General features: G+C 53.3%; 7 protein-coding genes and 1 non-coding gene across 11 annotated transcripts; 5 read left to right on the plus strand and 3 right to left on the minus strand.

Annotated features, from left to right (window-relative positions):
* The first annotated feature begins 6,515 nt into the window (after nucleotides 1-6,515).
* On the plus strand, nucleotides 6,516-70,441 carry C1QL1 (complement C1q like 1). Its single transcript, XM_037886998.2, has 2 exons — nucleotides 6,516-7,397; nucleotides 69,227-70,441. Exons 1-2 carry the CDS (start codon nucleotides 6,567-6,569, stop codon nucleotides 69,404-69,406), a joined length of 1,011 nt encoding a protein of 336 aa, XP_037742926.2. The 5' UTR covers nucleotides 6,516-6,566; the 3' UTR covers nucleotides 69,407-70,441.
* A 19,817-nt stretch (nucleotides 70,442-90,258) lies between these two features.
* KIF18B (kinesin family member 18B) lies at nucleotides 90,259-126,635 on the plus strand. 4 transcript variants are annotated; one of them, XM_043536945.1, is made up of 17 exons: nucleotides 90,267-90,321; nucleotides 90,957-91,001; nucleotides 94,874-95,220; nucleotides 96,707-96,864; nucleotides 97,804-97,908; nucleotides 103,622-103,732; nucleotides 109,903-110,100; nucleotides 110,460-110,636; nucleotides 111,175-111,249; nucleotides 116,527-116,639; nucleotides 117,150-117,285; nucleotides 118,036-118,136; nucleotides 119,467-119,672; nucleotides 122,231-122,816; nucleotides 123,867-123,977; nucleotides 124,356-124,453; nucleotides 125,193-126,635. In XM_043536945.1, exons 3-17 carry the CDS (start codon nucleotides 94,899-94,901, stop codon nucleotides 125,297-125,299), a joined length of 2,604 nt encoding a protein of 867 aa, XP_043392880.1. In that variant the 5' UTR covers nucleotides 90,267-90,321; nucleotides 90,957-91,001; nucleotides 94,874-94,898; the 3' UTR covers nucleotides 125,300-126,635. The 4 variants fall into 4 exon arrangements, with proteins under 4 accessions (XP_043392881.1, XP_043392880.1, XP_043392884.1 ...); XM_043536949.1 differs by having other exon boundaries at nucleotides 90,281-90,321; nucleotides 126,290-126,635; XM_043536948.1 differs by having other exon boundaries at nucleotides 90,303-90,321; nucleotides 90,957-91,012.
* Nucleotides 126,636-150,624: 23,989 nt separating this feature from the next.
* Nucleotides 150,625-150,697, plus strand: TRNAK-UUU. Its single transcript has one exon. It is a non-coding gene; the product is annotated as a tRNA-Lys (tRNA).
* An 18,306-nt stretch (nucleotides 150,698-169,003) lies between these two features.
* On the plus strand, nucleotides 169,004-198,326 carry LOC102940278 (glial fibrillary acidic protein). Its single transcript, XM_037887120.2, has 9 exons — nucleotides 169,004-169,570; nucleotides 177,296-177,356; nucleotides 181,348-181,443; nucleotides 183,113-183,274; nucleotides 183,948-184,073; nucleotides 185,571-185,791; nucleotides 186,516-186,559; nucleotides 188,501-188,586; nucleotides 194,562-198,326. Exons 1-9 carry the CDS (start codon nucleotides 169,056-169,058, stop codon nucleotides 194,595-194,597), a joined length of 1,347 nt encoding a protein of 448 aa, XP_037743048.1. The 5' UTR covers nucleotides 169,004-169,055; the 3' UTR covers nucleotides 194,598-198,326.
* A 4,829-nt stretch (nucleotides 198,327-203,155) lies between these two features.
* FAM187A (family with sequence similarity 187 member A) lies at nucleotides 203,156-211,184 on the minus strand. Its single transcript, XM_007053845.3, has 3 exons — nucleotides 211,172-211,184; nucleotides 209,622-209,724; nucleotides 203,156-204,643 (listed from the first exon to the last, which is right to left on the minus strand). Exons 2-3 carry the CDS (start codon nucleotides 209,669-209,671, stop codon nucleotides 203,293-203,295), a joined length of 1,401 nt encoding a protein of 466 aa, XP_007053907.3. The 5' UTR covers nucleotides 209,672-209,724; nucleotides 211,172-211,184; the 3' UTR covers nucleotides 203,156-203,292.
* Nucleotides 208,705-229,475, minus strand: CCDC103 (coiled-coil domain containing 103). Its single transcript, XM_037886717.2, has 4 exons — nucleotides 229,143-229,475; nucleotides 226,115-226,266; nucleotides 211,172-211,304; nucleotides 208,705-209,724 (listed from the first exon to the last, which is right to left on the minus strand). The coding sequence occupies exons 1-4, from the start codon at nucleotides 229,470-229,472 to the stop codon at nucleotides 209,224-209,226; spliced, it is 1,116 nt and encodes a 371-aa protein (XP_037742645.2). The 5' UTR covers nucleotides 229,473-229,475; the 3' UTR covers nucleotides 208,705-209,223.
* Nucleotides 229,298-265,154, plus strand: EFTUD2 (elongation factor Tu GTP binding domain containing 2). Its single transcript, XM_037886715.2, has 28 exons — nucleotides 229,298-229,437; nucleotides 230,505-230,613; nucleotides 232,109-232,274; nucleotides 232,694-232,772; nucleotides 237,176-237,251; nucleotides 241,559-241,624; nucleotides 241,907-241,942; nucleotides 243,422-243,512; nucleotides 245,027-245,109; nucleotides 245,619-245,785; nucleotides 246,836-246,960; nucleotides 248,523-248,586; nucleotides 249,243-249,333; nucleotides 250,312-250,447; nucleotides 251,190-251,317; nucleotides 252,718-252,911; nucleotides 253,914-254,025; nucleotides 254,388-254,528; nucleotides 255,104-255,205; nucleotides 256,867-256,949; nucleotides 257,714-257,800; nucleotides 258,980-259,106; nucleotides 259,645-259,732; nucleotides 261,226-261,344; nucleotides 261,975-262,069; nucleotides 262,472-262,625; nucleotides 263,991-264,098; nucleotides 264,375-265,154. The coding sequence occupies exons 2-28, from the start codon at nucleotides 230,509-230,511 to the stop codon at nucleotides 264,468-264,470; spliced, it is 2,919 nt and encodes a 972-aa protein (XP_037742643.1). The 5' UTR covers nucleotides 229,298-229,437; nucleotides 230,505-230,508; the 3' UTR covers nucleotides 264,471-265,154.
* Nucleotides 265,155-267,546: 2,392 nt separating this feature from the next.
* Nucleotides 267,547-271,207, minus strand: HIGD1B (HIG1 hypoxia inducible domain family member 1B). The gene is made up of 4 exons (XM_037887114.2): nucleotides 271,073-271,207; nucleotides 269,630-269,733; nucleotides 268,930-269,064; nucleotides 267,547-267,760 (listed from the first exon to the last, which is right to left on the minus strand). The coding sequence occupies exons 2-4, from the start codon at nucleotides 269,724-269,726 to the stop codon at nucleotides 267,696-267,698; spliced, it is 297 nt and encodes a 98-aa protein (XP_037743042.1). The 5' UTR covers nucleotides 269,727-269,733; nucleotides 271,073-271,207; the 3' UTR covers nucleotides 267,547-267,695.
* Between the last annotated feature and the right edge of the window lie 10,898 nt (nucleotides 271,208-282,105).

Genomic DNA, 282,105 nt, shown 5'->3' on the forward strand with positions numbered 1-282,105 from the left:
CTCTGCAGGCTAATGGGAGGAAGAGGTATTGGAGCCCTTTGCTGTGACTCCACATGCCTAGCACTGAGCCCGCTTTGCACCCCGGGGAGGTCTCACATGGCCAGGGAATCAGGCCAGAAATTTGCTCCTCCACTGGCAGGGAGAGGCCGGGTAGGACTCACTTCCCCTTTGGTCCAGTGGCTCTGGAGCAAGGGTGGGGACTGGAAATCGAGTCGCAAGTCCGCATGGGTCTGAGCAGCCTCCCGTAAGGCTGGTCCTGGCCCGGCGTGTGGGTCTCCTCTGGTAAATGGGGACGATGCCGGGCTATACGTCCAGTCCCACTGGCACAAAAGGACGCAATTCAGCCTCCCTCCTGCTCTGTGAATACTGGGCTCTCCCCACGGGAGCCAGCCCCAGCCTAGCAGGTGTTCCCCAGTTACTGCCACGAGCTGCAATGCTGGGGAATGATCACGGGCAGTCCAGGTATTCCCCCTTTCCTGGTGCCCACTGGGCTCTGAGCACTTCCCTCAGAACCCGGGGAAAGTCAGGCCGGGAACCAACCTGAGCTCATTACAATCACTAACGAAGAGCCTGGCATGGCCACACTGCAATCAATGGGGTTACATCAGGGATGAATTTGGCCCTTGCATTGGGATCCCGAGAGGTGCTGAGCACCGGAAACCCCTTTGGCTTCAGAGGGAATTGCTGGCACTCAGGTCTGTGGCTCGGGCCAGCAGCTGGGGAATCGGGCAGGTCCTTGGTCATTGCACGAAGCTCTGTTTACTGGAGTGGGGAAGGGCAGACGCCCAAGGGCGCTTTGCTTCTTTAGTCTCATCTCTGTGGGTCCCAGCCCCAGGGCTATGCAATTAGGGATAGTGAGTCATGCTCCTGGGACTGGGGCAGGATCCCAGGGCCTGGTTCCCCTCTCACACTGGGGTGGGCCAGGATGGACTCTGCTGAGTTAATGGAGCGACACTGATGTGAAAGTGGCATAAGCAAAAGAAGAACCAGGTGCCGAGCCTGCCCCCTGTCCAAAGCTTCCCCACTGTGGGGCTGAACTCACTGAGCCAAGGCGGTTCTGCAAAGTCCTGATAAGAGGGTCCAGGTATCACAGGAAAGGCCTCTCCAGCTGGGGCAGGAAGCTGAAAAGCTGGCACCCTCAGGGAAACCCTGTTCTCTCCAGATCGTCAGGGAAACTGGGTGGCCCAAGCAGCTTAGGGGAGCACCCACACATCTAGATGGCTGTGCGAGCCACATGCCAAGCACTTGGCCATTCCTCCTGGCTCGTGACCTCGGGCGAAGAGCTGAGGCCGGGCTCACGAATTCAGGGCTCTAGTGATAGGCTGGATGCAGGATTTACTTGGTGAACTTCTCTGGCCTGTGCTAAGCAGGAGGTCAGACGAGCAGTCCCTTCTGGCCTTAAAAAGAAAAGGAGGACTTGTGGCACCTTAGAGACTAACCAATTTATTTGAGCATGAGCTTTCGTGAGCTACAGCTCACTTCATCGGATGCATACTGTGGAAATTGCAGAAGACATTATTATATACACAGACACCATGAAACAATACCTCCTCCCACCCCACTCTCCTGCTGGTAATAGCTTATCTATTCTGGCCTTAAAAATCTGTGAATCGAAGGCATGGCTGGAAGTGGGTTGGTCCAGGAGCTCTTGCAGAATCTGGGGCATTTCAGGCACAGACTGGGGGCAGACACCACCACCAGGTGCTGCCAGGTCTTCAGAGGTGGCTGTTGATTCGGGGTGCCTCGGGTTTTGAATGCCAGCCTGAGCAGCCTCACAGACTCCACTCGCTCCAGCAGCAGCCAGCATGCTGAGCCCCGCCGAGAGCCAGCTGCAAGCTGGGGTCAGAATTGGAGACAGCCAGACTCAGAGGCCACTTTTGAATATGCTGATGCTACAGTGGCTCAGAGGGCCCAGGCGTCAGGGCACCCCCCGAGGAAACACAGAGACCCCTGCTGCAGCCGGTGGCCGTCTGCTCAGCTCCCTTGGGGTGATTCCTGCTGAGAGGCAGCGCAATTGTGCCTTTTCCTCGTAATTACCGGCGAGGGAGAGGACCCCCCACCCACCCCCGCTTTTCCCTTCCTGTTAAACTCCCTGGGAGCAGCAGCAGCTCATGGGCCAAGATGGCTGTTAATTAACACGCTGGCGCCTCCTGCTCAGCAAAGTTTGAAGCTGTTATTTTCCACTCCAGCGAAGCAGGGAGAATCCATCCGGGGCTGACAGCCACGGCACTTGGGTGGTGAAAGGAGCACCTGTGGGGGGAGGGCTGAGCACAGATCTCCGGGTGGTGAAGGGAGCACCCGTGGGGGGGAGGGTTGAGGACAGATCTCGGGGCGGTGAAGGGAGCACCCATGGGGGTGAGGGTTGAGGACAGATCTCTGGGGGGTGAAGGGAGCACCCATGGGGGGGGAGGGCTGAGGACAGATCTCCGGGCGGTGAAGGGAGCACCCGTGGGGGGGAGGGTTGAGGACAGATCTCGGGGTGGTGAAGGGAGCACCCGTGGGGGGAGGGTTGAGGACAGATCTCCGGGCGGTGAAGGGAGCACCCGTGGGGGGGAGGGTTGAGGACAGATCTCGGGTCGGTGAAGGGAGCACCCGTGGGGGGGAGGGTTGAGGACAGATCTCCGGGTGGTGAAGGGAGCACCCGTGGGGGGGAGGGTTGAGGACAGATCTCCGGGCGGTGAAGGGAGCACCCGTGGGGGGAGGGTTGAGGACAGATCTCCGGGTGGTGAAGGGAGCACCCGTGGGGGGAGGGTTGAGGACAGATCTCGGGGCGGTGAAGGGAGCACCCATGGGGGGGGGGTTGAGGACAGATCTCCGGGTGGTGAAGGGAGCACCCGTGGGGGGAGGGTTGAGGACAGATCTCCGGGCGGTGAAGGGAGCACCCGTGGGGGGAGGGTTGAGGACAGATCTCCGGGCGGTGAAGGGAGCACCCGTGGGGGGAGGGTTGAGGACAGATCTCCGGGCGGTGAAGGGAGCACCCGTGGGGGGAGGGTTGAGGACAGATCTCCGGGCGGTGAAGGGAGCACCCGTGGGGGGAGGGTTGAGGACAGATCTCAGGGTGGTGAAGGGAGCACCCGTGGGGGGAGGGTTGAGGACAGATCTCCGGGCGGTGAAGGGAGCACCCATGGGGGGAGGGTTGAGGACAGATCTCAGGGTGGTGAAGGGAGCACCCGTGGGGGGGAGGGTTGAGGACAGATCTCAGGGTGGTGAAGGGAGCACCCGTGGGGGGGGGGGGTTGAGGACAGATCTCTGGGGGGTGAAGGGAGCACCCGTGGGGGGAGGGTTAAGGACAGATCTCCGGGCGGTGAAGGGAGCACCCGTGGGGGGAGAGTTGAGGACAGATCTCCGGGCGGTGAAGGGAGCACCCGTGGGGGGGAGGGTTGAGGACAGATCTCTGGGGGGTGAAGGGAGCACCCGTGGGGGGGAGGGTTGAGGACAGATCTCGGGGTGGTGAAGGGAGCACCCGTGGGGGGAGGGTTGAGGACAGATCTCCGGGCGGTGAAGGGAGCACCCGTGGGGGGGAGGGTTGAGGACAGATCTCTGGGGGGTGAAGGGAGCACCCGTGGGGGGGAGGGTTGAGGACAGATCTCCGGGCGGTGAAGGGAGCACCTGTAGGGAGGGGGGGTTGAGGACAGATCTCCGGGCAGTGAAGGGAGCACCCATGGGGGGGGGAGGTTTGAGGACAGATCTCGGGGTGGTGAAGGGAGCACCCGTGGGGGGAGGGTTAAGGACAGATCTCGGGGCGGTGAAGGGAGCACCCGTGGGGGGAGGGTTGAGGACAGATCTCCGGGCGGTGAAGGGAGCACCCATGGGGGGAGGGTTGAGGACAGATCTCTGGGGGGTGAAGGGAGCACCCGTGGGGGGAGGGTTGAGGACAGATCTCGGGGCGGTGAAGGGAGCACCCGTGGGGGGAGGGTTGAGGACAGATCTCCGGGCGGTGAAGGGAGCACCCGTGGGGGGGAGGGTTGAGGACAGATCTCCGGGCGGTGAAGGGAGCACCCGTGGGGGGAGGGTTGAGGACAGATCTCGGGGGGGTGAAGGGAGCACCCGTGGGGGGGGGGTTGAGGACAGATCTCTGGGGGGTGAAGGGAGCACCCGTGGGGGGAGGGTTGAGGACAGATCTCGGGGTGGTGAAGGGAGCACCCGTGGGGAGGGGGGGTTGAGGACAGATCTCCGGGCAGTGAAGGAGCACCCATGGGGGGGAGGGCTGAGGACAGATCTCCGGGCAGTGAAGGAGCACCCATGGGGGGGAGGGCTGAGGACAGATCTCCGGGCGGTGAAGGAGCACCCATGGGGGGGGGGTTGAGGACAGATCTCCGGGCGGTGAAGGAGCACCCATGGGGGGGAGGGCTGAGGACAGATCTCCGGGCTGTGAAGGAGCACCCATGGGGGGGAGGGCTGAGGACAGATCTCGGGGTGGTGAAGGGAGCACCCGTGGGGGGGAGGGTTGAGGACAGATCTCGGGGTGGTGAAGGGAGCACCCGTGGGGGGGGGGGTTGAGGACAGATCTCCGGGCAGTGAAGGAGCACCCATGGGGGGGAGGGCTGAGGACAGATCTCCGGGCGGTGAAGGAGCACCCATGGGGGGGGGGTTGAGGACAGATCTCCAGGCGGTGAAGGAGCACCCATGGGGGGAGGGCTGAGGACAGATCTCCCCGCTAATAGGGGGACCCCGGCACAGGTGGCTCTGGGCTGCAGGGAGAGGTGAGTGAAGGGTCCTGGTGGGGAAGTTTGGGACTCCCACCGGGACCCTGCCTGGGTGCCCGATGCCTGAAGGGTGGGTGTTGCCAGAGGCCCAAAGCCAGGGGATCTCACCCGAACAGGTGGGTGGGAGAAAGGTCCAAGGACAGCAGCAGCCCCCTAACCTGATGAACCCCATTTCAGCTCAAGTAGCCGCAGGGCCATGGAGCTGGGCTGGGGGAAGAGGCCAAGGCCCAGGGAAACTCGGCAGCTTCTCCTCCTCTCCATGCCCCAGAGCGAAACTTCAGCTCGATTCTTTACCAGGGGAGTCGGACCTTACCTCCCCAGCAGCCTGGCCCCGTCCCCGGCCGGCCCGAGTCGGGGGCGCTGGAGATAAACTCGCTACGGGGCGGGACACGCCGCTTTCCCCCCGGCTGCACGGCTCGGCTGGGGCAGGGCTGGGCTGGGCGCCGGGGGAGACCGAAGCTGACAAATGTCCCGATGGCAGGAGACGCAACTCGCTTTGCGCAGCAGGGCCACGAGCCGCGGCGAAGGGAAACAGCGGCGGGCAGGGCCGGGCCGGGCCGGGCCGGGCGGAGCAGCGACCCCGGCGGCCTGCCCCCGCCGCCCCCCGGGGCCCGACAGGCTCCAGCCCGAGCGACAAACACTCTAGAAACGGGCGGGGGCTGCAGTTGACAGCCAGGTTTGGGGAGAAAGAAACTGAGGCACTAGTGAGGCCGGGCCTGCAGGATCCTGTCCTGCACTAGGAATAATGAGCGGTGGGTCCCCCCCGAAAGTCTCTCACTCCCCCCCCCAGAAGTGAGGCACCCCAGCCCGAGGAGCCTGTGGGCTGAGCGGAGAGGGGAGGGCCATGGTCAGGGACCCCGCTAAGTGTGACCCGCTCGGCCGCCTGCCTCCTGCCAGCGGGGCTGCCTGGCGACTTCCCCGGGGGTCGGCGGCCCTGTCCGGTCGAGCTCAGCTGAGCTCTGGGACCCGAACGCCGGGAGCTGAACCCGCGACTCATTCCTCCGCTGGGCTCCCAGGAGAGCGAAAAGCCAGAGAAACCCACGGGAACGGTCCCGTGCCTGCTGGGTGCTTCGCTGTTATCTGTAACCAGCGGCAGCCCCCCCCCCCGGGAGACAGGGCCCCCAGGAGCCCGGACCCCCCGCCAGGGAGACAGCGGCCCCCAGGAGACCCGGACCCCCCCCCCCCCCCCCAGGGAGACAGCAGCCCCCAGGAGACCCGGACCCCCCCCCCAGGGAGACAGCAGCCCCCAGGAGAACCGGACCCCCCCCCCAGGGAGACAGCAGCCCCCAGGAGACCCGGACCCCCCCCCCCAGGGAGACAGCAGCCCCCAGGAGACCCGGACCCCCCCCCAGGGAGACAACAGCCCCCAGGAGACCCGGACCCCCCCCCCCAGGGAGACAGCAGCCCCCAGGAGACCCGGACCCCCCCCCCCCAGGGAGACAGCAGCCCCCAGGAGACCCGGACCCCCCCCCCAGGGAGACAGCAGCCCCCAGGAGACCCGGGTCCCCCCGCCAGGCAGGGGCCCCCAGGAGACCCAGACCCCCGAGTCCTAGGGACACCCGGAGCTCCCTGGACAGACCCAGAGCAGCTCACAAAGCGGCGAAGGCGACTTCTCCCCGGCCAACTTTCCAGCCGGGGGGCGGGGGGCGGGGGGCGGGGCAGGGCCGGCCATCCCGCTCTGCCCCCCCCCCGCAGGTATCGGCAGGAACCGCTGGTGGCGAAAACCGAGGCGCTCCACCCAGGGGCGCCACCAATCCGCCGCCCCTCGGCCAGCCGTTCCCTGCCCCGCGCCCCCGCCCGCCCCGCCGCTCCTTGCCGGAGCCGGGCGCCAGCCCCGCCGCGCTCCGGCGGGGGGGATCGATGGGCAGGGACCAGCCTCCCGCAGCTCCAGCCGGCAGACAGGCGGCGGGAGGAGACGAGCAGCCGGCCGCTCCGCCTTCGCTCCTTTCCCGTCCCGGGCTGGGGGCACCGCGCCGCGGTCACCAGCCCCGGGGACCCCCCGGCCCGCCGGCCCGCCCGGCGGCCCCGCCACCGGGCACCATTCCCCCGCCGGGGCGGCCGCGGCTGAGCGTGGGGAGGAAAACTTTGCTGGCCGCCGCGCTCGGCGTGGTGATGCTGCTGGCGCTGGTGATCCTCATCCCGGCGCTGGTGAGCTCGGCGGGCGCGGGCGGGCGCTACGAGATGCTGGGCACCTGCCGCATGGTCTGCGACCCCTACCCGGGCCGGGCGGCCGCCACCGCCAGCGCCCGCCCGGAGCCCGAGCCCGAGCCCGCCGGCGGGCCCCCGCCGCCCTCCACGCTGGTGCAGGGGCCGCAGGGCAAGCCGGGCCGGCCGGGCAAGGCGGGGGAGCCGGGCCCGCCGGGGGCCGTGGGCCCGCCCGGGGAGAGGGGCGAGCGCGGCCAGCCGGGGCCGCCGGGGCCGCCCGGGCCGGCGGGGGGCAGCGGCGCCTTCAGCACGGCCACGTACAGCACCGCGCCCCGGGTGGCCTTCTACGCCGGGCTCAAGAACCCGCACGAGGGCTACGAGATCCTCAAGTTCGACGACGTGGTGACCAACCTGGGCCACAGCTACGAGGCGGCCACGGGCAAGTTCACGTGCAGCGTCCCGGGCACCTACTTCTTCACCTACCACGTGCTGATGCGCGGCGGGGACGGCACCAGCATGTGGGCGGATCTGTGCAAGAACGGGCAGGTGGGTGCGGGGCGCCGCGGCCCCCGGGGCGGGGCGGGGCAGGGGCCCCCCAACCTCCCTCCCTGGGCGCGGGCGGAGCAAGCCGCCACGGGGCAGGGGCAGCCCAGCGCCCCGAGCGGTGGGCCCGGCTCCTGCCTGGGGGGGCCGCGTGGCTTGCGGGGCTCCAGGCTCCCGTGGCTGAGCTGGGGCCGAGCCCAGCCCAGGGAGCTGGAAGTTGCGCTGGAGAATTTATTTTTAGACCGAGTCTTCCCTCCCCACCCCCCAACAAAGTTTCTGTTGGAAGAGCCGGGCGAGAAGGGTCCCGGGGGGGTTGGTATGGGGGGAGGGAGGGAAGGGGTCTCCAGGCGGGGGTCCTGGGGTTGCAGTGGGGTCTCGGGGCAGGGGTCCTGGGGCTGGTGTGGGGGGGGAAGGGGTCCCAAGGCTGCAGTGGGGTCTCAGGGCGGGGGTCCCGGGGCTGGTGTGGGGGGGAAGGGGTCCCAGGGCTGCAGTGGGGTCTCAGGGCAGGGGGTCCCTCACGTCTCCTGGCTGGGGAGGAGACAGGCTGGGCTTGGCCATGCTCTCACGGTCAGTGGGTTTCAGAGAGCGGCGAGTCCCTTCGGCCAGCTTGTCTCTCCCTGGGTTCGCCCCCCAGCCCAGCCCCTTCGCCCCTGGGGGTGCGGGTGCATGCGGGATGCTGGGGCGTTGTATGGAGGGCAAGAGTCCGCGAAGGGAGCCCTGGCCCCGCTCCCAGCCCCCGGAGCGGGTGACTGCGGGCACCGCCCGAGGGCTCCTGCCCGACGGCCGCTGGACAAAGCGGCCAGCCGATCTGGTGCTTGCGGGACCCGTCTTGCGCCTGCCTCGGGGCCGCGCGGTGTCTGATTGTCCGTCTGGTCCCGCTGTCTGTCCCCCTGGGCCGGCGGATCCCGAGCTCCCTGCCTGGCTCGACGGGCCGGTTTCGGAGGAAGGGCTGCGGCCATCGTCCCGGCTGAGGCCTCGGGTGCGAGGAGAGAAACTTGTGCTCCGCTTCCCTCCCGCAAGCCTCTCCCGGGCTGGCTGCCCCGAGCCTGGCTCCGCGCCCCGGGGCGCAGCGGGCGCTTGGATGTTCACCAGCTCGGACACACCCTGTGCTGGGGCCCTCCCGCCTCCCACCCCAGGGAAATTGCCAGGGATAGAGGGGCTGCGGGATCTGGGGCCTTTTTACAGCGAACGGTTGCACCCCACTGCTTATTCAATTGGCCATTGCGCATGAGCAGCTGCCTTTCACAAGGCTCACCTGTGGGGTGCGATGAGTTTGGTGGGTCTCCGGTAGCTCCCGGCAGAGGGATGTTCACTTCACCCAAACCACAGCTGCCCGCTGATGTACAGAGCCAGCGCTGCTCAGGCCAGAGGGGAAGGCCGGGATCCTCTGGTCTGGCCTCCTTTGTTAGAATATTTATTCATTCACCTGACGGTAGCACCCCCGGGTCCCAGCTGAGATCGCGCCCCATGGTAGAGGCGCTGCGGACAGAGTGAGAGACAGACCCTGCCCCACACTAAAGAGACAAAGGATAGGATGAGAAACAGGCACGGCCATTTGCCCAAGGTCACACTGCCAGAGCTGGGACTAGAACCAACCTCACCTGCCGGCTATCAGTGCACTAGCCACTGGAGCCCACTGCCTTCTGTAAAGCAGCAGAGGCACTGGGCAATTACAGCCTCTACCTCCCCATCTGTACAATGGGGGTAATAGAACCCTGCTTTGTCAAGAGCTTGGCAGCCAAGGAGGAAAAGTGGCACGAAAGGTTATTTCTTCTTCTTGCTGCTACATTATAGATTGTTGTATTGACTCCTGGATTTGCTGTCCCAGGAGGCCAAAGGATCGGCGGGACCATGGAAAGTGGAACTTAAATCCAGACAGGGGTTGTGGGCTGGGTGCAGGAAGGCCTGGGTGAGGGTCTCCGGCCTGTGTTACTCAGACATCAGCCTGGATGATCAGAATGGTCCCTCCTTATCTCATGGGCAGCATCCCATCAGCAGGGGCAGTGTGTGCCAGCCCATGCGGCACCAGCTCTGTGCATACACAGATTTTATCAGTCTCCAGGGCTGCCAATCCAGCACCTTTTACCAGGGTTAAATTCCCTTCACAATGCTAAGGCTTATTCATTCCCTCCTGCCACCCTAACACTGAAATATTCTTCACAGGGGTTTACTCCAGCACCTGGCAAAATGTCCTCTGCCCTCAGCCACTATCAGTGTTCTGCCAAGCTGCCACGCTCCACCCCAGAGGTGGCTGCACACTGGTGGTGTCCCCAATTTGTAAGGCTCCTTGAGATCCCACTTAGAATGCCCTGCAGACCTCATAGAAATGTCAAAGGCTATTTTATGCACTGAAATCTACCTTCCTCTCCACCGTCACTAGAATCCCTCCCTTCCAAAGAAAACTGTCTGTGATTTAATGCACAGATCATCAGCTTTAATAATGACTTTCCTGTCACACCTTAAATGTCACCTGAGCTTAATTTTCGTCGGTGTCACCCGCTATTGTAGTGGAGCAGTCGTGCCACCATCATTAAGGATGAGTCTCAGTGATTCATTTGTAGGCGAGGGAAATCTGAGAGTCACACCCTCCCCTTCGCGATGTGCTCTGGGGCTTTACATATCGACCAACTTCCATCCAGGGAGCAGGCTTTCTCCTCTAGTCTTTTCCCTGTAGTTCCCATTATCATTTGCTAAATGTGGGCCTGATTCTGTGTGCCCTGCACCACCCACTCCAAGGAACTCACAGTCTGAATGGACAAGGCAGACACAGGACAAGAAGGGAAACAGAGGCAGAGAGAGGGCAGTCACTTGACAAGGTCATTGAACACTCAGAGCCAGGATGAGACCTCAGCACTTGCTGCCCTGTTCACTGGGCCGTGGTCCCTCCCTGTGCTCCCTTCAGACAGCCCCTCTTGTCAGATACTTTTCCTCTGTTAGCAGAACACAGCGATGCTCGGCCCAAACTTGGGTTCCCGTGTCTGGGCTCAGATGTGCAAGGTGCCGAGCATGCTGGCCCCAGCCCACCAAGGCACTTAGCAGGTGCCTAACTGGAAGCATGTGAGTTGTCCTGTTGAAGCCAATGCCTTGAGTCATGTAATTAACGTTAATCATCTGCTTGGGTGGTTTGGAGCCACTGTGCTTAGCACGCTCACGTGCCGTCTGACAGGTAGGATGTATTCCTACCCCCATCAGCTCGGGCGAGGTTGGCCGCTGACTGCAGTGGGGACAGGATCTGGCCAATGTTACCTGTGTTTTCACCCACGTTCTTACCGGAAAATTCCCCCTGTTAAAAGCACAGCTAGCCAGCACCGACTTCAGCACTGCAATTGGGCAGCCGGGGTCCTGGGGCAGGGTGGGAAATCGTTAAATGAGAGACGTCTACTTGTGGGGTTGCTGCATTATGTGAATAATAATAATAAGTTGGGAGTAATAGAAATGGCTTTTTTCCTATTCAAAGTTTTATTGTTCTTACACATCCCTGATGTGCCCCTCTCGGCTGCATCTGCCTGTTAGCCGATGCGTCAGGATGCAGTCGGGACTGCAGGATCATCCATAAAGCTACAGGGTGGGGGTTTCAGAAAGGCCGACCAGAGACAGGCATCAACATCCCAGGGGCTTCAGCCACTGAACTCCCTTCAGCTTTGCTGGAAGAACCCAACCCTTGTCGGTAGTTAGACATTTCCTCCCTCAGGATTAACTTCTGCTCCCTATGGGCCCTCGGCGGCTCCCACTGAAATCAATGGGAAAACTCCCCTGAACTCCGGGGGCACGGGATGAAGGCCAGAGTCAGCCCTGCACCTGGCCCCAGACCTCTTTCTCCCGCTCTGTTAGAGCCTGATCCACAGGCCGCTGAACACGCAGGAGGCTCTTGCCTGACTGCAGGGAGCTTTGGATCCAGCTCCTGAACTCTTGTTGTTTCCTGCACTCACGTAACCAGCTGCAGAGGTCTCGAAATGGTGGAGGGCTGGATTCTGCTGATGCTGGTTTACTTGAGGGAAGCCCCTTCTAGCTGCTAGAACTTCCCGGCCCCGCAGGGTGAGGCTGGCTGCTGGGTGCGGGACGACCCCGAGCGCTCTGGCTGGAGGCAGGACAGCAGCAAGGTACGTGCGTACGGCCCAGGGGAGTCATGGGGTTCAGCACGTGCTTAAAGTGAAATGTGCGGGTCCATCTCTGCTCCTGAAGTGGGGCCGAGCTTGGTGGTTGTACTTGCAAGGCCAGGCACTCACAGATGAACAGAGAAAATAAAACCCATTCGTGTGTCTCTGCAATCCAGCGCAATCGCCTTGTAGCTGTTGATAACGGGAGTTGGGACATGCCAGTCTCCAGGCCCTGCTTACTAATTGCGAACCCAATCTAGCTGTTACCGTACTTATCCAAGGCAACTCACAGGGGCGCAAGTGCTCGGGGGGTGAACAGTGCTGGCTAAACGATCACTGGGACGAGCACTTGAATGGAAAATGTGACTAAGACACTTTCAAAGGAAAATTCGCAGTAATTAGTTTTCCTATCTAAAAAGAGGCAAAATCTCCTAAATGGGAACAGAAGTTGGGGGTCAGTGTTGGAGGCCCCTAGCCCCATATATCCAGAATGGGATCCCCCCTCCCACTCCAGCCCCAATTATAATGGTGTGTGAGAGAATGAGTGAGAAGGGGAGAGGGAGTCAGGACTCCTGGGTTTTATTCCCATACCTAGGTGGGCTCATGATTTGTCTACGTGGCTGCATTCCTTTTGAACTGTAATACCCAGGTCTCAGAGCAGCGGGCAGGGCAGTCCAGTGGTCAGGGGCGTGGCCTGGGTGTCAGGACTCCTGGGTTCCAGTGATCACCACCAGTGGTTGCAGTGGGGAATAAGGACTCTTGGATCCTATTCCCACTTGTTTTCTGACCTTGGGCAAGTTTTTTAACCTGTCAGCACCACCCCCACCCCCGTGAAATCAGGTTTTCCCACTGATCTGCCTCCCCCTGTGCTGTGCGGCCAGACTTGGGCCTGTCTGTGATGTGCTCAGCTGCGGGGGCCGAGGGAGAGCGGGAATTCTTACCCAGGGTGGATGGGCGAGGACTTCTCTCTCCAAGGGAGAGCTCTCTGTTGCAATGGGAACCACGCTGTGACACTCCTAATTACCCAGATCATTCCCCTGGATTCCCTGCGATAGCATCTGTTGGACACCAGCCCACATTAGAAAGAAAGAAAGTTCCTTTGGAGCAAAGTGCTGCTAATTACTGATGACATGTTTGGAATCCATTGTAAATCGCCTGATCCTGGGGAAGGAGGGGGCCGGGGGGCCGTGGAGCCATTGATTTCCTGTGGCTCTAGCAGGCCGGATTCTGCCCACCTTGCACTTTGCAGCGGGGGAAGGCAGCTGGAGATATTCCTGGCACGTTTCTGAGCCAGGCTGTCTGTGGCCCTGAGACACCGCTGAGCAGCCTGCTTCTCACCAGTGATTGGCCCAGCCCTGTGTTTGGGTGCTTGGCTCAGCACTTGAGCACCCAGAGTCCCTGAGCTCCCCCAGCCACCCAATGGGCTGGGCTGGGCTCAGCGGCTAAACCCAGAGGCTGATCCACGTTGTTTTTGGCTTGGTCCCTTCTCTGCAAAAGCCCCATGTTGAGCCCTCAGGGCTGATGTTGCTCCATGCAGGTGGAACCCTCCCCCCATTGACTAGGAGAGTGCAGGATCAAGCCCATAAGCTGGGGCTCCCGGTTATGCATTATAGTCCCGACTCAGCAAAGCACACAGGCAACACCCCATTATAAACACGCGCTAAAATTCATGGGGACTTCAGCCCCCCAAAACCCCCTGACCCCCTGCCCTCCATTCCCCTGACGTCACATTGTCCCTTTCTGCTATGCCACATCCCCTACCCCCTCAGCCTGCCTCCTGCCCCCCGCATTCCCCTGCCCCCCTCAGCCTGCCTCCTGCCCCCCGCATTCCCCTGCCCCCCTCAGCCTGCCTCCTGCCCCCCGCATTCCCCTGCCCCCCTCAGCCTGCCTCCTGCCCCCCGCATTCCCCTGCCCCCTCAGCCTGCATCCTGCCCCCCACATTCCTCGGCCCCCTCAGTCTTCCTCCTGCCCCCCACACTTCTCTGCCTCCTCAGAGTTTCCTGCTCCCTATCACTGTGCCCTCCATGCTGCCCCCGCAGCCCCATTGCAGGCACCTCCACATTCCCCTGCCCCCTTCCTAGCTCTTCCCTTTGGGCAGCTTGTGGCTTCAGCCCTTGTGACAGTCATGGGAGATGGCGGCCATGTTGGATAAGGGTGACAATCGGTGAAACCCCTTTAAAAAGCCCTGGGCAGGTGGTGAAGGCGCAGACCCTCAGGACAGTGTCAAGCTGCAGGCAGAGGTGCTGGAGCGAGGGGTGCTGGGGGCTTGAAGTGGTTCCCATCACATGCAGGGTTTACAGTTTGGTTCAATGGCTCGCAGGCCCCCACTCTACACATTGTCCCAGCACCCCGGCTGCGGGGGCAGCTAGGGAGACCCAGCGTAATGATCCCCGGTGGCATTTGGCCTGGACGCAAAGGGCGCTGGGATCTCTGGTGGCGAGAGGGATGAAGGGGCAGATACGAATGCAGAGAGACCCCAGCAGACCCCAGCCCTGCTCACGCAGCCTGAGCAGCTCCTCCCCGTCCGGCTGAAAACACTGAGTGGGGGGCCCGGGGCTACCGGGACTGGGCTGGAACGTTTCTAATTGAACCAGGCACGTGGGGCTGAGGAGACGGTCAGGCAGGGCCTGGGGACACCTCGCCACTCACCCCTCCTGCCTTGTTACAGACGTGTAGCAAGGAGAAGGCTGAGGGGCTGAGACCCCGAGCCAGGAGGAGCCTCCTCCCTCCGCTAATTGGGAGGAAACGGAGCGTGGGCATCCCAGGTCTAGCGCTCAGCCCGCTGGGGAGAGCCGCAGCTGCCCCCAGAGTCGTCACACAGAGACCTGATCATGCCGAGTGCTCAGCACACTCCACTTGGGGTCCAGCAGATACCAGCACCTTGCAGGATCTGACCTCGCAGGCCTCTTCCCGCAGCCTGTGCCCACAGCCCTGCCCCACACTGCCCCATGGAAGTCTGTGACATCATGCACAGGCAAGGGATGTGGCTGGGAGTAAGAGCTGGAAAGGCAAGGCCCTTGGACCCCAGAATGGGGTCTGGGAGCGAGGGGGTGGCCTGTCACAGGACAAGCCCCTCCAATCCTCTGGCTCTCTGGGCATGTCTCCGTGACACCTTGTCCCCCAAAGCTCCTGCCCAGAGGAGGCTGCAGGTGAATTGTTCTAGCTTGTAACACGCAAAAAACCAAACCAGAACCAAACCAAACCTGCTCTTTGATATTTAAGTTTAATTTCCTCTGACAAACCCCAGCTCAGGGGTTGCTGATCTGTCTCTTATTTAAACTGCATTCCCACTGCAGGGCTTCCTCCCTGCCCGTCATGTGGGAATTTGCCTCTTGAGAGGAAAGCACCATCCTCTTGAGATAGCTGGTTGGTGCGTATTCCCGGGCGCTCTCATGCTGCGTTGCGGAGGGCTATGGAAATACCTGGGCAGAGAGATTCAGCTTCCGCTTATTAGTTATCATTATGATTTTTATGGTGTTGCAGTGGATTTTAGTGCACTGCCCTGGGACTGCGCTATCCCGAGTGTCTGCAGCGGTAAGCTACCAGCGCAGCAGGAAATGCAGTCCAGCCCACTGTCCAGGGATTCGGGACCCCAGCGCTCTAGGGGTGCTAGAGATCCCAGACTGCTGTGCAGAGAGAGCTCTGGATTCCAAACACCCCAGATCCAGGGACTCCAGAGTTTTACTTTCAGACTCATCTTTATTGCCAGGCGCTGGGAGATGCTGTGCGTGTGAATGGCACTACACGGATAGAGCACACATTGCTGTGTGGTTATTGAGCTCAGTTTGGGAGACTGTTGTTTAACCACGAGGAGCACAGTGGGGATTCCGGGCATTAGGGGCTCAGAGGGTTGGGAGCAGGTTGGATCTTCTAAAGCCGATAGTTTTGCAGCACTCATTATGTAATGAATCACAGCCTAGCCATGTATGGTGTCTACACTGCAATAAAACACACGCACACACAGCTGACTCCAGCTCACAGGGCTAATTGCAGTGTAGATGTTTAGGCTCGGACTGGAGCCCGGGCTCTGGGACCCTCCTCCCTCGTGGGATCTCAGAGCCTGGGCCCAGCCCGAGCCAGAACGTTTAAGCTGCGGTTTTATAGACCTTCCGCCTGAGCCGGAGTCAGCTGACCTGGGCCAGCCATGGGTGTTTTATTGCAGAGTAGACCTACCCTTAGGCAAGGATCAAACCTGGCGCTGTTAGCTCCAAAAACACTGGACTAAAGCAGCAACCCTTTTGGCTGTGAGTGACAGCTGCTCATCCCACTGAGACTGGCCCCGAGAAGAAGCAGGATCAATGTGCTAATCCAATGTCTTACCCTGTGGCCAGTCCCTTAACTCAGGACCTCACAGGTGCCTCTGATCACACAGTGACATGGCCATCTGCGCATGCACCACTTTCTCCGTGCAAAGCAAACCCAGGTGCAAATGGCGCTGGTGCATGTGATCACCATTTTACACAGGCAGCCGTGACACACACGCATCTTGCAGGAGGCTCCTTGGGAAAGCTAGTGACAGTTTCACGGCAGGAATCTGAAGGCACAGGAAGTGTGCAGCTGGCTGGGTGTGTATTGTCTTGTGCACAGATCAGGGTGCACATGGAGATTTATGAGTGAATTTCGCAGGGCAGACACTGAGCACTATAATCTGTGGTCAGCACAACCCCAGATAGTCTGTGCTCCGCTTTTTATTACATGGGAAGCAACACTCTGCGGCCGAGTCACCTCGCTCCGGGGGCAGCAGCTAGCAGAGGGCGTTCTGCTCACCAGACAGTGGGGCTGAAGGAGTCTCATCTCTCAGTGCTGGCGGCTGAAGCCGAGCCTTAGAGCCCAGTGATAGATTCTGGATATTTGAGCATCTGTAATCATCCCAGAATGAATCAGCTACTCATGTGTTCAGCTCTGAATCCCCAAGTCTTCAGGGTTTAATCGGTGGTTCTTGTCTTTCATAGATAATTATGGGTCTTAGGTGTGGAGCCCTTTCTTAACGGGGCTCGGTCAATTTCATTTCACTCCAAAGTACCTGACCCACCTCTGCCTTACTCCAGCGTTATGAAATCAGTGGAGTTACGCTGGCATAAAACTGGAGGAATGCAGCAGGGAATGAGACTCGAGATGTAGGTTTTCTTAAGTGGGGAGGGTTGAGGGGGTACAGAGTGTAGTGTGACTAGCAGTGTTTTGGCGAATTCCTTTTAATTTCAAAATATACAAAATATTTTTGGATTTGACTCTTCTGTAGCATCCTGGAGACAAACGTAACCAGAGCCTAACTGGACTAGTGCATCAGAACCAACAAGTGAAACTTACTAGAAAAAATAATTGAAGCCCCCCAGGGTTGCACACCCCAAGTGTTCAGACATCATGAGGCAGAACCCCCAAAACCATGAAACTGACTTCAAATCACGAAATTAAAAAAACAACACCCCAAGCTGTGGGGTTTGTTGTCAGCTGGTGTCTGAGCCATTAGGGGACACCTGGGTTACATTTTCGAGTTTTTCCCTGCAACCAGGAAATGCTAGAAACTTTGAAACAAACACCAAATATCACAAGACTTGTGACGAAAATGGTGGGAATTGGCAAGGCCAAGTTTTCCCTTTTCAGGCATCATCCAATTGAAATGAACAATGATCATGAGCACAGAGAAGTCAATCAGCTTTTAACTTGCTTTCAGATTTTGCCCTCTAAGGCCCAGCCCTGCGAATACTGACTTGTGTGAGTAATGTTACTTGTGACTGCAATCTAACTGAAGTCACTGAGACTGCCCCAGGGTGTGAAACCCTCCCCAGGCCTAAGGGTCTGTCTGGTCAAGACCGAAGGGGTTACCAGTCAGACCAGTCAGGAGATTTTCTTTTAAAGAGGGGAGTTTTGATTTTGGTGGTGTCTCTTTCAGGCTCTTCTTTGTCCTAAAGGTCAATAAACCCAGAGCAAGGCTTTGTGCAGGACAGAGCTTGCGGCCATTGCGATTTTCCTCCATTGACCTCAGGGGGCTGAGCAGAGAGTGGGCCAGGGCAGATTGGGCCTCTGAGGCACAGTTTCCAGCGAGCTTGGGGCCAGGTTCTCACATGCGCGGCACCCCCAGCTGGTTCCCAGCCTTCCCACGAGCTCAGCACCCCCTGGTCATGCAGTGTGCTGAGCTCCTCTGACAATCTGCCTCCAGATGTGGGTGCTGAGCTGCTTTGACAGGGCCAGCGCTCTGCCCTCAGCCGCGCTAGCCCCTGAGCTCACTGGGGTGAGCGGACATCGTCCCTCGTGCCTTGTGTCTAAGCCATACCGATGCCCCTGTAGGCCAAGGCTCCCTGGCATCCCTCCCCGGCAAACGGAAGGGTTATCTGCAAACAGCTGGGCAGGAGCCAGTCCAGTGGCATTTGGGTGGCAGCATTTGCAGACGACACAGAATTCTTTGGGGGGATGAAGACAGAGCAGACGGAGGAAGCTCAGGGGGCCGAACCCAGTTAGCCGGATGGCAGATGAAATTCGAAGTTGACAGATGGAAGTGAATGCACTTTGGGCAGGATCATTTGAACTGTTCGCACAGTCTGCATAGACCACTTGGCTCAGGGCCCCGGGCACCAGTGTGGGCAGCTCTGTGAAGGCCTCGGCTCGCCGCCCAGCTGCAAAGGGCAGCAAGCACGATGTATAAAGAATGGGCCAGAAGAATGATACTGGGAACAACTGTAATGTAAGTGTATAGCTCAGCGCGGGGCCTGCACCTGGCATCCTGTGCCTGGTTCTGGGCACCCCATCTCGAAAGGGCTGAACGGAAATGGAAGGGTTCAGAGACAGGCAACGGGGCGGACGATCTCCGTCTAACAAGAGAGTGATGTTCCCGGCACTGATGTACCCTCCAGCGCTGGCCAGGACCAGACAGGATACCACAGAGTAAACGTCCCCCTGGTCTGACCCACTCTGGCAGTTCCTACACCCCTAGTTACTGCAGTAAAGGGGGTGTGGTAGCCCTGCGCTCTAAAGGGAATTTTGGGTCTGAAATGAGGGGTGTCCCTTGTAAAGGGAAGAGGCTCAGAGACACAGGCAAGGCTGTGAGGACCTGCTGCTGTTGGGTGGAGAGGATGGGAAAAGATCGGGGTTTCTATTTACAGAAATGAGGGTGGGGATCAGATTCTGGAAGCACAGCAGAGGCCACCTGGAAGTTTCCTTTTGCCTCAGTTTCCCCACATGAAGAGAGGGGATCATGCTGCTGTCCTGCTTTGAGCTCAGTGGATGAAGAGGGCTAGATAAGGGCCAGCTGTTTGCATTGTTCCCTTTGCTTCCTTGGTATCAGACAATCCCCGCTCCCCACGGCAGGCTGCACCGTCCCCATACAGAGCACCCTCAGCCAGTCACATCTGCTGCAGGCATGGGCCGCATCTTGGACTTCCCTGGAGCTGGGTCCTCTTGCACCAGGGCTGAGCTTGGCCTGCCCTGTTCGCATGGTGGTTCTTTCCTGCAGGAGAAAGGCTCGGTCACCAAGCAGGTTTGCGGGCGGGGAAGTGCTGCGTTTTGCAGGACTGGGACTGAGGAGCTAAGGGGAATATTAGAGATGGCTCGGCCTCCAAATAAAAGCCCATCAGGCGCTATCCTGGAATGAAATATTCATGAACAACTTCAGTGGCAGCCTCTTTGGAAGAAAGATGCTCCTTGTTCTATTGCGTGGCAGGGCGGGATCCGTGCGAAGTGCCGGCGAACGAACACGCAGCCCTCGGCAGGGCAGGGTTGTGTAATACTCACAGAAGCTGAAGGCGAAGGGTGAGCGTAGCCAGCCTGGGCGGGGGGAAAGGGGGACTAGAAATAAGGGACGGCACTCTGCGCGGTGCTGAGCAGCTCGGTGAGGTGCTGGGAGCCTTTGGATCCCGCTGGAGTCGTGGGAGCTGGGGGCAGTCACGGGGACGGGGTCGCAGGAGATTTCATTGCCTTTAGCTGCTGGGGGACTTGGCAAGGCACTGCCCCTCCCCCCAGCGCTTTGGCGCAGGGCCTGGCTCTCTCCTGTCTGTGCTGCACCCGCCCCCGGGGCCTGATCTCAGCTGGGGCCTCCAGGGGGTGCCGGTCAATAGCAATAGTGGCCTTAGCTCCAGCCGCTCATTAGCACGGGCTGGCCCTGATGCCGACCGCCTGGCAGGGCAGGGCAGGACAGAGGTGTCTTTCTTGCAGGGTCTCCGTGCTATTCCATGGGTGGGGTCCAAGGCACCGGGGCTGTGTCCGGGAGAGCCAGGCAGGTTCCTGGGGATGGCAGGTCATTCAGAGACACCCTCTCATACAGGCCACGGCCCTGCCCAGGCTGCACAGAGACGGTAGATCCCATGGGACTCTGATGGCCAACGATTGCCGTCTCCCCACAGCCACTCAGATTGTGATTGATTGTGGGCCAGGGCCCCAGGCACTGCACAGACACAGAGTGGAGAGACGGGCCCTGCCCCAGAGGGTTGGCAGCCTGAGTAGACGAGAGATACCAAGTGGATGCAGCTGGGGGAGCCCAGGGACACACTGAGCCAGTGCCGGCCAGCAGGACAGGGCAGCAAACACAGCTGGGTGCCAGGGGTGAGATAAATGGCTGATGAAATGGCCTTTAGATCTAACGGCAAATGCTACTTGTCCAGGAGAGCAGGCGATTAAATGCTGGGGCCGGGGGAGGGTGGGAGTGTGTGCTCAGGGGTTGTAAAGAAACTTTGACCTGAAGTTTGGAGCCAATTGACTTCTATGACCAGGAGGCAAAGGGCCAATGAAAACTCAAGGGCTTCTGAATCCAGAGGGCTCGGAGGGGAGTAGATTGCAACCCGGCCTTATCTCCAGGCTGGGCAGAATCCGACGGGTCTAGTTTATCATTTTGAGGGGTATTATCAATGTTTATTTTTAAGCACTTTTTATTTTTATCAGTTCAAATTTTCACAGCTGTAGGACACAGGGAGGGTCGGAGGCTAATTATTCAATGACAGAAGTCTCTGAGAAGCCCAAAGTTAAAGCTTTATAACCCTTGAAACACCAAGTGCCCAAACAGACAAAGTAAATATCCATAATCGAACCGCTGGAAGTTGTCAGGCAGCGTTTCTCTCCCTTCGCCTCTCTGGGGTCAATTTCTGTTGTTATCAATGGAAATAGATTTTCATGGGGGGGGGGGTGTGCGGTGAAATCCAGTTCCCCACATTTAGCGATACAAATCAAGTCCTTTCAAGCCTATTTATCCTTATCCTTAATAGAGGGGTGCAGCTCACTGAGACTAAAAGTCCCAGCGTGCAATGATCTTGCTATTTTGATCCATTTAATGGAATGTACGGACCCAAGCCTGCAAGGCAGCCTGCTGGTGTGGATGAAGCTGAAGCACTGCATGCTGGGAACTGTAGTCTCCGTGGATCACACCCTGACTCAAACAGGGAGGTTGCCTGCTGTGACTTGTAGCCTGTAGGTCCAGGGGAACGGGAACCTTCAGATGAAGATGTGGGCCGTCACAGTCCCACCTGTAGGACTCCCATGGGCCCGGGATCACGTCTGGAACCACAGGCATGTCCCCTATCTGACTAGAGAAGGTTCCTGACCAGCCATTGCCGGTGGCACTAGTGAGAGATGATTGTACCGGCTCCAGCTAATCCCCCTCGGTGCGACCAAGGCTTTGCTTCTCCTCGCTCCTCTGAGTGAGGAAAGTGTGCGTGCGAGAGAGTGAATCAGAGAGAAGGAGATTCTCCCGCTGTTTACGCTTTAGGGGTCTGTTGCATTTGCCCCGTGCCTAGGAGAGGTGACTTGATGAGGTCTGTTACAGGAGTGGGCAGGCAGGGCAGGCGACATGCAGGGGGGCACAGTAGGTGATCACGACGGTCCCTTCTAGCCTTTGAGTCTATGACGTGCATAAGGCCCTTCATGGGGAGAAGATACCAGGTGCTAGAGGTTCGTTAGTCTAGCAGACCAAGGCTGGAAGCTGAAGCCAGACCAATTCAATGAGGCACATTGTTTAACAGATGGGTGATTGGAACTTACTCCCCAGGGAAGTGGGGGATTTTCCATCTCTGGGTGTCTTCAGAGCCAGACTGGAAGATGCTTTAGCCAACACAAGGTCCTGGGCTCAGTGCATGGTAACTGGGGGAAGTGTACTGGCCTCTGCTGCAGAGATGATCAAGCCCAGAAGGGGCCATTAGAACTTCATGAAATCTGTGAATTGCCGTAGATTTTAGGGCCCTGTGGCCTGCTTCTGTCCACGGTGTTCTGCAGTCTCAGTCGTGCGTAGGATTCATCTTCCATGCCGGCCTCAAACTGTTGTGCAGCATAGCTGTGCGCAACAAGCAGCTGCCAGGTCTCACCCCAGAGGTGGCTGCACTGCAGTGATGGCGAAAACATCAGTCTTCCCCTATGTAGCTTGTACAGTCATTGAAATGCCTCCTGAAGTCAAACTGGCAGAAAGATGCTTCACAGGTGCAAGTTCATTATAGTCATTCATCACGGTAGCAGCTCAGGAGCTCTGACATCCCGTGTAATTGCCAGACAGGGGAGATCAAAGCTATTCCAGTCGCTGGGGAGAAACAAATGCACCTTTCCCTGGCTGATCTTTGGGGCTACTCCGGAGTGACCCACTAACAATCTCCCAGCAGAAGGGCTGTATCTCTGGGCACTGGAAGCAACCAGGTTTGCAGGCTACCAGGCAATACGAGCATATAACTGGGAGCTGGTTCCAATTGGTTCTTGAACACATTCCACCCACTGTTGAGAGTCCAAATTCAGCCCCTGCCTGGAGTTTGACCTTAACATAGAAATTAGTAATAGCACAATGTAAATATCAGCTCAAATCATCTTTCCAAGCAGGGATGTTCCTCCCTCTGGGCTGCTCAGCCCACACCCTAGATCCTCTGTCCCCAGAGAACCACTCCCACCTCCCTTGCATCTGCATGGGAAAATGAGCCACCTGCCTCAGCAATCAGTGGAACCCACTTAACCCTTTCCCAGCAAGATTAACACATGCTGCCAGGGTGAGGTAGGGTGGAGAGGGTGGGATTCAGGCATAGCCCACCACCTTGTTACAATACATTTTGTGGTCGATTTGCTGTTTCGGCTCCCAGACACTTACCCTCCCTGGGACTCAGTTTCCTGTACGTGTAAAACGGGAATGACGGTATATATATTACAGTTCTGCCAGAGCCGCCAACATGCCGAGCACTGTCCAGACACAGAGTAAGACGGTCGCTGCCCCAGAGGACTCACAGTCTGACTAGGCAAGGCCTAGGAGCGGAAGTGACATGGCCAAGGTCCCCAGCAGGTCTGTGGCAGAGATGGTAACAGAGCCCAGATGTTGAGAGTCCCTGCCCAGTGCTCCAGCCACTGGGCCACAGTGTCCTTTTCCGAGTCCCTCTGCTTGACAAAGGTTAGTGACACTGCAATAGGTCCACGTTACCCCTGTTTCACGGACGGGGTAGCTGAGGTACGGGGAGAGGAAGGGACGTGCCGATGGTCACACAGCCAGTTAGGGGCAGAGCCACAATCAGAACTTAGGAGACCCAATCCTGTGCTCCAACCATTAGCTCATGCTGCCTCTTCAGTCAGTTAGCGCCAGAAATAAATGACCGTTAGCTGCTAGCAATATGGGGTCTGTGACACACAGGAGATTAGTTCTGACTGAAGGCAGCAGGGCACTTAGGCAAACAGCACCTAGGTCTGGGGCTTTATCCCTGTCTCTGTGTCTTACCATCTTTATTAAACACCCTTCAAAGGTGGCTGCTTCCCCTCCCACCCCTGTGAGCTCTCTGGGGCAGGGCCACTCTTGCCCCGTGTGTCACCAGCTCAGTCGGGGGTGATAATACACAGAATAATAAGAGGCAGGAGGAGGAGAGAAATGTCTGCTGTTGGGCCTTGAGCCATGGGGCAGCTTTTCCTGGCCTGGGATGGCCTGTTAGATGAAAGGCGCTGGCTATGTGCATACCCACTTGATTCAGTACTGATGTTGAGCCCTTGCATGGTGCTTCGCATATTCCAGGCATTGACCAAAGGGTTAATTAAGCTTCCCAACACCCCAGTGAAATGGGGATGGGGAAACTGAGGCACGGAGGGGGAAGGGGCTCAGCTGGGGCAGCAGAACAGGGCAAGAGTTGGAATAGGGCTTGGGAGTTCCTGGCTTCAGGGCACCGGCTCAGTCCATTCCAGTTCCTGGCTGTGTTCTGTTAGCGGGGGGGGGGTGTGATGCCCCACCTCACCCTGGGTAGGGGGAGCAGTGCCCCCCACATAGCACCCTCCCTCCTCCTCTGCTGTGGGAGAGCCCCTCCCCCCACTTGCTTCAATTTACTTTAATCCCAGATCCCGGTCTGTCATTGGCACTAGATTTGCTGCATGGCTGTAAGACCTGAATTAACTCACTGCCATTCTACCAAGAATTTCAGCGGGCAAACTCCTCCACTGTAGGGCCAGCCCTGCAATGGTAAATCATTTGGCTTCTCTCTGTAACTGAGTGAGGCCCTTGGATTATTAGTATCCAGTGCGTGTACATCAGGAGGGACAGAGGCTGACAAAACAAGCGTTCAGGCCCTCTGGTGCCTGTCTGTCAATATCATTTTGTGTTTGTTTCATCCACCTGGAGGTAATTTGGGATCTCTAGTAACAAATCTGTGGCCACCTAGGAACTTTACAGTTGTCACTGCAGCATGCCACGACTGCTTGGAAGTTACATCAGGGACAGAACCTCCTGACCCTACAGCCCAGGTCCAACACCAGTTGGAGATTCTCCATTAGCTGCTAGCAATATGGGATTTATGACACACAGCGGATTAGTTCTGAGTCCAGCCAGCAGAGGGCTGGTGCCTGTTCGTTACGTTCCTCTAAGGAGGTGAGAGGCAAACCGAAGCTTTGCTCTAAACACAAATCAGAGCAGAGCTGACATGGGCAAGGCTGGTTAGTGCCCCCAGGTCCCCATTTTCACAGCAGAGTTTGCTCTTCCTCACCAAGCTCAAGGGAGGAAGGTTATTACGGGGGGAGGAGGTTGTGTACAAATAAACAATCAGTGGGCTCAGGCTAGAGCCTTAACTTAATCAAACTAGCTTCTCCACGCTCTTGCTGTCTGTGTCTTAGCCTAAGCGCCCTCTTGCGTTCACTAGCGTGTGTCGCGTGTAACTCCCACTGTTCCTGTATGACTCGTGGACAGCCGCGCTGTGTGGATACGGTGGCACCTAGTGGCCCCAGCAGAGATCAAGGGCCTATTGTGCAAGGCACTGTACATATGCCCAGCGAGGGACAGCCCCTTTACAAGCTAAGTAAAGCAGAAAAAGGGCGGGAGAGGAAACAGAGGTGCAGAGGTGCACCCAGCATGTCGACTGCAGAGCCAGGCGTCCTGCTCGCTGTTCTAGCCAGTGGAGCACACTGCCTCTCTTGCCTTGCCACAGAGCCGCTCTCTGGAGATTTTGAGCCCTCTCATGCAGGCCCAAGGGACTTGGATTAGCATCAGCCTGTCTGAGGAGATGCAGTGTGACAGAGTGGGTGGGGAAACTGGACTGGGACGCCAGAACTCCTGGGTTCTGCATCTGGTTCTGCTGCTATTCCCTTGCTGCCTGACCGTAAGCAAGACGAGCTGTGTCACTTCCTCATTCTCTGCTTCGGTTGCAGAATGGGGCTAATGGGACCGACTCCCGGGGACATCGCTCCGGGGGGGGACGGGGGGGGCTCAGTGTCACTACCTATTACCCAGACTTTGTCCAAGCCCCCAGGCCCAAGCAGCCTCCCCCTGGATCCAAGGTTTGTGGCCCGAGCTCATCTCTGCCCCCTCAGCAACACGCAGTGCAAGAGACAGCGGCCTTCTCGAGCCCGGCGTTGGATCTGCCATTTATCTTCACTGGTTAGGGGATAATGTCAGAGCCGGCGACTGTGCTGTGACAAGGCATCTCCTTAACGAGGGAAGATGAATGGCCGTGGCGCAGGCACGCAGCTGATCTCGCCCCGTTAGTGTTTATCGAGCTGGCGGACGGGGGAGGAGGGGAAAGGGCTGCCAGTCCCAGCGCTGAGGATGCTCAAAGCAGCGGAATAAATGGCTCTTTCAGTGCTCTGTACCCAGCAGCCCCTTGGCTCAGCCCCCCGGGAGGGAGCCGTGTGAGAGCCACAGCAGGAGTGGAGGCAGTTCACACCCACCCCAAGCAAAGAGGCTTTGCCCTTGTCTAGCCCCCCAGGATCTCAAAGCATTGTCCGGGGTGATGAGCAGGGCAGTGGGACTGCTTGGGGATCTGGGCTCAGTTCCCAGCTCTGTCACTTGTGTGACTGGGCCAGCCAGGGGAGGATCAGTGTTTTCACCTGCCCCCAGCGTCCTGAGCAGCTCTGGCCATCCGGCCCTTATTTCAGCTGAGCTCTCTGGAGACCTGGCCCCGACTGTGACTGCTGGGCCCTCTGGTACCTGGCCTGAACTTACCTGGGCCTCAGTTTCCCCGTGGGTCTGTCCTGTCTGCCCAGCCTGTGAGCTCTTTGGGCAGGACCTGTCTTGCGCTGTGTGTCTGGGCAGGGCCGGATTCTGATCTTGGGGCCACCAGGTGAGAAGGTCACACTGCAAATTGGCAGTAGAGTTGGGAACAGAAGTCGAGAGTGCAGCTTTTCAGCCCCATACGTGCTGTGCCCAGAAGACTACGGTGCCTGGTGAAGGTGCCAGGGTTGGTGCCGTGGCTGCTAGTGCAGGGAGAGATCTTCATGCTTCATATTCCCCCCAGTTCCCCCCACCCCATTTCTGTAATCTCTGTAACGTGGAGGAGCTTTAAGCACCCAGCCTGTGACAAGTATCCTACCCTCTGGAAATATAAATATCTTCCTCCTGATTACCTGTGCCGTGCCACTGATTGCAGCCAAGAAGAAAGCCTCATTAAGAGAGTCCTGAGATCTAAACTGACTCTCTCCAAGTAGCAGGCTCTGCCCTCCCGCGTCGCTGTCTGCCACCCTGCGGGGAGCCAGCTCTTGGGAGTGGCAATGTGGAAAGGAGGCTGTCTCAGGGCAGCTTTCCCTCCCCCGGGATTGTTCTCTGTCCTCACACACACCAGTGGCAAGTCCAACCCTTTCCCTACGGTGCGCTACACCAGGCCTGGTCCCCTCCAACAAAGGGCTTGAGGTTCTGCGCTTCTCTGGCCCTTCCCTTTCCTGCCTCTCTTTTAACTGTCCTCAGCTCATGAGCTGAATCACCCTGTGACCTGGTTAACCATCTGGTCTTTAGCCCCTCATCTGCTCAGTGTGGCCTACGTAGGGACACTCGCCAAGTGCTCAGAGTGGGGAGCGAGCCGGCGACTCACCCCATTGCAGAGGGGTTATTAGGGTTTGACTGTGCTGCAGCAGTGCCCAGGGGCTTGTCGAGGGGCAGGCCCCTCTGGCGCCAGGTGCTGTACAAATACAGAACTCAGATAGTTCCTGCTCCAAAGAGCTCCCAGTCGAAGTGTGGGGGGGGGGGAGGGGGTTTGGTGTAGCTAGGGCCGTTCTGGCCTGGAGTTAGAATAGGGATGGGTAAGGACACGGTGGGCCATGCTAGAACAAGATGGGGGCTTTGTTCGCACCGCCCCTGCTCGGGATCGCTCATTTCCAAGAGCAGGTGACTGCTGTGCAAGCAAACATGGCAGCAGTTCCTCTGCTGAGTCCTCCCCATGCAGCGCAAACAGCCGCCGTCCACCCGGGCCCCCTTTGCTCTGGCCAGACGGTAGGTACAGACATGAGCGCGCAGTGTCTGGCTGCTCTGGGACACCCTGCACAGAGCTCCCCACAAAAATCTCTGAGCAGATCACACAGGGGATGCAGGAGAAGGGCTATGACAGGGACCAGCAGCAGTGCCGCGAGAAAGCCAGGGATTTGGGGCAGGTATACCAGAAGGCCAGGAGGCCAACAGTCAATCCAGTGCCAGGCTGCAGATCTGCCACTTTCACAACATGCTGCCTGCCATCCTCAGCGGAGACATCCTCACCTCCCTCCCCTCCTCCAAGCAGCCCCAGACAGAGACCCCTGCTATGAACAGGGAGGCGGAGGAGGAAGAAAAGGAGCTGGGGAGATGGACTCCATGCCACAAGCTAGGGCCTGCTTGAGACTCTGCCCCAGGCCAGCCAGTCCTGCCAGCTGAGCATGGGTCTGGCTGATGAAGGAGACGGGAACCCGGGTACGGGTGTACGTGCATTTCTCCTCACAGTGTTTAAGTATAAAGATGCCACCTGGCCCATCCCCAAGTGAGCAAGATCCTGGCATTGCCTTTGTGTTGTTTTACTTGGAGAAGAGCAGCTAGAAGTACATCAAAAGAGTTGGCATCTGGGTAGAGTTGGCATCTGCTTTGCATTCCCCTGGAGAGTTAGGCGGCAGGGCATGCGGAGCATTTTGTGGCTGTGCCTAGGGATGCCCCTTTTATCCTCCTGAGAGATCTCAGCTAAACTATCCTGGAGCTCCTCTGCAGTCCTCTCCCGGAGGTTTCTAGGGAGGCAGCCGTCTCCTCCTCCATGGCAGGACACGTTCCTGCACCACTCTGCCCCGGGTTCAGCTGGCACCACTGCAGCACACAGGCTAGCGGGCCTGGGGGCTTTGGGACACCAGCAGCAGCTGTGCTCTGTGCCTTCGTCACCCTCGGGAGCGAGGTATCAGTTCAAACACCACTGCCCGGAAAATGGAGCCCGGCCTCGGTGCCATTGTCCTGGGCTTGTACCTATGGATAGGGACCAACCTTTCACAGCTTCTAGCAACAGAGAATCCTTCACCCCGGCAGGCCATGCTCACGTGGCTGAGGCTGGAGAGCGGAGCTGGGCCAAGGCGCTCTACTGCAGCAGTGCCAATAAGCATTTCTTACTCAAAGTGTTTATGTGAATAAGGGAAGTGAGTTTGGAATCTTATCTTCCCCTTTCCGCTGGGACTAAAATCCCACAGAAGAGGAGGAGATCCACTGACAGTGTGGAGAAAGAGCCGACAGGAGACAGGCCCAGGAGTCCCAGCAGGACAAGGAGAGGGAGATGCACCCGGACACAATGGGGCTGCTCAGGCAGCAAACCCAAATGCTGCAGATCCCGGTTGGCCTACAGGTCCAAAAATCCAGGACTCTCCACCCTTTGCAGTCCTTGGAGAAATCACTGGTCACTGCTCCCTACACCCCTAAACATACCATGGGACATCATGGGGCACATCAGTACCCCTACCACTCCATGCCAAGGGACAGCAAGGAAAACCACAGCTTCACAGAGACTGACCTGTGAGAACCACAGCTGGGGTATATGTAGCCACAATGGACTACATTTGGGCACTGAAATGGGCATAGCTGTTTGCTTTCTTTCTAATTTGAAATTATCACCCCATGAATTATGTTAAAGATTTTCATGACATTGCCGTGGGGGGTTTTCCGCATTGATTTTCTGTACTGGTTTTTCCCATGCAATAAAGTTCTGTTTTTTGGGGAATCAAATTATCTTTATTAGTTCACAACAAATATTGCAGAATGGATAGCAGCAGTCAAAGCAAATTGTACTTGCAAATGAATCCCAAGCACCACAGAATTCATAGCTTCAGGAAAACACCCAGCCATATTTATAAATGTACAACAAGTACCACAGAATTCAGAGTTTAAGGAAAACACACATCATAGTTATAAATGCACAGCGTACACTACGCTGTTCTTAGCAGCACCCAAAGCTGCAGGCCAGAGAATGCTCCAGCACAAAACACTGCTGGGGCTGACTGTTAAAAATGCTCTTTCAAAGCCTCCCTCAACCACACAGCTACACGCTGAACTCTTGTACTGGCCCTGGTATCTGGCTGTACAAAGGCAGCGGACAGCCACTCCCCGTCCGCCCTCCACTCTGGCAGCAGCTTTTCCCCCTTGCCTCACAGATATTATGTGGGACTCAAGAGGCAGCTATAACTCTGGAATATCTTCCTTACTGAAATCCAATCTAGTGAGTAAACACCGCCAGCGTCCCTTCAGTCTACCAAAGGCACATTCAACTGTCATTCTGCACCTGCTGAGCTGGCAATTGAGTCTTTCCTTGCTGCTGTCAAGGTGGCCGGTGTACGGCTTAATGAGCCAGGGGAGCAATGGGTGGGCTGGGTTACCTAGGATCACTCTTGGCATTTCAATTTCGCCAGTGGTAATCCGCCAGTCGGCAAAGAAAGTCCCTGCTTGTAGCTTCCTAAATAGTCCTCCGTCCTTAAAGATGCAAGCATCATGCACCTTCCCTGACCAGCCAAAACTGATGTCAGTGGAGCGTCCTGGGTGACCCACCAGTGCTTGCAACACCATAGAAAAGGCACCCTTTCTGTTTGATGTACTCTGTGGCAAGGTGGACTAGTGCCAAAATAGGCTGTGCATGTCATCTATTGCTCCCCCGCACACACAGTTCAGGAGCCCCATTGCTGCAAATCCATCCCCTATGTCCTACACGTTGCGCAGGGTCACAGTGCTGTGTAGCAGGAGACAGTTAATGGCCCTGCACCCTTGCATGACAACAGCCCCACAGTGGATTTTCTAGCTCCAAAATGATTTCCCACTGACTGGTAGCAATCCAGCATTGCAAGCTTCCAGAATGCGATCACCTCTCACTTCCCCACTGTCAATGCCATGCTCCTCTTGACCTGCTGCTCACAAACAGGGAAGAATTGGTAGGGGAAGTAGAAGTGGGTGGCAACCTGGGCAGCAGTGACCATGAGATGGTCGAGTTCAGGATCCTGACAAAAGGAAGAAAGCAGAGCAGCAGAATATGGACCCTGGACTTCAGAAAAGCAGACTTTGGCTCCCTCAGGGAACTGATGGGCAGGATCCCCTAGGAGGCTAATATGAGGGGGAAAGTTGTCCAGGAGAGCTGGCTGTATTTTAAAGAAGCCTTATTGAGGGTGCAGGAACTAACCATCCTGATGTGCATAGAGAATAGCAAATAGCAAATAAGCAAATAGCAAATAAGCAGGCGACCAGCTTGGCTTAACAGTGAAATCTTCGGTGAGCTTAAACACAAAAAGGAAGCTTACAAGAAGTGGAAACTTGGACAGATGACTACGGAGGAGTATAAAAATATTGCTCAAGCATGCAGGGGTGTAATCAGGCACAATTGGAATTGCAGCTAGCAAGAGATGTGAAGGGTAACAAGAAGGGTTTCTACGGGTATGTTAGCAACAAGAAGGTCAGGGAAAGTGTGGGACCCTTACTGAATGGGGGTGGGGGGGACCTAGTGACAGATGATGTGGAAAAAGCTGACGTACTCGATGCTTTTTTTGCCTCAGTCTTTACAGACAAGGTCAGCTCCCAGATGGCTGCACTGGGCAGCACAGTATGGGGAGGAGGTGAGCAGCCCTCAGTGATGAAAGAACAGGTTACGGACTATTTAGAAAAGCTGGACATGCACAAGTCCATAGGTCCAGATCTAATGCATCTGAGGGTGTTGAGGGAATTGGCTGATGTGATTGCAGAGTCATTGGCCATTATCTTTGAAAACTCGTGGCGATCGGGGGAGGTCCTGGACGATTGGAAAAAAGCAAATATAGTGCCCATATTTAAAAAAGGGAAGAAGGAGAATCCGGGGAACTACAGGCCCGTCAGCCTCATCTCAGTCCCTGGAAAAATCCTGGAGCAGGTCCTCAAGGAAACCATTTTGAAGCACTTGAAGGAGAGGAAGGTGATCAGGAACAGTCAACATGGATTCATGAAGGGCAAGTCACACCTCACCGACCTGATTGCCTTCTATGATGAGATAACTGGCTCTGTGAATATGGGGAAAGCAGCGGACGTGATATATCTTGACTTTAGCAAAGCTTTTGATATGGTCTCCCACAGTATTCTTGCCAGCAAGTTAAAGAAGTATGGATTGGATGAATGCACTATAAGGTGGGTAGAAAGCTGGCTAGATCGTCGGGTTCAACGGGTAGCGATCAATGGCTCGATGTCTAGTTGACAGCTGGTATCAAGCGGAGTGCCCCACGGGTTGGTCCTGGGGCCAGTTTTGTTCATCATCTTTGTGAATGATCTGGATGATGGGATGGATTGCACCTTCAACAAGTTTGTGGATGACACTAAGCTGGGGGGGAGAGGTAGATAAGCTGGAGGGTAGGGATAGGGTCCAGAATGACTTCGACAAATTGGAAGATTGGGCCCAAAGAAATCTGATGAGGTTCAATGAAGACAAGTGCAGAATCATGCACTTAGGACAAAAGAATCCCATGCATGGCTACAGGCTGGGGACCGACTGGCTAAGCAGCAGTTCTGCAGAAAAGGACCTGGGGATTACAGTGGACAAGAAGCTGGATATGAGTCAGCACTGAGCCCTTATTGCCAAGAAGGCTAACAGTATATTGGGCTGCATTAGTAGGAGCATTGTCAGCAGATCGAAGGAAGTGATTATTCCCCTCTATTTGGCACTGGTGAGGCCACATCTGGAGCATTGCATCCAGTTTTGGGCCCCCCACTACAGAAAGGATGTGGACAAATTGGAGAGTGTCCAGCGGAGGGCAACAAAAATGATTAGGGGATTGGGGCACATGACTTATGAGGAGGGGCTGAGGGAACTGGGCTTATTTAGTCTGCAGAAGAGAAGAGTGAGGGGGGGATTTGATATCAGCCTTCAACTCCCTGAAGGGGGGTTCCAGAGAGGATGGAGCTCGGCTGTTCTCAGTGGTGGCAGATGACAGAACAAGAAGTAATGGTCTCAAGTTGCAATGGGGGAGGTTTAGGTTGGATATTAGGAAACACTATTTCACTAGGAGGGTGGTGAAGCACTGGAAAGGGTTACCTAGGGAGGTGGTGGAAGCTCCTTCCTTAGAGGTTTTTAAGGCCCAGCTTGACAAAGCCCTGGCTGGGATGATTTAGTTGGGGATTGGTCCTGCTTTGAGCAGGGGGTTGGACTAGATGACCTCCTGAGGTCCCTTCCAACCCTGAGATTCTGTGATTCTATGATTCAACGCAGTGCTTGTTCTGGTGTCCCTGCACGGCAGGCCTGGGGCGAGCTCGGCACACGGAGCCAGGAATGTGGCCTTTCACATCAGAAAGGTCTGCAGCCACTGCTCCGCGTCCCACACCTGCAGGACGCTGCAATCCCACCAGCCAGTGCCCAGAACCAGCGCTCCACCGTCTGCAGCTGCTCCGTTTTGCACTATGTCCCTCCGCAAACGTCCTCCATGAAATCCTCCTGTTCCCCTTTGCTGCCGAACTTCCTGCGGGCCTGCAAATCAAGGAGAATTGTGCTTGTACTTGCACCATTCGCGAGGACCGTGCAGAGCACTGCAGCTCCATGCTGCCCTCGGAGATGACAGAGTCCGAAAAGTGCCGTGGGGGTTTGTGGGATTTTTAAGAAAAGGCACAAAAATTATGGGCTATGGGTATCATTATGGGATGGAGAAAGTTGCATGCTGGAAGCTTGACCCCTAGCGTCCAGTGATCCTGGGTGAGTCATTTCTATCCCACAACACACTGTGAAAATTTCCCAAAAGGCCTTGTGTTGGATGGTGGCACGGGGCACACTAAGGTACCCTCCCACGATGCACTGCACTTTGCATCTACACAAGCGCTCCTAGTGGGTGTGCACAGAGCCAGCCCAAGCAGCCACGTATGCACGTGCACAAGCGAGATACAAACTTTGGTGGCTATACACCAACGTAACTTGCATTGCCCATGGTTTGTAGCGTAGACAAGGCCTAAGATGCCCCAGCTCAGAGGAAATGCATCTCCCCGTCTTTCTCCAGGGGACATCTCATCTTGCATTAGGTTACCCCAGGGGTCTCCAGCTTATTCATTGTGTGGGACACACCTTAGCAGAGAGATTCTCTGGACACCTCCTTTCCCTGTGCCAGGGGCCAGAATTTTAAAAGAACTCTGAATCCCTGGTACCTGCTCGTGAATGGCAGCTGGGCCCTTGGGAAGATCTGGCACAGCTGTAGGTGCTGAGCCCAGGACAATGTGGCCCTGAGTGACCAGCAGCTCTGTACCATGGACCATGTGCAATCGGCCCCTCGTTACTGTGAGCGGGGCCAAGAAAACCCTCAGCAATTATTCCAGCTGCTTGGGAAAGTCACCAAGTTCAACCTGGAGATGCAGTCACCCTCCCCCACAAGAGCCTTGTACAGTGGAGTCACATCTTACGCGGGGGTTAGGTTCTGAAGTCCGCGCATACGGCGAAAATCGCATATAGTCAAAATTACCTTTGAAAATCCCTTAAATCGCCCATAAAGTACAGTATATTCTCCAGCACGCTACGATTGGGATCAGCATCCATAGCGCTGCGTATCCATGAGAACGTAAGCCTCGTGTACGTGGCCTCGAAACAGCGAATCACACCTTGGTCGAGAGGTTGGAGGTTGGAGGTGGTATTGGGGGGAGAAAGACGACTTCAGCATCGTTATGCGCAAACCGGAGTGCCGCAGGGTGGCCAGGAGCATTGTCTACGATCAGCAGCACTTTAAAGTCCGGTCCTTTCTCTTTGAGGTACCCCTTGACCTCCGGAATGAAACACGTGTGGAACCAATCCAGAAATAATGCTGCCCTCACCCAAGCCTTTTTATTTGATTGCCAGAACACAGGCAGGAGATTTTTGTTCTTGCCTTTTAAGGCATGGGGATCTGCAGGCCCGTAGAGCAAGCCCGGCTTTATTGAATGCCCAGCCGCATTGCCACCAAACAACACAGCCACACGGTCGTTAGCTGCTTTGAAGCCAGGGGCTTGTCCTTCTGATTTCGAAAAGTAAGTGCGGTTGGGCATTTTTTTCCAGAAGAGCCCAGTCTCGTCAGCATTCAAAACGTGTTCCGGAAGGTAACCCTTTGCTTCTGGGATTTTCTTTAATTGTTTGGGGTAGGCTTTTGCTGCCTCTTCATTGGCAGATGCAGCTTCACCAGGAGTCTGCACGTTTTTGAGGTTGAAGCAGTTCCTAAACCTGTTAAGCCAACCGTGGCTGGCTTTGAATTCCTTCTCCTCAGAAGGCTGTCCCTCTTCGGCGGGAGGTTTGAACAGCGCGTAGAGGCTAAGAGCCTTTTCTCACAACGTGTTGCCATCGATAGGCACATGTTCACGGTTCATGTCTTCCAGCCATAAGTTTAATGCCTTTTCAGTCTTCACTAAAGTCTTGTCACGCACCTGGCTCGTCACCTCAGCAGTTATTGGAGCACTTGATGCCACGGCTTGATGAATTTCCCTGTCTCAAATCTTGATGGCACGGATGCTAGATTCGCTGCGGCCGCATTGGAGACCAATATACTGTCTCTCAGTAAGTCCAACGCAGCCAATTTCTCCTCCAGCATTGGAAGAGATCGCTGTTTCTTCGGTTGAGCACCAGATGAAGTAGTTGGCTGGCGTTTAGGGACCATGTTGTACAAAAAATATGTATCTTTAAACACACTCAGTGCGGCGAGATGCTCACACTGTGAGAGGCGGGCGGGAACTGAGACCGACTGAGGGAACAGCAGATTCACATCTCCCATCTCACGTTCACTCCGGGGCATACGCTCATTGAGTGGAATGGTGGGCGGAATCGTCCGCACTATTTACAGGTGTCTTGTTATTTTTCTTTTTTTTTGCCGAGCGCGTATAGCTGAATTCGCGTAAGTTAAATACGCGTTTGATGCGACTCGCCTGTAATCCGGGAGCTGCGAGGGGCCCGATCCGGAGCCAAATTTAACCAAGCCAAAGCTGAGCCAAGGCTATTTCGAGGGCAGCGAGAGGTTCCAAGCTGGGACGTGCAGGCGTCAGCCTGACGGGCCTTTGGGGCAAAGAGCGAAAGGCGAGCAGTGGGCAGGGAGGCTGAGCCCTCTCTAAATGCCCTGATCTTTGCTGCCGTCGCCTTCGCGTTTCCACGGCTGCAGCTGATCTTGGATGGGCCTGGAGGGATCAGGATCATGGGGTCACTGGAGGAGGCCCCAAAGAATCCAGCCCAAGCTTCCCCACACTCGGCTCAGGTGTCTTGGCATGGGACTCAGTGTTGGGCTTTCCCCCAGCCACCTCCACCTCTCGCTGGCCTGGCTGCGCCATTGGTTTGTGCAGCACAGTGGTTCTCAACCGCCTCCGTACCGTGACCCTCGCTCCTGCGTGGCAAGCCTGCCCCCCTCCCAGCTAGCCTGGACCTACTTGGGGCACCTTCCATTTAGCAATAGAGGAGGGTCAGAAGGGTCAAGACTCTGGGGAGAGGGGGGTCAGAGCTCCAAGGCTGAGGACCCATGGTGTAGGGAGACATTTATTCTCCCTCCCATCCAAGGGACCCATGTGATGGCAAGTGACAGTAGGAAAGTGGCCGCACATCCCAGTGCTATCAGGACAGGCACCAGGCTTCATCCCCTGCCCCGAGTGCTTTTGTGGCCACAACTGAAATGTGCTGGGCTTCCAGCATCTTCTGTTCTGTGGGCAACTGCACCACGACTGCTCCCCCATCCATCCAACCTCATGCATCCAGACCCCCTCATACCCAGACCCTCTCACCGAGCCTCACCACCCTGCACTCAGAACCCCCCCCCCAATGAGCCCCATGCCTCCTGCACCTGGACCATCCTGACGAGCCACCCGTACCCAGATCCCCACCCCACTGAGCCCCAACCAGCTACACCTGGATCCCCACCCATGGAGCCTCACTCCTCCAGCAGCCGGACCCTCCACTGATCCCACACACACCCAGGCCCCGTGCTGAGCTCTATCCCCCCCACATCTAGACCTCCCCAATGAGTCCCACTCCCCCTGCACCTGGACTACCCCAACAAGCCACTTGTACCACCCCAACAAGCCACCTGCACCCAGATCCCCACCCTATTGAGCCCCAGCAACTGGAACCCCACAATGAGCCCACTACACTCAGGCCCCCCTGCTGAACTCTATCCCCCCCCACACCCAGACCCCTCCTGCTGGGCCCCAGCCACATTCACCTGGACCCCCTGCACATTGCACCCAGAACCCTCCAACAAGCCCCTGTGCATCCAGATCCCCCCCAGCCCCGCCCACACCCAGATCCCCTACTGCGCCACCCTCACCCAGCTTGTCCCACACAGAACCCTCTCAACCCACACCTGGAACCCCCACACTGAGCCCCTCCACATATGGATCCTGCCTTGCTGAGCCTCCCGGCCCACACCTGGTGGACCTGGCACGGAGGAGCAGGACCCTGGGGTGTTTCTGGGGCATGCCCGGTCCTTGCACTGTGTCAGGGTTGGGTGCAGCCTCACTGCTGAGTCTCTGTCCTGCGGGGAGCTGTACAGTGATCTCCCACCTCTGTGCAGCCAGTGGCCTGTGCTCCCCGAACGCCATGCTGGAGCCTCCGCATTTATTTGACAAATAAAATTTGCAGAATTTTAAAATATTGTGTGCAGAATTTTTAATGTTTTGGAGCAGAATGCCCTCAGGAGTCCTGCCCTGGTGACTCTGCACCTCGAAGGGTGGATGCTCCGAGGCACAGGGTGCTGCACCTGGCCTGCTGGCTCCCTGCCTGCCAGAGGCTGCCCTGCCAGGTTCTGCTGCAGAGGTTGGAGGGTCAGAACAACAGCGAGGACAGCTGCTTGAAAGGGGGTTCCAAAGAGGATGGAGCTCAGCTGTTCTCAGTGGTGGCAGATGACAGAACAAGGAGTAATGGTCTCAAATTGCAGTGGGGGAGGTCTAGGTTGGATATTAGGAAAAACTTTTTCACTAGGAGGGTGGTGAAGCACTGGAATGGGTTACCTAGGGAGGTGGTGGAATCTCCTTCCTTGGAGGTTTTCAAGATCAGGCTTAACAGAGCCCTGGCTGGGAGGATTTAGTTGGGGTGGATCCTGCTTTGAGCAGGGGGTTGGACTAGATGACCTCCTGAGGTCCCTGCCAACCCTGATAGTCTATGATTCGAGGATCCTAAGGACAGTGCAGCTTGTCTCCTAGGCTCGGGCGCTGCACCTGGCCCACTGACTCCCCATGTGATCCCCCAAGACAGGAACTGGGCCAGAAACAGCAGGGTCCCAATCCTGTAATCAGCGCCACAGACTTTGGGGCAGGGGCTTGACAGGCACCATATGGCTGCCTGTGGGAAGCTCAGGGCCAGGTGGGGGCCTTGGACTCCTGTATGGAGACAGGGAGGCAGGGGTAGCAGCCAAAGGGTGGATTTCAAACTGGTGGCTACTCCTGGAGCTCTGATGCATGCAGCCCCCTTTCCCTCTCACTGCCCCGCAAGGGCCAGGCCTGTCCGTGTGCTCCCATGCAGCCAGGCAGGCTGAAACCCAGCAGCCTGGTTCCACGGTTCTGCTGTGCGGCAGACAAGAAATACCGTAGCAGCTTCATTCCCGTGACAAACAGCTGGGTCCCCTGTGATCACTGGGAGATGAGGAACCAGGAAAGACAGCAGCCTCCGTGCTGTTTGCTCAGCCGCTCCGTTCGGTGGATTTTACACCAGCCCCCGGTTTCATTCCCCGCTTGGATTGACACCGTGTAACTGCCTTGTGAGACAGCCTGGGCGGGGGAGGGAATGTCTTTTGTTGGACCAACTCCGCTGGAGAAATAGACAAGCTTTGGAGCGCCACAGAGGAAGAGGAAGATGAAAGAAGGAGAGCTCTGAGGCTCGAAGGCTTGTCTCTCTCACCAACAGCAGCTGATCCAGTAACAGACCTTACCTCACCCACCTTGTCTCCCTGACATCCTGGGGCTGACCCAGCTGCAACTACCCTGCAACCAACTGCCCCCTGGCCATTCTCGGGGGAAGCTGGGGGCTTTGGCAGAGGGGTAGGTGGCAGGTGGCTCCAGGGGATGTGTGGGAAGCTGCTAGGGATTGTGGGTAAGCACATTACCTGGGTCTTTCTGTCCCAATGCTCAGCAGCAGTGAGAGAGTTAAACCATCTCTAGGTTTCAGAGCTAAGTCCCGTGGGGATAAATGGGGTTGTTCTCCCCCCGCCCCCCGAGCTGTTTCAGGCTGTCTGCAGACCCCGTCAGTGTCGCTGCCTCCCACACTCAGCTCACTCCCTCTTTTGCAACCACAAGGCTGGGGCCGTATCTCTGCAAGAAAACCTCAGCTCATGGACACGGTTCTGCGGCAAGTGCCGGACCAGCTGCTCGGAGCGCTGTTAGGAACCACCTGGCTCCATCCGAACCCTTTTTACCGAAGAAACAAAAACAGATGAGGACTTTCCACGCCAGACTGGGTCTGCCAGTCACATGGCAGCAGCAGATCTGGTGTGGAAGGCCCCGGCCGGGCAGAGACCTCCCCGCACAGAGTCAGCACAATTCAGCCTTAACTCTGAATTTCCTGGACGCGCTGCTTCACCGTCCACCTCACTGCTACCGTGTTCCATTTTCATTGTTCTTTATAAAGCACAGGGTGAGGTTCTGAAATGCCTCCCAAGGCACCGCACAGCTCCGGTGCAATGAGACCCATTTACACCAGCTGTGGATCCGGCTCAGGTGTGGGACCCGAGTCCTCACTGCGTTACTCCAGTTACTGCCTGTGGCACGGGAGTAACAGAGTGGTGACCCAGGACCTTTATCTAGAGGAGACCAGGGGGCCGGAGCCTCAAATGGCACAAATTGGCGTATTGACTTCAATGGAGTGATGCCAATTACCCAGCGGAGACTCATTCTCTTCTCAAACACAGTCGTCCAGATTCACTGGTGTGCTCCGGTAATGCAAAGCAGTCACAAGCCAGTTTCAGTGTTCGCTGGCTTTGATGGAGTTACACCAGCCGAAGAGCAGGCCTGCGCTGCACTTGGTAACCCAGCTCTGAGCTTCCTCGTTAAGGCAAACGAAGCCCAAGGTGCTAAGTGCAAAGGGTGTGCACCTGCGAACTCAGTGACATACACGGGCCAGACCTAGAGCCCAGCACGGGGGCAGGCTTTCACAGGGGTGCGTGCTGGACTCTGAGCTCTTGGCAATCTGGCCTGTCGAGTCTGATTCTTCTCTTCTGTCCTGATGTTAGCAGGTGTGATGTGCATACTACCAGGCTCAGTGCTTTCAAAATCCATACGACGTCTGCGGCCGGCTATGTAACACCTGTCTGTACAGCATTAAATTAGCAAACAGCTTTCACCCTCAGGGCTTTGCACAATACAGGAGATTCCAAAATAGATCATTTCACCCAGCTCTTAGGTGGCACCCAACGCAGCAACACAACAAAAGAGCTGATGCCCAGAGGAGATGGTAGGGGGATGGGCAGATTATAATTACCCCAATTGAAATTTGGCCCTGGCAATGGCGTTACCCCCTAACTCCTGCACACGGTTTACACGTCCCGTTAAAGGCAACAAGCCCCAAGGACCTGAGTGTCACGTATGCACGGCAGGGTCCCTGTTGTTACCAGTATTACAGTATGTCACAGTCACTGGGACCTATGCTCCCAGCTCATTGGGGCACTGCTGGGAATCCATCCGAAACCAGACAAAACCCAAAGAGCAGGAGAAGAAACAGAGGAGCAGGTACCTGCCCAATGTCACTAGCAGAACCAGGAATAGAACCCAGGAGTCCTGGCTCCTGGTCCACGCAGTCAAACTGCCCCACTTGAACTGTACAATACCTCCCCTCCCAGCCCAGCGAGGCACCGGGGCAGAGGAACGGGCAGCTCCTAGCAGTGTTTCCTTGGGTGTCTTTCATCCAAGGCCTGCTCCGCGGGGCTCCTGTTTCCATTAGGTGCTCAGCCCACGGCAGCGCACGGGGTGCTAGGTGCGGCTGCCGCTGCTCTGTGCAGTAGGTTGCAGAAAGGGGTATTTATCCACAGCCTAACAGCGCCCCGTGATACCCCCGGCTGGGCTGTCAGCGCTGGATAGCAGCAGATTGCTGCACCTGAAAGCCAGGCTCCCTGCTCTGGTCGGTGGGGCTATTGCAGGCTCAGGCTCACCCCCTGTATCTGTGACCCAGGCCCGCTGGAGGGGCTCAGAGTGCCACGCAGCGTGGCATGGCGTCGGGGAGTTACCGCCTCCCCCTGAGCCTCAGGGCTCAAATACCGGGCCAGGCTGCTGCTTGTGACTCAATGCCCTGGGGGAGGTCACTGGCAGCCGGGATCAAACCCAGACCCCCCAACTCTAGCTCCTGGAGCTGGTGCAGATGGCGGCAACTCCTGCTGCTAGAGCTAAAGGCCTTGGCTTTGCTCACTGTGCTGCCAGCCCGCCCAGAGACCAGAGGCAGAGCGAGCCGTCACTTCAGCCCTGGCTAGTTTGGTTTTTAGCCTCCCAGTCTTGCCTGGCGTCAATCTGCCCTTCTGCAAAACAGGAGCAAACCCTGGGGCCAAGCAGCCTCCTGCCCTAACGAATGTGCAAAACTGGGGCGATTGTTTTGCCTCCAGCACTTCTGGGCTGGGGGAGCAGAGCCTGTAACCGCCTGGTGCTCAGGTGAGGAGTTCAGGGCAGGCAGCCCAGTCCTGGACTTTGCTAATTAAAAGCCGGGTTCTCCCGCTGTGCAGCGCTTAGCGTGTGAACTTTAATCCTGGTAAAATACAGACCCAATGCCCCCGGAGTTATTTACCCAGTGGAGCAGCCTCCACGGGCGAGACGGAGCACCCCACCCAGGAACGCCGGCGGCAGGGCGGGGAGACCCAGCTCCAGGTTGTTCTTCCACATCAGGCAGAGCGGGGACCTGAGCCCCACACCCCCACGTCTGGGGGAGCGTCCCAGCACTGGGCTATAGGTTATACCGGGGGCAGCGGGGGGGGGGAGCGTCTCCCTGGGTTTTTGAACAAAAGAACGTAGGCTGCCACCTGCGATGAGGGGTCACGGCTGAGAATCACAAGCAGAGGTGCCTAGAGCCCTTTGAGGGCAGGGCTTAGGGCATCCCCCTCTCCTTGGCATTGCCTAGTGTAGGTGGCTTCCCACTCAGCATCTGGATCCCATCCCCAGGTGTCTAACTCTCCTAGGCCCGCACAGGGAACTGGATTCCGCTAGGCAGCAGGGCACTGAGTCTAAGGCAGGAGCAGCGGACGCTCCCTATAAGTGGGGGAGCCACTGGCATCCGAACTGTGGCCTTGTCCCCTCTCACTGCCCCTTCTGCCCCAAGCCCCCGGCCCCCCGCTCGCTCCTCTCCATCCCTCGCCCTTTCGGCCAGTAGAAGGAGGGAGGGCGTAGCACTCTCACTTTTAAACGTGACGGGGCCAAGGCCCGCCCTGTTCCGGCCCCCCTGCTCTAAGGCCCCTTTGTGGAGCTCGCTCCTAGTCCCTGCCCTCGCTGGTAGATCAGACCTGCTTTTAGTGCGCCTGCAAGGCTGACGTGTTAGGGCTAATGAGAACCCAACAAAGATTGTGGGAAGGGGGGTGTGTGGGGTGGGGCATGCGTGTGTGTGCGGGACAGAGAGAGCCTGCATTGCCAGATACGCTTCCGTGCCCCAGCCTCTGTAGGCACTTGCACCTGCCAGGCGCAATGGCCTGTGTGTGCACTGCCGGTTGTCTAGCACTGGGGATGCACAAGGTCAAGCACTGTCCCTGCTGTGCCCTCCGGCAAGGCCGGGTTCAGTCTGGCTGGAGGGGGAGGCTGGCAGAGTTTTGGACACACTCTTTGTCTATTCAGTTCCTGCCCTTTACTGTTTTGCCACCACCCTTGCCGGACGCCACCATTCTATTGTTAAGCTACCGTGGTTATTTCAGTTCCAGTTTTTAAATGTGATGGACCAGCTGTAATGGTGAATAAAAACCGTTTTAATTTTGGCACATAACTGGTAGTAATACACATGGTGATGGTATGGATTTAATGACCTAATAGGTACCCCTGGGGGAATTCTGCACCACTGCGCATATGCAGAATGCATGTCCCCTGCAAATTTCTTTGCTTCCCCTCAGAAAAAATGACTTTCTAACAGGGAAGCTGCAAGAGCAGTCACGCCTCACTCCCTAGCTGCGCAGGTACATCATTTCAGGCACCTGGAGTAGCTGGTGGAGAGGGAAATCACTGCAAGGCTAATCCCAGCTGGGCTGGAGGCAGGAGAGGACGGGACTTCCTCTTCCCCTGCAAGCAGTGTCTGGGGCAGTGTCAGACTCACCCTCAGAAATCTCCCCCAGCTGCAGGAAGCTCAGCATCCTCTCCTTCTTCTTCCCCCATCGTTCCTCAGCTGCTGGGGGAGGGATCACTGTATGGGGAGCTGCTCCCCCATCCACCCAACTCCCATGTAACTGGACCTACCATACCCAGACACCCCCACCAAGCCTCACCCTGTATACCCAGAACCCCCCTAGCGCTCCATACCTGAACCCCACCCCATTGAACCTCAACCCCTGCATCTAGAGCCCCCCACACCCAGACCCCCTGCCTCCAGACCCCCACCCCTGCAGCCAGAACACCCCGCACTGAGCTCCCTGCACTCAAAGCCCCACTCTGACGATCCCCACACCCCTGCACCACTCTGAGCCCCCACATCCAGACCCCCATGCCATTGACTCCCAGTTAGCTGCATCCAGACCCCCACCCCACCAAGCCCCACTCCCCCCAGCACCCAGACCCCCCTGCTGAGACCCCCACACCCAGACCCCTCTGCTGAGCTGCAACCACTTTCACCTGGAAGCCCCTGCAGAATCCCATTGCTTCTGCACCTGAACCCCCCGCCCCCAATGAGCCTCTGTGCATCCAGACCCCCCACCTAGATCCACCCCCTCTGAGCTGCCTGCACGCAGATTGTCCCACACAGAATCCTCTCACCTGACACCTGGATCCCCCCACACTGAGCTCCTCCACACTTGGATCCTGCCTGGTTGAGCCTGCCTGCCCCACACCTGGTGTGCCGGGTCCAGAGGGGCAGGGCCCCAGGGTGTTTCTGGGGCAGGCCTAGGTCGTGCGCTGTGTCAGGGTTGGTTTAATCCTCACCACTGAGTCCGTGTCCCCAGGATGGGGAGGCTGCAGGGTGATCTCCCACCTTCATGCACTGCCATGCTGGAGCCTCTGCATTTATTTATTGACAAATAAAACTTGCAGAATTTTAAAATATTGTGCGCATAATTTTAAATTTGGGTGGGGGGGCAGAATTTGTAATTTTTTGGCACAGAATGCCCGCAGGAGTAACCTAATTACCCGTAGTTGTGGTATGCAGTGTTGTGTAGCCTGGATATTAGACAGACAAGATGGAGAAAGGAATATCTTTTATTGGACCAACTTCTGTGGGCCACACTGAGCTCTTCTTCAGGTCTGGGAAAGGTACTCGGGGTGTCACAGAAAAATGCAACGTGGAACAGATTGTTTCGCATACGTAATTAGCACATATGTAAGGGACCATTCTCGGGGAAATGACCCTCTGTAGTCATATGGCAAAAAGGGGGGTTAGTGGGTTTCAGATTGTGGTAATAAGCCATAAACCGGTGCCTCTGTTCAGTCCGTGACGTTCAGTGTTTAGCGAAGTTATGAATTTAAGCTCCCAGGCTCGTCTTTTGAAAGTGTTGTGCAGGTTTCCTGTCAGGGTGAGGACTGAGAGGCTAAACGACGCTAAGCAATCTATTCCACGACACTCCGAGTACCTTTCCCAGACCTGAAGAAGAGCTCTGTGTGGCTCGAAAGCATGTCTCTCTCCCCAACAGAAGTTGGTCCAATAAAAGATATTCCCTTCCCCACATTATCTCTCTTGTTTGGTGAAGGCAGTTTTGAGTGTGTTAAGGTGTATATCCCGGACTTTCTCCTCAGAGCATATTCTGTGGTATCTAACTGCCTGGCTCTAGATAACAGATTTCTTGGTGTGCTTGGGGTGGTTACTGGATCTATGAAGGTACGTGTGGTGATCCCTGGGTTTCTAGTCTGTAGGGTTCTATCGTTCAAGCTGATCGTGGTGTCCAGGAAGTTGATTCTAGTGTGGAAGTGTTCCAGAGAGAGTTTAATTGATGTGTTGAAGTTGTGGCGGAAATCTATGAGGGAATTTAGGTTATTTCTCCAGAGGATAAAAATATCATCTATGTATCCCTGGTAGATCACTGGTTTCGTGCTGCATTTCTCTAGAAATTCTTCTTCAAGGTGGCCCATGAAGAGGTTGGCGTACTGGGGAGCCATCCTAGTAGCCATGGCTGCTCCCAGCGTTTGGACAAAGTGTTTGTTGTTGAACGTAAAATTGTTATGGGTGAGGATGAAGTGGATGAGCTTGGCAATGTGTTTGGGGTGATATAGTGAGGTGGAGTGGCCTCCCTACAAACTGGAGAGTGAGGGACCACTACATTCTCCCTGGTAGGTGGGAGAGGAAGTATAAAAGAAGAGCCCTGGAACTCAGTTGGGATCAGATGTCTCTTCCAGAGTGCTCAGCCCTCTGCAGAATCACAGAGCAGCCCCCAAGTGGAGCTGCACCTTGCTGTCAGAGAAGACAGAAGACCCCAAGAAGGAGCTGATGTGGCTGCTGCCTGATTGCGAGGTGACGAGACAGAGCCCCAGCTCAACGGAGCACCAATGACTAAGGGCGGTAGCAAGTAGCCCGGGGAGCTAGGCCTTGATGCACTTGTGCTGCTGGGAAGTGAGGCAGTGTGTTTCAGTGGTTTCCCTGCTGACCCCGTGGTAGGACCGCTCGCCACTTATAGGGCCCTTGCCTGGGAGGTGGTGGAAGGGCTCGGCCCGGGTCCCTCTACCCTCTGCTGCCATCCCACACCTGGGGGTGGCTGCAGATTCACTCTAGGCCAAGAGGCCTGCACCAGAGATGGTGGGACTACTGTCTGTTCCAGCCAGAAGGCTGAGATCTAAAGACTTTGTGCATTGCCCTGCCCAGAGCTTCCCCTATTGATTACTGTCTGCCTGTAGTGAGGCGGAGTGGCCTCTCTCCCCACTTGAGAGTGAGGGACCACTGCAGGTGGAGATCTGAGTGTTGTCCATTGTCTTGTAGATATTTGAGGCAGGCAGCGATGCCGCCATTGTCAGGGATGTGGATGTATAGGGAGGAGACACCCAAGGTGGTGAGGAGGGTGTTCTGAGGGAGGTTGTTAATGTTGCGGAGTTTGTGGAGGAAGTCAGTTGTGTCCTGGAGGAAGCTGGGCCTTTGCTTGGTGAGTGGTTTGAGGATGGTTTCTATGAGTCCTGATATTCCTGCAGGCAGAGTGCCGTGGCCAGATAGGATGGGTCTGCCTGGGCTCCCTTGTTTGTGTATCTTGGGGAGCATGTAGAAGATCCTTGGGGTAGGTTCATGGGGGATGAGTTTGTAGAGTTTCTCTAGGGGTTGTTTGGTGAAGGGTTTGATGACACCCTTAAATTCCTGGGTAAAGTGTGGTGTGAGGTGTTTTTTGAGTTCCTTGTTGTTGCTGGTGTAAGAGAGTTGTTGATTGGGCTCATTAACGTAGTCATCACGGTTGAGGCCTACGATGACGCCCCCTTTGCCTGCTGGTTTGATAACTATCTGGTGCTTGGTTTCAGGGACGGCATAGCTGTCCTCTCAGGGGTGGAGAGATTGTGGTGGATGTGATGTTTGTTAAGGATTTCACAGTCAATCGTTTTCCTGACGCAATCAATGTAATGATCAACAGTGTGGTTATGTCCACACTGCAGTGTCCAGTCAGACGATTCCTTTTTCTTAGGATGGTCGGTGGGGATGTGGTAATTGTGAGTGATGTCATTGTTGTGAAAGAATTCTTTGGCAGAAGAATTCTTCTCGTCCTCCACATGCTTGTCAGGCATCAGGTTCTGCTGGCGCAGAAGTTCAGTCCCACCTGGGGGTAGTCTGGATAAACTGATGATGTTTGGGTGTCATGCTGTGTCCATGTGGGGGGTCCTGCTGCCATGGTTTCTCCAGGAGATGGTGTTCTGGGGGTTGTGGGGTCATTATAGTTGGTTCCACTTTTTGGTTTTGGGTTGGATGGCTGTCATCAGGTTTTTCTCATAGTTTTTCTTGGATTTCTCGCATGATTTCCAGGTGACTTTCTGATTTCTTTCTTGCAGTGTGTGAGAGCAGGTGATGATTTCTTGTTTGAGGGGGTCCCTTCTGGATGATGTGAGGTGTAGTAAGTGACTCCTGTTTTTCCGAAGTCCGTCTGCAGAGCTGTTCAGTGTGACTGGAGACGTAGGTGTGGGCAGAGGGTTATAGACGGTGACACCTCTGAGGATGTTGTTTTGTTTCTTGCATTTGCTTGGGAAGTTGCTGTCACTATTAAGTTTAGCTGTGGTATTCCGTTACATTTCCTAGTGGCCCAGGTAAGGGAGTGTCAAATCTCGGCGTGCTAAATGGTGCTCTCTAGGGCCAAAGGGCTCTTTGGGTGTTTGTTCTCTCATGAGCCTGCACCCGGCCAGGGTCACTGCTTTTCCAGAGTCATGTGCTGGACTGTGTCTAGTAATCTCCGAATAAAGGGTTAAGAGTGTGGAGACAATATTCCAGTGAAATCTTGCAAACCAGTCATCATACAAATACCTGTAATGCTGTTCAAACAGCGTGCTACTAATATTCATTCTCTTAAAACTATGAGATTCACATGAGAAGTTAAACTCACAAGAAATGAATGGACATCAATTTCCCTTCCTTATGGCCTGGAATTTTGACACTCACGGCAACAGTCCCCCCGAAAGGTACCAGGCAGCACTCCATCGAGTTAATGAATGAAAGCATGTCAATTATAGCTCGGTTGAAGTCACATAACCATCTGATTAAGTGCCTGATTAGAAGTTGTCAGGGTTCCCTCCCCACTCTGAGCTCTGGGGTACAGATGTGGGGACCCGCATAGATTCATAGATCTTTCGGTCAGAAGGGACCATTATGATCATCTAGTCTGACCTCCTGCACAACGCAGCCCACAGAATTTCACCCACCACTCCTGCGAAAAACCTCACACCTATGTCTGAGCTATTGAAGTCCTCAAATCGTAGTTTAAAGACTTCAAGGAGCAGAGAATCCTCCAGCAAGTGACCCATGCCCCATGCTACAGAGGAAGGCGAAAAACCTCCAGGGCCTCTTCTAATCTGCCCTGGAGGAAAATTCCTTCCCGACCCCAAATATGGCGATCAGCTAAACCCTGAGCATATGGGCAAGATTCATCAGCCAGATACTACAGAAAATTCTTTCCTGGGTAACTTGGATCTTACCCCATCTAAAACCCATCACAGGCCATTGGGCCTATTTACCATGAATATTTAATTACCAAAGCCATGTTATCCCATCATACCATCTCCTCCATAAACTTATCGAGTTTAATCTTAAAGCCAGATAGATCTTTTGCCCCCACTGCTTCTCTTGGAAGGCTATTCCAAAACTTCACTCCTCTGATGGTTAGAAACCTTCGTCTAATTTCTAGTCTAAATTTCCTGGTGGCCAGTTTATATCTATTTGTTCTTGTGTCCACATTGGTACTGAGCTTAAATAATTCCTCTCCCTCTCCAGTATTTATCCCTCTGATATATTTATAGAGAGCAATCATATCTCCCCTCAACTTTCTTTTAGTTAGGCTAAACAAGCCAAGCTCCTTGAGTCTCCTTTCCTAAGACAAGTTTTCCATTCCTCGGATCATCCTAGTAGCCCTTCTCTGTACCTGTTCCAGTTTGAATTCATCCTTCTTAAACATGGGAGACCAGAACTGCACACAGTATTCCAGGTGAGGTCTCACCAGTGCCTTGTATAACGGTACTAAAACCTCCTTATCCCTACTGGAAATACTTCTCCTGATGCATCCCAAGACCGCATTAGCTTTTTTCACAGCCATATCACATTGGCGGCTCATAGTCATCCTATGATCAACCAATACTCAAGGTCCTTCTTCTCCTCCGTTACTTCTAATTGATGCGTCCACAGCTTGTAACTAAAATTCTTGTTATTCATCCCTAAATGCATGACCTTACACTTCTCACTATTAAATTTCATCCTATTACTATTACTCCAGTTTACAAGGTCATCCAGATCCTCCTGTAGGATATCCCTGTCCTTCTCTAAATTGGCAATACCTCCCAGCTTTGTATCATCCGCAAACTTTATTAGCACACTCCCACTGTTTGTGCCGAGGTCAGTAATAAAAAGATTAAATAAGATTGGTCCCAAAACCGATCCTTGAGGAACTCCACTGGTAACCTCCCTCCACCCTGACAGTTCACCTTTCAGTAGGACCCGCTGTAGTCTCCCCTTTAACCAATTCCTTATCCACCATTCAATTTTTCTATTGATCCCCATCTTATCCAATTTAACTAATAATTCCCCATGTGGCACGGTATCAAACGCCTTACTGAAATCTAGGTAAATTAGATCCTGCATTTCCTTTGTCTAAAAAATCTGTTATTTTCTCAAAGAAGTAGATCAGGTTGGTTTGGCATGATCTACCTTTTGTAAAACCATGTTGTATTTTGTCCCATTTACCATTGACTTCAATGTCCCTAACTACCTTCTCCTTCAAAATTTTTTCCAAGACCTTGCATACTACAGATGTCAAACTAACAGGCCTATAATTACCCGGATCACTTTTTTTCCCTTTCTTAAAAATAGGAACTATGTTAGCAATTCTCCAATCATACGGTACAACCCCTGAGTTTACAGATTCATTAAAAATTCTTGCTAATGGGCTTGCAATATCATGTGCCAATTCCTTTAATATTCTTGGATGAAGATTATCTGGGCCCCCCGATTTAGTCCCATTAAGCTGTTTGAGTTTCGCTTCTACCTCAGATATGGTAATATCTACCTCCATATCCTCATTCCCATTTGTCATGCTACCATTATCCTGAAGATCCTCATTAGCCTTATTAAAGACTGAGGCAAAGTATTTGTTTAGATATTGGGCCATGCCTAGATTATCCTTGATCTCCACTCCATCCTCAGTGTTTAGCGGTCCCACTTCTTCTTTCTTTCTTTTCTTCTTATTTATATGGTATAGAACCTTGTACTATTGCTTTTAATTCCCTTTGCAAGGTCCAACTCTACATGGCTTTTGGCCTTTCTCACTTTATCCCTACATGTTCTGACCTCAATAAGGTAGCTTTCCTTGCTGATCCCTCTCTTCTTCCACTCCCTGTAGGCTTTCTGCTTTTTCTTAATCACCTCTCTGAGATGCTTGCTCATCCAGCTTGGTCTACAGCTCCTGCCTATGAATTTTTTCCCCTTTCTTGGGATGCAGGCTTCCGATAGCTTCTGCAGCTTTGATTTAAAATAATCCCAGGCCTCCTCTACCTTTAGATCCATAAATTCTTCAGTCCAATCCACTTCCCTAACTAATTTCCTTAATTTTTGAAAGTCAGCCCTTTTGAAATCAAAAACCCTAGTTGCAGATTTATTTTTGTTTATCCTTCTGTTCAGTTTGAACTGAATTATCTCATGATCACTTGAGCCAAGATGATCCCCTACAACCATTCTTCTATGAGGTCCTCACTACTCACCAAAACCAAATCTAAAATGGCATCCCCTCTAGTCGGTTCAGCAACTACTTGATGAAGGAATCCATCAGCTATCGCATCTAGGAAAATCTGAGCCCTATTATTATTACTAGCACTCGTCCTCCAGTCTATATCTGGGAAGTTAAAGTCTCCCATGATCACACAGTTTCCATTAGTATTTACTTTATTAAAAACATTAAAAAGGGCTCTATCCATATCCAAATTAGATTCCGGCGGTCTATAGCACACCCCAAGCACTATCCCAGGGGAGGCTCTTGTAGTTTTCTTCCCCAATGTGATTTTTGCCCAGACAGACTCGGTTTTATCCATTCCATCGCTTCTATTTCTTTACATTCTACCTCATCATTGATATACAGTGCTACTCCACCACCTTTACTTTTATTTCTGTCTTTCCTAAACAGCACATACCCTTCATTACCTGTAGTCCAGTCATGACTACTATTCCACCATGTTTCTGTTATCCCTAGAATATCTGGTTTCACTTCCTGCACCAGAAGCTCTAGTTCCTCCATTTTGTTACCTAGGCTCCTCGCATTGGTGTACAAACATCTTAATTTTTGCTGTTTGGCCTCACTCACATTCTGTACCCTATTAGGCACGGTCATTCTACAGCCCGTATAACCTATTAGACTGGTATCTACACTGCCCTTCCTCCTACCCACAGCTGTATCCTCTCTTACTTCATTTTCTTTCCTCTCAATGCTAAAATCCGGCGTGGAGATTACCTGGACATCTCCCAACCATCTCCCCCAAATTCCTAGTTTAAAGCTCTCTTAATCAGTTGTGCCACCCTCCATCCTAGAAGTCTATTTCCTTCCCTACTCAGATGAAGTCCATCCCGAGAGAACTGTCCTCTGTCCATGAATGCCTCCCAGTGGCCATACATCCCAAAGCCCTCCTTATAGCACCACTGCCTGAGCCATCTGTTGGTAGTCATAATCTTGTCACACCTTTGTTGCCCTTCTCTAGGAACAGGCAGAATCCCACTAAAGATCACCTGAGCCTCGATTTCCTTAAGCATCTTCCCCAGCCTAGCATAGTCTCCCTTAATACTTTCCAGCGAGAATCTAGCCGTATCATTTGTTCCCACATGAAGGATAATTAGGGGATTCTTTCCTGCTCCCTTTAGAATCCTTTTCAACCTCAGGTCTACGTCCTGTATCTTAACACCTGGAAGACAGCACACCCTCCTATTCTCTGGATCAGCTCTGGTTATAGGCCTGTCTATTCTTCTCAGTAGAGAGTCTCCAATCACATAGACCTGCCTTTTCCTGGTGATGGTGCTATTCTCCAGTCTATCCCCTGTTCCCTCTGGCTGCAAGTTCTTTCCATTCCTATTCTCCCTTGTAATCCTCTTTAACCCATCCTGTATCCTCCTGGGGCTCATATTTGGTGTAGTCTCCATTAACTCTTCCCCTTTTCCTATAGGACTAGCCGCTCTTCTCTTCTTCCTTGCCCTTCCACCTTCAGTGACTACCTGCTGAGTCCCTTCTTCATTTTCCAACTCTGCAAACCTATTCTTGAGCTCTATTTCTCCTTCACTAGCCCGTCTTTTCCTCTGCCTGGTTCTTTTAGTCACATGCTTCCACTGACCACTTTCCTCACCCAGTCTCCCCTCAGAATTCCCCAGTCCTACTTCCATGTGCAAGTCTGAGCTTTCCCCTTCAGATACCTCATGTCTTTGCTCCATAATCTGCTCAAACCCTGTCCTAAACTCAACCAGACTTTCCACCTGCATCTCCAAACCTCGGATCTTTTCCTCCATCAGCTCTATCAGTCGGCATTTCATACAGACAAAACTCTTACCAGGTGCCCCCTCCAGGGTCATGGACATACCGCAGCTTCCACATCCAGTCATCCTCATTGTGTCTTCCACGACATGGGTCACTCCCACTGCTGCCTCTGTATCTGTCATAGCCTTCCCACCTAAATCCTGTTAATCTGGGAAACACAAACCATACCAAAACACCAACACCCACAGAGAAAACAAAACAAAACAAAACAAAAAAAAAACCAAAAAACCACACACACCCCAAACAAGCACCACAAGACAAACTCCCCTTGCAAACTCCCACTCAAACTCCCCTGTTTACAGCTCTGTTTGCTAGCTCCTGTGCATGAAAGACCCCCTAAGCTTATTTCCCCAAGGCACAAATTCCTTCCTTGTCCTTGGACAGTATTGCTGCCACCACCAAGTGATTTAGACAAAAATTCAGGAAAAGGGTCACTTGGAGTCCCTTGTTCCCCAAAATATTCCCCCAAGCCCCTGTACCCCCTTTCCTGGGGAGGCTTGAGAATAATATACTGACCAACTGGTTACAATGTGAGCACAGACCAAACCCCTTGGTTTTTAGGACACTGAAAATCAATCAGGTTCTTAAAAGAAGAATTTTATTTAAAAAAAAAAAAGAAGACTCATACCTGCAAAATTAGGATGGAAGGCAACTTTACAGGGTAAATAAAAAGATTTAAAACACAGAGGATTCCCCTATGACTCTGCTTCCCAGTTACAAAACTGGAATGAAATTACCTCTTAGCATAGGGAAAATTCACAAGCTAAAACAAAAGATAATCTAACACATTTCCTTGCCTTACTTACAATTTTTGTAATCTTAAATGCTTATTTCAGGTATGTTTTCAGGGGATGTTTTTCTGCCTGGTCTCTCTCTCCGTCCAGAGAGGGAACAAACAAAGAGAGCACAAACGAACCCCCCCCCCCCGCCACAGATTTGAAAGTATCTTCTTTCCCTATTGGTCCTTTTGGTCAGGTGCCAACCAGGTTTTTGAGCTTCTTAGCCCCTTGCAGGTAAGGATTCAGTACAGCTGCTCGGGAGGGATTTTATGCTACCCTTAGCTGTATGTTGATGACAGAAGTGCACCACTGTAAATTGACATGGAGTGACACAGTCTAGCTCCGATCTGTTTAAATGTAGATGAAAAGTTTCTAAATTAAATACATGGCATGATGGTAAATAGGGAAAATAAAGTGAAGTGTGTCTGCCCAGCCCCCATCAGTTCAGCCCTCCCAGCCCCCCACCAGTTCTGCCTCTAGCCTCCCATCTGCCCAGCTCTCCACCAGTTCTGCATCTAACCCTCCCCATCTGCCCAGCCCCCAACAGCTGTAGCCCGCGCAGCCTCATCTGCTCCTACGGGGGCTCTTCACCCCTGTCTTCCAGGCGGAGGGGGGGAGCTGCTGTGAAGTCCCCCGCTCAGCTGGGTGTTACAGGGAGGGTGGGGGACGTAGCCAGCTCTGCTCACAGGAGGTGGGGGAAGGAGGGAATGGAGGACTGAGCTCCCTCCACCCCTGCCCTCCCAGTGAGAATGGGCTAGGCTCCTGAGGGGAGCGGGAGCTCTGCTCCCCAGGAGACAGGACGGGGTGGCTGACACCCAGCAGGGAGGGCCAAATGGGAGCCCCTTGCAGCCAGACCTGGCCCACAGCCACCAACTGAAGAACAGTGCAGGAAATGAAATATAGTTTGGGGGGCCTCAAAATTTGAGAGCCCCGGCTGCAGCCCCTAAAGCCCCTGTGCTAATCGAGCCCTGCCCTCAAGGCAGCGCTGGGCTGGAATCCTTCCCTGCTGGGGTCTATGCTTCCCAGGGGTGGTGAGAAGAGGTTCCCTGCCCCCCTTTTTTCTGCCCTCCAATGTCACCCCAGGCAGGACTATGCATGAAGATGGGAGGGGCCCTTGTAGGTGTGCAAACTAGAGCTATCGATTAATCACAGTTAACTCACACAATTAACTCAAAAAAATTCAGCGCAGTTTTAATCACGCTGTTAAACAATATAATAGCAATTGAAATGTATGATGTATTTTGGATGTTTTTCTACGTTTTTATACATATTGTATTCTGTGGTGTAACTGAAATCAAAGTGTACATTATTTTTGATTTCAAATATTTGCACTGTAAAAATGATAAACAAAAGAAATAGTATTTTTCACTTCACCTCATACAAGTGCCGGAGTGCAACCTCCTTGTCGTGAAAGTGCAATTTACAAATGCAGATTTTTGTGTGTTACGCAACTACACTCAAAAACAAAACCATGTAAAACTTCAGAGCCTACAAGTCCACTCAGTCCTACTTCTTGTTCAGCCAATCGCTAAGACAAACAAGTTTGTTTACATTTACAGGAGATAATGCTGCCCGCTTCTTAATTACAGTGTCACCAGAAAGTGAGAATAGGTGTTTGCATGGCACTTTTGTAGCCGGCGTTGCAAGGTATTTACATGCCAGATATGCTAAACATTTGTATGCCCTTTCATGCTTCGGCCACCATTCCAGTTGACTATGATGCTTCCATGCTGATGACGCTCATTAAAAAAAATAACATGTTAATTAAATTTGTGATTGAACTCCTTGGGGGAGAATTGTATGTTGCCTGCTCTGTTTTACCGCATTCTGCCATGTATTTCATGTTCGAGCAGTCTCGGATGATGACCTAGCACATGTTGTTCCTTTTAAGAACACTTTCACTGCAGATTTCACAAAACGCAAAGAAGGTACCAATGTGAGATTTCGAAAGATAGCGACAGCCTGGACCCAAGGTTTAAGAATCTGAAGTGCCTTCCAGACTCTGAGAGGGACGAGGTGTGGAGCATGCCTTCAGCAGTCTTAAAAGAGCAACACTCAAGTGCAGAAACTACAGAACCCGAACCAACCTTCTGCTGGTGGCATCTGACTCAGATCATGAAAATGACCATGTGTCAGTCTCAGGGCTGGCCTTAGGGAAAATGGCACCCTGGGAGAATTTGTATTTTGGTGCCCTCCCCTCATCATTCCTAGCCCCCACGGGCTCCCTGGGCTTTCCGCACTCCCTCCCTGCCCCGCCCCACCTCTGGGCCCTGCCGCCTCCCACAGCGTTTAATTTGTATTGAAAGAGATGCCAGAGTTCAGACGTGGCTCAAATTAAGCCCTGGCAGGTCAGCCTGATACTTTAACCATGACTCCAGGGACTGCTTAGGTACCTGAAAACTCTAAGGTTTTTGCAGATAATAACTTAGGAATTAGCTGACAGGAGCACTGTATCTAATTGTTATATAAAGAAAGAAAAAATATATACAAACTCCAGTTAAAGCCACGTTTAAAGTTGATATGTAAATTTAGAACAATCAAGAGATAACACAGCAAGATAGTCCCAATCCCAAACCTTGAGGTGTCAGTTCTAGATCTTTAACGCAGATCTCAGAAACACGTTTGATACTTTTCAGAGTAACAGCTGTGTTAGTCTCTATTCGCAAAAAGAAAAGGAGTACTTGTGGCACCTTAGAGACTAACCAATTTATTTGAGCATGAGCTTTCGTGAGCTACAGCTCACTTCATCGGATGCATCCGATGAAGTGAGCTGTAGCTCACGAAAGCTCATGCTCAAATAAATTGGTTAGTCTCTAAGGTGCCACAAGTACTCCTTTTCTGTTTGATACTTTGTACACTATCTTTATTAGAGATACATAAAATAAATAAAATCTACTTAAAATCTGTGTTACTGCCATTATCTACTAGTCAATTGTTTTTCACTAAAAACTTAATTTTAACATATGTGATTGAGGGTTGTTTTTTTCTTTTATTAAGGAAGGGACTGAATTTTTCTAATTATTTTGGCATTCATGTTTACCAATCACAATCGTGTCTGTGACTCACTACCATTTGACTCCATCATTGCTATTGGTATCAGAGCTGGAACTGCATTTATTTTCATGAAAATTTTAAGTTATTTACAGATATAACTAAAAATACGATTTGAAAATAAGCGACCTTCATCTGCCCCGTGTCTAAAGTTCTGTGTTTCGCTAACGTTTTTTAAACTGGCACTGCTACGGTTAGTACAATCTAAAGTTACATTCTAGGAGGATACTATTATTGGATTGTACCACTTTAAATAATGAACGACACAGCACAATATGATAATAACAGTAATAATGATAGTTACTCCGCCAGGACAGATTAGACATTTTAGAACTCAAGACTCAAAGAATTAAATGTAAGCATGAGAGAGAAATAAAATGATGAAATGCACAGACCAGGCAAAAAACTAAAACAATAGCACTCTGAAAGAATAAAATTACAGAGAACATACGTGCCTTGCAGGAAGTACCAACAAGTAACAACAACAACAACAATATAATTATGTGCTGGGGGTGAGTGTGAAAGAGACAGCGTGTGTGAGCTGGGGGAGTGTGTGAGAGACTGCGCGCGGCCCCTTTAAGAGAGCAGCACTCACCAATCCTGAAGGAAAGCTCCTTCAGACACAGCAGCAGCTGCCAGCAGCTCCGCCCCTCTCTTGGTGAGCCCTGTCCTCCCCCCTCCCGCGCGGAGATGGGATACATGGGTGGGGGGGGCAGGGTACACCCTGATATCAGAGCCCCTCCTCCTGCCTCCCCCCGTACAGCAAACGGGAAGCTCCCAGGAGCAGTTGGCCAGGGGCAGCTCCAAGGCAGGGGGCAGAGCCGTGGGGCTGAAGACGCCAGCAGAGCAGCTGGGGAAGGGGCACCCCTGCTCTGAGGCGCCCCATTTATAACGATGCCCTGGGCATTCGCCCAGTTTGCCCCTATGTAAGGCTGGCCCTGGTCGGTCTGCACTGCTCTGGATTGTTAGAGAGCAGAACCCGTCATCAGCATGGACGCATGTCCCCCGGCACGGTGGTTGAAGCATCAAGGGATATATGAATCTTTAGCGCATCTGACATGTAAATACCTTGCGACACCGGCTACAACAGTGCCTTGCGAACACCAGTTCTCACTGTCAGGTGACATTGTAAACAAGAAGCAGGCAGCATTACCTCCGGCAAATATAAACAACTTGTTTGTCTGAGCGACTGGCTGAACAAGCAGTAGGACTGAGTGGACTTGCAACCGCTAAAATTTTACATTGTTTTATTTTTAATGCAGTTTTTTATACATAATTCTACATTTGTACATTCAACTTTAATGATAAAGAGATTGAACTACAGTACTTGTATTAGGTGAATTGAAAAATACTATTTCTTTAGTTTTTTTACACTGCAAATACTTGTAATCAAAACAAATATAAAGTGAGCACGGTGCACTTTGTATTCTGTGTTGTAATTGAAATCAATATATCTGAAAATGCAGAAAACATCCACAAATATTTAAATAAATGGTATTTTATTATTGTTTAACAGCGCGATTAATCGCAATTAATTTTTTAAATCGCTTGACAGCCCTAGTACAAACACGTCGCTGCTCGCTCCCACCCTCTCACAGCTTCATAGATCCCAAGGCCAGAAGAGACCATTAGACCATCTGTTCTGACCTCCTGCATAGCACAGACCAGAAACCTGCCCCAAATAATTCCCAGTGCCGAGAGGTTAGAAAAACAGCCAGTCTGGATTTTAAAATTGCAAATGACGGAGACTCCATCCCCACCCTGGGTAAGTTGTTCCAATGGTTAATTAACCTGAGTGGTAAGAATTTATACCTTATTTCCAGTCAGAATTTGTCTATCTTCAGCTTCCAGCCATTGGATGGTGTTATCCCTTTCTGTGCTAGACTGAAGAGCCCATTATTAAATATTTGTCCCCCATGTCCTCTTGAATTTAAAGAGCCAGAGGGATCGAAACCCCCCGGCCTTATCCCAAGGCAGAATCCTGTATAGCACTTGGCAGCAGTCAGGGCCAATGGGTCCTGCCATCATTTGATACAGAAGGACTAACAATTAGACCAGGCCACTGGTCTAGATCCAGCAGGAGTGGGAAGAATCTAGCGGGTGATCCAGTGCATTCCCCTCCCACAGCTAGTGCAGGCCTGTGACCTCCACTTGGGCCCTCTGTCCTCATAGCAAACTGGCACCAAATTCTCTGACAGCCACTCTGTGGCAGCAGCCATTAGAGTCCACTGCACCACCTGTGGATTCTTGGCCACGGGAGACCCTTTGTTCCTGCAGGAGGTGCACATTGCCAACAGGGAGGTAAGTAAGCCTTGGAACAACCTACCAGGGGTATGGGGGATCCTCTGTCCCAGGAACCCTCTAAACCGAGATAGGACGTCTCTTTCTAAGAGGTTTCAGAGTAACAGCCGTGTTAGTCTGTATTCGCAAAAAGAAAAGGAGTACTTGTGGCACCTTAGAGACTAACCAATTTATTTGAGCATGAGCTTTCGTGAGCTACAGCTCACTTCATCGGATGCAACTTTCTAAGAGGCTCTTAACTCAACCAGACGCTCTGGGCTGGCTGCAGGAACCCCAGGGCGCCGGCCTGCGCTCTTCAGGAGATGAGACATGGGGACCGTTACCGTCCCTTCCGGCTGTAAAACCTCCAGCTCTGTGAGTTCCCCCCTCCTCGTGCGCACACGCCACACGGGGCACACACGCTCCACACACAGCACACACACACACCACATGGGGCGCACACACTCCACACGCGGCACACACACACTCCACACACAGCACACACGCTCCACATGGGGTGCACACACACTCCACACAGGACACACACACTCCACACACGGCGCACACACACTCCACACACAGCACACACACACACCACATGGGGCGCACACACTCCACACGCGGCACACACACGCTCCACACACGCTCCACACATGGCGCACACACACTCCACACACAGCACACACACACCACATGGGGTGCACACACTCCACACGCGGCACACACGCACTCCACACACAGCACACACGCTCCACACACGCTCCACACATGGCGCACACACACTCCACACACAGCGCACATACACTCCACGCCCGGTGCACACACTCCACACGGGGCACACACACACTCCACACACAGCACACACACACACCACATGGGGCGCACACACTCCACACACGGCACACACACGCTCCACACACGCTCCACACATGGCGCACACACACTCCACACACAGCACACACACACCACATGGGGCGCACACACTCCACACGCGGCACACACACTCCCCAGGGCGCACAGCTTCAGTGCTCCTCAGCATAAAGATTCACAGCCCATTCTGGACACTGACTGTCCCCGGAGAGGATTTTTGCGGTGCTCTCCAAACTATTCTGAGATAGTTTCTTACACACACACACACACACACACACACACACTCTCTATTATTTATATTACAGTTGTGCCTAGGGCCAGGGCCCCTCAGGCTGGAGGCTGCACTGGTCCCCCCCAGCAGTTTAGAATCTGAACGACATCTCAGACAAAGGGTAGAAGGAAGGAAGACTGACTGGCCCCATTTTACAGATGGTGACCCAAGGCACAGAGAAATGACCTAGCAAATCCCTTCAGCAGATGAATTCAGTGGGATTCTTTAAGCACATGCCTAAGAGTGTTGAATCCAGGCCTCAGGACCAGGGTCACAAGGATTTCTCAGCACCTAAAAGTGCAGCCAGCACCTACTGGGACTGACCAAAGTATCTAAGCTGTGTCCCATTGACATCTATGGGAGTTAGGTGCCTAACCTGCTTACGTGCCTTTGTAAACCCCACTAGACGCCTGTCTACATGTAGGTGCCTGAAGACCCTTAAAAATCTGGCCCTAATTGACTTGGCCAAGGTCATTGGGGGAATATGTGGTAGAGTCCCCCTGGAGGGCCTGAAGCACAAAACCATCTGTCCAGCCTCTGCCAAGTTTCTGCATAAATAAATAAATAAATACAAAAAGAAAAGGAGGACTTGTGGCAACTTAGAGACAAACCAATTTATTTGAGCCTAAGCTTTCGTGAGCTACAGCTCACTTCATCCGATGCATTCAGTGGAAAATACAGTGGGGAGATTTATATACACAGAGAACATGAAACAATGGGTGTTACCAAACACACTGTAAGGAGAGTGATCACTTAAGGTGAGCTATTACCAGCAGGAGAGCGGGAGGGAGGGGGGAGGGAAACCTTTTGTAGTGATAATCAAGGTGGGCCATTTCCAGGAGTTGACAAGAACTTCTGAGGAACAGTGGGGGGTGGGAATAAACATGGGGAAATAGTTTTACTTTGTGTAATGACCCATCCACTTCCAGTCTCTATTCAAGCCTAAGTTAATTGTATCCAGTTTGCAAATTAATTCCAATTCAACAGTCTCTGCATTTGCTCCAACCCCTCAGACAGAGATAAACACCTACAAGATCTCGATCAAGCATTCTTACAACTACAATACCCACCTGCTGAAGAGAAAAAACAGATTGACAGAGCCAGAAGAGTACCCAGAAGTCACCTACTACAGGACAGGCCCAACAAAGAAAATAACAGAACGCCACTAGCCGTCACCTTCAGCCCCCAACTAAAACCTCTCCAACGCATCATCAAGGATCTACAATCTATCCTGAAGGACGGCCCATCACTCTCACAGATCTTGGGAGACAGACCAGTCCTCGCCTACAGAGAGCCCCCCAACCTGAAGTAAATACTCACCAGCAAACACACAACAGAACCACTAACCCAGGAACCTATCCTTGCAACAAAGCCCGTTGCCAACTGTGTCCACATATCTATTCAGGGGACACCATCACAGGGCCTAATCACATCAGCCACACTATCAGAGGCTCGTCCACCTGCACATCTAACAATGTGATATATGCCATCATGTGCCAGCAATGCCCCTCTGCCATGTGCATTGGGCAGACTGGACAGTCTCTACGTAAAAGAATAAATGGACGCAAATCAGACATCAAGAATTATAACATTCAAAAACCAGTTGGAGAACACTTCGGTCTCTTTGGTCACTCGATTACAGACCTAAAAGTTGAAATTCTTCAACAAAAAAACTTCAGAAACAGACTCCAAGGAGAGACTGCTGAATTGGAATTAATTTGCAAACTGGATACAAATAACTTAGGCTTGAATAGAGACTGGGAGTAGATGGGTCATTACACAAAGTAAAACTATTTCCCCATATTTATTCCCCCCCGCCCATCCCCCACTGTTCCTCAGATGTTCTTGTCAACTGCTGGAAATGGCCCACCTTGATTATCACTACAAAAGGTTCCCCCCCCCCCCCTTGCTGGTAATAGCTCACCTTAAGTGTGTTTGGTAACACCCATTGTTTCATGTTCTCTGTGTATATAAATCTCCCCACTGTATTTTCCACTGAATGCATCCGATGAAGTGAGCTGTAGCTCACAAAAGCTTAGGCTCAAATAAATTTGTTAGCCTCTAAGGTGCCACGAGTACTCATTTTCTTTTTGTGAATACAGACTAACACGACTGCTACTCTGAAACCTGTCATTAAATAAATACAGTCTCCTGTCTGCAAACAATCTCTCATGTCCAACAGAGAATTGTTCCAAGGGTAATTGGAGGAGGTCTCCTCGAAGCACTAGACTGTGGGAACAGTGCTGGGTTGTTTTTTTTAAACTATGTCTTTATATAGGAAGTTTAAATAGGTTTAAAAATCCAGCCATGAAATACCAGAGACAAAACATAATAATTACAACAGGTTTCAGAGCAGCAGTCGTGTTAGTCTGTATTCGCAAAAAGAAAAGGAGTACTTGTGGCACCTTAGAGACTAACAAATTTATTAGAGCATAAGCTTTCGTGAGCTACAGCCACGGATGCATAGAATGGACCATATAGTAAGAAGATATATATATGCATACAGAGAAGGTGGAAGTTGCCATACAAACTGTAAGAGGCTAATTAGTTAAGATGACCTATTATCAGCAGGAGAAAAAACTTTTGTAGTGATAATCAAGATGGCCCATTTAGACAGTTGATAAGAAGGTGTGAGGATACTTAACTTAGGGAAATAGATTCAATATGTGTAATGAGCCAGCCACTCCCAGTCTCTATTCAAACCCAAATTAATGGGATCTAGTTTGCATGTTAATTCAAGCTCAGCAGTTTCTGGCTGGAGTTTGTTTTTGGAGCTTTTCTGTTGCAGAATTGCCACCCTTAAGTCTTTTACAACAGTGAGCTTTTGTTCAGCGAAACAATGCACAGCAATATTCTCCCTGGAGCTCTCTGGTTAACAGGGTGTTACCGTCTTAGAGAGTGAGCATCTTTATGTTGCCATTACATGTTGTTTCTGGTGGTTTTATTAAATTGATTGATATCGCTGATTACACATCTTTTAGCAAACCAGGCATGTCTATCAAATGTTAATACTTAAAAAATGTGGACAGGTGTGCTGGGTTCTTTGAAAGCATGAATGCAATCAAATCTCTAACTATCTATCTGTTCTCTTTTCAGAGCAGCAGCCGTGTTAGTCTGTATTCGCAAAAGAAAAGGAGGACTTGTGGCACCTTAGAGACTAACAAATTTATTTATTATTTATTATTTATTTATGCCACTGAATGCATCCGATGAAGTGAGCTGTAGCTCACAAAAGCTTATGCTCAAATAAATTTGTTAGTCTCTAAGGTGCCACAAGTCCTCCTTTTCTATCTGTTCTCTGTCTGTTTGCTGGGAACATAATTGGTGCATTAATTTTTCCACATCACCCACCTCCCGTATTATTTGAATCATTGTGGTTGAGCTATTTTATTTTTTCCAAGGGAGGCTCTCAGTAGCTGAGCAGCTACTCGCATATGAGAGATTAATTCTTCATTTCCTCTTGTTTCAGAGTAGCTGCCATGTTAGTCTGTATCCGCAAAAAGAAAAGGAGGACTTGTGGCACCTTAGAGACTAACAAATTTATCTGAGCATAAGCTTTCGTGAGCTACAGCTCACTTCTTCGGATGCATTCAGTGGAAAATACAGTGGGGAGATTTATATTCATAGAGAACATGAAACAATGGGTGTTATCATACACACTGTAACGAGAGTGATCAGGTAAGGTGAGCTATTACCAGCAGGAGAGAAATAATCAAGGTGGGCCATTTCCAGCAGTTGACAAGAACGTCTGAAAGGACTGCTAAAGGATCCCGCCCCCAGCCTAAGAGGGGGATCACAGGACCTGGAAACCAAATGAGTATGGGGGACAACTAATGAAATAACAGGGACAGGAGTTTGGTCAAAGGGTCAAACAAAGGGAACCAGACGGGGACACCGAGCAGAGAACCCTGGACAGCGCCCACTGCTCCTCAATACAGGAGACTGATAGAAGGCAGATATATTAACCCCAAGTTAAGTAGGTCCCTTTTCCCTGGGTAAGGTAACAGGGAAGGTTCCAGAACAATCAGGAACTTTCTAGAATCAATTAAGACAGGCAGGCTAATCAGGGCACCTGGATTTAAAACGTAGCTCACTTCAGTTTGTGGTGTGCGTGCAAGGAGCTGGGAGCAAGAGGCGCAAGAAGCTGAGAGTGAGAATGTGTACTACTGGGAAACTGAGAAGTACAAGTATTATCAGACATCAGGAGGAAGGTCCTGTGGTGAGAATAAAGAAGGTGTTGGGAGGAGGCCATGGGGAAGTCGCCCAGGGAGTTGTAGCTGTCACACAGCTGTTCCAGGAGCCACTATAGACAGCTGCAATCCACAGGGCCCTGGGCTGGAACCCAGAGTAGAGGGCGGGCCTGGGTTCCCCCATCCCTCCATCCCCCCAACTCCCTACTTGATACCGGAGGAGTTGAACTGGACTGTGGGTTCCACCAGAGGGGAAGGTCTCTGGCCTGTTCCCCGATCCACTAGTTGGATCAGCAGAGACTGCAGGGATTTTTCTTCTTCCTTTTCCCCATGCTAGCCAGTGATGAGGCTAACAGAGTGAACGGCAGATTTGAGCCACGAAAGTGGCCAAACTGAGGGCTGCCATGAACCTCTGAGGCAAGCAAATCCTCCAATAAGCACAGGACCCACCAAGGCAGAGGAGGAACATTGTCACAGTATCTACACTCATTCTTGGTCTTTTCTTATTCCATATGAATTCTAAGAACATTCTCTGTATTCCTGCTAGGATTTTATCTGGGATGGTTACAAAAGATTTTAAATCAAGAAAGATAGAACAAAATGTTCATTTTGATCATGGTCTCTGCAAGTTTTATTCCTGTGGTGGATTCATTGTTCCTTATCCTCAGTGCAAAATGCTGCATGGCCAGTGCAAAAAGCAAAGGAGACAATAGACAACCCTGCCTTGTCCCACTGTGTGATTCCACCTCGCACAGCTGCTTTTGGCCTGGTGTAAGGAGCAGTTATCCAGGTATAGAACTGGGGCCAATGGCTGTATAGGACAGGACTTGAAACAGAAAGTTCCACATTTGGTTTCAAAAGCTTTCCGTGCATCAAGCGATATCAAAAGAAATGGATGGTTTTTTGAGCTGGCATTATGGATGAATCCAAGTACTGTCTGATTTTTGTCTGTCCTTAATGAATCTGGTCTGATCTGAGTTTATATAAACAGAGAACATGGACTGCAATTGGCTAGCTAGTATTTTTGCTAAAATCTTTATGCTAAGATTCAGAAGTGATATGGGCCTATCAGAGCTAAATAAGGTAAATTGCACTATACAGGCAGTCAGACTAGATGATCAACAAATGGTCCCTCTGGCCTGTAACCTATGACTCCAGGGTCATTTCCAACGTTAGGGAGAACAACAACAGTAGTTTCTGTCATAGGCTGTGGAAGTTCCTCCCCTAAAAAAATGGCACTGAAGGTACATCTCAAAGGACTCCCAAATACTTCCTTAAATACTTCGTAATATTCAGCTGGAATGCTGTCAGATCCTGGAGTTTTACCACTTTTCATACTTGTGATTGCCTTTAAGATTTCTTCTTCAGCTATTTCTTTACCTAAAGTTTCTTTATCAATTTTGTTTATCTTTGGCAAGCCTGATACTTCCAGATATAGAATTGTAGAATCGTAGGACTTGAAGGGACCTGGAGAGGTCATCTAGTCCAGTCCCCTGCACTCATGGCACGACAAAGTATTATCTAGACCATCCCTGGCAGGTGTTTGTCTAACCTGCTCTTAAAAATCTCCAGTGACAGAGATTCCACAACCTCCCTGGGCATAGATGACTCAGGCCGCCCGATACCAGGCGTGGAGGAGAGGGGACGGGGTGGGCCACTGCCCCAGCCAGTCTCTCTCAGGAAGCCCCCATGCTGCAGAGCAGTGACCCTGAGTGGTCCCTCCCCTTCCACTCCCCACCAGGGGGCAGGCACAATGGGAGAAGGACAGAGCCCCTCTTCCTCCCCGACCCCGGCAGGCCAAGCAGAAATCTGGGGGGCACTTGACCCCACATGCCCCCCCTACACATCACCTATGTGACACCGAGGCAATTTATTCCAGTGCTTAACAACCCTGACAGTTCGGAAGCTTTTCCTAATGTCCAACCTAAACTTCCCTTGCTGCAATTTAAGCCCATTGCTTCTTGTCCTGTCCTCAGAGGTTAAGAACAATTTTTCTCCCTCCTCCTTGTAACAACCTTTTATGTTCTTGAAAACTGTTATCATGTCCCCTCTCAGTCTTATCTTCTCCAGACTAAACAAACCCAATTTTTTCCAGTCTTCCCTCATAGGCCATGTTTTCTAGACCTTTAATCATTTTTGTTGCTCTTCTTTGGACTTTCTCCAATTTGTCCACATCTTTCCTGAAATGTGGCACGTAGAACTGGACACAATACTCCAGTTAAGGCCTAATCAGCACAGAGTAGAGTGGAAGAATTACTTCTCGAGTCTTGCTTACAACACTCCTGCCAATACATCCCAGAATGATGTTTGCTTTTTTTGGAACAGCATTACACTGTTGACTCATATTTAGCTTGTGATCCACTATGACCCCCAGATCCCTTTCCGCAGTACCCCTTCCTAGGCCGTCATTTCCCATTTTGTGCAACTGATTGTTCCTTCCTAAGTGGAGTACTTTGCATTTGCCCTTATTGAATTTCATCCTATTTACTTCAGACCATTTCTCCAGTTTGTCCAGCTCATTTTTAATTTTAATCCTGTCGTCCAAAGCACTTGCAACCCCTCCCATCTTGGTATCATCCGCAAACTTTATAAGTGTACTCTCTATGCCATTATCTAAATCATTGATGAAGATATTGAACAGAACTGAACTCAGAATTGATCCCTGCAGGACCCCACTCATTATGTCCTTCCAGCTTAACTGTGAGCCACGGATAACTACTCTCTGGGAACAGTTTCCCAACCAGTTATGCACAAACCTTACAGTAGCTCCATCTCAAAAGTGTTACTAAAGTCAAGATATACCATATCTACTGCTTCCCCCCATCCACAAGGTTTGTTACCTTGTCAAAGAAAGCTATTAGGTTGGTTTGACACAATTTGTTCTTGACAAATCCATGCTGACTGTTATTTATCACCTTATTTTCTTCTAGGTGTTTACAAATGGATTGCTTCATTATTTGCTCCAGTATCTTTCCGGGTACAGAAGTCAAGCTGACTAGTCTGTAATTCCCTGGGTTGTCCTTATTTCTCTTCTTATAGATTGGCACTAGATTTGCCCTTTCTAGTCCTCTGGAATCTCTCCCATCTTCCATGACTTTTCAAAAATAAACACTAATGGTTCAGACATCTCCTTGAGTATTCTTCTAGAATGGATTTCATCAGGCCCTGGTGACTTAACAACAGCTAACATGTCTAAGTCATTTTTAACTTGTTCTTTCCCTATTTTAGCATCTGATCCTACCTCATTTTCACTGGCATTCACTATGTTAGATGTCTGATCACTTCTAGCCCTAAATGGCCCCCTCAAGGATTGAGCTCACAACCCTGGGTTTAGCAGACCAATGCTCAAACCACCGAGCTATCCCTGCATTACCCCCACACTGTCATAGTTGTATTTATTTACTAGCATTTCGAGTTCTTCCTGCTTATTCCCCATACTTCTTGCATTAGTATACAGACATTTCTTTGAGTGGGGTGGGGGGAGGTATTTTTTCATGCTTTCTGTGTATAAAAGATCTTCTATACTTTCCACAGTATGCATCCGATGAAGTGAGCTGTAGCTCACGAAAGCTTATGCTCAAATAAATTGGTTAGTCTCTAAGGTGCCACAAGTCCTCCTTTTCTTTCAGAGTATCTGTTCCTTCTCACTCTGTTTTCTAGATCATCCAGTTTAAGCTGCACCCCTCGCTCTCTGCTCCATGAGTGCCATGTGGCTCTCTCTCACTTGCTTCTCTTAGGCCATTCTCTACAGGCTCAGTGACGCACTCTTCCAAGTCCGTAACTTCCTTCGTTACTGCGTGGTTGTCAGATCCTCTCTCGTGGCCATAAACTCCGACATCACTCCCCACTGTCTGCTAGCCTTTGGTAGCCATTTGGGCTTCTGCAGCCCTGGCATTTCTGCCTGATTTGCCTGCCATATGTTCACTTGGCATCTGAGAGATCTCTCTCCTCTCCTCACTGCGAGCTGAAAACACTCATCTGAGTGAAGGATCCTTTTAAATTTTCCGATTTTTTGGAGACTCTGCAATTCTGTGCTCGGGTTTTGGGGGAGGTTTCAGAGGGGTTGATCACGGGTGGTGGGTATCGAAGACTAAGCCTCCCCTGACGCAGGCCGTGGACCCGCCCAATCTCTGCCCCGAGGCCCTGCCCTCCTTCCCCGTCTACCCTTAAACTGGTGGGGGGTGCTCAGCTTCAGCCAGAAGCCTGGAGTTAGGGCCTGCTGGCGGCATGGGGTGGCACTCGGGCCAGGCCGGCCTGGGGGTGGTGGTATCAGGCCAGAGGCCCAGGGTGGCCCAGGGGCCAGGCCGGCGCTTGGGAGGGCCAGCCAGCATGGCTGGGGTGGGCAGGCTGGGGCTCCTCCAGCCATGGAGGGGGAGTCTCCAGGCGCCTCTGGTCACGGGAGGGGGCCTTGGGGCTCCAGCATACGGGGGGCAGGGCCCCAGGTGGAAGGGGCAAGGCCATTGGGCTAGCCTCCCCAAAGGCGGGGTTCACCTGCCACCCATGAGGTCGATGGAAGCAGATTACGTTGCTATCCCCTCAGAGCTCAGACTTCAGGCTGCCATGTTAGTTGGGCCCCTGCTGGTCTCCAGTGCTGCTGGGTTTTTTAATTCCTGAAAATTATCCTCACTTTTATTTTGGTGCACTCCTAGAAATGCCCCCCGAAGTGTTAAGCTGTAAGGAGCTATGAGAACTAGGGCCCGAGGCTATTAGGGCCAAGCTGTAGCACAAAGGTTTTTATTTATCAATGAGCCACGGCAGCTGCCCATGTTTCTCACATGGTATTAACCTCGTGTTCAAGGGATACAGTCTCAGCCTTCCTGGTGGGCTCTTCGCCTGGGAATAGATGGTAGTTCTACGTGGAACTTTTCTGAGACCAAAACTGTCGTGCCCCAGACTGGGACTTGGAAAATCTAGGTTCAATTTTCTGCTCTGCTACAGACTCGCCCTGGGACCTGGGGCAGCTCCTGAGGGGCCAGACTTTCAAACAGTTGGTAGCCAACAGGGAAATGTGGCTCAGTCTCCATCCATCACAGGGGCTGATGGTCCATCCTGGGCCTGGCTTGCCGGCATTAGCCTGCAGGCTGTGTGGGGCAGGGACTGTCTCTAGGCGAGGCTATGTGCCAGGCCCTGCTCTTGGCTGAGCCCCCTAGGAGTTCCTGGAACAATCACCCGAGCAGCCTAGCTGCGAGCTCTCCGGCCAGGCCTGTCTCGCCGAAAGCCTTCCCGCCGCCTGACTGACACTCGCAGCTTCGACGCCCCAGAGCACCCCAACCAGCCCCGCTCGAAACAGAAACACCATCAACAAGTGAAAAGGGACGTTAATCGCGTCCACCCCACGAGCCCCCAGCCCCTCCCACAAGCAGAGCTTAGCACAGAAAGTGGCTGCCCGACATGCCACTAGGGGCTTTGCTATGCTATTGATTTTATGTACAAGGTACCTAGATACTATGGTGATGGGCAGCCGTATAAAACTCTCAGATAGAAGGGTTCCCCTTAACTTCCCTCCCCCTCGGGAAGCTGGGCTCTGGGCAGGGGAGGGGATGCCCTTGTACCCCTCCTGCGCTGGCAGCCTTGCTCCATGGACTCAGAACAGGCTCTCTGCCGGGTGCTAGGCGTGTCCCTGCACTCTCAGCAGAGACCTCATGATGCAGCTCCTGTCTGCGCCAGGGTCATGCTGCACTCAGAGCCATGGCACCTCCAGAAACGTCTGCCTTCACCGTGCCTCCCTCCCAATTTATAACCTGCCCCTTCCCTTGCTGCCTAGCCTTGCCCAGCACTGATCCTTCGCCTGCTCTTCGAAGGAGTCCTTTCCTTTCTTCTTTACCTCTTCCCTTTCCCCATCCTGCCTTTTCTCTCCTCGCCTTTGCTCGCTCTGCTCCAGCTGCTTCTTCTTTCTTTCTTTCTTTCTTTCTTTCTTTCTTTCTTTCTTTCTTTCTTTCTTTCTTTCCCTCCCCTTGCCGGTTTCATAGATTCCAAGGCCAGATCATCCAAGCTGACCTTCTGTAGGACCCAGGCCATAACCCCTAGAGCAGATCTCTTAGAAAAACATCCAGTCTTGAGTTGCACATTGTCGGTAGTGGAGAATCCATGCCCACCCCCAGGAAGCGGTTCCCATGGTCGCCAGTTCTCCAGCTCCACTACTTCCTGAGCCCTGCGCTGGCCACAGGTTTCCAGCCACCGGGCTCCTGTTAGCCTCCCCATGATGTCGACCCCGTCACAGCCTTGCAGGAGAAGAGTGAGGGGGGCTGGCCCAGGCAGTGCAGGACTAGGGGACACTGCACTGGGCAGGAAGGGGCCTGGCCTCTGGCTCCTGGTCAGGGAGGCAGCAAGGCATGGGGTCTGGGCCCCGAACAGCCCTGGTGATTGGTGCAGTGAGCCGGGATGGGGGCTGGCCGTGGGGCGACAGATGACCGCGCTCTCTCTCCTCCCGCAGGTGCGGGCCAGTGCGATTGCGCAGGACGCGGACCAGAACTACGACTATGCCAGCAACAGCGTCATCCTGCACCTGGACCCCGGCGACGAGGTCTTCATCAAACTGGACGGCGGCAAGGCGCACGGGGGGAACAACAACAAATACAGCACGTTCTCCGGTTTCATCATCTACTCGGACTGAGCTGCTGCCCGCTCGCCCTCGCCAAGCAGACTGGGAAGGCTCCCCGGGGCGGGGCCCATCCCTAGAGCCTGGCCCGGGGGTCTGGCCCCGGCCTCCCTGCCACACGGAGCGCCGAGGAGGGCATCCGGCTGCCGACAGCGAGACCCTGACATCTGCCCCTTTCCCTTCACTTCTCTCCTCCCCCCAACAGCTACGCAGCCCCCGTGAGCCCCGTCTCACCCCCGACAGCCACGTGGCCCCCCGTGAGTCCCGTCTCACCCCCCAACAGCCACGCAGCCCCCCATGAGACTTGTCTCACCCCCAGACGGTCATATGACCCCTCGTGAGCCCTGTCTCACCCCACGATGGGCACGCGGCCCCTCACAAGCTCCGTTCCATCCCTACTACCACGTGGCCCCAGTGAGCCCCATCCCATCCCCCAATGACCATGTGGCCCCCCACAAGCCCCATCTCACCCCCCCCGATGGCCATGCAGCTTCTCATTAGCCCCAGCCCACCCCCCAATAGCTACGCAGTGCCCACAAGCTCCCCCCGATGGCCACATGGCACCCCATGAGCTCCGTCCCATCCCCCGACGGCCACATGGCCCAAGAGCCCTATCCCACCCCCTGACAGCCATGCGGCCTCCAATAAGCCCCTTGCACGACTGACAGCCACACAGCCCCCCGCATGCCCCGTTCCACCCCTCTCCCCGGCAGCTACCGAGCCCCCCTGCAAGGCCTGTTCCACATGGGCCCCCCATGGCGTCCCCAAGAGGCACATAGCCCCCGTGAGCTCCAAGTGCGCACAGCCCATCACCACAGCTCCCGCGGCTTACACCCATTCTGGGGGAAGGTGCTGGGGAAAGGCCAGTAGGGGGCGGGAGTGGGGGGAATGATCCACCGTAATATAACCTGTCCTGTCACCAGCCCGATCCCTTACAGCCCTCACTGCAAATTGGGTATTAAGCCCACTTGGCGCCCGTGCCCTCCCCTCCCCCCCCACCCTACTCGGCTCACATGCCCTCTCTCCCCCAACTTGGTGCCCATGCCCTCCCCTCCCCCATCACTCAGCGCCCATGCCCTCCCCCGCCCACCCTACTCAGCTCACATGCCCTCTCTCCCCCAACTTGGTGCCCATGCCCTCCCCACCCCCATCACTCGGCACCCGTGCCCTCCCCCGCCCACCCTACTCGGCTCACATGCCTTCTCTCCCCCAACTTGGTGCCCATGCCCTCCCCTCCCCCATCACTCGGCACCCGTGCCCTCCCCCGCCCACCCTACTCGGCTCACATACCTTCTCTCCCCCAACTTGGTGCCTATGCCCTCCCCTCCCCCATCACTCGGCACCCGTGCCCTCCCCCGCCCACCCTACTCGGCTCACATGCCTTCTCTCCCCCAACTTGGTGCCCATGCCCTCCCCTCCCCCATCACTCGGCACCCATGCCCTCCCCCGCCCACCCTACTCGGCTCACATACCTTCTCTCCCCCAACTTGGTGGCCATGCCCTCCCCTCCCCCATCACTCAGCGCCCATGCCCTCTCTCCCCCCACTCGGTGACCATGTCCTCCCCCACTCAATGCCCATGCCCTCCCCTCCCCCACTTGGCGCCAGTGCCCTCCCTCCCCCCCCCCCCCACTCGGCGCCTGTGCCCTCTCCCCTTCACTCAACACTCGTGCCCTTCCCCCACACTCGTGCCCTCCCCCACACTTGACACCAATACCTTGCCTCCTGCTTCCATGGCTGTTGTCCCTCCTGCAATGGTGAGAACTGGGGGGCTGTGGGGGGCTCAGATCCCTGCTGCTCCCTGGTTCTGTCTTTGCCCTGGGAGCAGGCAGATCCCAGCTGGGCCCCAGGAGGGCACAGGGTGAGGGCTGGCTCCAGCGGGGGGGGGCGGGCAGCTGTTCCTGGGCAGTCAGCCGCTCATCCCCTCCCGCTGGCTTGGCTGCTGGGTCCCCCCAGACCTTCCCCAGTGTGACAGTCCCCCTGAGGGGCACGGGCTCCCCAGCCAGCATGTACATATGTACAGGATGCGTGTATATTTATATGGGGGCCTCTCCTGGGGAGCGGTGGGGGGCAGCTGGACCTGCAGCCCCCTCCCCCGAAGAACGGGGTGGGGGAGACAACGCCACCATGGGTGCACCAGCCTCCCTTCCGCACAAGCCATCGCAGGTGGAGCGAGGGACCCGGCCATGTCAGTCCCCTCCCCGACGCCCATCCCGACGCCAGAGCTGGGGGCTGGGGCTGGAGGTCAGGCAGGGGCAGGGATTGATTTTCTTACCAATATCAGAGCAAATCCGTGGTAAATAAGAGCTGTGACCTCTCCCGAGTCTGGTTTCTTCTTCCACGCGCTGCTCTCCACGGGCTCGGCTTGGCTGTCCTGCCTCAGGGACAGGGCGGGGAGCGGGCAGGCGGGAGTGGGGGGTTGCCAGACAAGGCCTTTCTGAAACTCCATCACAGCCCAGAGCCAGGGTCAGATCAGCAACCGTCTGTCCGTCCATCCATCTGTCCAGCTATTCAGCCAGGCCTCTGGCCCTCCAGCCCTCTATCCTTCTATCCAGCCAGCCAGTCCTCTGTCTATCCATCCCTCCATCCAGCCAGCCTTCCGCCCATCCCTCCATCCATCCATCCTTCTGTCCATCCATCCCTCTCTCCATCCATCAGTACAGCCAGCCACCCCTCTGTCCATCTGTCTGTCCGTCCATCCATCCATCAACCCTCCCTCCCGCCATCCCTCTATCCTGTCCAGCCAGCCAGTCCTCTGTCCATCCGTCCCTTCATCCATTCTTTTGTCCAGCCAGCCAGTCCTCTGTCCACCCGTCCCTCCATCCGTCCATCCATCCTTCTGTCCAGTCAGCCACGCCTCTGTCCATCTGTCCCTCCATCCATCCATCCATCCCTCTGTCCCTCCATCCATTCATCCCCCTATCCAGCCAGCCAGCCCTCTGTCCATCCGACCCTCCATCCATCCTTCTAGCCATCCATCTATCCATCTCTCTTTCCAGCCAGCCACCCTTCTGTCTATCCGTCCCTCCATCCATCCCTCTGTCTAGCCAGCAAGCCCGCCAAGCCAGCAGCCAGTCTTCTGTCCAACCCTCCCTCCCTCCCTCTGTCCAGTATCACTCCATGGGTTGAATTAAACAAACAAGCAAGCTAATAAATGAACCCCCACCCATCCACTAAGCGGGCGTGTTCACGTGGGGGCGGGGGCAGGCACCCAGGGGAGGCTGCTGCAGGCGTCACATGCCAGGAAAGGGTCCTGACTGCCCTCTCCCCAGGCCCACTGAGCAACAGAAGGGTGCTCTGGCCCCCACCCCGTCAATGTTAGGGTGAGCTGGTGGGGAAAGGCAGCGGAGGGAGGGGAAGGGAGATGGGGGAGAGAGAGCAGCTGGGGGGAGGGGGATGGAAAGGGAGGGGAGAGGCAGCAGCCGGAGCGGGAAGGGAAGAAGGATCTTCTCAGCGTATGCGCAACGTGCCTCAAGTGGGTCATGCCCAGGAGTCATCACCGAATTTGGGGTGCTGGTTGGATCATTCACTTCCTGGGCCCGGGCCCGTACTGACAGTGTGCCAGGCCCCCCGAGCCGTGCTCCTGTGCCGGGGAGCGCGCCAGGCCCCCCGAGCTGTGCCCCCGTGCCAGGGAGCGCGCCAGGCCCCCTGAGCCGTGCCCCAGTGGAGGGGAGCGCGCCAGGTCCCCCGAGCCGTGCCCCTGTGCCGGGGAGCGCGCCAGGCCCCCCGAGCCGTGCCCCTGTGCCGGGGAGCGCGCCAGGCCCCCCGAGCCGTGCCCCTGTGCCAGGGAGCGCGCCAGGCCCCCCGAGCCGTGCCCCAGTGGCGGGGAGCGCGCCAGGCCCCCCGAGCCATGCCCCTGTGCCGGGGAGCGCGCCAGGCCCCCCGAGCCGTGCCCCTGTGCCGGGGAGCGCGCCAGGCCCCCCGAGCCGTGCCCCAGTGGCGGAGAGCGCGCCAGGCCCCCCGAGCCGTGCCCCTGTGGCGGGGAGCGCGCCAGGCCCCCCGAGCCGTGCCCCAGTGGCGGGAAGAGCGCCAGGCCCCCCGAGCCGTGCCCCCGTGCCGGGGAGCGCGCCAGGCCCCCCGAGCCGTGCCCCAGTGGCGGGGAGCGCGCCAGGTCCCCCGAGCCGTGCCCCTGTGGCGGGGAGCGCGCCAGGCCCCCAGAGCCGTGCCCCAGTGGCGGGGAGCGCACCAGGTCCCCCGAGCCGTGCCCCTGTGGCGGGGAGCGCGCCAGGCCCCCCGAGCCGTGCCCCTGTGCCAGGGAGCGCGCCAGGCCCCCCGAGCCGTGCCCCAGTGGCGGGGAGCGCGCCAGGGCCCCCGAGCCGTGCCCCTGTGGCGGGGAGCGCGCCAGGCCCCCCGAGCCGTGCCCCAGTGGCGGGGAGCGCGCCAGGCCCCCCGAGCCGTGCCCCTGTGCCGGGGAGCGCGCCAGGCCCCCCGAGCCGTGCCCCTGTGCCGGGGAGCGCGCCAGGGCCCCCGAGCCGTGCCCCTGTGCCGGGGAGCGCGCCAGGCCCCCCGAGCCGTGCCCCTGTGCCGGGGAGCGCGCCAGGCCCCCCGAGCCGTGCCCCTGTGCCGGGGAGCGCGCCAGGCCCCCCGAGCCGTGCCCCAGTGGCGGGGAGCGCGCCAGGGCCCCCGAGCCGTGCCCCTGTGGCGGGGAGCGCGCCAGGCCCCCCGAGCCGTGCCCCAGTGCCAGGGAGCGCGCCAGGCCCCCCGAGCCGTGCCCCAGTGCCGGGGAGTGCGCCAGGCCCCCCGAGCCGTGCCCCTGTGGCGGGGAGCGCGCCAGGCCCCCCGAACCGTGCCCCAGTGCTGGGGAGTGCGCCAGGCCCCCCGAGCCGTGCCCCAGTGGCGGGGAGCGCGCCAGGCCCCCCGAACCGTGCCCCAGTGCTGGGGAGTGCGCCAGGCCCCCTGAGCCGTGCCCCTGCGGCGGGAGGGGATGGTGCGGGGAAAACGCTAACGAAAAGGTGAGTGAGGCCCGGAGCTGAGGGTATGGGGGAAAGGAGCAGGTGTGAGATAACGGAGAGTGGGGGAAGGGGGCTTTTGTCTCAGGCTCTCTTCCTATTACAGCTCTCAGTGGGAGAACCTCCCGGCTAGTGCAGGCTGGGCAGGGTCTTCCCCATCCAGGCTGGCCTGCAGCAGGTCTAAGCACTTCGACCTGATGAGCAGTGGTTTCAGCTCTAGCGGTCACTCAACAAAACAAAAAACTCTCAGTGGAGCCTAATCAGCTCTGTCTTTAAACAGGAGAGAGGAGCAGGTCCACTGGCACCCGTGTCTCTTAGACGGAGCCCACACCACCAAGCAAACCACCTGTCCCCACCCTCTCTCTCTCCCCTGGGGTCAGCCATCCAAACCGCTAGCTTCATGAGTGCAGTTTGGTTGAGGGTGATCAGTGTTTCATTTGTAATGAGAGAGATACCTGGGCTCACGCAACTTTTGTACTTTTTTCAGAGTTGCAGCCGTGTTAGTCTGTATTCGCAAAAGAAAAGAAGGACTTGGGGCACCTTAGAGACTAACAAATTTATTTGAGCACAAGCTTTCGTGAGCTACAGCTCACTTCATCGGATGCAAGCACACGAAAGCTTATGCTCAAATAAATGTGTTAGTCTCTAAGGTGCCCCAAGTCCTCCTTTTCTTTTTGTACTTTTATAACTGATGTGGCAAGCCCAGAGGCCCCAAGGCTATGAATTACCAAGCCTAGATGTGCCAGGGTTCAGACCTGGCACAAATTAAGCACAGAGGGTGACTCCCTCAATCAGGACACGCTAAGTCCAGCCCTTCTGCCTTTTACTCATACAAGAAGGATAACAGCATTTCATTCAATACGAAAGTGATTTGTAACCCAGCACCAGCCAGAACTGATCACAGCTCCGTCTGCTGAATACGTAGGCAGAATAGGCGTGTTCACGTACAGACAGTCTGGTCCTGAAGCCTTCCCTCCCCCCGCCCCCCACCTCATCACTGGCTGTCAGGGGACAGCTCGCTCAGACCTTGCTTACAAATCATAGTTTGAAAATATTAGGTTGGCCGAGATCGCCAAAACGAATGCACCAACATTGTCAGAAAAATCAAGGGCTGTGTGAGGAAGCTAGTCTTTGTTCAGACTTTTCAAACCCATTCTGCTTTCTGAGGTACAAGTATTTTCTCATGCGCTGTATCTGCTTTTTCAAATTTCAAACCAATGACTAAATTGGCAACACTGCATAGAACTAGTTGGCCACTGGGGGGTGTTGTGGAAATTCAGGGGGTGTGTACAGCCTCCCTGGGGGGGGCGGCGGAGATCCCTGCCACCAGGCCTCACCCTGAGCAGGAAGCATCACAGGAGCTGTTCCTTCTCCAGGGCTCGCAGGAGAGCCCTATTGGCAGATTTGCAACACTGGCCCCATGTCCCCACTGAAATGACCCGGTGTAGCTGAGTGTCCCTGCTCCTGGCACCGCAGTCTGGCTCCACCGGCGTTGCCAGGACACTGAAAACGCTCCCCTGAACAGCACCGGGGGGTGTGGGAATCTGCCAGGTGCAAGCAGGGTGGTGGGGTGAAGATGGCAGGGGACAGACTTGCCAGCAATGCTTCACCCTCCCAACCCACCTGGGCTAGACTCTTCAGCAAGAGCAACAGGAGAGGTGCCCAACAGACCTGCCTTGGACTGAGGCTGCCTGATACAGTCCTGTGATCCTGGTGACAACTGCAGACAGACAGACAGACAGCTCGTCGGCAACCCTGACAGATCTAGGAACAGCTCCCGGTTCGGAGCCTTCGAGCGCCCCCAACTCCAGCTGAAATTGATGGGACATGATGGGACTGTGCTGACAGGCAAGCAGGCTCTCCCGGCCAACGCACAGGGCTGTGAGCTGGAGCCCTGAGTTCTGTGCTGGGCTCGCTGCGTGGCTGCAGGCAGGGCCCTTCCCAGCTCTGGGCCTCCATTTCCCGCCGGGTGTGAGCCTCGCACCAAGACCCTAGAAGGTGCTATGGAAAGGCAAAATGCACTGATGATGACGATTCCTAAGCACTGCCCTTCTCGGCTACAGCTCCCAAAGTGCTCTGCAGAGGGCAGACTCCTTTGCCCCGTTTTCCAAGGAGCAGGGACGTCAGACAAAGGCCTGTGTTCAAGCACCTGCTGATCTCGGTAACAGAGCTGGGATCTGGGGGAAAGTCTGGCTCCAGAGCCTGGCCCATCTCTGGTCAGGGGTTTATTTCCTGGGGTCGCAGGCGTTTTCCTCTGCCCCATGGAGCAGGGAAGCTCCCCCTTGTTCTTCTCACCCTTCCGTGCAACTGGAGCACTTTGTTGGTAAGGTTCCAAACGGACCCGGAGCAGGCGCTGAGCAGTACTAGGACCCCTCCTCCCAGGGACCCGCCCGCTGCCCTTACCGAGCCTGGCCCGATTGGCATCTCAGTGGCATGAGGCAAGGCTGGCTGCGCGAGCTGAGTGTGGCATCTCAGAGTCCTGGCCAAATTCCAGCAGGAACCCGTCTGTCCTGCATCCCCTGCCCCATGGACCATGGGGTTCTCCCTCCCTTGTACACTGTGAAACCGCCCCAGAGGTGGCTGCACTTGAAAACACAGGGACTCAAACTGTGCAAGTCAGCAGGGAGGTCCCAGTCTATCAAAGCCAAGGGGAGCTGAGGGCGCCCGACCCCCGCAGGACCCGGCCTGGGCAGTACGAGCACAGGGCAGCATAGTGCCTGCAGCACGCTCTGGTCTGCATATGCCGCCCCAGCAGTCCAGCCGGGGGCGTGAACCTCTCGCCCACGCCGGTGCGGTCACCACCTGGCTCTCCAGAGGAGGGAGAGAAGAACCGTGGAAGGAGCTCTCAGCGTGGCTGACGGACGCACAGACAGCTCTTGATTTAGCCTGGGCCGCTCCCAGACGCTTCTGCCTCTCCCCCGTGTCACCCCACTTCTGCGGGCAGCCTCAGGGGCAGTGCCACTTTCTCCGCTTGCCGCTGTCTGGGCTGCGAGCCGCACGTGAGCACAAAGCACTTGGCCGGCAGACGCTTCCTTCCAGCTCAGTGGCTCCCTGACACCTACCCCAGCCTGACAGCCGCTCCCGCGTGCTGCGCGGCTCGTCAGGCATCGGCATCGCTGTCGGGGGAGGGCCAGGGTCAGTGCACCTGCCCGCGGGAGGGCTTGGGGCAGGGAAGCTGAGGAGTGTGACCCCCTGCCTGCCCCTCCCTGGCCCAGCCCGAGAGCAGGGGCACTCCGGGACGAGCGAGCAGCTCCTCAGCTGCAGTTGGATGCAGGTGGCCCTAATGCACCAGCCTGGGTACCATGCAGCTGGTGATGGAGGGAAGCACATGAGCAGCCTGCTTCTTTCGACTGGCATCCCTGGAGCGCTCAGGCTAGAAGAGCAGCTGGCCTGGAGGAGGGCACCCTGCAACACATCTGGGAGCGCCTCAGGGGATGGGCATGAGGAACCAGCCACACCCTCCCTCTGCACAATGGCCCAGGTGCCGTCTACTTTGCATGGCACCTCTCCCCAGCTGTGCTGTGTCCAGCCCCGCTCCACCCTCTGCTCTCTGGTCTAGAACAGCTGGGAGGGAGGGGAGCAGCAAGTCACCCCGGGAAGCCATGGTACTAGCAGGCAGCTGCAATGGGAGGGCGCAGTGAAAGGGTGAAGCAGTTGCAGGAGGCCAAGGGGATGGCAGGTGGCGGTTACAGAGGTTGTGGGTGTTTCAGGCAATGGTTACGGAGGTCGTGGTGGAGGCAGGAGGAGGTTACGGAGGCCATGGTGGAGGCAGGCAGCGGTTATGGAGGTCGTGGGTGTTTCAGGCAGAGGTTACGGAGGCTGTGGTGGAGGCAGGCGGTTGTCACGGAGGCTGTGGTGGAGGCAGGCAGTGGTTACGGAGGCCGTGGTGGCTCCATCACAGTATGGAGACCTAAGCAAAAATTTAAAAAAATACGGTTTAATGTGAACTGAAACAAAAATGTTCCTTGTTCCTTCCTGAATCGGAAAATCCCCCCAAATGTTTGTTTCAGAATCGTCGCCGCAGTGCGTTTCTAAAAGGAAGTTAGCTCCCCGGCACTGCTGCCAGCATGTCAGTTCACTCAGCATCTGAGCAGCTCCCAGGGTCTGCAACTCTAGGGCAGCCCTGCCAAGCGGCCAACATGCCAGTCTGGAGTCTGGAAGGCCCCCTGCCCCAAAGCCTTGGACCCCACCCCAGAGCCGCCAGGCTACCGGCTCCACAGGTGTGGGTCTCCTTGCTCCCTGCTGCAGATCGAGGAGCCAGCCTCAGTTCGAGTCAGAGCTCCCAGGGTCTCCAGGATCCCTGCCGAGGAGCTGGGACCGTGGAGTTCCTGGGAGCCTGGTGTGACGATGTGAAGCAGCAGGGAGGGGGGAGTGTTGACCTGGGAATGTGCCCTGGGGACGGGAGACCTGAGAGCCTGTCACCTGAGCCAGGAGGGGGAGGGGGAGGTAACACCTCTGCCCAGGAATGTGGACAGAGGCTGCAGCAGGGAACCTGCTGGGGGGGTTTAGTTTCAGTTTGGGGCTGGGAGGAGGAACACAGGGAACCCCAGGGCTGGGGTCTAAGCTCCCTGCTCCCCCAGAAGGACTTCACTGAGGGTTCCTGGGTGTACCCACAAGCTCTGTTTTGGACTGTGTTCCTGTTGTCCAATAAACCTTCTGTTTTACTGGCTGGCTGAGAGTCTCAGTGAATCCCAGGAAGAGGGGTGCAGGGCCTGGACTCCCCCACACTCCGTGACAACTGGTGGCAGCGGTGGGATCTACTGCACCCCGTGAACGGCGCTTCCTGCAGTAAGTGACTGGGGAACAGTAAAACGAAGGGGGATTGACGGGGACCAGGTGTGCTGAAGATTCAGAGAGAGACGGTTCCAGGGGGCGGTTAACCCCTGGGAGTGTGTGACCAGAGAGAAGGACTTTTGCAGTAACAGGGTCCCCCGGGGGATTGCAGCAAGCGGTCCCAGGGGCGGAGGAGTCTGCAGCTCGACCCTGGCAAAGAGGTGGTGACCTCAAGAAGGACTGGCACACGAGGGGTTTTTCCTGGAAACCGTGGAAAGCTGCCCGGCCTGCGAGTGGCCAGCAGGGAGATGTACGCTAAACGCCTTAAGAGCGACCTGGTGGAGCTGTGCAGGCAGAGGGGGCTGCGCATCGGGAGGTCCACCAAGGAACAGCTGATTGCCCAGTTGGAAGAGAGGGATCGCTTGGACGACCCGATCCCTGTCCCTGAGGGAAGCCGCCCGGGGGATGCAGCGTGGGCCCTGGGGCCTGACCAGGCTGGGAGGGGTCAGACTGCTGCCCAGGACACCCCGAGACCCTTCCTACCTATGCCTGGGGGAGGGGTTGGGGGAAGCCCAGCGAATACTGAGGGCACCCTGACCCCAGCAGCCAGCAGGGGATCCTCCCGGCGGAGCTCCCCATCCCTGGAGCGGATGCGGCTGGAATGGGAGAGGGAGAGGAAAATGAGGGAGCTGGAGGATCATGAAAAACAACGTCAACATGAGGAGAAACAACGTCAACATGAGCAGGAGGAGAAGGAGAGGGAGCGTCAGGAGAAGGAGAGGGAGCGTCAGGAGAAGGAGAAACAACGTCAACATGAGCAGGAGGAGAAGGAGAAACAACGTCAACATGAGCAGGAGGAGAAGGAGCGGGAGCGTCAGGAGAAGGAGAGGGAGCGTCAGGAGAAGGAGAAACAAAGACAGCATGAACTGGAGCTGGCCAGGCTGAGGAGCAGTGGGGCCCCGGCTGCGGTGAGTGAGGGGGGACCCAAGACTGCAAGGGGCTTTGATAAGTGCCTCCTGGCCCAGCGGAAGGAGGGGGAGGACATAGATAGCTTCCTGACGGCCTTTGAGAATGCCTGCGAGATGCACAGGGTTGACCCTGCAGACAGGCTCCAGTTCCTCACCCCCTTACTGGACCCCAAAGCCGTGGAGGTGTACAGCCGGATGACAGGGGCGGAGGCAGGGGACTACGAACTGTTCAAACAGGCCCTGCTCCGTGAGTTTGGGCTGACCCCCGAGATGTACCGGAGAAGGTTCCGGAGTCAGCGTAAAACGCCTGAGGCCACCTACCTACAACTGGTCAACAGGATGCAGGGATATGCCCGCAAGTGGACTGCGGGGGCCCAAACTAAAGAGGACCTGCTTGACCTAATCGTACTGGAGCAACTGTATGAACAGTGCCCTTCCGACCTGAGGCTGTGGCTGGTGGACAAAAAGCTCGCGAACCCCCAGCACGCAGGGCAGCTGGCCGACGAGTTTGTGAACAGTCGGTCAGGGGGTAGCCGGGAGGAGTCCCAAAAGAACAGGCCCCCCCCGATGCAGAGAGAGAGTCACCATGGGGCCTCCCAGCGGGGAAATAGGGAGAACCCCCTCCAAAGGGGAGCGCCTGGTGTCGGGCCCCTCCGACCCGCTCGAGGGGACCAACGTGACCTGAGCTGCTATCACTGTGGCCAGAGAGGCCACGTACGGGCCCAGTGCCCCAGGCTCAGGGACAAACTGAGCAGACCCAACCTACCCAGGGTTAACTGGGTAGGGACTCAGCTGGACGAGGGGCAGACGACCCAGGAAAGGGGGGCTACCAGTTTACCACCTGCTCAGGAGGGAAGAGTACCCCCGGCCAGCCCCGCCAGAGGGCTAGAGGCTCTGGACTCAGGGTGCTCGGTTTACAGGGTGGGTGCGGGGCTGTCCCTCCGGAGAGAGTGCCTTGTTCCCCTGGAGGTGGATGGGAGGAAGGTCAATGGATACTGGGATACGGGGGCGGAGGTGACGCTGGCCCGGCCCGAGGTGGTGGCCCCAGATCGGGTGGTGCCCAACACCTACCTGACCCTGACGGGGGTGGGTGGGACCCCATTTAAGGTGCCCGTGGCAAGAGTACACCTGAAATGGGGGGCCAAGGAGGGCCCCAAGGATGTGGGGGTACACCACCATTTGCCCACTGAAGTTTTGATGGGGGGAGACCTAGAGGACTGGCCAAGCGACCCCCAGACCGCTCTGGTTGTGACCCGTAGCCAGAGCCGGCGAGGGGCACTGCGACCTGACCCTGGGGAGGGTACCACACCGGAGGCTCAAGACCCTACTCGGGTGGGGAGGGGGCGCCAAGGGGCACGGCTCAGAGAGGCTGAGGCCTTAGACCTGACCACTGAGGGGGAACCGGGCCCCATCCCTTCCCCAACCACTGAGTTCCAGGCCGAGTTGAGGAAAGATCCCTCCTTGCGGAAGCTCAGGGACCTGGCCGACCTCAGGGTGGTACAGACCATGAGGAGAGGCTGCCAGGAGAGGTTCCTGTGGGAGAAGGGGTTCCTGTACCGAGAATGGGCTCCCCCAGGGGAAGGGGAGTCCTGTGGGATCAGGAGGCAGCTGGTGGTCCCCCAGAAGTATCGCCGCAAACTCCTGTACCTGGCCCATGACATCCCCCTCGCAGGGCACCAGGGAATCCGGCGCACCCGGCAGAGGTTGCTACAGAACTTTTACTGGCCCGGGGTCTTTACCACGGTCCGGCAGTATTGCCGATCCTGTGACCCCTGTCAGAGGGTGGGGAAGGCCCGGGACAAGGGGAAAGCGGCCTTGAGACCTTTGCCCATCATAGAGGAGCCTTTCCAGAAGGTGGCCATGGACATCGTGGGGCCTCTCAGCAAGACGACCCGGTCGGGGAAGAAATACATTCTGGTGGTGGTAGATTTCGCCACCCGCTACCCCGAGGCAGTGCCCTTAGCTTCCATTGAAGCAGACACCGTGGCAGATGCGCTCCTGACCATTTTCAGCCGAGTGGGGTTCCCCAGGGAAGTCTTGACAGACCAAGGCTCCAACTTCATGTCGGCCCTGCTCCGGTGCTTGTGGGAGAAATGTGGGGTCCGGCACGACTGGGCCTCAGCGTATCACCCCCAGTCCAATGGGCTGGTGGAGAGGTTTAACGGGACGCTAAAGATGATGCTGAAAACCTTTATGAACCAGCACCCGCAGGATTGGGACAAGTACTTACCTCACCTGCTGTTCGCGTACAGGGAGGTGCCCCAGGAGTCTACCGGATTTTCGCCTTTCGAACTGTTATATGGAAGGAGGGTGAGGGGCCCCCTGGACCTGATGAGAGATGAGTGGGAGGGGAAGGCCACTCCCGATGGAGAGTCAGTGGTGGAGTATGTCCTGATCTTCCGAGAGAGACTGGCTGAACTCATGGGCCTGGCCAGGGAGAATCTGGCCAGAGCCCAGAGGAAGCAGAAGGTCTGGTATGACCGCACGGCGCGGGCCCGGGCCTACGCCACCGGGGATCTGGTGATGGTTCTCATCCCCGTGAGAAAGAACAAACTACAGGCCGCCTGGGAGGGCCCTTTCAAGGTCGTCAAGCAGCTCAATGAGGTAAACTATGTGGTGGAGCTGTCTAACCGGGCGCACCACCGCCGGGTGTACCATGTGAATATGATGAAGCCATATTATGCCAGGGGGAATGTGGTGTTAGCTGTGTGTGGACATTGGGAGGAGCAGGGAGATGACCCTTTAGTAGATCTATTCCCTGGGACCAGAGCTGGTTCCCCCCCTGGAAACAATTCCCCTCTCGGATCAGCTCACCCCTGCCCAGCAAGCTGAGGTCAGGGGGGTGCTGCATCCGTACCGACAGCTGTTTTCCAACCAGCCTGGACGCACTAATCTGACTGTCCACCGGGTGCAGACAGGGTCGCACCCGCCGATAAGATGCTCCCCCTTCCGAGTCACCGGGAAAACTGCTCAGGACCTGGAAAGAGAGGTCCGGGACATGCTGGCTTTGGGGGTGATCCAGCCATCGGCCAGCCCTTGGGCCTCGCCGGTGGTGCTGGTCCCCAAAAAGGACGGGTCGGTCCGGTTCTGTGTGGACTATCGGAAGCTCAATGCCATCACTGTATCTGATGCCTACCCCATGCCCAGGCCGGACGAGCTCCTAGAGAAGCTGGGAGGAGCTCGGTACCTTACCACCATGGACCTTACAAAGGGCTAATGGCAAGTGCCGCTGGATGCAGATGCCCGGCTGAAATCGGCCTTTATCACCCCTCTGGGGCTCTATGAGTTCCTGACCCTGCCTTTCGGCCTCAAGGGAGCGCCGGCCACCTTCCAGCGCCTGGTGGACCAGCTCCTGAGGGGGATGGAGAGTTTTGCCGTGGCGTATATTGACGACATCTGTGTCTTTAGCCAGACCTGGGAGGACCACGTGTCCCAGGTTAGACAAGTGCTGGACCGACTCCAGGGGGCTGGGCTGACTGTAAAAGCGGAGAAGTGCAAGGTGGGGATGGCTGAAGTATCTTACCTGGGCCATCGGGTGGGAAGCGGCCGCCTAAAGCCGGAACCGGCCAAGGTGGAGGTGATCAGAGACTGGCCCGCTCCCCACACCAAAAAGCAGGTCCAAGCCTTTATTGGGATGGCAGGATACTACCGAAGATTTGTGCCCCACTTTAGCGCCATAGCGACCCCCATCACGGAGCTATGCAAGAAGGGGAAGCCAGACAAGGTGGTCTGGACCGAGCAGTGCCAGGAGGCTTTCCGGGCGCTGAAGGAGGCTCTGGTCAGTGGCCCAGTTCTGGCAAACCCAGACTTTGACAAGCCCTTTGTGGTGTTCACCGACGCCTCCGACACGGGACTGGGGGCGGTGTTAATGCAGGAGGATGAAAAGGGGGAGAGACACCCCATCGTGTACCTGAGCAAGAAGTTGCTACCCCGGGAGCAACACTATGCGGCCATCGAGAAGGAGTGCCTGGCCATGGTGTGGGCCCTCAAGAAACTAGAGCCCTATCTCTTCGGGCGACACTTCACCGTCTACACCGACCACTCTCCCCTGACCTGGCTGCACCAGATGAAAGGAGCCAACGCCAAACTCCTGAGATGGAGCCTGCTCCTGCAGGATTACGACATGGATGTGGTCCATGTGAAGGGAAGTGCCAACCTGATAGCGGATGCGCTGTCCCGGAGAGGGGGCCCCGAACTTCCCCAGGTCACTGGTCACAGTGACCCCGCTCAGTTCAGTCTCGAAGGGGGGAGAGATGTGACGATGTGACGCAGCAGGGAGGGGGGAGTGTTGACCTGGGAATGTGCCCTGGGGACGGGAGACCTGAGAGCCTGTCACCTGAGCCAGGAGGGGGAGGGGGAGGTAACACCTCTGCCCAGGAATGTGGACAGAGGCTGCAGCAGGGAACCTGCTGGGTGAGTTTAGTTTTCAGTTTGGGGCTGGGAGGAGGAACACAGGGACCCCAGGGCTGGGGTCTAAGCTCCCTGCTCCCCCAGAAGGACTTCACTGAGGGTTCCTGGGTGTACCCACAAGCTCTGTTTTGGACTGTGTTCCTGTTGTCCAATAAACCTTCTGTTTTACTGGCTGGCTGAGAGTCTCAGTGAATCCCAGGAAGAGGGGTGCAGGGCCTGGACTCCCCCACACTCCGTGACACCTGGACACTCAGGCCTGGCTGCTCTGTCCCTGAGCTGCTGACCTCAGAAGCACCAGGATCCTCTGCAACTCACCAGGGTCCCGGCAGGTTTCTGTGGGAAAATTTCTGACCAGCTCCAGTGGTAAGACATCTCTGCACCTCCCTCACTCTGGACCCAGGCCCCACATAACAGTAACCTCAGACCTAGCGGCTCTTTGTGAGGTTCCTGAACCATTAAATCCAAATCTTAGTGCTGGCGTTGGCTTCGGAGCCAGTCTCCAACCCCCTGACCCCTCCAGGAATAACCCCTCCTCAGCCCTTGCACCATTTCCCTAGTGCCTTTTATTCCAAATGATCCTGAAGCACTTTTCAGACGGTAGACCCCCCTTTCCACTGCAGTACAGCCACTTCTGGGGTGGAACACACCAGCCGGTTTGCAGCACACCACAACAGAGTAGGACATCAAAATGATGAGAAATTCTGTACTCAGCTGAATTTAATTCCCCAAATGGGCGCCAGACACCCTTAGAAATGGGTGCATGTGGCAGTACTAGGGGATGTGGGTTCATTTCCCCCCTGAGCTTGGGAGTTGAGTTCATGACCCCCCGAGCACAGAATCAGCCATGAAGGCGGGGAAGCCAGCACACACCGTGCTGCTTGTCGCATGGAGGGCTGGTGACTAGCTCGGAGGGATACAGCCCCAGTGAGACGCTGCTGCCTGGAGCAAGCAGTGCTTGCAAATCTGTTTTCTGCTTCATTCGATCATTCGCTTCCCTTGTGTTCTGTTCTGTTACCCCTGGTCCCAGACACTGCCACGCAAACACGCCACCAAGTGCCAGGCGACCAGCCTCCGCACCAAACAAGCTGCTCAGAGAAGCCAATACTATGCACGCTGAACTTCAGGTGACGGCCAAACTAACCCCAGTTTAGCTTGCTGTATGTGACCGAGCAGCAGCCTAGAGGTCAGGACTCCTGGGTTCTATTCCTGGGTCTGACATTGTGGCCAAGTCATAACCCCTCTCTGTGCCCCATTTGTAAACCAAAGGTGATCATACAGCCCTAGTTCACAAGGAAGATGAGAGGAGTTCTTAGTCCAAGGCTTTGCAGCAATGTCACCTCTTCAGAATAAAAGCACTAGGGGAATGCAAAGGATCAGATCATTTCCTGGAGCTGGACTCGGACAGCCACTGGACCCTTCTCCCTTGCAGGGTCCAGTCCAGGCTCCAGTCCAGGTCCAACCGTCTACACACAATGAAACAGCCCCTTAGCCCAAGCCCCACAACCCCAAGTCAGGTGGCCTGGGCCAGTGGAGGGTGTCAGGGTAGACATACCCTGTGTTACAGCCTGGCCACAAAGCCAGTGGATCTGGCTCCCCACATGACTTAAGCCGACACAGTGGCTCTATGCCACTTCCCACCATGGTCCCTGGCACAGGGCCATGGCCCGGAGCTGCACTCCAGCTCCTCTCAGCTGCTGAAATGGAACCTTAAAGCCACAGGCCTCTGAGCGTAGGCCAAGCACCTCTGAGGCTACTCTCACTCATCCTGACAGCTGGCTCCAGAATAGGGGCGGTCCGGAGTTGGCCCTTTGCCCTGTCCATTCCTGTGCCAAATACGAAGTCTCAAGCTGGGCACTCAAAAATTAAGAGACCCAAAATCAGAGGCCATTTTCAAACTACAAAGCCTGATTCACATGCAGCTCTGCTACGGCACAAGCCATTCCACACACAGATCTCTCAGAACTTGGTACCTCCCCTTCCCTCCGCTCTGAATTTATCCTTCGCTCTTCTGGCTGTGGAGCCACAGCTGCCTTTGCAGGGCTCTTTCCCCTGGCAACGAGAAGGAATATTTTGAGGCTCTGGAATCTGAGGTGTGAGCTGCTCTAATCTCACTGGCAGGTATCAAACCTTTAACTCTCCCCGGGAGGTGACAATGAGAGAGGCACACACAGCGGCAGCATGTTAAAAGCAGTGCTAGGCTACAGATGTTGCCAAAAAGACACTTCTATTTCCCCTTGTTTATTCCCCCCCTCCCCCCCACTGTTCCGCAGACGTTCTTGTTAACTGCTGGAAATGGCCCACCTTGATTATCACCAGAAAAGGTCCCCCCACCCCCACCCCGGCCCCGCCGCTCTCCTGCTGGTAATAGCTCACCTTAAGTGGTCACTCTCGTTACAGTGTGTATGGTAACACCCATTGTTTCATGTTCTCTATGTATATAAATCTCCCCACTGTATTTTCCACTTTATGCACCCGATGAAGTGAGCTGTAGCTCACGAAAGCTCATGCTCAAATAAATTGGTTAGTCTCTAAGGTGCCACAAGTCCTCCTTTTCTTTTTGCGAATACAGACTAACACGGCTGCTACTCTGAAACTTCTCCATCTGTATCCCCTGCCCCTCCGCAGAGGAGTCTCCCGCTGTGATAGTACTGGCTGGAGGGGGCTAAAGTCTCTAGTAGAGAGCCAGTATTCCCATTGCGCTTGATGGTCTCCACCACCTAGAACGTGGGGACCATGATCATGAGTAGAGCTGGGCAAAATTTTTCAGACAATTTATTCACTGAAAAATGCAGCTTTGGTCAACCTGCAATTTGCAAATGTGACCAGCTTGGGTTTGGCTGGGAATATATTTGTCAAGGCCAGTTTGAGAAAAGTAAGAGTGTCCCTACCCCTTTTATAGCCTCAGACCAGTGGCTAGGCTGCTTGCCCAGAACCTAAAAGTCCCCGATTTCAATCCACACTGGAGCAGGGACTTGACGTCAGAGGCTACCCCCCACCCCCAGGTGAGCAGCCGGACCAATGGCTATAGGCTATGTTAGGGGAGAGGACTCTCAGTCCCTCCTGTTGAAGCTGTTCTACTTTGTATAAATACTAAATAGTCCTTGGGTCAGTGTGTGAATGAGAACAACACTGGAGCCTGGTGCTTCAGACAGACAGGTGGGTGGTAGGAGATATGAATTCACATTTTCTCTCCACCTGTTTCAGAGGAAAGATTTGAATCCTGTCTCCTTCTTGGCAGGTGAGTGTCTTCATCACCAGGCTATAGAAATGCTGCTTCTCTCTTTTTGGCCCAGTGAATTTGTATGTGGTTATTTAAAGTGGACCAGGTTCATCAGGGGAGCTTGAGAGCTCCTTGCTCCAGCCTACCCTGTACCCTGGTGGGTTGGCAGAGGGATTATCTGAGTTCAGATCCCTGCTCTGGAGCAGGAACTCAAACCTGGGTCTCCCACCTCCCACATGAGTGTGCTAGTCCCTGGCTAAAGATCACAAAGGAATGCATGGTTGCTGGCCTGGACCAGAATTTTGTTGCTTTTCAAACATTTTCAGAACTGAACCAAGTATTTTCCTGGGTGTTTCTATGTAGTGGCCAAACTGCCGCATCGGTTATTCACCAGCTCCAGTCATGAGTCCACCAGAGCAGGAGCTGAGGTATCCTGAGGGGGAAACATTTTGCAGTTATACTACTCATTGCCCCCCAGGGGGCAGCATGGAACCCTAAGAAATGCTTCTTTCTTGTGCATGGCGGGGCAGGCGCTCTCTGCGAGACCTGAGCTCAAGGCCTGGCAGGTTATTTGGCGCCCTCTACCGGTGAAGTGGGAGAATGGAGGAAGTGGGCCACAATGTTGGGGAGGGATAGCTCAGTGGTTTGAGCATTGGTCTGCTCAACCCAGGGTTGTGAGTTCAATCCTTGAGGGGGCCATTTAGGGATCTGGGGCAAAAATTGGGGATTGGTCCTGCTTTGAGCAAGGAGTTGGACTAGATGACTTCCTGAGGTCCATTCCAACCCTGATATTCTATGATTCTATTCTATGTCATGGGCTAATTTGCATGTTCTGCTCTCTGGGTAAATGGGGAAGACTGAAGCCCATTGTACTTGCTGGCAAGTATAATTTCCATATACCTCAGGAGCTGTATAATGTACCAAATGTGAACAATCTGGAATTCCACACTCCCAAACTCTGATAGACTTATGGCAGATACCTGGCAGGGGAAGGGAATGGGAAAACATCTCTGAGTTGTCCAATGGGGAAAGTAGAGCACCCTAATCTAGACAGCTGTGGGCCCAGATTGGAAGGTCAAGCTCAGTAAGGAATTTGGGGGTCTTTTTGAACTTTTAAGTAGGATCTTTTTGGTGAGTCTTCTCTTAGAATGTGTTGCTCTGATTGCCTTGGGTGTATTAAAGGTGCTCCAAATGACAAGGGGTTATGTGCCTGGGTATTTCAGGTTCTGGGTGTGGAGAAAGGTAGTAGGGGGGTTTACATTTTTAATTTGTAAAACATGAAAGGGGACAAAGTTTTAGCAGGGGCTGGGATTTGAGCCATTTACTTTCACTATGTTAAGTGGAATCTTAAAATATTGTTAGAACCAGGCCATTATTACTGCAAATAATACCACCCCAGCTGAAGGATTATACAGAGCAGATAGGGCTCCTGTGAAACATATCATGTATTTCTAATCCCTCTGGCTCTGAAGCAGAACCATTGACTTCACTGTGGTTGCATTTGCTTACTCCAGGGATTAATCTGGTTGTTTGGTTTTGGTGGGCCTGGTGAACCTTCACAGCAGAACCACCTTATGACCCCAATGTACCGTGTTTTCTCTATTGTGCTGCATGTGGGTTCACCCCCACTTCGTTTCTGTTTCAGCTTCCCACAAGGCCTCAGCAGCTCCCCACAAACTGCCTGGCCCTCCCTCCACGGAAGGGCTGGTAGTCCCGTCCAACCCCTGAACTATCAAAATAAAAGTGACAATCCCAAAGGATATTTCCACAGCTTTCTTAAGGGATGTTAAATCCTTGGCCCTTTCACATGACCTAGAGTTGTATATTGTGGAGCTGGGATTTTCAAAGCCTCCGAAGGGAAATTTCCATTGATTTTTAATCAGAAGCAGGTATCCAAATAGGAGGCTCTGACAATCCCAGCCTGGGTGTATATTAGCCGTTCGACAGCGGGCACTGAAGAAAATAAACCCCAGTAATACATATGGAATCACAGGGGCCCAATCAGTTATTGGCCTTGCTGGTGCTTAGGGGCAGCCCTGCGTGTCCAGCCCTGCAGATCCCCCATGCTGCCCGCACCCCACCCCATAGCACCCTCCCTTTGCCTGGGTAGCCCCTTCCCAGGGGGGAGCTCAACTGCTTTACTAGCCCCAATCCCCGCTGCGGGCCTGGGCGTCTGGGCTCAGCGCTACCATGCGGCGGGTGGGGAAACTGAGGCCCCCAGAGGGCAAGGGCCGTGCCCACCATCTCTGCGCAGCGGCGGCGGCTGAGCTGGCCACGGGACCCATCCGCCCTGCGGAGGGGCCTGACCGGTGCCCTGCAGCCCAGCCAGCGCACGCGCGGCGCCCCCCTGGAGCGGGACCCCCAAGGGCCCGGCGCCGCCGTACGTCCGCGGGACCCTTCCTCAAAGAACTACAACTCCCGGCGGGCCCTGCGCCCCCCCTCCGTCTGAGGACACTCCTATTGGCTGTGTGAAGGGAGCGGGCTCCGCCCCCTGGCGGCGCAGAGCCAATCAGAAGGAGGCTGTCGGCCAATGGGGAGAGCGGCCGGGCGTTGCCGGGTGATTTGAAAGGCGGCAGGCGGAAGCGGCGGGTCGTGCGGGCCCCGTTCCACGGTAAGAGCCGCGGCCTCTCCTGGACGGCCCCGAGCGCCAGGGGGAGCCCTGGGCCCTGCCCGAGCCGCCCGCCCGGGGCCTCAGGCCGCCCCGCAGCCCGGGGCGAAGGGGCGCAGCCGGGCCGCGGCTGGGGCCTGGGGCCGCTCCGGGGCGGGGCGGGGCTGGGCGGGGTCCGCTTTGCCCAGCGCCCCCGGAGCCCGGGCCGCAGACCGGCCCAGGGACAATGCGTGCAGCGGGGGGGGGCCCTGAACCGCGCTGCAAACCCTGCGTGGGCCGGGGGCCGGGCCGAGCCGGGGGGGGGGTCCCCCCACTTCCAGCCCGTTCCCGGGAGCCGCTCCCGCGGCAGGGGGGCGCCCTGCGCGGTTCCTCCCTCGCTCCCGGGCGCAGGGCGCTGCCCTAGTTTCTCCCTTACCCGCTTCGTCTCCTAAATAAGTCAGTGTGAACACGGGGCGCCGAGGAGGGGGGAGCAGGTTTAAAATAACCACCCTGTTCGCGCACGCCGCATGGGTGCGACCTTTAAGCAACTAAACTTCATTTTCACGCTTTTAAAAGGTTGCCAAACGGGGGGGGGGGGGCTGATTATTTGAAAGGTCATTACAAGTTCATCCCCGTTGCCTTTGCAATTCCTTCTTTAGAAGGTGAGGACATGCCACCTGGTGTTCAGGGCGCTACTGGAGTGGGTACGTTCAGGGTAAATGAGCCTGTGTCTGATTCTCCCTGCCCCACATAGCCACGGCTCCCGCAGAAATTAGTAGGATCTGTGGGGGTGGGACAACTCTGACAATCGTTCATGCCCGAAATAAAGGGCTTTGCTGATCTGCAAGGTGTCTGTGGAGAAGCTAATAGGGATCAGAAGGGATCTTTCATGACCCCCTTTTCCGGTGTCCTTGCACTAATAAGTATAAGAGGAGGATATATGACCTTTAACCTCTAGATCAGGGGTGGGCAAACTTTCTGGCCTGAGGGCCACCTCTGCATATGGAAATTGTATGGCAGGCTCACCAATTTGAGGTTGGGGTGTGGGAGGGGGGGTGAGGGCCCTGGCTGGGGGTGCGGTCTCTGGGGTGGGGCCAGAAATGAGGAGTTCAGGATGTGGGAGGGGGCTCTGGATTGGGGCAGGGAGGGTGGGGTGGGGCAAGGGCTCTGAGATGGGGCTGGGGATGAGGGGTTTGGGGTGTAGGAGGGTGCTCTGGGCTGGGACTGAGGGGTTTGGAGGGTGGGCAGGGGATCAGGGCTGGGGCAGGGGGTTGGGCTGTGGGGGGAGGCTCCAGGCAGCGCTTACCGCAAGCAGCTCCCAGAAGCAGTGGCATGTCCCAGCTCTAGTGTAGCTAGGCAGCTCTGCTGCTTGCTGCCCTGTCTGCAGGCGCTGCCCCTGCAGCTCCCATTGGCTGTGGCTCCTGGCCAACTGGAGCTGTGGGTGAGGCACTTGAGGTGGAGGCAGCGTGCGGAGCAGAGTCCCCTGGCTGTTCCTACGCATCGGAGCCGGGGTGGGGACATGCTGCTACTTCCTGGAGCTGCGCAGAGCGGCCCCCAACCCTGCTTCATGGCTGGAGCACCAGAGCGGGGCAAGCCCCAGACCCCAATCCCCAACAGGAGCTCGAGGGCCAGATTAAAACGGCTGGCGGACTGGATGCGGCCCACGGGCCATAGTTTGCCCACCCCTGGTCTAGGTTTAGTTTGAATCTATCTCATGTCAGCAGAGACCAGCACATAGCTATCATCTGGTGGCTATCTAACCTTTGGAAAGAGATATACTAAGACAGAAGATAACATAGTACCACTGTATAAATCCACGGTATGCCCACACATGGAATATTGCATACAGTTCTGGTCACTCCATCTTAAAAGAGAGATATTAGAATTGCAAAAGTTCAGAGAAGGGCAACAAAAATGATTTAGGGGTATGGAAAGGCTTCCATAGGATGAGAGGTTAAAAAGACTGGGACTGTTTATCATATCCTTAGTGTCTTTTCTAAGATGAAGGTCTATAAAATCATGAATGGTGTGGAGAATATTTACTAGGGCTGTCGATTAATCACAGTTAACTAACGATTAACTCAAAAAAATTAATCGTGATTACAAAAATTAATCGCATTGTTAAACAATAGAATACCAATTGAAATTTAAATATTTTTGGATGTTTTTCTACATTTTCAAATGTATCTATTTCAATTACAATACAGAATACAAAGTGTACAGTGCTCACTTTATTTTTTATTACAAATATTTGCTCTAAAAATGATAAACAAAAGATAGTATTTTTCAGTTCACCTCATACGTGTACTGGAGTGCAATCTCTTTATCATGAAAGTGCAACTTATAAATGTAGTTTTTTTGGGTTGTTTTTTTTTGTTAGGTAACTGCACTCAAAAACGAAACAAAACAATGTAAAACTTTAGAGCCTACTAGTCCACTCAGTCCTACTTCTTGTTCAGCCAGTCGCTAAGACAAACAAGTTTGTTTACATTTATGGGAGATAATGCTGCCCACTTCTTAATTACAGTGTCACCTGAAAGTGAGAACAGGCATTCAAATGGCACTGTTGTAGCTGGCGTTGCAAGATATTTATATGTCAGATGCGCTAAAGATTCATGTGTCTCTTCATTCTTTGGCCATGGTTCCAGAGGACATGTTTCCATGCTGATGATGCTAGTTTAAAAAAAAAAAAAAAGCGTTAATTAAATTTGTGACTGAACTCCTTGGAGGAGAATTGTATGTCGCCTGCTCTGTTTTACCCACATTCTGCCACATATTTCATGTTAAAGCAGTTTCGGATGCTGACCCAGCACATGTTCATTTTAAGAACACTTTCACTGCAGATTTGACAAAATGCAAAGAAGATACCAATGTGAGATTTCTAAAGATAGCCACAGCACTCAACCCAGGATTTAAGAATCTGAAGTGCCTTCCAAAATCTGAGAGGGATGAGATGTGGAGCATGCTTTCAGAAGTCTTAAAAGAGCAACACTCTGATGCAGAATCTACAGAACCCAAACCACCAAAAAAGAATATCAACCTTCCGCTGGTGGCATCTGACTCACGATGATGAAAATGAACATGCGTCGTCCACGCTGCTTTAGTTCGTTATTGAGCAGAACCTGTCATCAGCATGGACGCATGTCCTCTGGAATGGCGGTTGAAGCATCAAGGGATATATGAATCTTCAGTGCATCTGGCATGTAAATATCTTGCGACACCAGCTACAACAGTGCCATGTGAACGCCTGTTCTCACTTTCAGGTGACATTGTAAACAAGAAGCAGGCAGCATTATCTTCTGCAAATGTAAACAAACTTGTTTGTCTGAGCGACTGGCTTGAACAAGAAGTGGGACTGATTGGACTTGTAGGTGCTAAAGCTTTATGCTGTTTTGTTTTTGAATGCAGTTATTTTTTGTACGTAATTCTAAAGTTGTAAGTTGAACTTTCATGATAAAAAGATTGCACTACAGTACTTGTATTAGGTGAATTGAAAAATACTGTTTCTTTTTTTTTACAGTGCAAATATTTGTAGTAATATAAAGTGAGCACTGTATACTTTGTATTTTGTGTTGTAATTGAAATCAATATATTTGAAAATGAAGAAAGCATCCAAAAATATTTTAATAAATGGTATTATTATTAACAGCACACTTAATCGCAATTAACTTTTTTAGTTGCTTAACAACCCTAATATTTACCCTTTCACATAACCCAACAGAGGTTTCTTGATTAAAATTAATAAGCAGCAGGTTTAAAACAAACCAAAGGAAGCACTTTTTCAACACAGTGCGCAGTTAACCTATGGAACTCATTGCTGTAGATGTTGTGAAGGCCAAAAGTATAACTGGGTTCAAAAAAGATGTAGATAAGTTCATGGAGGATAGGTCCATCAATGGCTATTGACTGCCAGAGGCTGGGACTGGACAACAGGATGGATCACTGTTCATTTCCTCTGAAGCATCTGGCACCAGCCACTGTTGGAAGACAGGATACTAGGCTAGATGGACCATTGATCTGACCCACTATGGCTGCTCTTATATGAAATGAACTGGGCAGATGTCAGTCCAGTGTTTGGACAGGTGACCATATAAACAAAATGTCATTGCAATTGGCAGCACTAACTGGCTTTTTATCAATAGTCACAGCAGAAAGACCAAGGACTGAACTCTCCCCCTACCCTTGCCCCCCGCCCCGGAGGAGGTTGAGCACTGGTGGTGGTGATGGGAGGCATGAGGGGGCAGGGGTAGGCAAGGTTCCCATGTTGTACTTCTGCAGAAGATAGGCTTTAGTCTCTGGACTGTAAATCTGGCATTTAGAGCATTACACAGCGTGTGAGAGGCAAATAGGTTGATAGCCAAGAACATACGGCAAACAGCAGTCCCGTATTTTTAAATAAAGGGGTCTATTGCCCTGAGAAGAGAGTTTGTTCCCTAAGTGGTTGCTAATTCAGATCCATTCATCTTGCCAGCCCCTCTGGATTTTTGGATCATTGAAAAGGTGTGATCCAACGATCAGTGATGGGTGTTCAGTGTCCTGCTTCTGACTGTGGCTTTTATTCCCCCTTTGGATGCAGTACTGACTGAAGCTGCTCTGCAATCATGGTGTCAGTTCTGCCCACAGAAGAGGGCAATGTGGCAGTGGTGGTGCGGGTACGGCCCCAGAATCAACAGGAGCGGGAAGGGAGTCGTCACGCTGTGGTGCAGGTGATCGGTGACAGCATGTTGGTGTTTGACCCCGAGGAACCCCGTCTATCGGGAGTTTTTACAGGCTTCCGGGGGCATGATGCCCCGAAGCGAAAGGGCAAGGACCTGAAGTTTGTGTTTGACCAAGTGTTTGGTGAGAGTGCTACACAGGAGGAAGTATTCCAGCACACAACTAAGGAGATCCTGGATGGGGTGCTGAATGGGTACAACTGCTCTGGTAAGGAGCCCTGGTGTGGCATTTTATTTGGCTTCATTATACAGAGTTAACTGAACACATTACAGGGTTAAGTATGCAGTGAACATAGTGAAATGCCATTGCTCAGGGCCTGAGCCGACTCCTTGCAGGGTGTGTGTGTGGGGGGATTTTTATCACATCCAGCACTGTAATTTGCAGGAAGCTGCTGCACATAGAAGAGGCTCTTCCACTCTTTTTTTTCTTTCATTTGATTTCCCCCAACAGAGCCACCTTCGCACTGTTTGGTCCACACAATTAAACTTTAATAACTTAGCTGATGCCTCAGATGGGATCCGAGGCCAGACTGGCTCAATAGAGGATCAGGCCTGGTCAGTCCTGTATTCCTGTAGACCAGTGGTTCTCAACCAGGGGTCCATGGCCCTCTGGGGGGCCGTGAGCAGGTTTCGGGGGGCTGCCAAGCAGGGACAGTGTTAGACTCGCTGGGGCTCGGGGCAGAAAGCCTAAGTCCTGCCATGCAGGGCTGAAGCCCGAGGCCCTGAGCCCCACCACCCAGAGGCGGAAGCAGAAGCTGAACACCTCTTCACAGAGGCCCCTTTGGTGTGGATCCCCTGTGGTGTGGAGCCCCAGGCAACTGTCTGGTTTGCTACCATCTTCTGTTGGCCCCACCAAACGTGGAGCTCCCCTTTGATATGAAGACATTAGTGCAGTTCTGCAAGTCAGCCATGCTGGTGCAGTAATAACGAACTAAAAACAGAAGGGAGTTGTCTCGTGGTTAGAGCCTGGGACTGGGCATCAGAACTCCTAGGCTCTATTTGGGGTGTGTTGTGAGCACAGATCTGTGACTGGCTCTCTTTACATGCCCTTCTTATGCTAAATATTTTTGAGATCCTTTAACAATACTTCGTACTTCTACAGCATCTTATTAATGGGGGAAAGACTGAAATCACTAGAATACCATGTCCTATTCGGAGGTCAACACTTTTAAAAGGATGTTGAAAAATTGCAAAGGGCTCAGAGATGAGCTACAAGACCTGAGTCAAGGTCTGGAAAATCTGCTTTATAGTGAAAGATTTAGGAAGCTCAATCTTATGAGTTTATTAAAGAAAAGGTTAGAGATGACTTGATCATGTCTAAGTATCTAAATGGGGAGCAGATTTCTGATATTAGATGGCTCTTTAATCTAGCAGACAAAAAGCATAATGAAATCCAGTGGCTGGAAGCTGAAGCTACATAAAAGCAGAGTAGACAATAGGTGCAAATTTCCAACAATGAGGGTAATTAACCATTGGAACAATTTATCTAGGGTTGGGGCTGATTCTCTGTAACTTGAAATCTAAATCAAGATAGAGCATCCTTATTTTAAAAAAAATAGACCCTGGCTCAACCCCCGAGGGGGTTGTAGGAATTATTGGGTGAAATTCTTTGGCCTATATATAGGAGGACAGATTAGATTATAGTGGTCTTTTCTGGCCTTTGAATTTCTAGTGTCTTGTCTTTCTATTTCCAGTGTTTGCCTATGGTGCAACAGGTGCAGGAAAAACCTACACCATGCTGGGCTCTGAGAAGAGTCCAGGCATCATGTACCTCACCATGGTGGAGCTTTATAAAAGGATTGAGGCAAGGAAGGAGGAGAAAAGCTGCGAGGTGCTCATCTCCTACCAGGAGGTACCCGGGTGTCTGACGCTACCCCCTTCCATCTGCTACCACCCTGAAGAAGAGGTGTCAGGGGGCGGTAGTTAGGATTACGTGGCTCCATCCCCTCAGGTTCAGTATGGTGCCAGCAAGCTGCTGAGATTCCATAGCACTATGCCACTGACTAGTCCAGCTGGTCCTGGGGTGGGAAAGAAGTTCTGTCTCTATTTTTCCCACTTGCTTTTTGGCATCCTCTCACTGCACCACAGACACTCTACAATGACCCTCCTGTGCTTGCCTTTACCCATTAGGGAGGGAAATTTTCACTTGTGTATTCCCTTCTCCCTAAGCCTTTACTGAGTCCAACACAGTGTATTGTGTCTACACCCAGATTCTGCTCCAACAAGGAAGCTATCTAAAATCCCCAGTTTGAACTCTCAGGTGACCTGTAAACAGGGTTTTGTCCCTAGCTCTACAACTCCTTATGTGAACTTGAATATGCTGATTCACTTCTCTGTGCCTCTGTAATATGGCAACACTTCTCTGCCTCGCAAGGATGATTAAGGGGTGTGCGGTTTGTGAGGCTTAGTGTTTGTGAAGCACTATGAGATTCTATGTTTGTGAAAACTATGAGATTAGTGTTTGTGAAGCACTATGCTCTTAAAAGGGCAGTGGCAGTGACATGGGATAAAGTCCTTGTAACGGTCTTAACGCTGTCCTTGGGACTAGGTGCTTGCATATATGGTGTTGCAGCACTCTTCCTTGATGGAACTTGTGTAAAGCCTTTCCAGAGAATCAGCCCTTCCTCCCTAGGAAGAACTTGTGTGACCTGTTTGAACTCCACTCTCTTTGCTCCTGTTGTAATCTATTATACGGTCTAGCTCCCTCCATGCAAAGACCTTCCTCTGGCCTCCTGCACCTAGCTTCCTAGGGTCACTGTTTAGGATGTTTACTCTTGATTCCTTGTTCTAGGTGTACAATGAGCAGATTCATGACCTCCTGGAGCCGAAGGGCCCTCTAGCAATCAGGGAGGACCCAGAGAAAGGGGTAGTGGTACAGGGTCTCTCCTTCCATCAGGTATGTATAAGGACTCCCTACAACAAAAGAGTGCATGGACTAGGCACAGCTACAGGTCTAATTGTAAATAATTACTTTATTTTCAGTAAAGTGAAAATAGCAGAGGAGAAGTTACGTTGCTTGAGCCCTTCCCACTGTTCCTGAAGAGCTGGGTGACTGGGGGTCTACAGTGCTTCTTGGGGATAGCCAGGATTGTGAGGCACCTCACTACCACCCACGCATAGTGTGAGGAAGTCTTGTTCGTTCCTGGCATGGGTCAGTTAGTCAACACCACCAGCCCCTGGCAACGCAAGCTCGGCCTTCCAGGCCTACACAGGCCCCACTTGCTCTTTAGATGTTAGCGATAGGCACACCTCAGCCCCCAAGTCCACAGAATATGTCCTTGGAGAAGTCCTGGATCCCCTGGGCGCTCACAGAATTTCCAAATCCCTGTTCCCAAAAGAACTGCATACCACAGCTTACTAGTGACACAGCTCTGCTTTACACACAGCACTCGGCTGTGGGAATTAGAGTGCCTGACGTTAATGAGGATATTAATGTAATAGGCAGTGTGGAAACTTGGTGGAATGAGAATGATCAATGGCCCAGGATAATACCCAGGTACAAAATATACAGGAATGGAAGAGTAGGTCAAACTGGTGAGGGAGTGGTGCTATATCTGACAGAAGGCCTAGTCAAAGTAAAAATCTTAAATCAACCTGTACCATAGAATCTCTATGGATATGTAACCCTTCTGCCCGTCAGAGTTGGCAGCAACAAAGGCCAGGTTCAGTATTTAGGGGTTCCATTCCAATAACACAATGCAAAACCAGCTTGACCCCCTACCCAGTGACCTGGGATAAATATATAGCACCCCCGCTGGGCGCCTCCAAGAGGCAATACTTCCCCTCTCGCAAGCACAGAGTCTGAGTGTAGCAAAGCCTTTTAATAACAGAGAGAAACAATGTGGCATTATGTTGGGGAAACACCACCAACAGGATTCCTAACACAATCCATGAGCAAAAAAACCCACCCCAAGCAAATTGGGCCTTGTCCTTTCCCTTTGGTTCTTGAGTCCAGCAAACCAAAAGTCCCAAAAGTCTCTGTCCCTGGTCAGTGCAGCCCCAGAGTTTGAAAGTTTATCTGCAGAGTTTTACCTCCCAACCTGGGTGGAGATGGGGGCGGGTTAAGGGGCACCTTACGTGGTCCAAAGCCGATTGCCCCACCTCTCTATGGGGCTCCGCTCCACCAGCCGTCCCACGAATCGCTCCGCTCTGCCAGCCACCCCCATGAGCTGCTCCAGGCATCCCACCAACTGCTCCGCTCCACCAACCGCTCTGCTCTGCCAGCCATCCCACGAACCATTCCAGCCGTCCCACGAGCTGCTCTGCTCTGCCAGCTGTCCCGCAAACTGCTCTGCAATATATCTTCAGGCTCTCCCACTACTTAACACAACACTCAGTGATTTCAGTTCTCAGTAAGTTTAGCTCTTTTGTGATTTCAGCTTGTAGTAGGGTGCACCATCGGCCCAAAGTGAATTCAGCTCAGTAGCCTGTAACTAGATTCCTCATGGAATCAAAATTTGCTCCGATATTCCACAGTGGAGAGAGGAGAAAGTGCAATTAGCATGTAAGGCCCTCACCTGAAGACCTATACTACCAGGTATTAATATCTATCCCCAGCCTCTCTCTATTCACTGGGTTTTGGAACCCATGACCCTTGCCTAGCGAGTGCTGCTTAGTTGATGGTGAGTCCCACTGTCCTTGATTCATATAATCAGGATAATAGTTTATTCCTGCCCCAATAACAGAGAAACTGGGGCTCCTACAGCAGCCAAAGTGACCATCTAGGCAGGGGGGGTGCCTATGCAAATGAGATCAGCCCCTGAAGTTCTTTTCCACAACCCACCATGACTCGCCACCAGATGTCAGGGCAGAGCTCATCCTGACTCTGCTTACAGATAGAAATTCCATGCTTGAACAATAAAAGTATAGCAGTAGGAATATCCTACCAGCCACCTAGTGATCGTGATTGTGAAATGCTCAGGTAGATTAGAGGCTACAAAAGCAGAAAACACAATACTGCTACTAATAATGGGGGGGATTTCAACTATCCTCAGATTGACTGGGTATATCACCTCAGGACAGGATCCAGAGAGAAAATTTCAAGACTCCATAAACGACTGCTTCTTGGAGCAGCTAGTTCTGGAACCCACAAGGGGAGAGGCAATTCTTAATTTAGTCCTAAGTGGATCACAGGATTTGGTCCCAAAGGTGAATATAGCTGAACTGCTCAGTAACAGTGACCATAATGTAATTAAATTTAACATCGGGGGGAGGAGAATGCCAAAGAAATGCACCACAGTAATATTTAACTTCAAAAAGGAAAACTACACAAAAATGAAGAGGCTAGTTAAATGGAAATTAGAAGGAATAGTTACAAGGGTGAAGTGCCTGCAAACTGCATGGAGACTGTTTAAAAACACAGAGGCTCAAACTAAATGTATACCCTTAAATAATAATACAACAACAAAAACCAGTAAGAGAACCAAAAAAAAATCACCATGGCTAATCAAGGTAAAGGAGGTGTTACAAGCAAAAAAGTCATCCTTTAAAAATTGGAAATTGAATCTTAGTGAGGAAAATAGGAGCATAACATCTGGCAAGTCAAGTGTAAAGGTATAATTAGGCAGGCAAAGAAAAAATGTGAAGAGCTAAAGCCACAAAACTAAGATTAAAACAAAATTAAGTACACGGGAAGCCTACCACCGTACGATCTAGCTGCTACAGAAAGCACTCAAGGAAGACAAAGCCATTGCGGAGAAGCTAAATGAATTCTCTGTATTGGTTTCCACTCTAGAGGATGTGGGGTCTCCCCCACATCCAAGCCTTCGTTTTAGGTGACTAATCTGAAGAACTGTCCCAAATTGAGGTGTCAATAGAAGGAGGTTTTGGAACAAATTGAATTGATAAGTGACCAGGACTTAGAGAGCAGCAAATATTCATCCAAGAGTTCTGAAGGAACTTAAATATGAAATGGCAGAACGACTAAGTGGTATGTTACCTATCACTTAAATCTGCCTCTGTAGCAGATGACTGGAGGGTAGCTAATGTAAGGCTGATTTTTAAAAATATCTCCAGTAGTGATCCTGGTAACTACAGGCTAGTAAGCCTAACTTCAGTACCAGGAAAATTGGTTGAAACTATAGTAAAGAACAAAATGATGATACATAGATGAACACTTGGGGAAGAGTCAACACGGCTTGTGTAAAGGGAAACAATACCTCACCAATCTACTAGAATTGTTTGAGTGTGTTGTCAAGCATGTGGACCAGGGTGATTGAGTGGATATAGTGTATCTGGACTTTTAGAAAGCCTTTGGCAAGGTCCCGCACCAAAGGCTCTTAAGCAAACTAAGCAGTGCTGAGATAAGAGGGATGGTCCTCTCATGGATCAATAATTGCTTAAAAGATAGGAGACACAGGGTAAGAATAGGAGTAGGTCAGTTTTCACAACGGAGAGAGGGGAACAATGGGGTCCGTACTGGGACAAGTGCTGTTCAACATATTCAGAAGTGATTGGGAAAGGAAGTGAACCGTGATATGGCAAAATACACAGACAAAACAAAAGTATTCAATAGTGAAGTCCAAAGCAGACTGTGAAGAGTTACAAAGGGATCTCACAAAACTGGATGACTGGGTAACAAAAGGGCAGATTAAATTCAATGTTTAACTGCAAAGTAATGCACACTGGACAAAAGTAATCCCAACTATACATTCAAAACGATGGGGTTTAAATTAGCTGTTACCACTCAAGAAAGAGATCTTGGAATCATTGTGGATAATTCCTTGCTAAATGTTGATTGGCTGTCAAAAAAGCTAAAACAATGTTAGGAACCATGAGGAAAGGGATAGATGATAAAGCAGAAAATATGCCACCCTATAAATCCATGGTACACCCATACCTTAAATACTGGGTGCAGGTCCGGTTGCCCCCACCTCAAAAAATATATTAGAATTGGAAAAGGTACAGAGAAGAGCAACAAAAAATGTTTAAGGTTATGAAACAACCTCCCTAGGAGGAGAGGTTAAAAAGGGTGGGACCATTCATTTTAGACGGTAGATGACTAAGAGGAGGGGAAGTATAACAGAGGTCAATAAAATCATGAATGGTATGAAGAAAGTGAATAGGGAAGTGTTCTTTACACCTTTACATAACACAACAAGTAGGTGTCATCCAATGAAATTAAGGCAGCAGGTTTAAAACAAACATAAGGAAATACTTCACACAACCCACAGTCAATCTGTAGAACGAGTCGCTGTGGATGTTAAGGCCAAAAATATAACAACAGTTCAAAAAAGAATTAGGTTCATGAGAAATAGGTTGGCTGTTAGCCAATATGGTCAGGAGTGCAACCCCATGCTCCGGGTGTTCCTAAACCTCCAAATGCCAGAAGCTGGGACTGGACAGGGAATGGATCACTTGAAATTGCCCTGATCTGTTTATTCCTTCTGAAGCATTTGGCATTGGACACCGTCAAAAGGCAGGATACTGGGCTTGATGGATCATTGGTCTAACGCAGCATAGCCGTTCTTATGTTAAGTTTACTTAACAATAAAGAACAGAAATTCAAATGATAGCAAGCACAAATATTGGAAACAAAGGTATACATACAAAATAAAATCATAGCACATGTACTAGAGCCTAAGCTTAACAAATAAGACATTGTTATGTTATACAGAGCAAAAGCTCCCCCAAAACCCTTCCAGTGTACTTCAGCCAGGTTTGGCAGTTGTCTTCTATTCGCAAAACAAGCACACTGTCAGCTTACTTCCTAGGTGAAAGATGCCCATTGGGTCTCTATACCTACAGTTATAGACCCAGAAATCCATTGTCTGTACTTGGAAATAGGATAACCCATGATGCTTGTGTTTTCCTGTCTATAATCTCCCCTAGAGCCTTTGCAATCCCTTGATTAGCGTTTTGCTCAGATTGAAAGTAGGCTTTCATTGTGAAGTACCCAATACTCAATTTGCACATAGACTGAAAGATAAATATCTCTGGCCTGAAAGAAACTTGTTTCTCATCTGGTGACCAGCCCCACGTCAAAGACAATAAGAACATTATGTTCAGTGTATTTACATAACTCTATATTGATCAGCCGTACATTCACTTCACAATGGTTGTGAGAACCGGCAGGATACAGGCTTTCAGCAGAGACCTTACATGACACCCTTTGGCAAACTAATATGTAGATACCACACCTAGGCATTCCCGGTAACTCAGGGATTCCCAAACTTGGTTCACGACTTGTTCAGGGTAAGCCCCTGGTGGACTGCGAGACACTTTGTTTACCTGAGCATCCACAGGTACGGCCGCTCGCAGCTCCCAGTGGCTGCAGTTTTCCGTTCCCAGCCAATGGGAGCTGAGGGAAGCGGTGACCCAGCCCGTGCTGCTTCCCGCAGCTCCCATTGGCCCTGCATTTGCCTATGCTGTACCCATTCTTTGGATGAACAGGGCTTCAGTCTCAAGGGAGATTAATGTGGCATCTTTTCCCAGCCCTATGCTCACCTTCCCCACAAAGGTTTGTATGCACCTACTAGTGCATTGGTTGATGTGCTTACAAGTTCCTTGGGAGGGGGGAGGCATAGCTTCCCCATATGGGTGAGAGCTGCAAAGACCTCCCATTTGAAGCACTGTACGGTACTAATCTTTCTCTCTGTGTTCCTTTCCAGCCAAAATCAGCAGAGCAGCTCCTGGAGATGCTGGCAAGTGGGAACAGAAACCGCACACAGCACCCCACAGATGCCAATGCTACTTCCTCACGCTCACACGCCGTCTTCCAGGCAAGTAGCAGCAGCAACATCTGCGAGGATGTTCTCAGGACTCTCATCTTCAGGCTTCTGTGCCTAAATTGAGCCAAATGAAGAAACAGGAAGAAAGCTCCTGCTGGCTTGGAGTGCAGGGTCTCCAGTTATTACTTCTGTTCAGTATGTTAAGCAGGAGGATTATGTCTTCCTCTGAAGAATCTGGCAATAGCTACTGTCAGACAGAATACTGGGCTGGACCATTGGTTTGTTCTTGCAACTAAAGCAGACATATCGGGTCATCCGCTTACTCTCTGTCCTGCAGGGTAGGGTTCTCCTGCAGTGCATCCAGTGACATTTAAACAAGTGTTGGGACTCCCCCCCCCCCCCACCCCCACCTCCCTTGGAAAACGTTTTTTTCCCCCCTTTTTTTGTTTGTTTTTTGTTTTATCCCTGTACCCCTGTGTATTGCAATGAACAACTAGCCTCCTTCCTTGGTGGCCTAGTTGCAAGTTATTTCCCCCACCTTCCCTTTCGTCAGTACTTAGACACACTTTACATACTGAGCTCTCAAACTTTCCTTGGAAATCAGTCCCTGCAGCCTACAATCACTTGCTACTCTTCTCTGAAAACCTTCCAATTTCTCTTCATAGTGGTGTGCCCAGAATGGAAAAAATGAGTAACTCCAGGACTGTACAAAGAGACTATGATCTCTCTGACTGCAAGCGCCTCTCTAACTTGCTATCATTCGCCCCAGCTCTCACCACTCTGGTTTCCCAAGTTCTCTCTCCACACGAAGCAGAGCTGTTTGGGATGATTTTTCCTCAAATGGATTAGCTGCATTTTCAAGGCTGAATCTGCTGGTGTGCTGCACCTTGGACGCTGACTAGCCACCTCCAGTCCAGGTTAGGGCACTTTGCCAGGAAGAAGGTTTAGTCATTAGGGCCTGGACTCCCAGCTGGCCACAACGGAAAACCCTCCTGTAACGGGGTCGGCACCCACCTCTTGTGAGCACCCACTCTTGTTGGGTGTGTCTGCGATCTTTAAACCAGTCTAGCCCTGGTATGGGGCTGTATCCCCGGGGCTTCCTCCCTGGAGACGCTATCTTCCTGCGGCCTCCCCAGGCTCAGTCCCTATTCAGTGCCCACAGCCAGCCAGGAGCTCCTTCATTGCTCCCTCAGTCCCTGCTAGCAAACTAGCTTTGGGTCAGTCCTAGCAGCCAGCCAGGAGCCTCTCTCTCCCCCAGTCCCTGTCCACACTGAGCTGTCTGTGGCCCTGCTGCTCTTCCAGGCAGCCAGGCCTGCAGTCCTTTCTTCTCCAGCTCCAAGCAGCAACTGCCCTGTCTCTGGCTCTGTAGCTCCTTTTTATAGGGTTCACTCTAGCCTGCTTGGAGGACCTCTCCACTGCTCCTTACCTGGGATGAGTGTGGCAGGACCCTGAGTCCTCCGTGAGGGGGCCTCTGGGCCTAGTCCACCCCATCACACCTCCTCTCCTACTGGTTGCTTCTGCCTTTCACTTAGGCTGGCAACTATAATGTGGAGGAACTGGCTCAGAGTAGCTCTGTGCAGGGAGGCGGGGCTGATTGTTAGTCCTGCTCTTTAAGAACATAAGAAGGGCTGTCCATCTAGCCAACTGTCCATCTAGCCCAGTTTCCTGTCTCTGACAGTGGGTAGTGCCAGATACTTCCGAGGAGATGAATGGAACAGGGTAATTATCTAGTCATCCATCTATCCCCTGTTGTCTAGCCCCAGCTCCTGGCAGTTGGAGGCTTAAGGACACCCAGAGTATGGAGTTGCACCCCTGACCATCTTGGCTAATAGCCATTGATGGCCCTATTGTCCTTGAACTTATCTAATTCTTTTTTGAACCCAGTTATACTTTTGGCCTTACAACATCCACAGCAATGAGTTCCACGAGTTGATTGTGCATTGTGTGAAGAAGTACTTCCTTTTGTTTGTTTTAAACCCATTGCCTGTTAATTTTATCAGGTGACAACCTCTTCCCCCCCCCCTCCCCCCCCGTGCTTGTGTTATGTGAAGGGGGTAAATAACACTTTCCTGTTCACTTTCTCCACACCATTTATGATGATATAGACCTCTATAATGCCACTCTTTAGTAATCTATCTTCTAAATTGAACAGTCCTGGTCTTTTAATCTCTCCTAATATGGGAGCTGTTCCATCCCCCTAACTATTTTTGTTGCTGTTCTCTGCACCTTTTCCAATTCTAGTATCTTTTTAGAGATGAGGCAATCAGAACTGCCCACGGTATTCAAGGTGTGGGCGTACCATGGGTTTATATAGCAGCACTAAGAGATTGTCTGTCGTATGATCTATCCCTTTCCTAAGGTTCCTAGCATTCTGTTCGTTTTTTTGACTGCCACTGCACGTTGGGCAGATGTTTTCAGAGAACTATCCACGATGACTCCAAGATCTGTTGCTTGAGTAGTAACAGTTAATTTAGAATCCATCATTTTGTATCTAGCGTTGGGATTATTTTCTTCAATGTACATTACTTGGTTTTTATCAACACTGAATTTTCATTTGCCATTTTGTCACCCCGTCACACAGTTTAGTGAAATCTCTTTGTAACTCTTCACAGTCATCTTTGGATTTATCTTGAGTAATTTTGCATTATCTTCAGATTTTGCCACATCACTGTTCCACCCCTTTTTCCAGATCATTTATGAATATGTTGAACAGCACAGTTCCCAGCGCAGATCCTTGGGGGGGGGGGGGGCACTATTTACCTCTCTCTGTTGTGAAAACTGGACATTTATTCCTACCCTTTGTTTCCTATCTTTTAACCAATTATTGACTCATGAGAGGACCTTCCCTCTTACCTCAGGACTGCTTAGTTTGCTTAAGAGCCTTTGGTGCGGGGCGTTGTCAAAGGCTTTCTAAAAGTTCAAGTGCGCTATATCTACTGGTCACTCTTGTCCACGTGCTTATTGACACCCTCAAGGAATTCTAAAAATTGGTGAGGCATGATTTCCCTTTATAAAAGCCATGTTGACTCTTCTCCAACATATCGTGTTAATCTACATGTCTGGTAATTCCATTCTTTACTATAGTTTCAACCAGTTTGCCTCGTCCTGAAGTTAGGTTTAGTGGCCTGTAATTGTCAAGATTGCTGCTGGAGCCTCTTTTAAAAATCGGCATCACATTAGCTACTCTCCAGTCATCTGGTACAGAGGATGATTTAAGTGATAGGTTACATACCACAGTTTAGTAGTTTTGCAATTTCATATTTGAGTTCCTTCAGAACTCCTGGGGGAATCCCGTCTGGTCCTGGTGACTTACTACTCTTTAATTTCTCAATTTGTTCCAAAACCACCTCTACTGACACCTCAATCTGGGACAATTCCTCAGATTTGTCACCTAAAAAGAATGGCTTGGGTGTAGGGAATCTCCCACACATCCTGTGCAGTGAAGACCAATGCAAAGAATTGCTTTAGCTTCTCCACAACAGCCTGGTCTTCCTTAGCCCCTCGGTCGTTCCGTGGCTCTACTGACCGTTCAGCAGGCTTCCGGCTTCTGATATATTTAAAAAGTAACAGCGATTTTTTTCTGTGTCATTTGCTGGTTGCTCTTCAAATTCTGTCTTGACCTGCCCTATTATACTTGACCTGGCACAGTTTATGCTCCTTTCTCTTTTCCACACTAGGATTTGACTTCTAATTTTTAAAGGACGCCTTTTCGCCTCTCACCCCCTCTTCTACTCTGCTCTTAAGCCATGGAGGCATATTTTTGGTCCTCTTACTGTTTTTTTGGTTTATTTTTTTGGTTTGTTTTTTGTTTTTGTTTTTAATTTGGGATATACATTTAATATGACCCTCTATCATTGTGCTTTTTAATAGTCTCCACGCTGTTTGCAGGCATGTGAGTTGTGACTGTTCCTTTTAATTTCTATTTAACTAGCTACCTTATTTTTGTGCAGTTCCTGTGGTGGGTTTCTTTGGCATTTTCATCCCACAAGGATGTTACATTTAATTACATTAAATTAAACCACTATTATTGAGCAGTTCAGCTATATCCACCTCTTGGACCAGATCCTGTGCTCCACTTAGGACTAAATCAATAATTGTCTCTCCCATTGTGGGTTCCAGGACAAACTGCTCCAAGAAGCAGTCATTTTGTGTTGAGAAGTTTTATCCCTGCATCCCTTCCTGAAGTGACATACCCAGTTAATATCAAGATAGTTGAAATCCCCAGTTATTATTGCATTTTCTGCCTTTGTAGCCTCTCTAGTCTCCCTGAGCATTTCACAATCATGGTCACCATCCTTGTCAGGTAGCAGGTCGGATATTCCTGCCTCTATACTCTCCTTTAACCCATGTAAGGCTGCCGGCCCACTGGGACAGCCATTGCTCAGAGAGAGCTAGTGAGGTGAGGAAGGGGAGTAGTTGAGGCTTTGTGTGGGGATGAGAGGGAGAGAGTAGTTGAGGGCAGGGTTTACTTCAGATCATGAGAACAGCCAGACTGGGTCAGACCAGTGATCCACCTAGCCCTGTATCCCGTCTTTCAGCTAGTGCCGGATGCTTCAGAGGGAACGATCAGAACAGGGCAGTTTATCAAGTGATCCATCCCCTGTTGTCCAGTCCCAGCTCCTAGCAGGCAGAGGTTTAAGGACACCCAGAGCATGGAGTTCTGTCACTGACCATCTTGGCTAACAAGCATTGATGGACCTGTCTTCCATGACCTTATCTAGTTTTTTTTAATCCAGCTATAGTATATCAAGTATCTATAAACTCCCTTAATGGGTCAGAGCCCCACAAATCTCATTACTTATGGGCCAACAAAAGGCAATGACTTTCAGTGACGGAGCCAGAGGGTGAAGCTGTCCTAGAAACGAGAAGCCATGTGTTTGCAACCCTGGCTGAGCTCCCCCTTGTGGATGCTTCCCAGCTTGCTTTTGGGATGCAACTACTAGATCCTACATAGAGTGTTTGGGTCTGGACAGAGTCTAGTCACCGTCTCAAGGTCTGGGCTTCCAGGCACTTTCAGGATGCGGATCCTCTGTCTAGCACCCCTTCCTGAGATATACGATTCTGCAATCCAACTACTGCTGGCCTGCCCAGTAGCAAATGCATGCTTCCCCAAAGTTCCTCCGAAGCTATGGACCCTCTGGATTGCTATTTCACCCTTCGGAGACTACATGACAGTTAAAACAAGGGACGCACAGACTCAGCAAAGGAATTTCTCAACCAGTCATTCTTCACTGATAGACAAAGCACAAGAGAGATACAAATCTACAGAATATAACAAACATCTGCACTTCAAACCCTCCTTCCAGCATCCTCACCACTCTGAGAGCCCTTTGGGGTTTGGTCAGTCCTTCCAGAGTCCCAGGACCCTCCTCCCCTCCTGCACAGCCTTGTTATCTTGTTCTGGTCAGTTAGAGAGCCCTTGGTAAGAGCAGAACTTGTCCTTTTATACAGCTCCAGTCCCCTCTGTCAGGTGCCCCTGCCCCCCAATCAACTTCAAGTCCCTTGTCCGGTGTGTCATTGCTTGGTTACAGCCCATCTACAGTTCAGACTGGGGACACTGGTCCCCTTGATAAGCCCACCACCCAAGGGACAGTTTATTGTTCTGGGACACTTCCATTTGAATGGAAGACTATCCAGGTTAGTGACTCTTGATTGCTCTCTTGTTAACCCACTGCTAGTGGGCGCAGTCTCTGCTAATACCTTCTAGATATCCCAGTCCAACATGATGGAGGGTGAAAGGCAAAAGCGAAGGTGCAGTACAAGTTACAATCAAAATGGAGTTTGCAGACTGATACAGACATACCATGCCAACCTGTCATATCCTGTATCCATTACAAGTTCTCCTCCCACAACCTGAGACCAATCAGAGTTGGCCTTATGGCCTGCGAGATCCTAGAACTGAGTGTGGGGAAGACTGGACAGTGTTTTCTCTCCGCTAGCCCCTCAGCCGGGGGAAGATAGTTGACCTGTAGCTTGGCAACATGGCACAGTAGATCAGTGAGTGGAGAGGAAACACAGGCTCTTGTTGTCATTGCTTGTGGTGATGGCTAGTCCTGCAGTGAATCTCTTGCCTGGTGGCCTTATCAGACCCCAGGAGAGGTCATGTTCAGTTCTCTGCTGTCCCCTACGATAAGACGTTGCCTGCTGACTGGGCTGAGCAGGTCGTGAGGCCTCGCCTTATCTTTCCTCACGAGCCTTATCTTTTCTTCCTGTCCTTGCAGATCTTTGTGAAGCAGCAGGACCGTGTGGTTGGCATCACTCAGGACCTGCAGGTGGCCAAGATGAGCCTGATTGACCTGGCAGGCTCGGAGCGAGCATCAACCACCAACACAAAGGGAGAGCGGCTCCGAGAGGGTGCCAACATCAACCGTTCGCTGCTGGCCCTGATTAATGTCATCAACGCCCTGGCTGATGCAAAGGTAATGCCCCTGCTCCACCCTTCCACAATACACCCTCCTCGGAAAACCACCTTGCATTTCTGCAGTACAAAGGGCAGGGGGGTTAAAAGGACACTTGACATAAGGTATTTCCTTGTCTGAGAAACCTAAGGAACTCTCTGCTGCAGGATATTGACACATCTAGCTCAGGAAGACTTCATAGGATTAGGAATAGCCTCTGACATTAACTGTGGTAAAACAGAGCTGGACCAACTGCCTCTTCAGGCTCTTGCTTCCTAGCCTAGGTTTATGGGAACGAGTCTGAGCATTAGGATATCCGCATGCTAGGATTCTTAGAGATACCTGACAACTGAGGTGGGTCCCCTGATCTCTCCGAACAGAGCAGGAAGTCCCACATCCCATACAGGGACAGTAAGCTCACACGCCTGCTGAAGGACTCTCTTGGGGGCAACTGCCGGACTATCATGATTGCTGCCATCAGCCCATCTGCACTCGCCTATGAGGACACCTACAACACGCTCAAGTATGCCAATCGGGCCAAGGAGATCAAACTGTCGGTGGGTCCCACACATCTGTGTACAGACCTCTATCTCTATGGTGCTGCTGTGTTGAGAGGCTGTTGGCAAGTGGGCTGGGGCAAAAGCTGGCTCCGTGAGGTTCATCACCTACCATAGTGCCTCTGGATAATTAAAGGGGTCTTAGTTCAGTTAACCCACTGGTAGACATTCATTTAGATCTCTGAACTATCTAGTCCACGTATCTATGCCTGATCTGGGGACAAGCCCAGCTAGAGTTGCTGATGGTGATGCAGCTCAGTCTGGAGGAGATGTGAGCATTGGCTAAAGCCAAGCATCACTTCATGGGCGGGCATTAGTGACTATGAAAGGGAGCTTCTCCCTTCAGAATTGTCCCTTCGAGGTGTTCCCTACATCACAGGGGTATCCCAGCAGCGCTGCTTAACCTAACCCATAGAGTAACTGGGGCCCAGCAACAGGACTCACTGGCCTCTCAGTTCTCTTGCACAGAGCCAGGGCTATTCCACCTCTGTTCCTTTAACCCTCTCTCCTCCTTCCCCACCCCCTTTCCACCCTGCAGCTGAAGAGTAACGTGCTCAGCCTGGACTGCCACATCACTAAATACGCAGCTATCTGTGAGCAGCTGAAAGCAGAGGTGAGATGCCTGACAGGGGGCTGGTGAGTGGTTCTGTCTGTAGCCCTTGCCAGAGACCAGCACTGCTCTGGGATTGTAAGTACCATGAGTTCTGTGGTAGGCTCAGAGCATTGGCTATGCTGCCGGAGAACTGCTTAGCCCAGTTAGTGGGCAGCCTCTTACGTTAAGGAAGAGCAGAGGACTGGAATGGACTCTTCTAGGGCTGCAATGAGAGCTCTGCTGCTGGACATATCCAGGGGCCCAGGTATTCTGGGATCCTGCAGCCCTTGCTCTAGAACCCGGTAATGAATTCCTCTCTGCCTTGTTTGTGAAGAGAGCATCCCAAAAGTGAATGGCATGTAACTGCTGTAGCCCTGCCTCCCCTAATCTGCAGCAGGACAGCCAGAAACAATGGCACTGAAGTGTGAACTGCCCAATTGATCCCCAAAGCTCCTAGTGTCCCCAGCCAGCTGCCAGAATCTCCACATTCCCCCTTACCTCTTCTACAAGGCAAATGGTCAATAAACCTGCAACACCCTGAAAAACGTTGAGGCAAAGTAAGACTGTAAGGCTTACAACTGAGTGTGCCAATCTCAGGTCAGACTGTCAGAAAACTCGTGGCGTGTTCTGTAATTAGATTTCACCAAGCCAGTAACAAATGTGTGCTCCTGGATCACCATACCAGTCTGACCATGGAGCCACAGACAGCCCCCTTAGGCTCTCCAGCCCCTCTTTACTAACCAGACAAATTGAACTTTGTGATGAAAGGCTATTAACACCACAAATCACCTCATATTAGGTTACTCCCAACCCCAAGGGGTCGGTTACTTACCCTGGGTCAATGCATACTCGATCTCACACCAAAGACAACGCTGACAGCCAGTTTCTCTAGTAAACTATCTAAAGCTTTATTAGCTAAGAAAAAAAATGAGAGTTATTGAGAGGTTAAAGCAGGTAAAATGCATTCACAGGGAGTCGGTTGGTAAGTCCAATATGATAGCAGAGATGAAGTGAGCTGCTAGATTTCAATAAGTCTCTCAGCGTTACACAGAATAACTGTGGGGAATCTCCGTCCACTTGTTCAATATTCCACCCTATTAGAATCCAAAACAGTTCAAAGATGCAGGATCATAGAATCATAGAATATCAAGGTTGGAAGGGACCTCAGGAGGTCATCTAGTCCAACCCCCTGCTCAAAGCAGGACCAATCCCCAATTTTTGCCCCAGATCCCTAAATGGCCCCCTCAGGGATTGAACTCACAACCCTCGGTTTAGCTGGCCAATGCTCAAACCACTGAGCTATCCCTCCGCCCCCAAGGAGGAAGATCATTCCCTTGAACCAGTATTTATAGATTCTTGTTCACAGAAAATTAGCTGACTGCTTCTGTATCCATTGTTGAACGCAACGACTCTTGCTTTCAAGTTAGCCTTCTACTTTTTGCATTCACAAGTAATGTAGTTGCAGTGACATACATAATGCAATTGCCTGCCACTACAGTCTAATAGGGATAGAGAAGTGAAAACAATACAAGTATCACTCATTAGTTTTCATGCAGTTTACACACCACGTAAATTCTCACTAACATACACTTTTGATCTAGGGTTAATTAAGTAAGGGGTATACCTAATGTAATGCAATAGTAAACAACAGGTTATAAGTAAGTGAAGACAATATTAGTGCTTGGGGTGTGCTGTAGACCGCCGGGATCTAATCTGGATATGGATAGAGCCCTTTTTAATGTTTTTAATAAAGTAAATACTAATGGAAACTGTGTGATCATGGGAGACTTTAACTTCCCAAATATAGACTGGAGGACGAGTGCTAGTAATAATAATAGGGCTCAGATTTTCCTAGATGCGATAGCTGATGGATTGCTTCATCAAGTAGTTGCTGAACCGACTAGAGGGGATGCCATTTTAGATTTGGTTTTGGTGAGTAGTGAGGACCTCATAGAAGAAATGGTTGTAGGGGATAATCTTGGTTCAAGTGATCATGAGCTAATTCAGTTCAAACTGAAAAGAAGGATAAACAAAAATAAATCTGCAACTAGGGCTTTTGATTTCAAAAGGCCTGACTTTCAAAAATTAAGGAAATTAGTTAGGGAAGTGGATTGGACTGAAGAATTTATGGATCTAAAGGTAGAGGAGGCCTGGGATTATTTTAAATCAAAGCTGCAGAAGCTATCGGAAGCCTGCATCCCAAGAAAGGGGAAAAAATTCATAGGCAGGAGTTGTAGACCAAGCTGGATGAGCAAGCATCTCAGAGAGGTGATTAAGAAAAAGCAGAAAGCCTACAGGGAGTGGAAGATGGGAGGGATCAGCAAGGAAAGCTACCTTATTGAGGTCAGAACACGTAGGGATAAAGTGAGAGAGGCTAAAAGACAAGTAGAGTTGGACCTTGCAAAGGGAATTAAAACCAATAGTAAAAGGTTCTATACCATATAAATAAGAAGAAAACAAAGAAAGAAGAAGTGGGACCGCTAAACACTGAGGATGGAGTGGAGGTCAAGGATAATCTAGGCATGGCCCAATATCTAAACAAATACTTTGCCTCAGTCTTTAATAAGGTTAAAGAGGATCTTAGGGATAATGGTAGCATGACAAATGGGAATGAGGATATGGAAGTAGATATTACCATATCTGAGGTAGAAGCGAAACTCAAACAGCTTAATGGGACTAAATCGGGGGGCCCAGATAATCTTCATCCAAGAATATTAAAGGAATTGGCACCCGAAATTGCAAGCCCATTAGCAAGAATTTTTCATGAATCTGTAAACTCAGGGGTTGTACCGTATGATTGGAGAATTGCTAACATAGTTCCTATTTTTAAGAAAGGGAAAAAACGGTGATCCGGGTAACTATAGGCCTGTTGGTTTGACATCTGCAGTATGCAAGGTCTTGGAAAAAATTTTGAAGGAGAAAGTAGTTAAGGACATTGAAGTCAATGGTAAATGGGACAAAATACAACATGGTTTTACAAAAGGTAGATCATGCCAAACCAACCTGATCTCCTTCTTTGAGAAAGTAACAGATTTTTTAGACAAAGGAAACACAGTGGATCTAATTTACCTAGATTTCAGTAAGGCGTTTGATACTGTGCCACATGGGGAATTATTAGTTAAAGTGGAAAAGATGGGGATCAATATGAAAACTGAAAGGTGGATAAGGAATTGGTTAACAGGGAGACTACAGTGTGTCCTACTGAAAGGTGAACTGTCAGGCTGGAGGGAGGTTACCAGTGGAGTTCCTCAGGGATCCGTTTTGGGACCAATCTTATTTAATCCTTTTATTATTGACCTTGGCACAAACAGTGGGTGTGTGCTAATAAAGTTTGCGGATGATACAAAGCTGGGAGGTATTGCCAATTCAGAGAAGGACAGGGATATCATACAGGAGGATCTGGATGACCTTGTAAACTGGAGTAATAGTAATAGGATGAAATTTAATAGTGAGAAGTGTAAGGTCATGCATTTAGGGATTAATAACAAGAATTTTAGTTATAAGCTGGGGACTGCATCAATTAGAAGTAACGGAGGAGGAGAAGGACCTTGGAGTATTGGTTGATCATAAGATGACTATGAGCCGCCAATGTGATATGGCTGTGAAAAAAGTTAATGCGGTCTTGGGATGCATCAGGAGAGGTATTTCCAGTAGGGTTAAGGAGGTTTTAGTACCGTTATACAAGGCACTGGTGAGACCTCACCTGGAATACTGTGTGCAGTTCTGGACTCCCATGTTTAAGAAGGATGAATTCAAACTGGAACAGGTACAGAGAAGGGCTACTAGGATGATCCGAGGAATGGAAAACTTGTCTTATGAAAGGAGACTCAAGGAGCTTGGCTTGTTTAGCCTAACTAAAAGAAGGTTGAGGGGAGATATGATGGCTCTCTATAAATATACCAGAGGGATAAATACCGGAGAGGGAGAGGAATTATTTAAGCTCAGTACCAATGTGGACACAAGAACAAATGGATACAAACTGGTCACTGGGAAGTTTAGACTTGAAATTAGATGAAGGTTTCTAACCATCAGAGGAGTGAAGTTTTGGAATAGCCTTCCAAGGGAAGCAGTGGGGCAAAAGATCTATCTATCTTTAAGATTAAACTCAATAAGTTTATGGAGGAGATGGCATGATGGGATAACATGATTTTGGTAATTAAATATTCATGGTAAATAGGCCTAATGACCTGTGATGGGATGTTAGATGGGGTGGGATCTGAGTTACCCAGGAAAGAATTTTCTGTAATATCTGGCTGGTGAATCTTGCTCATATGCTCAGGGGTTAGCTGATCGCCATATTTGGGGTCGGGAAGGAATTTTCCTCCAGGGCAGATTGGAAGAGGCCCTGGAGGTTTTTCGCCTTCCTCTGTAGCATGGGGCACGGGTCACTTGCTGGAGGATTCTCTGCTCCTTGAAGTCTTTAAACCACGATTTGAGGACTTCAATAGCTCAGACACAGGTGAGAGATTTTTCGCAGGAGTGGGTGGGTGAAATTCTGTGGCCTGCATTGTGCAGGAGGTCAGACTAGATGATCATAATGGTCCCTTCTGACCTTAGTATCTATGAATCTATAAATATCAGCATTTTGCTAGTTTTCATGAATTTAGAGCAAATGTAATTAGGGGGCATATGCGATGTAAATGCAATGTGATAACATCCCCCTTTGTGAATTGGCTTGAACACACAATGACCTTTTAGCATTTCTTTGCTATCCACACACCAGTGAATTGCCCTATTGCTCCAGCCTGAGCTGGTAATCTGCTAGACAGATCACAACACTGACAAATGTCAGGGCAGAATAAGACTGAACTGAATGTCAAACCAACACAGGGGCTAGTGCAGAGGCTGGATTCTGGTAACTACCTCCTTGGAACACTTGGACCTGAAGGTGCTGCACAGTCTGCAATCTGATACAGAATCCAGGGGGGTTGGCAGACTGCCTGGGGGAATAAAGGGCAGGTGCCTGGCCGCTCTCCAAGGACTCCAAGTGTCACGGGTGGGGGCTGGGGAGGGGTCTCCTGCAAATGCACGAACTTCTCCTGACTGCAGTTTCTGGAGTGGAGTATGACTACAGGCTCACGAGCAAGTGGCGGACATGCTTGGGGACTGGTATGTGGTGTCCCTTGCTGCTTAGGGGTTCACGTGCAGGAGGAACACAGCAAGTCCTAAGTGTCAAGGTCTCTCCTGCAGTGCATAGGCTGCTGCTCTCAGAAGGGAGGTGTAGCTTTGTGGAATTGCCAGCGAATGCCATGAAAGGATGGGGAAATCGGATCTACATGGGTTGAATTTCCCTTGCAGGTGGCAAATCTGCGAGAGAAGCTCCAAGCTTATGAGAGAAACACCCAGGATCCAGACCATCAGGTTCCAGCTCCTCAGGCACAGTCTAGCCCTTGGCAGGTGGAGCTGCTCAGGTACGTTTTGTTGACCATCAAATCTTGTCCTTCCAGGAGCCTGACCAGTGCTGAATGCTATATCCTATCTCCCAGGCTTCCCCCATCAAGGATTTTTAGGGTTCATTTTACTCTTGATTGTGTCTGAAAGCAGAGCTGATTGGAATGCAGCCACACCTGTTGACTCGCTAAGCACATGGTCATGTCAGTCGTACATTCCTGCCTATGATGAAGCCATAGTCTGTCCACCGGTGCCTCCCAGAGCCCGGATGGGCAGAGTGACTCACTGACAAGTGAGACGGAAGGTGGTCCACGAAGGCCTTTTGCCAGACTAAGCACAGAATAAGACTTGCAAAATCTGACTGTAAAAGAAAGGTCTCCATGAGGGTCTCCATCTCTGACCTCCCCAGAGAAGCCTGTAAGTGGTTGCAGCAAACACTGCAGCTTTCCACCCAAATCTGCTCTGGCAACTGCTCCCAAAGAGCTTGTCTCCGTGTTGTTATGGCTGCTTCTTCCTCTGCATTGCTACAGGTCAGCACAGGCTACACAGGAGGGGTCTCCAGATCATGAAGTCCCTGAGAAGGGTAACCAGGAAATGGTGATACAGCAGCAGGAGCTGAAAGTGAGACCATCCTTTCAGCAACAGGACTTGGGAGCAGTGGAACAGGTGAGAGAAGGGGCCGGTTGGCAGAGGAGCGCTTGGGCAGGTTTGGAGACTTGGAGAGAATGAGACAGCAGCAGGGTGAGGGGAAGAGTAGGATAGGTGAGGGTGACCCTGAGGTGTTGAGACACTGACGAGGAATAGCAGGGCTATGGCAATATCTGGAGGGTCAGCAGCGGAGGGGGGGAGTAGAGAAGCTGGGAATTGTGGCCTTGGAAGATGAGCATTATCCTGGGGAAAGGATAAGAGGCTGCTCCAAAGCTGCACTCAGCCCCACAGGATCACGGCTCTGCAAAACACTTCGCTGATGGCCGTCCCCACGGCACCTTGTTCTGTGCCTTAAGACAAGGGTCCAGCTGAGGAGCTCTCCACTGCATAATGCAGTACAAGGTCTCAGGGCTCAGTGAGCAGTGGACATGTGATGTGCAGTGCAGCCCACTAGTCTCTCATGCTGCTTGGTTCTGTTGTAAAGTACAAGGACAGCCCCATCTACATGACACACGTTACTGTCTGGGGTTACAGCTTGTGCTGAAGCCGTGTCCTCTGCTCTACAGTAAACTCTCCCTCTCCTTCATTAAACCTGTGCCAGGTGAGAGTGGCAGGAGCTGGCAAAACTGAGCAAAAGCATTCATAGAATCATAGAATCTCAGGGCTGGAAGGGACCTCAGGAGGTCATCTAGTCCAACCCCCTGCTCAAAGCAGGATCAATCCCCAACTAACTAACTAACTAACGTTCCCTCCTTGTGATCAATTCAGATGCCAGAGAAGGAACTTCATGACTATGCCACAGATCTTCAGCAGAAAACCAATAAACCAAGCTCTCTGCTCCAGGGACTGCCCCGGGATCAGACCCAGAGGTGAGTGTTCCCTCACCACCTCCCCCACTGCTGCCCCCACATACGTGCACATAGGAAAAAGGGACGTGCTCCTTCCTGTGGCAAGGTGAACTGTGCGGCAGTACTGTGCCCAGGCTGAAAGAACCAGTGCAGTCTGCAGGGTGCTTGTGCGCCTCATGGTGATTGTGAAGGGGCAGGAGCAGTTAATAGGGATATAGGGCCTCTGTAGTTACCTGTCCTATAAAGGCAGCACCTACCATAGCCCACTGGAAACTGATCATATGGGATACCCCTCCCTGATCCTAATGGGTGATCTCTGTAAAATGCTCCAGGGGGAGACAAAACCAAGGCCTGGCCAATGTGCCATGTGCTGGGGAGATTCCTTTTTCTCCTGTGCCAAAGCTGCCATAGGAGGTCATGGTGTCTAGGAACAATAATGGTCCAGCCCAAGTAATTTATGTACTGAGGTACTAGTGGTAGCAAAGTAACTGCCCTTTCTCCATGAATCCCAGTAATATGGATTCTGCCAGCAAAGCAGAGTCAGAATTCCCAGTGTGGCAAATGGTATGTGAACCTGAACTTCAGACTGGTAGAATTCACCTCCAGAAGCTCTCCTTCTGTCCTGGGCTTCTATAGGTTGTGGCCTGGGGTGGGTCCATGACCCAGTCTGCTGGGATCTCTGCCCCAAGTCTCTTGCCAGAATGGATCCCTTGGAAAAGTTACTCTTCAGGAGGAGCCCTGGGGAAGGGGGGTGTTTAACTTTAAAACCTGCCAGCCTGGCCAAGAATCAGAGGTGCCAAAAGCCCAGCCCAGCGTCCCACATGCCTGCGATACCAGCGCTGGAATCAAAGGATGACTACAGAGTTGACAACCGGCAGTTTCTGTTGCTGGTGAACCCATCAAGCAGGAATTCCTTCTCTGCTATTGCAGTCCTAAAATAGTCTGACCAGATCCTACCCCCTTGGATTGGGCTCCGCTGCCCGATCCATTTACAGCTGAGGTGCAGACTTCGGACTGGCCGCAAGCTGCCACACCGCTGTATTGTAAAGTTTGGCCGTCCCTTGCACTAACAGTCTGTGCTCTTGTGCGACCCTAAGAGGACACCTGGAATTGAACGGGCTTGTCTGGGTGCTTCCTGGAACCAATGCAGGTAGGTGGTATGTGGGACTGAGGTGCTGGTGATGTAACCTAGGTGCCCAGAAGACCTAAGCTGAAGTCACGATTTTCAGCTAACTGGTTCTTGGGACCAGGTTCTCACCTGACATGGGAGGCATGCTACACTGTGCTAGACTATTGGAGACAGTGTTCATCGGCTCCAGTGAAACTCACATTACGGCCCTTTCTATCCCAGGCTGGTAATTGCTGTCCTGCGTGTTGCACAAAGGCAGTACTCTCTGTTGAAGGCTGCCAACCTCCTAACCCCTGACATGGTCTCAGAGTTTGAGGAACTGGAATACCTGGTGCAAAGAGAAACCGGTAGGAGTCAAGAGCCAGCTGGGACTCTGGGCGGATCCGAGGTGACCCCAGCCCAAGAGGAGCAGCAGCACTCGGATAATGGTGAGCTTGTGTGGGTGTGGTCTCCAGAACAGCTGGGCCTCAACCCCTACTTTCTGCTGTCCCCCCAGGATTTGAAATATATGCATGAGTGACAGGGCAGAGGAGACTGGAAGGCTCTGTTCAGTGGCTCACACTTTGGGGTTGTCACTACTGTCCTCCCTCCCAATGGGAGTGGCTGCCTCACTTGGAGCCTTCCCTGCGGCCCAAACTCCCTAGCAGGCTAGAGCAAAGCTGGGTGCGGCATATGTAGCCCCTGGCTACATGGAGCATTAACTTGGCATCCAGGACCCAACTTAAACGCACTTTGAGGACAAAGGCAACTTGAGGGTGGGTGGGCAACTGAGTGGATACCGCACTGGGGACCCTAGGACTAGGTGCAGTGGCACAGCCTCTACCCCCCGCTAAGTACCTCTGTTTAAAATCAACCTCAGTTAAAAGAACAGGAGGACTCGTGGCACCTTAGAGACTAACCCATTTATGTGAGCGTAAGCTTTCGTGAGCTACAGCTCACTTCATCGGCTGCATGCAGTGGAAAATACAGTGGGGAGATTTATATACACAGAGAACATGAAACAATGCCCCCCAGCCTGAAGGAAATACCAGCAACCACACAACAAAACCACTAACCCAGGAACCTATCCTTGCGACAAAGCCCGTTGCCAGCGGTGTCCACATATCTATTCAGGGGACACCATCACAGGGCCTAATCACATCAGCCACACTATCAGAGGCTCATTCACTGGCACATCTACCAATGTGAGATATGCCTTCGTGTGCCAGCAATGCCCCTCTGCCATGTACATTGGCCAAACCGGACAGTCTCTACGTAAAAGAATAAATGGACACAAATCAGACGTCAAGAATTATAACATTCAAAAACCAGTTGGAGAACACTTCAATCTCTCTGGTCACTCGATTACAGACCTAAAAGTGGCAATTCTTCAACAAAAAAACTTCAGAAACAGACTCCAATGAGAGACTGCTGAATTGGAATTAATTTGCAAACTGGATACAATTAACTTAGGCTTGAATAGAGACTTTACACAAAGTAAAACTATTTCCCCATGTTTATTCCACCCCCCCCCCCCAGCCCCCCACACACACATTCTTGTCAACTGCTGGAAATGGCCCACCTTGATTATCACTACAAAATGTCCCCCTCACCCCCCCCAGCTCTCCTGCTGGTAATAGCTCACCTTAAGTGATCACTCTCGTTACAGTGTGTATGGTAACACCCATTGTTTCATGTTCTCTGTATATATAAATCTCCCCACTTATTTTCCACTGCATGCGTCCAATGAAGTGAGCTGTAGCTCACTTTTTGTAGCTCACAAAAGCTTATGCTCAAATAAATTTGTTAGTCTCTAAGGTGCCACAAGTCCTCCTTTTCTTTTTGTGGATACAGACTACACAGCTGCTACTCTGAAACCTCAGTTAAATCATTTCAGCTCTGACCAGATGAGCTCTGAGTGCAGGTCATGGCATTGGTCACACTTGGTTCATGTTTGAAGGCTTTCTCTATAACTAATAAGGCCCAGGGGCATTATTTGTTTCAAACAAACCAAACTGTAGATCCTGCAGTGCAATTATACACAAGTTTTAAAAATTTGGATGTGGCCATTTATATGGCAGTTTAATCACATTCACAGAAGCCTGGGCATAGCCGCAGTAAGCCATCTCCCAGCACTGTATAGCTGAGGCTCTACAAGGCTCCTCTCTGTGTACAATAGGTCAGTATTTCCTGGGTTTACAGATCAGGGAAGTGAGGCTTAGAGACTTTACAGGGTTTATTTTTAATTATATGTTTAGACTTCAGTGCTCTTGGTGCGTGCACAAAACTCAACCCATTGACATCACAGCTCCTCCAGCTGCTGGCTACCCCTCGCCCCAAAACCTGGGGAAACAGCATACATAGAAGGGCCTAGGTATCTGTCTCTCGTAGATACTGCTGCCCTTCTCCTGAGGCACCTGCCATGTAAAATCAGTAGCAATGTCAAAGTGCCTAATGGACTTCCGAGTCTCAGGGACTTCTCCCTTTTCAAGGGAAAAACTCTGCTCTGGGCAGATAAGGCTTTTTGTTTGTTCTTTTAGACTTGTTCTCTTGAGGTTGACTTGTTCCAGGATAATGTTTACTACTTTGTTGTTTTGGTTGGCTTGGGTAAAAGGGGTGCCATGCCTGGCCTCTGGATTGTGGGGAGGGGAGACAGCAAATGTGAACATCTAGTGCCCCTCCCTGAGAACAGCCTGCTAGCAGCCCCCTTCCATGTAAACCAGAGGGCTGGTTTTACACATCAAGCTCAAGCCCACCAGGCAGTGACAGATGCCTTAGAATCACTGAGGAGTTGGGCATCATCTCTCTGTGAACCAGAAAGAGAACCCAGAAGACCTAACTCCTAACATCTATGACTATGCCAGCATGGCCTTTCTTACCTGCTTCGGGTTGGGGCATGCGCTGCTTGGTGACTGCCCCAGGTGTCTGGTCTGGACGGGCTGGCACTTAAGAGGATAAGGGGAGATGTGGCTATATCTCTTAACACTCTACTTACCTACTCTCCTAGTGGTGCCATTGGCTGCCGGGCTGCAGGGTGCACCTGCCACAGAATGTGCTGCCCCAATGACAAGGTCTGTGACACAGTCCTTGCAGGAGCTTGCGTTGGTCCCTAGTCCCTCATCCAAGACTCCCAGCCTGCCAACGAAGAAGAGGAGGAGATCGGAAATGAGCAGCCCATCCAAAACAGGAACTCCTGCCACGCCAAAACGGCAGGCAAAGCGCCAGCGGAAATCCTCCCTTCCTAGCCGGCGAAGGGGCTCCGCAAATGAATCAACTGCTCCTCCAGTGACAATCAGTCACAGCACCCCCATTGTTAAGGAAGCTAAACCTTCTCAACTAGTGCCTTATTGCATCCCAAAACCCTGCCCATCAACAGTCACCAAAAGCCGGGTCCCCCTGGCAACATCTGCTGCCCAAAACTGCTGCACTCCAGCTACGCTGACCATCCGAGACCTGAATATAACTTTTGACCTTGCTGAGGACAGCTGTTCATCTGGTGTGGACAATCCTGTGAAATTCAGTTCCCCGGAATTCCCTGGCTGGGAGAACGTCCAGTGCATCTTAAAAAAGTCTGAAGTCTCCTTCATGCCCAGGTTAGTACTGCTGGGACTCCTATCTACCAGGTCCACTGTAACCTGCTCACTGTGCAGCACTGGCTTTGGATAGGGAATTGGGCTGGTGAATTTCATTCTGCCTTCTAGTCAGTTTCATTTTCTGGTTCATCTGTACTAGTAGGATGTTCTTGTGGCTTTGAGTGAAAATGCTACAAGGGAATTCTTTCTCTGAGACTCATAAGCCCCAAAACTAGCAGTCAGATATGTGAACAAACACCAGTCTAACTTTGCACATGCACTGTTTATGTAGAATTGGAAAGTGTTTGAAAAATCCATTCTTCCTTGTCTTTTCCTGTCGATATTCAAGAGGAATCGCTTCTTCAGATAGCTTGTCCAGCTCTAAAGACTTGTTAGAATCCAGCAGTACCTCGCTTCTCCTCTGAATGCTGTCGTAAAGCACTTAGCAAATGCTGATAAATGAATGATGAGACTGTTCCATTGTACCACCTTTATTTTGACGCCTGCCTGCCGCTGCATTTCAAAAATGACTCTGGTTTGAGCTGAGTTGTATAAACCAAATGTGTATTAGTCTGTAAATGCTGGCTGGGAATGTGCTTGGTGACAAAGTAGATACTCCAGAATACCCTTTATATAAGAATTGGTGGGGAAACTGCGGCACAGTGGGGTAGTGACTTGCCCAAGGTCACCTTGCAAGCCAGTAGCAGAGCCAGGAATAGTGCCCAGGAGGCCTGACTTCAGTCTCCTACTCAAATCTATAGATGCTGCGGCCTTGCTTGGAACTTTAGTTATAAAGGTTTGCATTTCATCCATCTAGCTGGTGAGTGAGACCCCAATTCCCTGCCTGTTTATGGAGTTAACCCCTCAGTAGTCTCAGTTAATGTCCCATTTCTCCGTGGTGTAGCCCGTAGGGCTAGCTTGCCTTTATTATATTCACTGCTTTGCCTTCATTGTAGGAACTCTTCTATATTTACAATGGCAATGACAGTCCAGAGGAGATGGGCCTGAGATTCTGTCTAGGAGAGAGTGTTTCAGTGCACGTGTGTTAACTTGTTATCTGATTGGATTCAGAGCTGCCGTGCCCGTGTTCACCATGAAGGGCTCCTCCATCCCACCTGGCAGCATCCCGAAGCTACCCTCAGTCTCTAAAGCAATGGGACAGAAGAGAAAGCGTTCTGTGAGGTAAGAGCTCGCTGGAGGGAGGCAGCCAGCCCAAGACCAGATCACCAGCTAGTGGATTGCGTGAGGTCTGTATCCTCCCTCTCTGGTTCCCCAGCAGCTGTCCAGGGAAGCCCACGGAGAAGCAGCTGTCTGAGGGACCACTGGAGCATGTAGTTCTTGTGCTTCCCTTCTGAGCCTGACTGCTCTCCCTCTCCTGTAACAGGCCTTCTCTCCCCAGTGCTGAGGCAGGTGAAATGGCTGCAGGATTGATCCTGAGGGGCTGAGGGGGATGAAGGTAAATGTTGCCCCAGAGCCTAGACGTGACTGACACTGTTCAGGAGCCCTGCCTCTGGGAGCTGGGATTGAAATGTCGCTAACTGCCCTTGCCTTCCATTTCAGCGCTGCCTCCCGCTCGCTGGGTGGGCTGCGGAGCCAGAGCCGAATTGCCAGGCTCCAGAGCAGCACTGTGAAGTCCTTGCAGACCCCAAGTGTCCCAGGTAACCCCTTCTCTTCTTAGTGCTTGGCTAGACAGACTGAGGAAGGAGGGCCCCCAGTCTGGGCCTTCCTGCTTGGGGATATACTGTGGGAGCCACCCCTGGGCTCAGGCAGGTGCTAGGCCTGGCCTTGGCTAGTACAGGTGCCAGATGAACCTCCCCTGCTACATCTGAGCAGTGGCCCTTCTACTCAAGGGTGGGGTACAGGGAATAGCTGCCTGAGATGCCAGTGTTGCGGTGACTATGACAACTTATGCAAATCCTTGTGTTTCCCCATTGTGTCCAGGCAGCCCACCCTGGGGTGCCTGTACCCATCCCCCACTGCCATCTGCTCCCAAGAGCATGCTCAGCCCTAGGGTGCAAAGAGTGCCCAGCCTCACTGAATCCCCACCCCGCCCCCATCTGTCAAAGACCAGCACGCATGAGCCCTTGGGGGCTGGACTGTGGTGGGGAGGCGGGTAGAAACCTGGATCAGAAGATCCTTTCCTCCTCCTGTGCCGAGCAGTGGCTCTGGCACTACCCCTTGAGCTTTCGTGCCTGTGTAGCACAAGGGGAGGAGGGCAGCGAGTCTATAAAGGGAGGGTGTGGGGCCTCCTAGCGGGAGCAGGGGGTGGGAAGTGGGCTCCATTGTAGAAGTGTGGGCTCGCTGCCAGCCTGGGACGCTCCAAGGGCTACAGGTGCCAGCGATCCTGCCCAGTGATGCTCAGGCCTCTGCTTTTATTTCCCGTGTTTTCACCTCCAGAGCCTCCTTCCTGCCCTCTGGGCAAGAGCAGCAGAGAAGATCTCCAAGCCGTTGGTGGAAAAATGCTGGCTGCACCCGGATCCCGGGCCATGAAGCTTTTCTGCTGAAGTGTCCTTGGAGCGACATCAATGCAGGGGCCGTTTTAGCTTAGCGCTGCCTGCCAGACAAGGCCTGGGACAAGGCCAGCATCTAGTGGATCTAACCCTGGAGCATGGACCTCTTCCCCCTCTCCTCATGTACAGACTGGGCTCAAACCTCCCTTCTGTGGCAGGGTTCCCTGAGGGGGGAGCTGTCCCCTTGTCCTGAGCTGCCACTCCCTGGCGTTTGGGCAGCACTCCCATCAGTGCCAGTCTCCTCAGGGCTTTCCTGATCCTGCTGCCTCTCTTGGCAGTGAAGCAATGAAAGGAAGAAGGCAGCGCTGCTCCTACTGTCTCCTCACCCTTTCCCCTCTGCAGGGTGGCAGCATCCTGTTCCTCATCTCCGCATTCTGAGAAGGAGAGAAGACTGGAATGGGGCGTTCTGCTGGCAGTTCTCTTCCCCAGCCCAGATCCTACTAGTGTCCAAAAGCTCCTCGTTGGTGTCTGGCCCTAGGGCCCTGCGGCACCCCGGCATACCCGGCTCCTGAGCTGAGCAGCTGTGGCAGAGCCCTGCAGGGCTGGGGGCAGACTGCTGCACCTCCACACACCCCAGAGCAAAACTTCCTTGAACCCTCCTGCTCTGTGCTCTCCCGTGGCCATGCTGCTCTTCTTGCCTGCCCTGCCAGAAAGTCCTCTCCTCGAGGGCCAGAGTCTGATCTCAGTTACACCAGTGACTTCGCTGGAGTTGCTCGGCATTCACATTGCGCCTGGCTTGGTTTTACTAATGGAAACGGCCTGGGTTCTTAGCTGGGCTGTGGGGAGTCTCCTGAGCAGTGCAAATGGGCTGTGCAACTCTCCTCCAGTCAGATATAGCCCTATATTTTATACCAGATGGATTATCGCTGTTCTGTCTTTAGATCCTGTGTAAACTCCTCTTCGGTGTCTAGTGCTAACAGATGGCTGCAGTACTTCCACTTCTAATAAAGCTCTGAAGTGTGATACTTCTCACTTCCCTCCCAGCCAGAGCCTGTCATGGAGCTACTCGTGGATGGCCCTGCTGCGGCTCCCTAGACGGCCAGTGATTTAGGTGCCCAGCGAGCCTGTCGCTCAGGGCCCAGACTCCCTCAGCCAAGGCCTCTGCCACCCCGGTGTTCTGTTCAGTGCTGCGCCAGCTGCAGCTGGAACTTTTCCAGCGCGCCTGAGGGCAAACGGGGTGAAACCTCAGGTAAGTGGGCGTGAGCTAGAGAGAAATACTGTGTGTGAGCGGCCTCACCTCCTGCTACCACTAACCAGGGGGCTGGCTCAGCAAGGACACTTCAGTGGGAACTGTCCCAACCTCTCAGTTCTGCTGGAGCCTCCTCTGCTACCCTCTCAATCTACCGTTGGTTTCAGGCCAGTTCCAGCCATTGGTTCACATCATCCCCTCACCAGTGCTTGGCACTGCCTCTGCCAAGGGGAGGGGAAAGAGTCTCACTAGCGACCCCCTGAAGTTGCCTCTTCTCTGCACCCCGAACCCAGCTCAAATCACCTTCCTCTTTACAATCAAACTGTGCCTCCCAGACAGCTCTGCATGGATCTTTATGAGGCCCCGATTTTCTTTTCCTTCCACTACTTACGTGCTGGCAGAGGGGCTTTGAGGCTTTGTCTGCATTGCAATAAAACACCTAGGGCAGGCCTGCGTCAGCTGTCTCAGGTGGTAGGGCTATAAAATTGCAGTGTAGACCTGGTTCAGGCTGGAGCCTGGACTCCGGTACCCCACAAAGCGGGAGAGGGAACGACCTGAAGAAGAGCTCTGTGGAGCTCATAAGCTTGTTTCTCTCGCTAACAAAAGTTGGTCCAATAAAAAATATTCCCTCCCCCACCTTGTCTCTCTAGTATCCTGGGACCAGCTCAGCTACAATAACCCTGCATCCATTTGGGGGAGAGGACTCTCTTGCACAAAGCCTTGGGCCCAGACAATCCAGCTGAAGATTCACAAAAATGTTACAATCCAATGAGTGGGTGTAGCAATAACCCAAGAATTTTAAATATGCCGTTCTCTTTAGTATGCTAACACCAGGCTCATTTCCCAGAGAGCTGTCCCCTTTGCTCCTGATGCAACCCTTCCTGACAGCCAGCCCCGGGTTTGCTTAGTGATCTGCTGCTTTCTAACTCCCCTCTGGGAAGTGGGGGGGCTACAAACTTCCACTGCCCTAATTATTTCAGTCCCTTTCTGGTGTAACACTGGAGAGAGCTGGCTTGCAAAGGAAAATGCTCGTGTGCACCCAGCTTTGCATTGTTGGAGGCTGGAAGATTATAATTAAAACTTTCAGCTCCCTTAAAGTTTGGTCCTCTCATTAAGGGGGCTGGGGGGAGAACCCAGCTTTGCCTCCCTGCAGCTGAAGTGACTGACGTCTTTCACAAGAGACGTTAACGCTTTGATCCCATCTGCGTAGGAGCTGGGAAAAAATAAATATCTGGGGAGATTAGCTGAGACTCTGTTCACCCCAAAGACCTTCCCCCACCATCCCTGCACCATCTCTCTCAATCCTTCCTTCCTGCGTGGAGGAAAAGCCGTTGCCTCAGCTAACAAGCTCACAGAGCTAAGCCGACAGACGCGCCGCCCAGCAAGGTGAGGCAGACAAGCCATTCGAAAGTGTCGCCGTGGGTCCGAGTCGCCTGCTGTTGTTTTAAAAGGCCTGAGTGTGAGATCAAATGGGGGTGCAGGTGGAGCTGGATGCTGCAGCCAAATCCTCCAACCTGCGGCCCGCTGCAGGTGAGATCTGCACTGCCTGGGGTGAGCATGCACACCAGCTGCTGCCGGAGCAAAGCTAGGCCAATGTCTCCGCGGTTCAGAACTAGGCAGCGTGGTCAAATGGCCAGAGCAGGGAACTGGGATCTGCTCTTGACTTGCTGCCCAGGTCACACCATTGTTGCTCATTTATGGTTTGCTTGATGTTCCCGAATGAGGCTGGGGTCCCCTGGTGCAAACACGTAACCCTGCCCCGAAGAGCTCAGTCTGTGCGGCCAAGACGGGGATGAAACATGCAAGATCCGGGTGAAGGATAGCAACCAGCATGCGATGTCTCAGGGCTTTGTCCATATGTGGGTCAATGAGCCTGCCTATCTCCCAAGGCGCTGGGAGGGTTAATTAACTGCACGTGGGTGGGCTAGTGTCACCAAGGTGGGGGGTGTTGTGACGCTGAGTGGCGATGTCCAGGAATGCTGGGAGCCACAAAGCCAAGTCAGGTGCCCAGGCTTCTGCTGCAATGAATGGGGAAAGTTGGGCCCTTGGGAACGGAAGCCACCTATGCCAGCCACTGGGTGATGCTGACCCCAGGGGTGTGTGCTAAGCCCTGCCCCTGTCTCGGTGAGAGGCACCCCTAAATCCAGGCTACAAGCTGTGAACGGGACCCCCCCTCCTTCCAAAGCAGGGCCCTAGGCAGGTGTCTCGCTCTGCCCAATGAACCAGGGGGACTGAGGTGCTGGTGCTCACCCAGCTGGGATGGGGGAAAGCCCAGGTTCAATTCCGCCCTTTCTGCCATGTGGGGGGATGGACAGATTTGAATTGGGGTCTCCCCTCTCAGTGCCCTAACCCCAGGGCTCCAGGTACATTCTCACACTGGTCCAAAGGACACTGATTATTTAGTCCACAGCATCAGCAGGAGAGATTGAGGGAGCCCCACAGCTCACTGGTTAGGATGCTCTCCTGAGAGGAGGAAACCCCTGGTCTCCTACATCCCTGGGGAGTGCTCCAGGGTAATGGTCACCACCATCTTCTCTGCTGGCGAGGCCTTCACTGGGACCCCCACTGGCAGGCAGCCTCTGAGCACCTACTGCCTCAGGCCTGCACGCGCCTAGCCTCTCCCCGCTGGAGCATGGGTGGGAGATGGTGTCTAGATGGCGAGGAGGCAGCTGTGCGTGTGTCCCTGAGGCACTTGGTGAGCTTTTACCCTGGGAGCTTCAATACCTGCAGGGTCGGGCTGGAGTTTTGTGGGGCATAGACCAGGACTTAGGCCCCTACATGTCTTTGTGAATTATACCCATGGGGCTGCTCGGACAGGAAGGGCTGAGGAGATACCGTAACAAGCCTGCAGCCACCTAGTGCGTCACATCCCCATGCTGCACAGCAGGGGCACCTGCAGCTCCCGGGGGTCAGGAAGGCTAGAGCTGAAATCCTCCTGCGCCAGGAATCCACCCCTGAGCCAAGGGAGAAACTCTCCTGGGAGTTAGCGCGTGAGGGACTGATGCAGCTCTGATTCCACCCAGTGGAGGGCGGAGCTTGCACATGCAGGGTCTCGTACGCACAGACTCTAGGTATTTTTGAAATGAAAGCAGAGAGATTTGCACTTGGGGAATCAGAGAATCTCAGGGTTGGAAGGGACCTCAGGAGATCATCTAGTCCAACCCGCTGCTTAAAGGGGGACCAAGCCCCAATTTTTGGCCCAGATCCCTAAATGGCCCCCTCAGGGATTGAACTCAGAACCCTGGGTTTAGCAAGCCAATGCTCAAACCACTGAGCTATCCCTCCCCCGACACGGCGAGGTCCCCTGTTTAAATGATCAGGCATTTACACCACCACTGTGGCAACATGTTGCCCCTAGCGCCACCCAGAGGCCAGGGCTCGAGGCCAGGGTTCAAGGGAAGGCACTTGTAGATTTGGGGCTTGGTGAGCAGTCGGCATCTGCTGCAGGGGGCTGATCTGCTCCAGCTCTGGTTTCTCCTCACAGCAGTGTGGCCTAGTCACCGAGTCCTAACATTTAAGGCCAGAAGGGACCCCAGATCATCTGGGCTGACTGTGTGTACGGCTCCGCTGGGAAGGGCTGGATTTTCCGTCTGGAAACGTGGAGTTCACCAGACCCACAAAAGTACTTCCCTGGCCAGTAATCGCCATGTACAAGCCGGCAAAGTATGAAGAAAGCTGCTTGTGAATGGACGAGCGCTAGCGTTGGGGAGATCGAATGGTATGAAGTGTGATGTCACCCCACCGTCCTTCCGTTCAACTGTGATAACTTAAATCCATAAAACCGGGGGGAAATGCTTAAAAGTAAACCGTGCTGTCCTCCAGCAACATTACAAACACATAAAAAGCAAAGTCTGCCAAGCCCGTGTACAGCACAGGCCCCCACCAGCCCCAGCCAGCACCCGCACATGGACCCCAACAACCGAAATGAGCCCAAAGCGTCACAGCCCTCAGGACACTGGACGATGCCGTGCCACAGGCCGAGGGCGGCCAGGGCCCAAGGCCCCTGCAAGGGTGGGGGAAAGATTATGTGAGATACACCAGGATAATCCTGGCCAGTGACCCCCCCCTCCCCGCCCCAGGCTGAGGCAAACGCGAAACCCCCCCAAGGCCCCGGCTAATCTGACCTGGGAGGATATTCCTGCCCCAGCCCACATGTAGCAACCAGTTAGACCCTGAGCTTGTGAGCTAGACCCATCAGCCAGTTAGACCCTGAGCTTGTGAGCTAGACCCATCTCTCTCTGAGAGAGAGAAAATGCCCAGGGCCACCTCAGAGCCCTGGCACTCCCCACCCAGTGGCCCAGCCCAGCCCCGGCCATCCTGAGGCTTCAGAGGAGGGAGATAAAACACACAAAATAATAGAACAGACTATATTGCAGGGGGGGGGTCCCTTCCGGTGATTGCCTGAAACCATGAGATTTTTAGGACTATAAGACATAACCTGGACGGGGGCCAGCGCTCTGAACAGTCCTGTGTTCTGCCAGACACAAGTGTCACGCAACCTTCTCTGGTGATCCCACACGGCTGTCAGTGAAGCATCCCTGGTGAGCAACCAGCACTGGCATAACTATGCATAGGTCGCCCTTTCCGTTGCTGTGCTCCCTAGCAAGGTGACCAAATAGGGCTGGGCGTGCCATTTATCACCCCATCACAGTTCGGGAACCCCATTGCTGCAAATCCACCGACCACGGCCTGCACATGGTCAAGAGTCACAGCGCTGCATAGCAGGAAACGGTTAGTGGCCCCCCACTATGGATTTTCCAACTCCAAAATGGTTTCTCACCCACCGGGTGCAATCTAGCATTGCAGGTTTCCTCAGTGCAATCACCACATGCCTCTCCACTGCCAGGGCAGCTCTCGTTTTGGTGTTCCTGTGTTGGAGAGCTGGGGCAAGTTCAGAGCACAGACCCAGGAACGTGGCATTTCCCACCGGACAGTTCTGTAGCCACTGCTCCTCCTCCCAAACCTGCGCTATGACGTGACCCCACCAGTCAGTACTTGTTTCTGAGGCCCAGAAGCAGCGCTCCACTGTCTCCAGCTGCTCCATGAATGCCACCAACAACCCTGAATTTCTGCTCTGTCTCTCAGCAAACTGTCCTTCATGAAATCCTCCTGTCCCCTGCCCTTGCAGTACTTTCTGCCGGTCTGCAAAACCCAGAAGAATCAGACTTCCTGCATTTGCACCATGCCTGAGAACAGTGCAGAGCTCTGCGCTCCATGCTTCTCTCCGAGATGGCAGAGACCAAAAAGAGCCATGTGGGTTTGTGGAATATTTTTAGAAAGGCATAAAAATTATGGGCTATGTGGCTAGCATGACAGGAGGGAGAAAGGTGCATGCTGTGAACTTGACCCTTAATTCCCAGAGATCTCTGGGCAAGTCATTTCTGGCCCACAACGCATTGCAAAAATCTCCCAAAGGGCCTTGCACCAGACAGCAGCTTGTGGCATGCTGGGACACCTGTCCGGGGTTGCACCGCAGTTTGCGTGCTCACAAGCATGCCTGGTGAACATCTGCAGAGCTGACGCAAGCAGCCAAGTATGTCCGTGCACGAGCGATGCACCAACTTGGCCGGCTGTGCGCGGATGTAACCTGCGTCGACCATCGTTTGTAGGGTACACATGGCCTAAGGGTTTGGTGAGTTCTGTGACTCCAGACACCTTGAGACATGGATTTTTTCCCCCAAACCAAGAAGCAGAAGAGGGAATAGATACATTACAGAGCTGAGACCTCTGGAGGTCTCGGGAGACAGTAAAAATTCTCTGATTCAAGACAGGGTTGTTTGTAGGACGTGCGATTCCAGCTTCTGGAACTGCTGAGAAACAAATCTAACCTGAGAGCAGGGGTCGGCAGCCTACGGCACGCGTGCCAAACACGGCACGCGAGCCAATTTTTAATGGCACGCTGCTGCCTGCCGGCCCCGGGCAGACAGCAACGTGCCACTAAAATTCCTGCCCGGCCCGGCCCGCTCTTTTCCGCCCCCCGCCCACCGCGCGCTCCTTGCAGGGCAGGCAAGCTTCCCCCTCCCCCCGCCTCTTCCCCAGCATGCGGGGTTCCTGCCCCTCCGCCTCTCCCTCCCTGCGGCCCATCAGCTGACGGCCCTTGCTACGGAGCGGGAGAGGGAAAAGCAGAGCCGCAGCGCGCTCTCTGCTCCGGGGACCTTGGGGAGGGGGGTGGAATCAGGGCATAGCCCCTCCAGCCCCCTGCCGTGAGCCGCTCAGGGCAGGGGGCTGGGAGCATCCCCACGACCCCAGCCCACACCCCCAGCCCTCTGCCCTGACCCCTGCACCCCCCTCACACACCCCCAGCCCTCTGCCCTGACCCCTGCACCCCCCCACAGCCCCAGCCCTTACTCCGGCACCCCCCACAAATACCCAGCCCCCCCCACCTTGAATCCTGCACCCCCCTCACACACCCCCAGCCCCCTGCCCTGACTCCTGCACCTCCCACACATACCCAGCCCCCCCACACCCCATGCCCTGATTCTTGCACCCCCGACATCCCCACCCCCACCCTGAGCACCAAACGGGAGCTCCTGCACACACACACACCCACAGCCCCACCTGCACCCCTCACTCCAAATGGGAGCTGCCCAGGTAAGCGCTCCACACCCAAACCTCCTGCCCCAACCCTGAGCCCCCTCCCTCATTCTAACTTCCGGCCAGACCTGACACCCCAACCCCCAGCCTGCTCCTTCACCCCCAGCCCTGTTCTCAGCACACTCCCACCCTCATCTCAGTGCAGAGAGAGGAAGAGAATGGCTAGAACCAGGGAGAAGGTAGGTACCCAGCCTATGTGGGCAGGGCCGGGACCCCAGACCGGCAGTGGGCTGAGTGGGGCCGGCAGCCGGGACCCTGGCTGGCAGGAGCCGGTGGACGGATCCCCAGACTGGCAGCGGGCTGAGCAACAGCAGGCTGACCTGCTCAGCCCGCTGCCGGTCTGGGGTCCTGGACGCTGGCCCCGCTCAGCCCGCTGCCGGTCTGGGGTTCTGGCTGCCGGCCCCTTGCCAGCCGGGGTCCCGGCCGCAGGCCCCGCTCAGCCCACTGCCGGTCTGGGGTCCTGGACGCTGGCCCCGCTCAGCCCGCTGCCAGTCTGGGGTCCTGGACGCTGGCCCCGCTCAGCCCGCTGCCGGTCTGGGGTTCTGGCTGCCGGCCCCTTGCCAGCCGGGGTCCCGGCCGCAGGCCCCGCTCAGCCTGCTGCCAGTCTGGGGTTCTGGCTGCCGGACCCTTGCCAGCCGGGGTCCTGGCTGCAGGCCCCGCTCAGCCCGCTGCCAGTCTGGGGTTCTGGCTGCCGGACTGTTGCCAGCCGGGATCCTGGCCGCAGGCCCCACTCAGCCCACTGCCGGTCTGGGGTTCTGGCTGCCGGACCGTTGCCAGCCGGGGTCCCGGCCGCAGGCCCCGCTCAGCCCACTGCCGGTCTGGGGTCCTGGACGCTGGCCCCGCTCAGCCTGCTGCCAGTCTGGGGTTCTGGCTGCCGGACCCTTGCCAGCCGGGGTCCCGGCCGCAGGCCCCGCTCAGCCCACTGCCGGTCTGGGGTTCTGGCTGCCGGACCGTTGCCAGCCGGGATCCTGGCCGCAGGCCCCGCTCAGCCCGCTGCCGGCCTAGGTGAATGGAACCCCAGGCCGGCAATGGGCTGAGTGGGTCAGCAGCGTAAGATCTGCATTTTAATTTAATTTTAAATGAAGTTTCTTAAACATTTTGAAAACCTTGTTTACATACGACAATAGTTTAGTTACATAATATATAGACTTATAGCGAGAGACCTTCTAAAAAACGTTAAATGTATCACTGGCACGTGAAACCTTAAAGTAGAGTGAATAAATGAAGACTTGGCACCCCACTTCTGAAAGGTTGCCGACCCCTGCCCTCGAGAAAGGTCTCTACGAATAACGGCGGCTGAACTGCCCAGGGGAAGGTTCACAATGACAGCAGTCTCTAGTGCAGAGCGAGTACGTCGGCTCCAGCGAACGGAGCCAGGAGGCAGGCCAGAGAAGGCAGGCGCCATGGTCCAGTGCCCACCATGGAAAGCAGCGCGAAAGGCAGAAAGAAAATGCCAAGCCCCTGGGCCACAGTGCCTGGGGTGCGGGAAAGAGCACCACTCGCTGTGCCAAGGCGGCCGCTCCCCAAGGCCAGAGAGAAGAAAGCAGCAGCAGGGACAGCGACTGGGGATGCCGGGACTTCCAGCGAAGAGGAGGGTTTCGCCGTGTGGCTCGAGCAGCTCCAAAGCCTCACAGTCACCCGCGCTGCCGGCCAGACCTGCCGCTGCACTGCCCCGCAACGACCGGTTTGAGTCCAGCTGCATTATGGAGCCAGCTGCACCGCGAAACTGCAGCGCCAGCCCAGAGCAATGGGACCAGGTGCTGGTGGCGTACAGGCAATAAAGCGGGTGGGTGAGAGCAGGCTGTCGAGAACCCATCGAACAAGAGACGCGATCGCTTGGAGCTGGCGGAGAGCAGTGCCATCCCCCCACATGCAGGGTCAGGCAGCGACTGGAGGGGGGAACATCTCCTGTCCCAGGGTGTCGCCCCTCCTCAGCCAGATCCTGCCAGTGGGCGAGCCCACCCCCGGCCTACCCCTCCCTGGGAGGGTGGGGCCACACAGGCCAGCGACCCACCACAGGGAGAGCAGAGCATCCACACGCACGCCCCTCCCAGCGTTCCTCACACGTGTGTGTATGGGGTGTTGTGACGATGTGACGCAGCAGGGAGGAGGGAGTGTTGACCTGGGAATGTGCCCTGGGGACGGGAGACCTGAGAGCCTGTTACCTGAGCCAGGAGGGGAAGGGGGAGGTGACACCTCTGGCCAGGAATGTGAACAGAGGCTGCAGGAGAGAGCCTGCTGGGGGGGTTTAGTTTCAGTTTGGGGCTGGGTGGAGGAACACAGGGAACCCCAGGGTAGGGGTCTAAGCTCCCTCCTCCCCCCGAAGGACTTGACTGAGGGGTCCTGGGTGTACCCACAAGCTCTGTTTTGGACTGTGTTCCTGTTGTCCAATAAACCTTCTGTTTTACTGGCTGGCTGAGAGTCTCAGTGAATCCCAGGAAGAGGGGTGCAGGGCCTGGACTCCCCCACACTCCGTGACAGGTGTCTCCAAGTGAATAAACATGTGTGCGAGTGCATGCGTCTCTGTGTGTCTGTGTGCATGAGTACACATATGTGTGTGTGTCTGTGTGTGCATGTGTGTGTGTGCGTCTGTGTCTGTGTGCATGAGTACGTGTGTGTGTGTCTCTGTGTGTGCGTGTGTGTGTGCGTGTCTGTGTGCGTCTGTGTGCATGAGTACATATGTGTGCGTGTCTGCGTGCACGCATGTGTGCGCACCCTTGTCTACGCATCACTCGCCCTTTGCTCTCCTCACACCCTCTTCTGCAGCGACTGACCGATTCCAAGGCCAGCAGGGACCGTTCCAGCCTCTCGTCTGATTCCTGGACAACACAGGCCAGAGACCTGCCCCACAGCAATCACAGCATCCCTCCTCCTTCCCCCCACCGGCTCCTATTGCTCCATTTCCCCCTCCCTCTTCCCCCTCACCCGCGACAGCTCCCCCAGCTCCAGCTGCTCCCCCCTGCCCCACCATCTCAGTCTCCCCCTCCGGCACAGAGCCAGACCCCACACCCACTCCCTCCTCGCCCAGGCCTGGCCCTCCCTCCATCCCACCCCTGCTCCTCCTCCCTCTCCAGGGATTCTCCCCTCCACTGCTCGCTGCCTCCCGCTCCTGGCTCAGCAGCTGACATGGCCTCTGCCGCTGCTGCCCTCAGCAAGGCGTCCCCTCCCCTGCCCTGCCCTGGCTCAGACTGGGGTGGGGGTCCCCGGCTTCTCTCCATCCTGCTGCGGCCAGCAGCCCCCTTCCCACTTGTGGAGCAGTGCAGCCGCCCACTCCTCTGTCCTCTCCCAATCCCTGCGGCTGCTACCGGCCGTCCACCCAGGGTCATCCCCAGAGACTGCGGAGCCCGACACAGCCGCCCTGTCGGGGGGCTGGCCCGGGCCTCCGACGGGGGGCGTCCCAGGCCTCTGCAGCGGGGCGGGGGGGCTGCGACCAAGGGCTTTGGGAGGCAGGAGCAGCCAAGGCAGCGGGGGTCAGACCCGATCCCGCACTCACGGGGCAACGGGAAATGGAGCGACCGGCCCCAGCCTGCTCCGCTCTGCTCCCCTGGCTCCCGGGCTTGGGGGGACGGGGCGGATTGACCTGGGGATGTCAGGGGAGTTTTACTGGCACTGTCTGCACTGGGGATGGGATGGCGGGGGGGTTCACTGGAGGGACGATACCTGAGCCAGGACGGGGCTGGGGCCAGGTGACATCTTGGCCCGGGAAGCTGGACAAAGGCCAGAGGAGGAGCCGGGGGGAGGCTGGCCGAGATGGCTGGAGGGGGTTTCAGTTTGGAGCGGTCTGGGGACCTGACTGAGGGGTCCTGGTTGTACCTACAAGCTCTGTTTGGGACTGTGTTCCTGTCGTCTAATAAACCTTCTGTTTTAGTGGCTGGCTGAGAGTCACGGGGAATCGCAGGAAGAGGGGTGCAGGGCCCCGACTCCCCCACACTCCGTGACCGGCGGTGCAGCAGAGCGGGCTGGGGACGGGTCGCTCCACTTCCCGCCATCCGGTGAGTGCAGGGCAGGCCCGACCCCGACCCCCGCTGCAGTCTCCCGGGACGCATAGCTCGGGGACGGGGTCTGGGGGGGAAGGGGTGGAGTGGGAGCAGGGGCTCAGGGGAAGGGGTGGGGCAGGGGCGGAGGCTGCTTTCCTGGGCCCTGCTGTGCGCAACCCAGGAGGGGCCGGCTCAGCCGTCCCGGGGATCGGGCTGGCCGCTGGAGCTGGATGCAGCACGCAGCTGCGTAGGGCCCCAGGAAATGCCCCAAATTTCCTGGTGCCCTACGCAGCGGCATAGTTTATGTCTGGGTAGGGATGGCCCTGCATCCACCCATCCCCCTTCCTCTCACCTCCGCCCCGTGGGCTCGCTGCACGTCCTCAGGCCTGCCAGTGCCCAGGCTGGCGGCCCACCGGAGCTCGGGTTGCCAACTTTCTAATTGCTGAAAACCAGACACCCCCGCCCTGCCCCCTGCCTCGCCCCTGCCCTGAGGCCCCGCCCCTGCCCCTCCTCTTCCCCAAGGCTCCGCCCCTGCATTCATCTGGCACCGCGGGAGCACCAAACGCGGGGTTCGTTCAGCGGGGGGCACACCAGTTCAGCACCTGAAGGAGCATCCGCCGCGACCGCCGTGCGCGCCGTCCGAGGGCAGGTGGGCTTAGGGCATTTCTAAGCCACGCTAGGTAAGAAGAGTGAGGACATTTCCCACAGCCCACAAACGCTCGTCGACACGCTTCGGGGATGTTCTCCACGAGGGCAGCTGTGTTTAACCAGGGTTAATAAGTCAGGTGGGTGAATACAAGGCAGTTGGATGTTGCCCGGAAAGTCAAACTGGTGTTAAATGTTACACGTTCCTGATCTAATTAGGGAGAGAAACGGGTTGTGGAGTTTGGGGATTTTTTCGTTCCTTGGGTTTATTGCTGTGATGCCAGCCTCCAAGCGTGCTCCGCTCTCCTGCATCAGGTGGGGACCTGGCCATGCTGGAGATGAGTGGCAATTGTACCCTGTTCACGCTGGTGGAGTGGCGAGAATCGGTCCGTCTCTGGGAGCCCGGTGGAGGGGAGATCTAACAGGCTCTGAGCCTTCATGGTTTGGGGGCAGGAGCCAACCTCTAACTGTAGCCCCCACTTGGGAACCCCATAAGTGCACTAGGATTTTTCTCTTTGCACCGTCTTCTAACCAGGGCGCAGTGGGGCAGGGAGAGGATTGGTCTTCAGAGTGAGGGGCCGAGGTGGGGAAATCGGGGCACAGCGGGGTCGGCCAGCGGCCAGAGCACAGGCAGACAGGATCCCTCCACCAGCAGTGGTGCAAGTACCTACCTCTGTGCGGAGAGGCTGGAGCAGGGTTGGGAGCCCACTAGGTCTCCTGACAGCCTCTGAGCAGCTTCTCCGGGCTCCAGCAGCAGCTGCTGCTCTTCCTGCCCTCTCGGCCGGTTGCGGCTACTCTGGTAGCTGGACTTTTAGTGTCCGGTCACCAGACCCTGCCAGGTCCCCTTTTCAACTGGACTTTCCAGTCGAAAATTGGACACCCAGCAACCCTCCTTGGGACCCGCAGCTGCACATCTCTCACCCCCCTGCATTGGGCCTGCAGCCTTGCTTGACTCGCCCAGGGCTGGTCACTCCGCTCAGTCTCACCACGCACTCCGTGGGGCTGAAATACTGGTTATAGCGGGGGTGCAGAGGGTGGAAACCACGTGCTTCGTTGTTACTGCTTCAACCAGAGGGTGTGGCAGTGCCCCCAGCCCCCGCCCCGCTGCACGCCCGGCCTCTTTTGCCAAGTCTCCCCCTCCAACCATCACCTGGTCTCCTCCAGCATCACCCACCAGCCCCGTCACTCGGCCTTTCTGGCCCTTCCAGCCGTGATGTCGTCTCCTCCGCTCTCTCCTACCTGCCCTTTCTTCTGGCGAGATAGCTGTTGGCTCTCCAGGCTTCGCTCTCGTCCACCCTGACAGGTTTGCCCCCCACACGGTCCCTGCCGTGCCCGCGCCTGGCCCGGGCTCACGCCCGGCCACCACTCCCTGGGCTATGGCTCTGCGGAGCGTCTCTGCTGGAAATCTCAGGAGCAGGCTGATGTGCGGGATCGTGGCTCTCGAACCCGGGACCGCGGGTCCCGCAGCGGCGCCCAGACCACAGCTGCCACTCAGCAGCTCTGCGGGCCCCGCAGTGCGGGGCTAGCAGGACTCGGGCCCCCGGAGGCTCGGCCTACAAAGCGCCCGATGGGACAGATGTCCAGCCCTACCGATTGGCCCAGGCGCATGGCCTGCGCCAGGCGGGGGCACCGGATGCAGCTGAGCGGACCCCTGAGCTCCTGCCGTGCAGGACTCGTGGCCTGTGAGGCTAGACGGGACCATTACGATCACCTAGCCCAGGGGTGCCCCACCTGCACTGAGCCCCGGAGCATTTCCTCAGGCCTGTGGCCTGCCTCCACATCATACACCGACGGCCAATTCATTAGGGTTTGGTCGCCACATTTACATCATTTTAGGTTACACAAGTGCGTAAATAGGCAATACAGTACATGGAAACACCCTGCCTCAGTACCCCCGGAACAAGCTGACCTTCCACTACAAGTCGCTGCAGTAGGGTTGCCAGGCGTCTGGCTTTTGACCCGAACGCCTGGTCACTAGGGGACCCTGGCTGCTCCGGTCGGCACTGCCAGGCCGTCACAAGTCCGGTCGTCAGTGCAGTGGGGCTGTGGCAGCTCCTGGAAGCAGACGCCGGGTCCCTGAGGCCCCGAGGTGCTGGGCTGGCCAGGGACTGGGAGGCTGCAGTGCCGTTTCCGCAGCTGCCCTTGGCCAGGAGCCATGACCAATGGGAGCTGTGGGGGTGGCGCAAAGGCAGCGCACACCGCGCAGAGCCGCCTGGCCACGCATGCGCCCAGAGGCTGCAGGGACCTGGCAGCCACTTCCTCGGAGCCACGGTAAGCGCCACCAGGAGCCTGCCCCCCCTCCTGCACCTCAACCCCCTGGCCGGAGTCCCCTCCCACACCCCAACCCCCTCATCCCCACCCCTGAGCCCACGCCCCCAGCCGGAGCCCTCACCCCCTCCTGCACCCCAACCCCCTCATCCCCAGCCCCACCCCTGAGCCCACACCCCCAGCAGGAACCCTCACCCCCTCCCGTAGCCCAACCCCTTCATCCCCAGCCCCACCCCTGAGCCCACACCCCCAGCCGGAGTCCTCACCCCCTCCCACACCCCAACCCCCTCATCTCCAGCCCCATCCCTGAGCCCACGCCCCCAGCCGGAGCTCTCACCCCCTCCCAAACCCCAACCCCCTCATCCACAGCCCCACCCCTGAGCCCACACCCCCAGCTGGAGTCCTCACCCCCTCCCAAACCCCAACCCCCACAACCCCAGCCCCACCCCTGAGCCCACACCCCCAGCAGGAGCCCTCACCCCCTCCCACACCCCAACCCCCTCAACCCCAGCCCAGTCCCTGAGCCCACACCCCCAGCCCAGAGCCCGTACCCCCTCCCACACCCCAAACCCCTTCCCCAACCCAGTGAAAGTGAGTGAGGGTGAGGAAGAGCGAGTGACGGAAGGAGGGGGATGGAGCGAGCCGGGGGTGGGGCCTTGGAGAAGGGGTGGGGCAGGGGTGTTCGGTTTCGTGTGATTAGAAAGTTGGCAACCCTATGCTGCAGGTGGCTTTAAATCTGATTCAGATCTTTAGAACCTGTTTGACCCACACCAGGTTGAGTTTATGTGGCCCTCCTGTGTAATAAGATTGGGCACCACTGATCTGCCCTCGTGCACATCGCAGGCCACAGAACCTCACCCACCCACTCCTGTAACATATCCATAATCTGTGACTGAGTGGTCATGAGTCAGCCCCCAGCCCCGGTCCCTGGGTCCCGACTCCAGCTCCGGTCCCCAGGTCCGGACTCCGGCTGAGCCCCCAGCCCCAGTCCCCGGCTCCCGACACCAGCTCGGCCCCCAGCCCCGGTCCCCGGGTCCCGACTCCGGCTCGGCCCCCAGCCCCGGTCCCCGGCTCCCGACACCAGCTCGCCCCCCAGCCCCGGTCCCTGGGTCCCGACTTCAGCTCTGGTCCCCAGGTCCGGACTCCGGCTGAGCCCCCAGCCCCAGTCCCCGGCTCCTGACTCCAGCTCAGCCCCCAGCTCCGGTCCCCGGGTCCCGACTCCGGCTCGGCCCCCAGCCCCGGTCCCCGGCTCCCGACACCAGCTCGCCCCCCAGCCCCGGTCCCTGGGTCCCGACTCCAGCTCCGGTCCCCAGGTCCGGACTCCGGCTGAGCCCCCAGCCCCAGTCCCCGGCTCCCGACACCAGCTCGGCCCCCAGCCCCGGTCCCCGGGTCCCGACTCCGGCTCGGCCCCCAGCCCCGGTCCCCGGCTCCCGACACCAGCTCGCCCCCCAGCCCCGGTCCCTGGGTCCCGACTTCAGCTCTGGTCCCCAGGTCCGGACTCCGGCTGAGCCCCCAGCCCCAGTCCCCGGCTCCTGACTCCAGCTCAGCCCCCAGCTCCGGTCCCCGGGTCCCGACTCCGGCTTGGCCCCTAGCCCCGGTCCCCGGGTCCCGACTCCGGCTCGGCCCCTGGTGCTGTTCCTTGACTCCAGCTCAGCCTCAGGCTCTGATGTCTGAGCCTGACTCCAGTCCTGGCCTCTCCTTTACTCTCCTCACACACAAGCATGCACTCATCTCTCTTATCTCAAAAAAACACCCAGGACCCCACTTGCTCTCAAACCACTGCCCCATGTCCCTACCACCTCTAAGCCTGCTGAGCCAGCTGTCTGCAGTCGCTGTCTGACATTCCTCTCCTCACTCTCATCCTAGACCCTCTCCAATCCAGCTTCCCCCCTTGAACCCCTGCTGACCTCTTCCGAGCCAAAGCTCAGACCTCGTGCTCCAGCCTCATCCTCCTTGAGCTGTCAGCTGCCTTTGACACCATCAGCCACGCTCCTCATCGTGAAATCTCGTCCTCTCTTGTCTACCACAACTCTGTCCTCTCCTGGTTCTCCTCCTGCCTCTCCAGTCGCTCCTTCAGCGCGGCCTTCGCAGGATCCTCCTCATGCCCCTTGGTCCTTCTCTTCTCCCGCTGCACCGTATCCCTACATAATCCCATCCACAAACAGAAATCCAGCCACCATCTCTATGCTGACAACGCACAGATCTACCTCTCCGCTCCAGACCTGGCTCCTGTCCAAACCCAAATCTTGCCCTGTTTCTCTAACATCTCCTGTGGATTTCTAGACACCACCACCAAGCTCACCATGGCTAAAGCAGAACTCTTTAATCTTCCCCCCAGCACCCTTCCTGCTACCTCCTTTCTCACCACCCACCTGCCTGTCATTCGGGCCCATAACCTGGGCTCCAGCTTTGACTCCACCCTCCCTCTAGGTGCTCACCCCAAGGGTGTGTCTCAACCCAGCCAGCTCCGTCTGCACAACATCTCTGAGATCCGGCCTTTCCTATCCACCCCCAGAGCGAGAGCTCTCGCCCAGCTCCTAGCATCCCGCGTCGTGATCACCACACCATCCTTCTCTCTGGCCTTGGCGCACGCCATCGAGCCTCACTCAGATCCATTCCCAATGCTGCTGCAATGTAACAATCGTTCCCCTAGCCCATTGCTTTGGCCACGTCTCCCCTGTGTCTGCATCCCCGCCCGTGGCTCCCCCTTCTCAAGTGCACCAAACATTAGCTGCTGTCTTCACTCCCAAGGCCCTTCCTGGCCCATCCCCCCCAGCAAGTGGGTCTCATTCAGTATCCATAGATCACCTCTCACCTCTGCTCAGCCCGTGATCCCAGCCTCTGGTGCCCACCGGTTACATTTTCAAACGAGCCCCTTTGTGCTTTCTCCCTGCTGCCCCCCTGCCTTGGAAGAGCTCCCTGTAATCACCCACAAAGCCACTGCACTATCCACTTCAGAGCGCTCCTCTGCCGTGATGCCTATGAACAACTGGCGTGCTCAGAGCACAGCCCATCACGCTGACTAGTGCTGTCTGTGTCCATCTGCCATCTCCTTTCTGACACCTATCATAAAATGCACTTACACGAGAGGAAAGTGATCAGGAACAGTCAGCATGGATTCACCAAGGGAAGGTCATGCCTGACTAATCTAATCGCCTTCTATGATGAGATTACTGGTTCTGTGGATGAAGGGAAAGCAGTGGATGTATTGTTTCTTGACTTTAGCAAAGCTTTTGACACGGTCTCCCACAGTATTCTTGTCAGCAAGTTAAAGAAGTATGGGCTGGATGAATGCACTATAAGGTGGGTAGAAAGTTGGCTAGATTGTCAGGCTCAACGGGTAGTGATCAATGGCTCCATGTCTAGTTGGCAGCCGGTGTCAAGTGGAGTGCCCCAAGGGTCGGTCGTGGGGCCGGTTTTGTTCAATATCTTCATAAATGATCTGGAGGATGGTGTGGATTGCACTCTCAGCAAATTTGCAGATGATACTAAACTAGGAGGAGTGGTAGATACAGTGGCAGGTAGGGATAGGATACAGAGGGACCTAGACAAATTGGAGGATTGGGCCAAAAGAAATCTGATGATGTTCAGCAAGGACAAGTGCAGGGTCCTGCACTTAGGACAGAAGAATCCCATGCACCGCTACAGACTAGGGACCGAATGGCTCGGCAGCAGTTCTGCAGAAAAGGACCTAGGGGTGATCGTGGACAAGAAGCTGGATATGAGTCAACAGTGTGCCCTTGTTGCCAAGAAGGCCAATGGCATTTTGGGATGTATAAGTAGGGGCATTGCCAGCAGATCGAGGGACGTGATTGTTCCCCTCTATTTGACATTGGTGAGGCCTCATCTGGAGTACTGTGTCCAGTTTTGGGCCCCACACTCCAAGAAGGATGTGGAAAAAATGGAGAGAGTCCAGCGAAGGGCAACAAAAATGATTAGGGGATTGGAACACATGACTTATGAGGAGAGGCTGAGGGAACTGGGATTGTTTAGTCTGCGGAAGAGAAGAATGAGGGGGGATTTGATTGCTGCTTTCAACTACATGAGAGGTGGTTCCAAAGAGGATGGTTCTAGACTATTCTCAGTGGTAGAAGAGGACAGGACAAGGAGTAATGGTCTCAAGTTGCAGTGGGGGAGGTTTAGGTTGGATATTAGGAAAAACTTTTTCACTAGGAGGGTGGTGAAACACTGGAATGCGTTACCTAGGGAGGTGGTAGAATCTCCTTCCTTAGAAGTTTTTAAGGTCAGGCTTGACAAAGCCCTGGCTGGGATGATTTAATTGGGGATTGGTGCTGCTTTGAGCAGGGGGTTGGACTAGATGACCTCCTGAGGTCCCTTCCAACCCTGATATTCTATGATTCTCTGATAGAATCTCAGGGTTGGAAGGGACCTCAGGAGGTCATCTAGTCCAACCCCCTGCTCAAAGCAGCACCAATCCCCAGTTTTGCCCCAGATCCCTAAATGGCCCCCTCAAGGATTGAGCTTACAACCTTGGGTTTAGCAGGCCAATGCTCAAACCACTGAGCTATCCCTCCCCCCACCTAGACTGTGATCTCTTTGGGGCAGAGACTCTCTTTTGTTCTCTGTTCTACGTTTGTGCAGAACCTAGCACAATGGGGTCCTGGTCTGTGACAAGGGCTCCTGGGTGCTACCACTACACATATTCTGTCCCTACATGCTTGTGCCATTCTTTTGTGTTCACCCTTTGTAATTCATCCTGGCGTCCACTTTTTGTAGGATTCCTTTTTGATTTTCAGGTCATTAAAGAGCTCCGGATGGAGCTGTGTTGGCCTCTCACTATTCTTCCCATCTTTCTTTCGCATCTGAATAGTTTGCAGAGGTGTGTTTAATCCTGTCTCCTTGAGAAACTGACACCTCCCCTGAACTCCTTTCCCACTTAGATTCTCCTCCCATGGGACCATACCATCAGCTCTCTGAGTCTGTTACAGTGTGCGTTTCTGAAGTCCAGGCCCTTTGACCCATTCTTATCACCCTTCTCTGAACCCCCCAGGGCTGCACACATATCCAAATGAGGCCACCCTGTTGGTTTATATAATGGAGTTACAGCATTCTCCGTTTCAGAGTAACAGCCGTGTTAGTCTGTATTCGCAAAAAGAAAAGGAGTACTTGTGGCACCTTAGAGACTAGCCAATTTATTTGAGCATAAGCTTTCGTGAGCTACAGCTCACTTCTTGGGATGCATTCTCTGTATTATTCCCCATCCCAGTCCTTATGCACAGAATGAGTTACCCTAGCAAGGGACATAAAAGGCAATAAGAAGATGTTCTGTAAATACATTAGGAGCAAGAGAAAGGTGAAGGAAAGTGAAGGTCCTCTACTTAGCAGGGCAGGAGAGCTAATAATGGAATCACAGAATAATAGAATATCAGGGTTGGAAGGGACCTCAGGAGGTCATCTAGTCCAACCCCCTGCTCAAAGCAGGAGCAATCCCCAACTAAATCATCCCAGCCAGGGCTTTGTCAAACCTGACCTTAAAAACCTCAAAGGAAGGAGATTCCACCACCTCCCTAGGTAACCCATTCCAGTGCTTTACCACCCTCCTAGTGAAAAAGTTTTTCCTAATATCCAACCTAAACCTCCCCCACTGCAACTTGAGACCATTACTCCTTGTTCTGTCATCTGCTACCACTGAGAACAGTCTAGAGCCATCCTGTTTGGAACCCCCTTTCAGGTAGTTGAAAGCAGCTATCAAATCCCCCCTCACTCTTCTCTTCTGCAGACTAAACAATCCCAGTTCCCTCAGCCTCTCCTCATAAGTCATGTGCTCCAGTTCCCTAATAATTTTTGTTGTCCTCCGCTGGATGTTTTCCAATTTTTCCACATCCTTCTTGTAGTGTGGGGCCCAAAACTGGACACAGTACTCCAGATGAGGCCTCACCAATGTTGAATAGAGGGGAATGATCACGTCCCTCGATCTGCTGGCATCTAATAATAGATGACATCAAGAAAGATGAGGTGTTTAATGTCTATTTTGCTTTAGTCTTCTCTCTAAAGGTTAACAATGGCCAGATACTCAACACAATTGATATTGACAGCCAGGGGGGAGGAAGGCAAGCCAAAATAGGGACAGAACAGTTCAAAGGATATGTAGATAAGTTGGACATATTCAAGTCAGCAAGGCCAGATGGAATTCATCCTAAAGCACTTAAGAAACTAGCTGAATAAATCTTGAAACCATTAGCAATTATCTTTGAGAACTCATGGAGGATGGGTGAGGTCCCATACTGGAGAATGTAGAAGGGCAAACATAGTACTTACTATCTTTAAAAAGGGGAACAAAGAGGACCCGGGAATTATAGACCAGTCAGCCTAACTTCAATACCTGGAGAGATATTGGAACAAATTATTAAACAATCAGTTTGTCAGCACCTGGAGGCTAACAGAGTTACAAGGAATAGCCAGCATGGATTTGTCAACAACAAATCAGGCCAAACCAACCTAACTGCCTTCTTTGAGAGGGTGACTGGCCTACCGGATGGGGGGAAGCAGTAGGTGTGAGATATCTTGAATTTAGTAAGGCTTTTGACACAGTCCCTCATAAGCAAACTAGGGACGCGTGGTCTAGAGGAAATCACTATAAGGTGGGTGCATAACTGGTTGAAAAACCATATTCAGAGTAGTTATCAATGGTTTGCTGTCAAACTGGGAGGGTGCATGTAGTGGGGTCTCGCAGGGGATCAGTTCTGGGTCCAGGACTACTCAATATTTTCATTAATGGCTTGGATAAGGGAGCGGAGAGCGTGCTTATAAAATTTGCAGATAACAGCAAGCTGGCAGGGGTTGTAAGCACTTTGGAGGGCAGGATTAAAATTCAAAACAACACTGACAAATTAGAGAATTGGTCTGAAATCAACAAGATGAAATTCAGTAAAGACAAGTGCAAAGAACTTCACTTAGGAAGGAAAAATCAAATGCACAACAACAAAATGAGCAATAATTGGCTAGGTGGTAATACTGCTTCAAAGGCTCTGGGGGTTATATTGAATCACAGATTGAATATGAGTCAACCATATGATGCAGTTGCAAAAGGCTAATAGCATTCTGGGGTGAATTAACAGGAGTGTTGTATGTAGACACGAGAGATCATTGTTCCACTCTACTCGGCACTCGGGAGGCCTCCTGTCACGGGTTCCCTGGGCGATGCTCTGGAACTGCTCCCCATGAAGCCAGGCAGGACTCTGGGGAAGTCTCCTTTCTGTGAGCAGCCTGTCTGAAGGACACACAGCTCACACAGCTTCCACCTTCCTGGGTCTGACCTCGGAGCATTCAGCATCCTCCCCCTCCGTGCGCTTCCCACAGCGAGTCCGCTCAGGCGGGGTCCTGGGAAAGCCCGAGGGTCCTACACCCCAACTTCGCAGTCAGACGTGACTCAGCCAGCCAGTAAAACAGAGGTTTATTGGACGACAGGAACATGGTCTAACACGGAGCTTATAGGTGCAGAGAACAGGACCCCTCAGCTGGGTCCATTTTGGCGGGCAGTGAGCCAGACAACCACGTCTGCACTTCACTCCATGTCCCAGCCAGCCCCAAACTGAAACTCCCTCCAGCCCCTCCTCCTCTGGGCTTTGTCCCTTTCCGGGGCCAGGAGATCACCGAATTCCTTTGTTCTCCAACCCTTTAGCTCTCACCTTGCAGGGGGGAAGGGCCCAGGCCATCAGTTGCCAGGAAACAGGGTGTCAGTCATTCTCTGTGTCCAGACCTTTGCACACACCTGCTTTCTAGGGCTCTGCAATGATCATACACCCTTATCCCCCCACCTAGATACTTAAGAACTGCCTAGGGGAAACTGAGGCACCCCCACAATATTCAGAGGAAACATTAAGAACAGTCCCACTTCGTCACACCTCCGCTGGATACCGTGTCCAATTCTGGGTGCCTCACTTTAGGATAGATGTGGACAAACTGGAGAGAGTCAGGAGGAGAAACAAAAATGATCAGAGTTTAGCAAACCTGACCTACGAGAAAAGGCTAAAAACCTGGGCATGTTTAGTCTTGAGACAAAAAGACTGAAGGGATCTGAGAACAGTGGCTGGGGATCCATTGTTTTCCATGTCCACTGAAGGTAGGACAAGGAGTAATGGGCTTCATCTGCACCAAGGGATTCAGGTGAGATATTAGGAAAAACTCTCTAGCTCTCAGGGTAGTTAAGTTCTGGAACCGGCTTCCATGGAAGGTTTTGGAATCCCTGTCACTGGAGGGTTTTAGGAACAGGTTGGACAAACACCTGTCAGGGATGGTCTGGGTTTATTTGGTCCTGCCTCAGCACAAGGGTCTTGATTTGATGACTTCTCGAGGTCCCTTCCAGCCCTCTGTGAAAATTCTCCTATGCAGAGAGATTGAAACAACTGAAGCTGTTACCTTAGAAAGGAGGGGGCAAGAGGGGACATGATAAAAATATATAAAATACTGAATGGTCAAGAGAAGATAGAGCAAGAGCTTCTGTTCTCCCTGTCTCATAATATAAGAACAAGGAGGCATTTGTGGTGGGTAATCAGCTGAACACAAGCTCCCATGGTGATGCTGTAGCCAGAAGAGCTAATTCCATCCTGGAATGCATAAACAGAGGTATCTCAAATAGGAGCAAAGAGGTGATTTTACCTCTGCATTTTGCACTGGTGCAACCACTGCTGGAATCCTGGGTCCAGTTCTGGTGTTCACAGTTCAGGAAGGATGCTGATAAATTGGAGGGGGTCAGCAAAGAGCCATGAGACTGATTACAGGATTACAAAACCTGCCTTATAGTGGTAGACTTAGGGAGCTCAATCTATTTAGCTTAACAAAGAGAAGGTTAAGGGGGGACTTGGTCACAGTCTGTAAGTAGCCACAATATTTAATAATGGGCTCTTCAATCTAGCTGGGAAAGGGATAACATGATCTAATAGATGGAAGCTGAAGCTAGACAAACTCAGACCAGAAATAAGGTGTAACGTTTTAACAGGGAGGGTAATTAACCATTGGAACAATTTACAAAGGTCGTGGTGGATTCTCCGTCACTGACAATTTTTGAATCCAGACTGGATGTTTTTCTAAAAACTCTGCTCTAGGGATTATTGTGGGGCTGGTCTCTGGACTGGGTTATACAGGAGGTCAGACTCAATGATCATAATGGTCCCTTCTGGACTTGGAATCTACGATGAAACTAAAAGGGGGGAAATTCAAAACTGATAAAGGAAACACTTTTCTCCATGCAAGATGTAATTAGCCTGTGGAACTCACTGCCACAGGGAGTTGTTGAGGCCAAGAACCTAGCAGGATTCAAAAAACAGCTGGGCATTTCTATGGATACAAGAATATCCAGTTACCCTAATTAATGCTGAAAAAATACTGTCAGGGATACGAACCTTCCTGTATTGGGCTTATGCCAATCGCTGACTACCAGAGACCAGGATAAGACCTAGTGTGGGGGCATGTTATTCCTCCTCTGCAACTGCAGGGTTCTCTTACCTTTCCCTGAAGCATCTGCTGGTCAGAGCCAGGACACGGGGCTAGATGGGTCTCAGGTCTGATCCACTCTAGCAATTCTGATGTTCCTATTAAGCATATTTCACAGACCTCAAACTAAATTACTCCCAAGTGTAACTCCATTAAAGTTAGTGCTGTTACACCTGGGGTGAGCACGTTACTGTCATGTGACAATGGTGAAGCATCACAGAGAGAGTCACTTTCTTCTAACACTGAATAAGGTGGACAGAAAGTTGGCTAGATCATCGGGCTCAACAGGTAGTGATCAATGGCTCCATGTCTAGTTGGCAGCCGGTATCAAGCGGAGTGCCCCAAGGGTCGGTCCTGGGGCCAGTTTTGTTAAATATTTTCATTACTGATCTGGAGGATGGTGTGGATTGCACCTTCAGCAAGTTTGCAGATGACACTAAACTGGGAGGAGAGGTAGATACGCTGGAGGGTAGGGATAGGATATAGAGGGCCCTAGACAAATTAGAAGATTGGGCCAAAAGAAATCTGATGAGGTTCAACAAGGACAAGTGCAGAGTCCTGCACTTCGGACGGAAGAATCCCATGCACCGCTACAGACTAGGGACCGAGTGGCTAGGCAGCAGTTCTGCAGAAAAGGACCTAGGGGTTACAGTGGATAAGAAGCTGGATACGAGTCAACAGTGTGCCCTTGTTGCCAAGAAGGCCAATGGCATTTTGGGATGTATATGCAGGGGCATTGCCAGCAGATCGAGGGACGTGCTCGTTCCCCTCTATTCGACATTGTTGAGGCCTCATCTGGAGTATTGTGTCCAGTTTTGGGCCCTACACTACAAGAAGGATGTGGAAAAATTGGAAAGAGTCCAGCGAAGGGCAACAAAAATGATTAGGGGACTGGAACACATGACTTATGAGGAGAGGCAGAGGGAACTGGGATTGTTTAGTCTGCGGAAGAGAAGAATGAGGGGGCATTTGATAGCTGCTTTCAACTACCTGAAAGGGGATCCAAAGAGGATGGCTCTAGACTGTTCTCAGTGGTAGCAGATGACAGAACAAGGAGTAATGGTCTCAAGTTGCAGTGGGGGAGGTTTAGGTTGGATATTAGGAAAATCTTTTTCACTAGGAGGGTGGTGAAGCCCTGGAATGGGTTACCTAGGGAGGTGTTGGAACCTATTTCATTAGAGGTTTTTAAAGGAGCCCGGATAGCTCAGTCGGCAGAGCATCAGACTTTTAATCTGAGGGTCCAGGGTTCAAGTCCCTGTTCGGGGAAACCCTCTGAATTCGAGGGGAGGGAGGGATAGCTCAGTGGTTTGAGCATTGGCCTGCTAAACCCAGGGTTGTGAGTTCAATCCTTGAGGGGGCCATTTAGGGATCTGGGGCAAAAATTGGGGATTAGTCCTGCTTTGAGCAGGGGGTTGGACTAGATGACCTCCTGAGGTCCCTGATATTCTATGATTCTATGAACTTCATGGGAATAAGGGAAGCAGTATTACACCTTTGCTGCTCTGTTCTCTCTTTAGCTTCTGCCTCCAACTCTCACCAGCCTGTCCCTGTCCCTGGCTGCCTGCTGGAGATCGAAAGAATCAGTCCGCACCTCCTTCCGCCTTGCCCGTGGACCTGTGGGCTTGTGAGTCTAGTGATAAGTAGAGTCTTGCTAAACAGTCGGGTTTGGGTTGGGTCCATTTCAAGTAGCCCCTGAAATAACCAGGATCCTGGCACAGCCCCCCTGTAGTCCAGTGTGTAGGCAAGGATTCCAAGAAGACCATTCCAGGGTTAATCATCTGGAATGTTTTCTGACCACCGGGCACCTCACTGGAGTGGAATTAATTCCTAAGCAATGCACAGCACAGTGATAGAGGCAATTAAGGGGTCTAACGATGTCAAGGCTCGGTGAACAAATCAATGGAGTCTTTTCTTTTACCCGGAATTAGTGAGCAAGTGAAGCAGGTGAAATCTGAGTCAGTGGTGAAGTCCACACTGGCTCCTGTTCAAGGCAGCAATTACCCTGTAAGTTATTCCACGCTGTGCCTCTCTCCGCGACCTCGCCTGCAAATGTAACAGCGGGGGCAGGCGTCACCACTCTGGCATGGCCCAGCCCCATGGCCACATTCCCAGCAGGTCTGCACAGACTTCCAATTTCTGCTCCATTTGCTTCTCTTAGTGGGAGGGGGCTGAGGTGGTTGTAGATCTGGAGTGAGGACTCCTGGGTTCTGTGCCCAGCTGTGACTCATTGTGTGACCCTGGGCAAGTCCCTTCACCACTCTGTGACTCAGTTTCTCTATCTATACAATGGAGATAAAAGTGACCTATTCGCGGGCTCGTCAGGAGATTTAATCTAGTTACAGACTGTCACGGAGCGTGGGGGAGTCCAGGCCCTGCACCCCTCTTCCTGGGATTCACTGAGACTCTCAGCCAGCCAGTAAAACAGAAGGTTTATTGGACAACAGGAACACAGTCCAAAACAGAGCTTGTGGGTACACCCAGGACCCCTCAGTCAAGTCCTTCTGGGGGAGCAGGGAGCTTAGACCCCAGCCCTGGGGTTCCCTGCGTTCCTCCACCCAGCCCCAAACTGAAACTAAACCCCCCCAGCAGGCTCTCTCCTGCAGCCTCTGTTCACATTCCTGGGCAGAGGTGTTACCTCCCCCTTCCCCTCCTGGCTCAGGTGACAGGCTCTCAGGTCTCCCATCCCCAGGGCCCATTCCCAGGTCAACACTCCCCCCTCCCTGCTGCGTCACATTGTCACACAGACACATCTCCAGCCTGGTCGGTAGTCACCTGGCTGCTATCTTGGTCTGGCAGGCTGCCTCCGCTCCACAGGGCTTGGCCTTGACTGGCAAATCCAGACAAATAGTGCCTGAGTCCGGCGTCAGCTGGGAGGTCCGATTGCTTAGCAGTGCCTAGCACACCGGGGCCCAGGGCTGGGCTCAGAGGTGCTGCTGTGACACCAACAGTCATAGTCACAACGTCAGTTCAGTCTGGTTCATGGAGGCGTGGTGGGCGGGGTGCGCCAGACAAGTGCTGCCCAGGGGTAAGGAGAGGCTGCCCGCAGACATCTGTCAGGAGCTCAGTGCCCCGGGATGGGGCGTCTGTGCCCGCTCGTCGGGGCTGCCCGTCCCTTGCTCCGGAGCACGGTGCCATCCCCCGCCCAGTGCTTCCTCGCCACTTTTCACGGAGTTCTTTCCTGAGAGTGGGGGGACTCTGCCCCATATGGGGGATGCTGGCAAGTCTCTCCTCTGACCCTCAGGGCACAGCCTGGGCCCAGCTGGGCCCAGCGAAGAGGGCAGCAAGTTTCCTGTGCCACTTTCCCAGTCATTTGCTGCCATCTAGCTGCCAGCTGGAGTCTCTGCCTGGCACCACAGACCCCTCACAGACTCCTCACTCACAGCCCAGGGCACTGGGGCATCGGGCTCCCATGTTCTATTCCTGTCACTGACTCACTGTCTGACCCCGAGTGAGTCACTGCTCCCGTGCCTCAGTTTCCCCCTCTGTACAATAAGGGTAAGCTATTAATTCAGTGGTGTGTGTATGATGCTTTGAGGTCTTTGGTGGGAAGGCAAGGGCCACAAGGTTACCAGACGCAGGACTTTGCTCTTTTGTTTCTGTTGGAGTCCCTCTGCGGACTCAGCCCAGCAATGCCCCTTGGACGTCAGTGGGCGTCTGTGGCAGGGAATGCTGGGGCTGCCTGTAGCCAAACCACTTACCTGCTGGGACCTGCACCCCTACTCTGCTCAGTCCCCAGGACGCTGGGCCTGGCCTACGTTGCAAAGCCCGTTCGCTCTCAGCAACTTCTGGGCGATGGAATTGGCATCTCACCCAGCCTGGGAGCAAAGCAAGCTCAGAAAGCTCCTACCGTCCATGAGGAGACCTGGCCATTCCCAGCACCCTGACTGGAACCCCAGAGCCTCTGTGGGGTCCCTGCAGCCGCCCTGCACTGGCAGGCCCCAGGGCTTCCCGCAGGTAATGCCGGCGCCATCCTGGCCGCTGGATGAGCACGAGCTGCTCCACCCAGCCCTTTCCGCCTCGGGAGTGAGGCTGGCTCCGGGGCTCGGGGCGCTGGTGCTAGCCTGAGGCAGCAGCGCGTGGAAATGGCTGGCAGCTGCTGGGTGGGTTCTGGTGCAGGGTCCTTAGCGCTGATGCTAACTGGCCCCTGGCCGTTCTCCCCTGCCATGAGCCACCTGCCCACTGGCTTCACGCATGAGCCGCCAGCAGCAGTTGCTGGCGTGAGCCTGGAGCATGGGGATCTTTGGGAGGGAGCTTGGCTTCCCCCAGCGATGAATCCTATCCCCACAGCCCAGCCGTCCCCTCTGGGGGGCTGAGCTCAGAGCCAGCCCCCCAGCTGCCTGGGCCCCCTTCCCGCTCAGGGCCCTGCTGGGCTGGCCCCAGATGCTGGTGCGGAGCTGAGGGACGCCAGGCCTTCCCGGAGCACTGGCTCACGCTGGGCCTGAGTGAAGGCTGTTCCCTTGCTCCCCAGTGGAGCTGGCAAGGGCAGGTGCTTTACTCCTGAGCGCCCGATGATTCCTGCAGCTTTCCCGGCCGGTGGGAAATGCCGGAGGCTCCGGGAGGTGACTTGGGATGAGCACAGCGTCCCCCACACCATGAGCCGGGGGCTGCCTCTGCTGGGCCATAACAACTCCGGCCTTGGGCCAGGGCTGGGAAGGTCATAGCCAGCTGTGAGCTGGGCTAGCGACCATGGGCCTGGTGACTGACCCGAAATGAGAACCACACACCCGCGTTTCAGCCAGTCTGAGCCTGAGCGTCACAGGAAACCCCAGGGCAGCAAACGTCAATGCACAGAACCCCCACGGTTGGCACTGGCCCCTGCCAGCTGCTCCCCCGTCTCTCCAGGGCCGGTCTCAGTCCCTTAGGCTCCTGCGGTGAACCGTCCCTGCATCCTGCGGGAGCCTGGGAGCCTGGCCCCCAAACCTGGCCAGCAGGGTGCCCCTGGAAGTCTCCCTGCCATCTAGTGACGCACTGGCCGGAGGGAGGGGGTTGGGGGACAGGCTGCGTTTGCATAGACACCCCCACTCTGCCGAGGCGCACAGCATGGTGCAGCTGCTTCACCAAAGAGACCACTTTGGGCTGGCGCGGGTCACAAATCACCGAGCACGGAGTGCAGGGCGGGCGGAGCGTTGTTATCCTGACTGTAGGCGGGAAGGGCAGCAGCGCTGTGCCCAGCCTGCCTGAGTGAGGGGGGTCACCCTCAGCCAGGGGGCCAGCATGGCCCCATCACTTTCCAAAATGACTCTGCTCTTTTTACTAGTTGTAAGGGTGAGGGGGGGTCTGGGGGAGAAGAGGGCGTGGGAGGACAGAGAATTGGTGGTGTGGGGGCTCAGGGAGAAGGTGGCAGGGCAGGCCTCCGCGGGAGGGGTGGGATGGGGCCTTCGGGGCAAGGGAAGGGGCAGCTTGGGGGGAGGGGTGATGGGGGGGAGGCCATGGGGGGAAGGGACAGCACAGGGACTCAGGGAGAAGGAGTGAGGGGGACCTTGGGGGGAGGGGTGATGTGGGGGCAGGGCCTCGGGGGAAGGGGCAGCACAGGGGTCCATGGTTCGGGGGCCAGTGGCCCTCAGCTGAGCCTCAGTTGCCAAGCGGGCGTCGGGAGGATACCAGTGCACAGAAGAGGGGTGAGGGGGTTGGTATTTCTGCCTGGGGGGAGGTTTCTGCCTCCAGTGCCTTCGACCCTCTTTGTCCTCTCCCTCTCCAGGGTTCAGAGCCGTCGTTCCTCGGGCGATGAGCAGCTCTGTGCGCCAGGCCTCGGCCGCACTCCCGCGCTGCAGCTGGGCCGTGGCCGGGCTTAGTGAAGCTGCTGCCGGTGCCGGTGGGAGGGGGCACCGCCCGGTGCCCCCCGGGGTGGGGGGTGCCCCCTGCGAGTGCCCCTCTGAACTCTGGGTCTTCCTGGCCAAGGCCCGGCCACTGTGAGTGGGGGCAGCAGACAGGGGTGGTAAAGGGTCAATCATCCCTCCGACCGTCCCACCGCGCGGTGAGAAGCTGAGGCCCAGGGCACTGCCCCGCGCGCGGTGGGGTCGGGGTTGCTTACGGTTGCCTGCTTTTGAATGTGGCTCTGGTGTTCTCCCAAAGGGCGCTGGGTCCCCTTCCCCTTGCTTGTTAGGCAGGCTCTGCTTGCAAGTGGGGCACACCCTGAGAGGCGCCCAAGGTGGTATTGAGTTTTCCCAGATTACGGGGTAGGGGCTGCAGCTGGTTCTGTTCTGTATTGTTACGAGGTACCCGGCCCCTGTGGTTGCTGATCCCCCCCCCACCCCGGGCAGAGGGGTTACACCCCATTGTATGGCAGCCTGCCCCATGAGAGCTCAGCACCACTGACATCGCGAGAGACAGGACGTCCCCCAAGCCAGACACCGGGGCTGGCCGGGGTTGGTGGGACGAGGGTTTGAAAAACTCCAGGGATCTTGCGAGAAGCCAACAGTGGAGCCACCAAATGAAGGGGTGGGGAGGTGTCCAGGTGTCCCAGTTACTCCTGAGTTGGGAGTGACTCAGTGGGTCTTCAGAACCCAAGGCAGCCCCCATCCGCTGCTCTGACTGCGGTGAGCTCCCCCAGCTGTGTGCAGCCACCCGGCATCCTCCCAGGGTGGTGAAAGCTGGTGTCTGGCTTTCCTGGAAATTGCCACTCATGCTGTTCTGTCCACGCTCGTCACCTGCGCCCCAGGACGGTCACGGGCCTCACTTGCACCATGTGGAACGTGCCCTTGCGTCGAGTAACGCCGGCAGCTCCGGCAGCTCGCAATGGGCCTCGTGTTTCTTGCTCTGCCGCAGCCGCTGCCCTTCACGCCCCGACAGGAACAGCCAGGGAGACCGGGACGTGGAGCAGGAGAGTGGCACCAGGACACAGGCTCAGAGGACCCTGGTAGACTGCTGGAGGGGAAGAGGCAGGTGCATGGAGGGAAGGAGTTGGTGCTTGCCTAGACCCAGCCCCATGCAACCTTCCCCATCCCTGCTGGTGACACACTCCCCCATCCCTCCCCTCCCCTGCCTCTGGCACCACCCCTGGGACTCAGGAGAGGCCCCAGCTCAGCACCGGCCTCCCCCACACCCCAAAGCAGCCAGCCTGCTTCCCTCCTGGCTCGCATGACTGAGGTGTGTTCCCCATACTGTGATGAATGTGCACCCCTGTCCACCCCACAGCCAGCCAGCCCTACGCAGCACAGCAGCTGCATACAAATCACCCCATGACAATGGCCCATTCTCCACCGTCCACCTCCAGCCAAACGGCCCTGGCTCTGCAGGCTTTGCCAAGGACCCGGTGTGTTCCTGCAGCCATTCAGGAGCCGTGAATGGCTGCTCTGTTCTGGGGCTCAGCAAGACGGGGCCTTGCCCAAGGGAGCGGGGGGAATTCCTGATGGGGTCAATGGGGGCCTTCTCCAGCGTTTCTTCCTTTAATCAGTGTCGTAGCTCAGGGGGAAGGAACATCCCACCATCTCCGGGGGATGCCAGCAGGCCCCGGCTTGGGCCAGCACGTCAGTGAATCAACCCAGAGCACAAGGGCTCCCACCTGAGAGCTGTGAGCACGCGACATCCCTAAGTCTTCAGCTTGGCCTGGTGGCGAAGGAGGAGGGGGCAGCAAGGTGGCCAGCCCCAGGGGCTGAGGGGTGTGGGCCGGGGGAGGGGGGTGTGTGACTGCGGAGCAGGAAGCGTATAAATGTCACAAAAGTGGGTGAGGAAGGATATGTGTGTCCAGGGTGTGTGAGTAACAGGGGAAAGGCTCATGGCTAAAACCCAGAGCTCTGCACCTCCAGCCCCATGTTTTATCAGCAAGATCATCCCTCCTGGCATGGCATTGTCACTGCCCTGCCCAGCCAGCGGGGGGCGCTCACACAGTGTGTCGGTGTCTCTGCCCTGCCCGGCCAGCGGGGGCGCTCACGCAGCCTGTGTCGGTGTCACTGCCCTGCCCGGCCAGCGGGGGGCGCTCACGCAGCCTGTGTCGGTGTCACTGCCCTGCCCGGCCAGCGGGGGGCGCTCACACAGTGTGTCGGTGTCACTGCCCTGCCCGGCCAGCGGGGGGCGCTAACGCAGCCTGTGTCGGTGTCACTGCCCTGCCCGGCCAGCGGGGGGCGCTCACGCAGCCTGTGTCGGTGTCACTGCCCTGCCCGGCCAGCGGGGGCGCTCACGCAGCCTGTGTCGGTGTCACTGCCCTGCCCGGCCAGCAGGGTGTGCTCACACAGTGTGTCGGTGTCTCTGCCCTGCCCGGCCAGCGGGGGGCGCTCACACAGTGTGTCGGTGTCTCTGCCTTGCCCGGCCAGCGGGGAGCACTCATGCAGTTTTTGGTTGTTACTCCAAAATGGTGGCTATTATGCTGTGTTGCACAATGTAGAGTCACACCAAACACAGTGTGGGCCTAGCTTGTTTGTGGCTCACTCATCTCAGTCGGCCCGGAAGTTTTGTGGGTCTCTGCCCCTCGCCTCTCAATGGGGGAAGTACCTGCTGCAGCTTCCCTTGCTCGCTTCATTGCTACTGGTGTCAAAAAGCAGCAGCAGGGAGCTAGACATTTCCTGATCTGGCCTGTTTGTGACTCTTTCAAGTCTCGAGGGTTCCCAGAACCGAGTGGCGCTGAACCAGGGAGCCGGGTTACATGTGCTTTCCCCGCAGGCCAGCTCAGTGCAAGCCGGGAGACAAAGGCAGCCTCATTGCTATGCACAGGGGCCAGCTCCCCACATTCACAGGGACAAATCATTCCCAGCAGCCGCGCCACAATGAACAACGCTCCTTTCATGCCGCTCCAATAGGCGACATGCTTTAAAAGGCTCCCAAACTGGCCAGTGTCCACAGGGAGCTGGGCCAGGGCCAGGGGGGTCCCAGGCCCCTCCCAATGATGCTGGGCTTGTCAAAAGCAACAGAACAAATAGTCAACTACCAAGGGCTTGGTGTGGTGGGGAGGGGAGCAGGTAGGTAGGGCAAGGTGATATGACTGTGCGTCCACCTCTGCATCGGTGCACTTCGGTCTTTGTGAACTTGTGTCAGGGTATGATGGGTGTGTGTGTGTCTCCATGTGAGCTAGCAAGAGATGTTAAGAGTAACAAGAAGGGTTTCTTCAGGTATGTTAGCAACAAGAAGAAAGTCAAGGAAAGCGTGGGCCCCTTACTGAATGAGGGAGGCAACCTAGTGACAGAGGATGTGGAGAAAGCTAATGTACTCAATGCTTTTTTTGCCTCTGTCTTCACGAACAAGGTCAGCTCCCAGACTGCTGCACTGGGCAGCACAGCATGGAGAGGAGGTGACCAGCCCTCTGTGGAGAAAGAAGTGGTTCGGGACTATTTAGAAAAGCCGGACAAGCACAAGTCCATGGGGCGGGATGCGCTGTATCCGAGGGTGATAAAGGAGTTGGCGGATGTGATTGCAGAGCCATTGGCCATTATCTTTGAAAACTCATGGCGATCAGGGGAGGTCCTGGACAACTGGAAAAAGGCTAATGTAGTGCCCATCTTTAAAAAAGGGAAGAAGGAGGATCCGGGGAACTACAGGCCCGTCAGCCTCACCTCAGTCCCTGGAAAAATCATGGAGCAGGTCCTCAAGGAATCAATTCTGAAGCACTTCGAGGAGAGGAAAGTGATCAGGAACAGTCAGCATGGATTCACCAAGGGCAAGTCATGCCTGACTAACCTGATTGCCTTCTATGATGAGATAACTGGCTCTGTGGATGAGGGGAAAGCAGTGGATGTGTTATTCCTTGACTTTAGCAAAGCTTTGGATACGGTCTCCCACAGTATTCTTGCCAGCAATTTAAAGAAGTATGGGCTGGATGAATGGACTATAAGGTGGACAGATTGTCGGGCTCAACAGGTAGTGGTCAATGGCTCCATGTCTAGTTGGCAGCCGGTATCAAGCGGAGTGCCCCAAGGGTCGGTCCTGGGGCCGGTTTTGTTCAATATCTTCATTAATGATCTGGAGGATGGTGTGGATTGCACCCTCAGCAAGTTTGCAGATGACACTAAACTGGGAGGAGAGGTAGATACGCTGGAGGGTAGGGATAGGATACAGAGTGCCCTAGACAAATGAGAGGATTGGGCCAAAAGAAATCTGATGAGGTTCAACAAGGACAAGTGCAGAGTCCTGCACTTAGGACGGAAGAATCCCATGCACCGCTACAGACTAGGGACCGAATGGCTCGGCAGCAGTTCTGCAGAAAAGGACCTAGGCGTTACAGGGGACGAGAAGCTGGATACGAGTCAACAGTGTGCCCTTGTTGCCAAGAAGGCCAATGGCATTTTGGGATGTATAAGTAGGGGCATTGCCAGCAGATCGAGGGACGTGATCGTTCCCCTCTATTCGACATTGGTGAGGCCTCATCTGGAGTACTGTGTCCAGTTTTGGGCCCCACACTACAAGAAGGATGTGGAAAAATTGGAAAGTGTCCAGCGGAGGGCAACAAAAATGATTAGGGGACTGGAACACATGACTTATGAGGAGAGGCTGAGGGAACTGGGATTGTTTAGTCTGCGGAAGAGAAGAATGAGGGGGGATTTGATAGCTGCTTTCAACTACCTGAAAGGGGGTTCCAAAGAGGATGGATCTACACTGTTCTCAGTGGTAGCAGATGACAGAACGAGGAGTAATGGTCTCAAGTTGCAGTGGGGGAGGTTTAGGTTGGATATTAGGAAAAACTTTTTCACTAAGAGGGTGGTGAAGCACTGGAATGCGTTACCTAGGGAGGTGGTGGAATCTTGTTCCTTTGAGGCTTTTAAGGCCGGCTTGACAAATCCCTGGCTGGGATGATTTAGTTGGGGATTGGTCCTGCTTTGAGCAGGGGGTTGGACTAGATGACCTCGTGAGGTCCCTTCCAGCCCTGATTGTCTAAGATTCGATGAAACTGCATGTCTCCATCCAAGTGTGTGTTTGAGTGATATGTCTCCCCATAGGCCAGTGTGTGTATCCAATGGCTGGAAATAGAAGCTAGACTAATTCATGCTGGGTTTTAATGGGGAGAGTAATTAACCGTTGGACCGTCTTACCCAGGGCGGGGGTGGGGGAGTCTCCATCTCTGACAATTCTTAGACCCAGACTGGCTGTTTTTCCAAGCAGCCTGCCTGCGCTAGGGAATATTTGGGGCAGGTCTCTGGCCTGTGCTACACAGGAGGTCAGACCAGCTGAACATAGGGGTCCCCTCTGGCCTGGGAATCCCATAGGAGAGTGTGTGTGTTTGTGTGTGTTGAGGTGGAAGAGGTTCCTGGTTCCCAGGGGCCATCAGCAGAGTTCCCTTCACACCCGCTCCCTGCCATGTGCACTCAGGGCCTAGGCTGAAGGCAGGCGCTGCAGGCTGAGGCAGGATTCGGGGTCCCCTCCCTGCCCAGGTGGAAGCATGGGACAAGCTCCTGGGGAGCGCACTGCTCTGTGCCCTGCACAGGGTGCATGTCGCCACAAGTCTCGTCGGGCTGGGTCACCAACCTGCAAGATCAAACTCAGGAGCCAGCCCCCAGGATCCCCTGAGCCTGGCCCCAAGCCTGAGGTGTCGCTAGAGACGAGAGTGAGGGTTTTGAACATTGGGGCTGGCAGGGTGGGCAAGTCAGTGCCATGGGAGCAGGAACTGGGATTCTACCCATCTCCAGGGACCCCCAAACTGCCAGGAGCCAGGCCAAGCTTCCCAGCCCTGCTGCGCTGGGCAGGATTCGCACTGGGGCCAACAGGAGAAAGGCTGCAGAGCAGCACCTGGAGGCAGCCCGGCCCAGCAGGGCCAGCATTGTCCTACGAGCACGGCAGCCCTCTAGACAGATCCGTCTGCTAAATCACGTTGGGAGCTGGTGGGAGCCCACGCAGGCCAGGTCTCCCCTCCACTCCCTGCAAATTCTCCCCCACACTGCACTCCCACTCAGACACCACACCCTGGCCTTAAAGGGACCACTCCCATAACCAGATACAGACCATAAACACCAACAGCCACCAGTACCAGCCCTGAGCTCACTTCTAAACACCCTGCTTTGCACTTGGGATAATTCCAAGTCACTCCAGGGACCCGACGCTCACTTTTACACCCAGCTGGAGGTTGTGTCACTCGCACATGCACCATCAGCCGGGTTTGAACACACGGGCCTGGAGAGCCACAGCACAGGCCTCGTCCTCCCGTCAGCGACAGGAGCCAGTGGCTGAAGGAAGCTGGCTGCTCCTCTGTGTGTGGACCGTCCCATGCGGGGACCCGCAGCCCTCTAGCCCATGGGCTTGTGAGGCAGCAGCGGGGCGCGGGGCAGCAGGCTGCGTGGGTTCCATTGCTGGATCGGGGGAGCAGACAGCCGAGCAGAACGCGGGGCCGGCCCCACAACCTCCGCGGGGCAAAGCCCAAGCTGGGCCCACGAGGGAGGCAGCTCTGAGAGGGTGGCAGATCACTAAATGCTCTGTGGCCTGGCCGCGAGAGGGTGACACACCACCCAGTGCCCGCGTGTCACAGAGGCTCTATGTTTGAATAACTCCTTTGAAGAGGTGTGTGAGGGGTTCAGTCACAGAGACCCCCTTGGGATTGTCACCTGATGTGCTGAAACTACCTCTGAGCCTGTTTTCTTTGCCAACTTGGGACTCCAGAACCCTGCCTTGTTGAGCCAGACACCTTACACTGCTGCAACCCAGACCCAGGGTCTGAACCACACCCCCAAAGCTGCATGCTTTAACTGAAAACCACTCAACAGGTCACCTATCTCCAGCACCCAGACACCCAGCTCCCAATGGGATCCAAACCCCAAATAAATCCGTTTTACTCTGTATAAAACTTATACAGGGTAAACTCATAAATTGTCCGCCCTCTATAACACTGATAGAGAGATGCACAGATGTTTGCTCCCCCAGGAGCAACTCAACTCATCAAGCCCATCAACTCTGGGTTAATTAATAAACAAAAGTGATCTTATTAAGTATAAAAAGTAGGATTTAAGTGGTTTCAAGTAATAACAGACAGAACAAAGTAAGTTACCGAGCAAAATAAAACAGAACACGCAAGTCTAAGCCTAATACATTAAGAAACTGAATATAGGTAAATCTCACCCTCAGAGATGTTCCAATAAGCTTCTTTCACAGACTAGACTCCTTCCTATTCTGGGCCCAATCCTTTCCCCGGTACAGTTTTTGTTAATTCCAGCTCAGGTGGTAACTAGGGGATTTCTCATGACTGGCAGCCCCCTTTGTTCTGTTTCACCCCCTTTTATAGCTTTGGCACAAAGCGGGAATCCTTTGTCTCTCTCTGGGTTCCCACCCTTCCTTCTAAATGGAAAAGCACCAGCTTTAAGATGGATTCCAGTATCATGTGACATGTTCACATGTCCTGTGAGACTTCATTACCCACTGGCTGGCACACAGGTATACAGGAAGGCTTACAAGTAAATAGAGCCATTTACAACCAATTGTCCTAGTTAATGGGACCCATCAAGATTTCAAGCCACCATTAATGGCCCACACTTTGCATAGTTACAGTAGGACTTCAGAGTAATACTTCAATTTCTAGCTTCAGATACAAGAGTAAAAAGAAAAGGAGGACTTGTGGCACCTTAGAGACTAAAAAAGTTATTTGAGCATAAGCTTTCGTGAGCTACAGCTCACTTCCTTCATAGAAATAGGATGACCGCACTCAGTAGATTATAAGCTTTGTAATGATACCTTGCAAGAGACCTTGGCATAAAGCATATTCCAGTTACATTCTATTTACACCTATAACCATATTTCCATAAACATATGGAGTGCAGCGTCACAGGATGTGTGGCAAAGCGCCGATGCCTGGCCCTGTTATGGTGGAGGCCAGGGCTTTAGTGACGTTCGTGCAGGACGTTCGTGCAGGATCTCAGCTCTCTGGCCTGGGAGTGCTAGACCCTCGGATGGCCAGTGTGCCCCGTGCCCCTTGGCTCCTGAGAAGGGGTCAGCCATCGGCTGGGCTAGAGCTCGTGGGCTCTGGGCTGGGTGCCCCTCCCCTACATTGCAGGGGGGGGATAGGTCTGTCCCTCCGTCTTACTGCCACAAAATGGGAGAGCTGGCGACGCCGCTGGGGGGCCCTGCTCAGCGCAGCCCCCAGCCTGGCCTCCTGTGCTTTGGCTGCCATCCCTGGGTCAATTCTGAGCTACACACTGACTGCAAAAATCCCCACCCCCGACCCCAGCTTGGGAAGGGATCCGTCCCTTGCCCAGAGCACTGGGGGGACAGCTTGCTGGAGTGAGGCTGGTTTAATGCACATCCCCCTCCCGCTGTGAGATAGCAGCTTCTGGAGTGGAGCAGAGGGGAGGGGGCAGAGACAGCCTCTCCCATGTGGGGCAGAGGTGGTGTTAGCTCTTTAGCTGGGGTGGCGGAGGAGCATGTGTCTGCCCTCGGCTCCTGCCCCTGGTTTTTTGGACACCGCTGGCTTTGGCTGTAGCCTGTGCATGGAGGGGGCTTGGGGTGGGGAACAGGCAGGGACCCTCATTCAGAGCCAGGCCATGTGCTGTGGTTCCCACAGGCCCTCAGCCTGTCACCGGGGATGAGGGCACCGTTCGGTGAGTTCCCAGCCCAGCCATGGGGTCGGTCTGTTCCCATGCCAGGATGGGGCCCCGGGGCTCTGTGGGGCAGCCAGAAGGAATCAATCCCTGGCGCTGAGCGCTGGCTGGACGACACCTTGGAGCACAAAGCACTTTCTGTGCCGGCCCCGTGGGGGAGAGTCATGCTGTGGCCCCTGCCCCATTAATAAGGCCTTTGTGGAGCTGTTGGCTTCTGGCCCCAGAGAAGCCCGATGGATGCGCTGTCCCATGGCAGGGCATAGCTGAGCCTGCCTCAGTCTCTCCATAGTGAGGCCCTGGGGTGCCGGAGCCCAAGTCAGCAGAGGGGATGGCAGGGGGGCATGGCGGGGGGGAGGGCACGCCTCAGGCGAGGTGTTTCCAATAGAGGTGGGGGGATGAGGCCTCATGGGTGCAGTTCCGGTCTCCCACTTCAGAAGAGGAATTTGAACTGGACTCGGTGCAGAGACGGGCGACTAGGCTCAAGGAGCAGGGAACCAGGCGATGGTGTAGGGAGAGACGAGAGCAATCTGTACATACGTCAGGGGGCTACACACCAGGCAGGGAGAGGAGTTCTTTACATTAAGGGCCCATGTTGGCACAAGAACAAATGGCTGTAGACTGGCCAACAACATGTTTAGGCTTGAAAGTAGGCCAAGGTTTCTGCCCATCAGAGAAGTGAAGTTCTGGAGCAGCCTCCCAAGGGGGCAAAAAACCTAACTGGCTTCAAGACTGAGCTTGACGAGTTTATGGAGGGGATGGGATGATGAAACTGCTGACAGAGGCATGTGGCCCACGCGCACCTGTTATTAGCAAATATCTCCAATGACTGGAGATGGGACACTAGATGGGGAGAGCTCTGAGTTACTACGGAGAATTCTTTCCCCGGTGTCTGGCTGGTGAGTCCTCCCCACATGCTCAGGGTCATACTGATCACCATATCTGGTTGGGAAGGAATTTCCCCCCAGGTCAGATTGGCAGAGACCCTGGGGGGTTTTCACCTTCCTCTGCAGCCTGGGGCACGGGTCACTGGCTGGTTTGAAGTAGGGTAAATGCAGGGTTCTCTGTAACCTTGATGTAACCATGATTTGAGGATTTCAGTAACTCAGCCAGAGTTTCTGGGTCTGTTACTGGAGGGGGTGGGTGAGGTTCTGTGACCTGCGATGTGCAGGAGGGCAGACTAGAGGAGCACGATGGTCCCTGCTCGCCTTGGACTGTATGGCCAGCTGCTGTCCTCACCAGTGTGAGGTGCCCAGGCTTTTGGGGGAACACCCCCAGGTTCCCTGCACTGCTGTGAGCTGTCACTCTACGAATTCTTTCCCAGTGAATTGAGGGAGAACCTGTCTGTCCTTTCTGGGCCCACGGGGGGAATAGTGGGAAGGCACCGGAGGACGAGCCGCACTCAGGCGGAGCTAGCTTGTGTCCGCACTGCGGGGTGGCTGTGTTAGTAGCTGGGGAGCTGGAGTCACTCGGGTCCAGCCTGCTCCCCTCTCAGCCTGCCAGCCCAGAGGGTAGCACCACCTCTCTTGAGCGAAGGGGCTCAAGTTAGGGGCAATCCTTGAGGGCCCTGAAGCCCATCCCCATTCCCCTCTCGCCCTCCCTCTCGAGTCTCAGGGCTTCAACTGAAGGAGCTCCCCATCCCTGGGGTCCTAAGAGAGCTTATTGGAGGCCAGCTCCCCAAGCAGCGTGTCTCTGCTGGGCCAGGAACCAGGCGATGCTGGCCCTTGGCAGTGGGTGTGTCCCAGGCCCTGGGCTGCCCAGAGAGCACCAACTCCCCAGGCCCTCAGACCAGGGGGAGCCCACGAGGGAAGGGGAGAAGGAGACAGGCCTTGCAAATGGGCAGAGCTTTTCAGGTCCCCCTGTTTCGCTGCCCTCCCGAATTCATTCTTAATTAACACAGCTGCAGATCAGTCCTGAGACGAAAGGTTATAGCAGAGGGAGCCCAGCCTGGGCCTGCCCAGGGCCCCCCCTTCCTGCTCCTCATTGAATTGGAGTCCTTGGCCGGCTGCCTTCAGCTTCACATACAGCTTCTGGGGCCTTCTGCTTAGCTTGTGCGACTCTCAAAATCAGCGTGATCACCCCGGAGTCCTGTGTCAATCACCGGTACCTGCTCTAACCACTGGTGTCTCCCAGAGGTCCTGACTCCCAGGTCCCTGCTTCAGCCCCTGGATAACTCTCTTCCAGACGTGGGAACAGACCCCAGTGGGCCTGAATTCCAGCGCCCTGCTCTCTCAGCTAGACTCAGTAGCATTAGAAGCATCCCTGAGAAAAATCACTATAAAAATACAAAAAACGGTCCGTAAGTTTCCGCAGCTTTCACAGAACCGCTGGGCTGGAAACCAAGTCCAGAGCTTTCAAACAGACACTTAATTTAAGTCTTTCTTAATTAGCTTCTCAGCGGTCTGGCTAAGCTTGCCTTTTAAAAGAAATTCTCAATTCAAGATAGAACAAGGGTCTGTCGTCCCGCTGATTTTGATGGTAACCAGCCAGGATGGCAGCGAATACAGCTGGCCGTCACTGACTGGAGAAGATGCCACGTGTGGAGCGCTGGGAATGGGCTGGAGGAAAACCAGGGTACGTCTACACTGGTGCTGGAGGCATCGTTTCCAGCTCACATGGACACACCGGAGCTCGATGGACTGTGCCGGCACACTAAAACTAGCCGTGTAGCTGCAGTGTGCGGCTGGCGGGGAGCTGTCCCGAGCACGATCCTGTCCGAAACCCTCAGTACGAACGCAGGGCGGCTTGGCCCTGCCGCCACTCGCCCCACCACAGCTGCACGGCTAGTTTGAGTGCCCTGGCTCCGTCAAAGCAAGCGCACGCACATCTACCGCGCAGGAAGTTACGTGGCCAGCGCCCGCGCAGACGGACCCTCGGATAACAAGACTTGAATGGGACTTTAGGGTTTGGTTATAGTTAGGCACGTGCTTTGCTAAGTGGGGCCCTGAATGTCAAGTGTAAAATGCCCCTGTGCTCAGCCCCCACCCACACAGAGACCTGCTGGCAGGATCACACACACCCGGGTTCTTGGAAGCCAAAGGTTTCAATGGCAGCCTCCATACTGGAGAGATGAGAACGGGAGCCAGTGACGTGGTGTGGGATCGCTATACATTATCAAGGGGGCAGTTGTGTCTGTGTTTGTAATTCAGATTAAAGTGCAGACACTTCAAAGTGCTCTAGGGACACACAGAATCCCCAGAACACTTTGCTCAAAATTTCAAAAGAGGCTCATTAATTATAATTAAAATGATTATTTATTAATTTCTATCACAGGAGTGCTTAGAGAGCCTGACTGAGACCTGGGCACTGCAGGGCTGGATTCACTACATACACAGCACAAGAGACAGGCCCGGCCCTGCCAGCATATAGTCTGAAGAGACAAGAAAGAGAAAGGTTGGGAGGGGAAACTGAGGCACAGAGCTGGGCAGGGACTTACCAAAGGCCACCCAGCAGGTCGGGGCAGAGCTGGGAACAGAGCCCAGGTCTCCTGACCCACAGCCCATGTTTGAAGTCATATGATAATTCAAGAAATGATTCAAACAGCTTAATTCAAACTTTTAGACAGCCGATTGGAGCTAATCATAAACATGTTAATAGCCTAATTTTTTTGGGGGGGGGAGGCAAGCAGGGGGTGTGAAGGCATGTCTACGCTCAAAAAAATGTTTTCAACAGTGTTAGCTAACACATTTGAATGCACACAATTTTAGATAGGCCTTTGCACCTGGTGTTGACAGGGCCCATTGTGTTAAACATGTTACATGATCATTTCTCCAGCCATGTCCTGTGAATCAAGAGAGCTGCACGCAGAATGGGTCCCAGCCTTGGTATAGGACTTGCAGGCAGGTTTTCCCAGTGTGTGCAAGCTGAGAGAAAAGAAAAGACTGGCATGGTCCCAAGCATGTGTTGTCTCTTCCTTAAGGAGGAAAGTAAACTGCAGCCAGCAGATGTGTACTGTGCAATGAAATACACGACATGCCCCGGTTGCCGGGACTCCTTCAAGCATCACTGGTGTTATTTTTGAAAAGATATTTTCCTTTAAACCAGCCAGCTCCCTTGCTATACTGCATCTTTCCTTACCCGAAAGGAAATCTTTCCCACCCCAACTCCTCCAAGTATTTCAGCAGCTCAGAGTAGGGGCTGGGTCCCAAAGCCAGTGCGTGCGCATGGCTTGGCTCCATCTCCAGCCAAAGCAGAGAGTTCTGACAAGGGTAATCACACCGCCTGGTCTCAAAGCTGTCCCTGGTTTGGAGTTCCTCCATGTCTCCAGAGGGCCTTAGCTGCACGACATCATCGTCTGGGAAACCAGCTCTGTGCAGATTGGTCCCTAGAAGCAAAAGCATCCTGAAGACAATCCACACACATCCATGCACAATCCCCCCCCCCACACACACACACAAAACACACACCCTTTGCACACACACATGCACTCCCAAAACACACACCCTTTGCACACAGGTGCATATCCCATACACTACCCTAACACAACATACACACATGCACACCCTTTGCACATATACACACAAACACACAGCCCTCACATGCGCCCACCCCAGACATTTGTTCACCCTTCTCACCCCCCATACGAAACCATGCACACTCTTCTCACAAAACACACACAGCCACATGCCCCCCTCTTGCACACCCATCCCTTGTTGAGCAGAACTCCTTTCACCCGGGAAGGCCCTGCTGCGTCCCTGGGGACTGGGGCTCGCCCTGTGCTTCAGAGGAAAAGGCCACATTGACTCTTACGAGTCTCTAGGATGCTGGGAAAGGGGCACGTGCAGACCAGGCTGTCCCCTCCTGCTGCCGCTGCCTCCCAAGTACATGCAGCCATGAAACGAGTTCGCGGGAAGCCGGTGCCAGAGGGGCATTGGGCGCCTGGAACGGTGCCAAGCACATCACCATGGCGCATGTCGATTTGCATTTGTTTCTCCTCTGCACAAGGCAATAGCAGAGAGTTTCTGCTTGTTCTGTCACTCTTTGTTTCGTTGCCAGGGGCCTGGGTGGTTGGCTTGATACATGGCAGACACTAGGACCAGGCACAGTCCCCACCTCCTCCTGGCCTCCCCCTCCTTCTGCCTCTGTCATCCCCCCCACCCCCGGAGGGCTGGTCCTGTATATAAACCCCAGGCCGCACAGAGAATTCCATCCAAGGGCTGCACTCGGGACTCGGCACAGCCTGCAGGATGAGCCTGAGCATGGAGAGCCAGCGACAGTCCTCTTATCGGCGGCGGTTTGGCCCCCAAGCCACCGCTGTCCACCAGCCCCTGAGATCCTCACCCCTCTTCTGGCTCCTGTCCCCCAGCCCCAGCACCAGAGTCTCCATGACCAAGAAGAGGACCTCGAGCCTGAGCATCCGTGCCAGCCCCAGGTTCTCCCAGGACAAGGCAGATTTCTCCCTGGCCGACGCCCTCAACACCGAGTTCAAGGAGACACGCACCAACGAGAAGGTGGAGATGATGGAGCTGAACGACCGCTTCGCCAGCTACATCGAGAAGGTGCGCTTCCTGGAGCAGCAGAACAAGGTACTCGTGGCAGAGCTCAACCAGATCAGAGACAAGGAGCCCACCAAGCTGGGCGACATCTACCATGAGGAGCTGCGAGAGCTCCGCCGGCAGGTGGACCAGCTGTCTAATGCCAAGACCAGGCTGGAGATCGAGAGGGACAACCTGCTGGACGACGTCAACGGCCTCCGGCAAAAGTAAGGAGCCTCCTTTGCTAGGCGCAGGGCTGGAGAGCAGCCACAGTAGCGTCTGGTGGCTACGCAGCCAGAGCAGGTCACCTAGGCAAGGAGAGTGGCGTGGACAGGTTACACCCAGAGAGAGGGCAGTCACTAAGGCCGAGTAGCTGCCCTTTAAAGCTGGTGGGGAACCTGTGTGTGGCTGCGAAGGCAGGGAGGTGCAGTGCTAGTGCCCGGGGCTGGGTGCTAGAATTCCTGGTTCCCAGCTCTGCCGCGCCCCTGCCGGCAAGTCACGTCCTCGCGCTGTGCCCCAGCTGCACAATGGGGGTGATGCACTGGTCCCTGGAAGGGCTCGGCGGGTGGGAAGAGTGAAGGGTTATTCCACAGCTGCAGAGCGGCCTCCAGTTTTCAATGTACAAAAATCCACACCCAAATGTCTGCGCCTGTAAACCTGCGCGCTCGTAAACCACACACCTCTAGCTAGGTGAGCAGCTACACACAAACCCCTGTGTACCTGCCCAAACCTGCACAAAACGCACACATGCACGCACAAACAGCTGGATCTCAGGGATGGCAGCTGGCCCAGGCCCCAGCTGGGAATGTGTACTGCAGAGGGACCTGGTCACCCTGACTCAATCGGGGCTGTGGCGCTTCTCTTGCTGAGCCGATGTTCAGAAATGTGCAACATTCCTGGCACAATGTGCTCTGGGCTGAGACTCAGCCGAAAAGACCTTGCCCTGGGAGCCAGGCTGCTCACTCTACACCTGTAATAAAACCTCGATCTGACTGAACGTACGGGGAGGGCAGCAGAAGGAGGCGAATGTTTACCAGCCTCAGATAGAGGTTTGCTCTTGTATTTTGCTGGTTCTACACCAACCGTCTGTTGCTTTCTAGAGGAAGTGTTATCTAATGGTTAGTGCAATGGAATCAGTGCCCTAGCTCCAGCCCTGGAAGAGGAGCGTGGTCTAGTGTTAGCATATGGAAAACCTAGACTCCTAAATTCTATCCCCTGCTTGGAGAGAGGAAGGTGGTCTAGTAGTTGGTAGAAGGGTCTTGGAGTCATAACTCCTGGGTCCTCACCATTGACCAAGGCAAGGTGTTTACTTATCTGTGTCGAAGGGGGTAATAATAGTGTCTTAGCACCACAGGGAGTTAGAAACAGGGTTAGTTTATGTCTGTGCTGAAGAAGGGCACAGGATTATTGCTGCTGGCAAGAGCTCGTCGGGAGGTTTCCAGTGAAAGCGTGGTTCATCAGAAAATGCTGATCCATTGAAGCAGAACTTCCCGGGAAGGGGCAGTTTGGATGAATCTCCAGATTCGAAACGGTTTGAAATTGTTGAAACGTCCCATTTTGACATTTTCAAAAGGAAAAGTTTCACTTTTCTGCTAGCAATGACTTCGGGTTTAAAAGTTTTACATAATATATGCTTTTAAAAGGTTAAAAATGTAACAAACTGATCAAACTGAAGAGTTTCAGTTGATGCCATCTGAAAAGTTTCTCAGATGATTGAGTCATGAAAAGTTTTCACATTTCTACTTTTGTATCCTGACTCAGGATGGGAAAAATATTGATCTGTGTAAAACTCTCCTGGTCTGGGACAGCATTCCCCACCCAGCTGTCACTGAGCGAAGCATGGGGGTGGGGCAGCGAGAGGCTCTCTGTGTGACTTTGGCAAGTACCCACAACTGGGGCTGGATTTTCAGAGTGTTCAGCTTGTGTTGAGTTCAGTTCTTTAGAAAATCTGGCCCCAGTTCTGTCTGCTGAGCCCTTGAAAATCTGGCCCTCAGTCTCTCTGGATCTCAGCTCCTCATGTGCAAGGTGAGGATAAGGCTCCTTCCTTTCTCCCCGGCCTCCTCTTGTCTCTTCCGAATGTCAGTTGTCTGGGCGGGGACCATCTCTTACTCTGCATCTCTGCAGCATGGGGAATGCTGGGCCTCTAGCATAGTAAAACACTCAATAGTTACGACAACACTGGGCTGAGGACAATGGCAGATGTAGGGGATAAAACCAGCAGTTAAAAAGGCAAGGGGCGAGATCATAGAATCATAGAATGTCAGGGTTGCAAGGGACCTCAGGAGGTCATCTAGTCCAACCCCCTGCTCAAAGCAGCACCAATGCCCAACTAAATCATCCCAGCCAGGGCTTTGTCAAGTCTGACCTTAAAAACTTCTAAGGAAGGAGATTCCACCACCTCCCTAGGTAACCCATTCCAGTGTTTCACCACCCTCCTAGTGAAAAAGTTTTTCCTAATATCCAACCTAAACCTCCCCCACTGCAACTTGAGACCATTACTCCTTGTTCTCTCATCTGCTGTCACTGAGAACAGTCTAGATCCATCCTCTTTGGAACCCCCCTTCAGGTAGTTGAAGGCTGCTATCAAATCCCCCCTCACTCTTCTCTTCCGCAGACTAAACAATCCCAGTTCCCTCAGCCTCTCCTCATAAGTCATGTGTTCCAGTCACCTAATCATTTTTGTTGCCCTCCGCTGGACTCTTTCCAATTTTTCCACATCCTTCTTGTAGTGTGGGGCCCAAAACTGGACACAGTACTCCAGATGAGGCCTCACCAATGTCGAATAGAGGGGAACGACCATGTCTCTCGATCTGCTGGCAATGCCCCTACTTATACACCCCAAAATGCCATTGGCCTTCTTGGCAACAAGGGCACACTGTTGACTTGTATCCAGCTTCTTGTCCACTGTAACCCCTAGGTCCTTTTCTGCAGAACTGCTGCCGAGCCATTCGGTCCCTAGTCTGTAGCGGTGCATGGGATTCTTCCGTCCTAAATGCAGGACTCTGCACTTGTCCTTGTTGAACCTCATCAGATTTCTTTTGGCCCAATCCTCTAATTTGTCTAGGGCCCTCTGTATCCTATCCCTGCCCTCCAGCATATCTACCACTCCTCCCAGTTTAGATCCCTAGGAAGCTGAACACTCCACACACACACATCCCACCTATAATCCAAGAGCCTGACAGAGATTGGAGGGCAAGCAATGTTTCTGTCTCCAAAAGATCTTGTGTTTGGCAGAATTTGCTACCCAGAAGGCTGGGACGCATTCAGACGATGACCTTTGGGGACGCCCTGTCACAGATCACATGGAGCAGGGATCAAAGGAACGAAGTCCTGGTACACTTGGCAATAAGACCTTTGCCTGTCTCCACGATCTGCACAATACCAGCACATCCAACCTCACACACGCTTAGGGTGACCAGACAGCAAGTGTGAAAAATCAGGACAGGGGGTTGCGGGTAATAGGAGCCTATATAAGAAAAAGACCCAAAATCGGGACTGTCCCGATAAAATCGGGACATCTGGTCACCCTACACACTCTCCACTGTGGGCAGTGTATGAACAATATCCCCCTGTCAGAGGCAGGGAAAACGAGCCCAGGCAAGAGAAGCGACTAGGGACTGAGTGGCTCAGGGGACTGGCAATATGGAGCCCTGCACCTCAAGGCTCCTGGTTCCACTCTTAGCCATAAAGCAGGGTGACAGCTCCTGGCAGGGAGCTATGAGGGAGCTGTTCCCTGCCACTGCCTGCACTGCACCAGCGTGGAAGTGAACCTGGCTGGAGGGGGGATCTGGGTGGGTATCAGTGGGTATTAGTGAGGGTGGGAAGATGATGGGGTGTGCATGTGAGAGGGGATGGGGTGTCTGTGCTGGTGACAGTGAGAGGGGAATGGGCTCTCTGGCTGAGGAGGAGTGTGTGTACATTGGGGGGAGCATGGCTGTCTGTGTGAGGGGGACTGTGTGTACATGTGTGCGAGAGAGGAGGATCAGGTGTGCGTGTCTGTGCGAGGGGTGCCTATGTATGTGTGTGTGACAGAGAAGGGTCGGGTGTGGGTGTCTCCATGAAGAGGAGGACTGTGTGTCACGGAGTCCCTGGGCGATACTCTGGAACTGCTCCCCATGAAGCCAGTCAGGACTCTGGGGCAGTCGCCTTTCTGTGAGCAGCCTGTCTTCAGGACACACAGCTCACCCAGCTTCCACCTTCCTGGGTCTGACCTCGGAGCATTCAGCATCCTCCCCCTCCGTGCGCTTCCCCCAGCGAGTCCGCTCAGGCAGGGCTCCTGGGGAAGTCAGAGGGTCCTGCCCCCCAACTCCGCAGTCAGACGTGACTCTCAGCCAGCCAGTAAAACAGAGGTTTATTAGATGACAGGAACATGGTCTAAAACAGAGCTTGCAGGTGCAGAGAACAGGACCCCTCAGCTGGGTCCATTTTGGGGGGGGGGGGGGGCAGTGAGCCAGACAACCACGTCTGCACTTCACTCCATGTCCCAGCCAGCCCCAAACTGAAACTCCCTCCAGCCCCTCCTCCTCTGGGCTTTGTTCCTTTCCCGGGCCAGGAGGTCACCTGATTCCTTTGTTCTCCAACCCTTTAGCTCTCACCTTGCAGGGGGGAAGGGCCCAGGCCATCAGTTGCCAGGAAACAGGGTGTCGGCCATTCTCTGTGTCCAGACCCCTGCACACACCTGCCCCCCAGGGCTCTGCAATGATCATACACCCTTCTCCCACCCCCTAGATACTTAAGAACTGCATAGGGGAAACTGAGGCACCCCCACAATATTCGGAGGAAACATTAAGAACAGTCCCACTTCGTCACACTGTGTATATGTGTGTGCAAGAGAGAGTGTCGGGAGTGGGTGTATGTGTTTGACAGAGGACGGTCGGGTGTGGCTGTCTGTGTGACGGGGACTGTGTGTATGTGTGTGCGATGGAGGAAGATAGGGTGTGAGTGTCTGTGTGAAGAGGTGGGACTGTCTGTATGTGAAAATGACAGAGGAGGATTGGGTGTTGGTGTCTGTGTGAAGAAGGGGACGGTGTGTACATGTGTGCAAGAGAGGATGGTCGGGTGAGGATGTCTGTGTAAAGAGGGGCACTGTGTGTATGTGTGTGCAAGAGAGGATAGTTGGGTGTACATGTATGTGTGTGTGACAGAGGAGTATGTGTGTGATAGAGGAAGATGGTTTGTGGGTGTCTGTGTGAGGGGGACTCTGTGTGTGTGTGTGTGTGTGTGTGTGTGTGTGTGTGTGTGTGTGTGTGTGTCCGACAGAGGAGGATCAATGTGGGTGTCTGTGTGAGGGGGACTGGGTGTATGTGTGTGCGACAGAGGAGGATCGGGTGTGGCTGTCTGTGTGAAGAGGGGAACTGTATATGTGTGTGTGAGTCGGATGTGTTTTTCTGTGTGATGGGATTGTGTGTATGTGTGCGCCATAGAGGAGGATTGTGTGTGCGTGACAGTACGTGTGTGTGTGTGTGTGCACGCGCACAAGAGAGGAGGGTCGGGTGTGTGTGTATGTGTGTGTGACAGAGGTGGGCCAGGTGTGAGTGATAGAGGAGGATCGTGTGTGGGTGTCTGTGTGAGGGGGACTGTGTGTATGTGTGTGACCGAGAAGGGTCAGGTGTGAGTGTCTGTGTGAAGAAGGGGACTGTGTGTATGTGTGTGCGACAGAGGAGGATCGTGTGTGGCTGTCTGTGTGAAGGGGACTGAGTGTTTTTGTGTGCGACAGAGCAGGATCATGTGTGGGAGTCTGTGTAAAGTGGGGGCTGTGTGTATGCGTGTGCGATAGAGGAGGATCGGGTGTGGGTGTCTGTGTCAGGAGCGGGACTGTGTGTGTGACAGAGAAGGGTCAGGTGTGGGTGTCTCTTTGAGGTGGACTATGTATGTGGGTGTGACAGGTGAGGATTGGGTGCGGGAGTCTGTGTGAAGAGCGGGACTGTGTGTATGTGTGTGCAACAGAGGAGGATTGGGGTGGGTGTATGTCTGAGGGGGACTGTGTGTATGTGTTTGCGACTGAGGAGGGTCAGGTGTGGGTGTCTGTGTGAAGAAGGATACTCGGTGGGGTGTGTGTGTGACAGAGGAGGGTCGGGTGTGGGTGTCTGTGTGAAGAGGGATACTCGGTGGGGTGTGTGTGTGTGTGTGTGTGTGTGTGTGTGTGACAGAGGAGGGTCGGGTGTGGGTGTCTGTGTGAAGAGGGATACTCGGTGGGGTGTGTATGTGACAGAGGAGGGTCGGGTGTCGGTGTCTGTGTGAAGAGGGATACTCGGTGGGGTGTGTATGTGACAGAGGAGGGTCGGGTGTGGATGTCTGTGTGAAGAAGGATACTCGGTGGGGTGCGCTTGTGTGTGACAGAGGAGGGTCGGGTGTGGGTGTCTGTATGAAGAGGGATACTTGGTGGGGTGTGTGTGTGTGTGACAGAGGAGGGTCGGGTGTGGGTGTCTGTGAAGAGGGATACTTGGTGGGGTGCATGTGTGTGTGTGTGTGTGTGTGACTGAGGAGGGTCGCGTGTGGGTGTCTGTGTGAAGAGGGATACTCGGTGGGGTGCGTGTGTGTGTGTGTGACAGAGGAGGGTCGCGTGTGGATGTCTGTGTGAAGAGGGATACTCAGTGGGGTGCGTGTGTGTGTGTGACAGAGGAGGGTCGGGTGTGGGTGTCTGTGTGAAGAGGGATACTCGGTGGGGTGCGCGGTGTGTGACAGAGGAGGGTCGGGTGTGGGTGTCTGTGTGAAGAAGGATACTCGGTGGGGTGCGTGTGTGTGTGTGTGTGACAGAGGAGGGTCGGGTGTGGGTGTCTGTGTGAAGAAGGATACTCGGTGGGGTGCGTGTGTGTGACAGAGGAGGGTCGGGTGTGGGTGTCTGTGTGAAGAAGGATACTCGGTGGGGTGCGTGTGTGTGTGACAGAGGAGGGTTGGGTGTGGGTGTCTGTGTGAAGAAGGATACTCGGTGGGGTGCGTGTGTGTGTGACAGAGGAGGGTCGGGTGTGGGTGTCTGTGTGAAGAAGGATACTCGGTGGGGTGCGTGTGTGTGACAGAGGAGGGTCGGGTGTGGGTGTCTGTGTGAAGAAGGATACTCGGTGGGGTGCGTGTGTGTGTGTGTGTGACAGAGGAGGGTCGGGTGTGGGTGTCTGTGTGAAGAGGGATACTCGGTGGGGTGCGCAGTGTGTGACAGAGGAGGGTTGGGTGTGGGTGTCTGTGTGAAGAAGGATACTCGGTGGGGTGCGTGTGTGTGTGTGTGTGACAGAGGAGGGTCGGGTGTGGGTGTCTGTGTGAAGAAGGATACTCGGTGGGGTGCGTGTGTGTGACAGAGGAGGGTCGGGTGTGGGTGTCTGTGTGAAGAAGGATACTCGGTGGGGTGTGTGTGTGTGTGACAGAGGAGGGTCGGGTGTGGGTGTCTGTGAAGAGGGATACTTGGTGGGGTGCGTGTGTGTGTGTGTGTGTGTGTGACTGAGGAGGGTCGCGTGTGGGTGTCTGTGTGAAGAGGGATACTCAGTGGGGTGCGTGTGTGTGTGTGACAGAGGAGGGTCGGGTGTGGGTGTCTGTGTGAAGAGGGATACTCGGTGGGGTGCGTGTGTGTGACAGAGGAGGGTCGGGTGTGGGTGTCTGTGTGAAGAAGGGTACTCGGTGGGGTGCGTGTGTGTGTGACAGAGGAGGGTCGGGTGTGGGTGTCTGTGTGAAGAAGGATACTCGGTGGGGTGCGTGTGTGTGTGACAGAGGAGGGTTGGGTGTGGGTGTCTGTGTGAAGAAGGATACTCGGTGGGGTGCGTGTGTGTGTGACAGAGGAGGGTTGGGTGTGGGTGTCTGTGAAGAGGAGCGGGAGTGTGTGGACGTACATCAATGAAAGGGAATTATAAGGGCTCTGCTCGCTCCCTGGTTGTTTTGACCTTGAGGGTTTGTTTGTCTGGATTTAGCTCAGAAAAGCCGATAATTATATAAAATCCTGCCAACTGCCTGTTTGCTTCTTGTTTCAGGTTACAGGAAGAGACTAATCTACGGCTTGAAGCCGAAAACAATTTGTCTTCCTACAGACAGGTGAGGCGTGCGCTGCTTGCGGCCCGCCAGGCCCTGCCCTGCAAGCCGGGGGCCCTCAGCTCCTTGTGGGGTCAGGCCCCTCAAGCTGGACACCAGAGCACTGAACCCCAGAGCCTTGGCTTGACAAGCCCAGGCCGCTGTGGCAGGGGAACAGGGAGAGGGTGGGACGCGGGTAGACGGGCAGCCCGGTGTCGGGGAGAGATGAGGCGGGGCCGAGGGTCACCAGTGCTCGCGGCCCCTGCAAGGGCAGGGAAAGGGTTACGTGAGATACACCCAGCTAATCTGGGCCAGTGACCGGCCCCCCACACTGCCGGGGAGGGCAAAACACCCCATGGCCCTGGCACTCTGACCTGGGAGGAAATTCCTGCCCAGGGGACCCAACCATTTCAACGCTGAGGGCAAGATGCCAGTTTTGAGGCCGGGGCACCTCTGCAGGCCACGTCCGGAGCCGTCATTCCAGAGTCTAGCCTCAGACCCTGCGGCTGGGGTTAGCCACTGGAGCATGTCGGGGTCAGGAGATGATAGAACGGAGTGAAAGACGAGACTAGCTCAGCTCTCACTTGAACTTCAGAGCTGAGCCAGGCAGGGCCCACCCGAGACCGGTCAAGTGAGCCGCATGCCCTGGCCTCCTGACTCGGGGAGGAGCCCCTGGCCGTGGCCTCACTGCGGTCAGTGCGCTGCGTGTGCAGCGGTGAGTCGCCCTCCCCACCCCCCCCGGGGAGGGGGTGCCACTGCACTGACCATAGCGGGGCACCCAATCCCCTCCCATGGGAGACCCCCGCCAGAGTCCTGGTGGGGCGGGCTGGGAGGAGACTGGAGGACCAGACATTTCCCTGAGCCACTGCAGCACCAATTGGACCACGTGAACTGTGAGCAAGGACCAGCCAGTGCCGCCTCAGACCCCGGCCTGTGTCCCATCTCCAGCTGTGGCTACTCCTGATGCTGCAGAGGAAGGGGGGGAACAGAATACACGGGGGGGGGATCCCTTCCTGACCCCTGCAGGTGAGCAGCTGAAGCTCGGAAGCATGGGATTTTAGGAACATACAGCAAACCAGAAAGGACCCCCAGACTTGCCAAGCCCTGCCCCCTACGATCACAAGCCATCCTGTCACATAATGTACCCATGACTGTGTCCAGCTCCATACCCCTGACCAGCCTAGCAGTCCTTCACAGCACCCCCTTTCTTGAATGTGGGAGACCAAACTTGCACACAGCGTTCCAGATGAGGTCTCCCTGGTGCCTTGTACCATGGCATTAACACTGCTCTCTCTCTCCTGGAAATACCTCGCCTGAGATAGCCTAGGGTCTCATATGCCTTTTCCAGGGCCGCATCCCATTGGTGGCCATCCTGTGATCGACCCACACACTCAGGTCTTTCTCCTTGGTTGCTTCCAACTGATTAGCATGCAGTTTATAGCAGAAGTTCTTCTTAGACCCTAAGTGCATGAACTTGCCCTTTGCACTATTGAATTACATCCCTATTTACCATCCAGCTCTTCTGTTCTAAGAGGATATAAACCAGGATGGGGAGAGTCAAGCCAGTAATAGGCAGTGGACGGTAGGCCCCTGTCCTGGGGGTGAGGAGAGAACAAGTGATGTGTCCTCGGAGTAGCCAGGGAGAGCCATGTGTCTGTGGGCGTGACAAGTCGACTTTTCAGTCTGCAATTCTCACACACACATGGGCAGTGGAACAGAGGGGAACTTAAAAGGGCAAAAGAGAGACTGAAAACCATGATTTGATGGTCTCTCAAACCTTGATGGTCTCTTGAGGTTGGCAGTACTGGATGTGATCGTTCTCAGTGGGCCTATAGGGCACGGTCCCCACACACCCCAAATCCCCACCATGCTGACATGACCCCACTAACCCCTAATCCCCATCACACAAACACAACCCCCCACATGCCTAATCCCCCCCACACAGACACAATGTCTCACATTCACTCCAATCCCCACACACAGACAGTCCCCGTGCACAGACAGTCCCTGTACACAGACATGGCCCCCCACACTCCTGGTCCCCACACACGTGGGATAACTTGGCCATGAATACACTCAGGCTGGATGCTAGAGGGAGGCTTCTAACCACGGAGGTTTTGAAACAGCCTCCCAATAGCTGTAGGGGGTAAACAATGGAATGAGTTTGATGAGAGCTGGACACATTGGGGTGTGTGGTTGGGTGACAGGGTTGCTTGTGATGGTGGAGGCAGAGCTCAGCAGTTCTGGGGTCCCTTCCCATTTTCTTCCTATGACTCAGGAGTCAGGGTTTTGGCCGCTCACCTGCAGGGGTCAGGAAGGGCTTTGGTTTCCCCCAAAGTATTCTGTGTTGTTGTTTTTTGCCTCCCTCCTCTGAAGCCTCAGGATGGGGAGCACCAGGGCTCTGAGGTGGCCCTGGGCATTTTCTCTCTCAGGTCCTTGGCTGGTGGGTCTAGCTCACAAGCTCAGGGTCTAACCGAGCACCGAATGTGGGGTGGGGCAGGAATTCCCCCCCAGGTCAGGTTGGTGGTGAGCTTAGGGGTTTCGCCTTCCCCTGCAGCATGGGGTGGGCGGGTCACTGGCCAGGATTATCTGGGTGTCTCTCACTTCATTCCCCTGCCATTGCAAGGGCCTGGCACCCCTTGCCCCTCGGCATAGTTCAGTGTCCTAAGGGCTGTGACCCTTTGGGCTCATTTCAGTTGGGTTCAGTGTGCGGGTGCTGGGTGGGGCTGATGCCCTGGGCTACACAGGAGGTCAGACTCGGTGAGCTGGGGGTCCCTGCTGCCTTCAACTCTGTGACTCTGATCCCCCTCACATGGACACAATGTCTCACACTCATCCCGATTCTCCTCACACGGACACATCTCATACTCACCATGATCCCTCTCACACGGACACAACGTCTCACACTCACCCTGATCCCCCTCACACGGACACAATGCCTCACACTCACCCCGATCCCCCTCACACCGACCTGTCTCACACTCACCCCGATCCCTCTCACACGGACACGTCTCACACTCACCCTGATCCCTCTCATACAGACACGTCTCACACTCACCCTGATCCCTCTCACATGGATACATCTCACACTCACCCCGATTCCCATCACATCAACACAATGATTTAGTTGGGGATTGGTCCTGCTTTGAGCAGGGGGTTTGACTGGATGACTCCTGAGGTCCTTTCCAACGCTGAGATTCTATGATTCTATGAATGTCTCACACTCACCCCAATCCCCATCACACCATCACAATGTCTCACACTCACCACAATCCCTCTCACATGGACCCAACGTCTCACACTCATCCTGATCCCCCTGACACCAACACCCACCCCGTTCCCTCACAGACACACACACACAGTGTGTGAGTGTGGGTAGTGGTGCAATGTGCTGCCATTTGGAGGCCGGGGTCGAAGTTTTGGCCTGTGCCATGTAGCACACGGGGCGCACGGCTGCCTGCTAGAAAGACTCTTGAGTCCTGCTCGATGCATATAGCTGTGTCTTCAGCCTGCCTGGGTGTGAGGGCCAGCCCTGCCCCTTTGGGGCTGGCAGCCCCGGGCTCTGGTCTGCGCGGTCTAGGCAGCTGGGGTATTGCTCCAGTGAGAGTGTTGCTGGGGCAAAGCATTTGGCCCTCTCCGTTGATGGACCTCCAGAGAAGGAGGCAGTGACTGGGAGGGAAGGAGGGATGACTGAGAGTCCCAGGCCAGTGAACTGGGTGCAAGGGGTGATTTTACCCCACGTTTTATAGCAGGGAAGACGCAAACGGGCGGATGAAGAGCAAAGTCTTCTCCATGACTCAGCTGCTGAACAGGCCCAGGAAGCAGGCTGAGCCCTTGGTTGGCCCAGGTAACTGAGCCCACAAGAGCGGCTCAGCCCCTAACCCATTGTGCTCAAAAGCATGGCTGGCCCTGGTGTCAGGCCGGGTCCTCAGACCAGCGCACTCGGAGCGGCACGTGCGGTGTGCTCCTGGCAGGCGCTGTGACTTCGCCTCCCCTGCTCTCGCCCACATGGCAGGATGTTGACAGTGCTGCACTCGTGCGCCTGGACCTGGAGCGGAAAGTCGAGTCCCTGCAGGAGGAGATCAACTTCCTGAGGAAAGTCCATGAGGAGGTAACGTGCGTGACCCACCCTCCTAGCCCATAGGGTGCCTGGCTGGGGATGGGATGGCAGAGAGAGAGGGCCGATGATGGGGGCTAATTTAGCTACAACTAATCAGGAGAAAGATCTTGGAGTCATCGTGGACAGTTCTCTGAAGACGTCCATGCAGTGTGCAGCGGCAGGCAAAAAAGCAAACAGGATGTTAGGAATCATTACAAAAGGGATAGAGAATAAGATGGAGAATATCTTATTGCCCTTATATAAATCCACGGTACGCCCACATCTTGAATACTGCGTACAGATGTGGTCCCCTCATCTCAAAAAAGATATACTGGCATTAGAAAAGGTTCAGAAAAGGGCAACTGAAATGATTAGGATTTTGGAACGGGTCCCACATGAGGAGAGATTAAAGAGGCTAGGACTTTTCAGCTTGGAAAAGAGGAGACTAAAGGGGGGATATGATAGAGGTCTATAAAATCATGACTGGTGTGGAGAAAGTAAATAAGGAAGTGTTATTTACTCCTTCTCATAACACAAGAACTAAGGGCCACCAAATGATATTAATGGGCAGCAGGTTTAAAGCAAACAAAAGGAAGTTCTTCTTCACTCAGCGCACAGTCAACCTGTGGAACTCCTTGCCTGAGGAGGTTGTGAAGGCAAGGACTCTAATAGGGTTTAAAAGAGAACTGGATAAATTCATGGAGGTTAAGTCCATTAATGGCTATTAGCCAGGATGGGTAAGGAATGGTGTCCCTAGCCTCTATTTGTCAGAGGGTGGAGATGGATGACAGGAGAGAGATCACGGGATCATTACCTGTTAGGTTCACTCCCTCTGGGGCACCTGGCATTGGCCACTGTCGGTAGACAGGATACTGGGCTGGATGGACCTTTGGTCTGACCCAATATGGCTGTCCTTAAGTTCTTATGTTCTTATGACCTCTGTCCTTGCCTTGCCAAGCACTGCAGCCTGGGCCCAGCTATCCAGAGAGGCAGGGACCTTATAGTGAGAATGGCTCGTCATTCTCCTTTGGGCGGTTTCACCTCTCCCCCAGGCCCTCCCTCGGGTTCCACTGTGCACCTGCGTGCTGGGTTCCCATCACCTGGCCCATTATTCCTGCCAGCCAGGAGAGACAAGGAGAGAGAAATCTTTGGCCCAAACTCAAAGGGTAATGTGTAAATTCTGCATCTGTGAAGAGGTGTCGGGGGATCTTAGCCGGTGTAATTTACACCCCACAGTCACATGAGGAGGGCCTACACCTTCTTCTGCTGTCCTGCCAACTCCACCCTTTTCTGTCAGCCTTTGGGTGTGTGAGTTATGGGAGTCCCTTCCCGTAAACCCAGGCACGGACTGGTAATTTCCACCAGCTTGTCCAGAGACCCAGAGAAGGACGGAGGGATGGAGGTCTTCTGTAGCAGCCACAGCAATGGAATGTCAGACCACAGAGTGGCCAGCAGTGGGCGCTGCAGAAGGGATGTGGCTGACCCCATCTCCCACACGGTCAGACCTTTCCATCCCTTGGGAGCTTGTGGGCTATCCCCGCCACGCCGGGATCCGCAGTGGCCCCCGTGGCATGTTCAGTTCCGTGCCCGGCGCACGGCTCTGCTGCCTGTCCCCCGGCAGCACCGGTGTGGCACAGCCCTGCCTCCGTGCCGCCCACCCGCCTCGCTTGTATCTTCGCAGGAGCTGAGAGAGCTGCAGGAGCAGCTGGCGCAGCAGCAGGTCCACATTGAGATGGACATGTCCAAACCGGACCTGACGGCTGCGCTGCGGGAGATCCGCATTCAGTACGAGTCCATGGCCTCCAGCAACATGCACGAGACCGAGGAGTGGTACAAGTCCAAGGTAAAGGGGCCTGGGACAGGCCCTCAGATCGGGGCTGCCAGTGAAGCACCCTGTGGGTTGCACATGCAGTTTCTGTCTCTTACTGACTGGCACTGGATTGCGGCTCTCCCTGCATGATGCCCCATGTGCTATATGCCACCCAGGGGAGTTACCAGACAGGTTGGAAGGGCTGGTTCATGGGACATTCCCCTGCAGTGTCTCCTGGCTTCATGAAGGCTGTGGGAATAATAATACTTAGATGTTTGTCTTTGACTAGCACCTTTCACACCAGGATCTCAAAGCTCTTCACTAGTTGTACCCCCCGCATCCTAGGAGCTGCGGGGGATTATTCTCCCCCTTTGACACATGGGGGAAGATCAAAAACAGCAGTTAAGAGACTTTCCTAAGGTCACACAGCCAGTTAGTGGCAGGATGGAAATATAGACCAGGAGCCCTGACTCCTGAGCTCTAACCACTTGTCAGTGCAGGGACTAGAACCCAGGCATCCTGGCTACCAAGCCCCTGCTCCAGTCACTGCAGTACTTTGTTCAATCAGCTGGTATCACCATCGTCATCTTACTCTGTTCTCTCCCAGTTTCCTGTTCCCCGGGGCACCAAGCCCTTGCTGAGCGCTCTCCCTGGGGAGGGACGTCCCTAGCTTTCCGGGCCAGGTGCACTAACTCCTCTTCCTCAGTTTGCAGACCTGACGGATGCGGCAGCTCGGAACATTGAAGCCTTGCGCCTGGCCAAGCAAGAAGCCAATGAGTACCGGCGCCAGCTCCAGGCACTCACCTGCGACCTGGAGTCCCTGCGGGGAATGGTAGGTGTGGGTGCTGGGGGCAGGGGCAGGCAGCAGTGAGATAGCGCATGGGCCCTTGGGTGCCCTCCATTAGCACAGGCTTCCCAATGAACATCACCCCATCACTGAGCCCTGCTTTGGGCTCCAAATTCCCCTCATCTCCAATTAACCTTGTCAAATAAACCTCAGCTCAGAATCAAACCTGCCAAGCTGGGAAATAAGGACTCAACAGATATCAAACAATGCTGGGCTCCCTTGTGTTCCTGTAATGTGCAAAGAGGAAGGCGGCCAGACAAGATGGTCCAGGCGTCTGCTCCCATAGGGCAGAGACAGGAGACGGGGCTGGGGCCTGGCGTCTGCTCCCATAGAGCAGAGACAGGAGATGGGGCTGGGACCTGGGGTTTGGTCCCGTAGGACAGAGACAGGAGACGGGGCTGGGGCCTGGCATCTGCTCCCATAGGGCAGAGACAGGAGATGGGGCTGGGCCTGGGGTCTCTTCCCATAGGGCAGAGACAGGAGATAGGGCTGGGGCCTGGGGTCTGCTCCCGTAGGGCAGAGACAGGAGACGGGGCTGGGGCCTGGCATCTGCTCCCATAGGGCAGAGACAGGAGACGGGGCTGGGGCCTGGCATCTGCTCCCATAGAGCAGAGACAGGAGATGGGGCTGGGGCCTGGGGTCTTTTCCCATAGGGCAGAGACAGGAGATGGGGCTGGGGCCTGGGGTCTGCTCCCATAGAGCAGAGACAGGAGATGGGGCTGGGGCCTGGGGTCTGCTCCCGTAGGGCAGAGACAGGAGACGGGGCTGGGGCTTGGCGTCTGCTCCCATAGAGCAGAGACAGGAGATGGGGCTGGGGCCTGGGGTCTGCTCCCGTAGGGCAGAGACAGGAGATGGGGCTGGGCCCTGGCATCTGCTCCCATAGAGCAGAGACAGGAGATGGGGCTGGGGCCTGGGGTCTGCTCCCGTAGGGCAGAGACAGGAGACGGGGTTGGGGGATGGGGTCTGCTCCCATAGAGCAGAGACAGGAGATGGGGCTAGGGGATGGGGTCTCCTCCCATAGGACGGAGACAGGAGATGGGGCTAGGGGATAGGGTCTGCTCCCGTAGGACAGAGACAGGAGACGGGGCTGGGGCCTGGGGTCTGCTCCCGTAGGGCAGAGTCAGGAGACGGGGCTGGGGCCTGGGGTCTGCTCCCGTAGGACAGAGACAGGAGACGGGGCTAGGGGATGGGGTCTGCTCCCACAGGGGCTAGGGGATGGGGTCTGCTCCCGTAGGGCGAGGAGGAAGGGTAGCAGCTGAAGTGAAGTGATCTGGTCTGGTGCAGGCAGGTGGGGGACTGGACTACCTGCTCCAGTGGGGCAGCCCACACTGGCCTTTCTGTAGCAGCCCTGGAGCGTGATGATCCCTGTTAGGATCACGTGACCCTGGCCTCCTGGTGCCATGTCACCAACTCTGACATGATCCCTGGGGGCAGACAGCGGAAGGCAGATCAGTAACAGCCCTTCACCCCCGCCCCTCCCAGAATGAATCCCTGGAGAGGCAGCTGCGGGAGATGGAGGACCGCTATGCCACGGAGACAGCCAGTTACCAGGACACCGTCATCCAGCTGGAGGAGGACATCCGGAACCTCAAGCAGGAGATGGCTCGGCACCTCCAGGAATACCAGGACCTGCTCAACGTCAAGCTGGCCTTGGACATTGAGATTACCACCTACCGCAAGCTCCTGGAGGGAGAGGAAAGCAGGTGAGCCTCCTGCAGACAAATTGCAGGATGAGGAAGGGGAATTCATTCTTTCAGGGGGACTCTGAGGAACCTGTTCCGTGGATACCCAGAGGGACACCAGTGCCCAGGGCTGCCAACCCAGCACCCCTTGTTTTAGCTAACAGGTGCTCCAGGCAACCGCTGGATTGAGTGGCTAGGGTCTCATGCTCTGTCACTTAGAGAAGGGCCTGAACCAAAACTCTGGATCCAAACTCTCCTAACCTTTGGAGGAAAGCTAGGACCGGATCCAAGCCTGGCAGCATGGGCCCATCTCTTCCATATGCTGTTGGAAACGAATGACTTTCAATTGTCCCCCTGCAACCCATTGACCTCAACAGCATCATTGCAAGCAGAAGCGTCTAGACAGCCAGACGCTGAGGGTATATGGCTGGGTTAGGTACGTGGTGGGAATGGGCCTGTTGTCACCTAGGGCTGCCGATTTTGGTTAGATGGATTCCTGGAGGTTTCATCACAGGACATAATATTTAATTAAAGATTAATCTTTAATTCCTGGACACTCCTGGAGGGTTGGCAACCCTATAGTCACCTGGCTGTTCTCGAGCTCCCTGATGAGCTGGACCTGTCACGTGGGTTTCCCAGCAAAGGCCTCCCTTCTCCCACTCAGTCAGAGGCAGCCTTGCCTGGGAAATGCTTCTTGTGTGGCCCGTCTCACACCTGTGCTTCTCCGATTGCCTTGTTTCTGCAGGATCACGATCCCCGTGCAGACCTTCTCCAACCTGCAGATCCGAGGTCAGGACGCTGCGCGGCCCAAGGGAGGAGGGATGGGATGGGTGGTCATGGCTACATCACGCCTTCACGTCTGGGTGTGGAATCACTTTCCCATGGTACTGCCCCCACCACGCACAGGCTCTGACTCTGGGCCAGGACTGGAGGAAGGGCTGGGTAATGTGATAGCAGCTAGAGGCACGAAGATGGGGGCCATCAAATCTCATGCTTCAGGGCATAAGCTGATCACTGTGGGGAACGTCTCCATAATGCACAGAGTTGTGCAACTGGCCAGCTGCACTGTGGGTTTTTCCCCATCTTTCTCTGACGCATCAGGGCTGGTAGCACAGTTCAATGGACAGGGAGCCAGGAGACCTGGCTCTGCTCCTCTCACTAACCTGCTACGTGACCTTGGGCGACCCTTCCCCACGGTGTGCCAAACAGGGATAACCATACCACCTGCCAGAGCCTGGGGATTTCAGTGGCCTGTAAAGTCTGAGAATTGTCACTGGCACCAGTGGGAGGCAGGTTTCCGGGCTTGGGGCCCCACTGGTCTGATCTGGGCCAGCTCATCCAGCACATTGATGCTCCCTGTCTCCAGCCAGGCCAGACTCCAGGAGGTACAGGTGAAGGGAAGCCTGCGCTGTGGCCTCCTTTGGGACCCAGCCCGGTGACATGGGGACCCTGTAACAGATGCAGGAGCCCTGAGAGTGTCCCTGAAGCCACTTCTCTCTGACTGCAGCCTGCTCTACTGTGCCGGGGGACCCTGCAATGTGGGATGGGGGAGCCCCAGGGAACCCAGAGCTTCGGGGTGCGTTGGGGGGCAGGAGGAGGTGGAGATTCGGAGCAGCGGTGCCTCACCCCGGGCCATGTAACTTTCCAAGTAGGAATTCAGACAGGGCAGACCCATGGTGACTCTCCCACTCAGTGGCGGATTAATGATTTTGCCACCCCTAGACCCTGAAATAATTGCCCCATATGAACTTGTTTTAGTTTTTTTACAAATTCATTTGAACCCACCAGCAGCTCCCCACGGCCCCCCCAGCTCACCTCCGCTCCGCCTCCTCCCCTGAGCGCACCGCCGCTCCGCTTCTCCCCCTCTCTCCCTCCCGGTGCTTTTGTGCAGCAAGCCTGGGAAGGAAGGGAAACGCAGCGCGCCTGGGGGAGGAGGCAGGGCTGGGGATTTGGGGAAGAGGTTGGAATGGGGGCGGGGAAGGGGCGGAGTTGGGGTGGGGTCGGGGCCGGGAGGGCGCGAGCACCTACCGGTGTTGGGTAAAGTTGACGCCTATGGCTATTATAAATTTGCCACCCCTGCAAATTTGCCGCCGTAGGCCTCGGCCCTGTCAGCCTAGGCCATAATACGCGGCTGCTCCCATCCCGGGGCAGTCCCCACAGAGAGGGGGCTAGGGTGCAGTGCCATCTCAGTACCCAGCCCACAAACTCCACAGACCCATCTGAACAAACAGTATCATGTCAGGGGTAGCCCAGCCAGGTGCATGCCAGGGGACAGCCCCAGATAGTCCACAGGGTACCAGAGGTGATGGGACAATGTGTACAGTGGGGGGGCTGAGAGCCATTGAACCAAACTGTAAACCCTGGATATGATGGAAACTACTTTAAGCCAGGGGGTGCTGCAGCACCCCTCGTTCCAGCATCTATGCAGGGTACTGCGTGGGCTTGTGGGCCCACTTGCTGCGTGGGCTGCTCCCCTCCCGGTGTGAGTCAGGGAGGGGAGCACAGAGCTCTTTGCTAACAGATCTTGGAGCCCTGTGAATGTGGAAGGGCTGTTAGCTGTCGCGGGGACAGGTTTCATGGCTCCTGTGCTATGTGCAGGGAATCTCAGCTCAGGCCAGAGCTAGCCCGACCTGGCAGCCTGTGTGGCCCTAGGTGCTTCGTTCTGCCTTGTTCTGCTTGGTTGGGCTTTCTCAGAGTGGAGACAACGACCACATTTGCTCTTCTCCGCAGAGACCAGCCTGGATACCAAGTCAGTGTCTGAGGCTCACCTGAAGAGGAACATCGTGGTCAAAACTGTGGAGACCAGAGATGCAGAGGTAGGAGATGGTCCCCCCTGCGCCTGCCCCACCATCCACCCCCACCCCTCCCCTGCCGGCTGGAGACCACCTGACCTTGCCATGCTGCAGTTCCCCGTTGTCTGGGGCTTCCAAGTAATGGGCCTTGAATGGGCCTGGTCCTGGGGGGTGATGGGCATGTGCCTCACTTGCTGAGCTGTACAGATGTAACGGCCTAGCGGGGGCAGCTTTCTCCTGGGGAGAAGCAGGGGGGTTGTTCTCTTGGTGGATCTCACCACTGGTCGACTGCCTGCCGAGTCAGTGACCCCCCTTGTGTGTTTGGTGAGGTGTCCAGCAAGGCTGGGGTGTATGGCAGGCCAGGCGCTGGGGAAGGACGTACTGCTGTGCGGGATGCTGGGCAAGACAATTCAGTGGAACCGGTTCTGTTGGACAATGCGGTGTCATCGAAATCAGGCCTTGTCTACACTACAGGGGAGGTGTACACGCTGCAAAGCGACTTTTGGCGGCAAAACTCTGCTGTTTTGCTGACAAAATAAAACCACCTCAAGGAGAGGCACAAAGCGTCAGTGTCGACTCTGCTGTTTGCTTTGTCGACAGAACTGGGTTCCGCCAGGACCCCACAATGCCCGCCGTGGCCGCGCTGCTCACTGGTTTGAGGCAGGCATGCGCCCTCCCCTTTCAAAGCTCCCGGGACGTGTCTGACAGCTGAGCGTGCTGCTCCCTTTGGGGAACAAAGAGCAAATCATTAGCTGGAAGGCTCCTGCTCTGCCCTGCCCTAGGAACACAGGGGCAGGCAGACTGCTGCAGCGGGGAGCACGGGGTGGGCGGGGGGCAGGGGACGGCCATGCTGCCTTGACATTCCTCAGCACGGAGAGCTCACAGAGCTGCTCAGGATGCTGCTCCCGGCTGTGGGAGAACTCGGAGGGAACCGTAGGCAGGCAGGCAGAGCGGGCTGCTTCGGGAGAGACTGCTGTGCCGAGCAGAGCCGGGAGCTGATGTGGGGGGTGTCCCCTTCCCCCTTCTCAGGATAGGCTGGTCAGCCTGCTGTCTCCCCACCCCAGACCCACCCCGTCCTCTCTCTCCCCACACACACGTCCGCTGAAAAGCGGCTGACAATCGGATGGGATTAAGAAACCTGCATCATGTGATGTTGTATCTGCCCCATGAGGCACTGCAAACCCTTCCCAAAGCACCCTGCGGCCAGTTGCGTGGTGGGATAGCTACCTCCGGGCACTGTGTCGATGCAAGAGCTGCTAGCATGGATGCACTCTGCCGGCCCGGCACAAGGACCTAGTGTGACATGCAAGAGCGGCTTTAATTCAAGCAGCATAACTTTTGCCAACAAAACTTCGTAGTGTAGACGAGGCCTCAGTGTCAATTCTGGTGCCATTTTTGACAGAAGAAAGTTGAAATGAATGTTTTGGCTTTCTCGTTTCTTTTCGACCAGATCGATAGTGTGGCGTTTTGATAACACTGAAGCGTTTGGATATGGTAAAGCCATTTCATTCTGATGTGTTTCGAGGCATTTCACTTGGACTTGTGTGTTATGTTAAAACATTGATTTAATGTTATATTATGTTTACTAGTCACTATTTATTGTATTTAATATTTAATGTAATATCAAAGTCTAAACAAAATGAATCAGAACTATCGAGTAAGAACAACATGTTTTCGCCTTATCAAAGGGCCACGTTTTAACATTATCAGAATGCAATGACTTGATGGTCCCAAAATGCCCTGTGTTTTGGAGTTTGTGTGGCACAGGAAATGTCGGCTCTTTGTTCTGACTCTGAACTCATTAGTCTCTGAAAATCAGAATTTCCAGCTGAATAGAAATTCTGATTTCCAGCCATTTCCACTGTGTGGTTACGGCACCATGTGGGACTATGGAGATCTTGGCTCAAGTCCCACCTCCGCCCCAGACTGTGTGATGCTGGGCAAGGCTTTTAATGAATCTGAGCCTCCATTCCCCATCTGTAACTTGGGGTGAATGATCCTTCCCTTCTCCCACCCTTCGTCTGTCCTCTGTCCTTAGACTGTTTGTAGTGCTGGTGTAGCCAGGTCAGTCCCAAGATTTGAGAAAGACAAGGTGGGGAAGGGAATATCTTTTATTGGTCCAACTTCTGTTGGGGAGAGAGACAAGCTTTCGAGCCACACGGAGCTCTTCTTCAGGTCTGGGAAAGGTACTTTGAGCATCCCAGCTAAACACGAATGGGGATGGCTTGTTAAGCAGAAGCGTTAAGGCATGTTGGAGGCAGTGGCTTGAAATGAAGCAGGCAGTTCTAGGTTAGATTATTATGCATAAAGGGGTTGAAGTGGGTAATTAAGGGTAGCAGGCAATGTGGTGTTACAAATTGATGAGCCTGGGAACTTAAATTCATAACTCTGCTAGACACCAAAAAACATGGACTTAACAAGGACACTTTATGGCTCATTACAACAATTCATAACACACCACACTGCCTGCTACCTTTACTTGCTCACTGTCTGGAGCAGCTCACAACCATGCATGCCAGCCTCAGGGCAGACTGTCAAAAAGCAGGGCAGAGACCCCAATCAGGTGGTATGTTCCATAATTAGATTTCACCAACCCAGTAATGAGAGTGACCTCCTAAAGTACTATAACCGGCTGACCGTGGACTCAGACAGTCCCCTTGGGCATTCCAGTCTATCTTGCCACCCAGGCAAGCTGGACAATGCAATAGATGGTCACATTACACCAAAAATCACAGCAATATTCAGGCTATTCCCAGTCCCAAAGGACCAGTCACTTACCCCAGGTCAATTGTATTCAGATCTCAAACCAGAGACAATTCCTGTAGCCAATCCTGGCTAAATATGTATTAACTAAGAAATGAGAATTATTTACAAGGTTAAAACACAAACATACACACACAGATGAGTTCCAGTCTTTGATTTAATATAAGCCTCCACAGTAAGCGGCTCTCTATGTCTTTTGGGGCTGACCCATGCCAAACAGCATGGGGATCTCTTGCTCATGCTTAGGAATCTTTGCCCTTCTGCAACCAGACATAAAAAGCAACCCAGTTTCTCCTTTGTATCCTTTTCACCCCAGATGCCAAGCTGGTGGGATGAGTTCATGCGCAGGCCTCCCCTTCCTGGAGGGAGTGAGGAGTGCAGCCAGCAAGGTGTCTGGCCTTTGATGTTGCACAAAGCCTCATTTGCCTTCAGTGGGTCCCCTAGCGTGCAGGACGGTTACTTCCCCTTAATTCATTCTTTTTCCTGTTACACAATCACAGAGGTTTGCGGTGCAAACACTCGATATCGCTTTGTACCAGGGGATGCAGCTATTATACAGCATCCTACAAGCATTCCATGAAGTCTAAACAGGAAACACATCCTTATAACACTGAACCCTGTTTTAACTCTGTTGACCCACAGCCGAGCCAGACTGGTTTCCAGCTCTGCATTTGTCAGTGTTCAGTGAGGCCCTGGGCCTTGGCATGAGCTGGCACCTAGCTTGCCAGTGTCACACCCACTTCAAACCCTTTATGCATAACAATCTAACCCACAACTGCCCATGTAACCCCAACAGACCCCACTCGTCGGGATCGAACCAGGGACCTCTGAAGCTTAGTGCATGAGCCTCTACTGCAGGGGTTCTTAAACTGGGAGTCGTAACCCCTCAGGGGGTCATGAGGTTATTACGTGGGGGGTCGCGAGCTGTCAGCCTCCACCCCAAACCCCACTTCACCGCCAGCATTTATAATAGTGTTAAATATTTTTAAAGTGTTTTTAATTCATAAGGGGGGGGGGTCGCACCCGGAGGCTTGCTGTATAAAAGGAGTCACCAGTACAAAAGTTTGAGAACCACTGCTCACTGCGTGAGCTAAAAGCCACATGCCCTTAGCTAAGGCTGTAGCAGGCTCATTAATCTCTCTCTAACTGCCACTAGATGGGACAGAACACCACACCCAAGAGGTGTGTATGTTACACCCACTTCATTTCAAGTGACACCCTCCAACTCCAGGTACCCCTTCTGCTTAACAATCCAGCCCAATTTGCATTTGGCTTCCTGCCCCACACTGGAGAAGAGCTCCGTGTCACTCAAAAGCTTGTCCCTTCCCCCCGGCAGAAGCTGGTCCAGTAAAAGATATCCCCTCCCCTCTGGTCTCTCTTGTTTAGACTGTAAACCTTGGGGCAGGGGCTGTCTCTCCTGGAGTATTCACACCCTGGGAACAAAGGGGACAGGGGCTGAAAAGACAAACTTTTGGTGAGGTTATACTAGAGGATCAGGCAAAACTCAACACAGCCTCTGCAGGGCATTTTAACAACGGTGGCACCTTAAAGACTAACAGCTTTATTTGGGCATAAGCTTTCGTGGGTAAAAACCCCACTTCTCCTCGCTGTGTTTGTGGATACAGACTGACAGGGCTACTCCTCTGATACAGGGCATTTTAGATCGCCCCAGGGAAGCCCTGCAAGAGACAGTTTGATCAGGTCACACATAAAAACTGCCGTGCCGCCACAGAGCAAAGACTGCACCACTCTGAGCTCCGCTTTGACACAGCTCTGGGGGTGGCTCACGCTCTGCAGGAGGCAGGGGAGGGAACTGGGAGCCAGGCATGTGGAGTCCTGGCCTGGCCAGTCGACTCTGCTGGCCCGTGATGAGGGGGAGGTTCCCCGCAGGCGCCATGCACCTGCCAGGAGTGACCACCCTCCCGTGAAGGCTCTTTCGCTGCCCTTACAAGGAGTCCCCTCTGCTGGCGGAGCACTGCACTGCTCCTGGCTTGTGCTCACTGGCTCCAGCTGGCAGCAGGGGCTTTCCCCACTGATGTCCGTGACTCTGAATGCTGGCTCTCGGAGGTCCCAGGCTGGGCCATGACCCTTCCTGACACCTGGCACGGAGGGGCAAAGCTGGCATGTTAGTGACCCAGCCTCAGGGTGTGAGCAGCCCACATGCTCCCCCGGTGCCTGGGGGGACTGAGGAGCTGCAAGTCCCGGCAAGCTGTGTCAGCCCGCAGGAGCGCTGGGGTGGGGAGCAGCAGGCTGGCTCAGTAGAAGCACCCGGGTCAGGTGCAGGCAGCTGCAGTGGGAACGGTAACACCCTTTCCAAGCCTCTGGCATCCCAGGGTCTCCAGCCAAGCACTTTGCTAACCCGGGTGGACTGAGCCCTGCCAGGGGGGTCACTAGCATAATCCACACAGCTAGACTGGGGTGCCAGCTTCCAGTGACCGTGCGGGGAAAAGAACCCAGGGGTCCGGACTCCTCTGCGCTGACAGTGATTCTGGCTGCCTCTCTCCTGCTCCGTACCAGGAGACCTTGGGGCAGAGAGAGTATGTCCGGGGGGCGCCTGCTGGGGGTGTGAACTGTCTCTGGTTACAGTGAGTCCACTCTACCCTGTAGGACACTGGCACATTCCAGCTTGCCAGATAACTGCCCCACACAGGCCCCACAGAGCCGGTGTCTTGGAGCCCTACAATGCCACACCTAGCAGCCTGGGGCTGCGCTTTGCTTCCCAGACGCTCGGTGAGCCTCGCTGCAGGACAGGAGGAATTTTCAAGCCCCACAGGCCAGACCCACCCTTGGTCTGTGGCGTAGCAGGTACAGATGGACCGTGGGGCTGGTGGAAGGACCCCACTGATGGAGTTCACCAGCGCAGGGGCCTCTCCACCAGCTTTGCACTGCCCACACAGTGGCTCTGGGGGCAGGCCAGGGAGAGGGAGTAAACCTAGTGCAGGCAGTGCTGTGCACAGCGATTCTGCACCGCCACTAGCCCCCGGGTGCCATGGCGGGGGGCCCCGGGTTCAGGGAGCCCCGAGGTGTACGTGCTAACCCACCACCCCACCCACGTGCAGCCCTGGTTCCACACAGGGACAAATCCCCGACAGGAGAGTGGGGCTTGCTAGGGACTTGCCTCCTGGCCTCCCAGGGGTTGGGTGCCCCTCGGCTGGCTCCGAGCCAAGGAAATCCCGCCAGTGGAGGGGGGCAGTGACTGGCCATGATGGTAACATTTGCCCTCTGTCTGCCCACAGGTGACCAAGGAATCCACCCAGGAGCACAAGGACTAAGGCGGGTGGAGCGCGAGGGTCGGCTAGCGTGTAGCTGTAGATCACTAGCAGCGTAGATCCCGCCTGACACTCAGCCCCTCTGATGTGGAACCAGGAGGGCTCGGCTGCTGCGAGGGACCCACATGGAGGGAGCGTGTTTCGCTTGCCGGGGAGTGGCGCTAACGAGCCTAACCGAGGAGCTAGAGTAACCAGCGCCCCTTAGCACCGCTGCACACTGTTCCGAGCCCCGTCTCTCCCTCCCGCTGCCCCTGCCCAGTCTCCCGTCTGCCTTGGTCCGTGGCAGTCGCGCCCCTCTGGGAGAGGCCTGCTGAGCTGCTCCAGAGCCTGGTGGTGTTTGAGGCCCTGCTGAGGCTGCCAGAGCTCACCTAGGGATAGGGCTGTGCTGGGCCCACCCAGAAACCCATGAACGCCGGCTCCCTTGGGGGGCTCTGCAGGAGGCCGTCTGCAGAGGGAAGGCAAAGCAATGGAAGGGCCAGCTGATGCCCACAGAAAGGGCCAAATCCCTGGCCCGGGGGCTGCAGAGTTTCCACGGCCTGCTGGAGCCAAGGGGTGGGATTTGGCTGCACCCCACCGCCTGCCCCAGATCTCAAAGCCCCTAGGATGGCTGAGGCCCTGACCCCAGCTCAGGCCCAGGCACCCCCAGGAGAGGTAGGAGGGGCCCTGAGTGTGAGTCTGCCCAGGGTTAACGCTGACAGCGCCCATGATCTGGCCCAGGGAGACCCCCATGGAGTTGCAAGGGGGGGTGATGCTGTGGAGAGCAGCTCTCCTTCAGCACAGCCCCTCACGCCCCCCACCAGCCTCTTGGAGATCAGGCTGAAAGGCTTCCAGGGCGGGAGATACTGCTGCCCTCCCTGGGGTGGGCTTGGGCCCAAAGGAGCAGGGTTTCTGCTCCCTGGCCCCTGCAATGGGATGGTGCAGCAGCACCTGCCCCCCAGTGCACCAGCGGTGGGTCTGGGGGAGGCAAAGGCACTAGGCAGCCGCGCTGCACCAAAGGCCCTGGCCGGCCCGGGAGCTGCGGCTGGGCTAATGTGGAGGAGAGCTGATTGGAACTGGAGGCAGGAGCCCTGACGGGGGGGGGGGGGGGGGGGGGGGGCTGGGCTGGCTGATGTCCCCGCTTTGTGCTGAGGGCTTGGAACTGATGTTTCCTGCTCACTGAGCACCAGGCAGATTAGCCAGAGGAGCTGAGGGGACGGGAGGGACAGAGCCTCACAGGGAAACAGCTCCCTGCTGCTGGCAGGGGGCCACGAAGCCTCTTCAGGCTGCACAGAGGACATCAGACCCATCATGGGGGGAGGGCTGCGGGCCGCAGCCTCCGGACAGCTTCTTGGTTTAATCCAGGCCTGTTCCCAGACCCCGGGCTGGCCAGCTGCGAGGGGCATGAGTGGCGGGGCCCTGCCGAGCAGTGAGGCGCAGGTTTGCCCTGCTTGGCGATGGCAGCGTCCAGCTCTCGCTGTCACGGCCCCTCCAAGCGGCACTGCACAGCCAGGGAGCTGGTGAGCTGACTGTGCCCTGCTTGGCTACAGCCTGGGCCAAGGCCAGCCAGGTCAGGGGCTCAGGGGCTCGGGACTGGGTCAGGCGCTCCCTGCCATTGGCTCCCCTGGGAGCAGAGCAGGCCGTTAGCTCTCCCATCTGTGTGTGTGTGGGGGGGTATTTTCCTCCCTCCCAGACAGGCTGAGGGGAGCTCACTGGTGTTTGGGAGGGGGCAGAGCCATCACAGAGCAGGCCCTATGGCAGGAGGGGCTGGCGGCATGAGTTAAAGCCCAGGAGGGTCCCTGCGCCCTCCCAGTGCGAAGGGTTTGTTACCGGGGCCCCTTGTCTCCCGGTTTCCCACGGGGTTGCTCTGAAACGCTCACTCTGTGGGGCAGTGCCAGCAGAGGGTGCCTGGCTCAGGCAGGTACTGCCCTCGCTCGGGAGGGTGGCAGAATCTGGCTCTATGTCGAATTCTCTCTATGGATTGTTCTCTGTGTGTCCTGAACTGTTGGACAGTGGTGTGTGCCGGTGAACAGCTGCCACCTTCTGCCCCAGAGGTGGCTGCATTGCAGCCGGGGTGAATACAGTGGAGGGATGTGACTATGGGTGTAGAGCCAGCAAGGTGGCTGATCTCAACCAGCCAGCGCTTCTTCCCCCAGTTGGACATTTCTAATGCATGTGAAAATGGAGAGGGTGGAGAGAAAGGGACTGGAGGGTGAGAGAGGAGCCGGATGGGGCCGGCCTGTCTGGGAGCCCCATTGTGTGTTCAGGGGCAGGAGATGCTCCTAGTGACCGTAGCTGCGTTGGGGGGGAAGGGGGCTCCATTGTCACTCCAGCCCCAGCTGCGCTGCAGCCCCCTCTGGGCCATGCTCTGCCTGTGATCTAGGTGCCAACACAACACTGCCCCCCGTGCCTGCCACCCTGCAGCCTCATGCGGAGATGGGCAGCGGGAGGGGGGGGCGGCAGCAGGCCCAGAGTTTACATATTCTGTGTCCCATAGGAGCCCAGTCAGCTGGGACTGCCTGGCAAAGACCCTGCCAGCCATCACACGTGGGCAGCGAATCCTGCGAGTGCGAGCGCAGCCGTGCGTGGGGCGGAAAGGTCAGCCCTGCTCCACTGCCCTGAACCTCCGCTATACACATAGTTCCCAGCCAAGCCAATGTGAGCCAGCCACCCCGCAGGGCAGGACGGTCGTAACTCATCAAAGAGCTGCTCAGAATGACCTCCCCAGGGCTCAGCCTGCTAGACTGGGCCTGCCGCTCCTGACCCAGGGCTGCCGTATCTAGCTGCATCCCGGTGCTAGGAGCCCTCCGCCCCATTTCCCTTGTGCATGGTTGGTTTAGGAGCGAAGATCTAATGGCTGCTTCCAGGAGCAGTTAGTGCCATTCATCTGCCCCTCCGCTATCTCCACTGCGCGCAGGCTCTGAGTGCAGGTTATCACCGTGGATCCACGCAACCTTGCAGCTCCCCAGAGGCAGGGGCGTATTATCATCCCGCACGTGCAGCTGGGCCAGCTGAGGCAGAGAGAGGCGTGACGTGCCCAAGCTCACCCAGCAAGGCAGTGGCAGAGCCAGCCTAGCCCCTGCCTCCCCTAGCTCCCACCCCTGTGCCCTACCCACTAGACAACACTCTCCTTGTAGAGTCTCCACAAGAGCGTCCCAAAGCATGGAGGGGATGGTGGCACTGACGTGGCCCTGCAAGGCACCTGCAGCAGCCGTGCTGGGCCCTGGAGTGACTCTCCCAGCTGGGTGCCGACCTGTTCAGAAGAGATCAGAGATTCTGGGCAGCTCAGGTTTTGGGGATCTGGGGGATTTTCAGAGGTGGGTGCCCAGCATTTCTTAAAACCAGAACTCTTCAAAGTGTCTCCACATGAGCCCCCAAAATGGAGCCCTGCCCCAACTCATTCATCATTTAGGAGCAGGGACCTTTGGCCTCAGAACCTCTGTTTCCAGAGCCCAGACCCTAATCCAGCCACAGGGAGGGGCAGGGTCAAACCAGAGACAGAGTCCCCAGAGCTGCAGGAATTGGCTGCCCTGGGCTGTTCCTGGAAGGCCTGGGGTGTGTGGGGGGCCCAGGTAGGAGGTGGCCTGAGGCGCGCCAGGGAGCAGGTGTGTTGTGTGTCGTTTGCATAGAACCCTCGCTCTGCGCTCTGATACGGGAGTGAGCAATCTCCCGCTGGAGTGTCTGCATTGCATGGGGCTACTGAATTCATATGCTAATAGCAGCAGCCTGAGTCGAGAAATAAAGCTAAAGCAAGCACTGCTTTCGTGCTGGTTGGATAAATCTCCCTGCGCCGCACCAGGGGAGGCTGCGTTCAGCGCTCAGTTGGTTGTATCTGCAAGAAACTAGCGTGGGCAGCTCCTAGGCAAGCTTAGCTCTACCAGTGCCTCCCAGTCCCAGCTGGCATCCCCCCAACCCTCTGCTCCGCCAGTGCCCCTCACGCCCAGCCTGGAGGCCCCCTGCTATTCCAGGCCTGCGGTCCCACCCAGCTTTTGCTAATGCAGCTCAATCCTGACCTGAAACTTGGCCTATGGCAGGTCCAGCTCCCAGCCCCAGCGTCTTTGCTGAGCGTCTCCCTGGGGAGCTCAGCAGTCCCTGCTACAGTCCTCCCATGACAGTTCTGCCAATGCACTTCAGCCCCATCCGTAACACTCCAGATGTTCTACTTCTGAGCTGCCAACACCCAGCCATGCTGTGGTGCCATGGGGCTTGTGAGAGGAACTCAGACGCAGAAGGGGAAATAGGCAGCGGATACCAATTGACTCCAAGATAATATGGCAACTTTCCCAAACGGGAGGACAGGCACAGGAGTGCTGTAGGTGTGACCCTCGTGTGGAATACAGCAGCCAGGCAGCATTATCTGGACAGAGCAGGGAAGAGATCCCGTCATGCCTCAGGAGAGAGGAAGAAGGATTGAACCTGGGTACTTTAGCAGCAAAAGCACAGGCTTGAGCTGCAGGGAGGAGCTGGGACAAAGCCAATTTTCAGCATATTGCCCCAACGTCCCAGGCCTAGAAAAGGGAGTGAGCAGGGAGGTGGTAACATCTGCAGCTGACACTAAGTTTCCTTGACTTGAGAAGAAGGTCAGGAAAGTCAGAGGCACCCAACCAATCAGGGTGAACTGGTAACACAATGGCAAATGAAACTCAGTGTTGTCGATTGCAAGGAAAAGCCCATTGGAAGGAATAATCCGACCTACTGATGCCCATTGCTCAGGTTCCAAATTAACCACAGTCCCTCAGGAAAGAGCCACGTGCTCAAAGTGCAGGGAGTAGGCAGAAAAGCAAACAAGGACACAGATCACTGACTGGTGTGAACCGACACACACCACAGGTGGGACTGGTGTGAACCGACACACACCATGGGTGGGACTGGTGTGAACCGACACACACCATGGGTGGGACTGGTGTGAACCGATCCACACCACCGGTGGGACTGGTGTGAACTGACACACACCGTCGGAGGGTTTGGTGTGAAAAGACACACACGCCAGTGAGACTGGTGTGAACCAACACACACCCTGGAGGGTCTGGCAGACAGTGTTAAGATGCACAAAGACAGGTATGGTAAGTAGCACTGCAAATCTTCTAATACTTTTATATAGCTCAGTGGTTCACCCTCACCTGGACTAATGTGTCCAGTGTCGGTAACCCTGTCTCAGAAAGGACATAGCAGCACAAGTGAGGTTCAGAGACACGTGACAAAAGAGAGCAGAGGCCTGGAGCGATTTCTATATGAGGAGAGTTTGAAAAGACCAGTCTTCTTTAATTTAGGGAACATGACAGTGAGATCCAAACTAAGGTAAATCAACTGCTTCTCTCGACCTTGTCTCAGGGGACATCCAAAGAAACTCAAAGGCAGCTCCTTGAGAGGTGACAAAAGGAAATGCTTTTTCACACAATATGGTTTAGCTTGTGGAACTCATTGCCACAGCCTGCCACCGAGACAGGAGCTTGGTGGAATGTCAATGGCTAATGAGTGAGACCATCCACAGTTACATGAGAGAGGCAAAAAAGTGTATATAAAACCTCCTGCTTCAGAGAATAAACCAACCACAGGGCTACGCAGACACTTCCCTTAAGGCCCGGTTATTCCACCATTGTCCAGTAGGGGGTTCTTGCACCTTCCTCTGAAGCAGCTGGTGCTGGCCATGGCTGGAGACTGGGCCAGCTGGACGACTGGACTCTTTGCCTGAACTGGCATGGCACCCCGTGTGGCCAGTCTCCTACAGACACAAGCATCTTTCTCCACTAGGCACGGTTTGCAACACCCAGTGCTGCAGTGCTCAAGGCGTTTGACCCATTCCAGTGTAGCACCCCAGTACCTACGCACTGGTTACCCTGGCCTTGCCAAACTCCGGGCAGGCTCCAAAAGAGAAGAGGGTGGAGGGAGTTAGCACCCAGGGGAGAGCAATCGGGCACTGACAAGGCTGGCAGCTGGAAGAGAGGCAGGGCCTGCAGTGCCCTCTGTGCCCCGGGATCCTCTCCAGAGAGCACTCTCATCCCCGTCAATTAATTTTATTTTATAATTCATTAGCTCTATGGCAGCAGCACCCCTAGAGGCCCCAGCTAAGGTCAGGGGACAGGTGCTGCACAGACACATGAGAGACAGGCCCTGCCCCAAAGACATGGGGCGTAACGTGACACGCTGGTGCACGTGGGTTACAGGGCCTGGCGCACAGCCTGAGCTTGGCACAGTATTTAGGCAGGTTTAGCAGCTCAGCCGGCATCACCACACTAACACCTGCCTTACCCCTTACAAAGGAAAAGGGGAGCGAGATGGACAGCGCCCCCATCTGGCCTAGGGCCTCAGGATTTAAAGGGCCGCTGCTGGAAGGTGGCAGCTGCTGCTCCTGTGGACAAGGCACCCTGACCTTACTAGGGCCTTGGCTGGTTTGGTTAAAACTTCGGCTTTAACTCCACCAGCTGCCTTGGGTAAAAGTCCCACTGCTGGTCTCCGTGTGCTAATCCTCCCTTTCAGTCCTCATCTAGACGCAGCCTGGAGGGCAGCGGCGGTGACCCTCATGCTGTGCTCTGACAGCGAACAACCCCGAGCTGGGCAGGTGGCCAGAGCGCAGGCCCCTCGCCCAGGCACTGGCCATCTCCCACGAGCAGCGTCACCAGCCCTCGCAACTTCTTCACCACCACGTGGGTTTGCTGCCAATGCCAGCCCTGCGTGGGGGAAACCCCCTCTGATTGGCTGCCTTCCCCACTGCCCTGCCTACTGGGGAAGAACAGCCGATCATGGGTGCTGCAGGAAGCTGGCAACACTCTACCCCCTCCCCCCCAGGAGCCAAGAACCCAGTTCTGACAGGAAGGGAGGGAAAAGGAGCAGAGAGTCAGCAGCTCAGGGCAGCCCTGCTCCCTCCGTTCACCTCCTCCTGTGAGCAATGGGGACAGGACGGGGCCTCTGCCCCATTGCCCTTCCCTCAGCAGGACACACCTGGGAAGGGGGCTGAAGAGCCCCTGGAGTCACACACACCAAGCCTGGAATGGGCAGAGGGGACCCTACTGCAGCCCCCCCAAGCCTGGGAGAGGGAGGTGAAGAGCCCCTCAAGGAACAGAGCTGAGAGGGTGCAGGGCAGAACTGATGTGGGGCAGATCAGTTGCTGGACCAGGGTGGGCAGACATGGGGGCGGTTGCTGCTGAAACAGGGGCCAGAATCACTGTAATATCAGGGCTGTAAAATGAGTGCTGGCTGCACTGATCATCACCCACACCCATGTGTGGGGCGGGCCATCCTCAGTCAAAGACAGACCAAACCCACAATATCATGGTCTTTTAAATCACATGATTTTGGGCCAGTCTCCTGAGTCTGGAATCTGACTCATGACGTTTGAACCTGTGGGGTTGGCCATGCTGCAGGAGGCTCCTGGTCTCAGCTGCACAGACTGGGTGCTCTCCTGGGGACTCCGCAGCTGCCTCCTTTGGATGGCATTGGCATCACCAAGGCATGCCCCAGAATGCATTGCAGGCCCCAGATCAGGGAGCCCACTGAGGTTGGAGAGAGATAAGGAACCTACCTGTGCCTAGGGTGACCAGACAGCAAGTGTGAAAAATCGGGATGGGGGTGGGGGATAATAGGTGTCTATATAAGACAAAGCCCCAAATATCGGGACAGTCCCTATAAAATCGGGACATCTGGCCACCCTACCTGTGCCCCACCCTGAGGCTTGGGGGTGTAGGCTGGAGATTCTCCCCGCAGGGCACCCTGTGGTTCTGGGTGTGTACGTGAGACAGAAGAACCGAGGGTAACTTTTTCCAAGCACAGGGGAGACAATGAGGATGGGGGAGCTGAGCAGCAGGAACCCTTCATGAGGAGCCTACAAACAGGTGCTCTGGGGAGGGGCTGAACTGACTTGCTGCTGGAGCCATCAGACTAGAGCCAGAATTTCCAAGGGCTCAACACCTGCAATTGGGGGCAGCGTTCCAAAGAGCTCAGCTCCCCTTTAGATGCCAAGATAAATGGTTGGACTTTCAGAAGAGCCCAGCACACTGTGGTGCATGTTGGCTGCTGAGCCCTTGAAAAGCTGGCCCCTTGTGCCTCAGTTTCCCACCTGTACAATGGGGATAATAGTAAGGTACTTAACCGTCTTCATACAATGCTTTGAGACCCTTGGCTAGGAAAAATAAAGCCTTGTCTACATTACCACTTACTTTGGTGTAACTTATGTCACTCAGGAATGTAAATAAGCCACCCCCCGAGCGACGAAAGTTGCAACGACCTAAGTGCCGGTGTGGACAGCGCTTCTCCCACCAACATAGCTACCACTTTCGGCAGAGGTGGAGTTATGCTGATGGGAGAGCTCCCCCAGGGGCATAGAGCATCTTCACCAGACGTGCCACAGCGGCGTAGCTGTGCTGATGTAGCACTTCTAGTGTAGACTAGCCCTAAGTAAGTGCAAAATATTCGTATTATTTTACTGAGTGACTTGCCCAAAGTCACACAGCAGGTCAATGGCACAGCCAGGAACAGTCCCCAGAAGTCCTGGTTCCCAGACTCTGTCTCTAACAAGCTGAATGCTGTTCTCATTAGGGTTCAGTTCTCTCTTTCTCCACAATGAAAGGAAATGAATGAACATGCACGGGTAGTATTTTGCTTGTATTTATTGCTAACGTGCATTAAAAAAATTCCCAATAGCCCAAGCGAAAATATTCCAAGACATAATCACGAACAAACAAGAGAAATAATTTCCCTGGCCTGCAGGCAGCGCTCGTCAGCGAGGCTACCCCATGAGAGTGCATCTGAACGCATAATAGCAGCAGCGGCTGATGTGGATGCCGACGAACACCATGGTGATGAGGACATAGCTTGTGAGGATGGCCTTGATGGCATATCTCGTCTCAGGGTCATCGAGGGTTCGCTTACGGTCACCTTGGAACCGCACGGAGAGCCGGAAGCCAGCAACCATTTGCCCCTCACGCCAGCAGTAGTAAGTGCCCCTGTCGTCCAGCTGGGTAAATCGAATGTGCAGGTGGTTGCCATGGTCAATGAAGACCCGCATGCTTTTGTTGACCCCAATGAGGAAGCTGGTGCGGTACAGTCGAGTCGAATCTTTGTCCCACGCCACTGCATGCTCTGGCCTGGCCCCGGGGCAAGCAATTATCAGACCGCTGCCAAGGTGTTGCTTGTGGAACTGAATGGGGACTTTGGGCAGCCAGGGTTTCTGGCCAACCTTTGCAATGAGATTGGAGATGGACAGCACTCCTTCCTCGGGGCTCTTTCTCTTTACACAAGGCGTCAGGCAGCTTCGGATGACAACCTCAGGCTTCCTGAGCCGGATGGTGCCCTGGAAGCGCCTGGGGACAGATCTTGAGCCACAGGACACCACGTCTGTCGGGACTGTGCGGTACCTGGGGTAGAGGTAGGCGCTTTTCACGTAGCAGAGGCCAATTCTCCGTTGCTCACCTCTCACTCCACAGCGGTCACACTTGGTCCAGTCCCAGAAGGTGGTGAACACGCTGAAATGCTCTTCTGTATGATCCTTCTGTGGGTGCTGGTTCCTGTCTTCAAAGGCCACAGTGATGGCCTTGGAGGACTGCACATCCACATCATAGCCATAGAAGAAGTCCCCTTCCTTGGTACCACAGAGATAGTGGCCTGAATCCTCCACCTGGGCCCGGAAGACGATGAGACTGAACATCCTAATGCTGAAGCGCTTCAGCATGTGGCTGCCCACACGGATGTGGCCTGAGTCCAAGAACATGGTTCCATCGAAGTCTGTTAAGACCTTGATCTGCCGGCTGCCCATGCTCTTCTGGAAGTACCACACGACTGAGGTGACCTCCTCTGGCTTGCACTTACAAGGGAGCTCAAAACTCATGTCAGCCAAGTAGGCAGCATTGTCAAACATCAGGAAGGCTGGGCAGGGTGTTTTCTTGAATACATCTTCCTTCTCCATGATTGCAAAGGCATGGAGAACATCTGCCATCCCAAGGAGAATGGCAATTCCAACCAGCCTCATCTCCATTAGCCAGTCTAGATCCTCAATCAAGCAGTGTAATGGAACGGCATCAAACCATCTCAAGATCCTTACTGATCCTCTCGTCACTAAGGTTAACAGCCAGAGAACAGCGCTGGGGCAAAGATGATTTTAATACGTTTCACTATATAAGTATGGGTTTTGTAGTCGAGTTTGGCAGTAGACTCTCCCCTCTGGAACTGCTTTGGTTGATGGGAGAAGGTAGACAGCAGTTGGGATTATCTCATCACGGCCAAATGCTTGCTGGGGAAGCTATTGTAAAAGGTGAGTGTACTGTTTGAAAGAACTTCGTGTTTGTCCTGTGCTGAAGGTTCAAGGCTATCGACTGGGTGCTCAGAGACATTAACTCTAGAACCTTCTATTTTTGTCTCACGTCAGTTCTAGAATGTGAACACCGCCCTGAGAATGGGCGTCTCAGGAAAGAAACAAGCCCTCGCAGCCCAAAGCATGTTACAGGCATGTACACAAAGGTACCACGGAAACACAGCCGCCTCTGAGTGGAAGGCAACAGCCGTATAAATCACTGGCACACAGCACAACTGTGGGGTGTGGCAGGGCACCTCCCACGCCTCACCAGCCTCTGCGTTACTCCTGGGCAATCGGGGCTGGAATAAACCAGTCTGACTCTGGAAGGTTTTCCTCTTCACTCCTGTTCTATTTTCCCTTCTTATACGGTGGGCCTCACGGTAGGCCCAAGAAGTCCCTTTCAGCAAAACAACAGAGCCCCCCAGTGCAAACAAAAAAGCTTTCCCTGCCTCTTCTTCCCGGGTGCTGCCCTACTACACAGGATCCTACTAGCCACAAGCAGCGTTATCTTCGTTTCTTTCCCTATAGGGAGGAGAGACTGCTTTCCAGCCAGAGGAAGCTTTTCCTTCCTCCTTCCCCCCGCCCTTGCCCCAGCTGCAGCCTGTCTCTCATCTCTCCCCTCCCCTCTCTCACCAGAAAAGGGGGTTTTAAAGGTCACTGGAGCCCTTAACTGGGCCCAGGTGTCTCTAGTTAACTTGAGGTCACCCTTTTTCAGCTCGTAGGGAACAGGGCCTTCATCATTTTAGGGCTGATAGATCTGCCCTCCACCACTCTATCCTGCCCAGAATATCAGGGCAAACATTGGTTGTGAACACTGATGCAGAGCAGACAAGACCTCCATTGTTTAATGTTTTGGTTGACAAGCTGCATGGGATCCCATGTATCCCTCTGGGAGAGACGGATGGGGAGGGCTCAGCACTGTCTGCATTTGACCCCATGGTTCCAGGGGGTCTTGGGATTTCAAACCAGACACTTAGGCCATTAAGCCCTCCCTGCCTTCAGCTTTCCAAAAGCTAGAGCTTGGGGCACTGGATTTCATAGAGTCATAGATTAGGGTTGGAAGGGACCTCAGGAAGTCATCTAGTCCAACCCCCTGCTCAAAGCAGGACCAATCCCCAACTAAATCATCCCAGCCAGGGCTTTGTCAAGCCTGACCTTAAAAACCTCTAAGGAAGGAGATTCCACCACCTCCCTAGGTAACGCATTCCAGTGCTTCACCACCAGTGAAATAGTTTTTCCTAATATTCAACCTAGACCTCCCCCACGGCAACTTGAGACCATTGCTCCTTGTTCTGTCATCTGCCACCACTGAGAACAGCCGAGCTCCATCCTCTCTGGAACCCCCCTTCACGTAGTTGAAGGCTGCTATCAAATCCCCCCTCATTCTTCTCTTCTGCAGACTAAACAAGCCCAGTTCCTTCAGCCTCTCCTCCTAAGTCATGTACCCCATCCCCCTGATCATTTTTGTTGCCCTCTGCTGGACTCTCTCCAATTTGTCCACTTCCTTTCTGTAGTGGGGGGCCCAAAACTAGACGCAATACTCCAGATGTGCCAAATAGAGGGGAATAATCACTTCCCGCAATCTGCTGGCAATGTTTCTACTAATGCAGCCCAATATGCTATTCGCATACAGGGTATGGGACTTGGGAAGACCGGGCTGGTGGCTCCCACCCTGAGCAGAGCTCAGCTGCTTGCCCCGGCTGGTCTGGTTAGGATGGGACTTCCTCTTCCTCTGCACAGCATCCAGGGAGAGGTCAGACCCACCCCCAGATTTCCACCCCAGCTCCAGGAAGCTCTGCAAACTCCCCTCCCCGCAACTCCCTGCTTCCTGCACACATCGCACCTCAGCTGCAGGGGGAGGGATCACTGTATGGGGAGCTTCTCCCCCATCCTCCCCACCCCTATGCATCCAGACCCCCTCATACCCAGACTCCCCACCTGCGCCGAGCCTCACCCCCTGTGATGTTATTGACAGGAACTGTGACCATACAGATCATTGTTGCAACCAGGGTCCTATGGTTGCACCAGGTCTTGTACAGAGGAGGTCCAGTGGGGTGTCTATGGAAAGGTTATAGTTTGCTGGTTATGATTATGCTGTCTGTATTTGTGTATCATTTTTGAATTCAAAGTTATGAGTATTAGCTATGCACTTGTTTGATTCTAAGTAGCCTCAGTGAAGCATTTTCTCAGCTTCTTGAGAAAGGACTATTCTCAGTAAGTGCCCAATCAAGAAACATTTAACAGACAATGGACTTTGGGAGACGCCAATCCACACCTGAGCTTTCCTGGGAATGTTCAAACTAACATGTGAACAGTGGCATTTGCCTGCAAAAAACTGAGTCATGCATGAACATCTGACTTGCCCAAGTGGCTACAGACTCCATCTTGTTGTGATTTTGCACAGGAGAACAGAGGGGTTTCCACCCACAAGAGAGAGAATATAAAAGGCCCTGGAAACCCCTCCATTTTGTCTTTAGCTGGCTCAAAAGATAGCCTCTCCACCGCAAAGAGATGCCTGAAAGAAACTGGAACAAAGGACAGTAACTATGGAGGTGTGAGTGATTGCTGGACCCACACTAGAAGGAGTCTAGTCTATGAAAGAAGCTTATTGGAACATCTCTGAGGGCGAGATTTACCTGCATTTAGTTTCCTACTGTATTAGGCTTAGACTTGCGTGTTTTTTTTTATTTTGCTTGGTAATTTACTTTGTTCTGTCTGTTATTACTTGGAACCACTTAAATCCTACTTTTTTATATTTAATAAAATCACTTTTTGCTTATTAATTAACCCAGAGCAACTAATTAATACCTGGGAGCGCAAACAGCTGTGCATATCTCTTTATCAGTGTTATAGAGGGCAAACAATTTATGAGTTTGCCCTGTATAAGCTTTATACAGAGTAAAATGGATTTATCTGGGGTTTGGACCCCATTAGGAGCTGGGTATCTGGGTGGTGAAGATAGGAGCATTTCTTAAGCTGTTTTCAGTTAAGTCTGCAGCTTGTGTGGGACGTGGTTCAGACCTGGGTCTGTGTTTACAGCAGGCTAGTGTGTCTGGCTCAACAAGACAGGGTACTGAAGTCCCAAGCTGCCAGGGAAAATGGGCTCAGAGGTAGTCCCAGCACATCAGGTGGCAGTCCAAAGGGGGTTTCTGTGACCCAACCCATCACACACCCCCAGAACCCCACCTGCCAAGCCCCACTCCCCCTGAACATGGACCACCCCAATGAGTCACCCGAAGCCAGATCCCCACCCCACCGAGCCCCAATCAGCTGCACCTGGATCCCCATGCCACTGAGCCCCACTCCCCCCAGCATCTGGACCCCCACACCAGACCCGCATGCCAAGCTTTATCCCGCCCACACCCAGAACCCCCCCCCCCGCTGAGCCCCAACCACCTTCACCTGGACCCCCCTGTAGAGTCCCATTACCGTTGCACCCAGAACCCCCAACAAACCCCTGTGCCTCCAGATCCCCCCCACACCCAGATCCCCCACTGAGCTCCCCGCACCCAGATTGCCCCATACAGAACCGTCTCACAATCCACACCTGGATCCCCCCTCACTGAGCCCCTCCACACTTGGATTCTGCTGGGCTGAGCCTGCCTGCCCACACCTGGTGCACCTGGCATGGAGAGGCAGGGCCCTGGGGTGTTTCTTGGGCAGGCCCAGTCCTGGCACTGTATCCCGGGGGGAGCTGCAGAGTGATCTCCCACCTCTGTGCAGCCAGTGGCCTGTGCTCCCCAATTCCATGCTGGAGCCTCCACATTTATCTGACAAATAAAATTTGCAGAACTTTTAATTTTTTGGTGCAGAATGCCCTCAGGAGTATGACTGTGGAAATTAGCAATGTACATTCCATGTATTTATTCCAGGTTCTGTTTAAGCAGAGCGTCAGATCAGTCCTAGATATGGCTGTACACATGAACCCATTCCACACTTGGCGGTTACCTGTTTCACTATTATAATACAGTTGCTTATGTTTTTAAAATCCCCTGTTGACCAAGAACACGTGGCCAGAGAAAAGAATAGAGGGGGATTCATCTTCTCCCACTAATACTAGAGTGATATTTCCCATCCCCAGACAATATATTCAATACAGTACTACTGATTCACAACAAGTGTTGTCTCCTGTGTGATGGCCCCTCCCCCAAGATAATCCTTTTGGTGACTAATATTTATTTGTACCAGGCCATTCTTCTAGGTAGGTGAAGCAGGTACAAAGTAAAACTCAATCAACAACTTTCTGTAGAAAAAGGGTCTCTCACTGTCCCTCCATCTTTGATAGAGCAGTACAGGAAAGGTCCCTCCTGGCCCTCAGCTCCTAGTAATCCTGGTGGAGTGTGAGCTGTAGCGGGAGCCTGTGCTCCTTCAGCTAACGCAGTAACATTTCACCAGCTCTTTAATTAGTCTGTCGTCTGCCTCCTTTCGCTGGCCAGCCCCCCTCAGATGGGTTTCTCTCTCAGCCTCATTCTGCTGTTCCTGCAAAGCAGCTGTACCTGCTTCAACTGTGCCCTCGGGAAGGCCATCAGCACCACAATTCCTGCCCATGCGCTGTAGTTTCCCGAACAAGTCCCTGCAGCTATCCTTCTCCACCTGGCTCAGGAGAGCGACATTTAGTCCAAAGCGCTTGGTCCCAGAAAGGCTCTGTAATATCTGAAGGACTGCTTCTCTGTCTTCCCTACAGGCATGCTCGGCCAGCACCACAAGAAATTCACCCAGGAGGCCAAAGCCAACATCAGCTTGAAAGATTCTGCCCAGGTCCTTACCGCCGAGCTGAAACAGGAACTGGTATCTTTCCTGTCCACTTTTCAAGCATCTGCGCCAATATCTGTAAAAGTCTGCAGACGTTTCAGGGAGTCCATCCCATCCCTGGATGAAAAAGATGGTCAATAACAGTTACATAAAACAGGTGCAGAATCCCACCAGCTGGTGGGGGTTGGGAGCAGAATTCCCTCTGGACAGGTCATTCCATAACTGGTAACTGAAAGGCTGTGCTATCACTGAGTTTAATTCGTAAAGTCAAAATGGCTCTGCCACTCAAGTTTATGGTTTTATGGTAAGTATGAGTGAGAGTGGGTGAGGGTGTGTGTTGTGCTGGTAGATTTTTTTGATTTGTGCAGCAGGTGAATGAGAGGTATGGGCTGTGGTGAGGGGCTATGTGTGTTAGGGGTTATTGTACGTGCTGGTTGTGATGTTGTGTGTGGTTGTGTCTGGAGGAGTTGTGCTGGGAATTTGTGTTGATTTGTATTTGAGGGGTGGTGCAGGGAGATTTGTGTTGAACAGCGTCTGAGGGAATGCTGGGAGATGTGTGTTGATTTGTGTAGGTAGCAAATGAGGGGTTGTATGCTGTGGTGAGTGTGGTGCTATGTGTTTGGGGTTGTTGTGTTGATTTGCGTGTGGATGATGCTGGGAGATTTGTGTTGATTTGTCTGGGTATGTGTGTTATGGTGGGGAGTTTGCATAGATTTGTTGGGGAAGTTTATGTAAAGTTATATGGGTGGCAATTCAACCTTTGAAGAACTGTGGCAACTGGTCCAAGTAATTCACCATCTGTGCAGTCTCCCTTATGTCACTCATTACAACCAATGAAACTGTTGTATGCAAATTACATGTAGCATAAGGGTACTGATTGGTTGAGTTAGCTCTCATATCACAATGGCTAGAACTCTTGGCATGGCATAGACAAATGCATGCCTTGCTGCCACATGGGTGTAATTCATAGCACCAGAATGGCTGAGGACTAAAAAACTGGAGAGTAACAGACCAGCAATCCGAGGGATGACTGAACAAGCTGATATTCTAAACAAAAAGAGCTTTCAGCCATGCTTGTGGCTGTTTCCATCATTTCACACTGACTCAGAAGACATTCTACGCTTCAGAGTGACACCCAGATGAATCCTGGAATATTATTATATAGATTGTTCCCTAGGGGCTGCTTTGCACTTTCCTCTGATGCAGCTGGTCCTGGCCATTGTCAGAGATAAGATGTAGGACTAGATGGACCATTGGTCTGATCTACTGTGGTGATTCTGGAGATTTCTTTTACTGCTTGTCTACACATTGTGCTAAAGCTATTGTGCTTTAAAATTCACCCCGCCCTTAACCAAATTAACTTTTAAGTGTAGACAAGCCCTCATCGGCTCAATCCACTTTGGAAGTACATTAAACTAAAGCAGAACAAGGCACTCACATTCTGGAATAAGTGTCCATACATGGAATTATTCTGGAATAGCTATTGCATTTTAAATTCACACCCTACCTTAATTTGAATTAACTTTCATATGTAGACAAACACTAATGGAGTTTTCCTCCTCACCTGGGCTAGCTCCATCTCTCTGTCCTGCTTGCCATTAGCTTGGGTAGCATAGGAATTCCAAAGAAGGTTTTTCTTTTTTCCCATTTTGTCCTTTTTCTCTAGAGGTTTCAGGTGTGATGCTAGCACAATATCCCTGCAGGAAATATAAAGGGAGCAGTAAACCCAGCAAGAGCAAATATCCTCTTGAAATTAGCGCCATTTCCAGTTTGATTCCTCTCTGTGAGACTGGCACAGTCACTGAGTTTGTAGTGCAAAGTTCTACCACGTAAAAGATCTGGGTTCAAATCAAGATCACAAAATCTCTTGTGGCCAGATTATATGTTCCCAGTTACTGCTTACTACTACACTGACTAACATGCAAGAGATCTGATTCCACTTCTCAAGTCTGATCTCTCATCCCAGAATGAAAAGGGGCTAAGGGCACTGTGACAGAGAGTCTGGACCTCTGTCCCTAACTGATAGTTCCTAACGAGAGAGAGGGAGAGAGCGTGTGTGTGTCAGAGACCTGCATACTGGTCTGTGAAATGAGGCTTCAAAGTGGTAGTTAAGCCTTTGGAAAGGAAGCTATTACTCATCCTTACAGATCTTTGTATCCTCATTGGGCTATCTCTAAAGTCTGGTATACACTACAGAGTTAAGTCGATGCAAGGCAGTTTACATCAACCTAACTACAGAAGTGTCTACACTTAAATTTCACTCCTGCTGATTTAACAGCCCAGGTCCACCGACTTAACAACTCCACCTCTGCGAGTGGCATAGAGTCAAGGTCAATGTAGTTAAGTCGATGCAGTGTCAGTGTAGACACTTTTCAGAGTAGCAGCCGTGTTAGTGTGTATCCGCAAAAAGAAAAGGAGGACTTGTGGCACTTTAGAGACTAACAAATTTATTTGAGCATAAGCTTTCGTGAGATACGTGCATCCGATGAAGTGAGCTGTAGCTCACGAAAGCTTATGCTCACATAAATTTGTTAGTGTAGACACTGTACTGCTTACGTCGACTGTTACTGGCTGTGAAACACTGTCCCACAATGCCTCACACTGACAGTACAATCGATTCAAGCACTCCTGGTGAGGATGCACATTGCCGACACAAGAAGCAAAGTGTAGACATGCACAAGTGATGTAATTACTGCAACAGCTGTATGCTGACATAAGTTAGGTCCACTTAAATTTGTAGTGCAGATATGGCCTTAGAGAAAGCAGGAAGCTTGAGCCCTTATTGCATGTATAGAGCCTTGTCTACACTCCACAGTTTTGTCAACAAAAGTCAGCTTTCGTCGACAAAACAGTGGAGGTGTACACACTGCAATGTTCCTCCTGCCGATGTAACTCCCCTGCTATGCCAACATAATAAAACCAACTCAAAGAGAGGCATAGGGCTTTTTGCAACATGGTTAGAGTGACACAGCATCAGTGTAGGTCCTGTGCTTGCTTGCGTTGCCCTAATTGGCCTCCAGGAGATGTCCCACAATATCCATCATGACCACTCTGGTCAGCAGTTTGAACTCCACTGCCCTGAAGGTACACATGTATGCACCCCTCCTGCATTTAAAGGCCCTGGAATTTTTGAAATTCCTCTTCCTGTTTGCTCAGCGGGGACAGTTCACACAGCATCTTCCCAGCTGACCATGCCGGCTTTCCACAGTAAACGCGCTCCCGCATGGAATACACCAGAACTGTTGGATCTGCTGGATCTGTGGGGAGAGGAGGCTGTGCAGTGGCAGCTTTGCTCCAGCATAGGAATTTTGATATCTAGTATGATTAATGTTCAGAAAGCAAGCACCACAGGGGTCATTCAAGGCAGCAAGTAAACATTGCCTGGCCGAATGCATCACTTAAAGACACATTACTGGGAATAATTGTCAAAATGCTCCTTCAAAGCTTCCCTAATTTGAATACTCCCCCTGCTGTGCCCCTCTTATTACCCTGGTATCTGGCTGCTCAAAATCAGCAGCCAGATGATCTACCTCAGTGCTCCACCCCTAAGGAAACTTTTCCCCCTTCGCTTTGCAAATGTTATGCAGCGCAAAACAGACTGCGATAACTATCGGAATATTTTCCTCATTGAGGTCTAACCTGACAAAAAGGCAGCACCAGCGACCTTTTAATCAGCCAAAGGCACATTCAACAATCATTCAGCACCTGCTGAACTTGTTATTGAAGCACTCCTTGCTGCTGTTTAGGTTCTCAGTGTAAGGCTTTGTGAGCCATGGGACCAAGGGGCAGGCCGGGTCTCCCAAGATGCCTATGGGAATTTCCACATCCCCCGATTGAATCTTCTGGTCTGGAAAGTCCCAGAATGCAGCTTTCTATACAGTTCAGTGTTTCTAAAGATTTGAGCACCATGCACCTTCCCTGACCATCCTGCACTGATGTCAGTGAAACAGCCCCGGTGATCCACCAGCACCTGCAAGACCCTGGAGAAGTAGCCCTTCCAGTTCATATACTCTGTCACAAGATGGTCTAGGGCCAAAACTGGTACATACGTTCCATCTATCACTCCACCGCAGTTAGGGAATCTCATTGCCTCAAAGCCATCAAGTATTTCCTGCATGCACATTACTGAGAGTCACAGTCCTTTGCAGCAGAAGGTAATTAATGGCCCTGCACACTTGTATCATCACAACCCTCACGGTGGACTTTCCAACTCTAAACTGATTCACAACTGAAAGGTAGCAGTCTGGAGTTGCCAGCTTCCACACAGTGATCACCACTCGCTTTTCCACAGTGAAAGCAGTTCTCGTTTTGGTGTCCTTGCGCTGGAGTGCTGGGGCAAGCTCCATACACAATTCCAGGAAGGTAGATTTGTGCATCCAAAAGCTCTGCAGCCACTGCTTATCATCCCAGACCTACATAACAATGCTATCCCACCACTCAGTGCTTGTTTCCTGAGGCCAGGACCGAAGGTCCATGTGCAGCTGCTCCATGAATGCCAGCAGCAATCTTGAATTATTTCTTTCCATGGCACACAGCAGGGCAGGTACCACCAATTCACTTTCTGATTCACAGCTTATGAAATACTGCAGGACCAGCTGCATTGTGTTCATAACACTCATTACCAGACGGGTGAGCAGTTCAGGATCCATGCTTTCAGGCAGAGATGAAGGGCACGCAGTTAACAAGGGCTGTTGAAAAACATCATGAAACAAAGTTGGAATGATAGGACAGAAAGAACTGCATCGTGGGATGGTAAGCACGTCCCCATGACGCACTGCAATCCGTTCCCAGAGCTCCCAGAGGCAGAGAGGGGTGAGTTGCACAGTGGGATAGCCTACCAACAATGCAACACTCTCTCCGTTGATGCAAGAGCACTGACTGTGGACACACTCTGCTGACACAAGGAGCGTTGTGTGGACATGCACAACCAAAGCGGCTTACGATCATCAATGTAACTTAAGTCAACTTAACTCTGTAGTGTAGACATGGCCTAGGTAACTGGAGAAAACTGATTTGGAGAACAGGGGTGGGTGCCCAAGATCAGGGGAGGTGTATGCAGGTATGCCAGCTGGTCCAGATGGAGGGTATTGATAATAAAAATCTCCAGACACAGCATGGCCTTGGTAACTAGTCATAGACTTTAAGGTCAGAAGGAACCATTATGATAGTCTAATCTGACCTCCTGCACAACGCAGGCCACAGAATCTCACCCATCCACTCCTGTAACAAACCCCTAACCTATGTCTGACACTAAACTGGGAAGAGAGGTAGATACGCTGGAGGGTAGGGATAGGATACAGAGGGACCTAGACAAATTAGAGGACTGGGCCAAAAGAAATCTGATGAGGTTCAACAAGGACAAGTGCAGAGTCCTGGACTTAGGACGGAAGAATCCCATGCACCACTACAGACTAGGGACCGAATGGCTAGGCAGCAGTTCAGCAGAAAAGGACCTAGGGGTTACAGTGGACGAGAAGCTGGATACACGTCAACAGTGTGCCTTTGTTGCCAAGAAGGCCAATGGCATTTTGGGATGTATATGTAGGGGCATTGCCAGCAGATTGAGGGACGTGATCGTTCCCCTCTATTCAACATTGGTGAGGTCTCATCTGGAGTACTGTGTCCAGTTTTGGGCCCCACACTACAAGAAGGATGTGGAAAAATTGGAAAACGTCCCGCGGAGGGCAACAAAAATGATTAGGGGACTGGAACACATGACTTATGAGGAGAGGCTGAGGGAACTGGGATTGTTTAGTCTGCAGAAGAGAAGAATGAGGGGGGATTTGATAGCTGCTTTCAACTACCTGAAAGGGGGTTCCAAAGAGGATGGATCTAGACTATTCTCAGTGGTAGAAGAGGACAGGACAAGGAGTAATGGTCTCAAGTTGCAGTGGGGGAGGTTTAGGTTGGATATTAGGAAAAACTTTTTCACTAGGAGGGTGGTGAAACACTGGAATGCGTTACCTAAGGAGGTGGTGGAATCTCCTTCCTTAGAGGTTTTTAAGGTCAGGCTTGACAAAGCCCAGGCTGGGATGATTTAGTTGGGGATTGGTCCTGCTTTGAGCAGGGGGTTGGACTACATGACCTCCTGAGGTCCCTTCCAACCCTGATATTCTATGATTCTATTGAAGTCCTCAAATCATGGTTTAAAGACTTCAAGGTGCAGAGAATCCTCCAGCAAGTGACCTGTGCCCCACACTGCAGAGGAAGGCGAAAAACCCCCAGGGCCTCTGCCAATCTGCCCTGGAGGAAAATTCCTTCCCGACCCCAAATATGGTGATCAGTTAAACCCTAACCATGTGGGCAAGACTCACCAGCCAGACACCCAGGAAAGAATTCTCTGTAGTAACTCAGATCCCACCTCCTCTAACATCCCGTCACAGGCCATTGGGCATATTTACCGCCTATAGTCAAAGATCAATTAATTGCCAAAATTAGGCTATCCCATCATACCATCCCCTCCATAAACTTATCAGCCAGATATGTCTTTTCCCCCACTGCTCCCCTTGGAAGGCTGTTCCAGAACTTCACTCCTCTGATGGTTAGAAACCTTCATCTAATTTCAAGTCTAAACTTCCTGATGGCCAGTTATGGCTCTTGGGGGTGGGGGTCTCCGCCAAAAATGCCATGCAGCTCTTTGTAAAAGAGGTATGGCTGCAGCTCCACACCAGAGTGACTGTTGGCCTCTCTTGCCTTCTGGTACACCTGCCGCACTTCCTTGGCTTTCATGTGCCTCTACTGAGTGTTAGGGGGCTTGTTCCTTCACCCACTCACTTCCCTGGTCCTTCTCGCGTGAACAAAGAGCAACAATACCCGAAGTCCAAAGGTGCAAACAATTCGATGTTTATTGGGGTGAACTTCCAGCAAGCATGATTCCAGTTTCCTTCCTTAGTATCCTCCTTCCCAGCTCTGACACCACAGAGCCTTACACCTGTGTCCCTGTTCCCATTCCTGCCCTTAGCCAAACATGATTCCAATTTCCCCAGCCCCATTTCCCCTTTTAGCAAAACATGATTCCAATTTCCTTACCCCTATTCCCTGTTCCCATTTCCCCTCTTTAGCAAAACATGATTCCAATTTCCTTACCCCCATTCCCATTTCCCCCTTTAGCAAAACATGATTCCAATTTCCGCACCCCCATTCCCTGTTCCCATCTCCCCCACCCACACACCCACCCATGCCCACAGAGTTTTCATGCACACCCACCAAAGCAACAATCTGATCCCCCAGAGCCACCCCAAGGCTCAGCTCCACACCAGAGTGACTGTTGGCCTCTCCTGCCTTCTGGTACACCTGCCGCACTTCCTTGGCTTTCATGTGCCTCTACTGAGGGTCCCTCTTTTAGCCCTTCTCCACCATGCCCCAAGCGATCTGCTCATAGATATCTATGTTTTCATGGCTGGATCAGAGCTGTGCAGCACAGCCTCTTCTCCCCACAGTCCTGGGAGATCCACTACCTCCTGGTTACTCCAGGCAGGAGGGCAGCTGCAGCATGGTCAGCTGCTAGGTGAGCTCTCCATGCCGAGCAAACAGGAAATGGAATTTCAAAAATTTGCAGGGATTTAGAGGGGAGAGGCATATACCTGTGTACGTTGGCACCGGGCAGTGGAGTTCAAAAGGGTGAACAGAGCAGTCATGGTGGGGCATTGTGGGACATCTCTTGGAGACCATTAAAGTCGACATAAGTAATGCAGTGTCTACACTGACACTGTGTCCACCTAACTACATTGACCTAAGCACTAGGCCTCTTGCAGAGGTGGAGTTATTAAGTCGTGTACTGGGCGATCTACTCAGCTGAAGCAACATTTTAGTGTAGCTGCTTCCAGACTTAGGCGGACTTATGTCGACCTAACTCTGTAGTGTAGACCAGGCCTGACTCTCCCATGACAACAGAGACTTCAACAGTGGTGCTGGAATCAGAGTACAGGGTAACTGCTGACTGCTAGAGGAAGCTTTGGACAGTAGCATAGCAAAGACTGACAACTGGATGTGATGGGAACTCATGGAAGTGATTCTGAGAAAGATTAAAAAGAGAAAAACTACAATGTAGCTTAGCAGGGTTCCCTCCCCACTCTGAACTCTAGGGTACAGATGTGGGGACTCGCATGAAAGACCCCTAAGCTTATTTCTACCAGCTTAGGTTAAAAACTTCCCCAAGGCACAAATCCTTCCTTATCCTTGGATGGGTAATGCTGCCACCCCCAAGTGAGTTAGACAAAGATTCAGGAATAGGGCCACTTGGAGTTCCTGGTTCCCTAAAATATCCCCCCAAGCCCCTTCACCCCCTTTCCTGGGGAGGCTTGAGAAAATATACCAACCAAATAGGTAAACCAGATTCTTAAAAAACAGAACTTTATTATAAAGAAAAAAAAGTAAAAGCAGCACCTCTGTAAAATCAGGATGGAAGGTAACTTTACAGGGTAATCAGATTCAAAACACAGAAGATTACCCTCTAGGGAAAATTTTAAAGTTACAAAAAAACAGGGATAAACCTCCCTCTCAACACAGGGAAAATTCACAAGCTAAAAAACAAAAGATAATCTAACGCGCCTTGCCTTACTTACTTACTCTTTTTGCAATATTAAGACTCATTTTAGGATGATTTTAGGAGAAAGAGTTTTCTGACCTGATGCTTCTCTGCTTCCCCAGAGAACACACACAAAAAAAGAGCACAAACAAAGCCTTCGTCTCCCCCACCCTCCCCCGCCCGCTCCCACCCCCGATTTGAAAGTATCTTCTTTCCCCATTGGTCCTTTTGGTCAGGTGTCAACCAGGTTATCTGAGCTTCTTAACCCCTTACAGATAAGGAGGAATTCTAGGCTATGCTTAGCTGTATGGTTATGACATAGCTGGATACAGATGGATGAATAAATGGAAAGGAAGGAGGACGTACAAACACTTCTGGGGTCTAACATGGCATATGTTTAACAGCTTGGGAATTGTTGGATAGCATTGGCGGGCAACATGTACTTTAGCTACATCCTCACTCTATAGTTGGTGGGCAGAGACATGCACTACAGTGGGCCACAGGCTTGTACCTATGCCCCCAGACAAGCTAGCAAGCTCATGTTCTGATGACATACAGGCACTTGTCTGGGGGTTTATATGTGGATGGTTAGGGAGAAGGGGGTTGGGCTTCAACATGTGTCAGACCTTCTGTGTAGACATGCCCTAAAGGGAAGCAAAGACTTACCTTATTCAACTGAAGCTTCAGGAGCAATTTAGGGAGATTGAATTTAATTACCCAAAACGTAATTTGATCAAGGCATGAGTTAGCACTGTTATTGTGAAAGTGTCACAGGATCTTTAATCACCCTAGGTGGTCAGGGTCTCAGTTTTATGTCTTCTGAAAAAGTTAGCACCTCTAACAGCCCAGTGACCTCTGACACAATGCTGGAGCAGTAGTCTCATAGTACCAATAAGAGTGCCATCTCTACCTCCTTCCGCACCCAAAGAATCTCCTTGAGGTCTCTCATCTAAATACTGACCCACCAAACCCCTACTTCATTTCCCAAAACCGACAGGATGCCAGTGAAAGATGCAATTGTGTGACTGCAGGACATTCATTTGATCACTCTTCCCTTGTAGGAAAGAAGGGCTTAAAAGCCAGATGCGAAGTGACCAAGGGGAGCTAGCAAACAGGGGAGTTTGTAGGAGGGAGAAAGAATAAACTCAGCATGGTTCAGAAAGGCCACATCGCCAATGCCGACACTGCTCCTGGTTCCTCCACCTGCTCCTGCGTCCAGACAAGACAACCCAGCCATGGATGTCTCTACCCAGGTCCTGATGTGGAATTGCAGAGACTGTGGCCTGCACTTCCCCATCACAGAAAGCCAGGCTGGGCGGGACCACCCAGTGTGAGAGGGGTCTACTGGTACAATCTCTCAGGAAGCAGGAGGGAGAGCTACAGGAGGAGGAGGCTAGGTTGAGGAGCATCCATGCATATGAGGAATTAATTGAAAATATTCATATGGAAACATCCAAGCTTGAGGCAGCAATCCAGCTGGTCAGGACTGAAGGAGTGCCACCAGGGGAGGAGAAAATGGCTCCTTCACAGAGAGGAAGCTGGCTGCTGGTTACTTCTGGCAGCAGGCAGTGCTCCCCACCCCTGCCCCACTCCCAAACCACTATCTAGAAAGATAAAAAACTCTTATGCTACCCTGGCAACAAGGGATGAGGAATTTCCCCACGGGTGGCGGGGGAGAAGCCATGTATCCCAAAGGTTGGGAGGATCGCAGCCACCACTCCCAGGAAGAAACTAAGGGTGGTGGTGGTCGGTAATTCCCTTCTAAGGATGATGGAGGCATCCATCTGCTGGCCTGACATGGCATCCTGGGGCCCATATCCAAGACATTATGGAAGGACTGCCAAGAATTATCCAGCCCTCTGACTACTACCCTATGCTGGTCATCCACATGGGCACTAATGATAATGCAAAGTCTCACCCTGAGCAGATCAGAAGTGACTACAGGGTTCTGGGAGTGAGGGCGAAGGAGTCGGGGGCACAGGTGGTGTTCTCATCATTCGTTCTGGTCAAGGGTAGGGGCCCAGGCAAAGATAGATATCCTGGAAATAAATACATGGCTGCACTGATGGTGTCGCCAGGAGGGCTTCGGTTTCCTAGACCATGAGATGCTGCTCTGAGAAGAAGGACTGCTGAGCAGAGATAGGGTCCATCTATCAAGGGGAAGTATATCTTTGGATACAGACTAGCTAACCTAGTGAGATGGGCTTTAAATTAGGTTCGATGGGGGCAGGAGACAAAAGCCCACATGTAAGTCCAAAACAGGAACCTGGGTGAAGGGTCAGAATCTTAGGGGAACATGGGCATGTATACTAACGCAAGATGTATGGGGAATAAACAGGAAGAACTAGAAATACTAGCGAATAATCACATTTATGACATAACTGGCATCACAGAGAGTTGGTGGGATAATTCACATGACTGCAATATTGGCATAGAAGGGTACAGCTTGTTCAGGGAAGACAGGCAGGAAAAAGAAAGGAGGAGGTGTTGCCCTGTATGTCAAAGGTATACACACTTGCACTGAAGTTGAGATAGAAGTGGGAAGCAGACTTGTTGACAGTCTCTGGATAATGATTAAAGGGGTAAAAACCAAGGGTGCTGTCATGGTCGGGTCTACTACAGACCCCCTAACCAGGAAGAAGAGGTGGATGAGGCTTTTTTTAAATTAACAAAATAATCCAAAACACAGGACTTGGTGGGGATGGGACACTTCAACTTCCCATACATCTGTTGGGAAAATAGCATAGCAGGGCAAAGATTATCCAACAAGTCCTTGGAATGCATTGGAGACTCGTTTTTTTTGCAGAAGGTGGAGAAAGCAACTAGAGGAGAGGGTGTTCTAGATTTGATTCTGACAAATAGGGAGAAATTTGAAGGAGGGTGGCAGCTTGGATGAAAGTGATCGTGAAACGATAAGAGTTCATGATTCTAATGAATGGTAGGATGGAGACATGCAGAATAAAGACAATGGAATAAAGACAAACATCCTGTAAGAAGCAAGTTTAAGGGGAAAAAAGAGTTCAGGAGAGCTGGCAGTTTTTAAGAGGCATTATTAAAGACACAAGAGCAAACTATCCCAATGCATAGGAAAGACAGGAAGTATGGTAAGAGACCACCCTGGCTTAACCTGGAGATCTCCATCCTGAAATTCAAAAAAGAATCACAGAAAAAGTAGAAACTAGGTCAAATTACGAAGGAACATGTAGGGACAAACATGTAGGGACAAAATTAGAAAGGCCAAGGCACAAAACAAGATTAAACTGGCTACAGACATAGAGGGTATTAAGAAAACATTTTACAAATACAGTAGAAACAAGAGGAAGACCAATGTCTGGGTAGGCCCATTACTCAATGAAGCAGGACAGACAATAAGAGAAAAGGCAGCAACAGCCAAAGTTTTAAATGCCTTTTTTGCTTCAGTTTTCACCAGAAAGGTTAGCAGCGATTGTGCAACTAACAGTGAAAATCAGTGTAAATGAGGTAGGATCGGAGGTTAACATAGGGAAAGAACAAGTTGAGAAGGGCTCAGGCTATGTCTACACTATGCAGCTTTTAGCGACACGGCCGCGCCTCTACAGCCATGCTGCTAAAAGGCGCACGGTGTAGCCGCTGTTTGTCAGCAGGAGAGAGCTCTCCCGCCAACAAAAACCTTCCACCCCAGCTAGCAACGTTAGCATTGTCGGCAGGAGAGCGCTCCTGCCGACAACGCACTGTTCACACCAGTGCTTGTCGTCAGCACAACTTTTGTCTTTTGGGGGCTGTTTTTTTAACACCTCTGAACGACAAAAGTTTTGTCTTTCACTTCCCAGGGTAAACAAAGCCTTAGACAAGTCAGATGTCTTTATGTCAGCAGAGCCTGATGAAATACATCCTAGAAGACTCAAGGAGCTGACTGAGGAGATATCTGAGACATTAGCAATTATCTCTGAAAACTCATGGAAGACAGGAGAGATCCCAGAGAACTGGAAAAGGGCAAATATAGTATCTAGCTATAAAAAGGAGAATTAAGGACAATCCAGGGAATTATAGACAAGTTTTTACTCCTGGGAGAATTCCCCGCCACTGTGCATGCGCAGAATTCATGTCCCCCACAGAAAAATGACTTTCTGACAGGGAAGCAAAGGGAAGCTACAAGAGCAGTCACGCACCACGCCCTAGCTGCACAGATACATTGTTTCAAGCAGCCAGCAGAGAGATAAATCACCGCAGGGCTGGGGACACCCCTGCCAGTGGCTCCTACCCTGAGCCGGGATCAGCTGCTAGTCCCGGCTGAGCTGGAGGCAGGAGAGGACGGGACTTCCTCTTCCCCTGCAAGCAGTGGCTGGGGCTGTGTCAGAACCACCCCCAGAAATCTCTCCCAGCGGCAGGAAGCTCAGCATCCTCCCCTGCTTCCTTTCCACATAGTTCCTCAACTATGGGGGGAGCTGCTCCCCCATCCACCCAACCCTTGTGCATCTGGACCTCCCCTACCCAGACACCCCTGCCAAGCCTCACCCGGTACTCCCAGAACCCCCCAGCCCTCCATACCCGAACCCCACCCCACTGAACCTCAACCCCTGCATCAGGAGCCTCCCTGCACCCAGATCCCCTGCCTCCGGCTCCCCCCACCCCTGCACCCAGACCATCTCCCACTGAGCTCCATGCACTCAGACTCCCACCCTGATGCCCCACCCCCTGCACCACCCTGAGCCCGCACATCCAGACCCCCATGCCATTGACCTCCAACTAGCTGCACCCAGACCCCCACTCCACCAAGCCCCACTCCCCAGCACACAGACCCCTCCGCTGAGCCCCAACCACCTTCACCTGGAAGCCCCTGCAGAGCCCCATTGCCTCTGCACCTGGAACCTGCCCCCCCAGTGAGCCTCTGTGCATCCAGACCCCCCACAGCTAGACCCTCCACTGAGCTGCCTGCACCTAGATTGTCCCACACAGAACCCTCTCACCCCACACCTGGATCCCTCCATATTGAGCCCCTCCACACTTGAATCCTGCCTGGTTGAGCCTGCCTGCCCCACATCTGGTGCACCTGGCACAGCGGGGCAAGATCCCAGGGTGTTTCTGGGGCAGGCCCAGACCTTGTGCTGTGTCTGGGTCGGATGCAGCCTCACTGCTGAGTCCATGTCCCGGGAGTAGGGGAGCTGCTAGGCAATCTCCCATCTTCGTGCAGCCCGTGGTCCATGTTCCCCACTGCCATACTGGAGCCTCTGCATTTATTTAATGACAAATAACACTTGCAGAATTTTAAAATATTGTGCGCAGAATTTTTAATTTTTTGGCGCAGAATGCCCTCAGGAGTAACAAAGTCAGCTTAACTTTGTCATCCAGGAAGCTAATGGAGCAAAAATAATCAATCAATCCATTTGTAAGCACCTAGAAGATACTAAGGAGATACGTAACAGTCAAAATGGATTTGTCAAGAACAAATCATGTAAAACCAACCTAGTATCCTTCTTTGACAGAGTAACAAGCCTTGTGGATGAGGGGACACAATAGATGTGATATATCTCAACTTTAGTGAGACTTTTGATACTGTCTCACATGACCTTCTCATAAATAAAGTATGGAAATATAGCCTAGACCAGCGGTGGGCAAACTTTTTGGCCCGAGGGCCACATCGGGGTGCGAAACTGTATGGAGGGCCGGATAGGGAAGGCTGTGCTCCCCAAACAGCCTGGCTCCCGCCCCCTATCCGCCCCCACCCACTGCCCGCCCCCTGACTGCCCCCTCAGAACCTCCGACCCATCCAACCCCCCCGCTCCTTGTCCCGTGACTGCCCCCTCCTGGCACCCCCTGCCCCTAATCAGCCCCCCAGGACCCCACCCCCATCCAACCCCCCCCCGCTCCCTGACCCCTGATTGTCCCGACCCTTATCCACACCCCCGCCCCCTGACAGGCCCCCCCGGGTCTTCCACACCTATCCAACCCCCCCTGCTCCCTGTCCCCGGACTGCCCCAACCCCTATCCACACTCCCGCCCTCTGACAGGTCCCCCGGAACTCCCATGCCCTATCCAACCCGCCCTGTTCCCCGACCCCTGACTACCACCCCCCCCCCCCTCAAGAACCTCTGTCCCATCCAACTGCTCCCTGTCCCCTGACTGCCCCCCGGGACTCCCTACCCAACCCCCGCCACTGCCCCCTTTCCATGCCACTCAGAGTGGCAGGAACTCACAGCCCTGCTGCCCGGATGGAGCCAGATTGCTGCCCATGCAGCGGTGTAACTATGGGGGGGATGGGGGGGCAGCAGGGGTGGGGCTGGTGGCTAGCCTCCCCGGCCAGGAGCTCAAGAGCCGGGCAGGACAGTCCCGTGGGCCGCATGTGGCCCGCAGGTCATAGTTTGCCCACCTCTGGCCTAGACAAACCTATATAAGATGGATGATAACTGGTTGGAAAAATGTACTCAGAGAGTAGTCACAGTCAAGCTGGAATGGCATATCAAATGGGGTCTCACAGGGATCTGTCCTGGGTCTGGTTCTGGTTCTGTTCAATATCTTCACAAATTATTTGGATAATGGCATAGTGAGTATACTTATACAATTTGCATATGATGCCAAGCTGGGAGCAGTTGCAAGTGCTTTGGAGGACAGGTTTAGAATTCAAAATAACCTTGACAAACTGAAGAAATGGTCTGAAATAAACAGGATGAAATTCAGTAAGGACAAATGCAAAGTACTACACTTAGGAAGGAATAATCAGTTGCACAAATACAAAATGGGAAATGACTGCCTTGGAAGGAGTATTGCAGAAAAGAATCTGGGGGTTATAGTGGATTACAAACTAAATATTAGTAAATAATGTAATACCATTGCAAAAAAAGTGAACATCATTCTGGGATATATTAGCAGGAGCATTGCAACAAGACACAAAAAGTAATTCTTCCACTCTAGTCAGCACTGATAAGGCCCCAACTGAAGTATTGTGTCCAGTTCTGGGCACTGCACTTCAGGAAAGATGTCGAGAAATTGGAGAAAGTCCAGAGGAGAGGAACAAAAAATGATTAAAAGCCTAGAAAATAAGGCCTACAAGGAAAGATAGAAAAAATTGGGTTTGTTTAGTCTGGAGAAGAGAAGACTGATGGGGGACATGATAACAGTCTTCAAGTACGTAAAAGGTTGTTTCAAAGAGGAGGTTGCTTTAAAGAGGATATATTGTTCTCAACCACTGAGGACAGGACAAAAAGTAATGGTCTTAAATTGTAGGAAGGGAGAAGAGTAGACATTAGGAAAAACTGCCTATGTATATAGGTAGTTAAGCACTGCAACAAATTACATAGGAAGGTTGTGGAATCTCTGTCATTGGAGGTTTTTAAGAACAGGTCAGACAAACACCTGTCAGGGATGATCTAGATCGGGGTAGCCAGCCTGAAGAGGAGCCAGAATTTACCAATGTACATTGTCAAAGAGCCACAGTAATACGTCAGCAGCCCCACATCAGCTCCACCCCCCGTTTCCAGCGCCTCCTGCACACCGGCAACTCCGCCAATCAGCACCTCCCGCTCCCTCCCCACACCTCCCGATCAGCTGGTTCGTGGTGTGCAGGAGGCTCTGGGAGGGAGAGGGGGAGGAGCGAAGGCATGGCAGGCTCAAGGGAGGGGGCAGGAAGGGGTGGAGTGGGGGCAGGGCCTGGGGCAGAGCCAGGGATTGAGCAGTGAGCACCCACCCCCCCCCCCCCCGGCACACTGGAAAGTTGGCGCCTGTAGCTCCAGCCCCGGAGTCGGTGCCTAGACAAGGAGCCGCATAGTAACTTCGGAAGAGCCGCATAGGGCTCCGGAGCCCCAGGCTGGCCACCCCGATCTAGATAAAACTCCTGCCTCAGCACAGGGGACTACTATACTAGATGACCTATCAAGCTACCGTCCAGGCCTACATTTCTCTGATTTTCTGATTAACTAACATGAAACTTTCATCCTGATGAAAGAAACATTTGATTGTTATATTCCCAATTCTGTGATTCGCCATAGAAAACAAAATCCTGCAAACCTGAATTCTTCATAGGATGCCACCTTCTGGTGAACGGCTCGGAACTTGGCATCGTTTTCTCTTTGATACTTTTCATCAGCAGCAACGGCAGCCTGCAGTTCTCTCTCCAAAGCACAAAAATCTATCGCTCCAGTTTCCTCCATTTCAAAAACCTGAGAACCACACATATAACCACGAGAGTGACTTCAGGTGCATAAGCATCAGACAAGAGATACTCCTCACTCTTTCCCATCTATCCATTTTATCACTAGAGTTCTTGTTAGACTCACTATAAGTAACTAATAATACAGCGTGTCATGCATTAATGATCCCACCTCAGCCAGGCAAACTCCTGTCTTAAATAATCACTTCAAAGTATGCCATAGGTGCTGGAACTAAGGGTCTGGGGGTGCTGCAGCACCCCGACTTGAAGTGGTTTCCATTATATACAGGGTTTACAGTTTGGATCAATGGGTCTCAGCACCCCCACTATACAAATTGTTCCAGCACCCCTGAAGTATGCCCAAATTTTCCAGTGCAATTTTGTTTAACCTGTAGTTAAAGACCAGCCTCTACTACACAAATGCTTTTATTCTGGACTCCCATTTAGTCACTGAAAACAGGCATCGTTGTATATCACTATCATCAGACACCCTAAACGTTGACTTAAGACTGCCAGGATATAAACGTTGCTAAAAATACAGACTAAGAATGTTACAGTTAATAAAGCCTAAGGGTCAAAAAGAATGGCAAGGGTCATGTTGCTAGAGAGTATAAAAAAATTTACAGTTCACACATACTCTTAACAATATTCAGGGTCAGATACAGACACTGAAAATAAAAATACTATGTGCCAGTCAGGCATGCTTCCTCATGCTGAGTAGCATGTTACCCTTTATTTCAATGGCAATACTCATGGAGTAAGGTACTTTTCAACGTGCATAAGGGTGTGGCACCCTGTGTTTTATTTTCAAAGTGCTGAAGAAAAGTTCCATGTAGCTCAAAAGCTTGTCTCTTTCACTAACAGAAGCTAGAGAGACAAGGTGGGTAAGGTAATATCTTTTATTGGACCAGCTTCTGTTGCTGAGAGACAAGCTTTCAAGCTACACAGAGCTCTTCCTCAGGTCAGGGGTCGCGAGGTACTCAGAGTGTCACAGCTATATAAAAGATCAAACAGATTACTTATGCTAAATAACGAGGAGTCCTTGTGGCACCTTAGAGACTAACAGTTAGGCCTGAATAAAGGCCTGGGAGTGGATGGGTCACTACAAAAAGTAATTTTCCCTCTGCTGATACTCACACCTTCTGGTCAACTGCTGGAAATGGTCCATCTTAATTGCATTGGCCTCATTAGCACTACAAAAGTAATTTTACCTTCCTTGGTATTCACCCCTTCTCGTAAACTGTTGAGAATCGGCCACTTCCACCTTAATTGAATTGGCTCATTAGCACTGATCCCCCACTTCGTAAGGAAACTCCCATCTTTTCCTATGCTATAATATATATTCTTCTTACTGTATTTTTCACTTCATGCATCTGATGAAGTGGGTTTTAGCCCATGAAAGCTTCTGCCGAAATAAATGTGTTAGTCTCTAAGGTGCCACAAGGACTCCTCATTGTTTTTGCTGATACAGACTCACACGGCTATCCCTCTGAAACCTGTCATTATGCTAAACAGTTAGCACATATTCTAAGGGGCTGTTAAAGGTAAAGTGGTCCATTAACATCCCTGTGCCTTAGGACACCCCCTTTGTGTAGGGTTTCAGAGTAATAGCCTTGTTAGTCTGTATTCGCAAAAAGAACAGGAATAATTGTGGCACCTTAGAGACTAACAAATTTATTAGAACATAAGCTTTCGTGGGCTACAGCCTGATGAAGTGGGCTGTAGCCCACGAAAGCTTATGCTCTAATAAATTTGTTAGCCCCTGCGTGTAGGCTTCCCACACAATAACTACAGATGGGGTGGTCCCGGCAGGGGCGCGGGGGCTCTAGACCAAGGGTGGGCAAACTACTGCCCGCAAGCAGGATCCGGCCCTCCAGCTGTTTTAAGCTGGCCCTCGAGCTCCCACTGGGTAGCGGGGTCTGGGGCCGCTCCAAGCCCCACTCCGGCACTCCACCCAGGGCGCAGGGTCAGGGGCCACTCCACGCGGCTCCTGGAAACCACAGCATGGCCTCCCTACGGTGCACCAGCTGGGGAGCAGGGTTGGGGGCCGCTCCACAAGGCTCCCAGAAGCTGCGGCATGACCCCCTCCGGCTCCTACATGCTCCAATGGCCCCCTCCGGTGCTCCAATGGGAGCTGCAGGGTGGTGCCTGCGGACGGGGCATGCTGCTGCTTCCAGGAACCCCTTGAGGTAAGCGCCGCCAAGAGCCTGCACCCCGGAGCCTTTCTCCAAGCCCCAACCCCTGCCCCAGCCCTGATCCCCAGACCCCCCTCCCTCAAGACCCTGCCCTGATCCCCCTCCTGCCCTCCGAATCCCTCAGTCCCAGCCCGGAGCACCCTCCTACACCCCAAACTCCTCATCCGCAGCCCCACCCCAGAGCCCGCCCGCACCGCCCAGCCCTCTTCCCCAGCCCAGCCCAGCGCCCCCTCCCACACCTTGAACTCCTCATCGCTGGCCCACCCCGGAGCCCGCACCCTCCAACAGAGCCCTCGCCCCAACCCCAACTGTCTACGCATTCATGGCCCGCCATACAATTTCTAGTCCCAGATGTGGCCCTCGGGCCAAAAAGTCCCCCCCCCTCATTAGCTCCGGCTCTACGATTCCAGCGGTGCCCCCCGCCCCAGGATTGCCAGGGAGCAGCCAGGGGACGGTTGCGGTGATGGGGCCCCCCCGCCCGCGCGGGATCACAGCGGCCCAGCGAAGGCAGCAGGGGCCCTGGCCACGCCCCGGGCCTGCGGGGGACCCCGGGCTAGCCCTGCCAAGGGGGCGCAGAGCTGGGCGGGACTGTTCCCGCCGGGACCGGTCAGTGCAGGGGGCCGCCCGCGGCTCGGGGCCAGGCCCCCAGGGACCCGAGCCCCGGGGACCCCTGCTCCGCCCCCGGCCTCACCTGCCGTCTCCATAACAACGGCCGCGCCGCGGGGCCGAGGCCCCCGGCTAGAGGTGTCCGGGCCAAACGCCTGATCAGAACCGACTGCACAGCCGAGACGGTCCGGCCCCAGGGGCCGCGGACCCAGCTGGGCCTACACCTCCGAACGCCCCGCCCCGGCCGCGGCGCTGGCTGCAACGGGGTTTGAAGCGGCCCATTAGGCAGTCGTACCGCTAGCCCCCGGGCCCTTCCGCGCTGGTGTCGCACTGTCGCAGCAGCGGCCGCCGGAACGGAAGGCGCGGAGCGCGAGCGTTGGGTGAGGCGTGCGGGCCCGGCCTGAGCTGGGGCCATGGCGCCTCTTGGGAGGGGAAGGGGGGCTGCGTGCTGCTGATGGGACGTTGGTGTGGGGGGGACGCTGGGGGCTCTGGATGAGGTGATGTGGAGGGGGGATGCGGGGGGCTGGCTGGGGGGTGATGTGGGGGAAGTTGGGGGATGTGGGGAGACGCAGGGGGTTCTGAGAGGGGGGATGTGGGGGACTGGCTGGGGGTGATGTGGGGGGAAGTTGGGGGGTGCGGTGATGTGGGGGCTCTGGACGAGGTGATGTGAGGAGACGCTGGGGGGATGTGGGGAGACGCTGGGGGCTCTGGACGAGGTGATGTGGAGGGGGGATGTAGGGGGCTCTGGATGAGGTGATGTGGGAGAAGTTGGGGGATGTGGGGAGACGCAGGGGGTTCTGAGAGGGGGATGTGGGGGACTTGCTGAGGGTGATGTGCGGGGAAGTTGGGGGCTGTGGTGATGTGGGGGAATGCAGGGGGCTCTGGACGAGGTAATGTGGAGGGGGTGATGTGTGGGACTGGCAGAGGGGCTCTGGAGGGGGTGATGTGCTGGGGCTTGGTAATGTAGGGGGTGCTGGTGATTGGGGCTCGGAAGGGTGTTGGAGTGCTGGGGTCTGATGGAAGGGGTTCTGGAGGGGGTGACGTGGAGGACTTGGCAGAGAGGGGTTATCTGGGGGCACACTGGGTGCTTGTGCTGGGGGCTTTGGGGAGGATGACATTTGCCAGCGATGCTGGGTGCTGGCAGAGGGGACTCTAGGGAGGATGATGTGGGGGTGATATGCTGGGCGTGGCATGTAGGATGGGCTCTGGTTGCTGATTAACCAGGGGCTCTAGGGTGGGTGATGTGGGATGGATGCTGGTGAAGGGGGGGGCCATGGGGGGAGCACTGGGTGATGGCGGAGAGAGTCAGTTATCAAATGTGTTTAATAAAGAAACTTAAATGACAGGGTGGAGGGATGGGGGCGGGATGCAGCTTCATCCATGGTGCAGGAAAACAGTTGCCCCGATTATTCTAGTTACACATGGCTTTGTCTCTCTTGGTACTTAGCATCATGGACACAGACCTGTATGATGAGTTTGGGAACTACATCGGGCCAGAGCTCGACTCCGATGATGATGATGATGAACTGGGCAGAGAAGCCAAGGATCTTGATGAGGTGCAGTGAAACTTGCGCAAAAAAAATCTTAATTTGTATTTTCACCAAAATAACGTAATACTGAAATGAAGGTTATTCATGTCATAAGTTTTCCTACTCCTGCTCTAACCTGTTTCTCCTGAATTTTAATCCTGACTACAGTTATCAACCGATCTGTGGTGCAAGCTGAAAAGTAACTATTCCTTCTGTGTCAGTGTCTCCTGTCCCCAGAAAATGATTTTTTTTCTCTCTCTCTCTCTCTTTCAAAAAAAACCAAAACAAAACCCCACACCACAGCAAACTTACTTAATGTTTTCAAGGAAAACTTTGATGTACTATTAAATATTCTGATTTAGTAGATTTCTAAAAACAAAGTATCTAAAAATATAATAAAAATTAAAAATCTAATAAGAAGCTGCCCTCTTGATAGTCAGAAAAAGACAAGGAAATTCAGCTTCCACTTGAATGTGTGAAAAAATAAGAAACTTTCTCTGTTTTAAGTGAGTTTCCTTGCTGTTGTACGCATTCAAATAGGAGCTCCATATCTTGTGTTTTAAACAAGATCCTTATACTGAGTCCCTCATTATTTTACTCATACTTTCCGGTGTCTCCCATTAAGAGATGTTAACACCAACACATGACACTATTAGTCATGTTTAATGCATGACTGGAAGGTGTTCAGAGATTATGATGATGAGCTTGGTGTAAGAACATAGAATAGAGGAATATGAGTAGTACTTATACTTATGAAAACAGAAATAGCCACTGATATGTTTAGGAATGGTGCTGAAAATTGCTCTTTCACTGTGAGTTCTTTGGTAGATCTTTAGTGATCTAAGAAATTGGAACTAATCACTGGATTGTTCCTTTAAAGAAGTAGAGCTCCTAATGGTGCCAGTATTTATATGTATATGCAAAATAATCATTATTGTACTAGTGAAATCATAACTCTCACATGTGGGGTTTTGTGGTTTAATGCACAGGGTTTGGTAGCTGCACTTTGATGCAGAAGGGGTCCACTGTGTCTCACTACTTGTACTGCCAGCCTTGGGTATGTTGTGCACATGGATAAAGGGTACTGGTATCAATTGCTTGCTGTGCAAGCATCACTTGCATGTGGCATTGGTATCTGTTTTAAAGATGACCTGCTGTTCATTGTGGCTATCTGGAATGGATTCAAGGTGGAAAAATGGCCTCCAAACTGAAAGTGGGGGAGCCCATCGGAACGTTTTTCAGGACCTGACTTTGATCGGTGCCTGATACAGCAAGACTGAGACCTGCCCTGCAGTTGCATATGATCTAGATTCTAGTTGTAGTTATGATGGCCAGATTCTTTTCCAGCTGCGTCAATGACTTGAAGTGTGACCATCAGCAAATCACCTACCCACTTACTGCCTCCAGTTTCCTAACTGTAAAATAGGGATGATAATACTGCGGAGTTTAATGTTTGTATAGTGCTTTGAGATCCTTGGATGGAAAGCTCTAAAGAATAGCAAAGTATTGTTCTTGGTTTCAGCTTGATGATGACGACGACGACGATGATATAGGAGATCATGATGAAGATCATCCTGGAATGGAAGTTGTACTGCATGAGGATAAGAAATACTATCCGACTGCAGAAGAGGTTTACGGGCCTGAGGTAGAGACCATAGTGCAGGAGGAAGACACACAGCCTCTCACTGGTGAGTAATGAGAGGTTAGTAAGTCGTGGGTGCGATCAGGGAGGGTTTCTTAAAACAAACTTGTAAGGGAGAAGGAAAATAAAGTCTTGCTGCTGGCAGTATCGTTAGTTTCCTCACTTCAGAATTCTCTCTGGTTAGCGTTTGGTTTGTCGTTCTAACAGAAGTTCTACTGAGATAGTTAACAAAGAAGAATTTTGTTCATAAGTTACTTTAAAGATGGCAAATAAAAACTTATTTCAGTTTAGTTTCTGATCCTCTGCACATACAAGAGTTAAAGGGATGCCATCAACTTGAAAATCACAGTGCCAGCTTAAAGTTTTGTCTACTGTTTATTACAGTTAACTTCTAAAATTAGAGAGAATGCTGGGGCTGAGGGGTACTAGGGAATACCTTTCCATTTTTCTTTGGTTTGTTTTCAGAGCCTATTATTAAACCTGTGAAAACCAAGAAATTCTCCCTGATGGAGCAGACGTTGCCTGTCACCGTGTATGAGATGGAGTGAGTACTGTGTGGCTTTCTTTTTCTTTCAAAAGTTCGTATTTGGTTCAAGTCATTCATAGAATGTACCCTTTGCTTTCCCATGTTCACAGCCTGAGGGGAGGTAAGAGGGATTGGTATGTACCACTCGGAGGAAAAAGCTGCTCTAGAGTGGAGGTGAAAACGTCTTGTCTTCCAGCTTTCCAAAACAGCAGCAGTTTGGCCTTTCATTGGCATAGGGATACCATCAGCAGAACTGCAAGAGCAGCTGATTTCCCTTTTGCTAGCTAGAGGGGAGAAGGAAGAAGGTACAAAAGGAACTGAAGCTTAAAAATGCATTCCACTCACTGCACTGCACAGCACGCATAGTGTCGTTACTTCATTAACTTCAGAACCCTAGTTTTCACCGGTTAATGTGGAGTTTGTCAGTCAGAAACCCACACCTTGAATTCACTTAAAACATACCTATTTTCTTGAGTGACTCAGAAAAAGTGCAGAGGGAGTCCAGAATCCTGGGTGCTAGTTACAGCTGTCCTACTGACTGTATGAGGCACTTTGTAGATTGTAAGGCCAGAAAGGATCATTGTGGTCTTTGACATCCTATATAATGCAGTATGAGGCATTAAGCAGATCTTTTAGAAAAACATCCAATCTCAATTAAAAAATGTCCAGTGGTGGAGAATCCATCAAAGCCCCTGAAAAATAACTGAAGAGAAACAGTCAAAGGAAAGAGTCCCATTCAGTTACATCACATAAAGGCAGACAACTAAATATTGACAAATTTTATAAGAGCTTGTATACAAATCCAAGAAGTCTAAATACTAAGATGGGTGAACTCGAGTGCCTGGTATTAAATGAGGATATTGCTTTAGTAGGCATCACAGAAGCTTGGTGGAATGATAACCAATGGGACATGGTAATACCAGGGTACAAAATATACTGGAATAATAAAGTAGGTCGCACTGGTAGGGGACTCGCACTATATATGAAAGAAAACATAGAGTCAAACATAGTAAAACTCTTAAATGGATCAAACTGTACCATAGAATCTCGATGGATAGATATTCCATGCTTGAATAATAATATAGCTGTAGGAATATACTACTGACCACATGACCAGGATGGAGATGGTGACTATCCCCATATTGACTGGGTACATGTCATCTCAGGCCGCAATGCAGAGATAAAATTTCTAGACACCATTAATCCTGCTTCTTGGAGGAGTTAGTCCTGGAGTCTTCAAGGGGAGAGGCTATTTTGATTTAGTCCGAAGTGGAGCACAGGATCTGTCCAAGAGGTGAATATAGCTGAACCACTCAGTAATAGTGACCATAATGTGATGAAATTGAACATCCTTGTAGGGGGGAAAATACCAAAGAAACCCACCACAGTAGCATTTAACTTCAAAAAAGGGGACTCCACAAACATGAGGAGACTAATTAAACAGAAATTAAAAGGAATGGTCACAAGAGTGAAATGCCTGCACATTACTTGGAAACTTTTTTAAAACACCCGATGAAGTGAGCTGTAGCTCACGAAAGCTTATGCTCAAATAAACTGGTTAGTCTCTAAGGTGCCACTAGTCCTCCTTCTCTTTTTGCGAATACAGACTAACACGGCTGCTACTCTGTAACCTATAATAGATATAGTTTCAGCTTCTATGCCTCAAATAAAAAAAAAGGAAAAAAACAGAAGACCAAAAAAAGCCACCATGGCTAAACAACAGAATAAAAAAGGCAGAGACAAAAGGCAGTCTTTAAAAATCGGAAGTCAAATCCTAGTGAGGAAAATGGAAAGGAACATAAACTCTAGCAAGCCAAGTGTAAAAGTGTAATTAGGCAGGCCAAAAAAAGAATTTGAAGAGTAACTAGCAAAAAACACAAAAACGTAACAATCAGTGGAGCCACTGGACAAATGAGGTGCTAAAGGAGCACTCAAGGAAGACAAGGCAATTGTGGAGAAGCTAAATGAAGCTAAATGAATTTTTTGCATCTGTCTTCACTGCAGAGGATCTGAGGGGAGATTCAAACTCCTGAGTTGTTCTTTTTAGGTGGTAGATCTGAGGAACTGTACCAGATTGAAGTGTCAATAGAGGAGGTGAATAGGAGGGTTCCCCAAGGATCTGTACTGGGAACTGTGCTGTTCAACATATTCATAAATAAGGCTCAGATTTAGTCATGGGTATTTTTAGTAAAAAATCATGGATGGGTCACGGGCAATAAACAGAAAAATTCACGGCCCCTCACCTGTCCATAACTTTTACTATAAATGCCCCTGACTAAATTTTAGCTGCTCTGGAAAAATGGGTAAACAGTGAGGAGGCAAAGTGTGCAGATGATACTAAACTACTCCAGAGAGTTAAATCCAAAGCAGATTGCGAAGAGTTATAAAGGGATCTCATTAAACTCGGTGACTGGGCAACAAAATAGCAGATGAAATTCAATGTTGATAAATGCAAACTAATGCCCATTAGAAAACATAATCCCAACTATACATACAAAATGATGAGGTCTAAATTATTTGTTACTACTCAAGAAAGAGATCTTGGAGTCATTTTAGATAGTTCTCTGAAAACATCTGCTCAGTGTGCGGCAGTACTCAGACAGGCTAGCAGAATGTTAGGAACCATTAAGAAGATAGTGGCATGATGATATTTTCTATGTAAATGCATGGTACCCCACACCTTGAATACTGCATGGAGTTCTGGTCCTTCAATCTCAAAAATAAATAAATAAAATAAAGTAAAATAAAATTAGAGTTGAAAAAGTACAGAGAAGGGCAACAAAAATGATCAGGGGGATGGAACAGCTTCCATATGAGGAGAGATTAAAAGGTTGAGACTGTTCAGCTTGGAAAAGAGACGACTGGGGGGATAGGACAGAGGTCTATAAAATCATGACTGGGGTGGAGAAAGTAAATAGGGGAGTATTATTTACCCCTTCACATAACAGTCAAACCAGGGGTCACCCTACAAAATTAGTATGCAGCAGGTTTAAAACAAACATAAGGAAGTACTTCTTCACACAACATATAGTCAACCTGGGGAACTTGTTGCCAGGGGATTTTTTGAAGGCCAAAAGTATAACTGGGTTAAAAAAAGATTAGATAAGTTCCTGGAGGATAGGTCCATCAGTGGCTATTAGCCAAAATGGGCAGGGGTGCAACGCCATGCTTCAGGTGTCCCTAAACCTCTGACTACTAGAATCTGGGAATGAATGACAAGGAACGGATCACTCAATAAATTGCCCTGATCTGTCACTCCCTCTGAAGCATCTAGCACTAGCCACTGTCAGAAGACCAACATATTGGGCTAGAAGGGCCATTGTCCATTTTTATGTTCTTATGTTAAAGTTGTTACAGTGGTTAATTACCCTCACTGTTAAAAATGTGTGCCTTATTTCTGGTCTGAATTTGTGTAGCTTCAATTTCCAGCCATTGGATCTTGTTATATCTGTCTGCTTGATCGAAGAGTCCTTTATTACATTTCTGTTCCTCACATAGGTCTTTATAGACTATGATCAAGTTATCCCTTAACCTTCTGTTGGATAAACTAAATAGAGTTCGCTCCTCAAATCTATCACTATACAGTATTTTGTCAAATCCTTTAATCGTTGTCATGGCTCCTCTCTGAACCCTCTCCAATTTATCAACATCCTTCTTGAATTGTCCAGAACTGGACACAGTATTCCAGCAGTAGTTGAAGCGACTATAAATTAATTTGATGATATTTTCCATAAATCCATGTTACTTGGCATTAATTATATTAATCTCCTTTAATTCTTCTTGAGCCCTATATCAGCCATTCCATTATCTTGTCAAGGTGACAGGTCTCTATAATTAACTGGGTCATCCCCTTTTTAAATGTTGGCACAACAGTAGCTTTTTTTCAGTCTTTTAGAACTTCCCCAGTGTTCCAAGAGTTACTGAAAATCAACATTAATGGTCCAGCAAGGTTCTTGGCCAGCTCTTTTAAAACTCTTGGATCCAAGTTCTCTGGACCTTCTGAATTAAAAATGTCTAGCTTTAGTAGCTGCTGTTTAGCGTCCTCCATAGTTACTGTTGGAATGGAAGGTGTATTGTCATCATCATATGATATAAATACATCATCTGTTTTTCCCAAAGTACAGAACAGAAATATTTATTGAACACTTCTATCTTTTCAGCACTGTTATTGACAGTTCTACTATTTCATCAAGTAATGGATCAATACCATTGGTCCAATACTTAATCTCTGTGGTTCAGCTTCCCAGTCTGTGAATTGAGGATGTTTACGTACCTGGCAGGGAGCTAGGAGAATGAATGTTCTAAAGCACTTCAAGACCCTGGGTTGAAAGGCGCAACTGAAGTGCCAGGTCTTACTGGGGGATCGTACTGTGGGCAGAATAGAAGCAGCTAACTGTCATTTGTTTCTTCCCTTCCTCTAGTTTCCTGGCAGATCTGATGGACAACTCTGAGCTGATTCGGAATGTGACCCTGTGCGGGCATCTCCACCATGGCAAGGTAGAATGAATACAGGGCTGTGCCTGGCTGAGGACAGAGGGTGTCTTCTGTGTTAATGAATCAGCTGGTGCTGTTGAAGGATAACAGCACACTTGTGCAGGGACATGCCTTGCTAATAGCACCTATGTAAGAGCTCACTGGCTCACAGTAGTGACTGTTTTTTTAATTAGGAGGCCAAGCCGATTGTTGATAGTCTCTCAGTGGTTAAAGTAGTAAGCCAGAAGCCAGTTTATGCATTCAGTTCTGTGTTCTCTAGCTAATGCATGTGTAGTTATCTAACTCTGCTATAAGAAGTGATGTGTACGCATCAGCTTGGGAGTGTTTGATAGTATATATCAGTACAATATGTAGGTAGATCTAATCAATTGGGGGAGAGGGGAGCAATACCCTTACCGTGGCCTTGTCAAGGCTGCCTTCTGCTGTGATGCCTACAAAACTAGGCCTGCTCCTCACGGCTAGGGAGCTGACAGAGTGTGACAGTCCCTCTTTCCTTCCCTTCTTTGTTCTTACTAACTCCCACATTTTCCCCTCTACTCCCAATGAATAAAGAAAGGGAAAAAACCCCAAATGTAACTAGTCATGCTGTGTACATTCTTCAGTGTTCATCTACTTGTATGTTCTTTCCCTGTTAAACATCAGAACGGCCATACTGAGTCAGACCAAAGGTCCGTCTAGCCCAGTGTCCTGTCTTCTGACAGTGTCCAGTGCCAGGTGCCCCACAGCAAATGAACAGAATAGGGAATCATCAAGTGATCCATCCCCTGTCGCCCATTCCTAGCTTCTGGCAAACAGAGACTAGGGACACCTTCCCTGCCCATCCTGGCCAATAGCCATTGATGAACCTGTCCTCCATAAATTTATCTAGTTCTTTTTTGAACCCTGGTAGAGTCTTGGCCTTCACAACATCCTCTGGCAAGGAGTTCCACAGGTTGACTGTGCATTGTGTGGAAAAAATACTTCCTTTTGTTTGTTTTAAACCTGCTGCCTGTTAATTTCATTTGGTGGCCCCTAGTTCTTGTGTTTATGAGGAGTAAACAACGCTTCCTTATTTACTTTCTCCACACCAGTCATGATTTTATAGACCTCTATCATATTGCCCTTTAGTTGTTTCTTTTCCAAGCTGGCAAGTCCCAGTCTTATTAATCTTGCCTCTTATGGCAGCCGTTCCATACCCCTAATCATTTTTGTTACCCTTTTCTGAACCTTTTCCAAGTCCAATATATCTTTTTTGAGATGAGGCGACCACATCTACACACAGTATGCAAGATGTGGGTGTACTGTGAATTTATATAGAGGCAATGTGATATGTTCTATCTTATTATCTATCCCTGTCTTAATGATTCCCAACATTCTGTTTGCTTTTTTGACTGCCACTTCACATTGAGTGGATATTTTCAGAGAACTATCCACAATGACTCCAAGATCTCTTTCTGGAGTGGTAACAGCCAATTTAATCCCCATCATTTTGTGTGTATAGTTGGGATTATGTTTTCTAATGGGCATTAGTTTGCATTTATCAACATGGAATTTCATCTGCCATTTTGTTGCCAAGTCACCCAGTTTTGAGAGATCCTTTTGTAGCTCTTCGCAGTCTGCCTGGGACTTAACTATCTTGAGTAGTTTTGTATCATCTGGAAATTTTGCCACCTCACTGTTTACTCCTTTTTTCAGATCATGTATGAATATGTTGAATAGGACTGGGCCCAGTACAGACCCCAGGAGGACACCACTATTTACCTCTCTCCATTCTGAAAACTGACCATTTATTCCTACCCTTTGTTTCCTATCTTTTAACCAGTTACCAATCAATGAGAGAACCTTCCCTCTTAACCCATGACTGCTTACTTTGCTTAAGAGCCTTTGGTGAGGGACCTTGTCAAAGGCTTTCTGAAAATCTAAATACACTATATCCACTGGATCCCTCTTGTCCACATGCTTGTTGACTCCCTCAGAGAAATCTAGTAGATTGGTGAGGCATGATTTCCCTTTACAAAAACCATTTTGATTATTCTCCAAGAAATTATGTTCATCTATGTGTCTGACAATTTTGTCCTTCACTATAGTTTCAACCAGTTTGCGAGGTACTGAAGTCAGGTTTACCTGGGGTCCTGTAATTCCTGGGGTCTCCTCTGGAGCCCTTTTTAAAAATTGGTGTCATATTAGCTATCCTTCAGTCATTTGGTACAGAAGCTGATTTAAATGATAGTTGCAGACGACAGTTGTTAGTCCTGCAATTTCACATTTGAGTGCCTTCAGAACTCTTGGGGGAATACCGTCTGGTCCTGGTGACTTATGACTGTTTAGTTTATCAGTTTGTTCCAAAACCTCCTCTAATGACACCTCAATCTGGGACAGTTCCTCAGATTTGTCACCTAAAAAGAATGGCTCAGGTTTGGGAATCTCCCTCACGTTCTCAGCTGTGAAGACTGATGCAAAGAATTCATTTAGTTTCTCCGCAATGGCCTTATCGTCCTTGAGTGCTCCTTTAGCATCTCCATCGTCCAGTGGCCCCACTGGTTGTTCAGCAGCTTCCTGCTTCTGATGGACTTAAAAACAGAAAATTCGCTATTACTTTCTGCGTCTTTGGCTAGCTGTTCTTCCAGAAAAAAATTTTGGCCTTCCTAGTTATATTTTTACACTTCATTTGCCAGAGTTTATGCTCCTTTCTATTTTCCTCACTAGGATTTAACTTCCACTTTTTAAAGGATGCCTTTTTGCCTCACTGCTTCTTTTACTTTGTTGTTTAGCCAAGGTGGCTCTTTTTTGGTTCTCTTACTATGTTTTTTAATTTGGGGTATACATTTAAGTTGAGCCTCTATTATGGTGTCTTTAAAAAGTTTTCATGCAGCTTGCAGAGATTTCACTTTTGGTGCTGTACCTTTTAATTTTTGTTTAACTAACCTCCTCATTTTTGTGTAGTTCCCCTTTCTCAAATTAAATGCTACAGTGCTGGGCTGCTGTGGTGTTTTCCCCACCACAGAGATGTTAATTTGAATTATATTATGGTCACTATTACCAAGCAATCTAGCTATATTCACCTCTTGGACCAAATCCTGTGCTCCACTTAGGACCAAATCAAGAATTGCCTCTCCTCTTGTGGGTTCCAGGACTAGCTGCTCCAAGAAGCAGTCATTTAAGGTGTCAAGAAACTTTATCTCAGCACCAGTGAATGCTGAAGCGTGTGTATCAAGAAAGGCCACTACGCATTTGGCAATCACTTGGTAACCAAAAGCCCTCAGTGGCACAATAAGGTGATCATCCCAAACCCAGCTATCTACGTTTCTAATGATCGAATCGCCCATTACTAATACCTGTCTCTTCCTAATAACTGGAGTTCCCTCCTCCGGAGAGGTATCCTCAGTGCGAGAGGATACCACAACATCATCTGGAAGGAGGGTCCCAACTATGGGATCGTTTCCTTCTGCTCCAGTTGGATGTTCTCCTTCCCTGAGACTTTCACCCTCCTCAACAGCACAGAGGCTATTAGACTGGGGGTGGGATCGTACTATTGTGTCCTGGAAAGTCTCGTCTGTGTACCTCTCTGTCTCCCTTAGCTCCTCTATCTCAGCCACCCTGGCCTCCAAAACCCATACATGCTCTCTGCGGGCCAGGAGCTCCTTGCACCGAATGCACACATATGCCACCTGCCTACATGCTGCATTGGGTGCAATATACTGGGTAGCCCCCACTCTGTTGCTGGACTTCTGCCTGCATTCTCTTTTTACTCCTGCCACTGGTTCCTTTGTTGTCCTTTTGTTTTTATCAGGGGATGTTTTGTAGCTTAAGTTTAAAGAAGTTTAAGAAATGTGAAGTGTATGTAGCGCCCCCTGTAAAATCCCTCACAAAACTCCCCTGTTAGCTGCTCCTGTTCACTAGCTCCTCTCGTTGCTTAGGAGCGGGCTCTTTAAAGCCCTGGTCTTCCTGAGTAGCCCCACTCCATGGTTAAGGGTTGTTCCTGACCCTTCATCTCTTGTGTGTGCTTTAGATTGGAAGCCCTTCAGGGCTCAGATTACATCTATTTATGTTTGTACTGGTGTCCAAACAGTGGGGCCCCCATCCTGAGTGGGCCCATAGTAAAATTGTAGTAGTATTAATGATCTGTCAGTTACTTCATCGCTACTCTGATAGTTTTAGTCCCTTGAGAGATTGCTATCACAGAGACTCCACTTCAGGTAACATACAGTTAGCCACCAGCTCCGCTCCCTCCCACCTCTCTGGCTAAAATAGCAAAGATTTGGTGGCCCATCTGTATCTGCTTATCAGCCATACGGTCACCTTGCTTTTTCTTGCCTTTTTCATACTTTCAGACTTGTTTTGTGGATTGCCTGATAGAGCAGACGCACCCAGAGATCAGGAAGCGCTACGACCAGGATGTAAGTGGCTTTTCAATATGTTCTGATCGTTTGGGATGACAGGAAGGCAGAGGGTGCTCACATTCAAATAGAGAGATTCTGTGCATGAGGGAGAATGCAATCTAAAGGTTAGAGCCGAGAACTGGAAGTCAGGCGTCTGGGTTCTGTTCTTAGCTCTGCCATTTATTTACTGTGTTGTTTATATGTAGACAGCCATCACTTCCTAGTTCAGACTGCAAAATGTTTGATATAAAGACATCTTGTGTCATGATCTGACCCTGAGAACTGTGTCTGTTTCTGCAGCTTTGCTACACTGACATACTGTTCACGGAGCAAGAGGTAAGTGCACCTTGAGATAGCAGCTAACTCTGGCAAACTGCGCTCAAGCTGCAGAAAGTCATGAAAAAATTAATTCTTCGCTCGTAATGCTTCTGAGTGTGACCTCTTTTGCCTTGTATGTTGGGAGGAAAGTTCATTTTGATTCATCACACCAGTTGATCTGTAAACCAAGGACCTTATTGCTTCAAGCAATGACAAGCAGACCAAACCTTATGTTCCTTGTATTACTCTTGCCTCCTTATATATAACCTTAATAGTCACGTTTAATTAAATAAAAAAGATATACTCAAGCTGACCACCTGTGGCAATCTGGTCAGTTGTCCTTGTAGTTGAAACTGCCAAGAGTTTCTCTGATGCTGAGGCTAACTGACCAATGTAGTATTATGAAAGGGCTGTTTAATATCCTGCATGTTGGAGGTAAATGTAAAATTGGTGATGGATGTATTATTTGGGTGGAAGACCAGTGAATGCGGAAGTGTGTGTACCAAGAAAGGCCACTATGCATTTGGCAATCACTTGGGAACCAAAAGCTTCGGTGGCACAATAAGGTCAGATAGACACAGACTGGCCAGCCAGCCAGATCACCTTAAGAATCCGGGTGGCACTTGATCTGCAAGGGGGATTTGCCGTGATGATGATGACGGTTATAAAGTTAAACTCTTTAATTTCCGAGGCTGTCCCAGTGGCACGCGTGGGTTCGGTCTGTGACGGGAAGGCGCAGGGCAGGGGTTATTCGCTGCTGGGGCAGTGGAGGGTGAACTCAGAGATCAGAATAAACAGATTCCATTTTTCATAAATCCTGGGCTTTCTGGGATTTGAACCTTTAGACTGAAACAACAAGGTGTCCGGTGGCACCTTAAAGACTAACAGATTTATTTGGGCATTAGCTTTCGTGGGTAAAAACCCCACTTCTTCAGATGGCTTATGCCCAAATAAATCTGTTAGTCTTTAAGGTGCCACTGGATTCTGTGTTGTTTTTGTGGATACAGACTAACACAGCTACCCTCTGATACTTACAACCTTTAGACTGGGGTCTTTGATTATATTTAAAAACAAACTGGGTCATACTGATTACACGTTGTTGGTGCAGAGTCATGTCTGGGTCTGTTCTGTCAACTTTGTATTTCCATCCTTTCACTGTTTCTTTACACTGCGTATGGGCAGAGCTCGTGCCAGGGCATGACCTGGTGGCAGCAGCGAGAAGGGAGGCAGAAGGAATTCATTCTCCCATTAGCTGAGTGCAGTATTCAGGAGATTTCTCTTTCCTCAGATGACGTGGGTGTTAGCTACTGCTCGAGCAGGTTTACTGGGTGTCTGGATCAGCAGCCCAATCCAGTATGGCAGGCGAATGGGACCTTGGGATGGATGGGCGATTTCCTGTGTCTTGTCTGATGAATTCTCCTTCCATGGTTGACTGCCACTTCCTTCAGTCATGTTGCACTGTAATTTATCTGCTAATCCTGACTTCATTTCTTTCAGAGGGGTGTTGGAATCAAGAGCACCCCGGTAACTGTTGTTCTACCGGACACCAAGGGGAAATCATTTCTCTTCAACATCATGGACACGCCAGGTGTGTTGAGCTGATCCAGACACTAACAATTTGTGGGCTTAATCCTGGCAGTCCTGCTTGTGAGTTAGTCTCAGTAAAGCCAGTGGTGCTATTGGTGTGAGTAAGAAATGCACGTTTCAGTAAAGGCTTCCACAAATGGGCCCCAGTTCATAAAACCTATAGGTCTTCTGAAAGAAGGTGCATAGACATGAATGGAATATTAAAAATATAAACCACTGTCTGACAAAGGAGGGTCTGAGGGGGGGCTTTGGTGCTAGGGCGTAATGGAGTTTTGCGCCAAACCAGTTGACATTTTCTCAAATCCAGTGTCTGTCTATTTAAATCTCATAGACCAGTTATTCAGTTTAGACTTTATAAAGTGCAACGACACTCTGAAAAGTTTCCCTTCAAAGATGACCTCCTGGGGTTTCATGTTTACTCTTAGTGATTCCATTTCAGCCCTAACAGAGCTTCAGATCTGACCTTCCAGCTGGCTGCTCTCTGCTTCTGAAGACACTACTAGCTATAGAGAGATTTTGCAGCTGGAATTTAGCTGGTAATTTTTTGTTTCTGATGCTTAAGGCAGCATAGGCTTCAGCTCGTGCTCTCTTAGCTGGACTAGTTCCTTCGTGACTAACAGGACTGAGAACATTGCTCTCTCACTTTTTCGAGGTCAGACAAGATGATCAGAATGGTCCCTTATTGGCCTTGGAACCTATGAATCTTGTTTGTGTATGAGCTGAATCAGCAGAGGTGACTTAAATATATGGGAAGTAGATGTGTGGCCAGATTTTCAAGGTCTCAGCACCCATGTTTGGGCCAGATTCTTCCAAAGTGTGATTGTGAGACTTACGCTTAGGTTTTCAGAAGAACTTGGTGCCTGCCGTACTGAGCTCTTTTGAACACGTGGTCCATTTGGGCAAGAAAGTGAAATGCATTCATTCCTGCTCTAACCAGAGCCACACTTCTGCTTGCTATGAATGGAGTTACAAAACAGCCTGGGACTGGAGACTGATACAGCGCATTACAAAATAACACCCCTGTTGTGTCCAAAGAGCTTTCAGTCGAAGCCAAGGAGAGACAAGCACAGAAGACACCAGAAGAGGGAGGAGGGTTTTGCAGGGATTATACCGGTTGCTGCCCAACTCTGCTCCTTAACTTAGTTCATTCACCTCTCTGAAAGTACTACTTTAATTACCACCTTTCCACAGGCATTTGCACAAAGATCTGGGGATAGAGTTACAGTTGCAAACAGATGACTATTAGAAACAACATTAGTAGCATGCTGTAGTCTCAAAAATCAGCATAAGACAGTGTGGAAGGTCCTTATACACAATGCTGGCAACAGTGCCCTGGCTAGATTAACTGAGGTGCTTTCTGCAAGGCAAAGGAACACCATTCTTCTCACCCCTGCCCTCTGGAGTGCAAGCTTGTGACCAATGACAGGTTATCAGAGGTGCGGGCAGCTTTCCCCACTCCAGTGAGTCATTTCTGTGAACTGGGCTCACTGAGCTTTAATTGCTTTTGTTTTGAAGGCCATGTGAACTTTTCTGATGAGGTTACTGCCGGTCTTCGAATTTCGGACGGAGTTGTGCTTTTCATTGATGCGGCCGAGGGGGTAAGTGTTAGTCTCTTTTACCGCCTGTGGTTGTATTTCAGAATCTCTTGAGCTCCTTGATCCTGACTTCAGTCTAGCTGAAGCAATCTGTGTAGAGTTCATTTGCATTAGTGATGGGGCTCTTTGGAGGCTGATTTAGAATGGGTAGCATTTTCTAGGTATTGAAGCAGAGAGTTATGGCTCCTGGGTTCTATTTCCAGGTCTGACACTGATGCACTGTGACTTTGGACTACTCGCTTAACTACTTTGTACCTCCATTTCCCCCCACATCTGAAATAAAGATGATTATTTATATCAGAGGTGTCAGAAGGGGTGGCTTAAAGGAATGCTGTTGGGTCAAATACATACTTGTAAAATTCATATTATTAGCAGGTCACTGGTGGGTGAGCTTAGACTTTTCTACAGGCTGCTGGCCTAGTGGATAAGGGTCACTGCTTTGTCTGTCACGCCCCGTAGAGCATGTTACCAAGGGCTTTAGCTCGTCTGGTAATGCGCCTTGTTCTCCACAGGTTATGCTGAACACAGAGAGGCTGATCAAGCACGCAGTGCAGGAGAGGCTGGCAGTGACCGTGTGCATTAATAAGATAGATCGGCTGATCCTGGAGCTGAAGCTTCCACCCACTGATGCCTATTACAAACTCCGACACATAGTAGATGAGGTCAATGGCTTGATCAGGTAAAGATTTGTGAGGGGGGTGGTCATTGGAGCATGGTATCCTTGGCCCACTGAGTCCATCTTGGAGTCTGTGTTTGAGCATCACTCATGCTAAAATCAAAAGTATATGTCATTACAGTTGCATGTCATGGAACCGTTCTCCACCCATGGCAAGTGCATGCACTAGACACGTAACTTGGAATGGATTTGTTCACTTAACACACATTTGGTGGAGAGGACTTCACTGTTCTACAGTGTGTGCATGTACATTTTTTTGGGGGGGGTGGGGGAGCCCTGGCCCTGGCCATTATCTGGTGTTTTGGCAGGGCCAGCCTGTCCCATGGTGGATGTCCTCAAAATGGTATGAAGCTGTAGATAATTTTTTTTTAGAGCCTGGGCTGAGATTTTTTCAAAGCTGACCAAGGGATTTGAGTTTCCAATTTCCATTAAAAGGTAATGGGACTTGGGCATCCCAATCTGCTAAATCCCCTGTGAAGTACTGCTGTCTCTCAAGCATCCCTGCATACGGCTGTGCCCCTAGTGCAGTGGGACCCTTCCTGAACAGGGCAGAGGGGAGGAAGGCAGCATTTCACTGCTGTCCATACACACCATGTGTTACTGCCCGCTGCTTTATCAGGCGCCCTACAGAACAGCACTGGCAGTTGGGATGGTGGCATGTTGCAAATTCACGTTTTCATTTTATTCCATCCCAGCTTTGTTTGTCCTCTGTTGGTCTCTTCCCCTCAATTGTCCAAAAGTTTTTTTTTTCCTTCTCCATTTGTTTCATGTGTTTTGAAAAGAGTAAAGAATAGTTAATTAAACTGCAAAACACCTTTGGATGAACAGAGAGAGTGAGAGAGTGAGTGAGTGTGTGTGTGTGTACACCAACCAACCCTAAAACACAGCTCCTTAGTGCTGGAGCCCTCTTGTAGGCCCCTGGGGGCAGTGCAGAGTTCCTTCAGTGGAGTGGCTCTTGTTTCTGGGTTTAGGTTCACTGACAGTGTCTTCCTCTGTTTATATCTCCATCACTCTATAGAGTTATGCTGTACATAAAAGCTTTCTCTTTTTCAGCATGTATTCCACCGACGAGAACCTGATCCTCTCCCCTCTTCTGGGGAACGTCTGCTTCTCCAGTTCCCAGTATAGCATTTGCTTCACGCTTGGCTCCTTTGCAAAGATTTATGCAGACACATTTGGTAAGACTCAGCCAAAAACCATGCACACATCAACATCTCAAGTCCTGTTAACTTCTATGGAGCCCTTTCAAGTACTTACAGCAGCTCAGGTCTTCGCTGGCTCGTGTATGCACTTATATGCTAGCACATGCACTCAGAAACATTTAGGGAGCTGAGAGTTATTGCAGAGCCCAGTTGGGGTATTTCTCACCTGCCACTTTCTGGTTGTTGAGGAAACAGGAATACCAGTGAGGAACGTTGTTGGATAAATATTTTCTCTTGTAATTCTTTATCTTGTAAATATCGGAATGGGTGGAAGCCACTGTATGGTACGCACATCTATAATGGAGAAAACCCACTGTCGCTGTTCTAGATAAAGGGTTACATATGTGTTGCCCTCTGCATGGGGTAACAAAATGGTTCAGAGCTGAAAGGGTTAAGAATCTTTCAGCATAGCCATGAGGAAAGCCCTGTTCTCTGGAGTTGAGACTCCACTGTATCCAGGCTGAAGCTTGCCCCTGGGGGGTCTTGCCCTCTTCCTGCCCCCTGGATCTTTTTTATGTAACTGTCCTGGCTGTGGTTTGAATCTCTGCTCCCTCGATGCCAGCCTGCGGCAATCTGCCTGGTGTGATAGAGCAGGCAGTAAAAGAATAGCCATGTGCTTAGCCTGGCCAGCCAGAACTTGGCAAGTCCCAGGTTCAGAATGTTCCAAGGGGCCGCAGTTGTGGTGAAGTTGGGATCTAGGAGATGCTGCCAGGCAGCTGGCCCAACTTTGGGGGTGGGCATGAAAAGCAGCCATTGTTCAGAGATCAGGGGGCTGACGCTCTCATGCACCATAAGAAGGAATAAACAAGATCCTCTTTCATTGTGGCATCCTTTGGTGCCCGGCCTGAAGTTTTCCCGACTCTCAGGCTAATTTAGCATGCGGGCAGCAGTTGGTGAGGCACGCTAATGGACTGTGCATTTAGTGGAAGTGGTGTGAGTGAGTGCTGATGTCTTATCACTTGTAAACTCAGCATGACGTGAAATCTAGAACTACGGTCCCGCCTATTCCCTGGGAATTTGAGGAGGGATATTCATGTATGGACTTAGTACACGATCTAAAAGCTAGGGAAGGGAGGGAGAGGGGATGCTGAGAGATACTCGTAGGCAGAAAATATTGTAATGAGCCTGGGCGGAAGGTGGAGATCATGCTATGCCAGCTGCCCTCCAGTGCTTAGCTTGAGAAGTGAGTTGGAGAAGCGAGTGGATCCCGTAGGTCGGCTCTTTTCAGTCATAATTTTTTGGAAAGAGTTCCAGTGTCCCTTGGAACTGAACAAACTCCCTGGGCCCTGACTGATCCCCTTGTCAGCAGTCAGGTCACAGACACTGCACTCCCTTCTCACCGCTGTGTGGTTTTCCAAGTTAGTGCTGAGGATTGGTGTCAGGGAATCTTGCTCTGCAGCTGCCTGAATTTCAGCCTCAGAGCTGTCAAGCCAGCGCCCTTCTGCAGCTCTGAACTCCCTTGATCATTTACAAAGAAAACAGTGGAGAGAGGTATTTCGTCATGTGATAGCTGAGGTTATTTCTTTATTCCCTTGTAGGAGACATCAATTACCAGGAGTTTGCAAAGCGGCTTTGGGGTGACATCTACTTCAACCCCAAGACGTACGTAGTGTTTTTAATTATCTTTGTTCACCAGCTTTATTACTGTGCAAGCAGCATTTCTTGCCCTCCCCGCCCCCATCCTGTAGAACAACAGAGGAGTTGGAAGAGGCTGAGTTGAGCCTCTCCTCTACTAAGTGTGAATCCACATTGCTGTGTGTCCTGCCTGTTGGTGGCACAGCGACCATGTTCCTCTGCACGCATGGCTAGTTGTCATTGCTGGGCTTACCCTGGGGCATAGACTTGCCCGCTCTAACTCACCGGGACTATGCAGAGGGATTTTGAAAGGGGATGCGGGATGGCATGTGGCTAGACTTCCTGTTTTTCTGGGTGGTTGTGGATACCTTGGAGGGGTTGCAGGTTCAATTCCTAGGGACCTAAATGCCCTACTAGCATTCCTACTAAATGCCCATGAGGGTGAATTGGGGTCTGTTTTTTTAATAATGTGTATAGCTCCATAGGAGTGCACACAGCTCCCCAGGACAGGTCAGGTCAGGTCAGAGTCCCTGCCCAGCAGATCTTACACTCTTTGTAGGGGGAAGGGGGAAATATGAATATCCAGGCATGCAGGGGCTAGTGTACATATCACAGAGGTCGTGGTGCTTTTGGGTGGCAGAGCACTTTCCATTCACATCTTTCCTCTTGGCTTTCCTGCACAGACGAAAGTTCACTAAAAAGGCCCCGACCAGCAGTTCCCAGCGGAGCTTTGTGGAGTTTGTCCTAGAACCCCTGTACAAGATCCTGGCTCAGGTACATGCTTTCTTTCCCCTTCCCTTTGACGGGAGTGCAGTGCCAAGTGATTGAAGCCTGTAGTATCTGTTGCTGAGTGTTTAAAGACTAAAAAGAAAAGGAGTACTTGTGGCACCTTAGAGACTAACCAATTTATTTGAGCATAAGCTTTCGTGAGCTACAGCTCACTTCATCGGATGCATACTGTGGTAAGTATAGAAGATCTTATTATATACACACAAAAAGCATGAAAAAATACCTCCTCCCACCCCACTCTCCTGCTGGTAATAGCTTATTTAAAGTCACCACTCTCCTTACAATGTATATGATAATCAAGGTGGAGATAATCAAGGCAGGAGAGTGGGGTGGGAGGAGGTATTTTTTCATGCTTTTTTGTGTGTATATAATAAGATCTTCTATACTTTCCACAGTATGCATCCGATGAAGTGAGCTGTAGCTCACGAAAGCTTATGCTCAAATAAATTGGTTAGTCTCCAAGGTGTCACAAGTACTCCTTTTCTTTTTGCGAATACAGACTAACACGGCTGTTACTCTGAAACCTGTTTAAAGACTGAACACTAGATGGCGCTACACATGAAATCTGTCTGCTGTCCTGTTAGGAAAATTCCACAATCACAAATGTTTGTGTCTGAGGGGCAGCGCCTTCTCTTCCGGCACCTGTTCTGCTCCTCGTTCCAAATACGCCCTCTGTTCATGGTGCTCTCCTCAGCAGGACCTGCACCAGGTGCTTTGGATCTGGGATGTGTCCCAGTGGCCACCAAGTACTAACTTTAAATTACCCAACCAGTTTCACTGCAGGAACTAAACTGATCTGAACCCAGCCCTCCCAGGGTAAAAGGCCCGATGTTAGCCTGCAGGCACCCTAGTCCTTTCACACTGATGTCCTGTCCCATCGCCATTTGAATGGCTCGGATGTACCGTTGTCTGCACACGGGAGTCAATGGCAGTGAATCTCTCAGTAACTGTAGCGTCCCACAGGTGGTTGGTGATGTGGACACCACTCTCCCCCGCACTCTGGATGAGCTGGGCATCCACCTGACCAAAGAGGAGCTGAAGCTAAACATTCGACCCCTGCTAAGGCTTGTGTGCAAGAAGTTCTTTGGGGAGTTCACAGGTAGGTCCTGTTTCTCCCCTGCCCTAGCTGCTGGGCTCCTGTAGCTGTGCAATGCTCTCGCCAGCACTCTGGGCCGGTAGCTGGATGCCCCGGCTGCCAGTTTAACCTGCTGCGGGCAGAGCATTAGGGCTCCGTTTTCAGTGGTGATGTCCCCATGTTGCAGGTTCCCCTCACTTCTCAGCTGGTGCTGGTGGTGCCCATTGCTCCACGAGTCAGGCTGCTTATTTCGGTGCCTCCATTTGGATTTAGAGACAAATTGTAGGTTCCTGGCTTTTAACGGTCTTGGCCTTTGCACCTAAACTCAGTTGACTGAGTTGGAGGAAGTGAGACGTAGGTGCCCAGAAGTTCTGGTATAGTTTCCAGGCCATACGTTGTACATGACATTGATTTGCACTGGGTTCAATATGCCAGGAAGTCCCTGAAAATAATTCATTTGCGCACGCATGCCCTCAACTCTGCCTTCAGCATGTTCTCCTGAAAGGCTGCCCCTGAATGCTCCAATGTGCAGCCTAAAACCAGTAGGCTGGCGTCCTGTGGAGGTTCACTGATCCTTCGCCAGCAGCACAGTGTCCTCTGTTGGCAGTGCCAGTATAAGCTGTCCGCTCCCAAGTGAGTTGTCACCCAGGACTGTAGGCTGACTAGTCCTCTGGGTTAAAGATGTCGTGTTTTATTCAAGCCCCCTCAATGCTGTACTCTGGATTCCTCCACTTAGCAGCATTCTCATGAAGCTCTGCTCTCCTAGGCTTCGTGGACATGTGTGTGCAGCACATTCCCTCCCCAAAGGTGGGAGCCAAGACCAAAATCGAGCACACCTACACCGGCGGCGTCGACTCAGACCTGGGGGAGGCCATGAGCGAGTGTGACCCTGATGTAAGGACCCCTTTCACTTACCATTACCTCTCCAAAAGCAGCATGGGGTAGAAGAGAAGTCCTCCTTTCCTGGGGTCACCAAGGCAGCCTCCTCCTAGAGAGGCATCCAGCAGCATTTCACATCTCTTATCTGCTACTGAAGCAAATCTCTCCGCTCTGAGAAATTCAGAAGCCTGCCAGGGCAGCCGTAGAGAGAGAGGGTTATTGGAGAATGTGCAGGGAAAGGCAGAGATCAGGACTGAACTTCCCGACAGTTGGGAACTGCACTGTGATGGCTGGATGTTTGGGGCCTTTTGTGGACAATTATTTTGCCATTTTAGATGAAGGTAGATCTCTGCATGAAAGTCTGACCTGAAAAATTGGTTTGAGCTAGCCTGAGCAGAGTTTCTGCCTTTACAGTGTCTTTTGTACTAAAGGGATCACTTCTTCAAATGTAGCTTCCTCTGGGGTGGCACTCGGCAGCTGTTTAACAGTCCCAGCAATGCTAGACAGCAGCTTAGGAAGTGAAGAATTGACCTGTAAATAGTAGATCATCACCTTCAAACTGCTGAGAAAGAGAGTGCCTTGCCCCATTTAAGGTCTGTGTAACTAGCGAAAATTATCAGAGGGGGTAGCTGTGTTAGTCTGGATCTGTAAAAGCGGCAAGGTCCCTTGACAGTTAGCACTGGTAAATCTGCTTGGGTAATTAATTTCTGCTAAAAGCGGCAAGGAGTCCTGTGGCACCTGATAGACTAACAGACGTATTGGAGAACAAGCTTTCGTGGGTGAATACCCCCTTTGTCGGATGCATGGAACGAAGTGGGAATTCACCCACGAAAGCTTATGCTCCAATACGTCTGTTAGTCTATAAGGTGCCACAGGACTCCTTGCCGCTTTTAGCAGAAATTAATTACCCAAGCAGATTTACCAGTGCTAACTGTCAAGGGACCTGGGCACGACCTGGGTTTTGTGTCTCATCTGAAATATGGGACCTCCAGCAGCACAGAAATTCTACCACTGGGTCTTAGAGTGACTTGGCAGTTCAGCAACGGTATTCTTCTCTCCAAGCCCCCTTTCTAAAGTGGTCCATCCAGGTAGAGGCCTGGCCCAAACGTCTCAGTTTGCAATCTCTGGGATCGTATTGTGAGGGAGCTCTGCTACAGGCTTACGTGGTGGTGTTTACATGAGGAAAGCAGCGATTTGCCTCTGTACTCATTTGAGAAACACACTTAACCATGCTCTTTCCAGGGGTCTGGCCAATGGGGAGGGAATTCCAGGCAGAGGAAGAAAATTGAGGACCCGAAAACTGTTCCTTGTGGATTTTCAGACAGAGTTCCTGATAATCCCACGTGGGTCTAATAGCTGCTTTATGAGTTTGTGTCTTGGGAGTGACTTACTTTGATTTCTTTTTTGGGGGCAAGGGTCCACTAATGTGTCACACCACGAAAATGTACAGCACAGACGATGGGGTTCAGTTCCACGCCTTTGGCAGGGTGCTGAGTGGGACCATCCATGCAGGGCAGCCCGTGAAGGTACTGGGAGAAAACTACACGTTGGAGGATGAAGAGGATTCCCAGATCTGCACTGTGGGACGGCTCTGGATCTCAGTGGCAAGGTACCAGGGTATCAGTGAAGAGGACAAACCTCGGCAGTCTGGGAGAGGAGTCCCCACTCATTGCTGCTGTTCTTGATGCTGCAGTGTGAGGGAGAAAAGCTCAGGGCTTTGGAGGCAGGGAGGGGTGCATTTAGTGTGGTGAAAAGTCCCAGGTTGACCAACTGGATTGAGGCTACATTGAGTTTACGAAATTGAGCCAAAATACCCGGTGAGCCCCAAAGATCTTACAATGGGAGAGGATAAGTGACATTCAAAGGATGCAGAGAGGGATATGATCAGTACAGCTATAGATGCGTTTGCATTCTCTTTTACCATTATCTGATAGACCAGTGGGTCCCAAACTTTTTACTAAGTGACCTGCCAACTGCATGCTACCATCATCACAGATATGCACCTTCCACCCTAGCATCACAACACTAATCCTGGCCAAGTGTAGAGGGGCGGCCCTGGTGGGGTGCGGGAGGGTTGGAGACCGAGCATGTAGGGGGGTCCTATCTTGTAGGGCTGGGCCCAGCACTGGTCACCGCATCGCTCAGGTTTGAAGGGCTGGCCAAACCTGAGTGGTGCTGTGACCCCCATACACCACGTTGTGACACCTGAAGCAGGGAGCCAGGCCCAGCCCCCTGCAGGACAGGAGCTGCCGCCGCAAGGTGAGCGTGAGTCACGCTCACTCTCTAGCCCTTCCCGTCCCCTCCGAGCCAGGAGAAGTATATGTTTGCCTAGGTTAATCTGGCCCTAGACATAACCACTCATCTAGAACCTTGTTGGAGCCCTATCAGTATTGTCTGCATGCTTGGAGTTGCAGCAGAAGACAGGTTTGCAGAAGAGGAGGGCAGCCAATCTCCTGCTCAGCACAGGGGCGTTGTTCCACAGGGAACAGGCAGCATGGAAGAAGGTGCAGACATGTTTGTCTGAGAACCAGGGGGTGAGAAGGTGGATGAACAGAGGACAGCATGGGGACAGCGGTGACTAATGGGTGTGCTATCCTGTTCTGTATGTCAGATACCATATAGAGGTGAACCGGGTCCCTGCCGGCAACTGGATCCTAATAGAGGGGGTGGACCAGCCCATTGTGAAGACTGCAACCATCACAGAGCCTAGAGGCAATGAGGAGGTACTGTGCGTGACTCAGCATCCTTCCCAGTAGGGGAGCGTCAAGGAGTCTGCTGGCTGTCTAGGATGGTCAGGTTGGGGGCAGTGATTTCCTCCAACCAGAATGTTACTTTCTCCCATGAGCAAGGCAGCCCCATTGTGGATTACCAGTTTTCAGGGTGCCTGGCTGTGTCTGTCAATACAAGAACACTCACTATGAATGCAGGTGGCCTCCTACTAGCCTGCACTTGCTCCATGGTGCTGTCCCAGCAATGACAGGGGCATGTACTGTGGCTGACTCAAGGCTCCAAGGGATGGTTACCCTACAAAGTAGAGATTTCCCTTGTCACCAGAATCTTACTGATGGTTCTGATTTGGTTTCAGGCTCAGATCTTCCGTCCATTAAAGTTCAACACCACGTCTGTCATCAAAATAGCCGTGGAGCCAGTCAACCCTTCGGAGCTCCCTAAAATGCTGGATGGCCTGCGGAAAGTTAACAAGAGTTACCCATCGCTCACCACCAAGGTGTGTCGCTGAGGCGAGGCTGATCCAGGTGCCCCCGGTTAGGCTGCTCCCAGGCCCTGCCCTGCTCTTTGGGCCCCCTTGTGCTGTCTTCACTTAACGCTTTAAATGGTCAAAACCAACCCATTTTTGACTTTGCCATTCTCTCCCCTGAAACTCACTTGCTATTAGTCTGCATGGACTAGCCGACCATGATTCTCCAAGGGGTGAACCCTACGTCATTCCCTAGAGCATCTTTTGCTGCGGGGGCTAGGCCAGGTGAAGGTACAAGTTTCCCACCGAGCCTGTATTTCCAGCAAGAAGAGGCTGGAAGCGGAGTAACTGTGTGCTCCCTCACAGCCAAACGGCTCTGCAGCACGTCCTGCAGTGTCCCTTGCTGGGGACCTAGGGCTCGGGCTGCTCTTCCTTCTCAGCAAGCCAGGAGCTGGCCCCACTTGCCTTGTTGATTAGACTCAGGAGCCAGGACCTTTCCCTCTAGGTTCTCTGACTGTAATAAGTTTCCCTTGGCCTTGTGGACAAAGCTGGAAGGGGCTAGGTCAGGAGGAATGCTGTGCTGTAGCTTGGGCCATCTGTTTCAGGTGGAAGAGTCTGGGGAGCACGTGATCCTGGGGACGGGCGAGCTGTACCTGGACTGTGTGATGCATGACTTACGGAAGATGTATTCAGAGATTGATATCAAGGTGAGGAAGCAAAATGAACCTTTCCTGTGGTCGTTACTGGGGGTACATAAAACAGGACTTCCTCCCCCTTGGGAGTGTGGCAATCAGCTGCTGCCCCCAGCCCATTGCTCCAGCGGGTCTCATGACTGCAGCTCCTGAGGTGTAGAGAGACTGCTGTCTGCTGAGACAGAGCGCGGTGTTGTTCGTACCTCTGCCACTGACTTGCTGCGTGACCTTGGACGAGCCACTTACCTTCTGTAGGCTTCACTTTATCCCTCTGTGAAACATACTTCCGTACCTCGCAGGAGGGGTGAGATTTGGGATTTCTGAGATCCTCAGATGACAGGCACTAGAGAAGGGCGAAGAATTGTTATTCCCTTTCCGGGGTTCCAGGGACATGGGGAGAAGTTGCCCTTTATTTCTTAATATCAAAGAAAGCAAATACATCCCTCCAGGACAGCCAGGGCCCTGCGCGTCCCTTGGCACAGAGTCATGCCTCAGAATCTCACCTTCCTGTTTTTAAAATTGAGCTTCTAGCCCTTATGGCTGCAAAGATAACTTTGAAAACCTGGATGGAGTGTAACCAGTGCCGGTCTGACTGCAGAGAGCCTCAGTGGCTGGCTCAGAGAGGAGTGAACAGCCTGGATCCTGTCATCACCACAATTCTTGAGCTTTGCTGTTTGGTGTTTTTCCAAGATGCCGTAGAATCCAGCATTTTTGCTGCAGAAGTTACTGTTTCGCCAGATGCAGGCACCCGGCGTTTTGTTTCCTGCCGAGACCTACTGCAGCTCTCGAGCTTCTGCTCCGTGGAGCCGGGCAGCAGGGAGTGGGAGCTGCAGAGCCAGAAGTGTCGGCTGGGTAGTTACGCTGCCTGTGGAACGGCCAGCAGTCAAGGCCTGAGAACTGACATGAGCCGCCGAAGCTCCCGACAAGCTCCCCTTTCCTCTGACATACATGGGGGAAAGGCCGTTCTGAGCCAGGCTGCCCAGATGACACCATGACAACTGAGAGCCACAGAGAAAAAATCCATTGTCAGAAATAGCCATTGCTGGAAACAATCCCCACTGCATAGTAGGTCACTGAGCACTTTCAGCCCTGAGGCCCAGTTGGGGGCAGGTGTTTGGGGGGAGGAGTGGGAATGAAGAGTATTTCATGGTGCTGCAGTACATTCTCATTAGGGATGTTTGCTGAAGAATTCGATCCCACGGTGCTGCCGAGTGCATGGGGCTCAGAGTATAACCTAGGGAGCCAGTCTCCTGGATCCAGGTGTCTTAAAGGGACACTGTCAAGTTGAAATCCAGTCAATTTCAAACCCTGAGAACTGTTTTCAGAGCTACCCCTGCCCAGAGCCCCTTGTGGCCTCACAGTCACACTTCCTTGGTTTTTCAATGTTTTTCTCTCCCTTGCTGCTGTGAAAGACCCACAACTGTCCAGGGCAGCTAACCAGCTGAGAGGAGTGGGGACGCTGTCTCGACACCCAGTGCTGCCGGTTGCCCAAAGGGAATACTGAGCAAAACAGGCAGCTGATATTTCTCGCGTTGCTTTTGATTATAGTGATCTCAGGCATTGCTGGGGACAATGGGAGGGTTAAAAGGTTTCAGACAGTCCCTGTGTAAAGTGTGTTTGTGAAGTTGAAAAGTTCAAAGAAAAGGCACAAACTGCTGCTATTGTTCTTTTTAAAGGTTGCTGATCCGGTTGTGACGTTCTGTGAGACTGTTGTGGAAACTTCCTCCCTGAAGTGTTTTGCTGAGACACCCAATAAGAAGTACGGCTTAGTGACCTGATAGTCCAACTCTGAAATGGTGTCCCCATGGGAGACAGTGGGAACCCCTTCCCCTGGACTGAAGCCAGTCTCTGTTGTGTCCCTTCCCCCATCCTCCTAACCACATTATACCACACCAGCACTTTCCTCGCAGCACCTGGCACTGGCAGCTGTTGGAGGTAGGGTACTGGGCTAGATGTACCTTGCATGTGATCTGGTCTGGCAACCCCTGTTTCCAGCACTGTGTAGTGTAGAAGAGGGCACACTCCTACACCGGCCTCAGGAAGGGACCTAACAAGAGTTTCTGTGAACTGGAATTTCTGTTTTGATATGTGCTGGTTAAAAGGGCTGCTTCCCAGTGTCCAGGGCTCATTCTAAGCAGATTCCACTGCACATCATCATCTGCAAACCTTCTGACTGCTGAGCTCCCGGTTCTGCCATTCCCATGGCAGAACTCTGGGTCTCCTGGCTTTCCAAGAGCTGTGAGCGAGTCAGTCCTGGAAATATAAACAGGCAATAAACTGACACGTGTGTGGCTAGCTCTGTCTCCCTAGCCACGTTCCAGGTGTTATACTGTGCATGCAGCTGTTGTAAAAACTCAGTGGTTTCCCACAGAACAAGAGGGGAAACGTATTTTTCCACTGTAACTTTCTCTGGGTTCCTCATCCCCTTTCACTTCAGTCTGTTGCCGCTAACTGTGCAGCTTGCCCTCTGGGAAAGCCCCCATCTCTGCAACTCGCTGATTGGCATCGTCTCTCTCTGCACAGGAACAAGATCACAATGATTGCTGAGCCGCTGGAGAAGGGACTCGCGGAGGACATTGAGAATGAGGTGGTCCAGATCACCTGGAACAGGTCTGGCTAATTTGGAGAGCAGAGGCTTTGTGGGTGTGTGTAGAAGAACTGGAGGGAAATGTACGGCTCTGGAAGTCACACAACATCAGCGTATAGCCCTGAGGAAGAGGAACCTAATAGGGACGGTGCTACCCTGCCAGTCCATGAGCAGCCCTAGTACAGCCTGTGGGTCACCCTGAGGCTAAGGCTATGTCACTCTGCAAACCTAAGTCAACCTACATTAGGTCAACTTACAGCTGCCGCAGTAATTACTGTGGTGGCATGTGCCACACTATCCTCCTTGGGTCAGTGGTGCGTGGCCTCACCAGGAGCGCTTCCACCAACCTAAAAGGGGCAGTCTGGGGAGCTGAGAGCCCGTCTCCCAGACGCCTGGTGGGCTACCCCCGCTCTCCGCTCCTCTCAGGGAGTGGGGAAAGCTGCCCACCCTTGTTCCCCACCAGGAGCAGGGGCTTCATACCCCACCCCACCCCCGTTCCCTACTGGAAGTGAAGGAAGCCACCCAGGGCTTCTCCCCTACCCGTTCCCCCTTGGGACAGGGGGAAACGGTCGAGGCTTCTTCACCCCCTCCACCCGTTCCCCTCCAGGAGCTGGGAGAAGCTGCCCGGGGCTCCTCCCCACTGGACAGTGGGGTCCAGCTGCCCCAGCTTCTAGGCCGGTCCCCTGCTGTGATCTGGGCAGCCTTGTCAATTTCACGGCTCACCCAGCTGTGAAATTGACAAGGCTGCCAGGCTCCATGCAGGGAGTGGGCAGGGGGCTGACCCAACTTCTCACCCAGGCTCCCAGCTAGGACTGGGGTCCAAAGCTGCCCCGGATCTCAACAAGGAGCAGGGTCCAGCCTCCCATCTCTCCAGAGGAGTGGGGGCTTTCTTGTCAATTTCACAGTTCCGTGAAATTGACAAGACAGCCAATGTAAGGGACACCCTGTCTACACAGACAGTGTGTCCTGTTAACTACACCAACATAAGCCTTTCGCCTCTTATGGAGGTGGAGTTATGATGTCGGTGTAGTAGAGCACTTACATCGGTGGAAGGAAGGCTGCAGCTGCTTTATGTCGACCTAACTGTGTAATGTAGACCCGCCCTAAGAGGAGGAGGAGCAGCTATGTGCCTGCATGTCTCTACCCAGTGAGTCAGGATCTGGGCTGTCTAACGTTTTCCCTGTCTGTTCCCTTCTCATCAGGAAGAAGCTGGGCGAGTTCTTCCAGACGAAGTATGACTGGGATTTGCTGGCTGCCCGTTCCATCTGGGCCTTTGGGCCAGACGCTACTGGCCCAAACATTCTAGTAGATGACACGCTGCCCTCGGAGGTGAGGAACCGCAGCCCTGGGGAAAGAAGTTAGATGTGAGGAGCGCAGTCACCCTGGAGTGACTTGGGCAACTTTGTCTACCCTGTAGTGTTCAGAGGCGACATGTTTTCCCCAGGCCTTGGCAGGAGGGGTCTGGAGCTGTAATTTTGCAAGAGTGCTGTCTTACTGGTTAGAACAGGGGGCTAACAGGGCATCTATGGGCTAGTCCCAGCTTTGTCACTGACTTGTCTTGACTTTGGGCCCAGCCACTTGTGGCTTAAGTGCCCTGTGATCCAGAGTTGCTTAGCTCCCGCATAAGTCAAGCCACTTTGATTAATGGATCGAGGTGCCAAATTTTGAAATGTTGACTCTGAGCTCTTTGCCTTATTGTTACCCCTCTGTCAAAGGAAGAGAATATCTGCATCGTGATTGGAGTGCCCTTAGAAGTGCAAAGCAATGCTGCTACTCTAAGAATTCACTCTTGAGAATGGTCCCTCTCTTTCCCTTGCTGCAGCTGGATGCAGCAGTGCTGATTTGTAATGTGTCTGTTTCTGTGCAGGTGGATAAGGCCCTGCTGGGCTCTGTGAAGGACAGCATCGTGCAGGGGTTCCAGTGGGGCACAAGGGAAGGGCCCCTCTGTGATGAGTGTAAGTAAGAGAACTTGGGGCAGATGCAAATAATAAAACAAGAAGAATTAAGTCTCCTCCCCTTTGGCAGCCAAATTATCTGTCTATAATATGCCCCAGGGCAAAAGGTCTGCTCTGGTTTAACCACCAGGTGTGTTGCTGTCCAAACAGGACTCGCTGGGTGAACTCTGTGGCCTGTTATACAGGAGGTTGGACTAGATGTCTAACAATGCAGAAAAGGCAGAAATATTCAATAAATATTTCTGTTTTGGGTTTGGGGAAAAATCAGATGTCATATGCTGCTGAAATACTTTCCATTCCAACAGTAAGGAGGATGTTAAACAGCAGCTACTAGAGCTAGACATTTTTAAATCAGCAGATCCAAAGAACTTGCCTCCAAGAGTTTTAAAAGAGCTGGCCAAGGAGAAGGTTAAGGGATGACTTGATCACAGTCTATAAGTAAGGCTACGTTTTAGTCACAGGTATTTTAGTAAAAGTCATGGACAGGTCACTCGCAGTAAACAAAAATTCACGGCCCATGACTTGTACTATATACCCCTGACTAAATCTTGGGGAGGGGGGTGGCCCAGGGAGGTACCACGGGTGCTCGGGGGGAGGGGAGTGGGAGTGGCATGTGGCCTGGGACCCATGCTGGTGCTGGGTGGCGGGGCTGGCAGGCCCCCATACCCAGCTCCATGCCTTCCCGGAAACGACATCATTCCTAAGCAGAAGCGCGGCCATGCGGCTCTGCACACTGCCTCCTCCCCGAGCACCAGCTCTGCAGCTTCCATTGGCCAGGAATTGTGGCCAATGGGAACTGCAGGTGCAGTGCCTGCAGGCGGAGCCAGTGTGCAGAGCCCCCTGGCCGTGCCTCCCCTAGGAGCGGAGGGATTACGCTGCTTCTGGGAAACCGCCCTGAGGTAAGCACCATCCAGAACCCTCACCCCCTCCTGCGCCCCAGCCCTGAATCCCCCACCCAAACTCCTGTGGCTGCTGGGGGGGGCCAGCAATGGCCACTGCAGACGTCTCGGAAAGTCACAGAATCTGTGACCTCTGTGACAAACTTGCAGCCTTATCTGTAAGCACTACATGGGGAACAAAACTTTGAAGAGTCCATTATCAGTCCATCAGACAAAGGTGTAACAAGATCCAATGGCTAGAAGTTAAAGCTAGACAAATTTACACTAGAAATAATGGATTCTTCATCACTGGATACTTTTAAACCAAGATTGGCTGTTTTCCTAAAACATGCGCTCTAGTTCAAACAGGAATTAATGCAGAGATGTTCTGTGGCCTGTGTTACACAGGAAGTCAGACTAGATGATCACAGTGGTCCCTACTGGCCTTTCCCCTGTTCCTGTGCACCCAAGCTATGTGTCTGCGCTGGGCGTGATGATCCCTGAGAATGTGCGGTTTGGGCTGGTCTTTGCGGAACGGTTAGCCTTCCGCTCTTAATGTGACTTCCTCCAGCCACGGCGTCAGTCTCTCCCTGCTCTCTTCCTTCCCACGCTCAGTGATCCGCAATGTGAAGTTTAAGATCCTGGACGCTGTGATCGCTCAGGAGCCGCTGCACCGGGGAGGAGGGCAAATTATCCCAACAGCAAGGAGGGTTGTGTACTCCGCCTTCCTCATGGTAAGGCCTGTGCTGGGCATGGTGAGGCCAGGGCCTAACACAGCTTCTGTCTCCTTCAGGGGCAGTGTGGAACTGTGGGGTTTGTGTGGGTGGGTGCTAAGTACCGCGGAGGTGCGTGGTGAATTCCTGCCCTGAGACATTTTCAGCCTAAATCAACTCATTCATCAATTAATCTTCCCAGTCCCCAGAGAAAGAGGCAGGCGCAGCGATAACAGTGTCATTCCTGTGCTACAGAGTAAACCCAGTCTGCTTGGGAACCTGCAAGAATCTGCTCCATCTCCAGGTCCATTACTGTGTTTGGCCTGCTGAGACCGGGAGGGAGCAGCCTGGATGCTTTGAGCCAAGACGAGAGATCCTCCCTGTGTGGGTTTGCTCTGGGATGGTTGTAGAACAGACCAGACACCTGCAGCAGCTCCACGAGGTTCTGTTTATCTGCTGCAAGGCGTTCAGCAGGTCAGGAGCCTGGCCAGCGGGGTCAGGATCCCTCCGCTAGTAACTTGGTCCTTCCCGTATGTGCCCACAGTGCTGTCCGTCTCCAGTTCACACATGTGTTCCCTCCTGGCCTATAGGAACACCTGGGGCCTGGGCTTGGTGTGTGCCTGGCGTCTTATTTCCCTTTCCTTTTCCCAGGCCACTCCTCGGCTGATGGAACCGTACTACTTTGTGGAGGTCCAGGCCCCTGCTGATTGTGTGTCTGCAGTGTACACTGTGCTGGCCCGGCGGAGGTAAGCTGCAGGGAGACCGTGGCTCCGCGGGATGCCCTCGTGGGTGTGTGTGCGAGGTGGCGACTCTGCCCAGAAGCGATGTCCCTTTGGGGTGGCAGGCCACGTGAGGAAATCAGAGTTGCAGTATGTGCAGGCACAGTGTTCATTTTCCAGTGGCATTGCATGAAACCTTCTCTGGCGGATCTCAACTGCCCCCCGATGCAGGGGCGAGGGTGTCTCGGGGAGCCCCCACTTCAGCCGTAGGGGGGTGCTCGAGATCAGATTCAGTCCTTTGTGTATGTGGTTCTCTCCTGCAGTGCTCACAGTGGAGGGGTGAACAGAGGTAATGTCAGTGGGATGTTTTAACAGATGATGCCTCAAAGGCAGATGTGGGAGGGTTAATTCTTTGTGACTCTTCGCCAGAGGTCATGTGACTCAGGACGCTCCAATCCCAGGGTCCCCGCTTTACACCATCAAAGCCTTTATCCCAGCCATTGACTCGTTTGGGTTTGAGACTGACTTGAGGACTCACACGCAGGGACAAGCTTTCTCTCTGTCCGTCTTCCACCATTGGCAGGTGAGTGCCTGCACCGTCTGAGCCATGTGGGGGGGCATTTTGTGTTCAAGGCCTGTGCCCCACCAGCCTCGCTGTGCACCACGAGCAAAGGGAATGGATGACTGCAGGCCCTCGGGGGTTGGGAGGAGCCTCTGCTCCCTTCCCGTTTGTATGTTAGCTGTAAATTTACTGCTGCTAGCCAGATGACTAGTCCCAGGCCTCAGGCCAGAAGGCTCCATACTGCAGCTTCCCCCTGGATGAGGTGGTCTGGATGGGATCCCTTTCACCGCTGCTTAATGGGCACTAATGGGTCCTTCATTGGTGACACGGGAAGCTGCCTCAGTGGCACTCCCAGCCCTTCAACTCAGGGAGCAAGAAACCAGGGCCAGGAACTGGGATCCAGGTTTCTGCAGTGCAGGGCACTAGCCCTTGAGCGCACAGGCTCCGCCTCAGCGGTTAACTATTAAAGAACTTGTTTCAGTGCCTCTCTGCTCTGTGAAAGTGCCGGCTGAGCTGTGGGCCCCAGACTGTACTGGCATGGTAGAGATGCCTAAAACACTGGGGCTGCAAGTCCCCCCTCAGCAGGAGCAGGCAATAGTTCCCTCCTAACGGGCACCTCAGACATTAGACTCCTAAGCTGGACTGTTAACTCCTTAGCTTGGAAATTCCCATTAGAATGAACCCTGAGCCAGCACCTCCATTCAAGTGGGAGCTGCCAGCAGGCAGCTGTATCTCTGCGATGATGAGTAAATTCCTTTGATGGTTGGCATGCACGTTACGGAAGGTCCTGGGGCCTAGGCTCAGGAGCTGGCCTCCATGCTTGTGAGACGGGTTACGCACCTTGGGTTTCAGAAAACAAAACCCGTCCTAGTTTTGACTGAATCATAGAATATCAGGGTTGGAAGGGACCTCTGGAGGTCATCTAGTCCAACCCCCTGCTCAAAGCAGGACCAACCCCAACTAAATCAGCAACAAATCGGCCCGTGTATACCTTCCTAAAGCTGTTTGTGACGCTTTGGAACCAATACGCAGCTTAGTGCATTCTGCAAACACCTCTTCTCCACTGGCTGTCACTGTGGCAATGCTCCAACCGAAAGAGGTTGAATATAGCCAAGATTAACCCATCAGGGACTGTTGGTGGCAATAACTGAGCAGGCCTGCAGCCGTGGTGCTGTGATACCCATAGGCACAGTTAGTGGTGCTGTGGAAGATTAAGTTGCCTAGCCCCACACGGAGAACAGGCAGACTGGCTGTCGGCGGCAGTGACTGCAGTCACCAGGACTCGGATTTACTAGGCTTTCGCCCAGTTTGCTCTAGTTGAGGGTTGCTCCCAGGATCCTTCAGGGGCTCTTCTCTCCCATGCTGACTTCCTGGCCTGTGTTTCAGATAGTGCCTGGAGACCCCTTGGACAAGAGTATCGTCATCCGGCCCTTGGAGCCCCAGCCAGCACCTCACCTGGCCAGAGAGTTCATGATCAAGACCAGGCGCAGAAAGGTAAGGCCAGCAGCAGCCTCGCCTACTCTGCTGACTCTTCTCCCCTATCTGCACAGTTCACAGGGCCCAACGTGCCCCTCGCACCACAGCTGTGCTTTGGACTCAGTATGCTGCCCTGTGCACGGAGCCATCCCTTGCACTGCTGCTGGAATGGCTGCGCTGTTTCCCAGGGTCTTTCAGCAGGGCTTTGAACGCACCAGGGTGGGCTGCTCGGCTCTCTGGGAGCTCTGCTGGCTCTTACCTCTCCAGCTCATGCTGCTGCTTCTCCTTCCGCAGGGCTTGAGCGAGGACGTGAGCATCAGCAAGTTCTTCGACGACCCTATGTTGCTGGAGCTGGCCAAGCAGGATGTTGTTCTGAACTACCCCATGTGACCATGTTGCCGCAGAGGCTAACCAGAGACTGCTCCAGTGTCTGCCGGCCCAGCTCTTTCCCCCTCCTCATCGTCTGCAAACATCTCCTCCCTCGCAGTCCGGCTGCCCTGGTACTGCATGTGCCGGGCACTTCTGCTAAGGCCTCAGAAGTACCCTTACCGACGACCTTACAGGCTGTGTGTGTTCAGTGCCTCCCTAGGCCAGGAGTCTGCACTCGAGACAGACAGAATATGGACATGGCTGATATCACTCTTGGTCCCCTGCAGCCTGTCACTTCCACTGCTGTGTACAAGTGAATTTTATAGCCGTGCGTGGCAGTTCCAGGCCCAAAGGGGTTAATCCACACCCGTGTTCCCCTAGTGAACATGGCGTTAGGGACAAACTGAAGTTTCGTGCACGGGTTTCATGCTGGGTTCAGCCGCCTGCCTGTGCCTCTGATAAAGCTGAGAGCTGCCGCCAAGCTCCTGCAGCCAGTGACGTGCGTAGGCTTCTCGTGGTGGGGGGAGACAGCCTCTCCTGGGATGCCCAGGAAGGGGGATGGCCTGTGTCTGGGGGGTTGTTAGTGACCTTGCAGGGAACGGGTGGCGGGAGTCTGGACCTCCTGACAGTCTGGATTTTTATTTCTATTTTGTACAAGTTTATTTTTGAGCTTTGTAAAGACTGAATAAAACCCCTCTCCCCTGGCGTGTGTCTCTGTCCCGGGGGGTCTCATTGTCCAGAGGGGAGAGATGCTTGGCTCAGAGCCCACATAGTGACCCCTGGAGCCAGTAGCCAGCACAGAAGCAAGGACCCTCTGACCGTTGCTTCTGTACTGTGAGCTGCACCCGTCCTCTGGCCCATCTGCCTCTGGGGGGAGGTGTGTGCTGGGTTCAGCAGTTTTCAGTGCAGCCCCCATGTGGATTCTCCAACAAGCAGGACCCGCTAGCGTGAATCACCCCCACGGCGTGGCAGGGTCGCTGCTCCCATCTCTGCAGCTTGTCGCTCACGGGCTGGGGGATCGCCGGTACGCTAGCCTTAAGCCTCTCTCGGCAGCCCTGTGGCTGTTGCCTCATACGTACTGTGCAGGGCCTGAGCTCTCGTGTTTGCCTTCCAATGTAGCTCTGCAAATCATAATGTCCCCTTCCCCTTCGGTCACAGGCCTTCCCCCAGATCACACTCCAGTCTCCTCCTTCCAGCCAGCCCGCACTCTCTCTGGGCTAGCAGGCAGGGGCACAGTAATGGTCCCATCTCCTGTCAGTCTCTGAAGAGGCCAGTCACTGAATGGCCCATGGTGGACACTGACGGTTTCCCCTCAGCCCTAGTACTGCCCCCCCAGATCAGTGTTGGGAAGCCGGCACTGCCCCTGCTCAGGCCGTACCTCTTCTCCACATACCCTGGAGCCTTTGCTTGGGGCTGCCTCTGTTCACCCTCTTGTGGAGCAAACACGGTGCTGGTCCCTGGTCTCTTTCCAGCTCCATGTGACTGCACTTCCCTGTGTCAGTTCATATTGGAGCCCCGACCTCCTGCCAGGCTGGCCCTAGCCATGGCCCCTCCAGAGTCCCATCCTCATCCCTGTCTGCAGCTCCCAGGGCTTTCTGGAGCCAGCCGGAGCTGAGCACCTGCTTTATTCACTCATGTGGGTCTTGCTGGCCTGAGCTGAGGCAAGGTGGAAAGTCCTCGGGATGTCAGGCCCCCGGCGGCAGCACTGAGCTCCTGTCCTCTGGGCAGGCACCTGTGCGCTGTGCCAGGCTGTGAGCATGGCCCTATGCTAGCAGCGGGGAGCAGGGCTGCCTAACGGAGCAGGTCTCTGTCTTATGGCTACCTAGGGCTGGATGAGAGGGCTCGGCTCCAAGGAGACCAGTTTGGCCTGGCTTCAGTGTATGTTGGTAACAAGCCTGTAGGGGCCCTGAGCCCTGTTCTCTCTCCATGGAGATCTCAGTCCCATGGCGTGGCTCTGGCGCAGGCCCCTGCCATGCACCTCTCCCAGCCCTGCGGCAGTCCTTTGTTGGCACAGCTCCGCCCCAGACCATAACCGGGGCAAGGGAGAGGAGATGGGGTGGTTACCCTGTTTCAGAGCTGGGGGAACTGCCAGTGCCAGGTTTACAATGGCGCCATGGAGCCGGGCCCATGCTCAGAAGGGGCCCCAGCCTGCTCCGCTTGCCCTGTGCGCTGAGACCCTGCCAGCCTCCCTGCCCCACCCCATCCCACCCACCACTTGTTCCTCTTCATCCCCTGGCCCTGCCCCCCGGCCAGACCCCAGTGCACCTCCAGCCCCGGGCAGTCTATGCTTCCCACCACCCATGGGGCCCCACCTGTCTCCCGGGAGCTGAGCCACCTGGGACTGGTGCAGAAGCCTGGCCAGTCTCAGCCAGTTGGGTGGGGGAGGGCTTGACTGGGCCCCTCCAGGCAAGTGGGCCCTGGCCTGGCTGATTGCACCACTCCTGAGCGGCTGGAGCAATTCCCCGCCCCAGGACCAGCCCTGGCTGCGCTGCCGGCTCAGCCCGTCAGACGGTCACCTCCCAGCAGAGCCAGTGAGTGCGGCCGGGAGGCAGGGTATGGGGAAAGGGGTGTCTGGGGGACGGTGGGTGCTGGGCTGTGAGGGGGTGGGGAAGAGCTGTGGGTGCCGGTTTGTAAATAGTTCCCAGCACTGGGCTGGGCGGAGCGCGGCCATCCCTGCCATGCCATGCCCCTGGCCAGCCCCTCGCTCCAGGGACTGACCCCACTGCACCCTGCTCCATTGCCCCCCTGGGGGCCCACAAAAGGTTAATCCGGCTCTGGGAACTGCAGCTCAGAGATGCTAGTGCCAGGCCACCCAGGTGTAGAGCAGGGCATGGAGCGCAGGCCCCGGCCTTCGCCACACGGACATCATTTCTCCCTTCACCTTAGCACCATTCATCCATCATGCAGCAGTCTGAGCCCTCGCCCCCACCCCCTGCCTAGCTGCCACGCTGCTCTCCCTCCGAGCTCGGAATAGAACCCAGGCGTCCTGCCCCCTAGAGCCCTGCCCTGCCTGCCTGCCTTACTGACCAGCTCAGAAAGTGCTGGCTGCAGCTCCCCTGCACCAGCTCCAAGTGTGTTCCAAGAACCGGGCTGAGCCTCCCGTTACCTGTAACTTTATAAACCGTGAAAGCAGGATTGGTTCCATACACAACAGCAGCCCCAGGGAGCGCGGGGCTGCAGGGGCCTAGGTTCCGCAAAGGGAAGATCGCTGTGCTTTGGCCCTCAGACGCTGCAGCTTCCTCTGGGCTATTTCTGGGCTCTGTCCGCAGCCGGTTTCAGCAGGTAGTCTTTGTACACCGTGTAGGTTGCTCCTGCAAGAGAGACCGTGACATCGGCGCAGGCCCGAAAGGGAAAGGGTCAGTGGCACCAGGAACGTGCCACACAAATAACTTGTATTTCTAGAGCGTTGTCTGTCCTGGAGCACTGTGGATCACTTCACACACTCCCGAGGAGCAGGCAGCTGAAGCCGTAGGGGCAACCGGGAACAGAAGCTTGTAAAGTGCGAACCACGAGGGCCCTTGGCCACCAACGCAGCTACCCCCAGGCTGCGGGCGATTTGCCTCGTTCAGATGTCTCTAAAACCTGCCCCAGTTGGCCTCGATGCAGGCGGCGCTGGCTGAAACGCTCCGGCTGGGGCCATGCAGGAGGGCAGACCGGATGGGCACAACGCTCCCTTCCGGCCCCCAAATCACATGGCCCAAGTCTCGCTGCAAGGGCTTGCAGTATAAACGAGACTCAGGCCCAGCGAACTGCTGCAGGATCGCCGAGCTGGAGTCTGGCCGGGGGGCAGGGCCCTAGCATCAGGAGAGCTTTTCCAAGCGGCTGTGGCCTCGGCCCTGCACCTGGGCTGACGCACTCGACCTGCTGGAAGCTGCTAACTGCGCGCTCCAGAGAGCTCACTGGGGCCCATCAGCTTTCCGCACCGCTGTCCTCGCCTGGCTGATGTTCCCCAGCTGCCTGGCCCCCCTGCCCGCTGGCCCCTCCACACATCTTGGCAGAGAGGGGCTGCGTTGTCTCAAGCCGTGGTGGGGAAGGGGAGGAAGGCAGGTTTCTCCAGCAGGGTGGAGGAAAGGGGAAGCCGCTTGCAGACGCAGCCCCGTTACTGTATGGGTGATTCAGGTGCCCAAGGTGATATTCAGCAGCAGCCCTGGGTGTGGACAAAGCTTCTCCCTTTGTACGTGAGGGCAGGGACCTTGGACTTCATGGCCCAATTCTGTGTGTGACAAAGGAGTCCCTTCGATCTGGCACCAATTTCAAGTGAACCCCTCCGATTGAGTGACCCCCCCCTTCCTCTGCGTGACTCAGGCCGCGGCCCCAAGAAGAGGTGGCCAATGCCAACGCACCATCCAGCGGCTGCAGAATCCACCACCCTGGTGGGGGTTTCGGTGCCTAGCAGAATGCAGCCCCCGTCCGGGTCCCAGCTTGCCTAGGCTACAGCCCATGTACACCTTGGCCCCAGCATACCCCAGCCCTCACTTACCCAGCGTGATGGCTCCAACCACGCAGGCTTGGGCAGCCATGCGGGTGTGGATCAGGTGCACGGACATCTTCATCTTTCCTCTGGCCTTCAGTCTGTAGAGGCCATAAGCGACCACAAGGGCAAAGCCCCCAATGCCTGTGGGAGAGCACATGGCAGCTGGGTCGCTGGGAGGCTCTCCAGGGCACACAGCTGGCGTTGAGGAGGCTGATGCTGCGGCGTGAGCTGCTGGCCAAGGGCCTCCCTGGTACTTTTGGTTTGTTTGATTCTTCCTGGCTTCTGTGCTACTCTGCTCCTGTCGGCAGCCCCCGCCCGTAGCACCGTCCGTGCTGCGATTCCCCCTGCAGGGGCCAGTCAGCACACGGGCCCGGTAGTTACTAGCTCTTCCCCTCCCTTGGGCTCGGAGGATGGGTCCATTTCACATGCCAGCCAGCGCTCTGCACCCAGCGATTGTGGGAAGCCAGGAGCTGCCCTGGCTTGGCTGGGGAAGGGTTTTTCACACCTCTCGTGGCCACGCAGCTTGTGGGGCAGGTGCTATGAAAGTTCCCGCAGCTCCCATCTGACCTGCCACAGCCCTGCTATTCTGGTCCTGCCACCCCCGTCCATCCCCACCCAGCCTCCAGGGAGCAGCTCCTGAGGCCGTCCCCTCACTGGGTCCCGGGGCACACTGCCCTCCCAGCAGCACCCCTTCGCCCCCACTCACCAACGGGCACGAACGGGGCCGCACCCGCCTTCTGCAGGAGCTTGGTGGAGACGGTGCCTTCACGCTCAGGGACCCACTGGCTTTCATCCATAACCATCCTGCCCCTGCAGCCAAACAGGCTCCATGAGCCAGCTTTCCAACCCCAGCAGTCAGTGACTCCCCTCCTCCAGTGTCCCCTTTGCCCCCACCCCACCCCACAGAGCTGTACCCCGGGGTCTGCCTGGTGCCCCCAGCCAGGGCTTTGCACTATCACAACTTCCTTGTGCTTCCTAGTGTCTTACCACAGGAACAACCCACGCCTCCTCCCTCTCCCCACTTTACAGCTGGGGCCCGGAGAGGGGCAGGTGTCTGTCACCCATGGTCACAGAGCAAGTCGGTGGCAGGGCCAGGGGCAGAACCCAGGAATCCTGCTTCCCTGGGGCCTGTCCAGGGGCTGCCCAGCTAAGGCATGTGAATGGGTGGGCCACTGCTGGCCACTTGTTCCCCCTGGGGCGCGGGGAGCTTCCCAGAACAGAACCCACTCGGTCTGTGCTGTGCCCTGCTGCCCCCAGCAATGGGCTCGTGCGGCTGCAGCAAGCGTCTGAGATGCCAGCAGGGCTCCAGTGCCTCACCCCTGCGTCGCTCTGCTGGGCTTTGGGCGTCGTGGACAGGTGCGACTGGGTCTGCAGCGCAGGGGACGAGGCATTCGCACCAGCCAGCCCAAGGCCAGGCTGTGCCTGGGGCCTGTCCGGTGCCAGCACCGACCCGAGGCCACTGTCAGCCCCCGAGACAGACCCTGAGCCAGCGGGACAATTCCCAGGTAACCGGGATGCCGCTCATGTGCCACAAGCCAGGGATAAGCTGTAGCTACAGTCAGTGACGGGCCTGTGAGCATGACACCATGAAGGGCCGTGTTTGTCCTAAAGCAGGGCAGGCTGAGTTCACGGTGGGGAGCAAGCGTCAGGGTCCCAGGGGTGCAGTAAAATACCTGTAGCTGGTATCCTCTGAGGGGGGGGGTCCTGACTTCCCTCTGCTCGAGAACCTGCCTCCCTCTGTACAGGAGCCGCCATCCCCTGGTCCGTGCCCAGGTGCGCAGGGGATGGGGCTGGCGCAGATTTCATGCTGCTAATGCTCAGCAGCTCTGTAGCCATTACCTGCCCAGGGCCGCTGGGCACCAGTGTGGCATCGCCAGGCTTCCCAGTGACGGATATTTCCAAACCCCTCATCCCTGGGCTGCTTGCCCAGCGCCAACAGCTCTGCCAAGCGGCCGAGAAAGCTGCAGGCCCAACCCAGCAGAGAGCCGAGCGAAGCGCCGTGACCTGAGACACTGAACCTCCCTCCTTGCTCAGGCAGCCAGGGTGCCGAGCCCCTGGCAAGGCTGCTGGCTCCTGGGCGCTGTCCAGCACTCACCGGGCCCCATCCAAAGGACCCAGAGCCATGTGCCAGGGGCCTGCTGGCACTTACCTGCTCTCAGTGTTGCTGGGCTAGGTCTGCAGGCTGCCCGGGCTGGATCTCCTCTCCCCGTCCGCACCAGGGACATTTCCCAGCCCCTCACGTTAGGGTTACAGCAAAGTCACCGGCTGGGGAGGGGGAGAGAGCAGAGAGGGGGCTGGTAAATTGGCACCAGTTCCAGGGACCTTAACCCTTTGTCTGCTGGACTCCAGCTCCTCTCCCAGAGGAAAGGGTCTCCGGTGAAATCAAGACCGCACCCACTGGCTGAGCACCCAGGCCTCCGGCTTTGCCCAGGATTCCCTGAGCCACGAGAAACAGGCGGGAAAAGTTCCAGCTCCACCAGCACCTCAGGGTGTCCACCAGCCTCCTGTCCCTCCCTGTCTGCCAGCCACCCCTGCAGTCGTAGCTCACAGCCCCCAGACTCCCCACCCCCGCCCCAGGATGGGCTCTGCCTTCCTCCCGCTAACAAGCCTTTGAGCTCCCTGCCCTGCCTTTGCTGCCAGCCCCGTTAACCACGGGGCTCCCGTCCCCTGGACCCCCTTACATGGCCCCAAGCCTCTGCCCTCTGCCCCCCATGGGTAGGCAGTGACACCCGGCCGTGCCCGGCCCCTCATGCCTGAGGGATGGGGGAAGTGGTGGGGCTAGAAGATCCCCTGGGGGCAGGTGGTGCTGGGCAGTGGCAGGCTGGTGGCAGGAATTACACTAATGTTAGTACGGAGGGAAGAGCCCAACGGCCCCACCCCCACCCCCCACGAGGAAGGCCGGGTTGTCTGCTTAGGAGAGACAGCAGGGGCTGGGAGTCAGGACTCCTGGGTTCTGCACCAGGTCTGGCACTGATTCATTGGGCAAGTCATTTCCTCTCCTGGGTCCTCAGTTTGAACATGTGTAAACCGAGGACACTAATATCTGCCGACATGGGGGCTGTGCGGCCAAGTGACCAGACATTGGTAAAGTGCTTGGAGATCCTCTTGTGGGCGGTGTCACCAACATGCCCATGGCATTGCTTGATGTTGCCCACTGGCCATGTCCCAGTGAGCCTGGGGAAGAGGCTTCAGCACTGGTGCTTTGTGAAAATCAGTGACTTCTGGCTGGGAAGCAGGGCCTCCGAATCGTCATGTTCTCTGCTGGATTTAGACCAGTCTAGAGAACATCACCATGGAGCATGGCCTGCGTGCTGCTCCCGCGCAGCCATTCTGCAGCAAATGGTGTATGGGCTCTCTATGAAATCCATGGCAGAGGCTTTCCAGGGCTTCTCTTCCACGTTAGCAGGGGCTTTAGCCACGAGAGCATCTTTTCTTTCCAAGGGCTTTATAGATTTGGCATAGACCTTCCATCACCCTATGGAGCTGATAAATGGAAGGCTGCTGCAGAGAGTGGTCCATGCCTGGTCTGTCCAGCTGCATCATTAATGTGGAGAATAGCTGTCTTGGATGATCATGAAGTGTAAGGCAATCTCTGATAAACCAGGTCTCAAGCCATTAATTTGAAGCGAAAGCAGATATATATAAAAAACCAAAACAATAGATACCAAATGGAAAAAGGAGGCAGTTGATAGCAATGAATATAAATTAGAATCTAGGAATTATAGAAAATTGATAAGAGAAGCAAAAGGACACAAGGAGGCATCTTTGGCCGGCACAGTTAAGGACAATAAGTAGAGGGTTTTTTAAGTATATTAGGAACCAAAGGAATCCTAGAAATGGTATTGGTCCATTACTAAATGGAAGTGGTAGAATTGCAGACAAAGCAGAAGTGTTCAATAAATATTCCTCTTCTGTATTTGGGAAAAAGACAGATGATGTAGGTATATCATAAGATGATGAAGAAATACTTTCCATTCCAACAGTAACTCAGGAGGATGTTAAACAGCAGCTACTAAAGTTGGAGATTGTTAAATCAGTAGGTTCGGAGAACTTGCAACCAAGAGTTTAAAAAGAGCTAGCTGAGGAGCAATCTGGAATGTTAAAGTTGATTTTTCCAGAACTTTTGGAACATTAGGGAAACTCCAGAGGACTGGAAGAAAGCTAATGTTGTGCCAATATTTAAGAAGGGAAATGGAACAATGTGAGTAGTTACAGGCCTGTTAGCCTGAAATCAATCCCGGGCAAAATAATGGAACAGCTGATCCACTCGTCAGTTAATAAAGAATTAAAGGAGCATAACATAATTAATATCAATCAACATGGGTTTGTGGAAAATAGATCATGACAAACTAACTTGATATCTCTTTTTGATGATATTCCATGTTTGGTTGACAAAGGTATAATATAATTAGACTTCTGCAAGGCATTTGAGTCGATACTGCACAATATTTTGATTAAAAAACTAGAATATAAAATGAACCTGGCCCACATTACATGGATTAAAAACTGACTAAATGTAACTGTTTACAGGGAATCATCATCGAGCAGGTGTGTTTCCAGTGGAGTCCTGCAGGGAGTGGCTCTTGGCCCTTCACTATTTCACAGTTTGATTAATGACCTAGACCCAAATCAGAAATCATCTCCGGGAAACTCTGCAGGTGACACACAGCTTGGGGGAGGGGTGAGTGGGAGGAAGCCAGGTCCCTGGATCGCTTCAGAATGTGGGCAACGCAAAGGCTGTTGCCAGTTCATAGGGCTTTGTGGGTTAGGAGCAGCCCTCTGAAGCAGCAGACAAGCTTTTAGAGGGCGCGGGGTCTCGGAGGAGGCCCAAGGCCTGAGCTTGGCCCCCCAGTGCCCAGTCCATCGCCGTCTTGGCCAAGACACAAGGGACTGCACTGGGGCCGTCCAGGGCTCAACACCGGAGTCTCTACAGCTGGTGCGCCCGAGGCCAGGGTGTTGCTAACCTCCGCTGTGGCAGACGGTGACACACCCTGACCAGTGGGCTAAGCTGCCCGAGAAGATCTGGGGTGCAGCCAGTCCCCATCCTGCTGGGACACATCCAGCATCTGGGAAGTGTTCAGCGTCCCACACAAAGGGGCTCCCAGCACTTCCCCAGGGAAAGGATTCTGTCCCAGTGGATCTCGGAGCCAGGCAGGTTTCCCTGCTCTTCCGCCCCATTTCCCTCTCTCTTAATCTAGTTCTGCCTGCCCCCCAGGATGTGCTGAGTCCCCCCACCCCATGGGACCCCCGCTAGCCCGGATCCATCGCCCCTTGTGCAGCTCCCACAACCCCTGCGAGAGGCAGGCAGTATCTGCTTGCCCATGGTTGAGGGAGAGGGTGTCAGAAATGTGAGAGGGGATAAACTGGGATGCACTGGGGCAAGCCCCTGCCTTGGCTTAGCAGCAGAGTGCCCACCTGGGACACTGGCACCCTGGCTGCTGCTTCCCAGCTGCAGTGATTTATCCCCCACCAGTAATAAATCAGCTGGGAGGTGGGGGAGGGCAGTCCCAGCTGGGGTGCAACAGCCCCTGAACCCTGCCATGCAGCACTAAGGACCCAGTTCTGCATGCAGCCAAAGGTGGAGAACTTGTCAGCGCTTGTTCCCCAGGGTGCCGAGCCCAGAGCCCCATTAGGTTTGTCATGTGCTCCTTGCTTCTGGAGCATGTGGCCATCTTGCCAGAGTGATGGGGAGCGACGGGGCAGAGGCTCCGATCTGTGCCCTTCCACAGTTCCTTAGGAATTCTCCAGTGTAGGCGAGATCTGGCAGTTCCCCCTTGAGCTGCCCTGAGGATCTCAGAGAGCCGTGCAAAGGAGGTCAGTGTCAGTGTCCTGTCCCCATTCTGACTGGGGGAAACTGAGGCACGGAGCAGGGAAATGACTTGTTCAAGGTCACCCAGCAGACTAGAGCTAGGAATAAACCCCAGGTCTTCTGAGTCCCAGGTCTGTGTGCCACCCACTGGGCTATACTGCTTCTTGAGATCTTGTTCTAGCCCCTGTCACCGTGGTATCTGGCCCACTGATCTCAGCCAGCAAAGTCAGTTGAGTTACTCTGGACTCACAGGGATGAGAAGTGAGGCGCCATGAGCCAGCCTCTGAGCCGGGCCAGCTGGGAGGGAGGTTCCAGCAGAGGGAGAGTGCGACAGACGTGTCCCACCCGTTCCCATTGCTGCTGTTCCCACCAGGCTGGGGACGGGATTGTTTCTCATGAGGGATGTTTACAGAGGGACCCGGGTCAGAGCCTGGTGGCCCAGCTGCAGCCACCAACATCCTGTTCCCTCCCTCACTGCGGGGAGCTCCAGTGGAAAACACTGACCCCTCCTTAGATCAAAGGGCTGGAGCCGGGCCCCAGCCCCTGTGAATTCCAGGGGCGAAAGGGAGAGAGATAAACAGCCCTTTCCCAAGCCGGCTGTGTGAGCTCCCACGTGCCCCCAGGGTGCATCAGCGGGGTCAGGAGGGAGGGCGGCACGGCCCTGCTGCTTCCTCTCGCTGGAGCCCAGAGCTGCTTCCAGCCACGCTGCCACTTTGGCTCTGTCGGGCGGCCTCTGAGCGGGGCCGGGGGCAGGAACCCGTCAGGGTGACCCCTGCAGCCTGCACCTGGCAACGCCCCCCTCCTCCCCAGACACACGCATCCGCTGTCACACTCTTTTCCTGGCACCAACACCCAGCCGCTTCGCTCCCGCGGAGAGCTCCTGGGCGGGGGACGGACCCTGCTCGTGGGCCCCCTGGCTGTGCACGGCTGGAAGCCCAGGCAGCAGCCCGGACCACGCGCGGTCTCAGGCTGGCTGATCGGCCACGCTAGCTGTCCCCATCGAAATAACAACCCCCGGGGGAAGCTCCCACTCTGGGACCAGCAGCCGGGGAGGGGTGAGCCCTGGGGCCCACCCTGCAGGGAAGGGGACGTGTAAAATGGGAGCCAAGCTCACCCTGCTGCTGTGGGCTCTGGTGCCGCAGGAAAGCCGGCAGGACAGGGCCTGGCACTCTCCAGAGCAAGGAGACTAGCGGGAGCTGCACCGCTCTGGCAGCGTGGCCAGGGCCGTGTGGGGCTGTCTAAGCAGGCCCCTGGCCTGGGATGGTTTGGAGCTGTTCTCCTGGTCCCCTTCTGGCAACTGACCCTCCTGGGGAATGTGGGGCTCACTCCAAAGCGAGCTCTTCCCTCCCTGAAGCTGCTTCAGCTACTAGCAAATGGTGCTGGCCTGGCAGCCCCTATTTACCCACAGAGCAGGAAAGCTCAGGCAGCAGGAGGGCCAGCTTCCCCCACATGCCGCCCTGGCTGAGGCGGGGGAGGGGAGCTGGGGGCTCTCCGACGCTCTGCCTCCGGCACATGAGGGCCAGTTAGTGCATTTGTGAAGGTGGATTCCTTGGTCCGCAGCCGTCTGTCCCCCTGCTCCTTCCCAGCAAGAGAGGGTGAGCCACGGAGCGGCCCAGGGCTGGCCCACGCAGCGTCTCTGTTGAGGCTTGGGCAGGAGACTGTCTGGGCCAGAGCGTGGGGAGAGGCAGCTCGGGAGCTTGTAATGGTTCACTTCATTAAGCTAATTGGCTTTTCATGCATCCAGGACCTCACACTGTTTTGCTGGGGGGTCCTGTCATTTCCTTTGGAGCATGGCAAACCAGTCTGGTAAGTGCCCGTGTGTCCTTTGTCTAACAGCTGGCCGGGCTCTGGGAAAGCAGCAGGAAGGAACTGGAGCTTTTGTTCGCAGGCTCAGCTGGGTCTCTGGGTGGCGGGGCTGGTTCGGACAGACGCTGAGTGGCTGTGCAGGCCTCTCAAGTGCAGTTGGCGGGCGGCTTGCAGCCCGGTTAACGAGCGCATTCCTTCAGGGTGCCAGGGCAGGGCACGTCGGTGCTTCCCAGCCCTCCACTGAGACACCGGCTGGAGTGGAACATTTAATGGGATCGATTGAGAAGTATTGTCCTTATTTACTTGAAGCAGCGAGAGGCCCTGCCCAGTTCAGGGCCCTCCTCAGCTAGGTGCTGCATGGACACAGAGTAAGAAATGGTCCCAGCCCCGCAGGGCTCCACAGGATGGGAGAACAGGAGCATCTTTCTCCGCAGATGGGAAACTGAGGCACTGACTGACTTGCCCACGGTCACACAGGCTGTGGCAGAGCAGGGAACTGAGCCCAGCTATCCCAAGTCCCAGGCTAGAGCCCTGACCACTGGACCAGCCTCCCTCCAGTTGTAACACTTGCTTTGTACAGCCCCATTCCTCCCACTTCCCGAATGGAGCCTGTCCGCACTGCCTGGTCTCTGCCCCGCCTGTGTCTCCGGGGGAGCTAGCCAGGTGGGGCAGGGCACGGCCCCTTGCGTTTATCCCACTAACCCTTATCCTGGGACTCCGTCTCCCTCCCTGCTCCCAGAGCAGCTTCGAACACCTTCCCTGCCTGCTCCCCACAAGGGAGAATTCGCTCCCTGCTCCCTCCCCACCCCCCTTCCACTCCTCAGCCCAGCTGGACAAGGCCGGGAAATGCTAGCTTGGCTAAAGAGCAATGTCTGGAAGCAGACTGAAGGGGGCGCCATATACTGATGGGAGGGAGTTTCTTCCCCCCACCCCTCCACTGCAGCACCTGGCCTCCAGTGTGGCCACTTACTTGGGCCTAGGAAACTGACTTGCCCCTTTAGAAGAGTCTGCGTTTGGAGCCCAAAAATGATTCACCACTTTGGGAAATCTCAGCCTTGGCTCCTGCGTGCACTGAGCCGCTACGGGAGCCCAGAGACGGAGAAACGCCTCCCACAGGGGCTGGCAGCTTTGGAAAGCACTTGGGAGACCCTCCCATCGATGGGCTGGAGAGGGGCAAAAGCAAGTCGGGAAGAGGCACTGGAGCGTCTCATCTGCTGGGTCTGGGTGGAGTCCACCGAGATGCTCCGTGCAGGGGTGCCGGAGCCGGGGGGCCCAGTGGGGCCATGCCTGCTCTCTCAGAACAAGTGCCCAGGTGCTGGATTCCTGTGACAGCTGGATGTATCTGCTGGTGACAGCTGGGGTTGGCTGTATCCCTCAAAGACTGGTGTCGGGGAGGACGGTGCACAGGGGAGATATAATAACAACAATACAACTTGTCTTGGGCGTGCAGATCTCAAAGCAGTTCACATATAAGAATGAAATAAACCTCACAGCCCCCCGGGGGGAGAAGAGCAATATGATGATTGACATTTGACAGATGGGGAAACTGAGGCACGGAGCAGGGCAGAGACTTGGGAAGCATCAGGGACAGAGCTACCCATCTCTTGACTCATAGGCCTGTGCTTTGCCCTCATTCCAGGTGGGAGGGGTCGGATGAAGAGCTTGGCACCATTAGCATTGAGATTGCCATTTTCAAAGGGCTGACGGAAGCTAGCCATTCTGAGCCCATGGGAGTTGGTGCCTGAGCCCGAAGGTATTTAGGTACCTAACTCCCATTGGGGATCTGTGCCTGACTCCCTGAGGCCCAGGGAGTTTTGTCTAGTCTGAGGAAGTGAATGACAATGGCTTTAATGAGCCTTTGCAACTCTGCAAGTGGTTCTGTGACCGAACCCAGGGCCCCTCTGACAATGCAGGTCCCTGCGGTGCCCACCCCCTTCCTCGCCGACTGGAGCCAGACTGGGATGGCTCTGACGAGCCTTGTGCTGAAGGGTGCTAGGAGTTCACACCTGGCCCCGGATACTCTGCCCTGTTTCCAGAGAGGCTTTGAGCTTCCCCCAGTGCTGAGCCCGCAATACAATGCAATGCACAGAGAGGAGCAAGGCTTCAGAAGTTAACTGGGTGTCAGGAAGCCTTAATATTAGCTGCCAAGTCTGGTTAGGATGTGGCATCGCGGGGACGGGAAAGGAGAGCGGAGGTCAAACCCTAGGACGCAGAGCCATTGTTAGTCTCAAAGAAACCCAAACTGGTGACTTGTCACTAACAAGGTCCAACGAGCATTTGTGTCATTCGGCCCGCCAGCTGCATTCATCACTGCAAATAAACCACCCTCGGAGCGGGGAGATGCTCTGAATAAAAAGAGAAGGCGCGGAGGAAACTTGAAAGCCCTCCAGCTTCCCCAAAGCGAGCCCGACAAGGCGCTAATGAGGCAACTGGGACACTGAAGTTAACAGGAGCGGAGTGCTGGGGCTTTGTATCCCTCCTCCCAACGCAGAGCGTGAATGCACCTTGAACACAGAACCTATGTCCTTCACGCTAGCTAGTGCTAGTGGATTTGTGCGAGATTCTTTGGTAATACCTGCTTGGATCCTGACCCACAGCCATGCCCCTGGGGACCCGGCCTTGCAAACATCTCAAGGGGGAATGGCCGTACATTGTTCTGACACTCCCCTTTGAGTGGAGACAGGGGGATTTGGGGGGTGAAGAAGAATGGTCATTGGTGGCTATTCTCCTGCTTTAAAAAGTTCCATCCACCCAGTCAGAAAGCAGACGTGATACCAGGTGACGAATGACACACCGCAAAGAGCCAACTGAACAGCTCCAGGGATGGGAGCAGCTTGACACCGGCCAGCAAATAGCTACAAAGAAGAGAGCCATCTGCAAAGCTCAGGGTGGGTTTGTGAGCAGAAAGAAGAAGGTGGCATCTCAGCCACTGCGAGCACTAGTGCAGACCCGCTTGCAGCCCAGGCTGTCTCCACAACCAGGGGGGCTGATCAGAATTTGTCCAAGTGGAGGTTCGAGAATCGAGAACCCCAGTCACCCGACCAGCCTTCCCTCTTGTGCGTGTAAGAACTTGCTGAGGGCACCAGGATTGCTCGGTTGGACAGTGCAGATTCACAGAGTTTAAGGCCGGACGGACCCATTAGATCACCTGGTCGGAACTCTGGTAAATCGCAATTCAGAGTTTCCCCCCGTCACCCCAGTACTGAGTCCAGTAGCTTGTTTGGCCAAAGCGTCTTCCCGAAAGCCTCCGGCCTGGCTCTGAAGACTCCCTTGGTGTTTGGTCCAGCAGTTAGTCACCCTCCCTGTTAATGGTGCCATTTCCAGCGTTTGACTTGGGGCTCTGCTAATGAATATTCACCTCGAATATGACGGGGGCCGTTGTTTTTCAAGGTCATGCAGTGAGTCAGTGCAGAGCCCAGCTCTCCTGACTTGCACTCCTACTGGCTGGTCTCAGCTCTGCCCAGGGCAGGCAGAATGCTTTGGGGCCCAGGATCTGGGCTGCTACAGCCCCACGCTCAGCCCATCTGTGTTATCCCAGGGCAGGAATAGGGTTGCCAGGTGTCTGATTTTCGACTGGAACATCTGGTCGAAAAGGGACCCTGGCAGCTCCTGTCAGCACCACCGACCGGGCCACTAAAAGACCGGTCAGCGATGCTGCAGGGCTAAGGCACGCTAGTGCTGCGCCCCAGAAGCATCCAGCAGATCTGGCTCCTAGGCAGGGGGACCACGGGTCTCCGCGCGCTGCCCCCGCCCCAAGCACCAGCTCCACACTCCCATTGGCCAGGAACCGCAGCCAATGGGAGATGGGGCGGAGCCTGTGGGTGAGAGCGGTACATGGCGCCTCCTGTCCCGTTCCCCCCACCTAAGAGCCAGACCTGCCAGCCACTTCCAGGGCACAGTGCGGTGCCAGGACAGGTAGGGACTAGCTTGCCGTAGTCCTGCAACACTGCTGACTAGGAGCTGCCCGAGGTAAGCCTGCACCCCAACCCTGAGCCCCCCTCCAAACCTGGAGCCCGCTCCTGCACCCCAAACCCCTCATCCCCAGCCCCACCCCAGGGCCCGCACCCCCAGCTGGAGCCCTCACCCTCTCCGGCACCCCAACTCCCTGCCCCAGCCCAGTGAAAGTGAGTGAGGGTGGGGGAAAGCGAACCACTGAGGGAGGGGGAATGTAGTGAGCGGGGGGTGGTACATTGGGGAAGGGGTGGGAAGGGGCAGGGGCAGGGGCGGGGCTGGGCTGGGGTATTCGGTTTTGTGCGATTGGAAAGTTGCCAACCCTAGGCAGGAGTAGGGCGAATGGTGCTGGGCAATGGGCCAAATGTGCCTGGCACACAGATTCCCGTCCCCAAATGGTCACAGTGTGCGGGCCCTCCCACGCCGTACGCTCGGGAAGAAGCCCCGCGGGGCCTGGGATCGTCCGGTTGGGGCGGGGTTCGAAGGAAGGCAGGGCCGGCACTTGGCCAGCACTCATCAGGATGCTGTGGAGAGTGCGCAGAGTAACGGGGACACAGCTACGGGGCGGATGGAGAGAAAGGGAGAGGCCGGGCCAAAGCCGTGGCTGAAGCCGAGGGAGGGAGGGGTAACATTTTACCCCAGTCCGGTTCCAGGGCAGAGCTGAGACGGGGCCACAGGCTCAGCAGCTGCAAGGATGGTCTCCTGGCCAAGGCAGAGGGCGAGACTTGGGTCCTGTTCCCCCTTCCTGTGTGACTGTGAGCAGGTCCCTCTGTGACCCACCTGCCCAGTGGGGATGGGACCTACTACACGGGGCGTGAGCCTCAGGGCATCAGGGCTTCCAGGGGCCGTGGAGGTTCCTGGATGGAGGGGGCAGCATCGTGATCGAGTCACTGCACTGGCTGGGTCAGTGCATGGCACAGCCACAGGGGTGGCTCTTCCTGGAGGGGAAGGGCAGGGCCCCCGGCCGTGCCCTGAGAGGAAGCAGGGGAGGGGATGGTTCCTGCTCAGAGACAGGGACAGTGTTTTGGTGCAGCCCCATGCGGGGAGCTGGCTCTGTCCCTCTGCCAGTAATAAACGCAGGTTCTGCTGTTCCTGGGTCATCACGCCAGGGACTCTGCCCACATCTGCCAGCCCACCAGGAGGCCGTGAGGTCGCCCACGCTTTGTGTGAGGAAGCAGGGAGGCCATCCCAGGAACCTCACAGCCTTGGCCTTCCTGTGGGGCTGTGGGGAGCAGAATTATGGCTTCCAGAGTCCAGGGAGAGAGGCTCTTTGCAAGGCGGTGGGAGTCTAGCACACTGTGCCACCTTCAGCTCCACAAGGGCACATCTGCCAGGGCCCAATGTGATGTCCCTTCCCCTCAGAGCCAGCGCCTGGGGTGTGGCCAGAGCCTGGCACTGCTGCGGGGAAAGGGTGCAGGGGGCTCTGCTCAGGGGCCCCACCCGCAGAGATAGGAGATTTCCTTTAAGGGCTGAGGGTGCCAGCCCTTGAGTGCACATTGCTCTTGATCAGAGCTTCCTTGTGGCCTCCACGGAAACCTTCCCCCGGAAAACCACAAGGCCCTGGCATCCCTGTCTTGTCTCTGCCGCCCATGTTTCCTTCAGCCACGTCGCGCAAG

Source organism: Chelonia mydas, chromosome 27 (assembly GCF_015237465.2).
Source record: "Chelonia mydas isolate rCheMyd1 chromosome 27, rCheMyd1.pri.v2, whole genome shotgun sequence".
Classification (NCBI taxonomy): domain Eukaryota; kingdom Metazoa; phylum Chordata; order Testudines; family Cheloniidae; genus Chelonia; species Chelonia mydas.

Coding starts and splice junctions, on each gene's coding strand:
- C1QL1 (XM_037886998.2), top strand. CDS start 6,567: ATGGGCAGGGACCAGCCTCCCGCAGCTCCAGCCGGCAGACAGGCGGCG. Junction 7,398..69,226: donor ATCTGTGCAAGAACGGGCAG/GTGGGTGCGGGG, acceptor CTCCTCCCGCAG/GTGCGGGCCAGTGCGATTGC.
- KIF18B (XM_043536946.1), top strand. CDS start 94,899: ATGGTGTCAGTTCTGCCCACAGAAGAGGGCAATGTGGCAGTGGTGGTG. Junction 110,637..111,174: donor CCAAGGAGATCAAACTGTCG/GTGGGTCCCACA, acceptor TCCACCCTGCAG/CTGAAGAGTAACGTGCTCAG. Junction 118,137..119,466: donor CCCCGGGATCAGACCCAGAG/GTGAGTGTTCCC, acceptor TTTCTATCCCAG/GCTGGTAATTGCTGTCCTGC.
- LOC102940278 (XM_037887120.2), top strand. CDS start 169,056: ATGAGCCTGAGCATGGAGAGCCAGCGACAGTCCTCTTATCGGCGGCGG. Junction 181,444..183,112: donor TGAGGAAAGTCCATGAGGAG/GTAACGTGCGTG, acceptor GTATCTTCGCAG/GAGCTGAGAGAGCTGCAGGA. Junction 183,275..183,947: donor AGGAGTGGTACAAGTCCAAG/GTAAAGGGGCCT, acceptor CCTCTTCCTCAG/TTTGCAGACCTGACGGATGC.
- FAM187A (XM_007053845.3), bottom strand. CDS start 209,671: ATGCTTGAAAAGTGGACAGGAAAGATACCAGTTCCTGTTTCAGCTCGG. Junction 204,644..209,621: donor GTTCCTGTTTCAGCTCGGCG/GTAAGGACCTGG, acceptor TCTTTGCCCCAG/CGCTGTTCTCTGGCTGTTAA.
- CCDC103 (XM_037886717.2), bottom strand. CDS start 229,472: ATGGCCCCAGCTCAGGCCGGGCCCGCACGCCTCACCCAACGCTCGCGC. Junction 226,267..229,142: donor CGTTGTTATGGAGACGGCAG/GTGAGGCCGGGG, acceptor TGTGGTTCTCAG/GTTTTTGAAATGGAGGAAAC. Junction 209,725..211,171: donor GAGAGATGGAGCTAGCCCAG/GTGAGGAGGAAA, acceptor TTTTTCATCCAG/GGATGGGATGGACTCCCTGA.
- EFTUD2 (XM_037886715.2), top strand. CDS start 230,509: ATGGACACAGACCTGTATGATGAGTTTGGGAACTACATCGGGCCAGAG. Junction 245,786..246,835: donor GAGGTCAATGGCTTGATCAG/GTAAAGATTTGT, acceptor TCTCTTTTTCAG/CATGTATTCCACCGACGAGA. Junction 249,334..250,311: donor TGTACAAGATCCTGGCTCAG/GTACATGCTTTC, acceptor AGCGTCCCACAG/GTGGTTGGTGATGTGGACAC.
- HIGD1B (XM_037887114.2), bottom strand. CDS start 269,726: ATGGTTATGGATGAAAGCCAGTGGGTCCCTGAGCGTGAAGGCACCGTC. Junction 269,065..269,629: donor GGCCCCGTTCGTGCCCGTTG/GTGAGTGGGGGC, acceptor GCTCTCCCACAG/GCATTGGGGGCTTTGCCCTT. Junction 267,761..268,929: donor GGTTGGAGCCATCACGCTGG/GTAAGTGAGGGC, acceptor TCTCTCTTGCAG/GAGCAACCTACACGGTGTAC.